The sequence below is a fragment of the Mercenaria mercenaria genome, chromosome 3 (assembly GCF_021730395.1).
Source record: "Mercenaria mercenaria strain notata chromosome 3, MADL_Memer_1, whole genome shotgun sequence".
Classification (NCBI taxonomy): Eukaryota; Metazoa; Mollusca; class Bivalvia; order Venerida; family Veneridae; genus Mercenaria; species Mercenaria mercenaria.
Genome location: NC_069363.1, coordinates 56979147 through 57267504, shown reverse-complemented (window position 1 = coordinate 57267504; position 288358 = coordinate 56979147). Strand labels below are relative to the sequence as shown.

The 288358-nt window shown below is 34.8% G+C and overlaps 4 protein-coding genes and 1 long non-coding RNA gene across 20 annotated transcripts; 2 read left to right on the top strand and 3 right to left on the bottom strand.

The window, feature by feature from the left end:
- Positions 1–43274: 43274 nt before the first annotated feature.
- On the bottom strand, positions 43275–56225 carry LOC123524654 (ankyrin repeat domain-containing protein 29-like). Its single transcript, XM_053538669.1, has 8 exons — positions 56073–56225; positions 51660–51770; positions 50890–50988; positions 48917–49015; positions 47848–48045; positions 45437–45535; positions 44811–44906; positions 43275–43418 (listed from the first exon to the last, which is right to left on the bottom strand). The coding sequence occupies exons 1-8, from the start codon at positions 56082–56084 to the stop codon at positions 43290–43292; spliced, it is 843 nt and encodes a 280-aa protein (XP_053394644.1). The 5' UTR covers positions 56085–56225; the 3' UTR covers positions 43275–43289.
- Positions 56226–73420: 17195 nt separating this feature from the next.
- LOC128555652 (tRNA 2-selenouridine synthase-like) lies at positions 73421–82728 on the bottom strand. Of its 3 annotated transcripts, none has more exons than XM_053538668.1 (3): positions 82670–82728; positions 76580–77169; positions 73421–75808 (listed from the first exon to the last, which is right to left on the bottom strand). In XM_053538668.1, exons 2-3 carry the CDS (start codon positions 77097–77099, stop codon positions 75201–75203), a joined length of 1128 nt encoding a protein of 375 aa, XP_053394643.1. In that variant the 5' UTR covers positions 77100–77169; positions 82670–82728; the 3' UTR covers positions 73421–75200. The 3 variants fall into 3 exon arrangements, with proteins under 3 accessions (XP_053394643.1, XP_053394642.1, XP_053394641.1); XM_053538667.1 differs by lacking the exon at positions 82670–82728 and adding an exon at positions 78130–78931; XM_053538666.1 differs by lacking the exon at positions 82670–82728 and adding an exon at positions 78158–78931.
- On the top strand, positions 82724–112116 carry LOC128555651 (uncharacterized). 3 transcript variants are annotated; one of them, XM_053538664.1, is made up of 11 exons: positions 82724–82769; positions 85597–85714; positions 88014–88144; positions 89349–89408; positions 91016–91472; positions 94575–94730; positions 100812–100881; positions 102395–102569; positions 107692–108064; positions 109291–109382; positions 111266–112116. In XM_053538664.1, the coding sequence occupies exons 2-11, from the start codon at positions 85636–85638 to the stop codon at positions 111308–111310; spliced, it is 1638 nt and encodes a 545-aa protein (XP_053394639.1). In that variant the 5' UTR covers positions 82724–82769; positions 85597–85635; the 3' UTR covers positions 111311–112116. The 3 variants fall into 3 exon arrangements, with proteins under 3 accessions (XP_053394639.1, XP_053394638.1, XP_053394640.1); XM_053538663.1 differs by lacking the exon at positions 82724–82769 and adding an exon at positions 82930–83465; XM_053538665.1 differs by lacking the exon at positions 82724–82769 and adding an exon at positions 84596–84617.
- Positions 112117–120715: 8599 nt separating this feature from the next.
- Positions 120716–266627, bottom strand: LOC128555649 (polypyrimidine tract-binding protein 1-like). 12 transcript variants are annotated; one of them, XM_053538661.1, is made up of 19 exons: positions 266520–266627; positions 257054–257098; positions 178566–178661; positions 167110–167259; positions 164515–164661; positions 161909–162049; positions 157507–157558; positions 156101–156159; positions 154431–154602; positions 151279–151383; positions 145366–145389; positions 143804–143869; positions 142233–142420; positions 135701–135731; positions 133836–133928; positions 128036–128252; positions 126438–126512; positions 125275–125338; positions 120716–123333 (listed from the first exon to the last, which is right to left on the bottom strand). In XM_053538661.1, the coding sequence occupies exons 2-19, from the start codon at positions 257090–257092 to the stop codon at positions 123265–123267; spliced, it is 1788 nt and encodes a 595-aa protein (XP_053394636.1). In that variant the 5' UTR covers positions 257093–257098; positions 266520–266627; the 3' UTR covers positions 120716–123264. The 12 variants fall into 12 exon arrangements, with proteins under 12 accessions (XP_053394636.1, XP_053394626.1, XP_053394627.1 ...); XM_053538651.1 differs by lacking the exons at positions 257054–257098; positions 266520–266627 and adding an exon at positions 225139–226124; XM_053538652.1 differs by lacking the exons at positions 151279–151383; positions 257054–257098; positions 266520–266627 and adding exons at positions 147042–147140; positions 225139–226121.
- Positions 225489–245396, top strand: LOC128555650 (uncharacterized). Its single transcript, XR_008370245.1, has 3 exons — positions 225489–225628; positions 232159–232334; positions 244522–245396. It is a non-coding gene; the product is annotated as an uncharacterized LOC128555650 (long non-coding RNA).
- Positions 266628–288358: the final 21731 nt, after the last annotated feature.

The following is a 288358-nucleotide window of genomic DNA, read 5'->3' as shown; positions in this document are numbered from 1 at the left end:
GCAACTGTCAGGTAGCTGAATAGAACCAGTCTTCTTCAATATGTAACATGACCTGCACAAACAAACGGAGTGTATGGGCCTAATGTAATTATGATGTTTACCAATTACCGCATAAAACTACTACCGTACCAAATACGTAGAAAAGCAAAATATGTAACAGTGGCATAATCTCTCATTAATCATTTTAAGATTATAAAAAAATCGGGTGTGTCCATTTGTAGATATTTTCTGAATATGGAATACGATATGAGGATTGTATTTCTAAACTTGCGCTTATTTTATTATAATGCATGAAATTCAATTGTTAACAGGAGTTATGTTGGTCGTGCCAATCATTCCAAAATTTGTTATGCTTGTATGAAAAGGTATCGTAGTCTACAAGTTCGACATTCAAACGAAAAATACTACTCATACGATAATGAGCCGATGTTCAAAAACGTATTGAATCAACATACAACAGAACGGGGTATTATATGCTCTATTCGAATTCTTTAGGTAGGTTCGATATTTAAGTATAAGTAAAGGATTTTGTTCAGGCTTGATATAAGCTATATCCTTTATGTAAGAATATGCTGGGATGGGGGACAAAAGAAAATAAGTGATCAATGTCGACGAACTAGAGATGAATTACCTTTTACGAGTGGGTAGTAGATTTAGTTCGTCAGATCGAAAAAGTAGAGTTTCTCTCTTAGAGCAGGGTCATATTTCAATAAAATGTGCATCACATGAATATATAGGTGGAGATCAATACCCAGCAAGTAATGCTCCAGTCACACTGAGCGATATTGCAGCTTACAATCGGTTTGGATCAGCTACGAACTTCTGCCCAATGTCCTGAGTAGTCTTAGATGTTTATTGATAGTGTTACAATTTTGTAAAAAAAAATTAAATGTTGTCTTATTTGCTTTCCCTTTGAGTATTTCAATGCACAGAATCTCTGTTACTTTCTGTAGGAATATTAGGTTATGAAGCTGTAGGCTACCTAGCTGGCAAGAGTTATGAGATAGCATTCCATATCTGAGGAATTGCTTCAGTATTATGTAGCTCTTACAAAAAGGGTTGTTTATGTTTTCTGGGCTTTTTCTAGGATTTTTGAGGCCAGGAAATTGCAAATATGTGGGAGAAAGAGAACTTATCGTTTTTTAAACAATTGCTGCATACAACATGACTAGCGTAGATTAAAATGTTGGAATTGGGCTGCACAAACGTATTAGTATCCCTCTCACCAGGAAAATTTACTTACTGTAGTCGAATTCGTTCATGAGTTTTTTAAACACTGCCTTTCTAGCTGGTGTTAGGTAAGTCGTGCGATTGTATAAATCACAAGTTTAATTCCAAGGGGATTGTAAAAATGGCCTTATTTAGATAAAAAAAATGCAATTCTACCACGTCCATCCGATAGAGTCAACAATATTGAGAGGCAATATAAAATAGAAATAATTATTCTCCTTAGATATTTTTAAAAGCAAAAGGGTACTTTTAAAAGGCCGCTTTGGCTTTTGTATTGATAAAATCATCCTTGGGGAACAGTCTATCTTCTTTGTTTATCATATGTACTAGTTAATGTCCTGTCTGGAACGACTTTGATGAGAGCTGCCTTCATTTTTAAAACAACACTAAACACCCATCAACATTAATATGAAACATACGATGCGTTTGCCAACGGCAATCGTTTTGATTCGCTAATTGGTTGCTTATTATATTGTAGGACTTTTACGAGAAAATTATATCCTCATCAAACATAATGCAGATGCACACTATTGATTACTTATAGAAATTGGATGAATCAACATTCGTTTATATATGATATTCACATGTTTTATTTGATTGTTCGCATAGAAAAACTCATTACAAAGCTATTTAAAATATTGCTCCAAAACTATAACATTACAATCTATTTTCAAAATGAAATATGCATGTTTTTTTCTTATATGAATTTGACGCGTTGCATTCAAGTTCTTTATCGTGGTTGCTTATGATTCCAATGACGTATAAAGTATAACAGACATAGGATGTACTGCTTGGAGAATTCGATTTGACACGGTACAACTGTCTCTTGTAAAAATAGCATTTTTGTTAAAGGTGTATTTCCAGTTTCATTACAAGTACTACAATATACAGTAACTGATGGCTTTTTTATGTTAGCTTACCAAATGTATTGATTTTGAAATGCCTTACCTTTTTACCATATCAATAAAGTGTTATAGCTGAAGAAAACGACAAGCCAAGCTATCAAATATTCTCTCAAACACATGATTTCTTTTTGCTTGTAAAATCAGACTGACTCCATCGGGATCAAAGTCATTTTGTTATAACCATATGTAACCATGTACAATATCTGGAATAACACATCAATGAGTATTTCATTGACATGTGTCAATTGTATATCAGTTCAAAACGTCGCAATAATGTCTTCCAAAATCCCTCATTTATTATACATAAAACAAACTTAATTTACGGATCCGTTAGTACAGATTAAAGTGTCCTTCTTTATCCAAAGTAGCTAGTGGTGACTGGATAAGGGCACACATTTGAAATTATGTAGTTTTACCTTCAGGTTACAGTAAACGATATATTCAAACGTCCAAGAATAAGAAATCATATAGATTATTGCGGGATACCGGTACCGTTGTTATGTAGATTTGTAACGTATATTTGACAATTTAATAATAAAAAATATTATTTCAACGTAGTTGAAACTGGCTATAACAGTCTGCAAATTATCGGTCCGTCCGTCTTCAAGTCTGTCAGTTTTTCGGTCTGTCGGTAGGTCGGCATTGAGTGTACGCACGTATTGAATGTATGCTATAAAACCTATGTTGAACCTAACCCTAACCATTTGTCAGTATATTGTACACTCAACGCTTGTGTACATCCAATAGGAGCGATTAAATTCTCTATATTTTGGCTTCTTGTTACCCGTTCAGTACTGTTATCCGCCAATTTGTAATAACTCATCATGACATGAAGTTGTAAACATAGGTATGGACTTGCAGATTACTTATGATGGTAAAGAACCTTCTTTTTCTAATTTTCCATATACCTGCATCAACTCATGTGCACAATTCTTCATTCGTGTATTTGAAATTCCAGATGTTTCCCATAAAAAGCGTTGTATTATAACGTAATATTCTTGCATGCCGGATAGGACTTTCTCGTGTTTTTGCCGATGCTGGAAAAGCCGGACATGTTGTATTTTATGAATGAATACGTAAAATCATATGCTACTAAAATAAAAAGTACTTAAAAGAAAAGCATTTGTTTCACTTTGTTTATTCTATTAATTGGAGAATACGGCTTGCAGGAAAAAGAATATATCACTAGTTAAAGGTGTGAATGAAAATATCTGGCTCTTGGGTAACTGTTTTGCAGTAATTCGACAGAGCCCCGTTACCACCTAAACAGTAACCCTTTACCAAAATATTTCATCCGCACTTTTAACAAGTGAAACATTCTGAACATACTGTTCTATATAAGTGTTTAAGTATTTCATTCATCTTTCGAGTTCGCGAGCTTCTCATCTGATATAAAAAAAATTATATAGCATTACATTGTCTTTATTTATGTTGATCTTTTTTGCGCTACTTCATGGTTATGGAGCGTAATATGATACGTAGTGCATTATTATGTTTCTTATCTAACTCCAGATATGTAATTGTATTTGAATGATAAAAATCATTAAATGGCGGATACATCAGGTTAAGTATTCATATTACTTCCGAATGTCAAAACAGCGTGTGCACAGGTGTTCGTGATATAGGCCAAAATTCAGATCAAATCTTGGCTGCATAATAGTTGCATTTGTTTAGTTATTCTATATCATTTCGAGGTCAGATTGGAATTAGTCCCACTTTGTGACTCGAACTACGGAGATCCTATATCCTATCTCTAAATGGGCCCTACTAGAGAGGTTTGCATAGGTAAGATATGAGAATACAAAAGGAACATTCACAATGAACAGTAGACTAAGGTTTGAAAAAAATATTTTGCATACTATTAGATGTTATTTTACCCGACTTTTCGTTCAAAACTATTGCCCCCGGATGCCCCCGATTTCTGAACGGATACACCGGGTGATTTACGAATGAGTTAGAAGTTCTACGGTGCATTACGGATGCTATCCGAAATTCAACCGCAAGCCCATCCGGGGCAGTGTGATTCTAGCTTTTAGAGAAATTTTGACAAAGTTATACAAACGTAGGAAAACCTGGATTATGTTTCGTTTATCGAAGATTGCCGTGAACGTAATAAGTCAATACACTTCAAACCCTTTCTTGTCAAGAAATGATTCCAGTTCACGTAATTCTTTACATATAATAGGTCTAACATTTTTCTATGCGGCTATGTTTGACCGATGTTAGTTATTCCAGAACACTGTCGAATGCCAAAAGGATAAACACAGCTGTATAAAACATCCAACTGGCTATGTCCCTTTGAAATTTCTGCTATAGAGGTCAAAACAGAGTTTCTTTGATCACATCATATTTTTTTTAATACCGAAATATCAAATGCTAGTTATTACGCCAATTTAATCAAACAAGCGTAGTTGCACGTATTTCAAAACCTACTTGATACATTTGCTTTGATGAAACAAATGGGTACTGTTTCGTTAGGTTTTCGTCATAGATGATGAACTAGGGTACTGAAAGTTCGGATTTACCCATATGTGTATGTTTTATATGATACAACCATGTGTATGGGCACTAGTGGTAAAGCTTAGCTCAATGATGAATTATTTTATTTACACTGCCTCGTCCAACAAGCTAAATTTTGGATAAGTGTTATGTTTGTTTAACAAAAAAAGGTTTCTCCACTAAACCCTCGTGTCCTTTAAGACAGTGTTCATCTCAAGGCGATGTTCCTTTTTTCATCTTAAACTTTTTCCGTTGCGTTTTATAAGACATGACTGTTGTCTCCAACCACTCGCCACCGGCGAACCTTTACTGTGCTGAAGCACCGATTATGTAGCCTACGTAATTATGTTACTGCGTTGTTTCTGATTTTGTGTTGATTATTGCACTGTTTCTGATTTGCGTTTTTGTGCTGTTTCTAAGTTAAATGGTCATCCCACGGCATAGTTCTGTGCCTTTCCGACTGTTGATGACATCTTCCTTTACAGTTAACTAAATTTGTTGTTAAATGGCTTGGTCCCGGTACTGTCCGTCCCTCTCGGCAAATCTCATGACCTATAGAAAGCTTCCTCCATCGGACGTCCATATAGCCTGCCATCTTCCCATCTATGTCCCAATTCCGAGTCACCGGAGTGCTGAGATCCTTTTCCATCGCCGATGAACCGGCTGAGGCAAAATTTACCGGAAAGTCCAGTAACCAGAGATGGTAATCTGGCATTAGGTCGGGAGATTCCAGCCCACCAAGCCCTAAGGGCATGGCGCGGTTCCTGCAGGGGACGCTAGATGAGAGTCATCGGCCAGTCTACCGCATCGGCTCCTGAAGAAAGGTCTAACACCAAAAACATGGTGACATTTTTTTCTTCTCATTTCTAGGGCCACTGCCACCGCCCTTTTCCCTGTATCACTAACTAGAGCGTGACCCAGATAGTGATATGTGCGCCTCTGACGTGACGTGCAGGCGGTGGTGGCTAGGTCAGAACGAAGAAACCACTTAGTATTTTGTTGCTTATAAGATTAAACCGCGAAACCTGTCAGTGACAAGTCTAAATATGTTATGTCTCCGCCACTGCGGCACCTTTCAGAGGCAAGTTTTAATATCTAATGTCTTCACAACCCGACACCTATTAGAGACAAGATTAAATGTGTAATATCTCTAAATTTCTGTAGCCTGATTTAATGGTTATACCATAAGCAACTTTGCTTAAACTTCATGCAAGGAACATAGACGACAAAATGTTACAAATTACTTCCCGAAACTTCGTTCCAACTGACACGAAACAGACTTTTAAGTTCAAATGTTCTGTAAAAGACTCACGATATCGTGCGTTCAAAATTAGTATATTGATACCTTTTCAGAATATCGTTTTTGAATGATTTAGTATTTCATTCACCTTTCGTGTTCACGAGTTTCTCATTTGACATAAATATTGCTGAATGGCATTTCACTTGCGCTGCATCATGGCTATGAAACGTATTTATGATCAGAAATATATTGATAATGCTTCCTAGGTAAAATTTAAGGTAAATATTATTTAATTCATTAGGAGGCGGTTTGCGTTCATTTAACCGTGCCACCGTTGCATGATGTCGGTGTCCGAAGAGATAGCATATGTAACAGGTGACTAGTTGACTCGGTCTCACTCAATGCAAAGAGGCTATAATGTTGCTTATGTTATGAAACATAATTCGTTTTGCCTGTTCTGTTCTGCCAGAGTAGGAAGGGTATCAGCGACAATTTCAGAGTACATGTCTACTTAAATAGAACTGTTAGTATTACACGCTGTCATAATTTCATCAGTTTTAATACATGTAAACATTTGTGCGACGAAACTTGCAATTCGTAAATGCAACTTGCACTTTTAACATTTATTCACTTATATATATAACATATAAACAGAGTTTGATTCTTATTTAAAAAAAAAACAAGACGTTTGTACATTATGGATAAACAGGTCTGGGTCATACTATATATTGCCTTCTGAAAGGTAACTGCGCTTTTCAGTCTGTACGTGGGTGTATATAGGTACTTCTAACAATATAAAACACAATATTCCTTTATTGAACTTTACTGGTCCCGCATGAGATGAGAAAAGCTTACATATGTACATAGTTGCAGAGAGTAAAAAGGATATTTGTTTTTCAATTTTGGGTGAATAATTCCAAAAAGACTGTGGTATGGAGAAATTAATACATCGGGGATTTTTCTTATCTATTCACAATTTACCAAAAAACATATGCGCTATTTTCACATGCTAGCTTACAGCAGTAGTTCGTGAGCTCAGCGCGAAACTAGTTTATATTGTTCTTCCTTTATATACAGTTACAACACTTTCGCGCCGAACACACTAGTTATCTCTTAGATACTTCTTGTGAAATATTTTCATTTTGTTTTTAATAGTTTTATCTATTTACACAAGCATTTAAACATTACATCGAATCTAATTTTAATGAAAAATAACTTCAGTTGGACTTATCGGTCAGTCATTTGTCGCCTGCTAGTTATTCTTCCGCGTTGTAAAAAAGCGTTATCTCAGTCAAGTTTGATATTAAACAAAATTAGTCCGGATGACAGTTTCACTACAAGGTATTTTAAAGAAGGTCTACACAGATTTATTTAGTTTATGATGTGTGTTCACCTTAAAGCAATTATTTTTTAAATATACAGATGAACTTATATAAATCATTTTGCTTGAATTTATTTTTCGTCAGATTAGCCGGGTGTGTAGAGGATAGCCAGTGCTAACCATAAGCATAGTAATAATACTATGTATAGACATCGATTAGTCCCAAAGGCACGTGATTGCACATTATTTTCGTAGTCTTACATGATGTAAGTAATAATATAAATAATTTCAAACTTTGAAGGTCCAAATGTACGTCAAAATTCACCATCACTCTTCTACAATTCTTTTTTTTCTTTGTCTTCAATACCGGATGTAACAACAAAAGCATAAGATATACATTAGACCGAAGAACAGACCAGAACACATTCTGTGCTAAACATCGCCCCGTAAAAATATATAATAATAATAATTGTCATTCACAATAAATGTTAAATTACGTTACAGATCAAAACATTTTATCCAAGAATCTTTAGATGATACATTTAAAAACCCTTGCTAGTGACATCTAAAGGAACAATCCCACAAATTATACGCGAAAAATAATTTGACTCAAATATCCTTAAAAATGAGTACTCTGAAAGTGATACAAAGTAACCAAATATGTTGTGTCAAAGGTATTAGACCGTTGCAACGCTTTTGAAATAATTTCTTCTTGCATTTTTACCATTATCTAACTTTTATTTTCACCCACTTTATCATTTTTCAATGTCATATATACATTCTATGTCAAACTTGGTGGAAATGAACATGTTGCAAATGTTCACCTAAACTGCGGGCGAGTAGCTTTTAATTCCTCCACTGCGGCACCTTTCAAAGACAGGTCTGAATATCTAATGTATTCACAACGCGACACCTATCAGAGACAAGCTTAAATGTGTAATAACTTCGTTTCGCGACACCTATCAGAGACAAGTCTAAATTTCTGTAGGGTGATTTAATGGTTATACCATAAGCAACTTTGCTGAAACTTCATACAAAGTGCAAAGACGACATAAATGTTACAAATTACTTTCCGAAACTGAACTTGTGTTTGTTCCAACTTACACGAAAACGTCTTTTAAGTTCAAACGTTCTGTAAAAGACTCACGATATCGTACGTTCAAAAATAGTATGTTGATACCTTTTTGCATGATTTAGTATTTCATTCACCTTTCATGTTCACGAGTTTCTCATTTGACATAAATATTGCTGAATAGCAGTACAACATCTTTCATTTTGCGCTACATCATGGTTATGAAACGTATTTATGATCCGAAATATATCAAATATGCTTTCTTTATCTAATTAAAGGTATATATTTGCATATATTACTGAAATATATTTGATACGTTAGGCGAATATTTTTGTCTGTTGTGCGTTTACTTAATTAATCCTTAGCATGCTGGACACGCTTGATTCTACCTTTGCGACCAGTGCAGATCATGATCAGCCGTGTAGTCTGATAATGATATTCAGTCAATATCTTTTTGGTATGCACCCTTTTTAACAGTTAATGATACTGTCCAAATTGAAAATTGGACAAATTCATTATAGAACTTTAGCAGGCTAAGGTTTAACCTCGCCACAACTGCATGTTGTCGGTATATAGTATGTCAGTACTGTCCGAAGAGATGGCATATGCAACAGATCACTCAACAAACATAATGAGAGGCATATAATGTTGCTTATGTTGTAAATATAACTCGTTTGACAGTGTTCCGTTCTGCCAAAATAGGAAGGGTGTCTATCAGCGGCAATTTCATACTTAGTATTGCACGCTGTCATAATTTTATCAGTTTTAATACTGTAAACATTTGTGCAAAAGAAAAGTGCAATTCGTATTTTAAATTACTGACACACCATTTTTAGTATTTATTTAATTATCAGACAGAGTTTTATTTTTTTATAACAGAAACATTTGTACATTATGGATAAACAGGTCTGTGTCATGCTATATCTTGCCTTCTTTTTCAGAGCGTACGTTGGTGTATAAAGGATACTTCTAACGATATAAAATTGTAGAAATGCGTCACAATATTGAACTTTACTGGTCCCGTATTGGAAACACTTACACATGTACATAGCAGCACGTGCTGACGAGTAGAACAGAAGTTCAGAGAGTAAAAAAGACATTTGTTCATAAATTGTGGATGAATGATTCCAAACGGATTGTGGTATGGAGAAAATAATTCATCGGGGATTTTTCTTATCTATTCACAATTTACCAAAACATACGCGCTGTTTTCACATGCTAGCTTACAGCAACAGTTCGTTAGCTCAGCGCAAAACTATTGTATCTTTTTCTTCATTAATATATAGTTACAGCAGTTTCGCTTCGAACTCTCGAGTTATCTCTGAAATACTTCTTGTGAAATGTTTTCTTTTTCTTCTATTTACACAAGCATGTAACTAATTATATGTACAAGATTTTAATGAAAAATAACTTCAGTTAGACTAACCGGTCAGCTCTTGTCGTATAATACCATCCCCATCTTTGCTTTTGATATATTTGAACTAACATATCATAGTAGGTTGTCCCCCTTCATCAAAATTGGTTTCCCGATTGATTAAACTATACATGTATATGGAAATTATTTTAAATAGTAAATTTCAACTATTTCTTTAAATTTGTTTTAAAAGAACCACTTACATTGTGCATATAGTAAAAATCACTGCAATTTACAATTTCTTTAACTTAAGTTTAATATAACAGAACAGAACAGAGCTTTTATTTCACCCAGCTTTTTAAGGAAAATACAACCATGGGATTTGACAACAATACGAATAAACATGAAATGAGCCGTGCCATGGGAAAACCAACATAGTGGGTATGCGACCAGCATGGATCCAGACCAGCCTGCGCATCCGCGCAGTCTGGTCAGGATCCATGCTGTTCGCTAATAGTTTCTCCAATTCCAATAGGCTTTAAAAGCGAACAGCATGGAGCCTGACCAGACTGCGCGGATGCGCAGGCTGGTCTGGATCCATGCTGGTCGCAAACCCACTATGTTGGTTTTCTCATGGCACGGCTCAAATAGTTCCGAGAAAAAGTTAAATATTTTGGAGTATTTAAAACTATTTATGATAGGAGAAACAAGAAAAAAGATACACGGCCACATAGCAAATGAAGATAATTGAGCCGTGCCATGGGAAAACCAACATAGTGGGTTTGCGACCAGCATGGATCCAGACCAGCCTGCGCATCCGCGCAGTCTGGTCAGGTTCCATGCTGTTCGCTTTTAAAGCCTATTGGAATTGGAGAAGCTGTTAGCGAACAGCATGGATCCTGACCAGACTGCGCGGATGCGCAGGCTGGTCTGGATCCATGCTGGTCGCAAACCCACTATGTTGGTTTTCCTATGGCACGGCTCATATATTAATGCTGGAGAAACAGAGATGATCGTAGAGTGATTTAAATCGTTTTAATGTATACTCAGATGTGATCTGTCAGAGTCGGTAGGTTTGTTTGATACACTTTTTCTTTATTAAGAGTAATTAAAAACAAATTAGTATGCCTATACTTGCTATATTGTTAGCTCTACTGTCTCATGTTCAAGATTGTAACTGTGAGATAGCTGAATAGAACCAGTCTACTGTAATATGTAACATGACCTGCAACATGAATCGAGTGTATGGGCATAGTGTAATTATGTTTACCAATTACCGCATAAAAACTACTACCGTACCAAATACATAGAAAAGCAAAACATATAACAGTGGCATAATCTTTCATTAATCATTCTAACATTATTCAATAATCGGGTGTGTCCTTTTGTAGGTATTTTCTGAATATGGAATATGAGGCTTGGGTGCTTATTTTATTACAATGCATGAAATTTAATTGTTAATAGGGGTTTTGTTGGTTGTGCCAATCATTTCAAAAAAAAATTATGTTTGTAAGTGACAACTAATTACCGTCAACCACAAAAATGGTATGAAAGTCCACAAGTTCGACATTCAAACGAAAATACACGTTTATCTTTCGATTCCACTATACTTTGACAATTTAACTGTTAACGTCTCTGAGAGCCTAGGTTCAAAAACTTATTAAATCAACATATTACAGAGCGGGGTATCATATGCTCAATATACAAACAAACAAAAAAATTCCAAATTCTCTACATGAAGACGTTTCATTTTTGGCAGGTTCGTTTTAAGTATGAAAAGAGCTAGAAAAGTCGGTTGTAAAGGGTTTCGTTCAGACTTGATATATAAACGAAAATATTGGCGGGAGACATAAGACAATAGTTGATCAATGTAGACAAACAAGTGATGAATTACCCTCAACGGGTGGGCGGTAGAGTTAGTTTCAAGTCAAGTCGAAACAGTAGAGTATCTCTCTTAGCCCTTACCCTACTTAATATCTAAAATGGACTGGTCGATTATTCAATCTGGGCAATACCATTTATTATTCAAAGGGGTGTTCACTGAAAATTTACTGACTGAATAGCGAACAGTCCCAGACCATGAGCAGGATGTGCAGACTGATCTTGGACTGCGCTGGTTGCAAAGGCAGAAACACTTACCGCTAGCAGGCTAAATGTTAGCGCTGGGCCATATTTCAACAGAATGTGCATCGCTTGAATATATAGATGGTGAGCAATACCCAGCAAGTAATGCCCCAGTCACACCGAGAGATATTGCAACTTACAATCGGTTTCAATCGGCTACGATTGTATATCACAATGGATAGCAGAAAACTTTTGCCCCAAGTCCTGAGTAGTCTTGGATATTCAAGTGTAGTGTTGTAATTTTTAATCCCCCGCCACGAGAGGTGCGGGTTATAGGAGTGGTCTCCGTCCTTCCGTCCGTTCGTAACATTTTGTTTCCGTTCTGTATCTCCTAAACCCCTTGAAGGATTTTCATGAATCTTGGGTCAAATGATCACCTTATCAAGACAATGAGCAGAACTCATGAGTCAGCCATGTCGGCTCAAGGTCAAGGTCACAACTCCAGGTCAAAAGTTTGAGCCTTACATTTTGTGTTCGCTCTGTATCTCCTAACCCCTTGAGGGATTTTAATATGACTTGGCTGTAATATTCCCCTTATCAAGACGATGTGAAGAACTCAAAATGTTTAATGCTTTCATCCAATACCATCAACCGTTTCACTATCCATAACAGCGGCGGGGATTTAGCTGTCGTTCAGACTGCCTTGTTTAATTTGTGTCTTCTTTTCTTTCCGTTACAGCAATGCAAAGAATCTATGTTACTTTCTGCAGGGTGCTGTGGTCAACTATGGTGATTGTGTATTTCACATGAAACTCTATGGTCTAGGCTACCTAGCTGGTAAGGCTAATGATATGTTACTAGTATGAGATAGCGTTCCATATTTGGAGAATTGCTTTCAGTATTATGTAGCTTGTATTAAAAAAATGCTGTTTATTATGTTTTCTGGGCTTTTTCTAGTTTTGAAACAATTGCTGTACATATTCATTGCGACACGACTTTAGTGTAGATTGAAATATAATTGAAGCTAAGCTTTGCAGTTTTTTAGTAGAACGACTTTAACCCTCACACAGGAACATTTACTTACAGTAGTCAAAGTCGGTGGTGAGAAAGTTTAAAAGGAACTAAGCCATACATTTTAGGCCAAAAATAATATCTCTCGAAAATCTATTCTGAAAGTGACTAGTGGTACAAACTTATTGACATAAGAATTTTGCAAGATATTCTAACCAAAAATAACCAAACATATTGTGCAGAAGCCCGATGTAAACCATTGTAACGCTTTTGAAATAATGCAGAAAATGTACATTCATCTTGCATTTTTATCAATATCTAAATTTTATTTTCACCCACTTTATCATTTTAAGTGTCATATATACATTCTATGCCAAACATGGTTGAATGGACATGTTGAAAAGTTTCACCAAAACTGCCGGCGAGTAGCTTTAAACTCTGCCTTCGGCTAAGCAAGTCGTAACTGGTCGAGCAGTTGCATAATTGGCAAGTTTAATTCCACGGGTCATGCCAAAGTGGTAACAAAAAATTCCACCCCACTCCGTCCGTTAGATACAATCAACAATGTTGAGAGGCAATATTTCAAATGTAAAATTGGTATTTTTTAAAGGGCCGTTTGGCTTTTATATTGATAAAATCATCCTTAGGGATAGCTTGTCTTGTTTGTTTCTCATATGTTCTGATAAATGCCCTGTCTGTAACCACTCGGATGAATGTCGCCATAATTTCTAAAGCAACACTAAATACCAATCAGTAGATATATTAAACACATACTATGCATTTGCCATTGTTTTTAATCACTAATTGCTTGCTTATTATATTTTAGGACTTATACGAGATAAAATTATATCCTCATCAAACAAAACGCATTTGAAATGATAAGGATGCACACTATTGATTAATAATAGAAATTGGATGAATCAACATTCGTTTATATATGATATTCACATGTCTTTATCCGATGGCTAGCATCGAAAAACTCATGACAAAGCTATTGAAAGCATTGTTTCTAAACTATAATATTACAATCTGTTCTGAAAATGAAATATGCCTGTATTTATCTTATATGGATTGGACGCGTTGCATTCGTTTTATTACGTGGTTGCTTAATTCATTGATTCCAATGACGTAAAAGTGTTTTACAGACATAGGATGGACTGCTCAGAGAATTCGATTTGACACTGACACAGAAACGGTACGACTGTCTCTCGTAAAAATAGCATTTTTGTTAAAGGCGTCTTTCAAAATTTCTTTCTAATATTACAATATACGGCAACAGGTGTTTTTTACGTTAGCATACCAAATGTAATGAATATGTGTTTTCAAATATCAGGGTCTTCCCTTACCTTATGACTATATCCAAAAAGTGTTAAACCGGAAGAACATGACAAGCCAAGTTATCAAAAAACCTTTCTTGTAAACTTCACTGACTGGCTCCATCGGGAACAAACTTGTTTTGTTGTAAACATATGCAATCATATACAATAACTGGAATGTTAAATCAGTGAGCATTCCATCGTCATGTGTCAATTGTATATCAGTTCAATTGCATATCAATTCAAAACGTCGCAGCTATGTCTTCCATAATCCCATTTATTATATATAAACACAAACTTAATTTACGGATCCGTTAATATAGATTACAGTGTCCTTCTATATGGGGACTTTATAAGTTTATTTATTTTGTTCGCACCGACACAATTATAAGTAATATGCGACTTTCCTGCTTTCATGGTGGAGAAAGATCCAAGGGGTCTCTCCGTGCATTATTTCATCACGGGCGGGTAGCTGTGTAGAACCAGCTGGACGACTTCCTCACATGAAGAATTCAACGCCCCGTGTGGGGCTCGAACCCACATCGATGAGGGGCAAGTGATTTGAAATCGAGACTGGATAAGAGCAGAAATTTGAAATTATATGGTTTAACCTTCAGATTACAGTAAACAATAATTATTATATTCAAACCTCCAAGAAAAAGAAATCATACAGTTGATTGCGGGATACCGGTACCATTGTAGATTTGTGACGTATATTTGAAAATTTGTAAAATATATTATCTGAATGTAGTTGAAACTAGCTATATCAGTCTGGAAATTGCCGGTCCGTCCGTCTTTGAGTCTGTCAGTTTTTGTCTGTCAGTATGTCTGTAGACTCTATATTGGGATTCTTGTTCCTCGTTCAGTACTATTATCCGCCAATTTGTGATAACTCATCATAACATGAAGTTGTAAACATAGGTATGGACTTCTTGCAGATTTCAGAATGATGGTAACAAACATCTTTTTCGAATATTCCATATACTTGCATCAACTTATTTGTTCAATTCTTCATTCATTTATATGAAATTCCAGATGCGTTGTAACAGAACGTAATATTCTTGCATGCCGGACAGGATTTTTCCATGTTGAATGCTGGAAAACTCGTCTTACACCCCGAAGTGTGAAATAACTGACGTACTGTATTTTATGAATGGATGCATACAATCATATACTACTCAAATAAAAAGTACAGAAAAATATTCGTTTTACTTTATTTATTCTATTAATTGAAGAATACAGATTGCAAGAAAAAACTCTATCATTAGTTGAAAGTGTGAATGGAAATATCTGGCTCTTAGGTAACTGTTTTGCAGTAACTCGGCAGAGCCGCGTTACCATCTAAACAGTTACCCTTTACCCAGATATTTCATCCGCACTTTCAACCAGTGAAACATTCTGAACATACTGTTCTATTTAAGTATTTACTTGATTAAGTATTTCATTCATCATTCGAGCTCGCGAGCTTCTCATGTGACATAAAAAATATCTAAATAGCAGTACAATATCTTTATTTATGTTGATCTCATTTGCGCTACTTCATGGTTATGAAGTGTAATTATGATACGTAGTACATTAATTATGTTTTCTTATCTAACTTCAGATATGTAATTGTATGTTTGAATGATATAATAATCATTTAAATGGGCGGATACTATCAGGTTATAGTATTTCAGTATTGTACTTCCGAATGTCAAAACAGCGTGTGCAACAGGTGTTATGTGATATAGGCCAAAATTCAGATCAAATCTTGGCTGCATAATAGTTGCATTTGTTTAGTTATTCTATATCATTTCGAGTTCAGATTGGAATTATTCCCACTATTTTTTTTTTTATCTTTTTATGGTACAACGTTAATGGAATGTAAACAACTGGCTGTATCATGTGTACAAATAAACAGAAGGAAAGTTGAAATAACAGGTTGACAACAAGTTCTAATGCATGTTCTTGATGGAGACAGACACATGGTTCTTTATTAATGTGAAACTCGAACGACTGGAATCTCTTCAAACATACGCTCGTTGTATTCACCAGTCGGAAGCTAGTAAAATGTAACTAAAATTGTTCGGTGTTAATTACATTTTACTCACATTGCCAGTTAGAAAATTCATACTCTAAAGGCATGTAAGAGAAATTTGGACAAAATTATACAAATGTTAGAAAAACTTGATTATGTTCCGTTTATCGGAAGATTGCCGTGTACGTAACTGAGTCAATACCTCGAAAACCCTTGTTCTTGTCAAGAAACGATTCCAGTCAGTGCGTTATAGGAATGGGTGTATTACTTGAACATTTTGTTCCTTCAGCTATATTTGACCAATGTTATTACTCTAGAACACTGGAATGCCAAAATGGAATAAACCAAACTATATAAAACTTCCAACTGGCTATGTTCCTGGAAATTTCTGCTACAGAGATAAAAAAAATGAGTTGCATTTTCTTTGATCACATTATATTTCTTTCATACTGAAATATGACGTTAGTTAGTACGCAAATTTAACCAAAAAAGTTTAGACAGAAATATAGGCACATTTGCACGTATTTCAAACCTATTTTACTTGATACATTGTTTTGATGAAACAGATAGGTACTGTTTCGTTAAGGTTTCGTCATAGATAATGATCTAAAGTACTGAAAGTTCGGATTTACCACTATGTGTATGTTTTATATGATACAACCATGTGCATGGACACTAGTGGTAAAGCTGAGCTCAATGAAGAATTAACACTGCATCGTCCAACAAGCTAATTTTTGGATCTGTCAGGTTTGTTATACAAACATACGTTTATCCATCCCTACCTCCATTCATCTACCCTGCCTTTTAAGACAGTATCCATTATAATATGTTCCCCGAATTTCGATACATTCTAATGAATGTTGGTGTATATAATTCGTCAGTCACTTGAGCCAATAAATCAAACTATTTAAGTGTTTGAATACAATCTAATGCAATGTTATATTATAGACGCAATGATCTTAAATATTGCATCGTTGCTATAAGAATGAATCGTACATATTATATTGTTCTATAATTTTAGTGATGATTATGCAATGAAAAAACCATGATCCGATGATGATGCAGATGTATTTATCCTCACCACCGGCGAACCATATGAGCGAGCCTGAACTGTGCTGAAGGACCGATGTACGTAAATATGTTGCTGCGTTATTTCTGGTTCGGTGTTGATTTATACGCTGTTCCTGTTCAACGTTGTTATGTTGTTTCTAAGTTCTGGTCATCTCACGGCATAGTTCCATGACTTTCCGACTATTGATGGCATCTCTATTTAGAGTTGACTAAGTTTGTTAAAAAACGGCTTTTCCGAAGTCAATCTCTCCAAGAGTCCCGACGTTGTCTTTCCCTCCCGGCAAATCTTATGGCCGACATGATGACATATAGAATGCTTCCCTTATCGGACGTTCATATAGCATGCCATCTTCTCATCTGTATCCCAATCCTTAGTCCCCGGAGTGCTGAGATATTTCTTCCATCGTCGATGAACCAGCTTAGGCAAGAACTACCAGAAAGTCCTCAGAGATGGTAATCTGGTATTAAGTTGGGAGATTCTAGCCCACCAAGCCCTCAGGGCATGACGCAGTTCCAGATGAGAGTCGCCGACCAGCCCACCACATCGGCTCCTGGAGAAAGGTCTAACACCCACAGCCATAGTGAGACGTGCCTTCAGATGTTTTTTTTTTTCTTCTCATTTCCAGGGCCACTGTCACCGCTCCTTGTCCTGAATCACTAACTAGGACAGCGTGACCCAGATAGTGATATATGTGCCTCTGACGCGACGTGTCCGCGGTGGTGTCTATGTCAGAATGAAGAAAACACTTAGTATTTTGTTGCTTATAAATATCTAATGTCTTCGCCACAGTGGCACCTTTCAGAGACAAGTCTAAATATCTAAAGTCTTCACAACGCGACACCTATCAGAGACAAGTCTAAATTTCTGTAGAGTGATTTAATGATTATGTCTTAAGCAACTATGCTGAAATTTCATGCAAGGTGCACAGACGACAAAACTGAGCATTATCCGTTCCAACTTACACGAAACAGGCTTTTAAGTTCAAATGTTTTGTAAAAGACTCACGATGTCGTGCGTTCAAAGACAGTATGTTGATACCTTTTTGCATGATTTAGTATTTCATTCACCTTTCGTGTTCACGAGTTTCCCATTTGACATAAATATTGTTGAATGGCAGTACAACATCTTTCATTTTGCGCTTCATCATGGTTATGAAACGTATTTATGATCCGAAATATATCAATTATGCTTTCTTTATCTAATCAAAGGTATATATTTGCATATATAACTAAAATATATTTAAAACATCAGGCGAATACTTTTGTGTGTTGTGCGTTTATTTAATTAACCCTTAGCATGCTGGACACGCTTGTCTCTGCCTTTGCGACCAGTGCAGACCATGCATTCGTGCAGTCTGTTCATGGTCTACACTGTTCATCATTCAGTCAGTATCTCTTTGGTATGCACCCCTTTTAACAATTAATGGTACTGTCCAAATTGAAAAATGGACAAGTTCATTACAGAACTTTAGCAGACTAAGGGTTAACCTCACCCCCGTTGCATGATGTCGGGTTGTAGTTTGTCAATACTGTCCGAAGAGAAAGCATATATGCCACAGGTGTCTAGTTGATTCAGTCTCACTCAACCAACATAATGAGAGGCATATAATGTTGCTTATGTTGTAAACATAATTCGTTTGGCAATGTTCTGTTCTGCAAGAATAGTAAGAATATCTATCAACTTATGCCTAGTTATATAGAAACTCTTGTATTACACGCTGTCATAATTTCATCAGTTTTGATACATGTAAACATTTGTGCGGAGAAAAGAGCAATTCGTGCTTTTGTATTGCTGACACGCCACTATTAGCATTTATTCAATTATCAGACAGAGTTTTATTCTTTTATATAACAGAAACCTTTGTACATTATGAGCAAACAGGTCCGTATCGTACTATATATTGCCTTCTGAAAGGTTACTTCGCTTTTCAGACTGTACGTGGGTGTATAAGGGATACTTCTAACGATATGATATGGGAGAAATGCATAACAATATTCCTTTATTGACCCTTATTGGTCCCGCCTGGGAAACACATACATGTACATAGTTGCACGTGCTGACGAGTGGAACAGAAGTTCAGAGAGTAAAAAGACATTTGTTTTATAAATTTTTGGTGAATGATTCCAAAAGGACTATGGTATGGAAAAAATAATTCATCGGGGATTTTTCTTATCTATTCACAATTTACCAACAAACATACGCGATATTTTCACATGCTAGCGTACAGCAACAGTTCGTGAGCTCAGAGCGAAACTATTATATAGTTACAACACTTCCGCCCCAAGCACTCTAGTTATCTCTTAAATACTTCTTGCGAAATATTCTCTCTTTTTTGTAGTTTTATCTATTTATACAAGCATTTAAACATTACACAGAATATAATTTAAATGAAAAAATAACTCAGTTTGACTAATCGGTCAGTCACTTGTCGACTTATATCCCTTTGTTGCTAGTTGTTCTTCCGCATTGTAAAAAGCATTGGAACTTAACCCTTAGCCCGTTGGCGGCAAGTGATTCTGCCTTTGCGAATAGTGCAGACCAAGAATATCAGCATGCACATCCGAGCAGTCTGATCATGGTCTGCACTGGTCGCTATTCAGTCAGTATTTTTTTTTTGTAAGCGCTCCTTTTAACAGTTAATGGTACTGTCCAAATTGAAAGATGGACCAGTTCATTATAGAAATTTAGCAGTCAAGTTTGATTATGAAAGTCCGGATGACAGATTCACTGTAGCTATACAAGTTATTTTGCTGCATCTCATTTTCAGTACTACTGTGATATATCTTAGAAAAATGCTGCTTGTACCTTGCATTACGTCTACATAGATTTATTTAGGTTATGTTATGTGTTGACCTTTAAGCAATTATTTTTGAAATATACAGATGAACTTATATAAAACATTTTGCTTGAATTTACGTTAGTACTAACCATTAGCATAATAATAGTATATGCATAGATACCTATTAGTCCCAAAGGCACGTGCTTGCACATTATTTTCATAGTCATAAGTTATTATATAAATAATTTCAAAAAGGAGGAGATTATATCTACAAAATATAAATCAAAATTGACCAGCACTTTTCTACGATTCAATTCTTTTTCTTTTTCAAAACGTTTTTATCCAAGAATCTTTTGATGGTGCATTTAAAAACCCTTGCTAGTGACATCTAAAGGAACAATCCCACAAATTTTAGGCAAAAAATAATTTAACTCAAATATCCTTAAAAATGAGTACTCTGAAAGTGAACAGTGATACAAAGTAACCAAATATGTTGTGTCAAAGGTAGTAGACCGTTGCAACGCTTTTGAAATACTAGTAATGCACAAAACTTACATTCTTCTTGCATGTTTACCAATATCTTACTTTTATTTTCACCCACTTTATCATTTTTCAATTCATATATACATTCTATGTCAAACTTGGTGGAAATGAACATGTTGAAAATTTTCACCCAAACTGCGGGCGAGTAGATTTTAATTCCTCCACTGCGCACATTTCAAAGACAAGTCTAAACATCAAATGTATTCACAACGCGACACCTATCAGAGACACAAGCTTAAATGTGTAATATCTTTGCCTCGCGACATCTATCAGAGACAAGTCTAAATTTCTGTAGCACAATTTAATGCTTATATCATAAGCAACTTTGCTAAAACTTCATGCAAGGTGCAAAGACGACAAACATGTTACAAATTACTTTCCGAAACTGGACTGGTGTTCGTTCCAACTTGCACGAAGCAGACTTTTAAGTTCAAATGTTCTCTAAAAGACTCACGATATCGTGCGTTCAAAAATAAATACTAAAAATACCTTTTTGCATGATTTAGTATTTCATTCACCTTTCGTGTTCACGAGTTTCTCATTTGACATAAATATTGCTGAATGGCAGTACAACATCTTTCATTTTGCGCTACATCATGGTTATGAAACTCACCCCCGTTGCATGATGTCGGGTTATAGTTTGTCAATACTGTCCGAAGCGATAGCATATATGCCACAGGTGTCTAGTTGATGCAGTCTCACTCAACCAACATAATGAGAGGCATATAATGTTGCTTATGTTGTAAAGATAATTCGTTTGACAATGTTCTGTTCTGCCAGAATAATAAGAATATCTATCAACTTATGCCTAGTTATATAGAAACTCTTGTATTACACGCTGTTATAATTTTGATCAGTTTTGATACATGTAAACATTTGTGCGGAGGAAAGAGCAATTCGTGCTTTTGTATTACTGACACGCCACTATTAGCATTTATTCAATTATCATACAGAGTTTTTTTTTTTATATAACAGAAACCTTTGTACATTATGAGCAAACAGGTCCGAGTCGTACTATATATTGCCTTCTGAAAGGTTACTTCGCTTTTCAGAGTGTACGTGGGTGTATAAAGGATACTTCTAACGATATGATATGGGAGAAATGCATAACAATATTCCTTAATTGGTCTTTATTGGTCCCGCATGGGAAACACTTATACATGTACATAGTTGCACGTGCTGACGAGTGGAACAGAAGTTCAGAGAGTAAAAAGACATTTGTTTTATAAAATTTTGGTGAATTATTCTAAAAGGACTGTGGTATGGAGAAATAATTCGTTGCGGATTTTTCATATCAATTTACCAAAAAACATACGAGTTATTTCCACATGCTAGCTTACAGCAGCAGTTCGTGAGCTCAGCGCGAAACTATTTTATCTTGTTCTTCACTAACGTACAGTTACAAACGTTTCGCACCGAGCCCTCAAGTTATCTCTGAAATACTTCTTGTGAACTGTTTTCTTTTTAATATTTTATCTATTTACACAAGCATCGAATCTAATTTTAATGAAAAATAACTTCAGTTGAACTAATCGGTCAGTCACTTGTCGTCTTATATCCCTTTGTTGCTAATTGTTCTTCCGCGTTGTTAAAAGCGTTATCTCAGTCAAGTTTGATAATAAAATTAGTCCGGATGACAGATTCACTACAGGATATTTTGCTGCATCTCTCTTTAATTACTACTATGATAATTATATTATATGGGAAAAAAGTCCGATTGGACTTTCAAAAATTCCAATCGGACGCCATATATCCGATTGGAAAAATCCAATTGGATATTTTTTTAATCATCTTTTTTGTACATTAGGAAATTAAAAAAAATGCATAACTATATCATTTATTGCTCCTTGGCCCCTAAACTACCATCTAAGCTAAAGCAGAAGTTTCTAAGTCACTTAGAAATGGTAGTGAAGTTTGCCAAAATCCTGGTTTTGCAAAGATATCCTGGTGGCTGTTATATATATTAGGAAAAAATGCTTGTACCTTGCATTACGTCTACATAGATTTATTTAGTTTATGATGTGTGTTTACCTTTTAACCATTATTTTTGACATATACAGGTGAACCTACGTTAAGTGCGCATGCGCGAAATTTCACTATCCTCACTAAGGAAGGAGCCGAGAATAAATTCATCTATGAAATATTTTTGCTTGAATTTATGCCAGATTAGCCGGGTGTGTACAGGTAGCCAGCGCCAACCGATATGATAGTAATACCGATTAGTCCTTGAGGCGCATGCTTGCAGTCATAAGTTATTATATAAATAATTTTAAAAAGGAGAAGATTGTATTTATAAATATACGTCAAAATTGACCAGCACTGTTTTACAATTCTTTTCTCTTCGTTGTCTTTAAAGGCCTAGATTCACTACTATATAAGTGCTCCCCCCCCCCCTCCCCTCAAATCCAATATACAACTCCCATCTTATCTCCTGCTTATCAGCGATTATGTAATAGCAACTGATTAGAGGGCAATTAGCACAGCAGGTACCCCAAGTAGACCATGAAGATGTGTGCAGTGGAGTTGAAAGAAATTAATTTTTCTTTAGTAAATGTTAATTTTTCTTCAGATAATATTATAATTATTATTATTTTGATATTATGTAGATGATAATAACTATTACTTTAATGTTATAATAATGATAATAATAATAATAATAATAATAATAATAATAATAATAATAATAGAAATAATCATAATCATTATTATTATTATTATCATTAGTACATTATTATCATTATTATATTACATATAGGATGATAAAAGATACAGTAATAATATTGAAAATAATAATGATAATAAAACACAAGTATAGTGAAAACTTCCTGAGTTCTTTGTGCTGACAAACAATATTTTTCGATTTGGAAACTGATTTTCTTGTATTCATATAATCAACTTTATTTGAATATAAAATTATTGTGTTCCATCTATATTCAATTTTCATTTTCAGAATGTTGCCAAAAGGGACTTTTTTCATGCTTTGCTTTGTAACTTTGAAATTCACATTCTGTTTCCAATTTAGACACATGTTATTTACTCACTCTATGTCGTGAGTAAATCAATTATTCACTAATTTCATGTTCTAACTACAAAAACAACAAACAAAAATATAGGATATAGGTCTTAGTATTTGACAACATTCCCATGTACAAAAAATACGAATATATTTGTCTTGCAAATGTCAGACGGTACGATGTTGTGCGATGTGTTGATGATCGACCAGTAGAAGTGGGGTAAATGTGCTTATCTTTATCTTTGTACACCACTCAGCCTGAAAACATACTATCAAAATTTAAGGCAAACATACAATCAGATGTACATGAAAATCTAAACTGTAAAAATGTGCTTTCTATTAGGTCCCGAATGAACCAAATGTAATAACTTGAACTCATCTTACCTAGAATAGTTAAACAGCATATAAGATGGCAATTCTGGTCTCTCTCAGCTTCGTTGAATAACCACAAAATAAGAAAAAACGTGCAGTGTGTAAAACATAACATTCTTTCAAGGTAAAATCAAAAATAAAATGAAAACTAGCTCAAAGAGGATAACGGCAATTTCCGTTTGATAACGAAAAAATAACATTGCATGGGAAAAAACAGCATAAAATATATTGGATATAGAATTAAATGCGTACTTGTGAATGTTACTTTTCTAAATGTAGAAGCCGAGTCTGGCATGAAGAATTCAAATGTTCTCATATAATGTTAAATGTATATCTGCCTTCAAAGTTCTAGTAATACATGAATACTCAACAGTAATAATTATCAAGGAACTGTTCATGTCTACAGACCCTTGAAATATAAGGTACGTAACTGTAACCACACGGCCACGGAGGCCCCAGAACTAAGTGATTACTCTTGTTTAAATCACAGTCAAAAAGTCAAATCTGCCTTTGATATTCGAATACAGCTACAAGCCATCAGCAATAACTATTAAGAAACTTGAATGTCTGTTAGGGTGGGTGGGAGGGAATAAACAAATAATCAAAATACTTGTTATGCTGTCAAATATTCAACCTCGAGTGAAGAATATCAATTAACAATCACTTATATAGTGCACTGAAAACATGAGAAAATCGTGAATTGCAAGCAGAAAACGCGGTAAAAATAACTACCGGGAACTGGAGACAAAATAGTTAGCAGACGATGAAAAACGTGAATAATTTTATTTACAGTATTCTGCAAGCTTTAGATGAGTGAAAGTCACATTTTTCAGAAATATCACAATTCTCCAGACAGAATTTGAAAGAAATAAAAACTTGCATGTTTCTTTGAGTAAGTTTCTCATTATTTCAATATTGTAAAAATAAGTTTCTGATTTTTTTATTATTATGTTTGATCAACAAATATTTTCTTTACATAGAAATGCCAAAAAAAAAACTAGTGAAACTTTAAAAGTTATCAATCATTCATTAATTTAAAATAAATTACATTGTTTCCCCTTCTCACTAATAGATACACTTGTAAGGTAGACTGACTCTCCAATAAACAATGACCCTTCTTTATTGCAACCATACTGTGATGGTCATTAGCCCCCAACTGTGCTGGTGAAGACAAAAATCCCTTGGCCCACTGCCAAAATCTAGGCCTTTAATACCGGATGCATAACGACAAAAGCATAAAATATATATTAGACCGAAGAACAGACTTCCAAAATTGAGCCAGAACACAGGATATGTTTCAGCTTCTCAGTTTTCCATAACGGCCTTTCGATGAAACCACTACGATTATTTATTTATTTGTTTCAAGACATCTCTTTGCAAGACAAGTAAACACTGGATAGTTTGTGTGTGTGTGTTTTTTAACCAAACGTATGTCTACCCATGTATTTATTCTTAATGACAGGTGTCTTTTAGGAAACACGACGTGGAAGTAATCCATTATTACAAAATTGAAAGAGCTATATCTCATTAAAACCTTATCTAGCTGTAAAACCCGAACTATATTATGCATTATGATGCTTGCCATTCATCATTCCTATGAATTTTTCATTCAAATTCGATACTAGTATAGTAGAATTAGTTCAGACAAATTTTGTTCAAAAAAAGATCTTCAAGAGGCCGTAACCCTTCAAGCAATAATCCAAACTGTACATGTCAAAAATATGTACAACATGGCTTCATGTCAATCTCTTCTTTGAAGTTTAACTGAAAGCAGGCGCGGAAAACAATCGCTTAAACTTAATGTGGACGGGCGGACATTGGGCAAAGACAAAAGCAATATGTCTCTGATGAGCTGGGAAGAGATAATGACAAAAATGAGAATAGTCTCTATAATTAAACTAGAGCTGTCACTAAATTCGATTAACTCCAACCACCCCCGCCCCTTCCCCACGCCCCGCCATGATGCAGGGAAAGTAAAATATTGTGACTATGACCTTTGACCTCAAATGTGACGTTGACGGAGAAAACAACCTCTAAAGTTTTACGAATGAAAATCTTCCTAGCGGTTAAGAAATATCTGGAGCGAACACAATGTTTAGTACCTCTTGACACCCATGGATGTAATTATCGTTAGAGTTCAATGTTTTCATACACTAGTATGTCATTTTGGAACATTATAAATGGACAGGTTTATGAAGCACCAGAAAAGTTAACTGCATGTTGCAGGCTTTACGTAGGTGTGTGTACGACGCTTTAATGATAAAAAATGGCAGAAAAGCTCTATAATATTAGTGCTAAAATGTTATATTCACATTTATTGGCCCCGTTTGTGAAACATCTGAACATGTTCATATAGCACGTGCTGAGACAAGGAGCGGATATTTAGATACTTTAACAGACATTTGTTAACAACTTTTTGTGCTAGATAAATATAAAGAAAGAGTTTAAAATTAAGTTGAATTGAACCAGAAGCAGAAACAATAGATAATATTTTACTTTAAATCCAATATACCATTGCCATTTGTACGCTATTTTGTCATATAGAAGGCAATAGCAGAAATTGTCTGTAAAATCATGTTTCTGTAATGCAAAACTTTTTATACACGTGAGTTAGATGATGCTTCCTACCAAAAGCACTTGGTTGCAGAGATCTACAGGCATTAGTTACATTTGTTTAATGTTGTAAGCAAACCGACTAGATCTACATCAAGAAGCACTTAGGTCAAAATGTACAGCAGCAATGAGAAATCAGTGTTACATTATGGCTCTGAGTGCTAGAGAACCATAAAGTCAAATTTCGACAAACTGTTTTCCTTTCACAACGCCTGCCTCAGAAAAATATTAGTAAAGATGTTCTGACATGGAAAATCAGTAACTCTAACCAACACAATTCGTCATATCTTAGAGAATAATTAAGATGGAAAGCCTAGAATAGAGATGAAAATGAATAGGCCATGTCTTCATGAACACAGATAATGTCTTCATGGACTAAAGGCAGCAAGCGAAATCATGGTCACCCACGAATAACTGCTACGTCAAGCCAAATAAGTTCTACATAAGGAAAACAGCCGGTGGTAAGCGGGAAAATAGTCACCAACGAGAAACTGCTGGGAGCAAGCAAAAAGCATAGTCTGCGAGAGAAACTGCTGGCGGCAAGCGTCAGCATGGTAGTCTACGAGAAACTGCTGGCAGCAAGCGAAAGCATGTTCATCCATGAGAAACTGCTGACGGCAAGCGAAATCATGGTCACCCACGAATAACTGCTACGTCAAGCAAAATATGGTCTCGCAAGAGAAACATCCGGTGGTAAGCGGAGCATGGTCACCAACGAGAAACTGCATTAGGAAGAATTGACCTCAGGACCGACAGACTCATAGTCTCCCGCGAGAAAGTGCTGACGCTGCGGGAAATCATAAGTTTTGATGAGAAACTGTTTTACAGCAAGTAAAAGCATGGTCACCCACGAGAAACTGATGATAGCAGGCGAAAACGTGGTTATCCACGAGAAACTTGGTACAAACTAATGGAGAGTGAGGTCAAGTACATTACGAAAACAAACCTGTTGAGAGGCTGAAAAACAAGAGCTGTCCGTAAGACAGCGCGCTCGATTTTCTCAGTGCTTGACTATGAATTAGAGCTTTGCCAGTAAAAACTTTATAAAACTTTAACAAAAACATTCTAAGTTAAAACGGGACAAAACTCTGTCAGAATTCAAATCAGAGTTATGGGTATTGTTTCTTTGAAAGTAAATAATTATTTTAAGTTTCAAGTCAAAAGATTTGAGATATTTGACTTTACCAAAATCTTTAACCCAAGAAATCGAAGTCAAAAAGGGGCATAACTCTGTCAAAATTCAAATCAGACATTTAATAGCAGATTTTTACATAAAGTTGAAGACCACTTCCAGTGCTTCTCCAAAAAGGGTCTATATTTTATACACTTAAATGTTAGATCACTACTTCCAAAGTTATCGGAACTCAAAATCATTGCCAACAAACCCAAAGCAGCAGTAATATCACTGACTGAGACTTGGTTAGATTCTTCTGTTAATAATGGTGAAATTCATATCCCAAATTATTCTGTCGTTCGGAGGGACCGCAACAGAAACGGAGGCGGAGTTTCCTTGAAACTTTGGAGTTGACTTTAGCACAGCTTCGTTCTGAATGTGAATCTATACTTTTGGGTGACTTTAACATATGTTTTTTTGCAGAAAAACAGTGTTTTATATAAAAACTATTTGAGTATTTTAAAAGTTTTCAATTTACAGCAAATTATTACTGAACCGACTAGAATTTGTAATTCTTCTGTAAGTCTTCTAGATCATATTGTTTGTAACAACAATGAAAAAAATTCACAACAAGGTGTTATTATTCTTGGGCTTAGTGACCATTTTCTTATTTTTTTGCACTAGAAAAACTGTTAAGGAAGATTTTATTAGTAAATTTACAAAATCAAACTGAACCTTGGATAACCTCCGAGATTTTAGACCATATGAAAACATGGAAGAATATCCAACAGGGAAAGCCGCGTTCTAAAAACGCAGCCTCCCCAAACGCGCACACGATCAACACACGCACACCACACACACAAAGCAAACACACAAGGACAAAACAAAGAAACAAAGGAACACAGTGGGGCACCGCCTTGGAACGGTCAGTGGCAAAACCATCACTGGGGAGCTTAAACCGGTTTATGGTGCACCTAACCGCACTCTTACCCCCACCATATTCCAAAGTCACAGGAAAGTGTAAATAAAAGTTATCCCCGCCAGGTGAAAGATAGAGATCATGCTTTGTTTCAATTTCGTAAATTTGGTAAACAAGAGGACAGAAAACTTTATTGTAAGCTTCGTAACAAAGTGCAGAGGGAGGTTAATATTGCTAAGTCGGGATATTTCACCAGTAAAGTGGAGGAAAACAATTGTGGCAAAACCTTAAGTCATTAGGTTATAAGAATGGGAAAAGAGATAGTTCTAACATTGTTTTATCTATCGACAGTGAAAATTGCCATGACTCTTCCACAGTTGCTAGTTATTTTAATGATTTTTTTTACAAATATTGCATCAAAACTTGTCGATAAACTGCCAGCCGGAAAATTATTATATGACTTGCAGTCACAAACTTGAAACAATTTTATAAGGATAGAAATTCTGAGAATAAAAATTTACATTTACATCATGTTACTGAAGAATTTGTCTTGAAAGAGTTATATAAACTTAATGCTAGTAAAAGCACGGGATTAGATGGTATCCCTGCTAGATTTTTAAAAGATGGGGCTGATTTTTTTTAAATTCCTATTACTTTTATTGTTAACTGGTCCATTTCTGACAGTACGATTCCGGAGGAGATGAAACTTGCTAGGGTTAAACCATTACATAAAAAGAGTAATACTTTAGAAGTTGGTAACTATAGACCAGTCAGCATTTAAGTGTAGTGTCAAAGATCCTAGAGAAAGCTGTCTATGTACAGCTGGAATCTTTTTTAGCTAAGAACAATTTGTTATATGAACATCAGTCGGGTTTCAGGAAATCACATTCCACAGATACATGTATAATGTTCCTTTTAGATTTTATTAAATCAAATACCTCTAAAGGTTTGTTTACATGTATAGTCATGCTTGATCTTCAGAAAGCATTCGACACAGTAGATAACGATATACTTTGTGGTAAACTTGGTCTTATGGGTGTAAAATCTGTCTCGTGGTTTAGGTCATATTTATCTCCAAGAAGCCAAATTGTCGACATAGGTAAAACTCATTCTAAACCTAATACTGTCACCTGTGGCGTGCCGCAAGAAAGTATTTTAGGGTCTCTGCTCTTTCTTTGCTATGTGAATGACAAGATCACCAGTATTGATAATGATTGTAAACTTATACTGACGACAATACAATTCTTTTTACTCATAAAGACCCCGACTTCATCTCACAATAACTTGGTACTGTCCTAGAAAAGTGTTCTGATTGGCCGGTTGATAATAAACTATCTTTGCATCTGGGGAAGATAGAATGTATGCTTTTTGGACCAAAGACAATGTTACGTAAACACGAAGAATTTTCAATTTCGTGTAATGGTCATATGATTAATGGGACAAAGTTGGTCAAGTATCTAGGTCTCCATATTGATAATTTCTTGTCTGGTGGTACAATGGTTAATATCATATCAAAAGTTAATGGTAAACTTGAATTTTTGTATAGTTACAGTAATTGCTTAGATTTTAATACTAAGAAATTGTTATGCTCTGCTCTTATTCAATGCCACTTTGATTATTCTTCTTCATCTTGATTTGAAGGTCTGAATAAGGACCTGAAAAAGAAGCTGCAAATAACACAAAACAAAGTAATAAGGTTCCTTAAAGGCTATAGCTCTAGAACTCCCATTACTTTTAAAGAGTTTCAGGATGTTAACTATCTGAACGTAGGAGATAGTTAGACAATTGAGATTGAATCATATGCATAAGATTTTTTACAGGAATAGTCCTGTTTATCTTGGAGAAAAATTCACTTTTTGTAAAGAGGCTAATATTCGCTCTAGTGGTTATAACTTTGTTCTTAGTCACATTGTAACTCTTTAATTAAACAAACTTTTTATTTTAATGGAATTAAAGAATGGAATTCACCTCCTGAAAGTATTAAATCTTTGAAGAACATTTATCACTTTAAAAAATCTGTTAAATCTTACTTACAAGAAATACACAAGAGAGAGTTTGAAGATCCTTTTCTGTATTACTGAATGTGATGTTATCTTTGTTGATCAGTATTAAAAATGTAACAGTATTTTATTGTCTAGTCATTTTAAGTATGCATATTGAGCCTACTTTTACTCCCGTTTTAAACCAAAATATTGACAAAGGACTTTAATTTTTTTATTTATGTATTATTCATTTTTCATACAAACTTTGGGCATGTCAATTTTACCCATGGACCACATTGGAAATAAGCTTTCAGCTTAATGGGTTATCCATAGGAACATAGTACAATTTTTGGTTGCGGGTTTATCCCACTACCAAAGTTAAGTGTATTTCTGACAATCATGTAGCATCTTTATTTGATCCCAAATCACATCCAAATGATGTTCATGTGCTACACAAAGTAGTCCCATTCATGAACAATGCGGATGAATTATCAATGATCAAGCAGTTCTTATTCATCCTCTGTCCATTCACACTGGCCGTTTAGAATATATAAGATCTGTCAATGATTAGGTATTCCAGCCCATGGTTACATCACTGACTTCCAGCTGTTCATGTAAGGTCAGGCAGAGTTTATCTTAGATATGAGGCACATTAGTATTTGTTTCTTATACATATATTTATAGATTGGCATTTAAAATGAAAATAACTCTAGCAAAACCCGCAACCACCAGACATCTCAAGGCTTTGATTCTTAACTTTTATTGGTAATCTCCTTTTTGTTCATGAGTAAAAGTACGCTATGAACTTAGGTTTTACATGAAAACTGTCGAACTTGTTTTATTTTTTATAATATCTTGTTTTAATGGTGATTCTTAATATTTGCAACTTTTTCTGTGATACCTTAATTAATTTATTGTTTGTCTTGCTGTATTAAGTACTATGTCTTGAAATAAATAATAATATGGGGATTGTTTCTCCTGGTGTAGACTTTGATAGTAAATAACTATTTTAAGTTTCAAGCCAAAAGCTTTGATAGTAACAGAGATATTTGACTTTATCAAAAAAAATCCAAGTTAAAAAGGTGCCTAACTCTGTCAAAATTCAAAACAGAGTTAAGGGGATTGTTTCTCCTGGTGAACACATTGATAGTTAAAAACTATTTTAAGTTTCAAGTCAAAAGCTTTGATGGTAACAGACATTCGACTTTGTCAAAGACTTTAACCAAAAATTCTGAGTTAAAAAGGGGCATAATTCTGTCAAAATTCAATCAGAGTTATGGGGATTGTTTCTCCTGGTGTAGACTTTGATAGTAAATAAGTGTTTTAAGTTTCAAGTCAATAGCTTTGATAGAACCAGAGATATTTGACTTTATCAAAAAACTTTAACCAATGGCGAAGCCGATGCCGACACGGACGCTGATGCTGGGGCGAGTGCAATAGCTCTACTTTTTCTATGAAAAGTCGAGCTAAAAATGCATGACAGATCACGCTGGGGTAAAATGGTATCAGCTATAAGTGCTAAGCAGGCAGACAAAGCAAAGTTACAGATGTGTTTAGTTTTATTCGAACAGACACAAATAAGGTCAAAGGGCGACTTTCACGCTTTATTGAAAGAAGACCCAATATGCCTCTACGGGCATTTAATTCAGGCCCTGGCTCTGTAAGCCACCAGCTAGGTGATTCCACACACAAATAATTCAACCCCTCAAACAAAGTTTTGGATTGACAGCGGCGAGAAGCAAGTGATTCGAAGTGATCGGCATTTACCACTTGGCCACGGAGGCCCATAGACCCAAGTAACAAAACGATAAAGTTTCAGTGCATTTGACCCAGAGGTATGAGAAAAAGACGTTTAAGACAGACGATGCAGAACTTCTGAACGGGCCAACAAAAAGTAAACGGCTGGAACATTCGGTAAGAGTATGAATGTTATCACTTTCATAACACTTTCTATCATTTAAATAAAATCTTGATGGTCTTATGACTGTGAGACACAGGTAGACCGATTGACATCTATTCGTGTCCGTTTTGACTCGAAACCAAGTACATCAAAGTTCTTGTTGGAACTGAGAGATTTCTAATAGGTAAAATATTTGTATTCATGTGTATACAGTGGAAATTACATCCAAACAAAGCCCCTGTGACTGGTCAAGATTAACAGAGTTCAGCCTCATAATTTCAAAACAAACAAAATGTAAATGTTATATCATTTATTTTCATGGTTTGATAAAAATTGATTACAAGCCTTTAAAGCTCTTATCACACACAATCCCCCTACTATAACATCTATATATCTGCTTAATAAACGAGCCGCACCATGAGTAAACTAACATAGTGCATTTGCGAACAGCATGGATCCAGACCAGCCTGCGCATCCACGCAGTTGCGATGCGCAGGCTGGTCAGGATCCATGCTGTTCGCTAACGGTTTCTCTAATTGCAATAGGCTTTGAAAGCGAACAGCATGGATCCTGACCAGACTGCGCGGATGCACATGCTCGTCTGGATCCATGCTGGTCTCAAATGCATGATGCTGGTTTTCTCATGGTGCGGCTCAAACTGTTTTCTACATACTATTTCTATGTGTAGGTAAATGTTTAATATATACTGGGTATATATGACTTGTATCATCAAAACATTTAATTTACTGGTAACAAAATGATCATGCAGTACATAACCAGTATTTCAGATGAAAACATTAAGGTAATGGACACGTAATGACACTCGACAAATTACATATTCTCCATATGGGATTTCGGCATTCTCCAGGTTTTACGGAAAACCATTATGTGCGATGAGCTACATTTTTGTCAAAATAGCAAACTGTCTCACGAGAATATATAATCATATGGAAATTGTCAAGTTTCATAGAAACTGCCATGTGTCAGAGAAATTGCCAAATGTCATAGCAATTGCCGATTGTCATTACAGGTACACTACCTTAAATTAATAACTTTTACAGTTACTGAAATCCTTTTGAAATCAACATCAATTTTTACAATTGTAGACTCTTCACAAAAACAATAAATTTCATAACAGTTGTATTTTTAACATGTGATTTTTTTTCAAGAATGGTTTTATTTGGAGTAAGATTTACAATTAGGACAATTCAAAAATCATTGAATATATGCAAATCATATTGTCCTTTTTGGTGTAATTCGGCATTTTACAAATATTAATCAAACTTGTGTTTTACTCTTAAAGCCGTTTGACTGTGTCCCTGTATATTATAACCTGTGGTATTTGTCAATGTGTTGTATTAACAGGTGCCTTCTGAGGTCTAACTGGTTCTCGAGACAAATTACATGGGTTTCTATAGGACACTGGTGCCCCCACTTACTGCACTTACTGTCACTGTACAGTCTGTACTGTAAACTTTCATGGGAGAGAGTGGGGATCAAATATTTTTTGATATATGTGCAACACAAACTTTTTTAGGCCCTTAAAGCAAATTTTTGACAAGGACCACAACTCTGGTATGGCCGAGTAAAATCAAAACAAAGCCCCAAGTGCACAAATTCACATACTGAAAAACTTATCTATGTTTCAGGATCTTACGTCAAACACTTTTTGAGACAAATAACACAAACAGTTAAGTCATTTATACATATTTATGACTAAGTCAAGGGCCGTACCTTTAGAGACATTGATGCTGTATAACAATTCTATGAAGTTTGACAACTCTATGTCAAATACATTTTGAGATATGCACGACACTTATTCAGATGGACAGACATACAGACAAAGGCAAATCTAAGTGTCCCAAAAACCTTTGAGATGCACAAAAATTTTACTACTTCCATACCCCACTTTCAGAAATCTGACATTTAATGCCAACTTTTAATTGGAGATACATAAGTGTGCAATACATTGTGCTCCTAGCCACAAGAGTAAGCATAAGTGGAGCTAACTCTAGAAGTTTGAAAAGTTTGGTGCATATGATTCCTCCATAAATTCACTGAAAACTAAATGAAATGTGTACAATTGAGAAGCATACATTATTGTGTACTGCAGGATGGTCAAAATGACACAGCAACCAGAGGAATATTCTCTGGCAATTTAAGTCTAAAAATTTAAAAGAAAACAAATATAAAACCTTGCTTCAGTCAGTTTCAAACCAACAACTGTATTATTGACCACAAGGCTTACATATTAACCCTTAGCCTGCTAAATTTCTAAAATGGACTGGTCCATCTTTCGATATGGGCAATACCATTTATTATTCGAAGGGGTTTTAACTGAAAATTTACTGACTGAACAGCGAACAGTGCAGACCAAGATCAGCCTGCACATCCGTGCAGTCTGATCATGGTCTGCACTGGTCGCAAAGGCAGAATCACTTGCTGCCAGCAGGCAAAGGGTTAAATTAGCTATTTCTCTCTAATGCCATGCCTACATATGCACAACACTTGAAGCTTAAATATACATTGAAATCTGTTACATTGGATGCTGACTTCTTGAAAAATTGTTTTGCAGTGGTTAAGTAGCAGTTCAAGTATATGACTTTATTAAATTTATTTATTTATTTACTTATTAAACTATGGCAAGAACATGTACTGCACTGTATTGCACACCACTATTACCGGGTCAATTAAAAGGCTCAAATCAGCCGTATATGATCATTTTTCACTTAAACTAGCAAATGCTTCTGGGATTTAATGTGATACAATAAATAAAGCAATAAATAATTTCCATATATATATAATATCATTGTGACATTCTGCATAAAGTCAAAACATTTTCCATGCAACAGCAGCTTCCTCAATTAGTGTGTGTTAGAAATCTGTTATATAAATATAAAATGGTACTATTATGAGGAATAAAGGGCACTGCCGCTAGATGACCATAAACATTTCAGAATTTTTTTTTAAATGTGTACAAAATAAATATGTTAAAATTATTACTTTTATGAGTATGATGTGAAATAAAGATGTAAAATACCATAAAATTTCATCTATTTTGTGTCACATAACAATTGCATGACTGGCTTTTTTTTACATAATATAAAGTCTATAAGACTTTTCTTACAAAATTACTTCATATAAAATAACAGAATCAGTGTATTTTCACTTCCTACTTACAAAAATTAAGAAATGAAAGCATTTTCTAAATTTAAAAAAAAAGAAGATATATCTGAAGGTGTGCCCCTTTAAAGTACGCCAATACAATGAAACTTTTATTTTATACATTTTAGATTTATCTAGTCATTCATTATGTTTTCCCACTAAGCAAATCACAAGTGATGTGGATAAGTTCCATTTTACCATTCCTGTTTATGTCCAAATATTAATGTCTTCACCTACTGCATTCCAGAAATCTTAACCTCCACATGTACATCATAATTTAATAGCTTTTAAAACAGAAGTCAATATCAACCTCTTCTGAAATAACCTATGATTTACACAATGAAGGCTAGAACGTTTCACATATTTTCTTTTTATGTGAGCAGAATGATTGAAATAACTTTCTAAAATAAAAAGAGGAAACAGATGGCACTGGGCCAAGAACAATGTTCTTGATACTCTGTATTTGCTTTTAAAATATATTCAAACTCATGAAAACAAAAATGCAAACATAAAACTTGCTAAATATCATTTTCACCTGAAATCGACTAAAAGACCTATGGCAGATTGGTGGGACAGTGTACATGATAGCCTGGGACAAAACCGGTTATGTAATCAAAGTAAATGATGAAATAAAAGCAACAATCAAACAAACCACTTCTCCATTTGCTACCAACATTAAATCAAACCCTATTTGCATAAAATCTGATTAATTTCTAACGCAAAAAGAAGGCAATGGTGGAGATGTAAATACTGTTGGATTGTAAGCTTTTTAACACAACATTACATCTAAGAAACTCTCAACAATTGGTTTATTTCAACATAAGCTTAAGATAAACAAGTATTTTCACAGCATCACATCTAGAGACTATGTGTCAAAACCTTGCATGAGACAATTTACATGAACATTAGTGCAAAAAAAAAAAAAGGAGTTCAAATTTTCAATAAATGCAGAAGACACATTCGAGTAAAGTCTGGAGCTATCAAAACCTCTGACCTCCAGTGTGATAGATCGACCCTGATTGGCCTTGCAACAACTAGTCAGATTCATGTGCTTGGCATGTGCTCTAATAAAAGTACACCTTTATCAACAACATAAAATAACTTTCAAAATACTCTATTTATTGAGAATACTACATGTCTTATTTTCAATTTCAACTAATTCAAGAGCCAAAATTCCAAAGCAACAAAGACTAAGGTATCCAGCTGGATATTGAATTTGCCAAAGATAGTATGATACTATCTTTGGCAAATTTAATATCCAGCTGGATACCTACTACGTCTGGTGAACACTGGATAAGAATTTCTTGTTATTTTGCAGAAAATATCAATTTTTTAAATAAGAAGTTTTTCGATAGTCATAACTTAAGAGTGACTGGGACTATCCGGCTATTTATCAAACTTGTCTGATATATGATGTCCATAAACATTATAACCAAATTTGGTGCACATTGGATAGAACTACATCAGTTAGAGAGCACAAACTGTAAATTTTAGCAATTTTTAGTAATTCAAGGGCTATAACTCCAGAGTCAATAGCACAGTCAAGGTGATTATCAAGCTTGCCCAACATATTATGCCCATTAACATTGTGACCCAGTTTAATGAATATCAGGTAAGAACTGCTCATGTTAACTTTTGCAATTTTGAGAAATTAAAAGGCAAATAACTTCAGAGACACAGAGAATCCAGCTGTTTATCAATCTTCAATGAAATACTATGCCCATAAACTTTTAAACAAATTTGGTGATCACTGGAATAGAACTGCTCAAGTTTGTGAGCGCACAAATTTTCATAACTCAATACTGACAGCTAAGAAAAGATAAAAACTCCAGTCTCAAAGCATTAATTTTGTGTGCATACAGTACACTGCCACTTTGAAAGGTTATCTACATGCAGGCTCGCAAAATAATAAATATATAATCTGAATAACTTCTACACACTTGAAAGTATGAAAACTAATTAAAGCATAATTCATTTTTTCAATTCCTAAAATTATGCAAAACACCTAATTGCCCTAATTTCTACTCACATTTCTGAATAAATTAGCAACATTGCACAATATGAGGCAGCCATTTAAAAAAGCTAGTCAATGTCCTACTTAAATACACATGATTCGTACAAATGCCTTAATTCATCATTTACACTAGCACAGAATATCAACATTACTCTTTTTCAGTGGAGATTTCATAAAATATCCTGCATACTATAAATACATGGATAAAGTTTCTACAAAATATGGCAACTACAATGAGATTACACAGTATACAACATTATAATGAGCGTTATAACAATATAGTAAGGTCAAATGAAAATATTATTTGTTTCACTTTCAAGTTATATCACTAAAAATGGAAAACCAAAAACTCAGCCTTAAGGATTGTGTATTACTTAAATAAAAATGACCAATGCTCTTAAACCAGATGAATTAATAATTTGAAACTTTTCTGAGCATTTTCCTCTTGGAACTGATTATACTGCAACCAAGTTTGATGAATCAAATTTTGAAAACATTCTAGCTTAAGATTGTAAATTAAATGTTATATTTCAAACGTAAAACTGACATACAAGGTTTTTGTCAGTTGATCATGTTAAGCAAAACTAAAGTATTTATTATACACTAAATCCACAGCAAAAGTATGGAAGTAACTATGTACAGTCAAGCAAATATTATTGTGTTTGGCCTAACACTTGATATTGTGAAGGGTTATCAGAGGCAGATTTGGGTAGATTTAGGTCACGAAAACGAAAGCTACATACAAATTTCTGCTTCTGAAGCTTCAAATATCATGGATATCACAGATATATACAAAATATCAACATGTTGTCCTATTAAACATATATATGCTGGTTAAATCATAACACAATCAATACTATCATGCACTATTTTCTGGATTTTATGCGCTAATATAAATAATTCTATTATACTACATGGCTACATGAATGTAATAATTAGATTCTCAGGTCTGGCAAACTTGAAACAAGATAGATATTCTTGAAACAGTATTGAACAAAAGTAGCAGTAACACCCAGATACAATCAAGTTATGTGGACCTAAAACGGATCACCCTCCCAAATTTCTGCCCACTATAAAATCTTACTTTGAATCCAGTGGCTGACAACTGAAACACATCCAAAGAAAGTGAATAATATTAAATTATTATACTCTTAAAAAGTCTTTGGCTATATGGGTAAAACTTAGATTGTAAATAGGGACTGTGTTGTTGTTTTTTTTTAAATCACACCAATACGGTTTTGGTCAAAAAGTGACCTTCTATATTAAGTTTAAGTTTATTATATAAGTGATTGTAGAAGACCCAATGTGGCTGTCCATGCATTACGCAATTACAGGTTCCTTTGAAGGCCCTTCATCCTTCTATTAGTCTGCTTGATAGCTTCCTCACACTTTTACACTTTTGAAGGGTTTAAACCCTCATACATTTAGTCAGCTCAAACCCTCACACATACAGTGGGCTAAAATCCTCATACACATACAGTGGGCTAAAATCCTCATACATTTAGTGGGCTCAAACCCTAACACATATGGTGGGCTCAAACCCTCGCAGTTATAGTGGGCTCAAACCCACAGCGATGTGGGGCTTGGGTGTAGTCAATGACCTTTGGGCACTCTGCCAAGTGACCCTTTCAAAGGACTTTCTAGTTTGTCTGAACTCACCAGAGCTCTGAGAATCTAATCATTACTATATCCTATATAACAATGATTATACATTTGTAATCAATTACACATTATTATGCCAAAAAAAATTCACAGAATATCAGATTTAAAATACATCTTATTAAAATGAAAAATTAACTTAAAACATAATATTTACTAAAAAATCATTAAAAAAGTGAAGGTTGTATATTCTAAAATTAAATATCAGTTTCTAATATTAAGTCAAAGCCTCTGGTCTAATGTTTAATTTCCGATTATATCCATCAAAATAAATCATGGTATTGTATCGGACATGAACAAGATTAAAATCACATAAAATCTAATTAAAATCCATACCAGCATCTAAATATCTAAAAAAAACAAAATGAAAAGAAGGGTTTAAAAGCTGGAATCAAACATAAATCAATGATCAACCAAACAATCAACAAAACAAAAAGGACTGGAAACAAATATCAAAAAAAGGCCGAAGACAATATTTACACAAAAAAAGCTTTCTTAATAAATATCACAACACTTTGATTTAAAAGAAACCCCATAAAATGGCAAGAAATAATAACAACAGAATTCATAAGCCACTTTCAAACAAAATACTTTTTGATTTTCTGGAAGAACAAATGTGTCACAAATATCAAGCTATGAATATCATCAAACAGCTTTAGCAAGTACATTTAATTACAGCACACTACCTATAAAAACTAATTAACCTGTTCTAACAACTAAAAATTATCTGCAGGAGTTTTCCCCATTAACAATGTCATCATTTTTTCCAATACTGTAAAAGCAGAAATTTTCACGAGGGTTTAATTTTCGCTATATTCGTGAGGTCCTACATCTCGAGAAAATTAATCCTTGCGTAAATATTCACCATTAGTATAATTCAAATTAAAGTATGACACCATTTTTCAAATTTTGTGAATATTAAACCTCATGAACATACTCTGCTTTTCAAATTCGAGAAATTTTGACCCAGCAAATATATGCATTTTTACAGTAAACATGTCAATACAGACCAACCTGTCCTAAGAGTCACCTTAGAATGTGATCAGTATTATTCTTTTTTTGATACACTGTATATTTACTCTAATAAGACGCACTTATATGACACTAAGAAAAAGGTAAGAAATAAGATCACTTTTATAATGTCTGAACATTTATTTCAAAGAATTTATGCAGAAAGATATCATTTTTTTAACAAGATCACCACCTACGGGTGCCATCGCTTGTCAGTATGTAAGAAAAGTGTTATAGTTCAGTACAAAAAGGGCCATAATTCTGACGAAATATCAGCTAGAGTTATGGTTCTTGGCCTACACAGCCATCTAATGATGATAAACAAGTGCGCAAAGTTTCAAAGCTGTAGCTCTTATAGTTTTTGAGAAAAGGTGGACCTAAACAAAAACTTAAACCAAGAAACTCAAATTTTCTAAGTACAAAATGGGCCATAATTTTGACAAAATGCATATTTGAGTTATGGTTCTTGGCCGCCTACATAGTCACCTAATGATGATAAACAAGTGTGCAAAGTTTCAAAGCTGTCACTCTTCAGTTTTTGAGAAAAGGTTGACCTAAACAAAAATTTTAACCAATGTCGACAATCAAGTGACGACAATACCTCGTAGATTTTTTTAAAAAGTCCAAAATGGCTTGATAAAATCTGCTCCTGCATTAAGTACCTGTCTACATTTTAGATGTTTCATTTACTTGACTGGTTGAATAACACAGGTTGGACTGTACACCATATACTCAACAATGAAATTTAGAACCAGTCTAATTGTATTGCAAAATCTGAAAATAATACTAAAGATTTGGTTGAAGACTTTTTTGTATAAAACAATCTGCAAATGGCTTAGAGCACCGGTAACACTGTTCAAAATCCTAATTTCCATAATTCAACACAAAAAAAATCCAGAAGCAAGCAAAAACGATATTTTATTAAAGTCAGTTTATTCAAACTCAAAAACTTTGCGTAGCTTTCTGAACTACAATACTGGCACATTTTACAAACAATTTTAAGCACTGACTAGCTAAGTGCAATGCAATTTTTCATATCCAAATCAGCAATCTACTCGAATTTGGTTTTACAACTGCATGAAAATGGCAATTGTCACACGCCTCAGCTTTCTACTACATTGGAAAATATGATACTTTCTGATTTTTTCATTCATTTTCTTAATTAAGCCTAAAAAAAAATTGTTTGTTTCCAATATCCCGACCTACCCTAAAAACTTGCTGCGACCCTAAATGTTTTTATGGCATAGGAATTTTTTTTTATATACAATGAATTCGCTATTTTTTGTACTTTTCAAGGAAAGTTTCTCTTTCTTCATTGTAAAAAAATCCCACAAAAAAGTATTTTCTTACCTAACTACCCTATTTTTTAGGGGGCATGTTACAGGAAACAAACAATACTTTTTAGGCCTTATGTTCAATATATTTTTGATGAGAACATCAGCATAGTTTATGATGAATGACTTATTGTGTTAAATATGATGTGGCCTTTGGAAGGCAGTTTAAAAATGCATACATCAATAACAATAGAAAATTTCAAAACAAAAATATCAACACTCCAGTGCAGATGACATTAATATGCACATTAACAATACAAAGGAGCAAATTTAAGAATTCAAAAAGTTATTTCATTGCAATTCTATTTATTGATATCAAGAATTGACATATGTCAATCAAATTAGTTGAAATTACCCAGTTCATTCAAATATTTATGATATTGTTTTTTAAAATTAGATATTAATTAGATTGCAGATTTATAAATAGAAAGAAAAGTCACAAAATATCGCAGTGACTTATGTGGATATTACACTGATAATTTTTCAGTGCAAAAGCATCCATACATTTCTAACAAAGCCTTAAATACATATGTAAAAAATGTTGCCTACATATGTAAAACTTGTTGTTAACTCATGTCAAACTTGTTGCCCGTTTAATTTTTCTTGGTTTAAATAAAAATGTTCTGCAGTTTCACTCTTCAGTAATATTTAACAACATGTCCCTTATTGATGTGACTTGATTAACTGCCTAATTTTCCTCAGGCATACGCGCTGGAAAGATCTGTGCTCTGTTTTTCATTTGAACACAAATTTTGCATTGTGCTGTATCCTAATTTAAAAAGTTCAGACCATAAATTTAACAACATTACACTTCAATCTGACTTGAACTGTAATTTTCCTCAAGTCGGCGAAGTTGTGCCATTTTATAGATTTGAACCCCAAATGTTTGCATTGTGCTGATCTAATGTTTCGTTGCATATAACAGGCATACTATGTTTAAAGTGTCTTAATCAGTTTTAAAGAATCATATGCTTTATTTTAGTTGGATAAAGCTTACCATGACATAAAGATTAACCTTATGTATTTTGCAACAAGCTATTTCAGTCCATAATGATCATGTCAAATCTTGAAATAAAAGATGGATTCAAATCTTTCTTGAATAATCAGTCTTGCTAAATGTACAATAATTCCAATTTATGGCAATAAGTTAACGAAGTCTAAATAAAATCAATATAATAATATGATAATGTTATGGCTACAAGCATTACTTCGATGTATACATAACTACATTGTCAGAGCATAAGGGTAATCAAAAGATGGATTCACAATACTTCTGCAATCAAACCTTCAACTAGACAAATAACAATAAAAAAATATGGAAAATAATACAAATATATTTTTCTATCAATATTGCAGCCATATAACAAGAATTATGCCTTTAAAGGATGTCCTCAGTTTCACAAACATTTCTTACACAACTAAATACAAACAAATAAGGTATTTTTACTTTCGTACACAAAATTTTCTACAAGAGACTTTCAGCCATTTAATGACAAAATCTTTCTTGAAATAAAAAAAAAACTTATCAGTTCACATTCAATGAATACTGTCAAATTATAACAATTTCAAATACATAAATTAAGTGGATTTGGCCAAAATGACCGCTGTATGAATTTCGATTTAAAAACATCCAACAAATGGGATTTTACCAGTTTGTTGGAATTTATGTACTTTAATCAATGCAACCACAAAACCAACTTGACCTTCTCTCCTATGAATATCTATGATGTTACAGTATTTATGAAATATCTTTTTTCCAAAAATGTGTATTTAAGAAATGAACAAACTTGAATTACTAACCTTATTTTTCATATGTTTATCTGCCCCATAGGACATGAGTAATCGACTAATCTTCATATGACCAAATAAAGCCGCTGCATGCAGAGGGGTTTCACCATTCTATAAAACAAAGTGTGACATTGATTAAAGATATTCAATGCTCATCTTTCAGTCAAATATTTCCTCTTCTATATATTTTACTCCAAAATAATCATCAAATGAATTAAACTTTACTACTTTAAATATGTAAATTGCGAATGTAGCGCAACATTCACCACAAATTAATCAATCATAATTATATCTAGTCAACATATGAGTAAGTCTTAAACTGAATTTTCTTCACTTACCAGCGTTATCACTAGGGTTAACATTTGCAATATAAGTATTTTAGCCAAACAGTCTGACTAAATTGTTCTAAATAGTAAGTCCTTGAAACAGTAATTTTTAATAAATTTTGCATCAATCTACGAGTACTGTGTAATCACTTCATGGTTTTGATCAAAACAGCTGTGGGGATATAAATTCATGGGTTTCAAGTTTTAAATATGAAATAAATGAAAGCTTTACTTGTGGGATTAAATTTCATTAACTGACAACAATGATACCCATGAAAATAAGTCCCCCACGAATACTGATGACTTCACAGTATTATGTAAGTTTAAACAAAAGCAATATTGTCTTTGACTGTGACTAAAAACAGATCTGGTATGCCTGTGATATATTACAGACTCCTGTATATACCGGATCCAAGTAATTTGAATTTTTTTATCTTTAATATATATATTTTGTAATCAAGGCAATCCTAACTCAACCTTTAGTCAGTATATTATACATATTATACATTAAATGCGTGCGAACATGTAAAAATTTGCATATTTTTGCCATGCGTTCCGATGATAATGATTTTGTGACGTGTGCAGACCGACTGCTCCAGTTCTGTAATAAGAAACATTGATTTTCATTAAGCTGGTGTTTGTACAGAGATACTAAGACAGTCAACTCTCAGTGTTGGTTGGTTTGTTTTCTTGGGTTTAAGTCAAACTGACACAATTTAGGTTGCATGGCAACTTCCCAGCACTGAAAGTGAAGAATGGCCTGTATATTCTCATTAGAGTTCATTTCAGGCACAGATAAGCACTTTACAGAACAAACAAACTTCCACAAGCCAGCTTATAATTGAGCCGTGCCATGAGAAAACCAACATAGTGGGTTTGCGACCAGCATGGATCCAGACCAGCCTGCGCATCCACGCAGTCTGGTCAGGATCCATGCTGGTCGCTTTTAAAGCCTATTGGAATTGGAGAAACTGTCAGCGAACAGCATGGATCCTGACCAGACTGCGCGGATGCGCAGGCTGGTCTGGATCCATGCTGGTCGCAAACCCACTATGTTGGTTTTCTCATGGAGCAGCTTATATGTAAGCTTTCTTAATAAATAAATTCTACCACTAAACAGAATTTGGTTCCACAGCAGTGAGAAAGTAATTCCAAGTCAGCAACTGACAAAACCTACCTTTAACAATGCCACAGAAGCTCCATGTTTGAGTAATTCTTCAGCCACTTCTAAATGCCCTTTATGACAAGCCTTGAACAGTGGGGTAGCACCATCCTGTAACATACATGTTATTTATAATTATTACACAACACTTTATAGAAATCATGGGTCAATAGTTTGTGCTAAATGACTGGTTTATATTCAACACAATGTTTATTTGGCTATTAAGACAAAAACAATGAAAATAAAACCATGACCATTAATTTCTGATTCATGTAATAAAATACTTTTTGAATGGCAAAAACTATTTGCCCTTTATCCATGGATTTGCCGGAAGTCACTCCTATACACGCACAATGATAAAACTCAATTCTTAAATAAATGCTACTTGCCAAGCACATAAATAGTAAAAGTAGTCAAAACTACAAAAACTTTTTAAAACAAGTCACTTTATTTTTAACCAACGTTTCGGCTAGATTAGCCTTCTTCAGGGTTCAAAATAAACATAACAAAGGAAGCGACGTCAACGTCAAACGACGTCAATGACGACAACGTCAAAATTTAACAAAGAATTTGTTGATAAAACATGCTTAAATTAATGCTGCCAGACAAGTACAGAACATGTTGACAAAACATGTATTTACCTCTCTCACAGTATCAACTTTAGCACCATTGTTCAGTAATTCTCTCACTATATTCAAATGTCCCATCTGTGAAGCTATCCATAGTGGTGTTGCATTATCCTGAAAAATTCAAAAGCTTTTTAACCGCAGAATATATATTACAGACTTAGTTAGAAAATGATCATTTGTTATGTATTTTCCTCAGGAGAAAATGATCATTTGTTATGTATTTTCCTCACAAGAAAATGATCATTTGTTATGTATTTTCCTCAGGAGAAAATGATCATTTGTTATGTATTTTCCTCACAAGAAAATGATCATTTGTTATGTATTTTCCTCACAAGAAAATGATCATTTGTTATGTATTTTCCTCAGGAGAAAATGATCATTTGTTATGTATTTTCCTCACAAGAAAATGATCATTTGTTATGTATTTTCCTCAGGAGAAAATGATCATTTGTTATGTATTTTCCTCAGGAGAAAATGTATATAATTACAGGAGATGCATCTAATAAGTGTAAAATGCCCCTGCCCTTAGGCATAGGAAATAGGTATCAATATAATTGCACCTTTACTAATCCTACCTGGTGTTGAGTATTACAAAAGTGGTTCTATTGTGACATTTTGATGCAAGCAAAACTGTATTATCTGCACTATTAGTTACTTACCGGTACTTCATTTTATTATTGGCTTGTTAAAAGTTAATTTTTTACCATAAGTAAATTGACAAAATCATAGGAACCATGTCTTGAGGGGTAAATCAAACACAAATGAATAAATCCTAAATGATTTTGTTGTGCAAAAAAGTATGATATTGTGTCTAAAACAGTTTTCATTTTCCACACAACTGTGTAATTGCAAGGGAAGTAAACTAATAGATCTCTACTTATAAGTACTAGCCCAAGGCAAGAGTTGTCATTCTTGGTGGATCACAACTTTATATTAAAAATTAAAACTTCTGTTACTGATATTAACAAAACTATCATAAACTTCACATTTGTGAAATCATTTTTGGTTATTTCAAGGACTTGGAAATCAATTTCTAGACTTTATTTAATGTAATATTATCACTGAAAATTTTAGGGTCTATCTCTACTGCCCTTACCTGTGTGGCAGGGTCAGGGTTAAAGGTCTTTTCCTGTGACCTTGCAGGTACCAACCAGACTCCTGCGATAAACCTAAAGTGTTTCGGATGGACAGAAAAACTAACTAAAAGGGCAGTTAATACATGCCTTCCTTCACAAGCATAGAATCCAGTATGGCATTTAAATGTGTTAGACTACTGTGGATTCACTTCATTTCTTGCGCATTAGATTTTTGTGTTTTGGCGAGGTGAGGAATATTTGTTATATTTCATGGATTTCAGGTTTTGAACATAAAATGAACATCTATATGGTATATCTTTGTTTGGATTTTATTTCCAGGATGCTCACAACCACGCAATCCATGAAAATTAGTCCCAAATATATATTTATGATTTTACAATACAGTGAAACACCGCTCGCTCGAGCATCGATGACTCGAGCACCTGGGCTCGCTCGAGCAATTGATATGGTCCCCGCCGATTTCCTTCTATTTTCTATGTGAGATTACTATGGCTGGGTCGAGCATCGATAACTCGATCGCTCGAGCATGACACCTGGTCCCTGTGTATTAATTTATACTTCGTTTCTTCTGGTAAACTCGAGCAGAGGTGTCGAAATTTTTACAGTCAGAATGTATTGGTTAATTAAACATTTTCACACACCGTGAGAATTGCGTGGTCTACTCCCCAACTATCTTAAATGTTTGTTTGTCGGTATATTTCATCTTATAATGAGATTAATTATTGATAAAAGGTTGAAGAAAAGTTTTATTGATCAAATTTCGATCAGTTACTGATTACTTAAAACATCTTTTCTGCAGGATCGAGAAGATAGTTATGAGATCTTAGTATTTTAATCAGCAGTTGTTTGCATGCAAATGAAGGAAATAATAAAGCCTTTTCATAAAATTGAGACGATAATTCTGATATGCACTTGTTGAAAAATAAAAATAAAATAAGTCTTAGTTGTTTCTTCACATGTGCCATTTACAAATTACATATTGAAACGTCTATCATAGATAACGTTTGTAATACGTTTTTTGAAAATGTAACAAGTATGTTATTATTAAGCATCACCGTTTACTCTGCAAATGATCTCGATGAAAATTTGTAAAGCAAACTTCAATTTTCTTCGCATGTATGTTTGGGTCGCTCGAAACCATGGGTAACTCAAGCATTTTGCTCATCCCCTTGCGACCTCGAGCGAGCGGTGTTTTACTGTAATTTTACTTTATGACATAAAAATCTCTAACAAAAAAACCTTTGTTTTTGTGTACCTCAATAGGCACAGACAGGCAATAAATGTATTCATGTATGAAGAAAGTGTAGTAACTGTGTTTATACAAACCTTTCTTTTCATATCAATTTCTGCCCCTTGTTTGACAAGGAAGGATAATAGATGATTATGCCCATTTTGTGCAGTAATAAACAGCGGTGTAGCCCCATCCACCATCTGTGCATGAATGTCTGCCCCACGGTCTAGCAGTTCTTTTACGACGTCTAAATGATTACACTGACAGGCAACAAACAGTGGCGTACCTCCATCCTGAAAATGCAAAATTTAATATTTTATATTTAGATTGGATCTAACTTGATCTAAATATGGATTATGCATTATCACAAGTGTTGAACTAGTTTTTGATTCCTAAATACTGGACCCACAGTATAATGGTTACGCTATAAATCTTCTTGCATAGAATATTTCTATATATGAGAACAAATCACTGTCTTAAAAAGTATAACATACCTTCTATGAAAAGCTGCTGACCAATATTGCCATTACAATCAAGAAAATATATGCACTTACTAGCTGTATTATAAATGTTGCTTTTTATTCAAAATGGCCATTCAAAACTTACTGCCTCCTGTACAGCAATAATCATATTTCAACATCTCATTCAAACAATAATATTTTTACTTCTACTGATTTATTCTAGCTTCACTGTGACTATATGAATCACTCTCAAGTCTGCTTGAAAGACCAGAACTGGTGTCATATGCGCCGCGCCATGAGAAAACCAACATAGTGGCTTTGCGACCAGCATGGATCCAGACCAGCCTGCGCATCCGTGCAGTCTGGTCAGGATCCATGCTGTTCGCTTTATAGCCTACTGTAATTAGAGAAACTGTTAGCAAACAGCATGGATCCTGACCAGACTGCTCGGATGCGCAGGCTGGTCTGGATCCATGCTGGTCGCAAAGCCACTATGTTGGTTTTCTCGTGGCGCGGCTCAATTATGAGAAAGCATGGTCGGGACACCAGTTGGGCAAGAACCCATCATCTCCGGGTTGAGATGACCTTAACCACAAGACTACCTCTCCCCTTTGTAAATTAAATTTTCTACCTCCATACTGAGATGATTTGTCATCAAGCCAGGTTTTCCTGAAACCCAATATGTAAAGTATTTCTTACTTACATAGCTAGGTATATCTACTGGTACACTACTGTCCAACAATAACCGCACAATATCCAGGAAACCTCCTTGTGAAGCAAAGAACAGCGCACATGTCCCAGTCTGAAATAATTATTTTGTATCAGTTAAAACAATGTACATTCCATTTACAGCTGTGTTTCACAGTATAAGGGATGATATGTAACATGTTTATGTTAAGTAAATCCTAATACATGTACATGATAATAAACTGCAAAGCATGTGCTAAATTTGTTCAATAAATGAAATTACTTGCTACAAGTAAATGTACAAGGTTTTGAGTGGCAAATTTAGATTTTATAGTGTTTTATAAAAATTATAATGGTCTTAATTTTGACACCATATAAAAGCTTACTGAAAAATATAAATTATAAATAAATCTTTCAACTGTAAAAATCAGTATGATTAAACTCCATCTGTACATATGCCTGGAAAAGGGCTGAAAGCATACCCATAAAAGGCATATATGTATGAAATCTCAAACTCTCATATTTCAAAATAAACAAGTAACCATCTTTAATGTACATTTCCATCAATTGTCTCCCAACAACACTTACCGGTACATAGTACACTGTATCTATCTTAACTACTATCTAATTACCTGCAAAGTATTTTCACATTTCTTTTTTCATCACAACTAATAAATAATAGAAAACACCTAAATATTTGATAAGACATAGTAGACATGATGTTTCTCTTTTGTTTTTCAAGAAATATCAAGGGGAAAGAAAACATCAATAATAAATAGAAGTTCCTGTCTTTGACTATGCTAAGCAACATCAATAACTCGCAAAGAATCAAGTTTTACAGTAAGTCGAAATAAGTACATACATTGTGATAACTGTACAATGGAGAGGGCAATCATATGATCCAGTTATAAAACAAGAGGACCATGATGGTCCTGGATCACTCACCTCTTCCCACATGACCCAGTTTTGAGTATGACGTCGTTTTTTCTATTATTTGACAAAGTGACCTAGTTTTTGAGCTCATGTGAACCAGTTTTGAACTTGACCTAGATATTATCAAGATAAAAATTCTGACCAATTTTCAAGAAGATCCATTGAAAAATATGGTCTCTAGAGAGGTCACAAGGTTTTTCTATTATTTGACCTATTGACCTAGTTTTCGAAGGTACGTGACCCTGTTTTGAATTTTACCTAGATATCATCAAGGTGAACATTCTCACTAATTTTCATGAAGATCTCATGAAAAATATGGCCTCTAGAGAGGTCACAAGGTTTTTCTATTTTTATACCTACTGGCCTAGTTTTTGACCGCACATGACCCAGTTTCGAAACTGACCTAGATATCATCAAGAGGAACATTCAGATCAATTTTCATGAAGATCCATTGAAAAATATGGCCTCTAAACAGGTCAAAAGATTTTAATAATTTTAGACCTACTGACCTAGTTTTTGACCGCAGTTGACCCAGTTTCGAACTTGACCTAGATATCATCAAGATGAACGTTCTGACCAACTTTCATGAAGATCTTGTGAAATATATGGCCTCTAGAGAGGTCACAAGGTTTTTCTATTTTTAGACCTACTGACCTAGTTTTTGATGGCAAGTGACCCAGTTTCAAACTTGACCTAGATATCATCAAGGTGAACATTCTGACCAATTTTCATGAAGATCTTGTGAAATATATGGCCTCTAGAGAGGTCACAAGGTTTTTCTACTTTTAGACCTACTGACCTAGTTTTTGAAGGCACATGACCCAGTTTCGAACTTGACCTAGATATCATCAAGATGAACATTCTGACCAACTTTCATAAAGATCCCATGAAAAATGTGACCTCTAGAGTGGTCACAAGCAAAAGTTTACGGACGCACACATGCACGGACGGACGCACTGACGGACGACGGACACCGCGCAATCACAAAAGCTCACCTTGTCACTTTGTGACAGGTGAGCTAAAAATTGAACAGTTTTTCAAGATTAAAGTGATTACCAATCGTCTTGCACCCCCGTCAGCACCATTTTTCAGTAATTCTTTCACACACTCTATATGGTTATTTGCAGCGGCAAGAATCAATGGGGTTGTTCCTTCCTGAAAATCAAACACATACCAAGTTTCACAATATGAATATTTCTCATAAAAAACATGATGACTGATTAAAGATGAACAATGTAAACTTATATTAAATTAACTTTAATAAGATATAATATGAAATTTTGTTTTCTGTGAAAATCATTGTCTACTTCACTTTCTTTAAATGTTTGAAATAATTAAAGATATTCTTTGATATATTATACCAGATTTATATAGCGTCCTTTTCATGATAAACATGTTCAAAGGCACTTTACATAGAGCAAAGGCAGCCACTCAGGGCACCAAGTTCATCCTCTACTAGTACAGACACAGCAATCTGACCAGAGGGACAGAGTAAGACAAAGCCCCCTGAACAGAGAAAGAGAAATCGTTTTTTCAGATACAGGCCTATCCAGCTAATTTAACCTAGCTCTTTGTGAATAGACAGTAGTTCTTTAACATGCTCGGTGTATAGCACCAATACAGGAGGCAGTCTTTCCTGGGAAGAACCAGTACTGGCCTCTCAGTTAGGTGGGAGACACTCAAATGCATCTCAGAGACCAGTATTCAAACCCCAAACCTTTGGATTGACAGTCTAGCAGGTATACGATATGACTGCACAAAATCATTCATTTTTATTAAAAATATGATTTAATTGGTGTAAATCAAATGACTGGAAAATGTTTTACCTTATCCTTACAATCAACATGAACTTTTCCAGAATCGAGGACTTTTTTCAGTTGCTCTAGGTTTCCCTGTAGTGCTGCAAGATGCAGCTGCTGGTCTGAAGGTGTCTCCTTCTGTAAAATATCAAGAATTTATATGATTTATCCTGCTGCTATTTCGATATCTTTGAGCATTATCTCTGTACTGTGTTTAAATCTATGCAAGTTATCTCTGTACTATTCTCATACCATTGCAAATATTCTAAGTGCATTGTACAACTTTATTATCTTTTAAGGCTGTGATATATCAGATATCATGTGTATGACATCTATAATGTAAAATATACGTAGTACATTTTTTTAATTAATTAACTACAATATATCTCAGGTCACAGATTTTTTTTCCTAAATAACTGTAGTATATCTTAGGTCGAAGAAATGGTTTTCTTAACTAATTGCAGTATATCTTAGGCCAAAGACATGTTATTCTTAGATAACTGCAGTAAATCCTATGCCACAGAAATCTTCTGGGATATCTTTGGCCACCGAGATATTTTTCTTAACTTACTGCAGCATATCATAGGCCGCAGGAATGTTACTCTTCACTAACTGCAGTATATTTAAGACCATACTGAAACCCTTGCTTCTACAGATCCAACACACTAAGCTTGCAAAAAAAGATGCTGACTGTCATATGACTTCCTTTAAAACATAAAAGTCAAACAAATTCCACAAGCCATCACCAAAATAACCGGCAGTAATGAAAGCTCAAAATCTCTAACAAAAAAATGAAATAGTATACAAAAAGTAAGGGGAAATAATCCCGATAAAATATTCTTTGTTAATTTCATTTTATCTATTAATATGAATACAGAGCACCAAAATCAAGACTGAAAATTGACCCCTGTACCGAGTACTTAATAAATATTTTAACTTTTTCAAAATCTTTGACCATTTTGTTGATCCTTGTTTGGCCTCAAAATTTATATCACTGCTTAGTGTACATTCTTTTGTTTTCGGCATTGGAAAAAACAATGATACATTTGTATATGAACAGAAATTCAAACTCAAATTGTTAATAACTACTTGTATTAAATTTTGTCTTTTAACCCGGTTGAAATAATGTCCCATCTAAATCTTGTAGTCTTATTCACTGGAGTACACAATACTCATTTTTATGGTTCTGTTGTGTAAGTTACATAAATAATAAATACTTGCATAAAATTAAATTTCTTTGAATTTTCTACAAAAAGCAAGAACTGAATCCATACAATTTATTCAAATTAAGGGGAAAATAAGCCTGCAGCTGGGAGATTACCTGGAAACATAAAAATAGACTTGCTATTTAACTGCTGAACCTTACACCCCAAGATTATTTGAGCCATGCCATGGGAAAACAAACATAGTGGGTTTGCAACCAGCATGGATCTAGACCAGCCTGCGCATCCGCGCAGACTGGTCAGGATCCATGCTGTTCGCTTTTAACGCCTACTGCAATTAGAGAAACCGTTAGCGAACAGCATGGATCCTGAACAGTCTGCGCGGATGCGCAGGCTGGTCTGGATCCGTGCTGGTCGCAAACCCACTATGTTGGTTTTCCCATGGCACGGCTCATTTGTATTACCTCTCCTGATAACGACTCTAGAATACCACTGAATAACTTTAAAAATAAATATACATTATAATTGTTTTGTCAAAATCATTATTTAAAATAAAATCTGTAAAAAGAATGTTTAAAGTTTAAAGATCAGAACTATAGAAACCCTATTCACTATTATTCTATACTACTTAGTCCTACAGATACGCATTTAGTGATATCCTTTTTCCCTACAACCCCATCTATACAATAAAGTTCTGATGATGACAAATCCTCTACCTTGTCGGTAAAAAGCAGTACAAAGCTTATTTTACTTTGTTGAAATCTCTCAGACAATAAATAAATTTTGATTTAATTTGAATTTATTTGATTTGACCAGCGTGTTGATGAATCTTCATATTTATACAAATGTATCACAACAATATTCAAAATGATCAACCTTCATTCACTGAACAAATTCAAACAAAAACTCTTGTTTAATCAACAAGAGCACCGTAATGCGGAGCAATATACGCCCGAAGATATGACCTTCGACCCCTAAGTGTGACCTTGACCATGTAGCTAGCCATCCTGAACATGCGCTCTACACATCCTCTCAGTCAATGTGGTGAACATTTGTGTCAACTTTCTTCGAAATCCTTCAAGGGGTTCAAGAGTTACAGAGCAATGACCTTTGACCCCCAAGTGTGACCTTGACCTTCAAGCAAGCCATCAAGAACATGCACACTGCAAGTCATCTCAATGTGGTGAACATTTGTGTCAAGTTTCTTTGAAATCCTTCAAGCGAGTCAAAAGTTACGGAGCGGACATGAAACACACTCATACGACCTTTGACCCCTAAGTGTGACATTGACCTTGAAGCCAGCCATCAGGAATATGCGCTCTGCACATCATCCCAGTGTGGTGAACATTTGTGTCAAGTTTCTTTGAAATCCTTTAAGGGGTTCAAGAGTTACAGAGCGGACACGAAATTGCTAACGGACGGACAGACAGACACCAGGTGTACAACATAATACGTCCCTTCGGGCGTATAATAAACATTTTTAAAAGAGCAAGAAAGTAAATGATCTAATGTTTCAAAAACCTATGTACAAATGACCTGTCCTATACAGGATTGTCTAGATGTACGCGACTCACATAAATGGATAGAATTTCAGGCTAGTCATATTGGACTGTGCAACTAGCCACAGCCTTCATTGCTGGAACATTCAATACTGCTATATCTGAACACAAGCACAAGTATCGGACTCATCTACCTCTCTTACAATAATGTTTAACTCTACTTTTAGGTATTATTAACAGATGCCCAGTCAGCGCAAGAGAAAGATTTTAAGTTTTAAACAAGTATTGAGAGTGAAACACAGAAGTGAGAAAGTGACACTGAAAACAGTTAAAAGACTGTTAGTTATACAGACAATAGCTGTAAAATCAGGTTAAAAAACACACTTTGCTGCAAGATTGTGTGATGAGTCAGTCATCTGGGTTTTTAAAAAAAAACTTGGCCATGAATTGCTACTAGTGGATAGACAATCATATGGAACATTACTAATTTTGCATCAGTTTGTCTGTTCTCCTACTACCTTTGGCCAAGAGAATCCTGCAAATACTAGACACTATCATTTTGTGGAAGTTGTTATGTATCCATCTGACTGCTCTTCTTTGCACCATTTCAGATTTTTCATGGACAGGTGGGGCTAGAAACTTGCAATACTTTTCATTTTGAAACTAAATATATATGCAAAATAATGGTAGATAATACATCTGTACATAGCCTTTTCCTCATAGCAATGTGTGAGGTGTATCCTGTTTTCTGAGGATCAACCCGTACATTATTTAAAAGGGGCTTATTGAGAGCTTGAAGTACTTAAAAATCTTGCTTTATGGTAATGTGAGTATACTTTCACACAGTCATAGTGATGGATTTTAAAACTTTCGCCATAAGCTAACAAGGTGCACCTGGTGTAGCAGCCTACCCAGAAATGTTTTCTCTGCACTAAAATTATTAAGGTAGTTCTACACATTTGATATTACTGTAGCTGTGACGAAAAAAAGCTATCAACACTTTGCCTGTATACAAGGCTGAAGTTGCATCGGCGAGGCTGGGGAACCTTCAACTGATTCAGTATAATAACAATGCCATGCCGAAACATTACCCGTGCAAAGCCAGCAGAATTCAGAAAATCAAGACTCTTGAAATCATCCGACTAGCTTTAAAAATCATACTCACGATCTCTCTGTGCTTTTGATTTTTGTTTTTGCCGGTGACCAAAGTTTTAACAACGAATTTGTCCAAAAGTTTGTGAGTAAAGTTGTTTACGTTTCCGGTTTCTATTCATAGTTACCGTATGCAAAATCCAAGACCGAGACCAAGAGCCAATCAGAAAGTGGAAGAGATGCTAAATTTGAAATCAAGTGTATGTTTTTTACAAAACGTCGGCAATTGGGTGGGCACTGGTGGGTAAAACATGGATTTTGTAGATAAGATTATTTCATCACCTCCATAAACTTCAAGCAATAGCATTACTAAATTTTTCTTGCTTTTTGCTCAATTTCTACCTGAAAATGTATGCTTGTCCACTGACAAACAGAATGAAAAAAATTTATGCACTTGTCCGCCGGCAAGAAGTCCCCAGAGTCAGACATAGGAATTCCACACCCCTGATAGTACTTTGAGGCTTTGCCTTATTTCATATCATTTATCTAAAGTATGTATATTGAATTTTGGTTCGATCTGGGTTATAAAGAGATTTTCTAATCAAATTATCTAATCATATGCTTAAGTTAAGAGATCCGATACTCGTGCCTGTGCTCAAAGCATAAAGTATGGTGTATCTAAATACCTTTAACGACATTTTGGTCAAAAAGACAATGCTACACTATTTTCTCGGCAATAATGCAAACAGCAGTTTATACTCTTATGGACTAAATACAAGATTTTGATTATTTTTTTTCCAAATTAGGGACACATATTTTTTCCGGAAGTAATTGGTTGTTTCCCCTCGCTGTCAAATTATCAAACCAAAGATTCGATACTAACCGAAAGATGCAATCTACCGAAATTCATTGGTAGTCTCCATACGTATACAAGATACAAATTTTATTTTAAGTCGGTGTTACATATAGATAGTGTAGAAGGTTTGCTTCAAAAATCCAACTACAAGAACATCTAAATAAAAGGCAAAATACAAAAAGGGATAGAATAAGGGATGGGTGTTTGAGGAAGTGGAAAATAGTGCTGCAACAGGTAAAGCAAAGAAGTACAAAATACATTATTATTTTTATAGCTCTTTGGGTAAAGCAACGCTCCAAAAAAACGCAGTTTCCCAACATCGCTATTAATAGCCTACAAGATCCCAACATTCTACAAGAAAATATGTTAAAACTGAAAAAAAGGGAAGAAAAGTGTGAAATGGAGTTTAATAACCCGAGTAAATGTTGTAACTGTTTTGAATATTTCCAGAAATATGAAAAAAAAGTTTCAGTATGTATTTCATAGATTAGAAACAGTCCAGGATACAAAATACTTAGCCCCGGATGTCTCTGAGGACCTCTCTTGTAACAAACACATCAACAGTATAGCATCAAACTCTAACAAACTCTTGGTTTTCTTCAAAGGAACATCATCATTTAAATTGAGAAGATCAAGCAACTTGCCTATTATAAGACTCTTGTGAGACCTCAGCTGGAATACTATACATCTGTCTGGTCCCTTTACATCCAGTATAATATTGATAAAATCATGTGAAAAAGTCCAACGTAGAGCCGTCCTCTGGGTAAGAAATAATTATTCATTTCAGGACAGTGTTATCTGTATGAGAAACAAACTTCGGTCGGCTGACTTTATAGGCCTACATAATTATACTTACGGTCAATTGAAGAAGTTTCTTACAAACTTATATATTAATCACTCTGACACTCATATCTAGATGAATCCCTCGCCAACGAGGGATGAGAGAAATGGCATCCCTTTTAAATGACTGAGCGCACAGCAAGGGACATACATGTTACATTTTTTCACTCTTTGGTAACGCGACGGATCGAGCCACGAGCTTCCGCACTCGAATAGCGGACGCCCACTCTACAAGGCTAATCGAGGTGTTATGACTTTAGAACCGCGAAATGAACAAGATTGTAAATTTTTACAAATTTGTATTACTGCTTAGTTGAAGTCGCATTGCCTTCTTACCTTGAGCGCCCCGTGAGAGTGACTCGTTATATGTGTAACGTTTTAGTGCCACACAAATCCCGTCAGTGAAAAGCTAGCTCATCACCAAAGGTGATTTAATGTGCATAATAACTGTCTCCTTACATCCAATGACAATTGACAGGTTTACAAATTTGCATATTAATGGAATTTACTTTCCCTTGTGCATTCATAATCGTTACATAATTTACCCCTCGAGAAATCTCTCCGAGATTTGCCTATGAAATACATGCAAGGCAACTCCAGATCCGGCCAGTTGACTTTATCCACCCGCAGCAACCATTTTTAACGTTTTTAGGCCGCCACACAACTCCCGTCATGAAAGGCAGCCATCACCAAGGTTGATTTATGTGCATATATACTGTCACTTTACTCCAATGACAATTGTACAGGTTTACAAATTTGCTTTAATGGAATTACTTCCCTTTATGCATTCAGTAATCGTTACATATGCATCTTCTATCATACAGACAGGTCCATACCTCTGACAGTTATTTCAAGCTTATACGGTGGTGATCATATGTCGTAATGCAACCTGATATTGATAGCTTCAAGAAAGTCATGCACTCCTATCACAATCCCTAAATAGCTGAAGCAGTGTTTTAATGTTTTAACTTGCCTGATGACGTGCTGTCATATTTTAACTTCTATCACTTTTTTAACATTATGTGTCAAATCTCCTTTTTTTTTCTCGTACTATTGCAATACCCGAAAGTGGAGTTAAGCAGGATCAACAGATAGATAGATTTTCTGATAGACTGACTCGGTGAACATCAATAAAGTGGTTCGAGAGAAGAGGAAAGAAGATGTTAGACGACGAATGATGGACGACGGACACTGGACCATCCAATTATACTAATAGTTCACCTTGAAACTTTATTTTATTGGATTTAGTATAACACCGACAAAATTTACGTCATATGGCATTTTTTGCAGATTTTAATGGTAGAGGAAGACCACAGGTTCATCTTCAGACATTGTTTCAAGCGTGAGTTGTACCTGGGAAGAACCACCGACCTTCTGTAAGTCCGCTGGCGCTTCAGGTGAACACAGAACTGTGTATCTATACGTTTATTCTAGTCATCACCGGTTTTCATTATGGACTCCTGGGAATTTTTGGAAGACACAGCTAGATTAATCAATTCCAGACGCTCCATTATTTCTGTAGTGTGCAGTGAGTAAGTTTCTATACAAAAAAAAAACCGATAATAGTACCGATTATTAGAAAAATTGAAAGTTCGATATGCGTACACGACTCTTACCCAAAAAAAATGTTTAGTGACTTTAGTTGGAGGGATGATGATCGAACACTTTTTTTTTCGTATAGTCTGGCTCTTGTCATTAGATCATTGAGTCAGCCTCCTTCAAAAAGTGCAACTGGATAGGTCCCTAGATAATGATTATATATTTCTGATATTTTTCTGCCTCCAAATGACATCCGTTTTATTGGAGTTTATAGTGGAGAAGTTATCATAGTTCAGCACCAATCTTTTTAAAAATGACACGTCTTCCTTACTTCGATCGGCTATATTTAAGAAATCATTTTACACAACGCTCTGTATCATTATTTTTCAATAGAAATAAAAATAACGTATTTCATATGTTTCGATTATCTTAGTATTCTCCCTACCCTGTGCGACAACAACAACACCAACAATAAGCCAATCTGCAATAGCTTGCTTTTGTCTAATGAACAGAACAAATATTTCATATCAAGGAACCACGTTTATTGGTCCTAAAAATAATAGCTGGCACTGACTTTGTCCCTTAAGCGAATGGTTGAAGTATTAATACGTGTAACTGGTCATCGATATTTTTTGTCTAAATCAATATGGATTGTTGAGGTATCAATAAGTATAACTGGTCTTCATTTTTTTGTCTACATGTATAAATCCATATGAATTGTTAAAGTATTAAATCGATATTTTTGTCTAAATCAATATGAAGTGTTGAAGAGTTAATACATCATGGTAACACGACATCGAATGTTTTGTCGAAATGTCTGAATCAATATAATTAGAACCGACAAAAACATGAAACTCGTGTTAAATGTCAGAAATCACATTTAGTCAATATTATTAAAGTTGATATTTGCCTTCTATTTAACATCACTGACTAACACTTTTATGTGTGTTTTCAACATATTTTACAGACTGCGCCACTGTTTTTATAAAATAAATACCGTCTAGTAATCGCTAAACTAGATTATTTTTACTCTTTCATTTACAATATTTCTAAACATTTGAGATGTTTACAGCAAGATGTGCCCCTTTCATATAATTTAAATTGAAAATGCATTAATATTACTTACGTATGGGTTGTTAATTAGTCTTATTTTATGTTGAAATAAATCTATCTATCTATCTATCTATCTATCTATCTATTATAACATCTTTACCGTTTTGTCTTCTTCTTTTTTTGTACGATACGATCTATTGAAGTATTTGCACGGATTGGCATTACCTATTTATTTATTTATTTATTTATTTATTTATCAAGCTTTTCCATAGCAAGATTGTAACAGATTTCTCTTTAGATAAAAACAATACAACATATATTATATTAGTTTTGAATTCATCGTCAATAAACGCTTTAAATGTTTTTCCCCCATTTAATTTCAGCCATTTTTGACACCAATTTAATAAAAGAATTTTTTTTTAGAAAATCAATTTATACGTTATTGTGGATGAATTGCTATAGAGTATCTTGGTTTAGCATTAAAGCGGCAACATTTCCGTCTACAGATTTTGTAAAAAAATAAATTTTTTTGAGATTGTAATTTTGCCTGATCTTGTAAAATGGGCAAAATAAGTTTTTGGACATAAAACCGACAATATTAAAGGTTTAAAAAAATCAAAAGTTTATTAGTATCACTCCCGGAGACCTATAAAATCCTGTACAGATAGTGCAAAAAGCAGCTATTCACCAAAGAAAAACGTTACGGATTAGGTGGATCGAACAGTAAGCCTAAACTTGTATGTTGACAAATATTATATATTTGTAATGACTAACATGTTTACATGTTTATTTCACTTTTCGCAAAACAGGACACTTGACCTTCGTCTTGTAAGAGCTTGACCACTCCTTTACAGCGTAATCTCCGAGAGAAAAACTTGTGCAGATCTATTACAAATGTACTATACATGGATTTCTACGGGCATACAAGTTCGATTCCGACAGTTCAGATTCTAACCAGGACTTAAGTCTGTTGTAAATTTTGGTAGGCCAGTTTGACTGAGGATGGAATATTTAACATTTTCTGGTCAATAATGGCTGTCTTAATCTCCACATTAGAGAAACTTTGGTTTTGGTTGTATCATACTTGTCTTGGCATCTGGTATTACTACGCTACATTGTATTATATGTCGTGTATGACATATACCCTTATGGGCTCTGAATTTATAAATAAACTTGAAACTTGACAATCAGTTCTAAAACTGTCTTAGAACATTTAAGTGAAATATAATAGTAAAACTGCATGTTCGCTCCGACGAACGAAATAGTGTCGCCGGGACATTTCACTAGACAACCGAAAAAATTTACCCTTATAATGCTGAACACTATTCATTCTGCCTTTGCGACAAGTGTAGATCATGATCAGCCTGCACATCCGTGTAGTCTAATCAAAATCTGCACTGTTCGCCATTCAGTCAGTATCTTTTCGGTAAGCTTCCCTTTTAACAGTTAATGGCATTGTCCGTGCTTTTTTGAGAGAGAGGGATAGGGGCGGGGCACGTACGTCTGTTCTTTCGGATGTCCGCTTGATCGCTGATCCGTCCGGACTTGTGTCGTACATATCACAAAAATATCAGTGACCTTGAGTCATCAAAAACCACAGCATTGTTACTCAGCAAGTAGAATTTTATTAATGATTCCACTCAGTAAGACTAGAGTTATGGCCCTTGACTTAGTCGAAGTACAAAAAAGGACCTAAAAATTCTGTCGCACGTATTAACAAGTGTTTGACTTAAGAGTCATGAAACATTATAAGTTAATCAGAATTTGAAGTAGCGCACGAGCTTTCACTTAGCCGACCCGTCCGCTTAGCTCAACAGCGAGAGCGCCGATCTACGGATCGCGGGGTTGTGAGTTCGATCCCCGGGCGGGGCATATGATCTCCGTGAAGATTTGATAAAAGATATTGTATCTGAAATAATTCGTACTCCACTCCTGATTCATGTGGGGAACTTGGCAGTTACTTGCAGAGAACAGGTTAGTACTGGTAAAGAATCCAGAAACACTGGTATTCCGCCGTGACATAACTGAAATACTGTTGAAAAACGGCGCTAAACCCGACACAATCAAACAAACAAAACTTAGCCAGACCAAATGGATGTGAAGTTGTGATCCGCCGGTACTACTTTGGATTTCGCTCGGCACCCTGACTTAGTAAAACATGCTTAAATTAAGGGCATGGAAGTGTGTGTTACACTAATCTGAAACAGTATTTGAAACTTAATGTAGTTCTGCACGTGAATAAACCGGAAGTAATGACGTTCCGGAAAAAGTAAAATAAAGCCTGGATTCGGCGTACGGAAATGAAAATAATTTCATGAATGAATGGCAAAACTGTGATTAAATTTATTACAATGACGTTGTTACTATCTTTCTAAAGTTAAAATATGGTATTACATCATCTTACACGTTAAATAATTCAAAACAATGAATGTCTTAGCATGAAATGCATCCACTTTTGCGCTAAACGTCAGTGTGGTCTTTTTTTTTTTTTTTTTTTTTTGAAATACCTTTGCACCGAATCATAACATTTTGACCTACTGATTTTGAAAGAAAAATGACACTATCATTTCATTTTCGCGGTGATTGAGTTTTAAAAGCGAAAACGATGCTCTTTCTGCAAACTCTAAAATAATGGTAAGTTGTATTGCACAGGTTGGTTTAAACATATTTATTTCCCAATATGTACATATCAAATGATTATTTACATACATAAATTCTGGATTGGACTGGAAGCCAGTAGGCTTATTGAAGTCCTCTCCATATACACAGGTTAATATTACTTTTCTCAGAAGAACAAATTGATAACTTGTCAGTTACTTGCGGGAAACGGGTATATCCTGCACGGCTACTAAACACTAGCGCCACCACCAAATTGTGGTGATAATGAAAAGAGCTATCGACATTTCCGTGGTGCAGCTATCGCCCGTTTCTACTTGTAAACACGTGAGTAAAATTTATATTTTATCTTACATTTTTATTGATAGAACTTTTTTCGAAAATCGGAGAATGTAGTTCCGTGTAACAACACTTTTACTACAGGCTGGCTGTAATTTCATTAAATTAATATGCAAATTGTGGTGTCAGGAGCTTTTCTCCCGAATCTGACAGTGGCACGTTTTCATATCGGCCAGTATTCGAACACCATTCCGATGAATAGGCACACTGTAAGAACATACCTGCGCATGCAAATTGTGTAAAAATGATAAATAATTATATACGCATACACCATGAATAATAGAATCTCGGGTTAGAAGAAATTTACCAGGATTTTTAAAAGTGATGGCGCTATAACTCTAGTGATGGCGCTATACAGTAGTGGTGGCGCTGTTAAGGCATTCAATAATACGAACTGCTGACGCATCCGGAACAAAACAAACACTAATATTCTCTAATTGATAATTTTTCTGCAAGGAATTATGTTATTTAAGAAAGAAAAACACGATTATAGTTTATTTACCTTTATGAAAAATTCCATAATGTTATACATGTAGATTTTTTTTCGATCATGTAGAGATTACTACATGTATTTTTTTTTTTGAGTAACGTATTTTGGGTATAGTGTGGGATAGGCTGATAACATCGATTATTATAGAAGTTTCCGTGGCTTGCAGACAGACATTTTCATATATTAAAATTGAATATATTAGCCACTAATCATATACAACAGCGCCACCGCACTGCCTCGGTAGCCTAGTGGTAGAGCGTCCGCTTCGAGTGCGGGAGGTCGTGGGTTCGACCCCGGCTGCGTTATACCAAAGATGTAAAAGAATGGTACTAGCAGCTTCCTCGCTTGGCGCTCAGCATTAAGGGGATAGTGCTAGGACTGGTCTTCTCGGTGTCTGTATAATGTGACTGGGTGTGGGGTATCCTGCCACGTGTCTACGGTGTGATATTCCATTGAGGCAGCACTATAATGTTGGGCATTGTGCTCACTGCTACAAGTAGACACCGTAGTTTATATGACTGAAAAAAATGTTGAAAAAGACGTTAAACTAGAATACACACACAACAGCGCCACCACTACTGTATAGCGCCATCACTTTAAAAAATAGTCGTGTTTTAACTTTTTACTGTGTTTTTCGTAATTCTTTGGTGTATGGGAATACGTGTAATTCATTTCTACACCATTTGCATGCGCAGGTATGTTCTTACAGTGTGTCCATTCATCGGAATGGTGTTCGAATATTGGCCGATATGAAAATATGCCACTGTCAGATTCGAGAGAAAAGCTCCTGGCACCACAATTTGCATAATATTTTAATGAAATTACCGCCAACCTATAGTTAAAGTTTCGTTACACGGAACTACATTCTCCGATTTTCGAAAAAACGTTCTATCAATAAAAATACAAGATAAAATATAAATTTTACTCATGTGTTTACAAGTAGAAACGGGCGATAGCTGCACCACGGAAATGTCGATAGCTCTTTTCCTTATCACCACAATTTGGTGGTGGCGCTAGCGTTTAGTAGCCGTGTCCTGGTAAACAAGAAATATAACTACAGTTTTACCTATAATCAAGGAAAACAAATCCATAGATAAAATAGTCATTTTTTGTTTATATATATTATGTACACATATTTACAAATATAAACAAATATACATGTACTATTGAACATGCGTCGTGGTCAAACGTAATTATGTATTATGTCATACAAACCGAAAGAATAGACTTAGAGAATGTCTTGCACGCGTACGAAAACATAAAAACATATGTTTAAATATTCAAAAATAAAATATTTCTGTCAATCACTCAGGAAATTATATAAAAATAAAATATATCACAACTCGTAAGTAACAATAACTGTTTCTATTAACACAAGACAGTTAATCCATGACGTAACTTTGTCAGTCGTTTTTAAACTCTTAACATTGTGCATTGTTGTATGAGAGAAATGTCTTTTAAAATCACTATCATTTGTATTTAATAAAACAAAAAAAAAAAAACAACAACAAAAAACAACAACAAAGACACAGCAGAGATCAGTTTCGATGAAACGTCGACTTTATGCTAACCATCTTGAATTTTCGAAAACATTTTGAAATCCTGCCTTTCTAGGATTTTCGAAAGTAACTCGTGTTTTTTGTTTTTTTCAGCGGCGGCCTTTGAGAGATTTTCTTCTAACTACGGCGCCGTCAGAGCAGACACGTGGGCGACAAAATGAAGATGATGAGGAAGAACGAGAAGTTAATGTTGAACAAATTGTCGTTGATTCAGCTTGCTTTCCCCAGCTTACCCGTCGTTTTTTCGTTGATTTTCCACTCATAAAATTGTCAATTTTTTGCGGCATTGTGGCAACAGATTTTCTTCTGTTGCTCTTTTCAGAAAATCGTGTTGGCTTCTCCGAAATTTTTGTGGTATCAAGCACATCCGTTATTTCTTCCAGAACTTGCTGAAAAGTTTCAGAACCTTGTGGCAATTCTTCGCGACAAATGAACGTTTCATTAAAAAAGTGAAAATGATATCCATTTAATTCCTCGTTGTATTTTACCCTTGGTGATATACAAGTTAATTTGTCGTCTGCTTCTTTGTCAATGTTTTCTGGGCTAGCACCCATTTTGTCAGCCGCTGAAGCAATGTGCACGATTTGTGACATCGTTATACGATCACGAGTGAAAACTTGTCCTATTTATATAGATATTAGGCGTGCTAGAAAATTTAATTTCCGGTTGGAAATACCGTCATTCAATGCTGCACTTAAAGATTTTTTTCAACTATTCCACAAACTTGCGAATAATGAACAGATGGCAAACTTTGTTTTATTTAAAACAAGTGTCTCCAACTGAGAACGCTCTTGGGTTTCTGCGCAAATTCCGAAGCAAAAATGCTTTTATGCAAGCTGATCACAGAGTCCTTGAAACTGTTTTCACCCACAAACGTCACTGTATGAAAAAAAAAATGGAAAGACGTCCAAACAGCTCTAGCGTATAAATAAATCAGCAGACGATCACAGAGTCCTTGAAACTGTTTTCACCCACACATCACTGTATGAAAAAAAAAATGAAAAGATGTCCAAACACTTATCTATCGGTGTTCGAGCGTATAAATAGATCAGCAGACGACAAGAATTAATCAGGATCAATGAGACGTTCAGCAAACATTATATAAGTTATATAAACTGATCAGTCCGAAAATCCAAACAGCAAACACAAATGTATACAACTGGAAACAAAAATAATCAATTATCTCCGATCAAAGAAATTATATTGAAACGTAAATTGCCGCCCATTTTTTTTTCTTTTTTCGAAAATATTCACATATATGAAAAAAATTATTTTTATCAATCCTGAAAAACACAATGATAGCTTTTATAACTCTTTGAACTTATGAGCATTGAGAAAAAAATATCATTTGATTTGATTGGACGGCTGTGGAAATGACCGCGTCTTGAACCCTGTAGATTTCGTGTCGCCAACTATTACTGCTCTTAATTGCAGACCAAATCGAACTCAGCATTGTATACATCACACCATTGTTCCTGAAGTCAATTTATTATTCGCTTTGAACCCTATAGATTTCGTGTCGCCGACTATTACAGCCCTTGCAGACCAAATCGAACTCAGCATTGTATACGTCACACCATTGTTCCTGAAATCAATTTATTATTCATTTTTATGCCTTTTATTATACCCTAATCGTCCAAAAGCAGCAGTATTCCAAGAATATGGATAACCCAGTACAGGAACGTTCATCCGACAGGATACTAATGGTTAAGACGTCATATGCTCAACTCCAGAGATCGTTGGTTCGTAGTCCAAATAATAGGACGTATCGGGACAGCGTGACAACTTTTGATAGGGATAATGACAACTAAAAGATATCAGATCATAAAATAAGTCATCACGATAAGCCAAATGAGTAAGGCTCGATGGTTCGAACCCCACTGGGGTCAAGACCATATCTTTTCATATGACACCTATACTGGGTTTTCCCAGAAGCTGATTAAAGAGTGATTAAAATAGCACGTTCATCGCAACCGAGCTAAAATAAATTGAGTATAAATTAATTGTTACTTTTCGGTGTCAATGATCTATCTGTATATAATGTCCCTATTTTATCTTATTGGACCATCTCCCTACGTATTCTCAAATTTCAAAATAGGCTGTGGCAAACTTTAAATATTTAGATACAATTTATACTTGTTGTCAGACCAAGAAACACTTGCTGTTACTTAGAAGTTTGATTGGAGTTTGGGGTCGTCCAGGTCCAACTGGAATAGACAGCTTCATTTGTGAAATACGTGTGCATATATGGAAATAGTTTTACATTTCAAAGAAAGAAAAAAATACGTCAAATTCATTGACAAAATTTAATGACCATGTTTAATTTGTCAAAAAGCTGGTCGAAAATAAAAGTTCCACTTTTGACTCGGATCTCTAGGTACCCTATACACGCATCAGAACCTTTCTGTCAAGGACAGCATTTGAATTTTACAAACGATCACTATTAAAGTATGTGGTAAAAGAGTGTCATCAACTGTAATGCAAATTCCTAATTGAAGGACGTTTGTTTTAACATGGTAAACATAAACCTTTTCGTCAAACAAGGTCGCTTACAAGTTGTTTGAATTGTTGAAAACTTTCCTTATCCAGAAATTGTTTCAAAGATGTTTTTCAGACACTGACCCCTACACATGCACTAGCTGGCTTGGTCTTTTCAATGACAAAACCAAGCTAATTGTCTAGTAACTAGATTTGTTACCAAAAACAGGGGTCAATTTACATGTATATTATTTACTGTTTTGAAAAATATGAAGGGCGTGTAGAGGTTATGACCTTATGGTGAACTTTGTTTCAAAAGTTCAGTATTCATAGCTCTAAAATTATCAATATACAATTTGACAAATTAGCCCCATTGTTCATATGTCAATGAAAGATTTAATGTCTTGCTTTGCATGAATCCAATGCAGGTGAATAAACTTTCCACTTATTACCATTAATATTTTGAATAAAAAACTCATTTTAAAAAGGTTTCTTTCATCCTGAGTAACTTGATATTTAAAATGAATCAGACTAGTTCACATTATATATTTTTTTGTAAGTACGAAGTCCTCTCAAAATTTCTTAACCTTTACCATGCTTAATTTCATAAATGGACTGGTCCATCATGTAATTTTGGTAATACCATTTATTATTCAAAGGGGTGTTCATTTAAAATTTACTGACTGAATAGAGAACAGTGCAGACCATGATCAGCCTGCATGAATGTGCAGGCTAATCTTGGTCTGCACTGGTCGATAAGGCAAAATCACTTGCCACCAGCAGAAAAGTGAACTTTAATATGAAGTTTCAGATATATATTTTTGCAAGGTAGTTATGTATAATACAAAAGATCAAAATGAGTAAAATGTCTGTGCAATTGTGAGCAAAATATATATTCTGCATAACATATGCATATTCTTTTATACCAAGTTTAAAGTGATCTTTTTTACAAAAAACTGAAATTTTCTTGTTGGGTCACTTGTCTATTCTTACAAAGTGAATCATCGGGTCTTTAAGGGGTATTTGGCCAATTTAATCTATAAAGGATAATTTATTAATATTATATATTGGCTTCTTCATTTTCTCAACTACAGACTAGCATTTTATAGAAACTCTGTGTAGACAGAGAAGTTAAAATCTTTCACCCAAAACATGAATGAGTAACATTAACAAATATAAAACACTTGAAAAGGTCCTTCTTTTTTGTTAATGGCTGTAACTATACAGTGTTTTATAGGGCATTATTTTTTCAGAAATGTGAGGGCCATAACAGCCCCAAGTTGCTCACCTGACCTTGACTGTTCAGTCTTGAATATGCCATAAACTGTATCATAAATGGTATTAGCAAATGTGTTTAGTATGAAACTATATGGACAAGTTTTATGATGATCCATTCAAACATGATTTCTAAATGTTAATGTTTTTTTATCATTTGACCTAATGACCTAGATTTTATGCCAAGACTGCCCAGTTTTATAAGTGCCACTGATTTCATCAAAACAAACATTCGATAAAGTCAATTTTATAAACTTTAAGACAAATATTCTTACCAAAGTTTCAAGAAAATTGAGTATAAATGTGGTCTTTAAGGGTGTTTATACGTTTTTCAAGATTTGACTTTGTGACCTTTTTTGTCCCTAGATAACCAAGTTTCAAACTTCACCTAAACATTAAGACAATTGTCATGCAGATCAGTAAATATTATTTAGAGTGTTAACAAGGTGTCTCTATGTTTTAGTCTGGAGACTGATTTCTGATCCTCAGATTTACACAGTTTTAATCTTGACAAAGATTTCATCAAGACAAACTTTCCGACAAGGCTTCATAGGGATCAGATAAAAAATATGGTTTCTAGAGTGTTAACAGGGTCTTACTATGATTTGACTTCATAACAGCTTTTTATCCCATACGGCCAAGTTTCTAACATGACCTAGATTCACAGAGGCAAACACCGACCAGGTTTTAAGATCAGGTATAAAGTATATGGCCTCAGTGTAAACTAAGAATTTCTATGATATGACCTACTGATCTATTTTTGCCCCTAGATCATCTGACTCAGCTTTGGACTTGCTATAGATCTGATGAAGGCAATCATTCTGTCCAGGTTTCATACAAATCAGGTAGAAAATATGGCAGATTTGACCTAGTGACCCAGTTTTTGACCCCAGATGACCCAATTTTCTGATGCATCCAATGTTAAATATGAGTGTTAACGAACCAAGTGTGGATGCCTGACGAGATCCATCAATACTAAAAGCTCCCTGTGAACCTCTGGTTCAGGTGAGCTAATTATTTATAACATATGAAATATTTATGTCAAAAGGACTTAGGAAATAGAAGGAAGGCATTGTGTCTTAAGAAACATGTTTTAATGTTAGTCTAACATTTCATGTATGAAAAATCTGAGCCCAAGGATAAATACCTGATGGGCTGTGTAAGGCGACTCTCTTGAAACTAGCCAATGGCAAAGCAGTATAACGAGACTGGTCTCTAAATTCCATATCATTTATTTATTTATTTATTTGGGTTTTACGGCGCACCAACACAGTAAAGGTTATATGGTGCCAAACAGGACTACAAATTTTGGTTTCACATCTCATTTACATTGAAATAAAAACATGAGGTATGGAATCAAAATTTGCATACCTGCTGGAATCACAGAGTTACAGCAAAACCAAGTGTTAAGACCCTGTTAGTCGCCTCTTACGATCATGCAAGGGTAAGGCAGTGGTTCCAATTCTTTTCATACACAGATCGTCCCAGAACCACATGGGGCTCCAAATCAAAAGAATTCTACATTGCAGTTCCATGTGTAATTCTAACTATTAGCAAGTAATGCTTCAAAAGTATTCATCATTGAGAAAGGTGTTAATTTTGACAAATATCTTGCGCTCAAAAAAATATAACTTAAAAATATGTCTAGAATACCGTACTTAGCTATAAAGGAGAGAATACTTGGACTGGAAAAAATGCTGTTATTTACATACTATTACACAACAATCTGAACATGTTATCTATAAATATAGGACACTGTGTAATTGTTCTTCAGAATCAGGGCAGGAGGTCAACAGACTTTTACGAAACACTGACCCAATTAATTTATTGAATTTCATGGCACTGTAATCCCTAAGTCAAGATTTTTACAGTTGCCTTATCATGTTGGCAGGATATTTGATATTTAATGAACTTCTAAATCACTTGTGTAAATATGGCAGTCTTAAAGTGCAGCAATTTGCAATAGTATCATTGCAGTGTTTAGATAATCACCATAGGGAAAATGCACAATATTTTGATAGTATCATTTATACTATAAGTACCTTATGTAAACAAATACATTGTACCAGTGCAGTTTGCACTCTGGTATTGTCTGTTACAGAATTTCTGTTACCAAATATTTTTTTTACAAATCGGAGAAAATATTAGTTAAAATGATGAATCATTCAGAATTTGACCTTTTCTTAGGCTGTAGCAACCTGCATACAAGCATAAATGAACAGGTTTACATTTTCAATGGGAAGATAATTTTGGAAGATAATACTGCAATAATGTGGTGTTTGTTTTGAAAGCGGCCATCTAAAAATCAAGGATTCCCTTTTTTTGAATGCTTATATTTATACCCACAACATTCTTGAAGAAATATTCATTAAAACCACCTAGTGATCAAATAATTATAAATTATTCTAATATGACTAACAATGTTTTAATCACCCCAATGATATTATGTTGACGTCATATTAAGCGCCATGTACGCATCGAGAAACAGCACTTCAAATTTGATCAAATGTTTTACTGAATTACCAGTGCAGAATAATTCGCCATCATTTTGCATGGTAATGGAACTATTCCGCAGGATGTATTACCATTTCAGGTCCTGGTATAAACAAATACCATTTGGTGCATACATGTCCCAATAAACAGTTGTATCATATTTTTCTAAATTTTACAATAAAAGATATATTAGAATCAAAACAATTTATTGTTAAAACACTCTATCTATAAATTATTTCTAAAATAATTGATGAAGCATACATTTTATCTTCTTTATTGATGAATATATTATTTAACTATGATAAAAGCCTCTTACAAGCCAATTTTTAGTATTTAGTTCAATATTGATGCACTTAGAGATATATGGATGCATTTTGTGTAGTATGGAAGTAATCTATGACATATGCCAAAGGCTATTAACTTTTCAAAAGATATAATTCAAAAGCTGAACTGCTTGTAAATGTGGAACTAGAATATCTGATACAACCTGTAGACATTTAATATTTCTTGTTGTCTTATCTCAGTGATGTAATTTTTTGCAGTTACTTTACACACCTAGTATTACAGTTTAAATATTGAATAATGAAGTGAATTAAAAGACCATATTAAGCTTACTGTGTAAACAATTCTGCACTTTCTATCTTTCTAAAGTATCAACATATAGTTTCCATACAAGAAATGAAAAAAATACTGCAGCAGAACCAGCCCTGAAGAGTCAGCTGTTCCGTACCCACTGAAAACCATATTCCTGGTGCAAGATCCTAACCTTTTGTTTACAACGGCCTTTAACCCTTACCCTGCTAAATTTCTATAATGAACTTGTCCATCATTCTATCAATTTCGAAAGTACAATTAACTGTAAAAAGGGGTGCTTACCAAAAAGATACTGACTGAATGGCATGGATGTGCAGGCTGATCATGATCTACTCTGATCGCAAATGCAGAATCAATCGTGTCCAGCATAAGGGTTAAACCATATTCAAGGAGCAAGAATTGGATTAATGGAGAACAATCAAAAGTGTGCTGTACAAATTTATGTACCAAAAACGTATATTAACAGTATGTTCTCATAAATTTCAGCACAAAACTTTAAAAAAGTATTTCATTTGATATGAACTATCTGGCAATTTAACAGACAGCTCCAGAAAAAAAACAAGTGTGTTTTACATGAGAGCAGGACAAGTTGGCAAAAAACTTTTTTCTAAATTGAAGTCATGAAGCATAATGAACAAAGATTTGCCTAGAAAAAAATGGAATAGTGGAAGTTTGTACAAACCAAAAAAGAGATTCTAAATATTTGTAAGAAAAATAAACTTCAGCTCAGTCTGCTAGTACTTTCATGCATGTAACACTAAAGAAATTACAATCTGAATAACAAAACAGTCTAACATAAACTAGAGCTATCACTAAAGGTGATGAATGTACCCCCCGCATGCACTGACACAGTACATTGCAATCTGACGCACCCAAGACTGCATAATTATGTGGACTGTATGTATATAGACTGTATGTATATAGTATAGTAACAAAAAACCAAGTCCCATAACTATGCAGAATATTTATCTAAAAGAATGTAACATGCACCATGCACAACTAGGGTTGGTACTGATCACTTGTGTTAAGTTTCATTAAATTGTGTGTAAGGGTTTGGTTGATTAGGAACGCACAAGATTGCATATGCAGACTGTATGTACTTAGTATGTTAACAAGAAACAAAGTCCCATAACTCTGCAATTTTTGTCGCTGAAAGAACCTAACATGCCCCATGCACAACTACTGTTGTTACTGATCACTTGTGTGAAGTTTCATTAAATTGTGTCAAGGGGATTAGGTGAGATGGTGCGCACAAGATTGTGTCTATGTATATAGTATAGTAACAAAAAAAACAAAGTCCCATAACTCTGCAATTTTTTTTTCTGAAAGAACCTAACATGCCCCATGCACAACTACTGTTGTTACTGATCACTTGTGTGAAGTTTCATTAAATTGTGTCAAGGGGATGAGGAGAGATGGTGCACACAAGATTGTGTCTATGTATATAGTATAGTAACAAAAAAACAGAGTCCCATAACTCTGCAAATTTTTTTTCTTAAAGAACCTAACATGCCCCATGCACAACTACTGTTGTTACTGATCACTTGTGTGAAGTTTCATTAAATTGTGTCAAGGGGATGAGGAGAGATGGTGCGCACAAGATTGTGTCTATGTATATAGTAAAGTAACAAAAAAACAAAGTCCCATAACTCTGCAAATTTTTTTTCTAAAAGAACCTAACATGCCCCATGCACAACTACTGTTGGTACTGATCACTTGTGTGAAGTTTAATTAAATTCTGTCAAGGGGATAAGGAGAGATGGTACGCACAAGATTGCGTCTACGGACAGACAGACAACCTGAAACCAGTATACACCCCCTTACAACTTTGTTGTCGGAGGGTACAATAAACTAGAGCTATCACTAAAGGTGATGAATGTACCCCCCCCCCCCCCCCCCCCCCCGCATGCACTGACACAGTACATTGCAATTTGACGCACACAAGATTGCATAATTATGTGGACTGTATGTATATAGACTGTATGTATACAGTATAGTAACAAAAAACAAAGTCCCATAACTATGCAGAATATTTATCTAAAAGAATGTAACATGCACCATGCACAACTAGGGTTGGTACTGATCACTTGTGTGAAGTTTCATTAAATTGTGTGTAAGGGTTTGGTAGATTAGGAACGCACAAGATTGCATATGCAGACTGTATGTACATAGTATGTTAACAAGAAACAAAGTCCCATAACTCTGCAATTTTTGTCGCTGAAAGAACCTAACATGCCCCATGCACAACTACTGTTGTTACTGATCACTTGTGTGAAGTTTCATTAAATTGTGTCAAAGGGATGAGGAGAGATGGTGCGCACAAGATTGTGTGTATGTATACAGTATAGTAACAAAAAAACAAAGTCCCATAACTCTGCAAATTTTTTTTCTGAAAGAACCTAACATGCCCCATGCACAACTACTGTTGTTACTGATCACTTGTGTGAAGTTTCATTAAATTGTGTCAAAGGGATGAGGAGAGATGGTGCGCACAAGATTGTGTGTATGTATACAGTATAGTAACAAAAAAACAAAGTCCCATAACTCTGCAAATTTTTTTTCTTAAAGAACCTAACATGCCCCATGCACAACTACTGTTGTTACTGATCACTTGTGTGAAGTTTCATTAAATTGTGTCAAGGGGATGAGGAGAGATGGTGCGCACAAGATTGTGTCTATGTATATAGTATAGTAACAAAAAAACAAAGTCCCATAACTCTGCAAATTTTTTTTCTAAAAGAACCTAACATGCCCCATGCACAACTACTGTTGGTACTGATCACTTGTGTGAAGTTTCATTAAATTCTGTCAAGGGGATAAGGAGAGATGGTGCGCACAAGATTGCGTCTACAGACAGACGGCCAGATGGCCAGACGGACGGACAGACAGACAACCTGAAACCAGTATACCCCCCCTTACAACTTTGTTGTCGGCAGGTACAATAAATTATACAAACAGTAAAATAATTTAAAAAAGAATACTGTAAGTTCAACACTGCATATGTAAAAATTTTGGAGTTTTATTTTGGCTGTACTGGCCGTTTGTTCAGAGTGCCAAATTAAATCTATCGCCAAAATAATGTACAAAAATCATGAATAAAACTTTAATACTCAAGAAAATTTTCAATTTAAAAAATTCAAATACTAAAACATGAAATAACCTCTGAAAAAAAGAGCATGTCTACCCTTAAGGGTTTTTTTAACACTTCTGCTGAATTGATAAATTACTTTGTATTTGGCCATAACACAGAGAGATCTGTTGGCCATGAACAAAGAGTCAAAAAGATATGGTTTTGACAAGAAAACCTGCCCATTTGATCTTCGACCTCAGCATTTGTCCTTGATTTTGAACTAACATGTCTGAAAGTCATGTTCTAACAGTTCTATCATAGAAAACCTGTGTGCCAAGTTACTTGAAAATCACTGAACATGTTAAAAAGAAACAGAGCACACATAAAATATTCCCTAAATGGCTTTTGATCTCACTGAATGACCTTGAACTGACATTACTGAATGGAGAGCCCCTAGCTGCTCACCAGATCTTGACTGTTGACCTTGAACTTATGTCATAAAACAAGGAAAACTTTTACGTGCATCGTAAATATTCATTTAACATTTTTTAAATCATTCCACTGAAGGTAACATTAATGCTTCACTACACACAAATCACTAAGAATCTTGGGCTAAGAATTTCCCAACATATCAACAAGATTTATGAGTGTTTCATCATCAAGATTTTCTATCTTTAAATATTCAGTTTCTAATGATGACCGATTATTTTTCTTTTGTGACAGCAAGTAGGTCGGATCATAATGTTCTAGGAGAATCTTTCTCACAAAGTCCTTCCACTGACCTTTATCAATCAAGGCCAACCAGTCATTGACACGCTCATGACCAGCCACCTTCACCAGTTTTTGAATGATTAATTTGAGGTCTTCTGTATGTTCAATCCAATTTGGATAGTCTTTGATAATATGGTTAACTCTTTCTTCTATTGGAAGATGAACACAGAATCTTGGTGCAGCCTGTAACCGTTTGAAGAATTTTTGAGGAATATGTATAGTTCCTATTCGAACACTCTCAGATTCCAGCCACACTGGTCTGGAAGTTGTGAATGTGTGTAATTTATCACATAAGAGAGAGTCAAAGTATTTCTGTGACGGCTGTGTCTCACCATGCCAGAGTCCCAAGACTGAACCTTTGTGCTTAGCTAGGGCCTCTAAGTCAAGGACTTGGTGACCCTGTGATGCCAAGGTTTGAAGAATCTTTGTTTTGCCACTTCCTGTGAGACCTAAAAAATCAATTAATTCTTTTAACTCTTATACATTAGCCACAACATATAAGTCCTTATCAAACCATTCGCTGCTTAATTTCCTCAATAGTTGTACCTCTCAGTTAACAAATGATCCAAAGTCTCATATCATCACACACAAATAGTTTAGTAAGAAATAAAGAAATGAGCCGCGCCATGGGAAAACCAACATAATGGGTTTGCGACCAGCATGGATCCAGACCAGCCTGCGCATCTGCGCAGTCTGGTCAGGATCCACGCTGTTCGCTTTTAAAGCCTACTGCAATTAGAGAAGCCGTTAGCGAACAGCATGGATCCTGACCAGACTGCCACTATGTTGATTTTCTCATGGCGCGGCTCAAATATTCTTTTTTACAGTTTAACAGAATTGTAATAACAAGCATGCATCTATGACAAAGTGATAAATCTGATAATTTTTGTACAACTTTGGAAAAGATCTTTATTTTTAGATTTCAGTTTAACATATACTGCAGACTGTGAGGCTATTAGGTCTGATGCTGTGTGCAAATGACTTTTACCATCTGGCATTTTAAAGGGGCTTGCCTCTATGTCATCTATGTTTAAAATTTAGACCATGCTTTCATTTGTAAGCTTTTGACCAAAACAAAGCGTAATTCAATATGTTTGGAGGAGGATTTCATTGATAAAAACATTTGTTTTAAAAAAAAATACAGCACTTGGCATAAATCTGTGGGGATGCCCCTTTAAAGTAAATGTAATCAATTTGATTTACACGGTAGTAACACTCACCTGATATAACCTTAAACTGAAATTTTTCTGGCAAGTTTTCCAACTCTTGACGAACAACTGCCCTGTATTGTTTGTACCCCTTGTCTAACACAAACGTCTGAAAGCCAATCTGGGCCAATACAAGGGCCATGCTGTATGACCTCTGACCCCCTCGCCAGCAGTATATCAGGGGTCTATACTCAGCTTTCTGAGACTGGAAATAATCATCAATATGTCTCGCAATATTTCTTGAAATAACAGCAGCTCCAGTTTTGCGGGCTTCAAACTGATTTAACGAGTACTGTTTCCCGACTGTCACTCTTTCGTCATTTGTAAGGACTGGTAAATTTATAGCCCCGGGGATATGGTCTTCTTCAAACTCTGCCGGTGTGCGAACATCGATTATCTCAGATACTCGACCATCCCTATGACTAGTAAGAACCTCTGGGACACTTGATTTTGTTGCCTTGACAGCAGTACAATATTTCTGCAGATAAGCTAGACGAAAGAGGGGATACTTCTGTAGGATTTTTGATGCCATTCTGTCTCAACTAAATGCTGACTCACAATACAGTTTTCTTCAGAAACATCATGAATTCCTGGTGTGTACTCTGAAATTGGACCAAAACATAACACATTAAACTTTTGAGAAATGTTTACCTAAATATTATCAATTACATGTTTATTACTAAGATCCTAAGTTACTGGTATTCCAAAATAGTTTTTGTTCTTTAGATTTCTGGGATGGTCTCAATTCTGGTAAAATGGGGAAAAATGTGTTGTAAATTAGATACGCCTGATTTTTTTTGTGGGCAAGTAGTAAGTTGATAAGCTGCTATTCAATTCAATCAGCATATCAATTTCAACAATATAAAAACAAGGAGCTGCATTTTCAAAATGCAAAATCTTTCCCCTGTGTTATTTAAGATTCGAAGTTTGAAGGTGAAGTTCAAGGTCATTTAAATATACTGTGTATTACAGGTCAGTTTGTAAGTCTTGCCACAAGAGTTGTTGAGTGCGAGTATGAATTAAATCGAGTTATTAATGTGTTTGGTTTTTTTGTTTTAGGTTTAACACCATTTTTCAACAGTATTTCAGTTATTTAACGGCAGGTAGTTAACCTAACCAGTGTTCCTGCATTCTGAACCAGAACAAACCTGTTCTCCGCAAGTAACTGCCAACTTCCCCACATGAATCAGAGGTGCAGGATGAATGATTTCAGACACAATGTCTTATCAAACTGTTATGTAGAACAAGCACCTCATCTGGGAATTGAACTCATAACCTCGCAATCTGTTGATCTGCCCTCTCCCTATTGAGCTAAGCGGGCGGCTTTAATATGGGACCGAGATGAAACGGCAAAATGCCATATGGATAAACAGATGCACATTTCAATAGCTATAGGCCTGGAGGCATGAAAAAGCATTTGGATTATATTATTAATACAATTAAAAACACTACATGTAAACTTTTTTTAAGTGAATTAACAGTTTCTCACGAATATTCTTGTTCTTTTTACTAGTGAAGAGTTCATATTAACAAAATCTGAAATCTAATTTCCTCAAGCTCACTTTAAGATTTTGCCAGATTTCGTAATACCTGCCACCCTGCTAAAGGAAATGTCCTATTGTATGTAACAATAGCTTCTTTTCTGTATAAACAACTGATCACACGCATTGCCATGCGTCCGTATGACATATATTCTCCAACTTCAACGATATACTCTCAAACGCCTGTGCGGATATCCACTGGAGAGGGACTGACTTAGCCTTACTCATTTGACTTATTTTATGATCTGATATTTTATAGTTGTCATCCCTCTAAGCCTTACCCTTATCTGCATTTTACTGTTAGGAAAACGAAAACATTAAAAAAGCCAAAATATTCTGGTCAGACTTACTTGATTTAATAAATTAAACATTAATATTCATACGAGTAGAAACTTTAAATGGGTTGAATTTAATTCATATGTTTAAATAAGAGACTTATACATCTTCGAAAAAAATGATGCGACAGGTGCGAGGAGCACTAGTTTCTATAAACAGCAGACTGCCGATGACACTAAACTGCAGAAACAAAACACAAAAATTACATTCATAAAATGTCAGCAAGGTAAGTTTATGCTTAAATATCAACATAAATTCATCATCAGAGATGTAATCATTAAATACTTTGTACATGTACCAGAAAATGTTCCCAGCGGATTTCATTAGGGATTTCCTAACAGAAATATGCAGAATAAATTTGGACGTGATGGAGACAGTGCTGTCCCGAAACGTCCTATTATTTGGACGGCAGTGGCTACGATTACGGTACCGTAATCCTAGCCTCCGGTTCTAGGATTACGGAAGTTCCGTATTCCTAGACAACCCTATGAGATAGATATGCTATGAGAATAGGCTAGGATTACAGAAGTGTTTAAGAGGCATCATTTATTTATTTTAGGACATGCATACCGTAGATACCCATGTATAATGCGCAGTTTTTTGACCCCCGGGACCACCCCCGAATCGTGGGTGCGCATAATACACAGGTATAGACAATTTTCCAACTTCAAAACAAGTTTGTTACCGATGTTTGCCATTTTGGTAAAGGGAAACTACCCCCCGCGCTTACTGTCTCCGCTAAAATCTAAGATTGCCGTTACGTTCCGTAAAAGATCGAATTGTTTATTTTTCTTTCAAACAAAATTAATTTCATATAAATTTAAAAGTATTTTGACGAAAGAAATGTTTATAATTCACAAAAATTATGTTACTAATTAAAGATCGAGAATTATCTTTAACCGAGATCAAACTGTGAACAACATAATTGACATGAGGTGACACGTTGATTGCCGGTAATTACTGGCTTTATGATCGTGACAAAAAGACTATCACACCTCTTGTTACCAGTTTAAATTGAGAAGCTCATGTCATTTTGAAAGATACCATTCCGAAATATTGAATCAGCTGCTATTTATTTATTCAAAATAGTGAATTAAAAAAGGTAAAACAACAAATATAACAATAATTTACTGGTTTTATTTTCGAGAAAACAAAAATCGATAGTACCGTGAGACCGATGCTGCTCTCCGCCGTGGAGATAAAATTTATTACCGGTGTCGATGTAAACTCTACTTTCGTTTTCCATCCACCTCAAAATTGACCAAAATTTTTTTTTTTTTTTTTTTTTTTTCCCAGGATTTTGGACTAAGATCGGGGGTGCGTATTATACACGGGTGCGCATTATACACGGGTATCTACGGTAAATGACATTGCAAACTTACTCATTTCACTTAAGATTAATTTCACTAATATTTCGTGCTATCGATCGGCCGTTTTGGGTTAGTATAATCTTAATGGCGGTGCGCGGAAATATTATAGAATGTAATTATAGAAATGTTTTGTATATACCTGCATTTTTTCATCAGGTCAACACAAATGGTATTTAATAACATACAATATGGTTATAAATCATAAAATTCAAAGTATAGAATATTTTTTTTAATCTAACTTTGACACTCATATTTCTAATATATTTCCGCGCGCCGCCATTACGATTATACTGACCCAAAACGGCGGATAGATAACACGAAATAATAAGGCAGGCATAAAAAATTGAATGCTAGACGGTTTGACCCCTTGACATCTTGACCCCTTAAATTTTTTTACCAAAGATGACACCTTGACCCCTTAGTGACACTTTGACCCCTATTTCCAGTGACACCTTGACCTCTACTTTTTTTTATTTGACACTTTGACCCCTTACATTTTTTTTTGTGGCTAGGGGTATATTTTTCTGCAGTTTAATTTCTTAATGTGCATGCAAGTCATTGATAAAAGCTGTATTGATGGACTTGTACAAGTTCTAGACTATGAGTAGGTGACAAAGTATGGTTTATGTGTGTTGTTTACTCATGTTGGTATTATTAAAAATGATGTTTCACAAACGTTTGCAATTATCTAAGAAATTATTTAGATGAAATTACTAATCAAGTTAGTAATTATAGATATAAATAACCTTATTGACTAATTGAAATAATAAAATAACTCTCTGTTCGAAACTTCACATTTATTGGTATAGTATACTACCTTATTCATAAATGTACATTTTTATAAATAAATACAATAACGCTAAAACTAAATACTTTTCTCTTCATTCATTATTTCTTTCACTCATTCTTTCTCTCTTTTCATTCTCATATTTCTTTCATACAGTTAAATAGTTCAGTAAGAAAATACATTACATAAAACATAATATACATTTAATGAGTACACTTTGTACACTATTTACATGAAACAGACAATATAAATATTAAACATTATACAAAACACAACAAAGACAGAAATAAGAAAAATGCATCACATAAAACATAATACACTTTGTGCACTTTTTACATGATGAGCACTGGTCAGTCTATTATAAAGTCCTGGCACTGTTCTTTAAATTTGGTTGAGTTTTGGATTTACATACGGCCGTAAATCTCACCAACACGGGCTAGAATGTCTTAACACATGATGTCATGGTCATCGTACTTGTCCCATTGCTCACCAATAAGATTGTCCATTGACACGTACACCTGAAGACGGTTCCTGCTCACTGCCTGCTGAGAGACAAGAGCAACAGTGATTGATACCAACTTTCTTCCTGGAGAAGAAGCGTAATTAGCACATAGAAGGGGAGTATGCTGCGTCCAGTTTTCTGGTTGAGGCCCCGGTGCCAACCCTCACAGTCGTTGTTTGTGCGTACAGGCTGCCTGTACACACTCCACTCGTCAATCGTCCACAAACTTGAGCCCAACAACTGATCCTAGACGTATTGGAAGAGATCCCGCACTGGATGCAAGCTGGTCATGGCACGGTCTCTCAGACGTTGGAACGCTCTCGATGTCCCGACCCGGTAGAAACGGAAGAGCAAGTAGCTTGCTTAATTATCAGCTGATGAACGGTTCTCCTGTCCTGGTAGGTTTTGGCGAGACCGTGCTCCTTCACGTGACGAATGATGGACTGCGCCCAGTTGAAAGCACAACCATGTAGATCTGTACCTGGGAAGACCTGCCGAAGAGCCTGCAACAAACCTGAAGTTGATCTAATAAATTAGGCATAACTTTGATACATATGTTTACGTTTAAACCATTTTCATTGTAAACCAACACTTTTAATATTCAACTTAGATAAAATCTAAAACTTAATTATTTTGATTTTGATAAACGTGAAATAAAATGCTATTATAATAAGTGTTATTCATTCATAGACTTTAATTGTTCAAATCTTGATAGTGAAATTTTCACTCCACAAAATATATATTCATTTACATTAATTAATCAACAAACACATCCTTGATATCTATCTTTTCTGATTGCAATAACTACAATACTATTATACTTAGTAAATTTTATAAAATCATTTTGCATATTTATCATTGACATTTTTTAATGCAACAAAACATGTTATAATGTACAATTATATAACATGTAAATTTTTCACTTAAACCAAGCAAAATAAAAAAAATAAATTAGGGGTCAAAGTGTCACTATGAAAAAATGGACAATAGGGGACAAAGTGTCTAGGGGTCAAGGTGTCATCTTATTTTATTAGGGGTCAAGGTGTCAAGGGGTCAAAACGTCTTGCTACCAAAAAATTAAGTGAAATAAGTAAGTTTACAACATCATTTATGCGTGTCCCAACATACATTTTATGCCTCCTAAAATACTTCCGTAATCCTAGCCGATCCTCATAGGGTTGTCTAGGAATACGGAACTTCCGTAATACTAGAACCGGAGGCTAGGATTACGGTACCGTAATCGTAGCCACTGCCTATTTGGACTAGGGCTGACCTTAAGAGGGTGGCCAAATTTGGACCTCTATGTTTAAAGATCTATATCATACCGACTGATAACATCAGTGGCAATTATGACTATATTCCAAAAAAGTGAACAACTGAGTCTAAATATATAAAATCATAAATATCAATTATTCCTTCTCGGCAACCTAGTTAAGGTACGAAGTGGATCGAGAGCGAATCGCTCTCTGGTAGAACAGTGTTTCCGCTCGTAAATAAATTACAGACCTTCGTTGGAAATTATACATAATAAAACTTGATTAATGTCTCCCTGACGTAACAACATACACTGATGGACTTATTTACGTAAGATGTAAAATGCATGTCTGTAGTTTGTTGAACGATCACTTTCGAAGCATTCCGAAATTCCGGTGTAAATGTAAACAAGGTTGGAAAAAGAATTAAAAATAATAAAATTTATGTTGTTTACTACTTTCATGTGTCTATACCATGATTTCCCGGCCCGATTTCCCATACTTATGTTTAATGTTCTATCTTATATTTTCTTTTTATAGATGAAGTAGAAGTAGTTCTATCTATATGAAAACATTACATTTCCAAATATCCCTCGTGTGAATGATCCTACCTGTAAAACAGAAAATCTGATGTAAAATATATTATTTTGCATTAAATGGCAGTTTTCTTTGAGTTGTTTGCTAGTTCAAATAATTTGATGTCAGAACTGATTCTGAGATATTTTCGTGATGGGGCAGAATCCCAATGAGAGATACTAACCTATGCAAAAATTATCACAACATCGCAACTCACCAACAATTAGTTGGACTAAGTTGTATGCCATTGTAACATGACGTTATTCAGATCTGACACAACATTACAACAATATACGTCTCTGCTTAATTTATCCCTGTACACTGATTAGGCTATGCCTAATTGTTGTGCTTGTTTCAGTCGTGCATCAATTCGTTACACATACATGTGCCATGGACATGCCAAACAGCCTGATCAAAACATCATGACACATTGCAGTGTACTAATCATTGAGACTGCATGCCTGGTGTTGTAGGAATCAAGCCTGCCAAATATTCCATCAATGTGACGCAGCAAAGAGGACATACATGACAAGGTTCATTGACATTGTGAAGCAACTTGTGACAGTGTGATACAACAACATGACATTGTGATACAACAACACATGACATTGTGATACATTCTGGTAGTGTGACAGAATATTGGGACATTTAGAAGCATAGAGTGCAAGAAATGTGCACCTTAGTGAGCCTTACTGTCCATGCACAGGCATAAGCACAACTGAAAGTACTGAAATGGACTTAATGGTCCAAAAAGAGTGGTCAAAAATATAACAGAACTGAGTCCAAGTACAAGGAGACTTCTTACAGCCTCCACACAGTTCTTAAAGACTGCTGTTATTGTAGTCATTAATATCTGTTAGAAAATCCTCTGGAAGCATAGAATGTAACCAAGCAGATTAGTTTGATTGATTGAGTCCAGATATTCATGATTAGTATTGAAATGTGCAACACCCCAGTAATGTTGTGTGGTTTTGTTGAAATGTCATACATTATGTTGCATTGTTGCAAGTCACATCACATTGTCGTTTCGTTATGTCCCATTGTCATGTTGTATAATGTCATTTTGTTGAATCATACTTATAGCTATTGTGTATCAGCTGAAATGAGACAACAGACAAGATCACAATGGCCCTATAGGAGTGATCGTGTTTGTAAACAAATCCATTGTATTTTCTATTTTTAGAACTGATAAGACAAAGACCGGGTGGGCCGACGCCGAGCGTCCATGTTTTTTGTAAACAGTGATGTTTTTCTAACGGCTTAAACTTTCTTAAAACACAAATAATATCAATAATTTTTTGATCAATGGAAAGTGTATAAAACAAGCAATTTATTGATTACTTTTGATTATAAATTCGAAATTAAATGGATTAATTATGAACGCTTAACTTACAGTGTTTTTTCAAAATGTTTGGAGGATCGCTACGCCGCTATTAAAATCTTATGTCATTTAAAACGGATATTCATTTTAAAAAGATATTTAAATGGGAAAATATGAAAATCCTAAGCATTCCAAAACTTTTTTAATTTTTAAAATCCATAAATGAGCGAAAAAGTTATTAAAAATTAAAAATTCAGATCCCATACACAAACGGTGTAAAAACATTTGTTTTACCCACCACCAGATAAACAGGTATTTATGCGTGACGTAATGGCGATCTCTCCTATAGAGTTGCTATGTAGCAGTAAGTATCATTGACAGTATGTTGCCACAAGAGATACTCTTCTTTCATGTTTCTGTAGTCTCTCCAGTGATGGCCTGTTTTTGCCACCTTTCCTGGTGTTGGTCAATTAGTTCACCAGTAACTGGTTTTCAGCTTACTGGAGAATGCTTTTGCCTACAGTTGTCAGAGTTTACAGGGTAATAGATTTAGTATTCTCTTTCCTCTGTGGGGGCCATTATGCAGAGCCGAAAAGTGTATTAACGATTTTGCTCGAACATCTTCATATCAGCTTGATTAAAATTACTAGAGTATAAACTGTTAAACAGTTCTTACACTGTCTTAGGGACACTATAGGTGTATCTTAAACCTAAATTTTAAATCAACCATATTACGGGTAACAGGTTTTAACTAGAATTGACTAGATATGACCGCTGGCCTTGTCAGTACTTAGGTATTTACCTTTTTTGGCTAACATACAGGTAACGCAGCATTTTGGTCAAGACTAAGACTGTATCTTGTATAAGAACATGCAAGAAATTCAGTAAATTTAAACATGACTTTGGAGAAAGAACGAGCTTTTTTTAATCGACTCTTCAGGCTGTTTGCTTGGAAAGGTTTTATTATATTCTGATATGCAGCTGTGAACACAAGCTTGGTTTGAACCTGTGGGGCTAACACCTTATACATAAAGAGATATTAGATATCAAAGGTTTCCTTAAATGAGCCGCACCATGAGAAAACCAACATAGTGCATTTGCGACCATCATGGATCCAGACCAGCCGGCGCATCCGCGCAGTCTGGTCAGGATCCATGCTGTTCGCTTTCAAAGCCTATTGCAATTAGAGAAACCGTTAGCGGACAGCATGGATCCTGACCAGACTGCACGGATTGGCAGGAAGGTCTGGATCCATGCTGGTCACAAATGCACTATGTTGGTGTGGCTCAAATAGGGTTCAAAGTCATGAAATAATTAATTTTTGGGTTTTTACTTTGTTTTAGGTATGCAGTAATGGAGTAATGTGATAAGAAGTTGCAACAATGTCTGTTATTGTACAAAATGATGATGGCTGTATTATAGATCATTTGAAGGCATCTAAAATAATAGTGAAAACTGATGGTAATGTTGAAATTTGTACTAATTTATTTTGCATCTGTTTACTAAAAACCATTGTAACAATATTACATTTTTTGTATATATAAAACTTCATATCGGATTTTGCCAGGCTGTATCACACTTATCGCAAGTGCCTTGTGAGATCCTGACAAGTCTGAGAGTCTGATAAACAGATACAGCATTGCAGATCATGGTAATATCAAAATAATCCAGTTTACTTATATTCATGTATATGGCACAGTGCCTGAAAGAGTACAGCAACATTAAATTGTCCACGACTCTATTTTGCAGTCAGTACCTCAGGATTTTCAATAAACTTTTAAATACTTTCTCTTCAAAAATGTTTTCTCTTAATCTGTTGAAATACTTGAAACTAAGGGAATGTCCAAATTTTTGATTGCCTGATGTCGCTTTGGACTCTTTTGGTTACATCTGCATTTACCGTTCCGTTACTAAATTTGAGTTGTGGATTTCAACTTTTGGAGATATAAAATTAATCAGAATTTGAGAATTTTATGACATTTTTCAGTTTTCATATTTTCTGTTAGAGATTTATTTAAGAAACAAAAAGTCCCATTACACAGAGTTAGATCCCGAATGGAAATGTATATTTTATTACTTTTAATGCGTTAATACATGTATAACAGTTTTAAAAAGTTGACTATTTCTTTTGATTTCAGTATAATTTCTAGTTTTACATTTGATAAATATTTGGATATTTCAACTTCCTAAAACAAAAAGGCAAGTTTTAAAACAGCTTGTAGCTTGGAAATTCGTCATTTTTCAATTTTTCTTGGTATGCAGCTGAAATAGACAAAGGGAGGTAATAATAATTTTATAAACCTGCATTTCTAATGAATTTTGGCAAAGTATGTACTTGTCAATACAAATGTTTGACAACTTTAATACGGTAGTGTGTGTATTCATATTCCGTAGTCAAATTGTGTTTATTAAATTTATACTTATGCTAAAATAACATTATCTTGGTTCGGCAAATCAAATTTTAGAAATACTTCCAGCGAAAATCTGAAGTATATTAAGAACCTGATGTACACAAATAAGTGTAAACTTTATGATCAGTTGGTTAAATCCATTAGTTGACCAAAATCTAATTACTGTAAGTGTATTAATATCAGCGGAATACTAATTTCCGCGCTATTAGTGGGATCGGACATGCGCTAATTCATGTCTAGCGCTAATATCTGACTGAAATGAAGGGCTTTCCTAATAAAAATGTAACATTTATCGCCTCAAAAGTACCGTCATTACAATGCAACAGAACAAAGAGAAATACATATTTATTGTGTAAATATGACAATAACTGCATTCCTAACTAATATTCTGCAGAAAAGTTTTAATAGAATAATTAAACCTGTTTGAACATTAGTGCAAATGTCATATATTTTTTTTAATTACGCTGCATTTTTGTATCTTCGCCATTGTCCGTAAACATCGTATGTAACACCTTTGGAGTAGATCGCCAGTTTGTCTGGTCGCGCTAATTACGAGTGTCACCATAACATTTTACTGCTTTGAAAACCAAGTGTTAATTTGAATTTGAAAACAAACAATTGTCACCATTCTGCACTGTATATATGTATAAATTTACAGTATATAGATTAACACTGATTTAAACGAATGTAGATTTTATGTGACATGTTTATTTGTGTGCCTGGTCGATTTCATAACGAATACCAGTCAGACGCCAGCCATTTAATATGGTAGAGTTTTCTAGCTCTGATGGGCAGTAATAAGCCAGTTTGCATAAATAGGTTTCATTCTTGAAAGTTTTAAGTCAACTGCGACGTCTTTCACATCAATCCCATTTTGAATTTGTCCCTCAACTTCATTTTTATACCAGCAATGAAAACTTTTTTTGACAGACCGTTTGAATTCGTCGTTACCCGCAACATCTAGTGGTTATTTATATATTGCATTTTATTAAAAAAATGACTTAATGCATATGCAAACGTTATTAAGTAATATATTTTTAAAGACAAAACGTGCATATATAGTCCAGAGCAGAACTGCTTGATACAACGGTCATGTTCGGGCTATTCCGTATTCCATCGGAAATTGGTGTTTCATATACTGCCAATTGGCTATTTTAGCGCTGCTGATATTGCGCTAATACAAGTACGCACTAATAAGTCGAAATTATTCAATTTAAGGCGTTTGTGCTAAAATTTAACCACGCTAATATAAGTACACTTACAGTAACCACCTTTAATGACTTCACTATATTCGAACATTTCAACTTTTTGTTTATCATTAAATCACTAATACCAGCTTTTCCCTTCAGATGGCAGTGTACAACAGTATAGACTGAAGTCAGACCTGTTTGAAATTCTAGAACCCTACAGGATGGATAGTCAATTTGAAAAGCTACAATCAACTGAGCTAAAAGATGATGGACAAAAAAGGAAGAGAAAAGTATGGTGTTCAGATTTCTTGAAATTTTTATTCTTTTTAGATTCCTGTGAAATCATTTATATTTCATGGGAGACTACTTTTTGTAGATTTATTGGTGTGGTTAGTCCCTGAAATTAAATCCCAATAAAAAGGTCAAATTTCTGTTGGTTAGTCCCTGAAATTTAATCCCAATAAAAACATAAAATTTCTGTTGGTTAGTCCCTGAAATTCAATCCCAATAAAAAGGTCAAATTTCTGTTGGTTAGTCCCTGAAATTTAGGCATAGGAAATAGAGATCAATATAATTGCACGTTTACTAATCCTACCAGGTGTTCTGTATTACAAAAGTGGATCTATTGTGACATTTTGATAGAAGCAAAACTGTATTATCTGCACTATTATTTACCTACTGGTACTTCGTTTTATTATTTGCTTGTTAAAAGTTAATTTTTTACCATATGTAACTTGACAGAATCATAGGAACCATGTCTTGAGGGGTAAATCAAACACAAATGAATAAATCCTTAATGAATTTGTTGTGCAAAAAAATATGATATTGTGTATAAAACAGTTTTCATTTTCCACTCAATTGTGTAATTGCAAGGGAAGTAAACTAATAGATCTCTACTTATAAGTACTAGCCCAAGGCAAGAGTTGTCCTTCTTTGTGGATCACAACTTAAAATTAAAAATTAAAACTTCTGTTATTGATATTAACAAAACTATCATAAACTTCACATTTGTGAAATCATTTTTGGTTATTTCAAGGACTTGGAAATTAATTTCTGGACTTTATTTAATGTAATACTATCATTGAAAATTTTAGGCCTAAGGGCCTATCTCTATGAAATTTAATCTCAATAAAAGTGTAAAAATTCTGTTGTCTTTTCTTAACAATTTAAAAATATAAATTTGATCTCCAATGAAACTAAATTTTTGAATGAATCCACATAATTTTTTGTCCACACAATTAAATGATTTCATAATATATGATTAAAAATGAAGAGATTGCAATGATTAAACAGTGTTAAATGCATGAATGGATTGTTGCAAGACACAACTCCACCCCTGTTGCCATTCAGTTCATTTATCAGCAATTTTTAATGGTAAAAAAAGTGTTGTTAATGATACACGTGTCACCAAGTTAATGAATAAATTGTTACAATTGTCTACCTATTCATAAGTTTTTGTTATATAAATCTTAGGATATATTTTTATTTTTACAGCGCAAAAGACAGGAACCCTTAAACATTGGTGAAAAGATGGCCGCCGACTTTCATAATGAGGTAAGAACTAGGTACTACTGTAACTATATAACTTTTTATGATTTTAAGGGCTCACCACAAAATCTGTGTATTATTTATATACACTTTGTCAAGTTTCACGTATGGATTTTTAGCTCACCTGAGCATGAAATACAGATGGTGAGCTATTGTGATCATGCTGTGTCCGCTGTGCATCCATCTGTCGTCAACAATTTCTTTAAACAACAATGGTCCTTGTGTGACCTTTTACCAAGAGTGTTTAAATAATTTTGATTCATTAAAAAACATGGCAGCCAGAGGGCGTGATCACTTTTCCCTATATGTATATAGTAGAAACTTAAAAAAACACTTTTTGTATGAAATTGCTAGCCTGATTTTAAAATAATTTCACACAAATTGTCCTTGTGTGACCTTTTACAAAGATTGTTCAAATTATTCTGATTCATAAAAAACATTGCTGCCAGAGGGCATTGTTACTTTTCCCTGTATATATGTAGTGGAAACTTAAAAAAATTCTAGTAGGAAACTGCTGGCCCAATTTTAAAATGATTTCACACAAGTGGTTCTTGTTTAACCTTCTACCAAATTTATTCAAATTATTTTGATTTATCATAAAACATGGCTGCCAGGGGGAGTTGTCACTTTTTTCCCAATACATATATATTGGAAACATTAAAAATGTCCTTGTTAGAAATAGCAGGCCCAATCTTAAAACAATGTTACACAAATGTTTCTTTAGTGACCTTTTACGAAGATTGTACAAATTATTCTGTGTCGTCAAAAAACAGACGCTGGGGTGTGTGGTCACTTTTCCATTTATGTATGTAGTGGAAAAATCTACTTGTTTGATTTGTAGTGGAAAAATCTTCTTGTTTGATATTGTCATATCACATCATTCTCCCAACTTCTTACCCACCTCACCCCAACCCACTAACCGACACACACATAACATTACCTGCCCATTTTTCTTTAGTAGAAACTTTTTAATATATTCTTGTCAGAAAATACTGGCACTATTTCAGTACAATTTCACAGACATTTTCCTTGCATGACCATCTACCAAAGCTGTTCATGCATGCAGCGTAACACAGGTGGGCAATCTAGGGCCATCATGGCCCTCTTGTTATTATATAGTTACAAACTTTATCTCTGAAATACAGCTTATACTTGGAAAGGCACTATTAAATGGGCCCAAGAAAAGTGATTTTATTGCAGTGTTTCATCTTTCTGACCTGGAAGACTTTGTTTACTCAATCCCACATATTCTCCTTGGAGAATTTACCAAAGACATTTTAGTGGAAATCATTTCTTTTCAGTCTTTCTTGAGAGGAAGATGTTTGTTACCTAATGGAGAGGATGGTTTTTATTATCTAAGGGGAATGTTTGAAGTTCAGTATTACAGTAAGAGTGTAATAACTTACAGTAAGAGAGTAATAATTACAGTAAGAGAGTAATATTAACTTACAGTAAGAGAGTAACATCTTACAGTAAGAGAGTAATAACTTACAGTAAGAGAGTAATGTTAACTTACAGTAAGAGAGTAATAACTTACAGCAAGAGAGTCTTACACTATTGATTTACAAGGATCTCACCATGTTTTTGGTAAATGTTTGTTTGTTGTTTGCCAGGTGAAAGATTCTATAGAGAAGGCCTATGAAAGACTGCTAGAACTTGGGAAGGAAATGGCCTACTTTATGAACCAAAACTGTTCTAACATCAAGAATAACAATTCCGCGGCTAGACAGGCAGCTCAGTGTGATGGTTCATTACATTCATTCATAGACATGTGTGAGGAGTCACAGGACTGGAACCAGGAATGTCAGGTTGGTAAACATGCTGGATCCTTGCAGTCTTGTACAGAGAATGGTGTAAAGATACAACAGGCCTGGAACCAAAGATGTCAGACTGGTCACCATGCTGGATCCCTGCAGTCCTATGATGAAAATGATGTAAAGACACAGAAAGACTGGAACCAGAGATGTCAAGAAGGTCAATGTGATGGCTTATTGCAGTGTTGCACAAAGCATGATGAACAGTCATGTAGAGACTGGAATCAGTGCTTGCCAGTTTACCAGGTAACAAAAGGTATACCTGTATACTTATTCAATACAAAAGGTAGTTGTCACATATACCCTGAAATCCCGAAAATAAGCCGGTTTTGAAAATAAGCCTGTCTCGAAAAAAAGCCACCATTTCACTACAGGCATAAAGGGCTCATAAATAAGCCGCACTAAAAAATAAACCGTCCAGTTTTTTGTATGAGTAATAGTATCAATGACTTTGTAAGGACACCAAATGAGAGAGCAAGAGTTACCATCGTGTTATTTCCACACGTACTAGCTAGTGTTTATCATCTATTGTGTAAGTTATTCATACCCGTTGGCCGATTAATTGTTTGTTAGGTCAGACAAAACTTTTTAATGGGTAATTATCTATTAGCATCGGATTATTTTCATTAAGAAATTGTAATAAAATGTAACAAAACTGGTATGTCAGATTTTTCTGAAGTATAAGTATTTATCGACGCCTATGTTGTTACTAAAAAGCAAACTATATGACATCCATATCTTCAGTACTTCGGTACTCGAAGATACGCAGGTTTTTAAACCGTTACTGAATATATGTACTCAAAAGTTCGCCGGATTCAAAAATAAGCCGTTCTCGATAATAAGCCACCAAATCCTTACGAAAATTTAAAATAAGCCGCGGCTTATTTTCGGGATTTCAGGGTACCTGCCAAACTGGGTACAGTCTGGGAGTTTAACCTGTAAAACAAAACAAGAAGTACAAGGATTTTGTAAAACCTATTTGTTTTATTATGCTTCCCTTCCAAATAGAGGAGATATATTGTTTCACTTGGGTCAGTTCTGAAAGAAAACTTTTGGTTTCCAGTCAGTGACTGGAGAATGCTTGGGCTTATGACCATAAGATTTAATTGCACCAAATGGTCAGTAGATGATTACAGGCCCCTTATGTTTTAGATGTCTTAAGTCAAAGGTCAATGACTCAGTGATGCTGAGACTGAAAACAGTTCAGTTCAATAACAAGAGAAACCTTGGGCTTAGGGAAGATTGCTTGTGGACAGTAGATTATAGATATTATATAATGATTTAGTCTTCAATAGTACAGAGGTCAAGGTCACAAAGTCCTATAGACTGAAAGCTATTTTTGGTCCACAGATGGACAAAGCGAGGGCCTTCAGCTGTCAAACTTCAGAGATGCTCGCCTGTGTTGATTTTAGGATCAGTAGGTTAAAGGTCGAGGTCATAGTCAGCTTGAGACTGATAACAGTTTTCGATCACTTACATGTGAAACCACTGTCAGTCACCATAGCATGATTTCCAGTGATTAGTACATGACCTTTATTAGTCCCCTACTGGTTGAAAACCAGTTTTGGGGACTATAGGAATGCGCTTTTCCGTCATTCCGTCATTCTGTCATTCCGTCATTCCGTCCGTCCACAATTTCGTGTCCGGTCCATTCTTTTATCCATAAAGGGATTTTATTATTACTTGGCACAAATGTTCCCCATGATGAGACGACGTGTCATGTGCAAAACCCGGACCCCTAGCTTAAAGGTCAAGGTCACAATTGGAGGTCAAAGGTCAACAGGTCTTTTTTCCTGTCCGGTGCATAACTCTCCCATCCCATCCATGAAGGGATTTTAATATCACTTTGCACAATTGTACCTCATAATAAGACGATGTGTCATGCACAACTTGCAGACCCCTACTCAAAGGTCAAGGTCACACTTAGTAGTCAAATGTTAACATGGCATGAACAGGGTCTGTTTCGTGTCCGGTCCATAACTCTTTCGTCCATGAAGGGATTTTAATATTACTTGACACAAATGTTCCCCATGATGTGACGACATGTCGTGCGCAAAACCTGCACCCCTAACTCAAAGGTCAAGGTCACAATTGGAGGTCAAAGGTCAACAGGGCTTTTTTCCTGTCCGGTCCATAACTCTCTCATCCATGAAGGGATTTTAATATCAATTGGCAAAATTGTATGTCATAATAAGACGATGTGTCATGCACAACTTTCAGACCCCTAACTCAAAGGTCAAGGTCACACTTAGTAGTCAAATGTTAACATGGCATGAACAGGGTCTGTTTCATGTCCGGTCCATAACTCTGTCATTCATGAAGGGATTTCAATATTACTTGGCACAGATGTTCTCCATGATGAGACAACGTGTCATGTGCAAATCCCGGAGCCCTTGCTCAAAGGTCAAGGTCGTACTTAGAGGTCAAAGGTCTAATTCAAGAAGGACTTTGTCCGGAGCATTTCTTCTTTATGCATGGAGGGATTTTAATATAACTTGGCACAAATGTTCACCACCACAAGACAAATTGTCTTGCGCCAGAACCAGGTCGCTAGGTCTAAGGTCAAATTCAAGAATGACTTTGTCCGGAGCATTTCTTCTTCATGCATGGAGAGATTTTGATGTAACTTTGCACAAATATTCACCACCATGAGGCACACTTTTTTAGAATTACGTCCCTTTGTTGTTACTATAAATAGGTTACATTGTAACTTTTTTATTACTGGCTGTAGGGAAAAATCGAGACCTCTTTTCTGTGGTACAACATTCATGATACATCCAATATTTAGGTGTATTTTGATCTATCTCTACCTGGTGAAGATTTTCTTGTGGACTTACATTTTATAGATTTTTTATTTTATTTTTTTTTTTTTAGGATTAATTTCACTTTGTTGTTACTATAAATAACTTTTATGATAACTTTTTGTATAATCGGCCAAAAAAATTCCAAATGAAAACAACTACGTTTTTATATATGCAAATTTTAATCCAAGTGCTTTGTTATATTATATTGTATATATAGTACAATATTGTTTATACATCATTGACAGATATCAGTTCATTATGTTATACTGCAGTAGAGAAAATTAGGTGCCTTCCAGTAGGGGACTTTGTATTCCATGGCAATACTTCATTCACTTGTTGTTACTGGGTTCAGTAGATCAAAGGTCGAGTTTACAGTGTACTTGAAAAAGAAAAATAACCTACCCAGTTTTATTTGAAAGGTACCAAGGGAAAAGTGTTACAGATATTTCTTTTTTATGAAGTAGACTTTATGGGAAAAAGTGTAATATTTAAAATTTGAAAATGATTTATTCTACCAAATGCTGTGTTAATGTCATAATATATTACCTTTACAGAGAAAGATCTGTCATTGAGAGGTATTGTGAATGTGATCTGGCAGAACACTGAACAGTTTGCCTTGACTACACAATGTAGGGGAGATAATTACATCATACCACCAAACAGTACATTCCTCATGTCAGATATAACACAGCTGAATAGAACAGGCAAAGGTTAGATTTTAATTTTTAACACATTTCAGATGATTGTTTGTTAGTTTTGGCTTTAAACTCATTTTTATGCCCCCGAAGGGAGGCATATAGTTTTTGAACCGTCTGTCCGCAATTTTTGTGTCCGGGCCATATCTTTGTCATCCATGGATGGATTTTCAAATAACTTGGCATGAATGTGTACCACAGTAAGACGACATGGCGCGCGCAAGACCCAGGTCCGTAGCTCAAAGGTCAAGGTCACACTTAGACGTTAAATGTCATTTTTCATGATAGTGCATTGATGGGCGTGTCCGGTCCATATCTTTGTCATCCATGGATGGAGTTTCAAGTAACTATGCATAAATGTGTGGCACAGTAAGACGACATGTTGCGCGCAAGACCCAGGTCTGTAGCTCAAAGGTCAAGGTCATATTTCATGATAGTGCATTGATGGGTGTGTCCAGTCCATATCTTTGTCATTCATGCATGGATTTTAAAATTATTGGGCATGAATGTGTATCACAGTAAGACGACATGTCGCGCGCAAGACCCAGGTCCGTAGGTCAAAAGTCAAGGTCAAACTTAGACGTTAAAGGTTATATTTCATGATAGTGCAATGATGGGCGTGTCCGGTCCATATCTTTGTCATTCATGCATGGATTTTAAAATAACTATGCATGAATGTGTGGCACAGTAAGGAGACGTGTTGCGCGCAAGACCCAGGTCCGTAGGTCAAAGGTCCTAAACTCTAACATCGTCCATAACTATTCATTCAAAGTGCCATCGGGGGCATGTGTCATCCTATGGAGACAGCTCTTGTTCAGCCATATTTTAGTTATGTAAAAGTGGTAAGTTGACCTAACAAATGTTCCTGGATTCTGTACCAGTACTTACCTACTCTCTGTACCAGTACTTATCAACTTCCCCACATCAATCAGAGATGGAGGGCAAATGATTTAAGACACAATGTCCTTTATTAATTGTCATCAAGAACATATGTCTCGCTTGAGTATTGAATTCACAACCCCCCAATCAGTAGATCGACATTTTCCCAATGAACTATGCAGGTGGACTCATTTCAGATGATGATCAGCTTTGTGATGATAGTATGATTAACCCTTACCCTGCTAAATTTCTAAAATGAACTGGTCCATCATTCAATCTGGGCAATACCATTTATTATTCGAAGGGGTGTTCACTGGAAATTTACTGACTGAATAGTGAACAGTGTAGACTATGATCAGACTGCACGGATGTGCAGGCTGATCTTGTTCTGCACTGGTCGCAAAGGCAGAATCACTTGTCGCCAGCAGGCTAAAGGTTAATTATACTGGTGGTATTTCTTGCTGATGCCATTAATTGATATTTAAACCTGCAGTTTAGGTAAAATTTTGTACATTTATTTTCAGTCCAGGTATAAGGGAGAAAACAATCTTTTATCTTACTGAAAGAGTGAATAGTTTTTACTTCCCTTGCATTTGATTATCATGGTAAATAAAAAAGACTGATTTTATCACCAGTTGATCATGGGCATAAATGTTGGTTAAGATTTTTGTTTAGGTCCATTTTTTCTTGGAAAGTGTAAGACCTATGGCTATGAACTTTTGTTCACTTATGCACCACCATTGGCTGAGTGTGTAGGCTAAGAACCTTAAATATCACATGCATTTTTAGCTCGACTATTCGAAGAATAGTCTAGCTATTCTACTCACCCTGGCGTCGGCGTCGGCGTCACACCTTGGTTAAGTTTTTGCATGCAAGTACATACAGCCATCAATTAAAGGCATATAGCTTTGAAACTTATTTTATCTTTTTCTAGGTCAATTACCAACCTCTCTGGGTCAAGTCCCATAACTCTGACATGTATTTTGAGCAAATTATGCCCCCTTTTGGACTTAGAAAATTTTGGTTAAAGTTTTACATGCAAGTTACTATCTTCAAAACTAATGCAGATATTGATTTGAAACTTCACATGTGTCTTCGGGGTTATAAAACTAGTTGATAGCAGCAAGTCCCATAACTCTGACCTTCATTTTGGCTAAATTATGCCCCCTTTTGGACTTAGAAAATTCTGGTTAAAGTTTTGCGTGCAAGTACATACAGCTATTTCTAAAAGGCATATAGATTTGAAACTTATTTTTTCTTTTTCTAGATCAATTACCAACCTCTCTAGGTCAAGTCCCATAACTCTGACATATATTTTGGGCAAATTATGCCCCCTTTTAGACTTAGAAAATTTTGGTTAAAGTTTAACATGCAAGTTACTATCTCCAAAACTAATGCAGATATTGATTTGAAACTTCACATGTGTCTTCGGGGTTATAAAACTAGTTGATTGCAGCAAGTCCCATAACTCTGACCTTCATTTTGGCCAAATTATGCCCCCTTTTGGACTTAGAAAATTCTGGTTAAAGTTTTGCGTGCAAGTACATACAGCTATTACTAAAAGGCATATAGATTTGAAACTTATTTTTTCTTTTTCTAGATCAATTACCAACCTCACTGGGTCAAGTTCAATAACTCGGGCATGCATTTTGAGCAAATTATTTCCCTTTTTGGACTTAGAAAATCCTGGTTAAAGTTTTGCATGCAAGTACATACAACAATTACTAAAAGGCATACAGATTTGAAACATTTTTTTTCCTTTTTTAGATCAATTACCAACCTCACTGGGTCAAGTCCCATAACTCTGGCATGTATTTTGGGCAAATTATGCCCCCTTTTGGACTTTGAAAATTCTGGTTAAAGTTTTACATGCGAGTTTCTATCTCCAAAACTAATGCAGATATTGAATTGAAACTTCACATGTGCCTTCGGGGTTATAAAACTAGTTGATAGCAGCAAGTCCCATAACTCTGACCTTCATTTCGGCCAAATTATGCCCCCTTTTGGACTTAGCAAATTCTGGTTAAAGTTTTGCGTGCAAGTACAATACAGCTATTACTAAAAGGCATATAGATTTGAAACTTATTTTTTCTATTTCTAGATCATTTACTAACTTCACTGGATCAAGTTCCATAACTCTGGCATGTATTTTGGGCAAATTATGCCCCCTTTTGGACTTTGAAAATTCTGGTTAAAGTTTTACATGCGAGTTTCTATCTCCAAAACTAATGCAGATATTGAATTGAAACTTCACATGTGCCTTAGGGGTTATAAAACTAGTTGATAGCAGCAAGTCCCATAACTGATATACATTTTGGTCAAATTATTCCCCCTTTTGAACTTAAAACTCTTTTGATATTTAACCTTTTTAGGTAATATTTTCCTGCCTCTGGGACAATATTTCGAATAGTCGAGCTTGGCTGTCTTACGGACAGCTCTTGTTTTGTTTAGGTCCACTTTTCTTGACTACCACAATAGCTGTAGCCTGAAACTTTGTACTTTGTTTATTATCATTAGATGGATATGTAGGTCAAGAACCATAATGCTCTCTCTTACGTATTCTCAGAATTATGGCCATTTTTAACTTAGAAGACTGATATTTCTTTGTTAAATTTTTATTTAGGTGCTATTTTCATTTGTGCTATAAGAGCTACAGCTTTGAAACTTTATACATTTCTTTAGAATCAGTAAGTAGATAAGAAGGCCAAGAACCAAAACTCTTTCTTGCATTTGCCTAATGAGCATTGACACCAACATGCAGTACTCCTTTTTATACCCCCACCAAACATGTTTGGGGGTGGGGGGCTATATAGGAGTCAGTTTGGCATGTCACGTCTTGAAATCTATATGCCTGGAAGGATTTTAATTTAACATCACTTTATTATTCCTCAAGACCAGATGATGTGTTGAACACATCACCTATGCCTGATGGTCAAAGGTCAAGGTCACAATTCAATGTCAAAGGTTAGATATTTGGTTTTTGCACATCATCACCCACATCATATGACACAAGGTGCATAACTCTTGCACCAATACTTCATGAATTATGCCCCCTTTTTGCTTAGAATTATACTTATATAGTGTTTTGATATACTTTATCTGTACCTCTCTTATTATTTGATATTTTTTAACACAGACTCAAGCTATTGTGCAATATTCATCCGCCATTGAAGTCATTAATTTCAAATGTAAACTTTTTCAAACAAGGCTTTTGGTGGGGGTATGAATCACATTTGGTGATAGCTCTAGTTCATGTAATAAACGTTTATTACGATTGTCAATAGTTATAAAAGTATTGGGGTTAAGCCAGAAACTCAGCTATGACAGGCTGAGGTTGCTAAATTATACAAATGTTGGTGTAATATTTTAACTGAACAGATTAAAAAATATCTGTGAGGGATTGTCCTCACTTGATTGTTGATGACTGCACCACATTTTAGATCCAATTTTCTTAATAACTATAAAGCTTAAGCTTTGAAACTTTGTACACTTGTTTATCATTATTAGTTGAATAGGCTCAGAATCAGAACTCTCTTAGAAAATTGATATTTATTATACACTTATTGACTTATGTTGAGGTCAATATGTGCTTTTACGGGCGTCCTTGGTCAATATCATTTTTACAGGTCAGTAAAAACACATATTTACCTCAGCATAAGTCTATAAATGTTATATTATATGCCCTTCTCAAATGCATTCATTTGACTGGCCCATATTTCATACATATAAGAAAAAGTGATATCATAAGAGTCATTATCACTTTTGCAGGTCAGTATCGCTTCTTGCGGACCTGCGCATGCACTCATTACGACCAATCAAATGAGCGCATTTGAAAAGGGTATATATTACTTTATATATTTGGTTTGGTCCAATATAAGAGCTACAGCCTTCAAAGTGTGTTCATTTACTTATCACCATCGTAGAAGTAACTAAGTCTAGAATCATAACTCTGTATTGCATTTTACTAACAAAAATGGCCTTTTTTTGTAACTTAAGAAAATTTGTATTTCTTGGTTAAATGTTTTTTGTCTGCTGTTTTGCAAACTATAAGACTGATAGCTCTGAGACTTGTCAACTTGTTTATCATCAGTAGATGAGTAAGACAGTCAAATGTGATTAAGTCCCTTGTGCATATTTTACACCAAGAACATTTTTAGCTCGACTATTCATAGAATAGTAGAGCTATTGGACTCGCCCATGTGTCCGCGTCGGCGTCTGTGTCGGCGTCGGCGTCTGCGTCCGCGTCCCTATTTGGTTAAGTTTTTGTATGTAAGCTGGTATCTCAGCAACCACTTGTGGGAATGGATTGAAACTTTACACACTTATTCACTGTGATAAACTGACCTACCATACACAGGTTCCATAACTCTATTATGCTTTTTTACAAAGTTATGCCCCTTTTTCGACTTAGAAATTTTTGGTTAAGGTTTTGTATGTAAGCTGGTATTTCAGTAACCACTTGTGGGAATGGATTGAAACTTCACACACTTATTTACTGTGATAAACTGACTTACATTGCACAGGTTCCATAACTCTATTTTGCTTTTTTACAAAATTATGCCCCTTTTTCGACTTAGAATGTTTTGGTTAAGGTTTTGTATGTAAGCTGGTATCTCAGTACTCACTAATTGGAATGGATTGAAACTTCACACACTTGTTCACTGTCATGATCTGACATACACAAGCAGGTCCCATAACTTTATTTTGCTTTTTTTCAAAATTATGCCCCTTTTTCAACATAGAAATTTTTGGTTAAGTTTTTGTATGTAAGCTGGTATCTCAGTATCCACTAATGGGAAAGGATTGAAATTTCACACACTTGTTCACTGTCATGATATGACATGCAATGCAAAGGGTCAATTACTCAACTTCGCATTTTACAAAATTATGCCCCTTTTTCAACTTAGGAGTTTTTGGTTAAATTCCTATATGTAAGCTGGTATCTCAGTACCCACTAATGGGAATGGATTGAAACTTCACACACTTGTCCACTGTCATGAGCTGATAAGCACTATACAGGTTCCATAACCCTATTTTGCTTTTTTACTAAATTATGTCCCTTTTTCGACTTTCATATTCATTCAATCGACAGGGCTGTTGAATAGTCAAGCGTTGCTGTCCTCCGACAGCTCTTGTTATGTAGAGTAGAAGGTAAAGATTTTGGTGTTTGTAAAATGGCATCTGGGTATTTTCTCAGACACTTTGCTCCTGTTTCAGCCCTAGGAAAGTTTGACCTGGTTGTAATGGATCCACCATGGACAAACAAATCTGTGAAACGCAAGAAAAAGTAAGTGTTTATTCCCAGAATAAGTTTATTGATTTAACTTCTTGTCTTTTATTTGGTGTCAAATTATTGATGCTTTTCCTTTTTAATTTCAAGAATTGTTTTGCTGAAAGTGGCACTGAAGCTAACACCTTATACCTTAAGCAAGTCATTATCACACCTATTAGCTGACCAATCTAGACGGTGTTTGAGTTGTACAATTAGGCAGCTGCAGAATTTCCTTCAACTTGAGTTTCTCTTCCAAAGAACAAGAGAACAAACATCTCAGTATTTGCCAACAAAACTGATCAATGCAATTTATTCATTGGTTTGATGATTTCACGTCACCTCAATGCAAAATGCTCATAGTCAGCTTTTAGGATCATTGAATGCCCGTCACCTTTCCGTCATCCTTCATCCATTATTTCTTTAAAGAATATCTCCAAAATAAACTGCAATGCCAGTCTCAAGTAGTATTCACAGGAATGTTCCTTTTATGGTCCCCTTTCAGATTGCTGCAAAATCAAGATATAAATTTGTGAATTTAAAGTTTTGAAGATTGAAACTGAATATGAGAATTTTAAATTTTGGTTTGGATTTAATTTCATAGATTGACTGAACCACAAAGCCCATGAAAATGTGTCCCCAACAAATGTTAATGATTTTACAATAGTGAATTGTGCTTTTTTTGGTTAAGACCCAATGCAAGTCATTTATTTGTGTGACAGTCACACATATTATCGATATGGTACCCAGTCTATAGCAAGAATTTTAAGAAGTCATTTATCTATTTATTGGATATCTTTCAGAGTTAAAGCTTGAAACAATAAACTTCTTTGCATGACTCTTCCTATATGAGGTATAGAAGCAAGTCACATATTTGCGTGACACCCTTTCTGCATCAAGATTTGAAACAAGTAATTATTTGTGTGATAATGTCAAGTATTTAAACTAATCAGTTATTAGATTAGCCTAGTGGTAGAGTGCAGTATGTTGTGGGGTCGATCCACAGCTGCGTGACACCAAAGGTGTGAAAAATGGTACCAATAACGCCCTTACTTGCCCAGCATTAAATGGAAACTGGCTTCTCATCTCTCAAACCTTTTGACCATGGATTCCATCAGGAATGAGGTGTTGGGAGTGATTAATATAAGTTGTAGAACTTACTTTATAACTGACCTTAAGTAAATTGGTATAAACTAAATTAATGGTATGATATCCTTTATATATCCAGTATTAAAGGTCCAATACTAATTGTTGAATGCCTTGATACCCTCTGTGCCAAGAATATATGAGCCGTGCCATGGGAAAACCAACATAGTGGCTTTGCGACCAGCATCCGCACAGTCTGGTCAGGATCCATGCTGTTCGCTTTCAAAGCCTATTGCAATTAGAGAAACTGTTAGCGAACAGCATGGATCCTGACCAGACTGCGCGGATGCGCAGGCTGGTCTGGATTCATGCTGGTCGCAAAGCCACTATGTTGGTTTTCCCATGGCATGGCTCATATGTGTTTTAATGAGACATAATTTTACAGGTATTACACAATGGACAATGATATGTTGTTAGACATACCTCTGGTAGACATGATGAACCCAGGTTGCCTGGTTGTTGTATGGGTCACAAACAAACAGAAACACATGCAGTTTGTCACTGATCAGCTGTTTCAGTCAAATAACATAAAGTTTGTAGCAAGATGGTATTGGCTGAAGGTAAGGATTTTGTGATTTACAATGTCCTGGCTACAACAATGTCTAAAAAAAGTGAGAATAAAAGTATTTACATTCACTTGTGGGTAAATATGTTGTATAGAAGAAGAAATTTGTTTTGTTTTGATATAAACAACATTTGGGCAGTAATATCAAAGGCCATTTGTCCAAGAGATTACACATGCGATCAGACATCATTCACAAAAAAAAAACATGAACAAAATGGCATCATTTGAAGAAGTCACCAAAATTTTACAAATAATAAAATATTATGAATGAACCTTACTTTTCTTATGGTAAAGGTCGGGGGTGAATTGACAGGACTATGTGATGCTTTTCTGGATTTAAGATCATCTGAATAAAAATGAAGAACTGTATTTTTTTTGGAAGGCTAATTATAATGTAAAGAGGGCGGGTCTTGTTTTGACTTCTATTTAGATGTTTAACCTTTAGCATGCTAGATAAATTGTCGTCTGCTGGAAATGTCGTCTGCTAAAATTGTAAAGTTCATTCAATTTGCTCCAAAATTGGAAGAAATATTGTCAGAGTAGCAAACAGCTTGGAACCTGATCAGACGCCGATTTAATCGGTGTCTGATCTGGTTCCAAGCTGTTTGCAAAGGCTGTTAAATTCGCCTGCAGCAGGCTAAGGGTTAAAAGATCAGTAGCCTGACATTTATTTTGATTTACTAATACTCTTGGAAAGAAAACAACTTATATTTGTAGCAGGGTACTTTTAAAATATAAATACAAGAATTAAGTGGGTTTTTTTGTGCATCAAGAAGGGCATAGGGTATGTTGGAACTTCTTGCAAGTCCATGCATGATACAAAAATTCAATACATCAGGCCAAATATTTGCAAAGTAAATATTAAGTGTCCCAACAAAAGGTCCAAAAACTTCTCATTTTCAGACTTTGTAAGAAAGTTTAATGTTCAAAAAAGCTACACAGTATCAAATGTACTTAATATGTAATTTGATATAATTATTACAGATGTAAAAAATCAAAGCCAAAATCATCCGAGGCACATTCTTTCATTAATACAAAGAGCTATAAAAATATTTTATACTTCTTTGATTAATATAAGAATGTTTTAGGTTCTTTTATACAAATATGCAAGAATTAAAAAACAACTCGATATTCCTAGTAAAGAAATTGTGGACTTAGAAAACTTAAAAAAATGACTATCATTAAATTTTCTCTCTTTTTGAAGTTTATCCTAAATCCAGAAAACGGAAAGAACAGAAAACAGGACTTATATTCATGATTGTTCAGAGTGCCAAAATATTTGATTGGCCATGACTTTGCATGTAATACTGTATCCGGTTTGACATGACTTTGCTTGTAATACTGTATTCAGTTTGACATGACTTTGCTTGTAATACTGTATTCAGTTTGACATGACTTTGCTTGTAATACTGTATCCGGTTTGACATGACTTTGCTTGTAATACTGTATTCAGTTTGACATGACTGCTTGTAATACTGTTGAATTCTGTAGTTTTAGAATGCAAATTAACTAAGTTTGTTGACAACATGGGCTAATATAACAATGAGAGGGCAAAAAAAAATCTGACAATTTTCTAGAAATGTCAAAGGATCAAACTTTAAATATTGATGCATACGGGCCAAGTACTGTTGCAGTTCCTGTAATCCCAGTGAGAATTATGATGTTATTTGCAATTCCTGTAATCCCAGTGAGAATTATGATGTTATTTGCAGTTCCTGTAATCCAAGTGAGAATTGTGTTATTTGACTGTCATCTGGGAAATAATGTTTCATTCTCAATTCTGTTGAAGTCTTAATTGAACATGAGTTCAGTGAAAAAAAAAATGTTACGGCAGTGTTGCATATTTGGATCAATTTTTTTTCTACAATGTGAATTTGATTAAACCCTGATTATTCAAAACTTTAGAATATGCTTAGAAAAACTGGCAAATAAAAAAGATATGGTCATTTGCTTGAATTTATTCTAGACTGATTTGAGAAATATGACCTCACACAAGTTTACATAATGGGAGTTTATGGGAAAATCACAAAATTCGATGGTATTATAACAAATAGAATTTTTTCTACTATGCAGATTTTAATGAAACTTCTCAAAGTCCTAAATAGTTATATCGTCTACAGTTGAGTAAAAGAAAATGTATATGTCAGAGTGCTTGTTTTTGTGATATTTGCCTATGATTAGAGAGAGTCACACTGTTCAAGCTAATTTTAAGACATTATTTGGAATTATTAAAGATGTCAAACGTTTTGATATCATATTTTGTCTTTAGAAAGGTACGGTTTTAATAAATTTACTCAGGGATTGACTTTAATTTATAAAATGATTTTCGTTTCCGTATGCCAAGTCTGGGCTTTATTCTAAGTTATCCAGATAAATGATATTACGCAATTACTTACAGTTTATCAAACTTGCAGAACTACCTTAAGAAGGGAAGCAACTCGAGACAAACAAGACTTGTATATGTCAGCTGAAAGCCAGAAAAGACCTAATTTAAAGACTAACTGAGAATTTCTCTTAAGGTCATGAGGCACTAAAATCTGTCTCACCTATTTTGGACCTCCGATAATTTATTTATACTGTATGTAAAATTGTCAAAAATGGCATCCTTGATACAAGAAGGTTAATATCTCTAGGCATGTTTTTCATTGTTTTGAAAAAAAAAGTATGAAAATAAAAATTAAGCTTTCATGATTTTTCCTATGTAGGACCAATTCTGTCTGAGTTGTTCTTTCACATTGACGTCATTTCCATTTCAATAATCCGTTTTGGGGCTGTAATACATTTACGCTATGCCACGGAACGAGCATATATAAAAAGGTGTTTTAACAGCATGTGAGCGCGAGAATCTCTCTGTAAACACATGTTTTCTCTTCTGTAAAAACACCCCCAAAAAGTGACAAGAACAGCAGTTTTATGCTAGAATAGACGTTGTAAAATGATGTGACGTCCAAGATGGCAGTGTCCATTCAAATGTTATTTAGGGGTTTCCTCACAGTTAGCCATGCTGATCTACTAATTGTTGAATAAGAAACATGGAAAATTAAGACAAACTTCATTCAAAACTTGTAGGATTTGCTTGCACGGTAGACCCTGAATTTACATTTCACTTCTAATTAAGCATTTATTTCCGTTTCACAAAAACATGCGTTATGTTCTTGGATCCCGTTCCATTTTTTCTATCAGCCCGATGCTGAGGTTCAGACTTAGGTGAGACAGACCTTAATTAACAGTAACTTTTTTCTTTTGATGAACAGCTAATCTAATGGGAAAGTTTTATGTGAGGTGTTTAACAGTAAATCATATATGCAACCACCAGAGGACTGAAATCTGAAGTACATAAAGGATGTTGAACTGGAAAGGCCTTAATTTACAAAGTAGTGAAGTTGAGATATTTCTGCCTTTGAATTTATTTATTTGATCTTCAGATCGATGCTTCATCAGAGGTTTCATATGCCTTATTTATTGCTGGAAAATTCACAATAGATTTAGATTTAAAACAAAAAAAATAATAAGAACAAACAAATAATAACAGACTGTATCCATTTTCATGAAACGTTACAAGACTTCAAAGATGCAGTAACTGTTGTTTTCATTGAACTCAGGTCATTATTTTCTAGGAATAAGCATGTGTCTGTTATACCAAACAATGAACAATATCTAAGAGACATTAACTTTATCTTTTTACTGATCTGATATCCTTATCTCACCTGGGAGAAGTGAAGTTCTTTGATGTATCAAGCAGGTTATTAGAACTTGATTGCTTGAGAAAATTGCCAGTGGTTACAGAGGATTAAATGTACTAATTAAGGTTAGTTTTGTATAAGCCAATTGAAAATTGCAAAGGAGGCTGCAGTATTGATGAGGACAAATATAGTAATGATTAGCTGAGTACAACTACGGTTCAAGTTAGATTATAAATTTTTCTTGGGGATTTTAAGAACAATGAACTTCATTGTGACAGGAATATGGACAACAAAATAAGTCAACTGCATTCTCCCTCTCTCCCTCCCAACCAACCCACTACCATACACAACCAGTCAAAATCCTTCATTTTAACTTAAGTGGACATAATCTCCCTGCTCTCTAGGAAATGTGTTTGAATACTTGTTGATACTAAGTTTTTGTCGAGCCCACTTGTGGAAGCGAAGACATATTTGTCAAAATGGCTGTTCAGTATATGTCTGGACCATAACTTTGACATGCATGGAGCAATCTTGTTTATATTTGGCATGAGTGTCAACCTCAGGGAGACGGAGTGTCGTGCTCAAACCCCAGGTTCCAGTCTCAAAGGTCAAGGTCACAGTTGGAGGTCAAAGGTTGTGTCAGATCTTGTCCGGCCCAAAACTTGGACATGCATTGAGGAATCTTGTTTATATTTGGCATGAATGTTAACCTCAGTGAGACAGAGTGTCATGCGCAAACCTCAGGTTCCTATCTCAAAGGACAAGGTCACAGTTAGAGGTCAAAGGTCATGTCAGATCTTGATTTTTTGGCATGAATGTTCAACTCAGTGAGACAGACTATCTCAAAGGTCAAGGTCACAGTTATGGGTCAAAGGGTGGGCTCAACATGTTGCCCGTTGGCATCTAGTTTTTGAAAAATGCCTTCTATATACCACTTTCAATATTTTGATTTATATCACGTATGAATATTTATTAAATCTGTTGTTAACAGTGCTTACTTTTATGTAACCTTAAACATGACTGTTTGGGGCTTTGTGGAAGAGTGCTTAAGGTTGCTTACTTTGAATCACTTTAATTGCCCCTCATGAATATTGGTTCGAAACTTCAACTGGAGTGTAGAATTCTTTATGTGAGGAAGCCTTCCAGCTGGCTTATGGAAGGTCCTTGGTTCTACCCAGGTGTCCACCTGTGATGAAATGATGCCCGGAGGAACACCTGGGGCCTTCCCCCACCATCAGAGCTGGAAAAGTTGCTGTTTGACCTCACTTGTGTGGATATGACTAAAAGACCCTAAAAAACAAAACAGAATTAAACATGACCGTACTTATTTCATGGTGACACGACCATACATACTTTATGGTGATTTTTTTTTCAGCTGTGAAAACTGAGTGATAAATGTCCTTAGGTTATATTTTTGTATATATTTTGTTCTAGGTGACCAAGACAGGTCAGTGTGTGTTTGACCTTGACTCTGCTCACAAGAAACCGTATGAGACTTTAATCATTGGGAAATTTCATCCTGCTGCTATGGAAACCATGTACAGCTGTGGAGGTTGTGACTGTAATTGTCACCAGAATAAAGCTCAAGGACATGAAGAGATTTCCACTGACAAACCAGTATATTCTTCTGAAACAGTTACCAGTGTTAATGCTTCAAATGAACCAAGTAATGCAAATCTCAGTATAAATGAAACTGACAGACAGTCAAGGTCAGATAGTAACCATGGTAACAGAGGTCATATCCCTAAGAACAAGGTCATTATCAGTGTGCCATGTAGTCTTCATTCAAAGAAACCACCTCTTACAGGTAAAATAATAATAATGATAATAATAATGACTTTATTTTACGAGGCAAACATGTTTGGCAACCAGTCTTACATATAGGCCTTACATACTCCATCATATCAAGTCTTGAAGGTCATCTGCCAATCCCTGTATCACTTGCCCCACATCGATGTGGGTTCAAGCCTTGCTCTGGGCGTTGAATTCTAAATCTGAGGAAGCCATCCAGCTTGCTTATGAAAGGTTGATGGTTCAACCCAGGAGCCTGCTTGAGCCGAAATAATGCATGGAGGGGCACCAGGGGTCTGCCTCCACCTTCAAATGATGGAAAGTTGCCATATGACCAGTAATTGTGTCGGTGTGACGTTAAACAAAACAGAACAAACAAACAATCTCTTTATCTTTAAACTCAGCTACAATGTACATGGATTATTTGCATGAAATTTCATTCAGTGTTTCTGAAGACAAGTAGGTGACAGTCTGACATTGTCAGGTAAATAGCTGTTTTGCTTTAGAATAATTGTATACTGTAAAATCATTAATATTTATTGGGAACTAATTTTTTTAGTGGATTTTGTTGTCGTGTCAGTCCACAAAACTAAATCCCAACAAACAAGTAAAGTTCCCATTCAGATTGTGTTAAAAGTTATAAATCCACAAGTTATATCCCCACAAAACAGCCATTTTGACCAAAATCACAAAATTTCATCCCCACAAAAATAAATGATTTTACGGTAATATCAAAGTCCCATAGTTTACTGCAGTTATCATCTTTTGATGTCTTGAAACATTTGTTTTTTAGTTGCAAAGTAAAAGTAAAATGTATTCAGGGGTTTGTTATTTCAAAATTAGATCACAAAATGGCAAGAGAAACAATAAACAAGAATCCAAAATGCAAGTTAAAAGAATATAGCAGTAAAGTGTATTAACTTTTTCGAAAAAAAAATCTGTATTAAGTTGCAGTTGCTAATTTACTTACTTTGATAGTGGAAAAATATGTTGTCCTTGCATTACTGTATACTGTGAAATCATTTTTATTCGCGTAGGACGAATTTTCGCATATTTTGCGCTAGGACCGATGCGCGAATTTAAGACCGCGCTATTATTATTTTTTTATTTAATTTCTTCATTTCTAAAATTGAAAATGGGCAAATTAAAGCCCGCGCGAAACAGCCCTTTTTCATGTTTGCGCGAAATTTCATGCCAGTGAATTTAAATGACTTCACAGTATATGTGTGATATGTTTTTCAGAAGTTTTGAAGTCCTACTTGCCTGATAAGCCCAGATGTTTGGAACTGTTTGCCAGAAACTTACTACCTGATTGGACATCGTGGGGAAATGAGGTCAGTTTTTCAGTTTCTCATGGTTATATCTTTGAAGGAAATATGGCATAGAATAAAGTGGTGCCTATTCAGTATGGGGTCACTATATTTCAAAACCCATTGAAGTCAAAATCCATGGTCAAATCTATGTCTATATATTCCCTATTCTAAGTCTAAATTTTAACATGCAAAAATTATTTGAGCCGCGCCATGAGAAAACCAACATAGTGGGTTTGCGACCAGCATGGATCCAGACCAGCCTGCGCATCTGCGCAGTCTGGTCAGGATCCATGCTGTTCACTTTCAAAGCCTATAGCAATTAGAGAAACCATTAGCGAACAGCATGGATCCTGACCAGACTGTGCGGATGTTGGTTTTCTGACACGGCTCATTTTTCTACTGATTTTGAGGAAACTTTTATCTTGCTTTCTTCTCAATAGAGCTGTCCCCTGTGCAGATTTTCAGACATTTTTTCAACATATTTAAATGATTAAACATCAGGTTCTGTCAATAAAACTAAACTTACCAGTTTGAATCCAACTTTGTGGACTTTGTCTTTTGACTAATTTCCAGTCATGTTGACTGTCTAGAGAGTTTGTTCCTGTGTATGTGTATACAGAAAAAAGTTGGGGAGTTCGTGAAATATGATGTTTACACCTTATTTCAATTTTGTATAACCACTGTCAGAATAATAAACCTTTAGGTGGGAGAATTTTGACCTTTTCTCTTAATCTTGCACGTATGATTTGCATTGTCTGTTATAGGATTGTTAAATATTGAATGCATATAAATGCTGCAAATGGCTAATTTAAGATGAACAAAGATTGACATTTGAAAGTCATTTCTGTTTATTGTATGTAAGAGATAAAAATCGAATTACAATTTGTTTTGTATGTCGACTATTGCACCTACGTGGACTACTTCACACACAATGCCCCTGTCACTGGGGCTAAAAGAGATTAATCTAAATTAATGAAGAAAATAAACTAATATTAAGTACTTAACATTTCATATCATATTCTGAACATATAAACTTACCTTAGAAAACTCATTGTAAGTATTTTAATGTGATAAGTATAGACACATAAATCTCTTTGTGTATAGTTATTAACGCCAGATATAGCCGTTTGTATACATCAAAAGTTCGTCAGTTATTCATTAATATAATAATTTCACACAGGTGTTACTAAGTTCAAATATTTGGTTTTTTGTTCACATCATAGTAACATATGTTTCTTCCCGGAATTAAACTGGTTCAGGTGTCTGGTGTTTTCTGAGAGAGAAAAAACAGAGCCTGAAAGACTGAAAATGTAGATAATATACAAGAAGAGTAAAATTAACCCTTACCCTGCTAAATGTCTATAATGAACTTGTCCATCTTTCAATTTGGACAGTACCATTAACTGTTAAAAGGGGTGCCTACCAAAAAGATACTGACTGAATGGCAAACAGTGCAGGTCATGATAAGACTGCATGTACGTGCAGGCTGACCAAAATCTACACTGGTCGCAAAGACAGAATCAATCGTGTCCAGCATGATAAGAATTAAATATAGAGGTTTCATATTTATGCGATGGCTGTCATTTTGTTCAGTTACATTTATTTTTTATTTATTATGTACCAAAGATGTTAGATGTTTGAATGTTGTATACTCATAATTTAACATGAATTGTATATCATATAGAAGTGAAACCCAGTTTTAAAGAAGCCTCTGTGAAAGAGTTATGTCATATCTCTTAGTATGTAAGCTGCATTCAGTATTCCCCTTAAAACTGGTAAGGAATGGAAATGTTTTTATTTTCTTTTTTTTTTCATTCACAATAAATGAAATGAAGGACTTGAGATTTATATCAATGAAGGACTTAGATTGTATTTCAATACTAATGAATGGTTTCTGATTACAGGTCTTGCTACATCAACATCAAAACTTTTATGAAGAAGTCACATGATACCAAGCTTATACTTGTTGCCATGGAAATCTTGATACTAGGTTGTTAAGCAAAGAGCTGAAGCTTCGGTTATGCCCAGAGGACTGCGAAGTCAAGACCAAAGTTTTGAGATTGTAACATTACATTATGATCCTTGAGGAAAAGTTGTTAACCCTTACCCTGCTAAATTTTTATAATGAACTTATCCATCTTGCAATTTGGACAATACGATTAACTGTTAAATGGGGTGCTTACCAAAAAGATACTGGAAGAATAGCGAACAGTGCAGATCATGATCACACTGCACGGACTTACAAACTTCCAGAGATATATCTACTGTACCATAATGCTATGGAAACATATATAGCTTTTCTTGGGAGGATAACCTTGTCAGCAAATTGAGAACAGGGACAACATCGACCCGGTCTCTGTGGACAGTCTCCTTATATTAACAACATTTGCTGTCTCTTTAATGCGAAATTTATGTATAATTGTGGACTAGCATAGAACCACCGCTGCAGGAAAATACTATTCATTTATTTCAGAGTGAGTAGCAGTTTGGTGAAATGTGCATAATTCACAAAAAATAAGAAGTAAGGTTCCACTTCAGCTTATAAACACACAAACATTTACTTATATAAAGGTTAATGTTTGAACCAGGATGTAATTTATCCCCTGAAGATGTGCATCATGAACTGAGAGCTTAGGCTGGGAGGGCTGCTAACAGTCATAATACGTACATTTCCAGGTAACGTCTTAAAAGTCAATATAGGATATGTGGATTTGTTTATTCATGGGCATATATCTCAGTTACAATAAAAGTCTTGATATATCTTGATCGTTCTTTTTGCGTCTTCTTCTAAGGCACCAATTTTTACTGGAGAAAAAAATTGATAACAATTCTGGCCTATATTACATAATTGTGAAATACTTTCAGGTTATGGAACTTGAAAAACTGGTACATTTTGTCAAACAAGTAATTTGTGAAGATAGACAGATTACCCTGTTGAAGTCCATCTAGCAGTCTCATGACAGTCTTTAAACCCAAGTGTAGGTCAGTGATGAACTTCCAACAGCTGGGTCTCTCACATTTGGGAAATATGTTTACAAAAATCTTGATACTTCTGCAGTATTATCAGGTTGGAAGGTGGTATGATGACGGGCCTCTGTGGTTGAGTGGTTTAAGTTCCCCGACTTTGAATCACTTGCCCTTCACTGCTGTGGGTTTGTGGGTTTGAAACCTCGCTTAAGTTGAGAATTCTTTCACAAGAGGAAGCCATCCACCTGACTAAAGGAAGGTAAAGGTTTCCACCAAAGTGCTCACCTGTGACTAAAAAAATACTCTAAAGGCAGCTCTAGTCTTCTAGCCATCATCAAAAGCTAGAAAATTGCCATATGAGCTAAGATTGTGTCAGTGTGACATAAAACCCTGATGAAAACAAGAAACAAAAACAACACAGGTGGTACGAGGGTTTTCTTTGTATTTGTTTTTTTTACATCCGAAATGAAAACACCAAGACTGGCCTAGACATTTTGAGCTACTGGTCACCGAAATACTAGGGGTCATCAACTTACCACATACCTACTAGTACTACCTTCCTTTGAGGTTTGAGGTCTGTTTGCCAAAGCCATCTTTAATTACTGAGCAGAAACGGTTTTCAGTCCAGAGAGCACTGTGACCTAAACCTACTTACCACAAAACAATGGAGGTCATCTACTGATTACAGGCAATCATCCTTTGATTTAATTTCGACTTAAGACCAAAACGTTATTGGAAACCAAATTGTCTTAACGACCAATGCACCATGTCCCCTCTTCAGATTTCTTCAAAGGTGGACATAAAAGAAAGCAAATCTGTAGGATAAAAATCAGGGTTCAGTAATCTGTTTGGGTGTGAAATACACGATTCTGTTTAAAACATGCCCATATATTTCATACCCATATGTAAACAGTTTACCGAGCCACGATTTGTTTCTTAAATATATTTCATTATTAAGCTTGCCCACATAGAGTTCTTTGGAAAGTCATGGTCATTACATGGATATATGTATTCATTTTTAATATTATCCGACTACATTACCGACTCCTTTTTTGCTCTCTCGTCTCTGTATGCCTGTGCCGTGTATGGAAGACTGTCAACATCTCCAGGTTTTATTTTAAAGTAAGAATTTACTCAGCAATGCATTGGAACATATGCATGTTTACAGCTTCTCTGTGTGGTCAATATGCCTCTGGATATTTAAAGCACAGATGGGCAGATTCCACGTATGATACATTGACCCTTACGCTTTGAGCTCATACAGCAGTGTAGATGTGGTTCAGTGTGGCCCTCAACCACCTTAACATAACAAACCATTAACTTTTTTTAAAAGTTTAGCTGTACATTCCTGGAAAATTTCAAGCTCCTTGACACTAACACTTGTGCCCTTAATGGAGTTCCCTTGGTGCTCTTGCTACTAGTCACAGAGTACACACACTGCGCTCTGTTGGTTATGATTTATATATCTTAACCGGAGCATGTTTTACGATCCAGTCCTGTACTTACTGTTTTCATTTACACTGTCATGTAACATGGGAATATGCTGGGTGTTGGAGTGAGGTTTGGCACCAGTGGTGTATTTGCCAAATGACTATTCTAAGGCCACTCTCTGCCGTGTTCCTTCAGTAACTATTTATTATTGTATTAGTTTGTGTTAATGTGTACCTGTGCTGAGGCACTTTGTACAAACACAAACTAATACAATAATCAACAGATATAAATTTTACATGTACACCTATTTCCATCTGGTGTATGGGCATCTGCGTTCTTTGAATGTAGCTTTTGAATGTATTCCTTGTTTTCTTTACATAATTTTTCTTTATAATGCAAAACTATCTTAACATGAAGCATGATATAACAGCTCTATGCACTTCCTATTTTTCATCCAAAGAGAGGATTTACAAGGGAAGATTCCTACATCTCGTAAACATTCTCAAGCTTTCAAGTGAAAATTTCACACGATGGGAATTTCTCATCTGTAAGCAAATCTTGCCTTAAGCAATTTATGAAGAGATTCAAGATCGCCCGGTCTAAAACAGAGCTGTCCAAACAAGTTAGTCAATTTGAAGTTAGGATTGCAAGTAGATGTATGCGTTTTTGCCTTTTAACACGGAGATGTTTGTTTAATTGTAATTTGTTTTAGTAAGTCTCACCAACAAAATGCAGATCAAATGGTGACTTTCCAGTGCTTAAATGGTGGCAGAAAACTCCAGAGGCCACTTCCAGCACTATTCCCAGCACCATTTGATTCAAGATTTTTTAGTTGGTAAAAAAACAGCTTTCAGGCAAACTTCACAAGAAAATATCAGTAAAATCAATGGATGCTTCCTGAAATATGATTATTGCATATTTAAACAACGAAAGTGGAATTCACTGACTGGGTACATACATTTTACTAATGTTAAATAATCAAAGGGCAATATCTCATCGAAAAATCATCCCATGAGAACATGTAGATAATATGTGCACCTCCACTTCATAATTTTCACTGAATTCAAGCCAGCGGTTGCTGAGAAATACTCCAGACTAGGATGGCACTATAAATTACTATTGCATTAGCAAAGGGCAATAACTCAGTGAAAATCATTTGACTGGAACATGAAGATAATATGCACATCTCCTCTTGGGAGTGAAGCTTTCTATAAAGTTTTGATGAACTCCAGCCAGTAGTTGCAGAGGAATACTCCGAAGAAGAAATGGTACTATAGTATATTAATGTTGAATAATTATAGGGCAATAAGCAAATGTAAATCATCTGATCAGAACACTAAGACAATCTCCTCTAATGAAGCTTCCTATGAAGTTTCACTCAATTCCAACCAGTGGTTGCCGAGAAATACTCCAGACAAGAACCAGCGGTTGCCGAGAAATACTCCAGACAAGAGGACGGATGAAGTGGCGACTATGGAAGCGTATTTAAAAGACCCGACTGATTGCCTCCGTGTCATTACGTAAGGTACCATTTGGTATCTATAATGGAAGAAGTCAGGGAAGGGCGGTTGTTCCAAATCTTTTTGGGATATTTATGTACCTTTAACAAGAAGAAATGTTACATTTCTCAAAGACAAGAACAATAGTAGTATATGATGAAAATGAGCTGTTTGCAGGAAGAGAAGATAAAAAGATAGAAAAATGTTTCCCACATCCAGAAGTTTAATATGCTCAGTAGATGTACATTAATGAGTTTACTACATAGAATAGAAACATGTATACAGCCTTTGAAGCTACAGACTGTGATAGACTTCCTTAGCCAGTTGTACAATTTAACTTTCCATATATTTCTCTCCCCCAAAAATCTGCACAAATACGGACTGAAGTTTTGGTGGAAATTTCCTATCCGGGTTTAAAGTAATGTTTTACCCAGTCTGAGGTTATAAAAACGATGTTTGGAAACCAGTCTCAAAATCCAGCTTTGTCATTGATCAATTTCAAAAATGATTCCAAAATCATCTAACCAAATGACTGGGATTTGAAACTGGTCTTCAAATTCAGTTTAATAACCTTGGACCCAGATAAACTTGAAAATAATGTGTTTAACATTCAAAACCAGGAGTATTTGCTAACTGGTAAAGGCCAATAACTGGCAAATGTTTCAATTTTTGTTGGCTAAGGATGTCTATAAACAACAAGAACAAGAAAATTGTAACTGAATCAGTAAGAGAAATAAACTGTCATCACCATGTTCACTTGATATAGACAAGACTATTATCTAATAGACATAACAAACAAAAGAAACTCAGTTAAAGCTATATTTACAGTATAAGAGAAATAGTACGGAGCTACGAGTTGTTAGTTTATAGAATATTACAGTCAGAAAAATATACAAAACATTTAAAGAACATTATACAACAATAAGTCGGGATCTTTTTTTATAATTTTTCTTCCCCCATTAAGTTGGTCCAGATTTACACTGAAATGGTTAAATGTTGCCTCACTCATAAGTTTTCTGTGACTGCAAAATTTTTATTTATAATGCTGCAGAGTTTGCTTGCTATGAGAGATTCTGCAAGAGAATATTTCTCCCACATTTTGTCATTTTTGTTGCTTGTTTCTGACAGATACAATACAGCAGCTGAAAGTCTATTCTACTTTCTCTGCAGACCTTTGAAATTGGTGCCAGAATTTAAAGAATATTAACAAGAGCTGTCACTGGAGACAGCGCGCTCGACTATTTCGATGCTGGATAGTGAAACTGGGCACATCTGAGGAAACTAGAGCTGTCACTGGAGTGTTTAATGACTCCAATTGTGGATGAAGCTATTGCACAATAGCCTGTGTCTATGTCAAAAATATCAACTTAAAGTAATAAGAGAGGTAAAGATAAAATGTATCAAAACACTATATAAATATATCCTAAGCAAAAAGGGGCATAATTCATTAAATACTGGTGCCAGAGTTATGCAGCTTGTGTCATATAGTGTGGGTGATGATGTTGAACAACTATTTTAAGTTTGAATCAAATCCATTCGGTAATAACAGACAGAGTGAAAGTGCATCAAAACTTTAACCTAAAATTCTAAGTAAAAAGGGGGAATAATTAATGAAAAATTGGTGCCAGAGTTATGCACCTTGCGTCATATGGTGTGGGTGATGATGTTGAAAAACTACTTTAAGTTTGAATCAAATCCATTCAGTAATAACAGAGACAGAGTGAAGGTGCATCAAAACCTTAACCTAAAATTCTAAGTAAAAAGGGGATATAATTCATCAAAAATTGGTCCCAGAGTTATGCACCTTGTGTCATATGATAAGGGTAATGATGTTGAACAATTGTTTAAGTTTGAATCAGATCCATTCAGTAATAACAGAGATAGAGTGAAAGTGCATAAAACTTTAACTTGAAATTCTAAGTAAAAAGGGGAATAATTCATGAAAAATTGTGCCAGAGTTATGCATCTTGTGTCATATGATGTGGATGATGATGCTGAACAACTATTTTAAGTTTGAATCAAATCCATTCAGTAATAGCAGAGATAGAGTGAAAGTGCACCAAAACTTTAACCTGAAATTCTAAGTAAAAAGGGGGAATAATTCATGAAATATTGGTGCAAGAGTTGTGACCCTTGTGCCATATGATGTGGGTGATGATGAGGAACAACTACTTTAAGTTTGAAGTAAATCCATCAAGTAATAACAGAGATAGAGTGAAAATGCATCAAAACTTTAACCTGAAAATCTAAGTGAAAAGGGGGGATAATTCATGAAATATTGGTGTCAGAGTTATGGCCCTTATGACAGATGATGTGGATGATGATGATGAATAAGTATTTCAAGTTTGAATCAAATCCATCAAGTAATTACAGAGATAAGTTGAAAAAATAGAAAGTGCACCAAAACTTTAACCAAGGTGGGGACGCGGAAAGACGCCGACGCCGACGCCGGGGCGAGTAGGATAGCTCTCCTTATACTTCGTATAGTCGAGCTAAAAAGCCTGAAGTCAGACCAGCTCTGAGACAGCAGTATAGCCTAAAGTTGTTCAATCCAGTTTGTATTTTACCACTACAAAAAGATTTAATTCCGATTTATCAATAAAGACCAGTCTGACAGCAGACATGGTTTTTATAGAATTAATTTAGACTTGAAATTTCAACAAAGCTACACAAGTTATAATCTTCATGCACATGATACATTACAAAACTTAACTTTTAAAAATTTGGAGAACGGTATCCTGGCTGGTTAATTTTTCATATAACTCAACTGACAGGTTGGGTAAGGCATGTAAACCAACATTTTACCATTTCAGAGGGCTGTACCATATGTTCCCAGAAAGACCCTGTTTGGTAGAACAGACTATATACAGAAAACGTGAGACAATAATGTTAATGAAAAATGACTGTTAAAATGAAAGTTAGTCATGAATAGCTTCCTCGAAAATATTTCTGTAAAAAACAACAAGATGAGAAACGATGTTTGAAGAACTTTCGTCAGAAAAGAGCGTGGAAACAAGACATAGTTGAAAGGAAAAAAAAATCGAGAAAACTGGACTGATTTGCTAAACATAACACACGTTTCATACAAAATGGATTTTTTAATATTTCAACTTTTGCAAATACAAGATCTTTTTAAGTCAGATTAGTACACCATCAAAATCCATAAACAATCAATCAACTGTCATGTAAACCCTTTAAAAAGGGAATTCAACAATTAATAAATAAACAAATGAGAAAAAAAAATACAAATTTGGTAAAAAGCTACAAAAAAAATCACTTTACATAGTGTTGTTCCCCTAGGCACATTGATTACTGACAAAATATTTGTCAGCCTTAATTTACATATGATGAATATGTATATAAATTAACCATGCATGGTACACAGAGGCACATCGCGTGATTCTTAACCTTACAGCCGACCAAATTTTAGTTCTAATTTGTACAAAAATACATTAAATACCTATATCATGCAAAAAAATCCTAGTATATTATATAAAAATAATTGCAACATAAAATCAAATTAAAATCCCAACTCGTGCAGTTAACATATTCTGGCACAAGCCTTAAATTTACATAAAATGTTTATTTTCTATGATTGTCAAAATGACTTCAATCTACCATGTTAATAAAACTGAGTTAATTCTTTAAATTAAATTAAATTATGCATATACATTGTTTAATCATTGTATTCACCCACGACAGTCATAACAAATGCTCACTAAATATTTGTAGACATATTACAGAATTTACAAGTTCCAATTCCTAGTCATGAATTATTCATGGATGAATAGCATAGTTAAACAACTCTTTAGTTAAAATCTGAACACAAAACATAAAAAGTGAAATTTGAACTCTTCTGTCAAAATATTGCAACAAAAAAAACCTTAGTAACAATTCTTATCTACCTTCTTTTTTAGCGTTTTACATAACTTAACATGAAATCTGTGTAACTAAATTGAAATAATTCAAACACCAGTCCTGTACTTTGTTTCCACAATAGCTCATTAATATGCACTGTTTTGGGCGGAGTTACCTGGAGTATTTGCATAATCAATTTTGATTGGTTAAAAAATTTCAATAAGCAATGATTGCACATGTTAGGCAGTTTGTAACTGCTTAATTTATATGCACCCATCCTTAGTGCATGGATTTCAATGAACATAAAATAAACGATAAAGCTAATGTCATGTGCTCAATAGAACAGATCACTGGCAATCTGACAGTCAAGATCAGTATCTTCCAAAATATTAGCAAACTTCCCTCTACCCCTCCCTCAAAAACAGTAAACACTGCTGATGACACTTCTGAAGTGAATATATCTCAAATACTACAACAAAAACATTCTTTATACTTAGAAATGGAAAGTAAGTATGTGCAAGAATTTTGAACACACTTTTCTGCAATCTCCTTTATAAAATACAATCATAATCTTGTAATAAGCATTGAATAATTACTTGTTATCATAATCCAATTATATATACTGTTGATGTAGAGTGATCATTTCACTTTCATACTTGATAAATTTAGAGTATGGAAACTTACTCCAGATTCAAAAAAAAATAGTGCCCAGAAGCTTTAAAATTTCCACAAGTAATCCACAAAAAACCCTACGATATTCTATGCTACTAAACTTTCGTAGGCATGGGTAAGTATCAACATGGAAGTTGAAGAGCTAACATATCATGACTGCCAAATTGCTCGTTATCTGTAATTTTCTACCGACAAATGAAACAAATTTGATATCAAATCAATAATACACAATATCTTAGAAAACCAGTTCTAGATATGCACAAAAAAATCAATAATCATGGAACAAATTAGTACAATATGTGCTTGCCAAAACATAATAACCCTACATATACATATACTTTATCTAATCACCCATGGCAGATCCAAAAAAATACTGTATACAACACATATACACCAAAAACTCTACTAGTATGAAAAAATGTACAATGAATTTTTACCGAGAACATGTAATGTTTGGGGTTTGAATAGATGCCTCGATTTTCCCCCCAGAAATACATCAAACAAAACAAGACTTCTTGGATGTGACATTTTTTTTATATAATAATATATGAGATGAAATAAACAGTGAAGAAATGTTTAAACTAGTAAAGAATATATATAAATTGTTGAAAGTACTAATTTCGGAATTAAATTCCATCATCCTTTTATCACATCCATCTTGATGAAATTATTCTTCATCGATCTTTTTTCAGACGCCGTTGTGATTAGTTCTCTGTAGACTGCACAGCATATTGTGATTTTCTCTCATAATCCCTCTGGCATTAAAAAAAACACTTTAATATTATTTCCAAAATGGAGAACTAATCCAATTTTAAATACAGAAAAAAAAATCCTGATTTTCCCACATTCTTCTTCCCAAATCTAATAAATTTTTCATTAGGATTTCCACATGCCCTCGTTTTTTTTTTTGGGGGGGGGGGGGGGGGCTTGGAAACTGGCAGATTAAGAACAGTCTTTTCAATATGTTAATTATAACAGCATGCATCCACTGCAAGACAGACTGGCAAGTACTTTCAATAATTTAATTTGTTCCTCTAAAGCTTTCTAACAAATCCTGATTAATTACTGTTTTTAAGATTGGAGAAGTGAAACAGGGGGTTTCTCCCCTTTCTTCTGTCCTACAGATTTTTAAATTCTTTTTCTATTCCAATATATAGAAATTACCAACATGATTTTCAACAAGTTTCACTCCTAAGCTTAAAGGCCCATAATGCATTTGTTTATTATGTAGTTGCAATATTATTTTTGTAAGTCTATTCCTACTCAATCCTAATTTTGATAATTTGTTGTCTTGTTTATTTTCAAATGCTTTCAATATTGAATAACACAGTACAAAATATTATTGAATTCATTGTTTAAGATTACCTCCCTTTATGGCCCTAACTTTGTAAGTTCGTGAGCAATATTGAAAGTAGTAACTTTCTAACCATGTAAGTACGCATAACATCCATTAAGATAGCAGCTCTATCTGTTTTTAACATAAAATTAAAAATCTTATGGAGCTTTAAGAGTAAGTCACTTTTTTCCTTATTTCATTTTTTTTTTTTTTTTTGCTAGTATCTAAAATCTCATTTCTCCCATAATCCTTCCTGCAAACTTCCAAAATCAGCTGCATATGTGTATGTTTGCCTCAGTGGAAAACTTACAATCTAATGAAATTATCACAATAAAATTTAAAATTTTTAAACGACAGTAACACACATGAAACAGTACATAGGCTATAGTATCTAGACAACACATATATAAGAAAAATATAGATCTGAATTTATAGTCTTTTTCAAACTTGTATGTTACAAAATTAGTTAGAATGATATATATATATAGGAATAATTCAATGATTAGGTTAGCTTACATAAAACTTACATAAATAAATGGCACTTTTATTTCTGCACTCTGAGATTTCGTAACAGCGATGAAATTTACATGCATTCTTCTGATTTTTTTTTTTTAAATGAATCCGTAAAAAAACTTTTTTTTATAGTCTATTCTGGGTTGTTCTACTGAAGCATGATACAGTAAGTATTTGAGCCGCGCCATGAGAAAACCAACATAGTGCATTTGCGACCAGCATGGATCAAGACCAGCCTGGGCATCCGTGCAGTCTGGTCAGGATCCATGCTGTTCGCTAACGGTTTCTCTAATTGTAATAGGATTTGAAAGCAAACAGCTTGGATCTTGACCAGACTGCGCGGATGCAAATGCACTATGTTGGTTTTCTCATGGTGCGGCTCATTTGATCTATGAGATGATTTCACATTAAAAACATGTTTCCACCCGCAATGTTCATCAATACTTGTTCTGGATTTCTGTTCTTAAAAAAGCAATAAATTATGGGACATATGCCATGAGAAATGACTGCAAAAAATGACTTGCATTTCTTTTACTCAATTCTGGTTACAAAAATGGTGCTTCCTTAGTGTACTACTGGCTTCGACTCTTAGTTGATAGTACGAAGACTTCTACTAAAGTTCTGTAACCCAGGTTAAACTAAACACATTGAAAATATCAACAGCTATTGAGTGTACCAAAGTCTGTACAATAGATGACTACATGTTGTTGCGAAGTTTAGACTTAAGTTAGGCAATTAGGACGAACTTCAGTTAGGCAACTACAGACTGTTGCTAAAAGTTTTAGAGACAAGCTGGTACAAATTACATCTACAAGTCTATATATAATATTGCATTTGATTTTCATTTTGAATTGCATTCAACCCGTAGCTCCTAATCCCTTGTTTTATATGGACAAAAAATAACACAAAACTTAATCATGATACTTTAACAACAACGTGGATAGAACTCTGAAACTTGTCAAAAACAAAATGACAACATATATGTAACTTTGAACTTGGAAGGCACTTATTAGCCAAATAAACTTCTATAATGGTACACAGGTAGTTTCCCTACATGCTTATACACCTTTATCACAAAGTCACCGAATATATGAGCTTTACATCCACTGGACAAAAACTGTCATAACATTTGAGCTATGTTCCGGATGCCAAGTACAGTCTGTCCACGTCATGATACATTTTACAAGACTATGTTTATGTCTGATTGACATATATTCAAATATTTTTCACGTCAAAGGGGAAGCAATACTATTTTCTATGTATCTTAAACTGAATTAAAAATTACCAATAATTTATTCCACACATTAAAAATTCATTCTGAAAGGAGTCTTCATTTTAAACAATAACAGTCCACTTTATACATGCATTGATTAATACGTATGCTAATAACCTAAAGGTCCCATTTCATTGTATGTTATTTGTGTTTTACTCATATTTAAAATGTTTGTATAATGAAATCATTGCAGCTATTTCACAGTCTTTCAGACTTCAAGAATTAACAAGTGAGAATTCAACAAGTTATTTCATGTTAAAGATGTATTTGCAGGTCATCTACGGGCGGCACTATCCGTGGTATACCAATGACTCATGACTTGGTCTTTGCTAACAATGATGTATGTATGTTCAGCTAAATGGTGGACTTGGAGAATGAAACTCTCAAATGATTGGAGTCGCTCAGTGGGTAGTTGTGCATAGCCTGAAAATACATAAATAAAGTTATTTCAAGTTGGGTCTTGTATTTAATATTCATGGGGAAAATATTTACCCCACCCATGAATTAAACTTGTGACCTCAGGGTTGCTACTTTCTAGCAAGCCTATCAAGTCACTTACTGACCAAGAAAATCAAAACTCCCCAACATACATGCATAAAGTCTATACAATTCTAATCAAGAAGACTACCATTACAGAGTTCCTAATTAATTTTAAGCCAAGAATATTGAATCCAAATATGGAAAAGGCAGAAATTAGTGTCAAGAACTGCACAATTTTCCCACACTCTGCTCATTGCATTTTCCTAATAACCCAGCATACAAATTATATATTAGCCTGGCATCTAATTTGCCTACATTTATGTGCAATTTACACTTGGGAATAAATAGCTAATTTGTTTCTTCTTTCATTTTTTCCCTGGGTTCCAACAATTTTATACAACAGTATTTCCATGTATGCAATGACAAGAAATTGTCATGTAAGTGTTTCCTAGTGTTCTAACCAATAACTCACTGTTCTTTGCAAGTTTCGGAAAACTTCCTCGTATGAATCAGGGCATAGGAAGTAAACCGAGGTATGAATCTTTTCTAAATTCTTTTGAGAATATATGCCCCCCACCCCGCGAACAAACCGACAAACCCTTAAGTCCAAACAAGAAGCTTTATAAACTTATCACAACTGGGCACACAGGAATGAATGTAGATAACAATATCAAATTAAGACCTTGGGCACAAACAAGCACTGAAAATTTACCAAAACTTGGATTGTAGATAACTTTTATTTCTTATTAAAGGTTCCAAGGTGCTTTTTGCACATGTAAAAGCTGCATTTATGCAAGTTTTCGTAACAACCTTTGCTAACTTTATCAAAACTGGGAATACTTAATTTTTGAAGTCTCATGTTTAAGGCCAAATGTCAAGACTCAAAACAGTGTCGGACTTGGACCACTGATTAATGCAGAAGCTCAACTTAGCAAAATTGCAGAATGTGACATTTAACTTTTTTCCAATTAGCTGCCTTTTAAATATAGAAGAAAAATATTACAGGGCCTATCCATTTAGCAGAACCCCATTATTAATTCATTGTTTTCTATTGATTTATTCCTCATAATGGAGTAAAAAGCCACAAATGTCTGGTATTCATTTCCTTGATTTGTTGAATAAACAATTTCCTAGGCAAGACGAGACAAATCACATATCATATTCTTTTCTGTAAAAGTTTATGAAAATAACAACCAAGATCTGTGACAGAAGCTATTGTGAGACCACTGTTTACTTTACATGTGTCTGTTTTACACTGATTGCTGGAAAACTTCTTTTTAAAATTTATGTTGTCAACTATACTTGACTGAATCCAAGATTTTTTTACCAGGATCAAAGTTATACAACTGAAATTGGAAACCAATCTCGGAATGCTGCTTTTTTATTGGTCAATTTAAAAAGTGTGCTCAGAATCAGCCAATCAGATATCAGAGTTTTGAGACTGGTCACCAACCTAAAGTTTATAACCTCGGACCCAGTACTTGCAACACAAAGACAGAGGACTGCAGCAAAACATCCTATACCTCATAGAGTGGGATGCTCTATCATTACACCCTGGAGACATCATTGTTAGTATTTACAAAGCAAGACCTTCAAGAATAGAGTTGGATGCTCTATTGTTGCAACCTGGGGTCAACATTTTAAGTATTACCCAATCAAAGACCTTCAAGAATTGAGAGGGATGCTCTATTGCTACACACAAGGGTCAACATTTTAAGTATTACCCAATCAAAGACCTCCAAGAATTGTGACAGATGTTCCACAATTACATTCTGGGGCCACCACTGTAAATATTAACTGAGACATCAAAGAATAGAGTGAAATACTCTGTTACACCCTGGGGCCACCATTGTAAGTATCGATATACTAGAAATGAAAACTTACAATAAGTGCTACTATAGCTTCTTCTACGGACATCATTTCTATTAAAGCCATGCGTCTGTCTTTTCTGTAATAAAAAAACCGTAATACAATTAAATATTTTGAAAACAAGTAAAAAAAAAAGTCCCTGTAAAATGTGTATTGCTCAATGGCTCTAACAACTAATAACTCAAACAAATTTTGCCAGTCCCATCGTGTCAGAGCGAACAAAGTTTGACTGTATGTAAGGACTTTTTTTCCATTGTACTCTATTCAACGTAACTGCAAAATAGAACTAACCGTAATTGGAATACATACAGTCTATTTGTCCTAATGCTTTGCAATGTGAAAATTGATGAACTTAAGTGTCAAAAGCTAGTTTCTCCAGATAATGACTGTTAACATTTACCAGTACACTTAATAAATCAATTACTGGTTCTTACATTACCATATAGTATCTGATTTATTATATACACTATAGCAACCTTTTAACCCACTACAACAAGACATTTTTTATTATCTCGGAGACAAAGTGACATGTGAAAGCAATGAATACTTTATGCAGTCTATTATTTGAAAGTTGTATCCCCGAGGACTTAAGTTACAAAATGTCACACAGTAGTCACGTTGCTATAACACAGCCTGGTGCAGTAGATGGTATATCATTGTCACTTTAACATAACACTGCTGTATTGTGCAGTAAATGGTATATCAGTGTCACTTTAACATAACTCTGCTGTATCTCTTTACATACAGCAATCTTACTACAAACGCCATAAAATTATGTCCTCCTATACTTAGATATGGAGATAATCATTGTTAATTGTAGTATACAACGAAGATTTAAGCCAGTATTTAACCCTTACCCTGCTAAATTTCCATAATGAACTTGTCCATCTTTCAACTCGGACAGTACCATTAACTGTTAAAAGGGGTGCATACCAAAAAGATACTGACTGAATGGCGAACAGTGCAGGTCATGATCAGACTGCAGGGATGTGCAGGCTGGTCATAATCTGCACTGGTTGCAATAGCAGAATCAGTCGTGTCCAGCATGATAAGGGTTAACAACTGAAGGATAGTGTTGTAACTCACAATGCGTCAGAATAGAAATATATGAATATTTGCTTCATATGAAGTAATTATACTCCAAGTGCACTAAAGGGAACAATATCATCAATACTTACTGGAAAAATTTGAATGCTTTAACTTCACCGTGTTGAGAGAAACTTTCTGTAAGTTCTTCTTCTGTTACTGATGGCCTATAATATCAATAAATGTACTTTATTTTTTTAACAAAACTTGATATGCATTACAATGCTTACAAAAATTATTCGAGTTTAATACAGTGTGTGTGTGCGTGTAAGTGTTGCATTCACCTTAGTTCATGTTTATTTATGTAAGCTTGATTGTGATGAAAGCTGCAAGCTTAACTGAACCACTCCCGTGTCCATTTCCTGGAAAAACCTGTACTGGTGTCATATTAGAAGGCGAGGTCGTGACCAAAGCGGGGCTTAAACCTTAGATCCATGCTGGTCGCAAATGCACTATGTTGGTTTTCTCATGGTGCGGCTCAAATTATCAATTTATTATGTCTCTTCTGGCTATGAAATACTGAACTATGGAATTCTTGCTTTAATAATTAAAAAATTTTGATTTGGCATTTGCATAAATCCAGAAAAAGCAATTTCATCAAATCTTACCCTTATAATTTTTTTATTATTAAGGTATTGGACCCGTAATAGAGAATCTCCTTTTTGAAGAGTATTCAATTCCTACCATAAACCTACTTTGACTGCAATTATCAGGGGGGCGTAGGTTCAAACCCCATTGGGACCAAATTTTTTTTTCCATGTTTTCCTTTTTTTCTAGTAAGTTTTTACTTCTTTCAAGACTAATTATGGATGCATTGTACAAAAGTAGAAAATTTTCATTTTATAAGCGATTTTTTGCTGTTCAATGTGAATTTACCTCTGAATCAGGAGGGGTAGAGTTAGACATCTTTAAAAATACTGAGTTACGTGCGGTAAAAGTTCTCTATTTTGCCTTCATTCTTTAGATTACATATTGTGGAAGAAATGCAGGTAGGTTTTACTATTGCCCCAAGATTATTTTTGAATGAAGTGGGCAAAATTCAAAACAGACCCACAGGATTCGACATTAATTTTTCAATGCTGGAGTTAGAATTCTGTCTCATTAAATCTGTTTACTTGCGGCACCCTAGAAAAAAAATGATTTTTACAGTTTTATTTTGTGTTTTATAATTGTTTAACAATAGTTTGATGTTTCTTTTATCAAAATTAATGCTGTAATGAATTCTCCGCAAACGTTTTAGATAGTGGCCATCACACTGAATTTTGTCTCTTCTAGAGCGTGTGGAAACACCATAAATTATACAAAATTTTCAAAAAACGGCACGGTAAAAGTTGTTTAAAATTTGCAACGCAGTGTGAAACATGGTCAACTTTAAGAATATACCAAGCAAATGCCATTTTTTAAACATTACTATTAGGGGTCCAATACCTTAAAGACCACCTAGCATCCTTCATGTTTTGCCAGGGATAAATTTCATAAACAGATAGGTTACCATAGAAAATACATAAGCAAGAAAAGGTTTCCATAGTAAATGTTGATTTACAGCAATAATGTCTGAGATGAAGATGACTATTTTTAGAATGACTGACAGGAGAAATGAAGACAGACAATGTTTTAAAAATGCGAAAACTTACGGAATGTTTGAGAAATGCGACAACTTACGGAATGTTTGATAAATGTGACAACTTACGGAATGTTTGAGAGGTGAAGTACTGCTGATGGAGGGAATATATTCTGACAGTTTTTGGACCCTGGTCTCTTAAACCTATGTAATGGTGACTGTGTAAAATCTTTGGTCAATCCGGCGTCTGGTTGCCCATCCTTCGGCATTTGCACTAAAGAATGTTTGGACTGAGTGACTCGGATCTGTTTTCCCCATACTTTCTGTTTATCTAGATGTGCAATCGCTGAAATGTCAATTAATTCACACATTAGTAAGAGTATTGGACTAATAAATTGAGCATTAATTATTCACTAAGTGGATGCCTCTCTAAACTATTGCAGACATTACTGCGCCAAACTTGATAACATCAATTGTTGTGTATTAACACAAAAATAGTGCATGATTTTTGCCATTAAAATTTCCTGTATTTTAAAAGTCTAGTTAATGGTCTTTTGGTATTAATACAAATCAAGCACCTGGGTTTTGCAGTTCAACAAATCTAGTACATGGTTCTTGCTGTTCACTAATCTAGTGCATAGCTCTTGCCTCTTAACACAAATCTAGAGCTTGTTTTTTTTTCCGTGTACAATCATAACAAAAGTTCTAAGTGAACACTGTAGTAATCTGCCTTTTTACAGAAAAATTTTGATACACTGTATATATAGCCCAAGTTTTAAAATAAATTGAATATTCTCAAGAAACTTCTAACAATATAATCATCAATTTGCTATCCATAAGAGGATAGATGCGCTTCATTAATGTATTATTGTACAGAAACAATGCTCTAAATTAAGTTTGTACTTTCAAAAATCCCTCGAGCAGACGTTTGTTTTAAGTTTATTGGGTTACCATGCAACTGCCATTAACCAACTCCTTTGATTTGGTTTAAATGTGTCAAATCTACTCTCTTGCAGACAAAACTTTTTGCCAAATTAACTTTTCTAAGACTTTTTCAAATGGTAACGGAGAGAAAACGTTTCAAGATGGATTTTTCCTAAGCTTTCTAACTAGTACCGTGAAAGTTACACCTGGCAGGCTACCTCTTACGACAAATTTAATTTACCGCGGCAAGTGAGTGAGCAAAAATAACACCGTAAACAGCTAATCTGTGATAACGGCACCATATCCCAGACATTGAAAGCCTGGATGACAGTAAAGTGTCACAGACAGATGACTTGGAATAAAAAGCACTCACTCGTAAAGTTACATTGAATCGAAACAGTTACAAAAGTAGGACATAGCAAACTGCAACAAACTCATTCAGATTTTACTGGCCCTTAACTGCAGACATTCTAATTTTAACCTTTACCCTGCTAAATTTCCAAAATGGATTGGTCCCTCACTCAATTTGGGCAGTACCATTTTATATTTAGGGGTATTCACTGAAAATTTACTGACTGAATAGCGAACAGTGCAAACCATGATCAGACTACACGGATGTGCAGGCTGTTCTTGGTCTGCACTGGTCGCAAAGGCAGAAATATTCGCCACCAGCAGGCTAAAGGTTGATCCTTTTTTACATCTTTCATCATTATAATAAGGTTTAGTTCTACACTGAACAGAACTGTTTTCATTTATGTTAAAACTTTATTGGAGTAATTAAGCATTTCACTGAATTCAACTTGCTAGCAGTTGAAATTAGAAGTAAATGCTCGGTCTTTCATAAATTACAAACTCGACAGTACGTAATAGACTATTTTTTAAATTTAAATTTTTAATGTAAGACTCTTGATCACTTAACTGTGATTTTATCGGGATATTTCTTTTTCTTCAGTATTTGAAATCTCACTAGAAGTTACTTGGTAATTGCTGTGAAATTATTTAATGCCATGAGCATGAAAGTTTGTTTTCCAGCAAAAACGGCTGTGAATTCTAAAGAGTAAAATGGAAATTATGTTTGTTAAATGGAATCTAATTTCATGGACTGAAACTACCATAATTGAGCCGTGCCATGGGAAAATCAACATAGTGGCTTTGCGACCAGCATGGATCCAGACCAGCCTGCGCATCCGCGCAGTCTGGTCAGGATCCATGCTGTTCGCTAACAGTTTCTCCAATTCCAATAGGCTTTAAAAGCGAACAGCATGGAGCCTGACGAGACTGCGCGGATGCGCAGGCTGGTCTGGATCAATGCTGGTCGCAAAGCCACTATGTTGGTTTTCCCATGGCACGGCTCATATATTTATCAATTAATCCGAGGCATATTTCAACATGGACTAGCACATTATTTGCCAAACACTTGGAATCTTATCTTACTGACACACGACTGTTATATTTATCAGTTACCGAATGTGAAATGAAGTCAGACTTGTCCGTATGTGTAAAGTTTAAAGTTATTTTTGGCTTTAAAATTATGTGCTGCATTTACATGTCTCCTAGTCGTATTTCAAAGGAAAAGTCTGGCAAGTCAATTGATTTTCAACTAAGTTATATCCCTAAAGTACATCAAAGTAAATTTCAAAGCCTGGAAATGCTCTTATCTGACAAGGTTGATATCTGCACCAGATACTGTTACTGCTTTTTTATTGTCACCAATAGTTACCAATATAGGCATATCCTCCTGAAGACTGTTAGTCAATTAATGATCAAAACATTCTCTAGTTTAGGTAATTACCCTGTTTTTTCCATGATTGGTGCATCTCATTGGTATGCTTACTTCAATAAGCTTGGTGGGGGTGTACAAGACTTGTATCTTTACCTATTCGAGCTTAATTGGGAATACATCATTCATATGATTACAGAGGTTACATGCTTATTAATATGCAGCTTAATGGGAGATGCTTATCATACTGAGCTTAATGGGGTATGCTTACCATACTGAACTTAATGGGTATGCTTACCATACTGAGCTTAATGGGGTATGCTTACCATACTGAGCTTAATGAAAGATGCTTACCATTCTGAGCTTAATGGGGTATGCTTACCATACTGAGCTTAATGAAAGATGCTTATCATACTGAGCTTAATAGGGTATGCTTACCATACTGAGCTTAATGGGGTATGCTTATCATACTGAGCTTAATGGGGTATGCTTACCATACTGAGCTTAATGGGGTATGCTTAACATACTGAGCTTAATGGGGTATGCTAACTTTACTGAGCTTAAATAGGTATGCTTACCATACTGAGCTTAATGGGGTATGCTAACATACTGAGCTTAATGTGTATTGCTTACCATACTGAGCTTAATGGGGTATGCTACTATACTGAGCTTAATGGTTGTATGCTTACCATACTGAGCTTAATGGCGTATGCTAACATACTGAGCTTAATGGTATGTAATCTACCATACTGAGTCTATATATGGGTATGCTTACCATACTGAGCTTAATGGGGTATGCTAACTATACTGAGCTTAATGTGTATGCTTACCATACTGAGCTTAATGGGGTATGCTAACCATACTGAGCTAATAAGGCATGCTTACCATACTGAGCTTAATGGGTATGCTAAACTATTACTTAGTATATAATGGGTTGTATGCTTACCATACTGAGCTTAATGGGGTATGCTTAACATACTGAGCTTAATGGGGTATGCTAACTTTACTGAGCTTAAGGTTGTATGCTTACCATACTGAGCTTAATGGGGTATGCTTACCATACTGAGCTTAATGGGGTATGCTTACCATACTGAGCTTAATGGGGTATGCTTATCATACTGAGCTTAATGGGGTATGCTTACCATACTGAGCTTAATGGGGTATGCTTAACATACTGAGCTTAATGGGGTATGCTTATCATACTGAGCTTAATGGGGTATGCTTACATACTGAGCTTAATGGGGTATGCTTACCATACTTTAGCTTAATGGGTATGCTTACCATACTGAGCTTAACGAAGGTTATTAGTATGCTTACCATACCGAGCTTAATGGGGTATGCTACCATACTGAGCTAAATGGGTATGCTAACTATACTGAGCTTAATGGGTATGCTAACTATACTGAGATTAATGTTGTATTCTTACCATACTGAGCTTAATAGGGTATGCTTACCATACTGAGCTTAATGGGGTATGCTAACTATACTGAGCTTAATGTTGTATGCTAACCTACTGAGCTTAATGGGTATGCTAACGATACTGAGCTTAGGGTATGCTTACCATACTGAGCTTAATAGGGTATGCTTACCATACTGAGCTTAATGGGGTATGCTAACTATACTGAGATTAATGTTGTATTCTTACCATACTGAGCTTAATGGGGTATGCTAACTATACTGAGCTTAATGTTGTATGCTTACCATACTGAGCTTAATGGCGTATGCTAACGATACTGAGCTTAAGGTTGTATGCTTACCATACTGAGCTTAATAGGGTATGCTTACCATACTGAGCTTAATGGGGTATGCTAACTATACTGAGCTTAATGTTGTATGCTTACCATACTGAGCTTAATGGGGTATGCTAACCATACTGAGCTAAATAGGGCATGCTTACCATACTGAGCTTAATGGGGTATGCTAACTATACTTAGATTAATGTTGTATGCTTACCATACTGAGCTTAATGGGGTATGCTTACCATACTGAGCTTAATGGCGTATGCTAACTATACTGAGCTTAATGTTGTATGCTTACCATACTGAGCTTAATAGGTTATGCTTACCATACTGAGCTTAATGGGGTATGCTCACCATACTTAGCTTAATGGCGCATGCTCACCATACTGAGCTTAACAGGTTATGCTTACCATACCGAGCTTAATGGGGTATGCTAACCATACTGAGCTAAATAGGGTATGCTAACCATACTGAGCTTAATGGGGTATGCTAACCATACTGAGCTTAATGGGGTATGCTAACCATACTGAGCTTAATAGGTTATGCTTACCATACTGAGCTTAATAGGGTATGCTCACCATACTTAGCTTAATGGCGTATGCTCACCATACTGAACTTAACAGGTTATGCTTACCATACTGAGCTTAATGGGGTATGCTAACCATACTGAGCTAAATAGGGTATGCTAACCATACTGAGCTTAATGGGGTATGCTAACCATACTGAGCTGAATGGGGTATGCTAACCATACTGAGCTAAATAGGGTATGCTCACCATATTGAGCTGAATGGCGTATGCTCACCATACTGAGCTTAATGGGGTATGCTAACCATACTGAGCTAACTAGGGTATGCTCACCATACTGAGCTTAATGGCGTATGCTCACCATACTGAGCTTAATAGGTTATGCTTACCATACTGAGCTTAATGGGGTATGCTAACCATACTGAGCTAAATAGGGTATGCTCGCCATACTGAGCTTAATAGGGTATGCTTACCATACTGAGCTAAATGGGGTATGCTCACCATACTGAGCTTAATAGGTTATGCTTACCATACTGAGCTTAATGGGGTATGCTCACCATACTGAGCTTAATAGGGTATGCTTACCATACTGAGCTTAATAGGGTATGCTACCATACTGAGCTTAATGGGTATGCTCACCATACTGAGTTAATAGGTTATGCTTACCAATGAGCTTAATGGGGTATGCTTACTCAATTTACTGAGCTTAATAGTGCGATATGCTACCATACTGAGCTTAATAGGTTATGCTTACCAAACTGAGCTTTATGGGGTATGCTTACTATACTGAGCTTAATAGGGTATGCTTACCATACTGAGCTTAATGGGGAATGCTCATCATACTGAGCTTAATAGGGTATGCTTACCATACTGAGCTTAAATAGGGTATGCTTACCATACTGAGCTTAAATAGGGCATGCTTACTATACTGAGCTTAATCAGATATGCTTACCATACTGAGCTTAATGGGGTATGCTTAACATACTGAGCTAATTGGGGTTTACTACATTTGTATGCTTACCTAATTGAGCTTGGTGGGGATCAGCCATCTGTATTAAGGCATTGTCTTTCTTGTTGAACAAAATCTTCACCCGGTGTACATCCCCGTAAACACCTAGTAACAGCAATACATACATTAAACTTCTTGTAAATAATTTCAACAAAAAAATAAATCCATTTTTTTTGTGTTATATTTAAAAACGTAAGTAAAAATTTTTGTAATGTACACTCGTTTATATTAATACTGCTTTTGTTTTTCCTCATTTTCCAAAATAGGGCGTCTTCTGAATTCAAAATAGCCATGAATATTAAGCAACCTTATCTCCAAGCAGGATGACCCACTAAAAAGCATAAATCAGTGGCACAATGAATGCCTCGGTCTACTGTATATACAAATGGTAGTGAAACACGAAACATGTAAATACGGTTGCATAATCTGTATTATGCAGAATCATGCATAAATTCAAATCATTTTTCAATTTTTCTCACGGATACTCTAATTTATATATAAAATGCATTTATTTTTCAGAACCAAACTTTCACCAGTAAAAACTTGCTAGTTACAATATGGCATCCAGATTGCATTACTGTCAATGCCAAGAAACAATATCAAGACTTGGTGAAAATATTTCCCCTTGTACAACAGCTTATCATTTTCCAGTTCTGTAACACCACTCCTTTCACGAACAATCAAACATTGGTATCTCTGGTTTCATGTCCTAATAACTGCTCCCAATTCCCTCATTAACTTGCAGAATATCTTAGAATTTACAAGCCCTTATGTGTCTTAAAACCAAATGGTATCGTTTTTTAACACACATATGAAACTTTATATAAAGAGGGCTGAACTGAAAACAGTCATATCTCCTTTATTTAATATGAGCTACGCCAGTTTTCTGTTTTTCTGCTTCTGTTTAACACTCAAGATTTCGTCCAAATCTAAAAACTCATTATCAAGCAATTGCCTTTTACGTTATACATAGATGTTTTTCAATAAAGTATTTTAATTTAATGACTCTAGGAAAAGACAGTTTTTCATGGGACAAAACAATCTAACCTTAACATACAACTTCACATGCGGCGATAACAAAACAATGCGGCACTGATCACTTGTGTTCAAATGACAAATTTCGAGAAGTAAAGCCATTGCCAGGATGATCATTTCGCTGATATACATTACTTAAGCAGTTTTAGAGAAATACTAAACAGGAGAAATGGTCGCTGTTACTGTATTGTTTTCTATAAACTCACGACAGCCTAACTGAAATGATTTTTTTTTTAAACAATCGTATTAGAAAGCTTATCCTTTACAACTTGAAGCGACAAGGTTATGTCTAGGAAGTTTGCTCAGATTAGCTTTCGTGAAATCTAATGATTACCAAAGGCATTTTACCAAACGTGAAGTCAAACAGTTAACAAGTTAGGCTGTAGTGAGTTTTTTAAAGTAGAAAGTTACCAAAAAGATGGCTCTATCTAAATTCAGTGTGCATCCGATTATAGGTAAACTCTATGATAGATACAGAGAGGGAAATAGACAAAATGTTAGTAAGAAACTTTTACTGAAGTGAGGTAATACAATTAAACTTTAACAATGTCCGAGTAAGTGGGAAAAACTTTACTACTCTTGTCAATTTATGACGAGACGGAATGTTTGGAATCTTTTTTTTTTCCTTATAGAGCTCATGGATAAATCTACTTCAATGGCTTTTCAGTTAAGACTGTTTTTTTTGTTCTATTTTCTAGAACGTTACTTAAGTTTTTTACGGAAAACATTTTGTCTATCTCCCTCTAAGTATTTAAGCAATGTTTCGTCATTTTTTTACACAAAAAAAAAACAAATAGACATCAAAAAAGTAAATAAAAGAATAAAAGTGCTTACACACGTACCAAAGAGGGTAAAAAGAGCCTCGGGCGTGACCTGCAGAGTGTAGAGCCACAGTCAGATATCAGAGAGCACAGCAGTGGTAGAAGTGACAGGGGGTTTCAAGTACAAGTCCCAGTGACGCCACGGTCATAGTAGTTACACCAGCAGAGTAGGGGAAAACAACGGGAATAGAAAATAACATGGAAAAATACATTAGGGGTGCTGTCCACATGAATAAAAAGTTTATAATAGCAAATTTTCCTTTTCAATACAACAAATTCTTAAGCTTTGCAGTTTAATGGACTCTACTGGTTAAGAAAAATGACACATGGCAATATATTTTGAAATCATATTAAAAATCTAACATGCAATTGCTTTGTATAGCTTGAATACGTCCGATTACTCCAATTAGCAATTCCATCCTTGAATTAAATTTCGACGGCTTTGTGGGGGAAAAAATGTAACTTTGCAGCTACAAATGTGAGAACTAATGTTCTGATATAAAATTTCTTCTATACAAAGCAAGAGGCAAGTTAGGTAGAGTTTTGAGCTGGTGGAAACTACTTTTTTCTGCCTACGTTTCATCTTATGTATCTAGGTGACGCTGAAAGTAAAGTCTGAAACAATATAAAGACAGGTTAACCCAGAATGCTATAAATATAAAATGAAGGAGTAGTTTATATCTAAGCAGTACTCTGTGTCATATGGAATAAAAGATGAAATTTTCTCAACTGTTCTAAAGCTTCTTCCAAGTGTCTCTGTTTTGAGAGAGAGAAGACGTTTACAAAATGCAAGATACTAACAGTCTTTGTAGAAGCTTTACACTGTATGGTGCCATAGTAACGCCTGTATTTCATGTGTTTATGATCGCAGTTCATAATAATTTTATGTACATATGAAGTAATAGCCTTACTTAACATCCATACCAATTATGCAGACAAAAAAAACTGAAACGTTTTATCAATATTTCTGTAATTTTCGAAACAGAAAAAGAATAAAATGAGATCAAATGAAGGCTACCAGATATCTTAACAATAAAATAAAATCAAATGAAGGCTAACAGACACCTTTACAGCGTACAAACTGCATGCAAATTTAGCTAGAACATCGTTGAAATAACAAATTGCAATGTCATTCTGTCGAGCTGTTGTACACAGAAACCAGATTCTCTTAGATCCACTTTTAGTCTCGTATTTTCTGCTTTATCATGGAAGTAACTCTCGATACTGGATATCACGGTTAAAATGATTTAATATGATATTCCAGTTCACCAGAACATATTCTCTAACTTCGAACAATTTTGAATGATATCAAATTTCAATAAATAAATCATTTAAATGCAAATATTCAACAATTACAACTAGAGACATACAGAATTCAAGCAAAAAATATTTTGAAAACGGGAGATCCGCTCTAAAAGTGCAGATGTCAGTACATTTCGAGAAGTATAAATATCAATTCAAGTTTATGACAAGAAATGTTTCTGTCGAGATTTGTCCCTGGAAATCAGGTAAAGCTTGCCAAGAATCTATTACCATTACCCAACATGCAAATATATGAGAACTTTAATACTACACATGCAATGTTTTCATAACCTAACTGTTCCATCAATAACCAGAACTTTATAATAGGGCGTGCTTTTTTGGTTTCTATTCAAAGAAATTATCAATCAAACTAGTTACAGCAGTCATTTCTTGGAGGGACCTCATACTGTCTGAACTTCAGTTTTTGCCACTTCGATTTAACATACTAAGTTTGATCTAAATCAAGGGTAAGTCTTCAAATAGCAATTTAAAAGCTATACAGAGAAGTAAGGTGGATGTTTGGGCAACACATTTTGCCCTAATGTTTCAATAGCCGTTCCCTAAAAAACATAGTATGGTATTTCAGTTTTTATTAACTGCTGTGACCAGTTAAATTATATTCTTCTTATACAGAATACAAGACCATAGTCTTCAAGTCCTGCTAACAGTACCAGGAAGAATAAACTGCACCAAGACCCATGCAAAATATAAAATACATAATACAGAGAGACTGTGGAAGATTTAATAAGAACAGAACCAGTCATGCTGTTCACCAAAGACTTAAAGAACTCTTTTTCAATTCTGAGCCATGAGAAAATGTTTTTTCATACATTAACCTTTAGCCCACTGGATTCAAGTGATTCTGCCTTTGCGACCAGTGCAGACCAGACCAAGATCAGCTTTGCACAGAAGTGCAGGCTGATCATGGTCTGCACTGTTCGCTATTCAGTCAGTAAATTTTCAGTGAACACCCCTTCGAATAGCAAGTGGTACTGCTCAAACTGAATGACTGACCAGTCCATTTTAGAAATTAAGCAGGGTAAAGGTTAAACATTTTCACATAGGTTCTTGCTCTATTTAAGGCTTCAAGACAATCAAAGAACCTTACACTGTAGAATCTAGCACCCTATATAACCCTGTACAACCCTTTTTTTTCTCTCTCTCTATACACATATACCCCTTACATGACTGTGTATTGCTTCTGTACATTTATATTCTGCAGCAGAAACAACTTAATTCATTTTTTATTTTCTTGAGTGTTTTTTTTCACCTTTTCGTAGTAATGAAGGTATCTCTCTTAACATTGCAGCGCACAAAGTTTAATTTTCGCTGCCAATTTCTAATATATCTTTTTCCTTCTATTGGAAATTCCCCTGACAAAACCTCTCCAAATCAAAATACTCATATCAATGTTCTTTCTCTAAAATTCTTTACTCTAAACTTCTTTCTTTTAATTTTCTGTTCAGTGAATGCCATTATTCACATAGTACAAACGTAATACATTTTTCTAGTGCACAGAGCTGTAAATGATTATATAGACAACTTTTCTACAGTGAAGAAGACAAAAAAGATGTTACAAAGTGGGCAATGTAAGATTTGAAGATAAAATTGGCAATGGCTGTAGGTTTTCAAAATGCATTCAAAAGTAATCTCCAAATGCATTTATATCATGCAGAAAATCAAGGATATTCAAAAATGCAAAATATACTTCTTTCAAAAAAACAAAAATGTGAGAAAAAAAAAAAAAAAAAATGGAACCGAAAATCCAATTTCCTGAAAACAATTGTAACAAGAGATCACAGAGTGATCTTGGCGCCCACCAATGTGCCATTTTTGAGTGTTTCAAATTTCAAGACATACTGACTAGCTCAAGGTCAAATTTCATTTCCGTACACAACACTTTGCATGTGGTCCAAATTCGAAAGCTGTAGCTAGAGAAATGTGAAAGTAGGTCACTAGGTCAAAATCAAGGTCAAATTACACTTCAGAACACAAATTTATGCATGTCGTCCAAATTTAGAGCCTGTACCTTCAAAAATGTGAAAGTAGGTCACTAGGTCAATGTCAAGGTCAAAGTTTGTTTCGGTACACAATCCTATGCATGTGGTCTAAATTTGAAGCCTGTAGCTACAGAAATGTGAAAGTAGGTCACTAGGTCAATCTTAAGGTCAAAGTTCATTTCGGTACACAAAACTATGCAAGTGGTCCAAATTTGAAGGCTGTAGCTCGAGAAATGTGAAAGTAGGTCACTAGGTCAAAATCAAGGTCAAATTTTATTTCGGAACACAGAACTATGCATGTGTTCCAAATTTGAAGCCTGTACCATCAAAAATGTGAAAGTAGGTCACTAGGTCAATGTAAAGGTCAAAGTTTGTTTCCGTACACAAAACTATGCATGTGGTCCAAATTTGAAGGCTGTAGCTTGAGAAATGTGAAAGTAGGTCAGTAGGTCAAAATCAAGGTCAAATTCCAATTCGGAACACAAAACTATGCATGTGGTCCAAATTTGAAGCCTGTACCTTCAAAATGTGAAAGTACGTCACTAGGTCAAAGTCAAGGTCAAAGTTTTTTTCAGTGCACAAAACTATGCACGTGGTCCAAATTTGAAGGCTGTAGCTACAGAAATGTGAAAGTAGGTCACTAGGTCAAAATAAAGGTCAACTCATGTCAAGGTTCATCTTGCCACTCAAAACCATACATGTGGTCCAAATTTGAATGTTGTAGGTTATTGACAAGAAGATTTTAAAATCTTTTCCCTATATAAGTCTATATGAACCATGTGACCCCCCAGGGCGGGGCCATATTTGACCCTAGGAGGATAATTTGAACAAACTTGGTAGAGAACCACTAGATGATGCTACATTACAAATGCCAAAGCCCTAGGCTTTGTGGTTTGGACAAGAAGATTTTCAACGTTTTTCCCTATGTAAGTCTATGTAAACCATGTGACCCCCGGGGCGGGGCCATATTTGACCCTAGGGGGATAATTTGAACAATCTTGGTAGAAGACCTCTAGATGATGTCATATACAAAATATCAAAGCCCTAGGCCCTGTGGTTTTGAACAAGAGGTTTTTCAAAGTTTTTCCCTATATAAGTGTATATAAACCATGTGACCCCCGGGGCGGGGCCATATTAGACCCCAAGGAAATATTTTGAATCATCTTGGTAGAGGACCACTAGATGATGCTTCATACCAAATATCAAAGCCCTAGGCTCTGTGGTTTTGGACAAGAAGATTTTCAAAGTTTTTCCCTATATAAATCTATGTAAATTATAGAAATAAACAAAGGGCCATAACTTAATAAACTAGGGAGGTTACAAGGATTTTCTATTTTTAGACCTACTGACCTAGTTTTGGACCGCAGTTGACCCAGTTTCGAATCTGACCTAGATATCATCAAGATGAACATTCTGACCAATTTTCATGCAGATCCCATGAAAAATATGGCCTCTACAGAGGTCACAAGGTTTTTCTATAATTTGACCTACTGACCTAGTTTTTGATCGCACGTGACCCAGTTTCGAACTTGACCTAGATATCATCAAGTTGAACATTCTGACTGAATTTCATGCAGATCCCATGACAAACATGACCTCTAGAGAGGTCACAAGGTTTTTCTATTATTTGACCTAATGACCTAGTTTTTAACCCCACGTGACCCAGTTTCGAACTTGACCTAGATATCTTCAAGGTAAACATTCTGACCAATTTTCATGAAGATCCATTGAAAAATATCGCCTCTAGAGAGGTCACAAGGTTTTCCTATTTTTAGACCTACTGACCTAGTTTTGGACCGCAGTTGACCCAGTTTCGAACCTGACCTAGATATCATCAAGGTGAACATTCTGACCAATTTTCATGAAGACCTATTGAGAAATATGGCCACTAGAGAGGTCACAAGGTTTTTCTATTTTTAGATCTACTGACCTAGTTTTTGACCCCACATGACCCAGTTTCAAACTTGACCTAGATATCATCAAGGTGAACATTCTGACCAATATTCATGAAGATCTCATGAGAAATATGGCCTCTAGAGAGGTCACAAGGTTTTTCTATTTTTAGATCTACTGACCTAGTTTTTAACCCCACGTGACCCAGTTTCGAACTTGACCTAGATATCATCAAGATGAACATTCTGACCAATTTTCATGAAGATGCATTGAGAAATATGGCCTCTAGAGAGGTCACAAGGTTTTTCTATTTTTAGACCTACTGACCTAGTTTTTGACCCTACGTGACCCAGTTTCGAACTTGACCTAGATATCATCAAGATAAACATTCTGACCAATATTCATGAAGATCTCATGAAAAATATGGCCTCTAGAGAGGTCACAAGGTTTTTCTATTTTTAGACCTACTGACCTAGTTTTTGACCCCACGTGACCCAGTTTCGAACTTGACCTAGATATCATCAAGGTGAACATTCTGACCAATTTTCATGAAGATCTTGTGAAATATATGGCCTCTAGAGAGGTCACAAGGTTTTTCTATTTTTAGACCTGCTGACCTAGTTTTTGATGGCACGTGACCCAGTTTCGAACTTGACCTAGATATCATCAAGATGAACATTCTGACCAATATTCATAAAGATCCCATGAAAAATGTGACCTCTAGAGTGGTCACAAGCAAAAGTTTACGGACGCACGGACGCACGGACGCACGGACGGACGACGGACGACGGACACCGCGCGATCACAAAAGCTCACCTTGTCACTTTGTGACAGGTGAGCTAAAAATTGTTGAACCAGTCTGATTTTCAGGGGGACACAACTAGGGTACCAATACATCATTCTGACAAAGTTTGGTCAAAATCCCCCAGGTAGTTTATGAGGAGATGCGATAACGAGAAATTGTTAACGGACGGAAGGACGGACGGACTGACGGACGGACGGAAGGACGACGGACCACGGACGCAGAGTGATTTGAATAGCCCACCATCTGATGATGGTGGGCTAACAAAATGCATATCTGATATGAAAAATGATTGGTATAAAAATCAAGGCAACATAGAATAGGATATGTATTTTATAGAATAGTTTCCACCATATCAACTCTTTATGAAAAAGCATTTTTATCATAAGCAATAAATTAAATATAATAATAAGTTCTTCAAATTCAGCATTTGAACACTACGTTCCTTTATACAGCCTTAGAAATTGTATGACTCTTCCAGAACTAATGAAAATGCAGGATTTTGTTAATAAAATGAAAAAAAAAGAATTTTGGTTACTATGGTAACATACTATACCTGTTCATCAAGATTTGAGACGAGGATCACACTGCTACCCATCTGTTGTTGCTGCATGCCGGGGATCCCAAGTCGCCCTGCCATTGTGTTCTGGAGCCCGAACCCCAGTCCCTGCATACCCATCATGCCACCTGACATACCCATGTTTCCCATACCACCCATGTTGCCCATACCCTGGGGTCCTGGACCTGCAATGTTCAAATGTCATTTCCTTGTAAATAGTAAACCTTTAAAATTTCTTCACACATATTTTCATCTTTTCAAATAAAAATACAAATCCGCTTTATTTTACGAAAGTTAGTTTAAACTAAACTATTTATAAATTTTAAATAAGCATGCCTCTTCTATTATGTCAGTACTACATTATTATTGTCCTAAATCATATTTATTAAGGTGCTACCACACATTTCAAGCCTACTAAACATTTAGCATAAAACATTTATCTACCTGCCTAACAGAATTATAGAATCTACGTAAAAAGAAAAAAAAATCATGCACCACTAACACATATACCAAAACCTTAAAAACATCACGCCAAATTTCAGTCATTTCTGTCAAACAAAAACTAATTTCTTACAAAGGTATAATGGACAAAATTTTCAATAAATAATGACCATAAACGGTCTTCCCTTTCTAGTGTAGTGAACACTGTGGACCACCAAACATTAACACCAGAATTACATAACCTGCTTTCTAAGACAACAGTACAATTTTCTTTTTATGAGAGAGACAGTTTTACTCAAAACCTTTCTCCCGTCAAAAGTTTCTTAGCATTAAATTTATTCCATTTTTATCACTTCTGGTCAATTTTGTTACTTCTTTTGTCCATTTTCCCTCTGTTGGAAAATAAGACCTAATAGTGTTTTCATGCCTAAATTTCAGTACTTTTCATGATAAGGTGTTAGATTTGTAATGTAACTGTAAAGTTTCTCCGAAATGAGATTTTCTCCTGTCTGGAAGTGTTATGTTATATTTACATAGGGAATAAGAGTGTATCTCCAAAATAGCTTTTTAGAACAAATTACAACAGAGACTAAATTTATGCAATGTCTGGTGGAAAAAATTAATAAAAATAAAACTGGAGAAAAAAATAGTCCCTTGACTGACAGCAAGGGGCAGGCAGACGAAAACTATTTATTCAAATTTATACAATCTATCTTTTTTTGTGTTTTGCATATTTTATCTGACAAATAAGTTTTTTTGTCACATAACTGATATATAATCTATGACACATACATCCTTTACAACAAAATTCAGTAGCATATAAACAATTTCTTCTGTTTCCTTTCATTAGCAGAGAAATATTGTGAATCTTTTTATAAAGAAATACTTAAATCTATCTTCCAACCATTACAACTGAGGGTATTCGTACAATATTCGATTACACTTCCAAAGAAATTTGTCAGATTCTGTCTACTGATAATTATGAACTCATACATACTATCTGCTGTAATTTGTTCTGAAAGCCATCTCGAGATATTATCTGGCTTTGGTTTGATTTTCTACATAAAGAGGCATAACTCCTCCATATACTTTGTTTATTAAGGGGAGATAATGAAAAATAACTATACTTGGTGTGAGTAGCGTGTCCATGACTGGCACTATCTGGCCTGTAGGGGACATCATCATTGCGTCTGCTAAATTTCACCAAAAAATATGCACCACTTTTGTTATCAAATTAACTTTAAAACTTCTTAAAAGATAATTATATAAATTATCTGATTTTTTTTTACGATTATCTTTATAAAATTTACCATTTTTAGAAATGCCACTTCTCTTTCTGAAGGAATTTTACAAGATATAATTACTTCTGTATATTACTATAAACAAATCGCTTTAAGGAGAAAGTCTAGACTTAGAAAAAATTTAACCGTAGAATTTTGTTAATTCAATTAAAATTTGATTAAAATCTATCTACTGCTCTATAATTAGGTTAGCAGTAAGTCTGCAGTAAGATCGAAAGAGACGGACAAGATCATAATTCCGAGACAGAAGAATTAGCCGGTAAACAGCATATCGAGAGAGAAAGTTTTCATTGATCAACATGTAAGAAATTCATACCAATTTAGGGGCAGCATAAATATGGCAGGGAATAAAAGTTATCAATGCAAAGTAATGAGAGCTACTGCATTCAGATTGCTAAAATCCAGACAGTAATGGTGTAATTCATTCAAGATGTAAGATTTTTGGTAAGATATTGATGGAAATAATAATATTGACGCACCAGTAAATTACAGGCCACAATAAGGCCGAGTAAATCATACCATATTTTGATAAAATGCATAACAGCTGCATTCCTGATATTTTCTGCTGAAAGTGGTACAGTTCAGTTGCAGGCTTCTACGGCATAAAAGTTTGAAAATAAAGAGTTGGATGCTTTTTTCTGTCCTTTGAAATTGTTGGACAGCGAGAAGCAAAACATGAAGAAAAGTTGTGCATATTTTTTTTATTGAGAAGAATGGGGACTGTTCATGCAGGCTGTATAGTTCCCAGTCATGAGCAACATGTGCACAAGATGGCGATTATTTACATGCATGAGTGTTTTTTTACCAAAACCAGAAATGGGAGATACATACAATATTCAGTACAAGGCATACAGTACAGAACCATTCCGATACAACACAAGGTTATAATTTGAACTTTAGATATAAAACATTACTGAGAAAGAGGAGGATATATATGGAAAATAATGGGGAAAAAAAACAGAAAACAATTAATAAGTTAATTGCTTAGGAAAAATGGAGTATATATTTCATGTACTTTTACAGAAAAGACAGCATTGTAGTCAATACTTTGATTTTTTTTTTAAACACAACGCAAATGCCAAGACATTCGTGAATATATCTAAGGAAATGTATGATAGATCTTTTTATCAAATGGAATCTCTGATAGGTGTTTTTTTTTTTTTTTGCTTTTATTGTTAAATATTCTGATTTTACTTATTTCCAACAACTAAAATAAACATTTTCTTAACTAAATATATGGTAGAAAATTGGTTAAAGGTAATCAGACTTCAAAAATTCCCTTAATTCACTTATTTACACATTTTGGGAACATATTTTTTTTTCACTTTTGTTCAATTCTGTCAAGGTATTGACTTACAAACGAAGAAGGTCAGAGGTTGAAGTCTTACCTGCAAGACCTGGCATGCCAGAGGCTAAAAGGCAAGGAAATATGAGAGAGATGAGATAACACACACATTTATGAAAAAAAATACAACTGTGAACCAGTCTGCTTTACCTTGACTTCCAAAAAACACATAACAGAAAAAACTGCCTTTTGTAGTAAGAAATCTCATCATATGCCATTAAACAATTCCAGTCTGTCATAAAAAAGCCTATTATGACTGTCTTTCATATTAAAGCAGACAGCTATTATCCATTTGTCTCTGATATTTGTTTTTTTTTTTTAAGACTGGTACTCTTCTCTTTTCTTATTACAACATAATTGAGGGAAGCAGTCCAGGTAATTACAGACTGGTTTACAAGCTGTAGAGAAATGTCAAGAAATTCCTGAAAATCTAAATCATCACTCAATATAAGTGTTTATCTGAATAATACAGCAGACAGAAATACAGTTCTACATGATTAATGTCCATCATTGCTTCTTATTTCTTCTTTCCTCTTTTCATGTTATAACACAGGGATCAGCCATTTATCACAGGGATCAGCCAGTTATTGGTGAAACAAGTTTATTTGATTCAGAAACAGAATCATTATAGACATCATCTGGCAGCAAATTATTGAAATTGTATTAACATGATACTATATCAGTTAAAACTAAATAATCTCTAAACCACTTCCAAAAGTAAATAATCTCTAAATCATTTCTAAGAATTATTTTTGACTGGAAGAATGAAGCAATGCTGGACAAATCATAGACAGAAAATAATGCAAAAGCCTTCAAGTATGAGAGAGAAATTTTCCAACAACTGTAATACTGTTTCTACATGTCATGCTAGAAGAATGAAAAGATGTATGTTTCCCAGTGACAAAGGTGAACATTGAAGTGCTACAGTTAATCAATTAATCAGGATTTCTTTGTAAAAAAGTGCCCTGTTCATTAATCCATTATTGTGGACATCTTTGGAAAATGTTACCTTTACTTGGGATATCTTTTGAATATTAAGTGCAAGTGTTGTTCCACAAAATTTGTGACGATTATTAATTTTCAAAATTCACCGAGTCAATGGAAAAGAAAGAAGAAAACGTTCATTTACATCCACACCCATTGTCTCCGTCCATTTTAGGGCGGTATGTAAATGAACAAGGAAAGATGACAGAAATATCAGTAATGCCCATGTTTAGAAACATGAGAATGAGTTTTTACATGCATCAAAAACAGCAGAAGTTGACTAAATCAATATGATTGTTATTTCTCATTACTTATTCAATATTGTCATGCGAGTAAAACAAATATTACACACAGCAATGACAATTTAAACGATTTGTTTAATCGTTACACATCCACTTTCTGTGTCAGTTTAGTTTAATACCATAGGAACATTTCTTAATGTCTTCCCTTCTTTTTTCAAATTGTAAATGATCTGACACCATACAGACTAACTTATGTTTTTGATGCATGTATAAGCTCAGAGTTATCAGATGTGATTATGCTAGATTACACCAATCAGTAGAAATAGAGGGCAAGGTCACAACAGAAGTAGCTGCCCACGAGACGGTACCAAAGTAAAAAGCTAAAAGTGAATATAAATTATTTAAATCTCAAGAGAAAAAAGGGAGGTAATAAGAGAGGCTCCAACAAAACGTGGAGGTTAGTCTGACTGAAGAGAGATATTTTCTTGTGTACCACAAAGCTGTGCTTGGTTCCCGAGGCCTGCGGCTCCAAGGGTTAGTTGTGGGGCCGGACTATAACCCGGCATCGTTGCAACCATTATTCCCGGATGACCTTTAGTGCAGGACAATAAATATGTCATTATCATAAATAAACAACTCATGCTATTAATAAACAGTTGACAAGTATGGGCTATCTATGCTTCATGTAGCAGTAACTCGAAATCAAATAATACACAATGTTTCGTTTTTTTCCCTTACTTAATCTTCATGAAAACATTCGCATACCATGGGGACAAAACAAAATGTGATTGAGAAATACTCATATCATATTTTTCAAAGTTTATGACAGCAGATATCAAAATAAATGTTAACTGTCAAAACACGTCTTCAAGATATTGTCCGCTATTGTGTTAAACAGAAAATGTTTCAAATGTAACAGCTTATGATAATAAAATAAACCTAAACAATTCATCATCTTTCCTAATACATCCCATTTTGTTTGTTTTCAGTCTGCAGGAATTTGTCTATAAAACAACAAAGTTAACAATCAAAGAAAGAGCTGGCTGTTCAAAATGTCTGATATAGTGGGAGAAGAAAGTGATTACTTCATGAAATCGGTCTTTGTAGTATATATCATTATCATCTCAGTAGATCCAATGATGCTGCAATGTTAACACGGTACAAAACTTTAGTTAACAGTCAACTGTCTGGCCCTCAAACTTCTAATGGTTTTATTATGTAAGACATCCAGCAATTTCAAATTATTTTAACTTGCCATTAGCTGACACTTCTCTTTTGAGACAATATCACAATTGATTCTGCCTTTGTGACCAGTGCTGATCATAATCAGCCTGCATATCTGTGCAGTCTGATCAAGATCTGCACTGTTTGCCATTCAGTCAGTATCTTTTTTGGTAAGCACCCCTTTTAACAGTTAATGGTACTGTCCAATTTGGAAGATGGACAAGTTCATTATGGAAATTTAGCAGGGTAAGGGATAAACACAACACATACTGGCTTTTCACAAGCATGGTCTTTCTAGACAGATTTTACAGTATATACATGCTGTATGAAATCAACACAGTTTCAACTAAAGACCTCTGCCTACCATACTGTAGATAGCCCATACTTGGTATAAATAAGACATTGGAAAAGAAACAGAAATATGACAGCTACACTCAGCCACAGAGGACAGCTAGAAAACTGTATAAGAAAGAATGGACAGATTTAAATATATTGTATAGTTATATAAGAAACATATTTAATGTACATGTAAATAAGTAAATAATTCATTTTTTTAGCAATCTGTAAGAAAATGTATTTAACTTTTAAGGTATTGGATCTGTAACAACAGTCGGCAATTTACTTCCTATTACACATCCTTTAACATTTTCAAGTTATATGGAAAACTGGAATGTGACTTTTGTCATTTTTAAGTTATTATGGAAAACTGGAATGTGACTTGGTCATTTTGACGTTTTTTTTATGGAAAACTGCCAAAAACACAATCACGAAGAAATACCGACTATCATTTCAAGTCCATTACCTCAATATTTTTACATAAAAAAATATATATGGTAAAATCAAAATAATAATCCATGTTCATGAAAAAATAAAACAATGAATAAACCTGAAATAAAAAATTCCGATTTACACAAGTTGGAACAATGATTTAAAGCATTTGACGCAGTTCTAGGACTGCTTTCAATCTAGAACTGACAAATTATTTTACACACTCAAAAGTTATTTCTGATTAATGTGGAGCATTTTGAGAGACTTGTCATTTCTATGACAGAATTTCAAGGAAGAATTCTGGAGTTTGTCACACTATTACTTGGCTCAACTCTTCGAAAAACACCCTTTGGTGTCACAACTGATACAAAACACCTGTTATATGAAGAAATCTTACTACAAAATGAAAAAGAGCCTGAAATGAGTGACTTAATTCCTTCAAGAAAAATCATACATGTACAATTCAAAATATTTTGCAATATTCATTTTTTCACTAGGAACCAGGTGTCATGTATAAGTACCAAAACATAACACTTATTGTCTATGAAATGTACTCACTCTTAATAATAACATCACAGCTTTTTTTCCCTCAAATGACAGTTACAGAAATTCTCACAAAGTTTACAGGAATATCTTGCATAGCAGACCTGTCATCTTCATAACTAAGATCACAGGATAGAACACAAGTCAAACGAAAATTATGACTTCAGTAAAAATATTACGCTCTCAACAGTCATAATCTATCACTTAAGACAAGAGCCGAAATACACTCAAAACACAAAACAAGAACATTATAAAATAGGATGCCAAGCAGACGGCAGAAAATCGCTTGAAAAGCCACATTTTTATGAAGCTGGAATTTCAAAGAGTCTTTAACTGTATCATTCTTCAAATAACCTACACGTAATAAATAATCATAAAATACTTGATAAAAGTACGTTTTTACTGCCCTTGTAATTTTTGTTGAACAAATTGTATAATAATTTGTAGACACAGGTTATTTCATCATAAACTTAAAAAGCATGGTTCAATGCATAAAAAGAGAGTAAATTAATGAGCAGACGAACACCCTAAAGCTTTCAAGATCTGTTAAATACCAAATTCTTTTCTAACAATACATGCCAAGGAATGCTTTACCGTGTGAACAGAACAAAAAAAAAAAAACTGTTCTATTAACTACAAAGAAACCAAAAGAAGTATTGCATCATCAGCAGTGATGAAATGTAGCCAAATGAAAACCACCATGAAAAACAGCATCCAATATCATTACGACCTCGTTTCAGAGCTTTTTTCGTGTGTATTTCTCTTCTTTCAATAAAACATCACAAAGTTTATATTTCCTTTGAGTTTACTTACCATAAAAACAGGTCAATTGATCTTTATCATTCTAACCAAGAAATAAATAAGAAATGGACTCTCATTGTACAATGATGTGTTTTATTCATTCAGCTGCTTTTTTTTTTACGACATCTGCTGTTAACTGTTGTTTTATGAAATAGGTTGCCTCGTAAAACATGAAAAAAATCCTACTACACGTAATAACCCTTATATCAATGTACTTTCTTTTTATGTGCCTATAAAACATAATTTCCCACAGATTGGGACACCCTGCCAAATTTCCTGGTTTATTCCACACAACATTCAGCAACCACCTGAAGTAACAGGTGTCCGTTTCAAACAAGAATTTTCCTAAAATCAAACTCAAATACACAGAACATTTTTGCCAACAACAACAAACTGCAGGTATCGCTTCTCATAATTAACTATATTTTTTTGAATACCTAAAATCATTGTTCAAACTTTCTAACAATGCAAATAAAGAGCTCAAACGTCACATTCAATACGTCTTTGCCTCGGTATTTAAATATTGTTACTATATATACTACAGAGGTTTTTTGCCAAGGTGACAAGACGTCTATACTACCTAAAATAACTTCGTTTTCATTTTAAATGATGTTGAAATCACTTGATGATCATCGGGTATAATTAAAAGTATAAATAGATAAAAGATAACGCCCATAGTGAGCAGAGCTTTTGCAACAGTTTGATTCGGACATTTTGCAAAAATTCTTGCGCAACACTCTGTGCCATCTTCAATCTGCTGCAATATTATACTGCACACCATTATCAATATATACCTCTATACATCATGCCAAAGCCATGTACTTAGATAATAAATTTTAATCAAACACCCGTCTAGTCAAGATACATATTTGCTTCTCCTAAATTCATCTCAAGTGTAATTCATGAAAGTGAAGAAAGAAGACCAAAGGGTTGAAATTCTTGAAAACTAAAAATGCACTTAAAAATACAGGGTATGTTTCAATTGTTCAATCATAAAAATTTTGACGATTTAAATGTTTAAGCTGTCACTTCAAAAAACTGTAACATGAAAATAAACAATATAATATTATGGTTTCAAATAATTCTTTGCTTATTATAGAACTTTTCCTCTCTTTAATAGTCAAAAGATCTATATATATAAACAATTTATCTCAACTAAACTGGAAAAATGAACGGGAACCAGTAATATTCAAACTAAACTGAACGGGAACCAGTAATAAAGCATAACATGAGTGCTGAACTATTATAACTGTAAATAAATAGAGTAGCAGATACAACAATTTTGCAATGAAGCAATGGAACATAGGAAATGGGGTTGATTAGAAAGCAAAAAGGAAATAACTATCGAAATGTAAACATTTTAAAACTGAAAACGTAGAACTTCAACAAATTACCAGAATCCTTATCATAACCTCTATCGCCATCTTTTCTATTGTAATTACATGTTGATGCGTCACCTTTTTTACCAACATCATAATCAAGAGCTTTATCTTGTCGAGCTAATACAAAACATATATATACACTTAAACATCTGCAGGACTACTGTACAAAACCTGAATACACAGTGAGTCACTGAAGAAATCTGTTACGGAAGGTATATAAAACTAAACATTAACTTCCCATATTTTCAACTGAACCTATCCCCCACCCCTTCTGCATCACACAAACTTAAAATATCTCTCTTATTTGTCTACGGCATTTTTAAAGCATGAAAGCTTAGTTCTACGGCCTTCTCTCATTCACCACAAAGTGCAATTCTTGAAAATCTTGCAATGGCAAAAAAATTTGAAATTTTCATTGACGGTCAATTTTGTAATGATTTTAAGCAGGAACTTCCATGTCAGAAACAATCTTTTCAATACAACTAAAAATTAAAGCATAAATTTTTAGACAGATGTCAATTATCTATTCAACTACAATTTTCATTCAACGCAAGAATTATTTTTCGGCAGTAACGGCAATTGTCAACTACAAATTAAAGACTGCATCTCCCAAACAGTCGACAGCAATTTTGGTGAAATTACAATCAAATGACCTTGAGTGACATCTGGGACAAAATGACTTCTCCGATTATTGGCCAGTATTGATCGGCGATTCACACAATCCTATAAGAAAGAATTCTTGTAAATCTCACGAGATAAAGATTGTCGCAGAAGTAGAATCTAGACAAGAAAATTCATGACTACCTCAGCTTGTGTAATTGTGCGTAATAGTCGATCTAGTTTTCAATACGAGACAGAAACCCTTGATATCCTGTGAGAAGCAACTTGTTATTAGCCGCCGATAAACGAGACAGAAATGGTCAGTTTCTCAACTTCGCAAATATAGCGGGATGCTGATTGCAACAAGATGAAATAGACACTACATTATTTGCTTTTGTTTATGGACAGGAAAGGTTGTATATCTCTTAGAAAAAATCTGCTGGACAATTTACTCAGTCATGATTGATGATGTAGATACTGTGTTGCCCTATTTTAGAAAATATCACTTGGTAAAAATGTTGTGAGAAGAAACACTGACGAGTATGATCTTGGACATACCGGCTGACGGCTATTCCTTTTTCAGCTAATATTGAAGAAATTTTATTTAACTTCATTGAAGCTATTGACAAACCAAGAAAACTAATATTCAAGCTTTCCGTAACTCATGAAAAGAAATATTTTTGAAATGTCCTTCAGAAATATTTAACAAAACATGTTGGCTTACTTCTTTATTCAATATTTAATTTCCTGAATTTTAATCAAAGAATCTTACATATAACTGAGCAGACGGTATAGACTTGAATTAGATATTTACGATTACAGCACAGACAATATAGCTAAAGATACGGCAATACATTACCACGTACAGAATCAAATTTCTTTATACGGAAATAGCATCGAAAACTAATAAATGCGATGATATACAAACACCTGGGCTTTTCTCTGTAATATAGCAACTTACAACTAAATATGGCAACCATAAATTCGGTAGTGAAAAAATCTAAAAAAATTTAAAGTATCACACCAATCTATTACATAGGGTATATTTTATACCTATATAAAAATTGGAAGGTGGGGAAAAGATCAATTATATGAATAAATTTATGGCATATTTTTAAGGAAACAAATATTTTGTGATCTTAAAATGTATATACCGGTATCTAAATTCTTAGAATTAAAATATCAAATTATAACTGAAATTGAAATGCTGAAATGCACTTGAAAAATCTTGCCAGTATTTACAGATTATCTAACCTTTAAACAATCTGCTATTAATACATGAAAGAAGTCAATTAATCCTGTGAAAAGCGCACCAGATCTCAATGTAATGGATTAAAGGATTAAGATTAAAGACTTAGCTGAAAGTCATGATCTCATTAACCTTTTCTCTTTAAATCCTTATTGCCAAGGTGAACTTAAGTTTAGATCAATCTGACTTTCAAACCAAGTTAACCAGATTTATTCTCACAGCTAACTCATTCACATTATTCCTAATTTTACCCAGATTAATTCCTAGTCTGGACACCGTATTAAGTCAAGTAATGGTCTTTTTATAGATTGTGTCAAACTTAATTTGCGAGAAAAAAGCATTCCTGACAATGTTGTTAATGTTGCAACTTTATGAGTACTGCCAATCAAATCACAATTAACAGTATAATAGAGTTCCAGAATTAATAATGAAACTTCCAATTCTGAATTATAATTGAGCCGTGCCATGTGAAAACCAACATAGTGGGTGTGCGACCAGCATGGATCCAGACCAGCCTGCGCATCCGCGCAGTCTGGTCAGGATCCATGCTGTTCGCTAACAGTTTCTCCAATTCCAATAGGCTTTAAAAGCGAACAGCATGGATCCTGACCAGATTGCGCGGATGCGCAGGCTGGTCTGGATCCATGCTGGTCGCACACCCACTATGTTGGTTTTCTCATGGCACGGCTCATATAACAACCATTTTCAGCATTGTGCACACTGACAGTACGGATTTTGTTGTTGTTGTCTTCAACCTTTCACAAAGCAATGGACAACATTTTCTCAAAGTCAAAGAAATTGACACTAAAAATGAAAATGCTTATTTCTTGTTTTCCCAACAGTGATCCTCTTTATGAAAATAAAACAACCTTCACCCCCTCCCTGACCCCATCAGTAATACCTTCTTCTTCATAAAAATACACTTTCCCCTCTTCCAACAATTCTTTACTTTTTATGAAAAAAAAAACAAACAAACTTTCCCTTTATCTCAAGACTGACTATTCTAGAGTTTAACTCTTACCATGCTGGACACGACTGGTTTTGCCTTTGCGACCAGTGTAGATCATGATCAGCCTGCACATCTGTGCACTCTGATCATGATCTGAACTGTTCGCTATTCAGCCAGTATCTTTTTGGTAAGCACCCCTTTCAACAGTTAATGGTACTGTCCAAATTGGAAGATGGACAAGTTCATTACAGAAATTTAGCATGGTAAGGGTTAAAATCTTTGGGTAACAGATACATCTTCAGTAACATGTGATTTCACCAATCTATATCAAACTTTCCTATACAAAACAATATACTGCACTCTTACCTCCTGGGCCGTAAGCCATAGCCTGCTCAAGACCTGGGTCTCCGCTAGGTAAATTGTGATTGGTGAAGTCTCTACTTTTGTCATTATTATACCGGACATTTAACTGTCCCAGTTTACTGTAGTCTATACGCAGGGTACAGCAGCCATTATATATGTTCTGGCCATCTAACGACTGAAAACACAAAACAAAGAATACATAAACCCTACTGAATCCTTTATCAGCGTCGTACAGCATAATCTAAGTAAGACATTTTTTTGGAATTTCAATGTCTTACGTTTCAAATCAATATCAGATATGCGTCATGCGATCTTTATAACCCAAGAGTTGCAAGGTCAAATCCCATTTGATGCAGAATTTAATCAGGATCTCTACAGAAATAAAAGGAAATCTTCCATTGTTAGTTTTTGTGCTACTGGTTTAATATGTTTCTTTCTTTTTTTTCTTCAAAAACTGCACATTACTTTCACAACTGGAAGATGGATTAAATTTTCAGCTACTGCAACATTAATTCTATAAAATGATCCTTAAAAGCTCAAGGGATTTTTTTTTAGACAACCCGTATCACATTAGTATTTAGATTCCTGAATTTGCTGTCAGAAAATTAAATTTTCAGTGATATATCAATAGTAACTGACACAGATATCCTGCTCTGTGTGCTTTATTTCTGGTTAACCATGAACATTTACAGTTTCTACAAATCCAACATGAAGACGTAGCTATGCAAGGAAAAGGTAACTGTGGTTTAACACAAACGGTAACTGTCGGTCAATATGAAAAGGTAAATGTCGGTCAATATGAAAAGGTAAATGTCGGTCAATATGAAAAGAGCAAAGTGGTTCACTATGAAAAAGGCAACTGTAGCTCAATATGGAAAGGCAAATGTGGCTCAATATGGAAAGGTAAATGTCATTCAATATGAAAAGGTAAATGTTGGTCAATATGAAAAGGTAAATGCCGGTCAACATGAAAAGAGCGAATTGGTTCACTATGAAAAGGGCAACTGTAGCTCAATATGGAAAGGCAAATGTGGGTAAATATGAAAAGGGCAAAGTGGTTCACTATGAAAAGGGCAACTGTGGTTTCCACCTGAAAGGGGTAACTGTAGGTCAACAGAAAAAAGCAACTGTGGGTCAGTATGAAAACAAAATTATGTGTATATGAATGGGCAACTGTAGCTCAATATGAAAAGTGCAAGTCAAGATGAAAATGGCAACTGTGGTTCATGCCTTTATTTCAGTCTAAAAACCAAGCAGTTTCCGATACTCTGTTAAAATATCATTCTACGCTATAATGAAATAGTCTTGTACAAACGAATGTGTTGTGTAAACATGTTTGTAGCTTTGAAATATGATTATTATTATAATAATATAACTGACATATGGTAAAGGTTCAGATGAACCAGCTCAGCTGGCTTGAAGCACTTAACCCTTAGCCTGCTGCAGGTGAATTTAACAGCCTTTGCAAACAGCTTGGAACCAGATCAGACGCCGATTAAATCGGCGTCTGATCAGGTTCCAAGCTGTTTGCTACTCTGACAATATTTCTTCCAATTTCGGAGCAAACTGAATGAACTTTACAATTTTAGCAGATGACATTTCCAGCAGACGACAATTTATCCAGCATGCTAAAGGTTAATTGATGAAGAAAGTAACAAAATGACTATATTTACCAGTTTAGCTGCATTGGCCGAGACAGAATTATCAAACTGGATCAGTGCCTGGAATGTGTCTGAAATGATTCAAAACAATAGCATAGTTTCATTTTCTGCATGAAATATCACAGTGTCACTGTGGTCTCGAGGGTGCTGAAAACAATTCACACACCCAGTAATTTTCCTTTTGCCTTTATGTTTTGCCTTTATGTTTATTATCTGAAATAAAAAATCTACTTAAGCAACATCAATGTGAATTCTGCTTTCATTTGTTTATTGAACTGTTGGGTATAATAAAAGCAAATTAAAGAGATCTGTCTGCACCTACATTTGATATGTTTTTGCATATCCTAAGGGGACTAAAAAGTTCTAAGCATAAAAGACTAAAAAAAAAACAGTTTAATGCGAAAACAACAGGCACTTTGTTATACTAAACAAGGTACGCAACTGTACAACCGTTAAGACCACAATTGTGCGTAAACAACATTCTTTTAGTGCATTACTGCTCTGCAAGCCTGTTAACTTTTTGTTTTTAGTAGCATCAACATAGCTCAGGAAACAAGGCCACTTTCCAGCTTTAATGATGGGAGGTAGACCCAAAATTGCCCCTTCAGACAGCATTTTAAGCAAGGCCAGGCACCAAGGTAGAACCGTTGACTTTCTACAAGCCCGCTGGATGGCTACCATACATGATGATCCAATCGGTATTCAAGCCCGCAGAGGTGAGGGGTAGTGAACCAAAATCAATATCCTTATTAGTTTATACTAATTTATTTTAGCTTGATTATGATGAAAGCTTCAAGCTTATTTGAACAACTCTCGAAGCCACTCCCTGGAAAATTCAATACTGGTATAATATGAGAAGGCATAGTCATGATCCCAGTGAGCTCGAACCAATGACCCCTCGGGTTGAGTGGCCGAAACCTTACCCACTAAACCACTGCTCCCCTTATTACAACACTGAGTGAATAGATATTTTGTTCTGAATTTTGCTGTATTTTCTTTATCCTATAATTTCTATCCAATGTTACATAATAACTGACAATGAGTCTACGTACATCATCCAATTTCACATATCATGAAGTGTGAAGGAAGCCACAAGAAGGAAGCTGTGAGAAGAAAGCTGCTGACATTTCTAGTAAATGAAGCTGTCAATTCATGTATCGGATATAACACACTGTGACAGATTTCCATTCCTTAAACAACACCAACACTGACATAACTTTACTCTATATGCAAAACCTGACGGCATTTTACAAAACCAATATGCATTTCAATTATATTTCATCTCCATGTAAAATTTATGATCGCCGCCTATGATCGTAATCTCTCTAAAATTGAAAATGACTGCTATATTTCTTAGACAGAATTTAATTTGCAGTATTACGACATAAGAGATTAAAAGATATTAAAATGGTACTTACTGTTTTTTGTGAAGATGATCATTTTTAACACTTTACCAAACTTGCTAAAGATCTGAAAAAAGAAAAGAAAAACAATAATCAACCGGCTTCACCTTTATTTAATGTAATGTTCCTGCTATAAATTAACTTTTAGCCTGCTAAATTTCTAAAATGGACTGGTCCATCATTCAATTTGGGCAGTACCATTTATCATTCGAAGGGAAGTTTACTGAAAATTTACTGACTGAATAGCAAACAGTGCAGACCATGACCAGCCTACACGGATGTGCAGGCTGATCTTGGTCTGCACTGGTCGCAAAGGCAGAATCACTTGCCGCCAGTAGGCTAAAGGTTAAGCCATATACGTGTTTCCCTGCACTACTATTGCACCGTTCTTACTACTAACTAGTGGATATTCCATACTGAAACCTAAATCACAAAGGAACTAGGTTTAGAAGCAGTATCTGCCACGATACATGGTACCTAGACAAGAACCGAAGTTTGTTTAGACCAAACTAAGCATCTCTAAATTGTGTAATCAAGTAAGTGGACATAGTGACGCGGGCTTAGCGTAAAACTGTTGTAACTCCTTCTTTACTTCAAATAAGTTACAACCGTTTTGCGCAAAGCCCGCTCTATCAAGTAACGAATGTGGACATACCCTTTGTTTGTAAATGTCAGGTACCAAACATGGATATACCTTATGTGAAGTACCAAACAATTAAGCTAGATTTTGGTTTCCTTAGGTTTAACGTCACGTTATACAATTATGGATCGTTTGATGACCTTACAGCTTTTGATGGTGAAGGAAGATCCCAGGGGCGGGGACCTCCAAGCATTATTTCATACATGAGCAGGCAGCTTGGTAGAACCACCAACCTTCTACAAACCTGCTGGGTGACTTCCTCACATGAAAGATTACTACACCCTAAGCAAGGTTTCGAATCCGCAACTGTAAGGGGCAAGTGCCTCACAGCCAACAACCTCAACCACTATGCCACAAAGACCCCAAAAAAAAGTAACTTTTTTACTGCTGATCCTTTTTTTTAAAAAAAAAACATCTTTGATTGGATTACTTAAGTTAATCAACCAAATTTTTGGAAAACAAGAAGATGCCTTGAAGAATGGTTTTGAACAGTGCTAAACTAATACTTAAAAGATTATTACGAAATTCTTACATAAATCTAACACACACCTTCCAGTAATATTACTTTTACATCAATCAGTTTTATACCTACAAAAGCAATACAATATTTCATATCGACACTGACTTATTCAGAAACAAATTCTTAACTTCTAAATCAATCCGTTATTTCTCGTAATGGCTCCGTTAAATGAGAATTTATTCGGCGTTTCAGGTTGTTTCATGATTTAACAACCAGATGAAATTGCAGCATGAATACTGCAAAACATGTTTTATTGTTGATATCATATCAGCCTCCGCATGCAAATTGAGCGGGGAAACGTATCGGAAAACAATGGATACAACCATAATGGATATTTATGAGTAAATTTCTTGTTTTCTTTTTTGTTTTGTTTTCTGACGTTTTTTTTCTGTCACTGAGTCACAACAATTCTGATGGAGTGCAGACTTTCGTGTAGCATTTTCTGTAGCTCCTACTTGCACATTCTTTCTCCAAATTGTTAAATCATCAGCAACAATACAAGGCTATTAAATTTTCATGAATTCTTCCTCATTTTATCTATGAGACTAAGCTTGTATAATTTGAAATGATTAGTATGTCTTGGGTAAAATACTTCATACACAATGTAGTCTACTTTAATGTAATGTTATTCATTTTAATGAAACATAGTCCATTTTAACCTTTACCCTGCTGTATTTCTAAAATGGACTGGTTCATCATTCAATTTGGGCAGTACCACTTATTATTCAAAGGGGTATTCACTGAAAATTTACTGCGAACAGTGCAGACCATGATCAGCCTGCAGGGACGTGCAAGCTGATCTTCGTCTGCACTGGTTGCAAAGGCAAAATCACTTGCCACCAGCAGGCTAATGGTTAAGGTAATATCTGCTTTAACATAATGTTGTCTATTTTAACATATCAAAGTCCATTTTAACAAAACAGAGTTCATTTTATTGTAATATAGGCCATCTTAACCTAACACATAATGTAGTCCATTTTAACATAGTGTTGTCTCTTTTAATGCAATGCAGACCATTTCAATGTAATGTAGTCAATTTCAATGTAATGTAGTCAATTTCAATGTAATGTAGACCATTTCAATGTAATGTAGTCAATTTCAATGCAATGTAGACCATTTCAATGTAATGTAGTCAATTTCAATGTAATGTAGACCATTACATTGAAATGTAGACCATTTCAATGTAATGTAGTCAATTTCAATGTAATGTAGTCAATTTCAATGTGTCAATTTCAATGTAATGTAGTCAATTTCAATGTAATGTAGTTAATTGTAAAGTACTAAACATCTAGTTAAGCTTCACTACCTATCAGCTGCTGATTCCTCAGAGTATAATTTTCACTGGCCATCTTGTTCATGTTAATGAAGTTGTAACATCCAATCATTAAGAAAACCTTAATACTATATATCTCTTAACTATTATCATGCTGGATACGATTGATTCTGCCTTTGTGACCAGTGCAGATCATGATCAGCCTGCACATCCGTGTAGTCTGATCATGATCTGCACTGTTTGCTATTCAGTCAATATCTTTTTGGTATGCACCCCTTTTAACAGTTAATGGTACTGAATGATGGCTAAGTTCATTAAAGAAATTTAGCAGGGTAAGGGTTAAGTGCAAATACAGACAGATCAGTTTGAGGAACTTCAAATGTAATTTAAATCTTCTATCTGCAATGGAACTCTAGTAACCATCTAGAAAAGAACTACAGTAGTTTTTTCTTTACACCCCAAGCAAGGTTTCGAACCCACAGAGGTGAGGCAAAAGTGATTCAGTGAGTCAGTGAACTTAAACCTCTTGGCCACCGCTACACTAATATAAACCAGTAGTTTTATCACCAATAACTCAATCACAAAAGATACTTGAAATTAAGTATCATGAAATCAATTGAAATTTCAGAGAGTTTTATCAGCGATCTACAGCGGGATGCCGCGAATTTAATTTTAATTCTAACATGCCCATTAATACAGTTAGCAAGCATTCGAATCGATTTTTGCATTTTAAATTTCCTGTGATTTCACTACAATTAATTCTTTTATACAAATGTCTATCTTCTGTCCCTGCAAAAATAGAAATATGAAAATATGACGTCTTGATTTCAGATCAACTCCCATTTGATCTGCCGCAATTGCAGATTTGAGCCGTGCCATGGGAAAACCAACATAGTGGCTTTGCGACCAGCATGGATCCAGACCAGCCTGCGCATCCGTGCAGTCTGGTCAGGATCCATGCTGTTCGCTAACAGTTTCTTTAATTGTAATAGGCTTTGAAAGCGAACAGCATGGATCCTGACCAGACTGCGCAGATGCGCAGGCTGGTCTGGATCCATGCTGGTCACAAAGCCACTATGTTGGTTTTCTCATGGCACAGCTCATTTATTAAATGCTGCTTTCGCCACCAAGAAATCCTTTCATGCTACTGCATTAAACACTGCAATTAACCAAGTGCTTTGATGTTACACTGCTTTGAAAGGAAATATTGAACATAATTCAACGCTTTTGAAATTGTAATCTTTGTTTTATGCGACAACAGTAGAGTTCACTTTTTGTAGATTTACTTGATAGTCCCAGTAGTACTTTGCCTGTTTATTTTTCATCATTTAATGTGTGTGTATTCTTGGAGCTTCTCGATATAACAGTTCATCAGGTCCAATTTTATACACGCTAATGATTCTGGCTATTATTTCCAAATATCTTTAGCACAGACCTATCAATCAAGAGTGAAGTACGTGAAACCTGGTAAATTTAAGTTTCTCAAGTTACAAGGGTGGTTTTTACTGGTTTTCGAAAGGCAAGTGTCCACTTCTTATTCTATGCTGTAACTCTATGCAAGTTCCTGCTATAAATCATTTAACCTTTAGCCTGCTGCCAGCAAGTGATTCTGCCTTTGCAACCAGTGCAGACTAAGATCAGCCTACGTGCAGGCTGATCATGGTCTGCAGTCAGCAAATTTTCAGTGAACACCCCTTTGAATAGTTAATAGTACTGCCCAAATTGAATGATGGACCAGTCCATTTTAGAGATTTTGCACTCTAAAAGTTATTTTCATTGGTACGAAATTTCAAAATTTCGTTTTGGCCAAATGGCTATTTCGTGCAGATATAAATTCACTGAGTTTGACCATTGAACAAAAATTGAGTGGAAATTTTACTACTTCACTAGAACTAAATTTTGAGGATTAGCTCAACCATGAAATCCACGAAAATAAGTCCCCCATGAAAACTCATGATTTTACCATATTCTCATTCGTAATTACCTGATGAAGAACTTCTATGGTAACAGGATAGACTAGATTCTCAACTATGACACGCAGGACTGTTTTCTTCACGCCCTCGCTGTCCCCGTTGCCCATCACCGCCTGCTGTGCCGCCTGTAGAGCTGCCTGGGAAGCCTGATTCTGAAAACATTCACCAACACAAGTTCAGCCAAATAAACAAGAAAACCTACTTTATTTGAATATTTTAACATAAGAACTCTTTCTTTCTCCAAACTGAAGTTGATCATATTTGAGCTTTGGTGTCGCACTATATATACATTGGCTCAGGATAAATACAGTTGCTTGCTTATTTAACTTATCACCAAAGCATGAAACTTACCCTCAAGGTCAACTTGAGGAATGAAAACAATGTATAAGACTTTTGAAGATGCAAGAGTTGTAAAAATTTTGCTTCAAATCCATGGGACGGGACTTTAAAGCTGCTGGTAGGATTCTCCCCTGAAATTTGCTTCATGACACAAGCTACCAGTAAAACCACTGCCCAAATTCTTTTTAAATAGATTTCCCTTGATAATTGAACATCTTGTTTTTATTATTCACAAAATTAGCATTTTACGCGATTAGTGCAAACTCCGTCAAGAATGTATCAAATGGAATTTAATTAACCCTTAACCTGCTATAATTCTATAATGGACTAGTCCATCTTTCAATTTGGACAGTACCACTTATTACTCAAAGGGGTTTTCACTGAAAATTTACTGACTGAATAGCGAACAGTGCAGACCATGATCAGACTACACGGATGTGCAGGCTGATCTTGGTCTGCACTGGTCGCAAAGGCAGAATCATCTGCCGCCAGCAGGTTAAGGATTAAATTACCACTAATTACTGCAGAAAATTCTCATAAAATCTGTAGCACTAAATAATGTTAAAAAAAAATTTGTAGAAGCTAATTCCATTCAAACAAATACAGCTACAGGCAGACATTTATACAGTTGAAACACAAAATCTCAAAATCCCAGGAATTGAGGATTTTACTGCACGACAACCCGAAATGAGCTGTGGCACCCTCACAGACAAGTACATGTAAACATGGCATAAACATTTGATATATATTTTATAGGAGTACTTAGCAATTTTAAATGCTTTTTTCTTCATAGTACCTATTTATTTTGCATCTGCATTACATGGTCTCGCCTGTATTTAGCCACCATTTTTTTTTTACTATGACACGTCCAGATATAAATCATAAGAATTTGACTGAAGGGACTTTAAATTCTGTTTAACACGACCGAAATCGCAGAATGTCGAAAATGGGGGAAAACTGAGCACTAAGAAGATACTTTGTATGAACTTGTAAATTTCTTCCAGTTAAGCGACTTCAAGAATCTGAGTTTCAACTGTTAAGTGTCTTCATTGTTGTCAATATATTCATCAAGTTGAATTACAAACAAGCCTATGTCAGTTTTACAGAAAACGTTGGTTTTTTTGTTTTGTTTTTCTGTACATTAGGACAAATTTGACGATCAAATTTTATATTTTATCAATTTACCTCGAGTAAACAACTTTATGTTAGAGGTACAGTAGTTATAATATTTGTCTTAAACCAGATTTTTCTTCATTAGGCATACTTAAGATAACCCATTACCTTAATTGTAAACTGAACATAGGATAACCTGGTGCATTTTCAACAAGAATATACATTATAATTTAAAGAAACTACCTTAAGATTTGAAATTGAATACTGTGAAAGTGGTATCTGAAGAGAAAAAGTTTTTATTACTTTAATTTTATGTTTTCTTCAAAGTTTTTGATTAAATTTCTTGTTATTTTATTCTGGTATTTTATGCATTTTTCATGAAGTTTTCAAGAAGTTTTTCCACCATGGTTTGATTTAACCTAGAACTATTACTTTCCGATGGTATGTATATATATATATATATAACCCTTACTACATATAAGTAAAAGCATGCAAAATTATTAAAACTATTTCCTCCTGTTCAACATTTGAAATAAATTGTAAATTTAATTAAATTGTAGCACAACCCTACTTTAACATATTCTCAGAAATGTTTTCTCAGAAATGTTTTGATAAATGGTTTAATAATTTGTTCAGAAGAAAGAATGCCATAAATCTTAAACGAAATTAATTGTTTTATATTTTGCGATATATAATGTTTGCTATTACCACTGATATGTCTGTGATATATTTCATGTTATTATTCCAAACTTTTTTTTTTACTTTTGCTGGTGCCTATAGCCTAGCCCATTTACAGCTGTTTGAATTCGACAAAAAAACAAAACTTTTTTCTCTGAAAGTTTTGGTAAACCAAAGCTGCTGTGTTTAATACAGGTATTTGCTTTGTTTTCATATTTAGCAACTGTAATCCAATTAATTAATGGCAGTTATTTTATGTACCGGGTGAACCTGGGGTCTGTATACAAGCTGTACAATATAGCAAAACCTCCTTGTTAACAACACCACCACTGAGGATGGCTTGTTCTTTGTTTAAGTAGAGATCAACATGACACTGGTACAATGATAGGTTTCTAAATTTTCATGGTAGAGGCAGACCCCAGCATGGGCGAGTCCAATAGCTCTACTATTCTATGAATAGTCGAGCTAAAAATGCAATATTTCTCACCTGAAATGAATGTGCTTGATCTGTTTTGAGTTCTTTGTGTTGTGAGAACTGTACATATACTTGTTTGCCTCGTATCTGACACGGCATTTTTGTGTAGTAGTTGACAAACGTTGTTGCCACAGACTCGTCTTCAAACTCTAAGAAAGCCTGCAACAAATATATATATATCATATATATATATATATCTTAACTTTCATGGCATACAATCATGTTGTCCATTTAAGTGCGTTTTTTGTTTTTTCTTTGTCAAAAGGCTGTTTTCCAACAGCATTTCTTTTACAAAGCTGGGTTTTCTGCAGAAACAGACATATTATTCTCATGACAACATTAAATTACATAGAATATTGTCTTAAAACGTATTTTAAACATTATTAATGAAAATTCTATCTCTTTTCTGGAGGATTTATTTCTATCAGAATGCTTTACATCATAACATTTCACAAAATTAATTTCAAAAATGCAATTTTGCAAATGAAGATTCCAACAAGCTTAACTTTTATCAACTGTCTGCCTATGGCAAATTTACTGCTATTACAATACCGACTGGCAAATAAATCTGAAAATATTTGCGATAAAACATGTCCCGGGGACATCTTCAGCATTTGTATGTTTCTATCTAAAGCCTGAGCCCCCAAGACATGGCAAGAAAACAGCATTTCATAACAAGGTATTAACTTCCCGCTAAGAATATCACTTTTGGAGAATGGCAGAAAACAAAATTGCTTTTGCATTAAACAAATTGCACGTCTCGGCATTCTAAGAAAAATGTTATTTAAATGTTTATTTTAAGATGCATTGTTCTCTTTTCTGTCTTCAACCTTTGCCTTTCTCTCTATCACATTGTCTCTCATTCTCTACAACTACTTCATTAACTTCAGCAAGCTGCCTAGAAATTCCTTTTTTATATGCCAATTTCTGTGGAAAATTGAATGAAATATTTTATATAATTTATTGTTTACTAAATCATTTATTTTAACCCTTACCCTGCTAAATTTCTAAAATGGACTGGTCCATCATTCAATTTGGGCAATATCATTTATTATTCCAAGGGGTGTTTACTGAAAATTTACTGACTGAATAGCGAACAGTGCGGACCATGATCAGACTGCACGGATGTGCAGGCTGATCTTGGTCTGCACTGGTCGCAAAGGCAAAATCATTTGCCGGCAGCAGGCTAAAGGTTAAACTAATTTATTTCTGCCAGACTGTGACAAAAGCTTCAAAATTATTTGAATTACTTGCAAGTCCGCATCCTGAAAAAACCAGTACGGGTGTCATATGAGAAGATGTGGTGCTGACCCCAGCGGAGTCCGAACTCACAACCTCCAGGTTACACAGCAGACGCCCTTACCATTCACCATTCCCCTTATTAAGTCATTTAAGGTAGGCTGTGAATCAAAGTTTGGCTTCCAGGAAAGGACTTGTTCATTCTGTTAGTGGTTGATACGTTGTGTTTATTACCCTTAATGCCATTTCTCTAACATACACCCTCACCCCTTCCCCCTCCTCCCCACCAAAAGAAGAAAATTACATTAATCGCTGGTGAATGTCAAAGACTCATTATGAAAATATCACCACATTCTATGGCATTTTCCTGGTAACTTCATTTTCAGCCACTAGTGACAATGTTGCAATATGATCACCTAGTAATTGAAAAGTTCACGTAAACTGATCATGCTACCATGCTACGGTTACTAGGCAATATTTATTTAATTTCCCAAAGGTATCCATGGGATAATGATTCACATGACAATTAAGAGCGGTTATTAATTGCCATCAGTCACATTTATTATCAATTAGTTCCGACACATTTCAAAATTGACTTTCTACCAGAAACATTTCATAACGCAAAAAAAAAAAAAAACGCTTAACATTACATATTCAAAACTGTACTTTTTATGATCAAAAACATGTGTAAATTATTGCTTTTCAACCAATATTACATTTTTTCCTCCAAAAAAAAAACAACCCCCAAATGAAGCTATTTGAGACGAGGGGACTTGTGGTTTCCCAGAATATAACAGTTAGTCAAAACATCTTGCACTCAAATAAGCGTTAGAATGTAGGGTTGGTTTTTTACTCTCAGAAGGGAAAGGCAAGATATCAAGAAGTTTTTGTGTGAGAAAAAAGGAAGACTTTTTCTTTTCATCTTGGAATGCAATCATCATTTTGATACCAATGAGTGTTTTTTTCCCTATATATACAAAATAAACTGAACATAAAAATTCTTAATTAAAATTAGAAAAAAGAAAGTGCTGTCATTCTTAGATCTTAAAAGAATTTCAGTGTTTTTTTTTTTATAACACTATTCTATGATTAGACGCTTTCATACTAATCTGCACACCGACATGTCCAAATATATGTGCAATTGATAGCCACACCATGTCTTGTATAACCGAAACATGTAATTTATCTACATGTTAGTAAGCAACTGGATTTAATTTATAAGAGCAATCTACTACACATTATGCTTATTCATACACATGCAAGATTTCTAATAGCAACTTCTCAATTATCTGTTTTATTAATCATCAGTATGTGCTGTATGTGCCAACCTTATTATACTTTTAACAAATAACATAAAACTATACAAACCTGATTTTTCTGTTTCAGTAACAAAACGTTTGACATTTTCCCGAAGGGTATACCAAGCTGTACCACTTCGGAGTCTGTGACATCGTTCGGTAAGCTCCGCAAATGTATAACTTTGGACGGTGTTGTGTTTGTTGTGTTTTCCAGCTTCACCTGTAAATACAAATAAACATTCATTTATATCGGTGATGTAGCGGAATTAAAAAATCTAAACGTTTCTGTTTCAATTCGTCATAGGAAAGTTATGTAAACCAAGATCCGCCGAAGATGTTTTAGCTAAACATAATAATAACAACGATCCTGCTGTAGATTGCAGTAAAATGCAACTGTTTACAGCAGTTAATAAATAATTTTTATCTTTAAAATTTTTGACAATCTGTCATTTGTGCTTTAATTCGCAGTTTTATCCCAATCTGATGCAAGTTTAACTTTAAGCTCAAAGTTTCTTTTTATCACAATCCACTTTCTTTATATCAAAAGTATAGATAAAGCGCTTTTGAAATAATTACATATCGCAATATGTCGACAGCTCTTGTATCACATGTCCGCATGACAATAACAAATGACCAAAGAATATGTAGAACTTAATTACGGTGTAATTAAATGACATTTTTATCACATTACATTCATTAGGCCAGTGTTCTCCAAGGCTTCGTAACAATTCCATTTCCTGAACGGAAAAACAATTATTGATCCCCGAGACACGTTGAGTCTGTCCCACAAGCTGCCTGCGTGGAATTGTCATCTCTTATTACAGGATGTCCAAAACTTTCCGATCAATTATTCTCCAGTCAAATCAACTAAACAGTGTCCAGGCCCATTCATTAACAACTCAGACATTTCCCAGTAGAATAAATTACAATTTAATATTGCCCAATTACAATGCTACTGGCAAAAATCAAGACACTGGTAATATGTCTTCGACAAAAGAAAAACAGCCCCCAAAAAACTATTTCGAAAGATTTCTTAGAGATTACCTCATACATATTTCATATATTACTAGAGGGAGTTTCAGATGTGAAAAACAGTGGTGACTCAAGAAACTGTACAAAAGAAAGTCGCAACAGCTTTGAACACAATGTAATGTAATCAATTGGTGGTAAACCGTTAACAAAACAAAATACTTTAATCTCAACGAGCTTTATACAACTTTCCATAACATTAAGCTTCCATAAAAGGTCTGAGATGTTCAAAGATATGTTTTAAGTCTTACATTAAGCGCAAAGATTGTAAATAAGTACGACCATCTCTTTTAACTTTATTCATTCTTAACAACAATATACCACAATCATACTCTTATCTGTTCCAAACTCCTGTCACCATTGTTTATAACTTATTTATTACTTTTTACTGTATAGTAATTTGAAAGTTCAGATATATATATATATACCATTATGGGTAAACATATGTTATTAAAGTATCAGCTGGTAAAAGTTTTCCATTTTTTTTTATGTAATTAAGCCGATGGAAAGTTCAAATCGGCCTGGTAGTTTCCTCTACACATAAATACAGGCAGCCAAACTCAGCAAATTTGTAAGGTGAGCAATATAGCCAGTCTAATCAGCAATAATTCAAACTCCTAGTGACAACATATAAGTGTCTTCTTACCCTTTTTATACTTTACAGTTCATAATGTAAGACTGTATTATAACACTAAACCTTTAGCCTGCTGGCGGCAAGTCATTCTGCCTTTTCGACCAGTGCAGACCAAGATCAGCCTGCACATCCGTGCAGCCTGATCATGGTCAGCACTGTTCACTATTCAGTCTGCAAATTTTCAGTAAACACCCCTTCAAATGATAAATGGTACTGCCAAAATTGAATGATGGACCAGTCCATTATAGAAATTTAGCAGGGTAAGGGTTAAAGCAGTCTGAGAGTTTGTTAGTCTCTTAAAGGCCCATGATGACTTTGGTTATAATGTGGCTTAGACCACATCATTTACTATGAAGATAAATTACAGCCTGCCAGTATATGAGCTGTGCCATGGGAAAACCAACATAGTGGGTGTGCGACCAGCATGGATCCAGACCAGCCTGCGCATCTGCGCAGTCTGGTCAGGATCCATGCTGTTCGCTAACAGTTTCTCCAACTCCAATAGGCTTTAAAAGCAAACAGCATGGAGCCTGACCAGACTGCGCAGATGCGCAGGCTGGTCTGGATCCATGCTGGTCGCAAACCCACTATGTTGGTTTTCTCATGGCACGGCTCATTTTTTGTTAAATCCTACTTGTGGTAATTGTTTCCTCCAAAGTCTAAATATTCAACTAGTAGTATTACTGAATACATTGTTTCTGATTACCTCCCTTTAAGACACTGATTGTAGAAGATCATTTCCAATGTGACTGCTTTCTCTAACAGTGTCTATCATTATGAATACTGTCAATTTGTACACAGGGGTTTCATTAATTGCTGAAGCAGAAGGTGGAAGTTGCAAAGTAAAGTGGTGTCTTTAATGTAGCCACAGCTTCAGACAGCTATAGCAGGGGGAAGTTCCTGCACCTAAGACCTTAACCATGAAACCCCTGGGGCAGATGCTTTATCTGTTTTTAACATACAAGTGAAAGCCTTAAGGGACTTGAAAGCTATTGTAATGGATCGGACTTCAAGGTGGAAGCTGCTCAACCCAAAGAACCCACTTCTTCCCATACACCAACAACATAATATTACACACAAGGAAAAGGACTCAACAGTATTCGGTATATATTGAGCAACTATTTAGTCTTTTAACTAGGGATTGTACATAATAATCATTACTTTGCAGCTGGCCTATCACCATAAAAAATGAAGACAAATGGAGTGAATCGTTATATATTTGCAATATAAAATTATAGTCCTTTTGATCATTCAAAATCATAAAAATGATGATTTTCTCATATTTTCACCTTTTATGACCCAATTTATTAAACTGTGTTGCACCTTCATCTAGTAACAGTGTGCCAGCATAATTCGCATATCAGATGTATTTTCAGTAATATTTCTTTGCTTATTTGTTTAAAAAGATGCCAAGTGGTGTCTAGCAGTATCTAAAATTTCTTAATTCGATAAATAATTTTCGGATAAATAAAATTTTTCCACTTTCTATGTCAATTTTTTTCCTCTTTACTATTTCTTGCTATAGTCTGATGTACTATATATATATATCTAATACTGCACATGAAATTTTAACATTCGTGCCATAAAAGGGAGGTAATAAAAATCAACAGATTCAACAAAACTTTCTACTATGTCCACCAATATTCAAACCTTGGACAAATATTAGAGAAAACAGTTATCAGAAATAGCATTTAACCAGAAATTAATATATTTTATGTTCATAACAGAATAATTGTGGCTGCCACAATACATTTACATTATGAGCTTTTAATGCATTAGAACAACTAACAGTTAAAATTAAGAAGATTTAAAACTTCAAGCTCTTTCAATGAAACAATGAGTGGGTTTTCGAAATCATACTAAATTTTGATTGCCTCTTAAAACTTTCAGCCATTTTTGCAGTGACTTGCAAATTTGTTTCTCAATATAAAAAATTTAATCACCATAAATTAATTTCTTTAGAATAAATCAATCTCAATTGTAACTGAAATCTTTTATGACAAATAAATTGCAATTTTTCATTATACATGCTGAGTAAAACGTGTTATGTCAATATTAACATTACCGATTTGCCACAAATACTTTTTCTCAAATTAAAACTCGCCAAACAATGTAGTATTCGACAAAGCACTTAAGTAAAAAGCTCTTGAACGGGCATTTATGACATGTATAAGTCAAAATTTATATCATAACTTTTACACTCAATATAATGGCTAGTTTTTGCTACAGCAACAAGCAAAACAGAGTATATTTTCTGGTACAATGTGAATCAGTCGGGAATTAATAAAGATCACATTATGAAAGTTTTATTTCCTCAAAAGTGTCTGACAAATGACTTTTCTTCCTTTTTATGAAATGACAATTTTTTTGTGGTTGTTCTTTTGTTATAAATGTTTTGTGTACAGTCACATAGAAAACCTGAAAGTCAACCTGAGAAATATAATCATAACCAAGGTGCACCCCTTGGCGCTACTTCCTGTAACCCTCGGTACTTTTTCCTGCAAAGACAGTCATCTTCAACGAACTGCCAACTCCAACCCTGGCAAGGTTAAATGAACACTCAGTTGTTAGGAAAAAGTTGGTCGGTTTAAGTGATCCTAACTATTACCAATCAAGAAGGCCCTGCTTTGAAATGTCAACTCTTACTCTTCATTTTATTTTCTTATATATTCAAAAGTATGTGACACAATATTCCCTGTCAATACATGGACAGAACTAGTCATGTAGTCCTGGATTGAAATAGATAATGAATGAATACTGTGAAATCATTAATATTCATGGGGGACTAATTTTTGTGGATTTCGTGGTTGACTCAATCCACGAAATTTAATCCCAACGAACAAGTAAAATTCCCTTTCATTTTATATTCAAAAGTTGAAATCCACGAATTCATATCCCCACGAAATTGACATTTTGACTAAAACCACGAAATTTCGTGCCCACAAAATTAAATGATTTCACAGTATTCCACAAAAAATGAGAACAAAATGAGAAGGCAATCTGCTTAAAGTATTTTGTATGTCTCCATTACATTCAGTTGTAGCCATACATGTGAGTATCTGCGATGTAATGGCTGCAGGAATCCCTATGGAGACAAGCAAATAGTCTATGATAAATGGAACTGTCTTTGACAGCAATGGCTTAGGTGAAGAACACTCTCATATTCAGACAGGGAATGATATATCAGTCACTTTGCTGAAATACATTTATCACTCCAGACTGTACATCAGACATACAGACTGTGTATAGAGCGGAGAATCTGAGTTAGGTATCCAGCCATTTTTTGGTTGCGGGTTTATCCCGCTACCAAAGTTAAAGTGTATTTCTGACAATCATAGAATCTTTATTTTATTCTGAATCACACCCAAAGGATGTTCATGTGCTGCACAAAATAGTCCCATTCATGAACAATGCGGATGAATTATCAATGAACAAGCAGTTCTTATTCAACCTGTATTCACTCACACTGACCATTTAGATTATATAAGATCTATCAATGATAAGGTATTCCAGCCCATGGTTACATCACAAGCTGGGTCAGGCTGAGTTCATCTTAGGTATGAGGCACATTAAATTTGTATTTGTTTCTCGTTCATGTATATTCATAGACTGGCATATAAACAGAAAATAAATCTACCAAAAGCCCGCAACCATCAGACATTTCAAGGCTTTGATTATATTAACCATGGCCACAGCTGAGTTTGGTAACCAGTCTTAAATTTTTTGAAATGAACAAATAACAAGACTGCAGCTGAGTTTGGCAACCAGTCTCATGGCATGGCTGCAGCTGAGTTTGGCAACCAGTCTCATGGCATGGCTGCAGCCAAACTCAGCCAGTCTCATGGCATGGCTGCAGCTGAGTTTGGCAACCAGTCTCATGGCATGGCCGCAGCCGAGTTTGGTAACCCGTCTTCAATTTTTTTTTAATTAACAAATAACAAGACTACAGCTGAGTTTGGCAACCAGTCTCTGAGTTTGGTAAGCCAGGCTTAAATTTTTTTAAATTAACCAATGATGAGGCTCTAGAGCTGAGTTTGGCAACCAGTCATAATTTTTTATATTAACCATGCTGCAGCTGAGTTTGGTAGCCAGTCTTAATATTTTTGAAATTAATGAATGGCAAGACTGAATTCTGTGACTTAAAAGCAAATTAACTTTGCAACCATTCTAATATTAAGCAGCAAACAGTTTCCTGCAAAATATTCAAAGAAAGACTGTCGTGTTCTCAATATGAAAGGCTGAAGTTCAGGAAATGGAAAAAGTTATCCAGAAAAGTTTTAATGAGCTTTGGAACAAAATAGGAAACTTTGTGACACACCATTCAGCCCAAGTAATTTAATAATTATTTGCTAAATACATAATAAATGTCAGCCAGCACGAATACTTCATGTAGAAATTCTGCAATGATTTGCTCACAGAAAAGATGAAAATAAGATTGCAATGTAGATGTAATGGCTGTCTCAGAAGATATATCTTTCTTATTTAACCCTTACCATGCTAAATTTTTATAATGGACTGGTCCATCTTCCAGTATGGGCAGTACCATTTATCATTTGAAGGGGTGTTTACTAAAAATTTACTGACTGAATAGCTACCAGTGCAGACCATGATCAGACTGCACGGATGTGCAGGCTGATCTTGGTCTGCACTGGTCGCAAAGGCAAAACCAATCGCCGCCAGCAGGCTAAGGGTTAACTATCAATAACTCAATCTCTCAGTATACATAAATTTTGTCAATAGCAAAACTAGTGCAATTTGTTTGGGTATTCATAAATGCTTTAGTTGCAAACATGTTCAATATTAACCTTTCTAATCCGAACTGACTTGAAGTAAATTTCTTTTACCCCACCCAATTTTTCACACAAATACATATTTTTTTTTTTAAACGTAAAATGTTATTAATGTTATCACAACAAAAGATCTCGCCCACTCGATTTAACAACGATTTTCATCTCATTTTTCTTAAAATACATCAGCAAAGTCATGAATTTATCTTAATAGCGAAATAAAACACCTTTAGCAAAAGTAATCGGAAGACGTTAATTAGGTATAAATATTTTCCCTGTTACTATGTAGGCCTATTTTTATATAGTACTTTCGTCTAATCTCACAGCACTGAATTTGACCTTACTCAAACAGAGAATATCATTTTGATTAATTTTTCTTTTTGAAATTGTTTAAGAGATTATGGATAGCTCGAAACATTTGAGACAGGATAGTGGACATTATTAATATTTTTATGACAGCGAAACGGCTATTCAATCTTTGTTATTCAATCTTTCTTATCAAATTTTAGCTAATGATTTTATACTGTGAATCAATCATTTTTGTGGGGGACTAATTTTTTGTGGATTTTGTGGTTGGAATATTATCCACAAAATTATATCCCAATGAACAAACAAAATTCCTGTTCCTTCTGATATCTTAAACAGTTGAAATCCACAAATTCGAATCCCTAAGTAATAGCTGTTTGGTCAAAACCACAACATTTCATACCCACGAAAATAAAATCATTTCACAGTAACTTATTAACCCACTTTCACTAACCCCAGCCATCTCCAGGCAACCATGTTTTTTCACGAAATGTGGCTTGAAGAATTTGGTAGAGCGTTAGTCAAGGGACATTCCAGTCAATTATTTTGAAATCGGACTGGTGCTAGGAGAATCCATGTAGCTATAACAGAGACAGAAAGACCAGAGTATCCAAAAAATACAATCTAGATCACTATTTGTTTGTTTGTTTGTTTTGGATTTAGTGCTGTTTTTCAACATCAGTTCAGTAAGGTAACTGTGGCCAGTTAACCTAACCAGTGTTCCTGGATTCTGTAACAGTACAAACCTGTTCTCTGCAAGATACTGCCAACTTCCCCCAACATGAATCAGCCCTGGAGGACGAGTGATTTCAGACACGATGTCTTTTATCAAATCGTCACAGAGAACATGGGTGTCGCCTGGGGGACTGAACTCACGACCCCGCAATCCATAGATCTGCTCTCTCCCTATTGAGATAAGCAGCCGGCTATCTAGATCCCTAACTATTCAAATCACTGGCAGAAAATGTATGGTTTCATCATAATTAGTAACAAAATTTGAATGCACTTCCTTGTAACATTAGAAGGTTTGCTTATGGTAAATCTATTTAGTGGAGGTATCTCATAGCAAGGGGAGACTACTAACCCACCTTAGAATGCCAATCATTCAACATGTAATGACAATAACATAGTCTAAATCTTTCTAAACATAATGAGAAAATATCTCACAAAATTAATGAAATGAAACAATTATCATGGGCATGTAATCCACATCAGGAATCCATCTTTCTATGGGAATTAAGATCTGTTCATCTTTGCTAGTTTTTCCATTGAATTCTCCCATCAAAATCCATAGGTTTACAACTGTTCAAAATCGAGAAGCAACCTTCAGACCATAAGCAGGAATGAGTGACTGGAAGTGCAGCAAGGCAACTGCCTTAAACAGCTGCATTCACACCCAACCACTCAAAATGCTTCACTAATTTTCATTGAAAACTTCCCATCCTTAGTCTGTATACAAGTGCCCTGTTGTGAAAATTGGCCAGAGATTGGCTCCTTGACTTCCACAGAACAGACAAATAATTTGCTATAACCTTAAAAACACATAAGTATGGCAGACCTGTACAAAGCTGCCAGCAAAGGGAGCTACACAAGCGGACTGCTTAAGGCAAGTGGCTGCTTATGACAGGTGGCCACAAACTCCGGGTTCAACTGTATTCTGTCCTAACTACTGTACAAGTTAATCCAACACCATGAAGAATGTACAAAGGGGTGCATGATTACATGCAATTATGAGGGGATGATAATTTGCCAAGTATCAAGGTGCTATAAAATGCAATAAAATTCTAAAACCTTCGCTATTAATCAATCAGCTAATTCTGTGTGCATGTTTTATCACTATTATCGGCAGAAGGGGGTGATCAATGCATCTGACTTCAACTGCGTGATACAATTAGGAGGCATTCAGTATCTACTGAAATAGTAACGACAACATGGGGTTTGTCCCTTTTTATCTTGTCAATGATTCCTGACAGCTGACTTGCACATGCAGGAAATAAAAGAACTTGAGATCTTCAAAACAAAATCAAAATTACAGAGGAATTTGCCCAATTTGCTTCATCATTATTTTAGCATGAGGGAAGCGCTTTTTTAAAAATTTAATCATGTGAAAAAGTTGTGACACGAAACCTGATGCAAGTCAAAACAAAGTGCGTACGTAAACCCAATTTGGGTCAAATTGTTGCATGTTTGTATTCCGTAATATCGGACATCTTTGCGTAACCAAAATTTGGAAACTTAAAAAAACAATCTTAATGCAGTAAGTTTTCCTTTTCTTTGAAAGTAATTCAATTACAATTTTTTTCCATGAGAAGTTTCGATCCTCAAAATAATCAAAAATGCTGAATTAGCAAAATTTAATATTTCACAAATATTTCTGTTTACACTATTAATAGTAATGTCCAAATTGACTTGAAGACAACTAACCACTCAAGGATACCAACTGTAAATAACCACTAATGCAAAATGGATGTACTTGATTCAAATAGAATGCCCAAGCCTATAAAAGCCCCATCGATTTCATACAAAGGCTGATAAATATAGTTATTGATTAATGTTTTGAAAATTTATGCTTTTATCAAAAATCCATTGTTTTTTGGGGTTTTCTTGGTTTTTTTTTTTTTGTTTTTTTTTTTTTTTTAAAAGCTACACACATGGGATCTGAAAATGAGGTTCATATCACAAGATGTTATAACTCTCAAACAACTGTGGTAATTATTTCTGAAGTCTTACTTTTATCAACAGTTTACTCATGCTAATTACCTCCCTTTAATTTTGAAGTGGTTCCAAAAAAAAAAAAATTGTATGATTACAGACAAGTTTTTTTATCTAGCAAACAGCGAACAGGATCTTTTAGAATTACCACTTCCGCCCACAAATCACGCATTTGTTGCATTTTGAAAGAATTGCCTTATTTTACTGACAGTTCAATTACTAAGACGGCCACTGCATTTTTATCATCATTAATTATACAAATGTTATAAATCTCTCAGACTTAATATAATTGTGTTAACCCAATCCAATGCTAATCAGTTTCTAAAGACAAAATCATTAACTGTAATGAAGTTGCTAGCAAAAAAATTTCACATGATGGGCAAAAACTATCCGCGAACAGAAGCTATAATGGGCATTACATGTTATTTCTGTGGTCAAATGATAACATAATCTATCAAAACTGTCATAATGACGGGCAAGAAGGTTGTGGGGGCGGCAATGTTCACGTGTAATGAAAGTACGTTAAAAGACACTGTTAAGGTTCATGCACTAACAAGTTACGCTGACAAGTAACAGCGAACTTTTAATGCACATAAATGTTACAACTAAGAAATGTTGTAATTTTTGGTAAACGCCTTGTACAATAATAATCCCCGTCTGCAATGTGATTATTAACATTGATGGTGACTATTTCGACAATTTTTAGCTGACATGACATGTTATTTATATTTTACGGCTTTTCCCAGATTTTGTCTGACATGTTGTTTGTTTTTAGAATATTTCTACCTGTAGTTTTATGGATTCTTTTTGCACTAATTGTTGCCTTGACACATAGGTCTGTGCAGCAATTCAAGCCATTATTTCTGCGCTATCCTGGCACCACAGCATGGTAAACAATCTTATTATTACATCAGCATATATCTAATTCATGACGACTGTCTCCCAAGATCCACTGGATAATGCATCTTTATTCTGACCAATCAGCACAGTAGAAATTCTTCTTTCTGTTTAGCTGGTGCAAGCCCTCACTCTCAGGTACATTACTGTAACTGGCTTCAATAACTCCTACAACTGACTAGTCACCTTATTTCCACAAAGCCATAACTAGCTTTTTGACAGATTTGGGAAACGAAGTGTCAATGACATTGCACTACTTTATACAGCCTTGTTGAACTAAAATTTAGCCCATTTATGTTAGCTCTACAAAGGCCACAAATTCACCATCATACAGAGGTCATAGAAACATAACTAACGACACTAAAATCTTAATTTTGATCATGATCTGAACTGTTCGCTATCCAGTCAGTGTATTTTTGGTAATCACCCCTTTTAACAGTTAATGGTGTTGTCCAAATTGAAAGATGGACAAATTCATTACAGAAATTTAGCATGGTAAGGGCTAAGGTAGAATGGTGGCAAAATGCATGGCTCATGAATCACCAATGAGGCTGTCAATGAGACTACAGTCGACATCGCACTTGCGACCACCTCTATTAAGCAATTTTTGTATTAAACGACCGGTCAAAATCCCTCCCGAACGTTTTCGGTAAATAAATTCATTCCATTAAACGACTTTTTTATTAAACGACTAGCGACCACATTAATGAAGTCCCGACAGGTAAAATATTCGCCAAAAGTATCTATTAAGCGACCGGGTACCAAATTCTACCGGGCATTTCTTCATCTGTGTAATTAGCGAGTACGTTTTGCACGTGACTGAATGCAATTAACCTTTGTATCAGTCGAACTGACAAACAATCTAGCCATAATTTATACTGTTTGTGGACTTGGAAAAGTGTTCACGATGTTAAAATAAATTTTTAAACCATACATGTACGTTCATAATAAATACAGTTACATTAACAGTTAAAAATATCTTTTCTTTTCATCTAACTGAAATCCATTAAGAGACCATTCCATTAAGAGACCACTTCTTAGCAGTCCCTTGCCTGGTCTCTTAATACAATGCCGACTGTATATCAATATGACAGACTCAAACATAAACCATCTGAACTATAGTTATGTGTGCTTAATATTACAGTTTAAAAGGAAATTTACCTTTTTAGCATCATTGACTTCATTCTGTGAGGGGCTGAGCCCTGTGCCATTTGTGGTAACCATTGGACTGTGAGACATGAGTTCGTCTGAGCCTCGCTGAAAATACACAGAAATAAGACATTTAAAATTCTTGTTATCAAAATTAATTTGTATTATAGCAAAACTGATTGACACTAAAACCAACATTTTGCAACAATTTTACTCCTGATATCATAATTTATTTCTGTTTTCTTAAAACGGTAAAAACTGCATTGGTATTCAAACTTCCAATGTCCAATACCGCATTACAAGGGCCTCCATCCACAATGACAAAACACCTACTTATATCGTGGAAAAAAAATACTTTAAATGGATGTCCACTGTTAAACAACAAGCTGACCATGCCTTTCAAGACAACGTTTAATCTGGTACAGATCAATTCACTTTTCAGTCATCCATGGCTTTACCCCACAGCCAAACACATACCAATAAACACAGCTGTATTCAAAATGAGAAAATATGCGAAATAAATACCAAGCATAGTCTTAAACCCTGTAATGTGTCATTTCTTTTTTCTTTTTTTTTACTTATAACCTTGCTACCAGTCTCTTTTTCTCCCACAAAATTGATGTATAATTTGATCCAACCTGGTTGAAACATCCACCGATATGACTCCAATTAACTAAAATATGACACGCTATTTTACCTCACCTTGGGACAACTTGAAATATTGCAATTCTTACTACAAAATAACAAAATGAAATACTAGAACATGAAAATAAAATCAAGGAAATGAACGTTAAAAAATTCTAAAACGTGCCCTTGAGAAACTGTATGCAAACAAAAGCATATAAAAAACAATAAACTCTATTTATTTCATTTCTAATTTACTCAAATATCAAATCAATAAAACAATCTCACATTAATTTTTGCCTCTCCCTATGAAATATTGAACAAATAATTAAGTGATTATTTATGTTCGCAGCATGTTCCCCGTGGTGCACCTGAACAACCTAAACAACCCGGGCTTTTGTCCCAAGCCTGATTAAACAAACCACAAACCTACCATTTATTCAAAATAAAAATTTTCACCAAAAAAACACCATACTGGTTGGGAACCATTTTCCGGACACATTTTCATATTTCGGCTCCATTATTCCCTAAAAAATATATTTGACATAAATAAAGCTCACACTGCACAAACTTCAGCTCCTTCCACATCCGATGTAGTAATCAGCATCGGGTTGTGACGTAAAATATGGGTTCCATGGGGCCTCAAATGGGGTCACTAAAATAAGTTATTTTTCCCGTCAGGTAAACCAGTATCCGGACAAATATTTTGGCGGTGTTTTGTTGATAATTTGATATCAAAATAAGTAATTAAACTATTTCTACACATTTCTTTATCATTCATCTCTTCAAAATTGCACATGAAACATAACCCGACGTTCAATAGCAGCTACGAAAGCAAACCGAGGTTGACTATAAAAACTCGAATTTCGTCTTATACGAATTCTTGATAATTCCAATAGATATAGAATAAAATTAGTGCAAAAATCGACAGCCCTGCATCTTACGTAACTTTTAGCGTGAAATTAAAAGTAGAACATGTTATCAGCAGACAATCATTATGCAGTTTGATTATTTCTTCCCCACTCGATACCTCGGCATTTGTGAACTACTGCGCATGCGCAATGATATCTTCATGCCCCGTTAAGACAGAAAGTTGTTCTGTAAACGTAGGTGAGTTATCATAAAAAAAACAAACATTATACAGCCTTATAAAATAGTGGTTTGTTGTAGACATGAAGAACAAACATCCAAATGATCTAGATGAAACAATTTCATGAATAACAAAGAAATAGAGCGGATATTACATGTGTCCGGAAACTGGTCCTGTCCGGAAAATAGTTCCCAACCAGTACATCATTTTCATTAATTGATTCAACTAAGGCAAAAGCATTTAGTGTAAAAGTGCAGATATTTTCAGTTCTCGAAAACACGCTCTTATTTTGGCATGACTGAAGGTTTGTGAGTGCACATTGAGTAGAATCTGAGATCTATTCACATCTGTTGAAGTGCAAATTGTGTATATAAGGTGTCTTGTGGTAGTAATGTTGTCTGCAGGCATAAAATACTACTTCACATTCTGCGGAATGATGCATACAAACGATTTCCCTGTGACTTTTTCTCTATGACGAATACTTCAACCCTTACCCTGCTAAATTTCTATAATGAACTTGTCCATCTTTCAATCTGGACAGCACCATTAACTGTTAAATGGGGTGATTACCAAAAAGATACTGACTGAATAGCAAACAGTGTAGATCATGATCAGACTGTACGGATGTGCGGGCTGATCATGATCTACACTGGTCACAAAGGCAGTGTCAATCGTGTCCAGCATGACAAGGGTTTTAATATAAAAGATGATACATACAACCCCATACTTTCGAAGTCAAGAAGTGATCCAGTTTTGAGACTGTTGTAATCAACTTTGTATCCTTCAACAGAATGCATTTGCATTTCTGCCATCAATCAGGGAGATTTGCTTAAAGCACTGGAATAATCAATGTGTTCTAAGAGAATAAGGCAAATATGTCCTTGCAAAGAGAAGTTACACTCACTTAAGAGCTGCAAACATAAATATATCTGCCAGTAAAAAAAAAAAGAGCCAAAATAAAGTTATTATTTTCTGAAAATAAAACCAGACTATGTATTTATAAGGTAAACAGGGTATTTAGCATGAGAACTACATTTAATTGCATCTTTTAAATGCAGTATTCAACAATAAAATCGTAAACTTCGTAAACATAAACTACCCTGATAAATGTTATGTGTCAGAATCTTTAAAGATCATTCTCAGATAAACAATGAAGAATTACTAGATTTAAATTTTTGAAATTACAAAACTTGACAACACCAAGATATGTCACTAATAAGTATGAATACCCTGGAAATGGAACAAGTCAGTCAGGTTTTAAGGCGAGCTGACACAAAAGCTCATATATCACCGTGCCTGTGCCCCATCCCCTCCCTCGGAAATGGAATACCCTGACTCTTACGGCTGACAAAACTTCTTACCATGCTATCATTTGTGTAAAGTTTCATCAGAATCCCTAAAATTGTTGAAGTGCGACCAAAAACATTTATGACAGACAGACAGGCAAACTAACAGACAGTGTGATTACCATATGCCTTTAACCCATCAGTACTGTAAGCATTTTGACAAGTCATGAGAAGATACAAACTGTCAAGTTCATACCCCTATGATAAGACCCCCATTATGATCTACTATGTAATGATTGATCACACCTCCTCTGTAATGCGGAAGGTTACAAAAACACAGGCTCTGTAATCTTTCATAGCTTCCATTAACAACGTAACAAAGACAAATGGAATTCTTACAATATTTCCACCATTGTTTGCATAATCGCAAAAAAACAAACTGCAACAACTCAAGCTAGACAATTTCTTGTTTTTGTATTTCTACATTTTTTTTTCCCGAAAGTATGAATTTCTAAGTTGTACAACATTAACAAGCCCTTGTTTCTCATAAAACAAATCAGTGTAAAGTCGAACGTTTTCATCATTTTAATTATTTTTTTATCTTGTTTAAAATCAAACGATATACCTTCGAGTTTGTGATAAATCCTTTTTCACCAACGTTCAATATATCTTTCTCACGATATAGACACTTTTCCAACACAATCAATTCTTTCATTAATGCTCCGGCAACAAAAAAACCCACCCTAATGCCACGCTGAACTTTTATGTAAAAACCTTGCAAAGTCTGTGAAGGAAATCTACATCAAATGCTACTATAGCACAGTAATTATTAACATTCCACGCCAACAATTATTTCCATACTCTGACTTCAATCAAACAATTTCAGCATCTGAATAAAGTATCCACACAGCAAACAATCATGGCGGGTGTTCACTGCTAAAACATGCTCTATAGTGTACCTAGTTCAAATTTTCACCATTTCTCATTATGTTTCACTGAAAGAAAAATAATCTGCTGGCTGGGCACGTACATAAAAAAAAACGCTATTGATTAAACAGTACTAGATCTACTATTGCCATTTTCTGCGTCTTTTTTTTTTTCAACTAGAAAAAGTGTCAGGATTATTAAAATTGTCCTGTCGAATTTACGAAGGCCGAAACAAACACCAGCAGGGTTGATACTAAAGTTTATCAAATTATGCAAATGTCTTTATACAGTAATATAAACACACTAAATCTTAAATATGAGTGCAAGTTTCCAGCGATTTCTCCTAATTTTCCACTCGGCTGATTCAGATGAAACACTATCAAGGTCTAATGATACAACAGAAATGACAATGCAAAATAAATCAGAAGCTAAATACACAAAACAACTGAATTTAATTTTCAGGACTTGGGCACTATATATTAAACTAAAATTTACCCCCGACTGGGATTGCCAAAACTATTAATACACGATATTTCAGAAAAATCAGCTGTGGTTTCCTGCTAGTAACTCCGCTAAATCAAATATAGTGTAACCTCTATACAGCGAACCCACTGTGAAGTCTTTAATGCTCGGTGTATAGGGGTGACGTTTCTATGGAGCTGTTAAGTTTTTAAGGGGAATTTCATCAATTAAAAAAAAAACAACCTTTCCTTCTTTATGTTAGGTTTAAAGTCACATTGACACAATTATATGTCATATGGCGACTCAGAAATAAACGTCAGTCGTTGTAGAGAGGTGCTTGCTATTCACAGGTGTCTTTAATAAAAGGTTATACTGTATTCCAAAAATTTTCATGTGCAAACATTGTTCTGTTATTATTACAGTAAAATGCCCATCACTCAATGTCACAAGGAGATTCCTAAATACTAGAATCATCTAGGGTTTATCAGAATCCAAGCATGGAAAATTTAACCCTTAGCCTGCTGCAGGCGAATTTAACAGCCTTTGCAAACAGCTTGGAACCAGATCAGACGCCGATTAAATCGGCGTCTGATCAGGTTCCAAGCTGTTTGCTACTCTGACAATATTTCTTCCAATTTTGGAGCAAATTGAATGAACTTTACAATTTTAGCAGACGACATTTCCAGCAGACGACAATTTATCTAGCATGCTAAGGCATAAGGAAAATGGTCAGGGACTACATATAACAGGCCTGGGATTCCATCTAAAAGCAAAACCCAGAAAATCTACATTCTACAGCCTACAATGTCCTTCTTCAATAGAGTTTTATAGGGAAATTCTGGCAGCCAAAAGCATCCCAGGCCAGCCTAAACACTGCGTGATACAGCCTACGTGCTCGTGCCATCAATACCAAAGAGAGCCGTGTTACACTGTACTACTATTAACTGCCGTGATAGATCATCCTTCAATAATTATCTTAACCTCACATTCAACCTCTATCTAAAAGTAATGTAATTTAGAACAGTATCTTTTTTTCTTTTCAACATATCTACTCAGACACCTTCTGTGAAAGCCATTTATAAGCCATCAACTCATTCCAGAAAGTAGTGTTTACACATCCAGTGAGATTGGCCAAGCAGGCACATGTATTACAGTTCTGTTGAAAGTAAAACCAGACCAAACATAAACAATGTCAGCCTTCGTAAACAAAGGTACACCAGTAACATAAACAATTCAAGTAAACAACAGCACACTTCAATCAAGGCAGAATAGGTAAAGAGTCAAAGAGAAGTAGCTCTGTTTGAAAGACAGCCTGAAAGAATTCTAAAATATTTGCTCGAAATGTGTGCTTGCATCAAAAGAAGAATGTACCCCCTTCATCTTCAAGATAGACAAATAATTACATCAGTTGTGTCTCTGGTGCCAAGGAATCTGTCCCTGGTGCCGTGGAATGAATCTGTCTCTGGTGCCAAGGAATCTGTCCCTGGTGCAAAGGAATCTGTCTCTGGTGCCAAGGAATCTGTCCCTGGTGCCGTGGAATGAATCTGTCTCTGGTGCCAAGGAATCTGTCCCTGGTGCAAAGGAATCTATCTCTTGTGCCCAGGAGTCTGTCCTTGGTGCCGTGGAATGAATCTGTCTATGGTGCCAAGGAATCTGTCTCTGGTGCAAAGGAATCTGTCCCTGGTGCCATGGAATTAATCTGTCTTTGGTGCCAATGAATCTGTCCCTGGTGCAAAGGAATCTGTTCCTGGTGCCCTGGAATGAATCTCTCTCTGGTGCCTTGGAATCTATCCCTGGTGCCCTAATGCCCTGGAATCTATTACTCCATAAAAGTCCTTGTCAGTCATATATTATGACAGACAGGGACTTTTATGGATTCCACTAGAATACTATGTGAAATCAGTTGTTACTGGAAGCAGGTAACATGCTGCAGTTTTACGTCAAAAATTCTTTAATTTCGAGGCCTTGAATCTCTATCATGTTTAGTAATCACCTCACAGAGTAGAAATAAATATGAATGGACATGAATAGCAAAACAGCCTTCCAGATATATCAGTGAGTTATTGTCAAAAGCAGCTTACAAATGAAGACATATTGTTTCAGAATTACTCCTCAGAGCAGACTTAGGTCCCAAATACACTGATATAGGCTCCAGATTTGTTCTGCCAACATCTAAAAGATGCATTATTAATAGGTCCAACTTGCTGGTAATCAAAGCCAAGCATCTCAGTGAGTTCATGGGGAATTTATATTGGCTAGTTAAAAGGGCTATCACTGGTGATTAGAATAGAGAGGGCTGTTATCTAGGACAATTACTCCAGGGCCACATTATCATCAAGTCAAATATCAACTAACAATCAAACTTACTTCTGTTAGAATATGATACCATCACATGCAATCCTTTAATGAAGACTTAATCAGCTTTTTCTACCATTTTCTTAGGGTGGCTTAACTCTTACCCTGCTTAATTTCAATAATGAACTTGTCCATCTCTAAATTTAGACAGTACTATTAACTGTTAAAAGGGGTGTTTATCAAAAAGCTACTGACTAAATGGCAAACAGTACAGATCATGATCAGACTGCACGGATGTGCAGGCTGATCTTAATCTACACTGGTTGCAAAGGCAGAATCAATTGTGTCTGGCATGGCAAGGCCTCAATTAACTTTTTTTCCTAATTGTATAGAAACTTCAGTGAAGGCACATTGCATTTTGGTTACAGCAGAACATGATCCTTTTTAGCAGCTTTATGTAGTTACATTATTTGCCACATTTCAATTTTGTACGAATTTAAACCACCTTATCTTTTTTTTTTTAATTTTAAAGGTCCATTACTAAGGGAAAGTGAGTTGGCAATTTTTTTCATAGCCAGTGCATAGACTTCTGCAAGACACTAAATAATGAAGATTGGCAGGTCAAAATTTACAGAAGGTCTTTGGAACTCAAAGAAATGTATGTGTATTATGTTGAAATTTCAATGAATAGACAGAAAGACCCCCAGGTCTTTTTAACTTTCTTCATACTTCATAGAAAAATAATTGTACATATACTGCGATTTATTTCGAATTTCTACAAACCAACTTTCATTTTCCAATAAAATGAAATAGTTTCTGTGCTTTTTAAAAGAAATTAAAATGTTCACTTTCCTTAGTACTGGACCTTTAAGATATATTAACCTTAACCCTGCTAGTGGCAAGTGATGTGCAGATCAAGATCAGCCTGCACATCAGTTTGTTTCTTTATATTCTTCAATGTCAATGAGAAATAATCTTTCACAGGTTTCAAACTCATGATCTGGACTTGCCAACAGAAGCTGACTCCAAAATTGACGCTGATGTTGATTACCACAGTAACAGTAACTTCCGCACTTACAAAACTGAAATTTCTCAACTTCCTCAACCTAAGCACATTATATCAAATGTTTTTTGTGAATTTTTGTTTTCCATGTTTCAACATGTTTGACTCTCAAATCAATAGAGCAATCTGAGGCTAGCCAGGCATGCAGGCCTCGCAAATGTTTTTACATTCTGTAAAATCATAAAACCATAACTTGTTTCAATTATTCATAATTGCATTAACTTGATGCTTTGAACTGATCAATAATCTCTGTTTCGGTCACAGTAGCTAAACACTGAACATTTAAAATATTTACAATTTCCTCTAGTTACATAACTAGTAAAACAGTATACAATGTGATGTTAACCCAGATTCTCCTGGCAGCAAATGTTGCCAGACAGTTTTATTTAATTTTGTCTACCACCCCCAAAAACAGACAATTGAAAGTTTTAAATACAAGCCAAAAAATTTCCTACCGGAACAATTCAGTAACTGAGAAATCAATGTTTGGTACTAAAAAAAACACAGTTGAAAGAAGACTCAGCCAAAAAAAATTCAACAAAGTAATTAGATAAAAAAAAAAATTCAACAATGTAATTAAATGAAAATTTATAGCAAATAAAATCTAGTTCCATTCAACAAACGGAATACGAAACTATGAAATTATTTATTTGCTTAAAAAATGTTCCCAAAATTACCATATGAAACGACTAAAAACCATGTCACAGAATTTCGCTCTTAAGTTCCAATGGATAACATCAGGGAGTAGAACTGGAGAGTACTTTGAGACAAGAATCACTCCTGATGTATCACTGTTGACATTCCTCTTACGCTAAAAAGCAATCCTTGATTCTATATGACAGAAATGGTAATCTGTTCGCATTTCAAAATGCTTTTTAATCCTTATATGTTTTACTCTTGGGAGGTTTTTCCCATCTAGTAGTGCTAGAAGCCGCAATATCAGAAATGGACTTCGCGTCCCTTGCCAATATTATACATGATACTTACTGACAACTAATTCCAAGGTCTGGCATAATATCTACTTTCTGTCAATTTATTAGTCACAATGCTGGCATTAAATGAAATAAGTTTTCTTATTATCTAATTTTCCTAGCTTATAAACTATTGCAAAAACATATAAATATAATATAGGAAATGACATCTAAATATTATGTACATTAAATATTTGATTGCAGACTATTATATCACTTCCAAACAAGGTTCTAGTAAACCCCTTTGGTTTCCATCATTTCTAAACAAGGTTCCAGTGAAGTCCTTTGCCATATTTCCAAACAAGGTTCCTGTGAAGTCCTTTCTCATATTTCCAAACAAGGTTCCAGTGAAGTCCTTTGCCTATTTCCAAACTACTAGGTTCCAGTGAAGCCCTATGCCTATTTCCAAACTAGGTTCCTGTGAAGTCCTTTGCCTATTTCCAAACAAGGTTCCTGTGAAGTCATTTGCCTATTTCCAAACAAGGTTCCAGTGAAGTCCTTTGCCTATTTCCAAACTACTAGGTTCCAGTGAGTCCTTTGCCTATTTCCAAACAAGGTTCCAGTGAAGTCCTCTGCCTATTTCCAAACTACTAGGTTCCAGTGAAGTCCTTTGCCTATTTCCAAACAAGGTTCCAGTGAAGTCCTTTGCCATATTTCCAAACAAGGTTCCAGTGAAGTCCTTTGCCTATTTCCAAACTACTAGGTTCCAGTGAAGTCCTTTGCCTATTTCCAAACAAGGTTCCTGTGAAGTCCTTTGCCATATTTCCAAAACAATGTTCCAGTGAAGTCCTTTGCCTATTTCCAAACAAGGTTGTAACAGTAATACCATATTTGTTTTCTATCCTTTCCAAACAAACTTACAGGCTCTGTATTTTCAAACACGGTTGCAATGAGACCCTTTGTTTTTTCTAAGAAACTGACTGCCAAACAAGGTTAGAGCACATCCCTTTGTTTTCCATCATTTCCAAACAAAACTGCAGTGAAGCCCTTTGTGAAAATTATTGCCAAACAAGTCTACAAAGGCCGGAGCAAATTCAGCCCTAATGGCTTTCGGTCATTTCCAAACAAAGTCTATGCACTGAGCTGCATTAATTTCCAAACAATTCCTTCCTTTCTGTCATATAGTAGAGACCTTTGTGTGTTTTGTAACTCCCCTGGTGTATCTCATCTGCATCATAATTTACCTATTCTATGCAACTGAGCACTTTCTACATCAGTAACGAGACTCCCTAATAATTTGCTTGTTTTCTATGAACATTATGGGACTTGTTTGAACATTCTGGGACTAAACTGATGTATTTCTAGACCATTTTAGAAGCAATCAAATAATGAGTCAATTTCTTAAAAATGAGAACAACTTTGCTGCTAATATCCATTAAGTTCAGTAATTGTCTGGAAGTAATAAGATGATCATAATAACAAAACGTTTCCATCTGAGAATTTCTAAAACAGGGTTAAAATTTGAAAAGATCATTACATAGTAAAGGTAAGGTATGGTATGGCATATACCAAAATATCACATCTCATATTATAATTGGAAATCTATTGTAAAACAAATTTAATCACTGCAGATCTCAGGTAAGTTAAAAGTTCCACAAAGCTTTTAACAGATGAAGTATGTTATGCTTAATTACATGGTTAGAAAGTCATTATTTACAATATTACACATAATCTTTAAACAGTTTAAGCCATAAAGGGAGGTAATAAAAATCAATGGATTTAATTACATTTTATTAATATTCAAACCTTTGGTAAATATATAAGAAAACAAGAGCTGTCTCCGTAGGATGACACATGCCCCCGATGGCACTTTGAATGAATAGTTATGGCCGATGTTAGAGTTTAGGACCTTTGACCTACGGAGCTGGGTCTTGCGCGAGACACATCATCTTACTGTGTCACACATTCATGCATAGTTATTTTAAAATCCATGCATGAATGACAAAGATATGGACCGGACATGCCCATCAAAGCACTATCATGAAAAATGATCTTTAACGTCTAAATGTGACCTTGACCTTTGAGCTACGAACCTGGGTCTTGCGTGTGACACGTCGTCTTATTGTGGTACACATTCATGCCAAGTTATTTGAAAATCCATCCATCGATGACAAAGATATGGACCGGACACGCCCATCAATGCACTATCCTTTAACATCTAAGTGTGACCTTGACCTTTGAGCTACGAACCTGGGTCTTGCGCATGACACGTCGTCTTACTGTGGTACACATTTATGCCAAGTTATTTGAAAATCCATCCATCGATGACAAAGATATGGACCGGACATGCCAATCAATGCACTATCCTTTCACGTCTAAGTGTGACCTTGACCTTTGAGCTACGGACCTGGGTCTTGCGCACTGCACGTCGTCTTACAGTGGTACACATTCATGCCAAGTTATTTGAAAATCCATCCATCGATGACAAAGATATGGACCGGACACGCCCATCAATGCACTATCCTTTAACGTCTAAGTGTGACCTTGACCTTTGAGCTACGGACCTGGGTCTTGCGCACTGCACGTCGTCTTACTGTGGTACACATTCATGCCAAGTTATTTGAAAATCCATCCATCGATGACAAAGATATGGTCCGGACACGAAAATTGCGGACAGACCGACAGACAGACAGACGGTTCAAAAACTATATGCCTCCCTTCGGGAGCATAAAAATCTTGAAAACAATATCTAACAAGTAGTACACATATTTATGTTCATAACAAATGTGCCAGCAACATTATATACAAAGGCATTATGAGTCTGCAAGGAGAGAACATGCTACAAGTGAGGAACTACACATTTTCCTTTGTAATAAACCAGAATAATTTTATTTCCTGTAGAGTATATACTGTACTTAAGTAATCTTAAATAAGTTACTAATAAATCAAAGCTTAAAGACCAAAGGAATACCACAGATTTTTCTGGCTATTACTGAATAACATAAGCAATGTGGAAAAAATACTGTATACATAGCATACAGTAATTCATAACGGAAGGAACCTGACATACTGGTATATTAAAGCATTTATCAAAAAATGAGGCATCAATTAACACCTGCCCTATTCCAGAGCTTTTCTGATTATTCTACAGCACTGCCCACTCAAAACCTGTCTTACCTTTCCTGTTAGGCATTTTTCATCTTTTTCATGTTTTGGGGGAAAACATTTTTTTTTTTATCATACCTGTGATACCAAAATAAATTTGCTTACTTTTGCTTCAGAAAGCCAGAAAATTTTCAAGCATTACACAAAATGTAAAATCATTTGCTGTAAGCACTTAAAGGCTATGACCGATTGACCATATGAACTGACCAATCTGGAATGGATGAGTCAGGTCAGGTGGCACCACAGCTGGCCTACAACAACTGGTGGCAGCCTTATTGCTAATATTTCTTATCTTGTAAAAACTTCAAAAATTAACAATTACACATCCATCAGTGGAAATGGGGAGAGCTCAAAATGTGAGCTCAAACGAAGCTTATCATCATTATTCCAGACAGTATCTGAACCGCCAGCTTCAAGGCTATTTCTAACTGAGGTAATTTGCGGATATAATCTTAATGCATTTACAAAAAAAAACAGGATGAAAAAGACTTTTATTAGTTCGGAAAAATTGCTATTAAATGAGTAAGTTTCAAATCAATTCAAAACATGCCGAAATATAACATGGCAAAGATAAGCGACTAACATGAATTTTTCTTTTTGGACTGTAAACATTGAACATAATTATTATAGTTCGAAATAACTCACAAAGACACCTCTGTCATGACAACAAACAATTTCCTCTAATGGGCAAAACTGTAAATGTTTTGGTGAATAATTAATGACATTCCCTAAACAAAAGGACTACAGTGAAACTTTGCTCTTTAATACATTCTTCTTTTTGTGTTTCTGAAACAACATTATACGCCAGGCATTTTTTGTACTTTTTTCCAATGTTGTATACTGTTAAACAAGAGCACCGCCTTGCGGGTGCTGACGCTCATCTGATTTTTTTTGTGTAATAGAAATATTGTCCTACCCATGATTTTCTAAGTCTAAAAAGGGCCATCATTCTCGCAAAAAGCAGGATAGAGTTATGTTTCTTGATGTACAGTGTCCACTTATGATGGTGAAAAACTGTTGCAAGTTTTAAAGCAATAGCTTTGATAGTTTATGAGAAAAGTTGACTTAAACATAATACTCAACCAAGAAAATGATTTTCTAAGTCCAAAAGGGGCAATAATTATTGCAAAAAGCAGGATGGAGTTATGTTGCTTGCTGTACAGGGTCAGCTTATGATGGTGAACAAGTGTTGCAAGTTTCAAAGCAATAGCTTTGATAGTTTAAGAGAAAAAGTTGACCTAAACATAAAACTTAACCAAGAAATCTGATATTTTCTAAGTCCAAAAGGGGCCATAAATCTTGCAAAAAGCAGGACGGAGTTATGTTTCTTGCTATACAGGGTCAACTTATGATGGTGAACAAGTGTTGCAAGTTTTAAAGCAATAGCTTTAATAGTTTAGGATAAAAGCTGACCTAAACATAAAACTTAACCAAGAAAACTGATTTTCTAAGTCCAAAAGGGGCAATAAATCTTGCAAAAAGCAAGATGGAGTTATGTTTCTTGATGTACCGGGTCTGCTTATGGTGGTGAACAAGTATTCCAAGTTTCAAAGCAATAGCTTTGATAGTTTAGGAGAAAAGTTGACCTAAACATAAAACTTAACCAAGAAATCTGATATTTTCTAAGTACAAAAGGGGCCATAAATCTTGCAAAAAGCAAGATGGAGTTATGTTTCTTGCTATACAGGGTCAGCTTATGATGGTGAACAAGTATTCCAAGTTTCAAAGCAATAGCTTTGATAGTTTAGGAGAAAAGCTGACCTAAACATAAAACTTAACCAGGCAACGCCGACACAGACGCCGACGCCGACGCCGACAACCGCTCAAGTGATGACAATAACTCATCATTTTTTTTCAAAAAATCAGATGAGCTAATAAAATGAAGATTGGCACAATTCTTGTGAGGGTCTTTAATATGTAATAAAGTTGATGAATTGAATTCTGTGTTGGTTTAATGCAAGTTTCACTACCCTATTTTAATATTAACAAATGATACCATCTTTGCAACATCAAATACTAAGGGAGAAACACATTATTTATAAGTCTTATAATGATCTGCACCAGTCGCCATTCAGTCAGTATCTTTTTGGTATGCACCCCTTTAACAATTAATGGTTCTGTCCAAATTGAAAGATGGACAAGTTCATTTTAGAAATTTAGCAGGCTAAAATTTAAGTCATCAATGACAGTTGAAATAGTTAACACTGTATCATTAACACATCCTGCTGTCATAATCTATCACTATAAAAACAAATAAACTTTGGGACAATTATTTGCATTAATCTGACCAATTTTCCAGTGATAACACATAACAAAACTGTGCACGACTTTGAAATGATAGAATGCGGATTTGTGAAATGACAGCAATCTTTGTGGTTGAGATAGCATGAATCATTTCTTTCTGTCATATGACCCGGCCTTAAAAAAATCTACATCCTAGTACAACATTAATTCACTGTAGCATCGAAGCGGCTTGGATATTAAGGCTGCCTTGAGAATTTCGTCTGGTCCCCCTTAATGGTAAATATATTCATTAAACATTTTTATGCAGCTGTTAGTGTCCTTGACCTTTGACAGTATCTCCCTTGACCTGAATAACATGTTCCGAGCAGAAACAGTATTCAGATAGCAGAAGAAAACATTTAGAAAAAAGTATAAAACAACATTCTATTCATTTTTACTTACTGTTGTAATGATTATAGCATCTGATTAATAGGACAAAAATAAACCTTCTCGATCAATTACTTATCCATAAATCAATCCAGTCTAAAAATAGAATCCTTTAGTCCATGCATAAATATTACAGTAACCTAATTCAGGCATTTCAATTCCTTTTGATCACAGATTTATGTCCATCCATACATCACACATTCTAAAATGCCTTTTGTGAGCATTAAATTTTTTTCTATAAATGGATACTGGGTACCAGGCCAGCAAAAATACTGGGTACCAGGCCAGATTCCTAATTACAACAATATCATTTTCTCAAACAGCTAACTCTGGCTATTGTAACACACCAAAAGAAGTTCTTTATGCTTACTTTACTACTTTGACCTAATTAAAGGTACTCGCTCACAATTTGGGTGAAATTGTTCTGCCAAGTTTGGCACAGAACCTATGTAATTATGACATTGAACAATGGTAGGTGTGTGAAAGTAAGTGTTAAAGTGGGAGGAATGTTGGTTTTCTCCATTATTTATAAAGCAGTGCAACGGTGTACTCCTTTCTGCACAATATTTTTGGTCATTAACTAGGGTATCTTGCAAAAAATCATATATAAGATGTGTCAATAATTTTGTACCACTAGTCATTTTCTTAGTACCCACATTTTATCTATTTTTGAGAGAGAAAAAAACATTCCCCTAAAATGTGTGAACAAGTTGCTTTATGTCAAGAAAACTGAACTGTTACTAGATTGTTTTCAATATGAATATTTCATTTTCTGATACCACTCAGAAGTTCCAACAGTTTCACAGAAATCGCTTATCAAAGAGCTCTTTGAATAAAATTTCAATTTCATATAGCTGTAGACTCACCATTTTTTGTTCTCATTTCATCCCCCCATCCCCATCACCTCCCCAATCTTTTTCATAAAATGCTTTTAAATTAAAAAGATCACACAATATAATTCTCTTGTTTCATTCAAAGTGATTGTTTTTGGGGTTTTTTTTGTTGCTATGTTTTCTTTCAGCAGTATGTTTTGCACAGAAATAAATTAATCTCTCTCACAGAATAGCTAACTACAGGTTTATTGCATAAAACTGTCTTTGTCATTCTTCAGGCGATAAAGTTTCTTTCTAAAATGGATAAATCCGATTTCGCAACCTTCTTCTCCAATTCTCATTTACTTCAATCAATAATTTAATCACATTCAAACCTCTTTTTATGAACTTTTAGTAAATATCTTTTATCTGGGTAAATAGTAAATTAATTTATTTCTTGCTTTAATGTAATTCACATTACTTTTTTTTCATGTAAAATAACATGTCGGTGATGAGAAAATCATTGGTGAGATGGTTTAAGTTGAGATACAATTCGACAATTTGCATAGGTGCATAGGGACAATGTGAAACTTTATTACGGGTAAGTAAAGCACATGCCTGAAATTTTTATAACAAGATTTGTAGCCTCAGTTTTTAAAAGTTTCTATTAAAATCATTGTCACCATCAACATCTTCATGATCATCATTAACAACAGCAACAACAACACTATAATCATGACATTGAAATGCCCGTCACAGAAAACTAGCTCTTTATCAGACACAGTTGCTGCCTAGTTAATCATATGCATTCAATAAAAAGAGTATTTTATAATGTTTCTGTCCATTAATTCCCTAGGAAGAACATCATTTATTAATTCTAAAGCTTGATCAAACACTTCACAGCTATCTTGCCCACTTAAGTACGCCTCCACTCACCTTCAACAGCCTTCCACCTGAATGACCAGCTCTTCCACGTACTTAAGATATTTTAGATGTAAAGCCGTTGCACTGCTCCTTCAAAACCTAATTTTCGTTAACACTGAACACCCTTATATAGATTGATAAACTTCATTTCTTGTAACGCTCAATAACCTAAATTCATTTTCAGTAACGCTACATAATAATAAACTCTTAGACTGCTTCCTACTTGTGTTCCAAGGTTATGATATAAAAATTTAGACCAGTCTAAAAACTCAAGCAGCTGATTGGTTGTTTCTGAGAACAATGTTCAAATTGGCCAATGAAAAGCCTGCATTCTGAGACTGGTCCCCAAATTCAGAATTACAACCTTTGAACCTGTACTTCTGATAGCTGCTCAGTTTTGTCTGTACCCCAGTTACGGTGACCTTAGTTACCGTCTATATTATAATAATTGTTGTCCAATCTTGCCAATGACAAGATTCAAACTCAAAAGGCGTAACTTATATAAAATGCAATAATATTCTCCTAACCCTCTTAAACCAAATGCTTTATTCATTATGTCACTCTAGAATTTATAACAAAATTCTTGAATCTGTGCAATCGATGTCTTTCCCAAGTAGAAATTGTGTACATTCCTGTCTCTTGCATAATGATTTACACAGAGCTGTGCTCAAAAAGTCAGCTCCTTGTATTTTCCATGCATCAAGAAATAACAACAAAATGTCAGGCTGCATGTTTTAATGTAATGCACCAGAACATACAAGCCAGACTGGGCTTATCAGCTGTAAACAGTTGTACGAAATTATATCTGATTTCATATTATCGGATAACACACATGCTTTCTTACACACAAGCACAGCAAGAAAGAAAATTGGTTTCAAACATATTATACAAATATAATAATTTGCATTCCTGCACATAGAATAGAAATATTTTAGTTATTTGTAATGAAAATCTCAATTTTTAATATAAAACAATGACTAAACAAGATGTTTTCAGGTGAAAACTTCATACATATTATTTCTGTCATCGATTTTGACCTGTACTTCACCCTCCCTTGTGTAACTGGGCGAGCAGGAACAAAAAAACTTCAACAATTAAAATAAATTCCCACCTTTATTTTATGCAAACTTTATTGATAATTGTGTGATAAATAAATCAACTGTAAACAAATTTTATCCAAGTTTATCATGATTTCTACATGCATTTCAAAATATCCCCTTTAAACATGGAAGTGTGGGTGTAAGAACACAGATAACAATTGTAATACAATAAATTGAATGGGAGGGGCACAAAATTTTTAAAATACTACATAGCAGTGATTTATCGGTGATTTAAAATATCATAAAATTTATGAAAAAATATACTTACATGATCCAGAATTGAAATAAAGTCCAGTAAAACTGCAGGTCAGAACTGACAGTCACAGAAAAAACACAGAAAAAGGGGAAGGAAAAAAAGAGAAAGAGATATTAGCTATACTGTAATGCCCTTAGTAACCAACGTGTACACTAGTATTGAGAGAAGTCGATATGTATTACAGTTCGACAGTGCGATTTACTTTCCCATTGGAAGATTATAGCCTTACAACACATACACTGAATCACTCAGCTATATCCTACACTATTTAATATTTACCTGTATAACTGAACTATATAAAAATAAATCAAATATCAACGCCAGTGTAATTACAAGTAAGCCACGGCTAGAAAAAAAAAGAAAGATGAAATATGCAACCGATCGCTAATGTATTTTGTAATGCTTAAAATCCTGTTTTAGGAAAAGATTGATTACTGGTTTTCTTTTCGAGTAGATTCACTATTGGTTAGCATGCGATGATGAAATCAATACCAGCTACTGTTGCTTGCATCGTCAACCCTAAAATTATGTACTTTTTATTATAGCAATTCATTTGGTCACCAATTTGCAGTTCATCAAATTAAACTGTTGGAAAAAAACTTAATGGAAAACGACGGAAAAAGACGTATTTGTCTCCTGTCTGCCTCCAAGGGGTCTCGCTAGCAAATTGAGCTGAAGTCAGAATTGAGTCAGCTAAAATTTGTATCAGGCCTTAGAAACAGATGAAATTTACAAAAATTCTTACTACAAAATCATTAATATTGACGGTGGACTTATTTTGCATGGAATTCGTTGCAACGTTAATCTATGAAATTAAATTCAAATGAATAATCAAATTTACAAATCTTGATTAGGGGAAATAAACAAATATATATTCCTGTGAAATAACTGTTTCAGGTAATTTTTTAAAACTATGAAATTTCATGCCCAAGAAATATAATGATTTCACATTATACTAGGCACACCAAAAGGTCCTAATTATTAGCCATACAATACTTATAATGCTAATTATATGTCATATTATACCATAAATTTCCATGTACAATTCACATTTTTCTGATGCTTACAAAATGGTTGAGACAATTATTTACAACTGAAGAAAAAGAAGTTGACAATTATTGTCTATTAGGGGATTTGGGGGTTGGGTATTAATAACATCAATGCACATTATACTAGGGCTTTTACAGTAACTTTTTGTGACAATTTTTTTTCTTGTGGGGACAATTCCCTCTGATCTGACTGAGGTGGAAAAAGGTTCCTAGGGCTTTTACAAACTTTATTTATGTAAAAGATTATATGTGCACAAAATGTGTGCAGTGGAAATCTCTTGAATTTCACAATGAACCAAAGTTCTTGTATGACATCAGTAGGAAGCAGATTTGAGAATGACTCAAATAAGCCAACTGGAGAGTGATACAAATAATCTTGCAGCTATTTTTAGCAAATGAGTCCAAAATGAACTGAGCTAAATATATACAAGTCGAAAGATTTCCTGCGGCCAAAATTTATACCAGGCTAAAAAGTAACTTATGAGTGAATATCGTACTTGTTTTTTTTATCATACCATTACGCTTTACATAGGAAAAATAACTCCATTCTACATGTTGTACAAGTAGACCTATGAAATATATATTTCTTAATTCTGAAAGTTATTGTTCTGAGCAAAAATAACTATATTTCCCTTTCATGTATGGCATAACTTTTAGCTCAACAGGCCACATTCCTTGACTATTGAAATACTTTACTAGAACTATTACAAATGTGATTCATGCCTTCACTTGGACTTAATTGACATATAGAGCAAAAAAAAAACAACAACAAAAAAAACAACAACTCAAGACCATAATCCATGAAATCAAACAAAGACAAAGAGGAATCTTAAAAATCCCTTATGCCCAACTAGGTATCAATATTGATCACCGCTGAAAGTTTGAATAAGTAATATGAAATAATAAATAAGGAATTCAGGTCACAAGACTTTCTCTGTATATATCATACAGAGTGCCAGCTTTATTGCAATAACGGCGTTCCATAAAGGCGATAAGCCAATCGCAAATCGGTAAAATATCACGTGAAATCGCCCAGTCTCCATGTGCTTTACTACTTGTTGCATTCCAATATACCTGCGGCCTCCAGGCCGCAGGTAATGAATGTATAGTCAAACCTATGATAAAGCTGCCACCTTTCATTAACGACCAGCAATTACGTCAGTATTGTATCTGCTTGTTTATTCATACTAGTTACAATATTTTCGTACTGATGCAAAGATTTGTGACTCAATAACAATAAAACGGATGGATCGTACTGTTACCACTTTTTATATTCAGGAACATTATTCACCTCTGTATGCCAGCAGTCTTCAGTCCCCAAAAACCCTTAATTATGAAAGAATTATTATTGGTATCACAGTTTAATTATCAATCTCTCTGCATGTTGACAGAAGGTTCACAGGGAGCTGAAACAGTTACAATGACATACTTCAGTCTTGAAAACAACAAACACCTATTACCTCCATAAACATATGTTACTTGTAGTATACATTCAGTAGCACACCCATTAATCCAGCAACGCCAATGACAATTTAATAAACACATGACAGATTAATTACTTGGAAAATATGATAGCGACTATATTTTATCTAGGGTTATCATTGCTCCAGTCACTGAAAGTAATCACACAAAATAAATTGCTCATAACGGCAGGATCAGCTACCGTTAATGTATTATGGAAATGAAGGAGAATGAAAGCGACCAAAAAGAAGGTGAATTTTATGGTAATATACCAGGTTTTTTTTCTCTCCGTTATGACTACCTCCTTACAATTTTTTATGTCATTCACAAGTGCTAACATATTTTCTTTGTTCTAATTTAATTTTTTCGATGTCAGCTATAATTATGAATAATCAAAACACAATCTGTGATCACTGGCCACACCACACCATCTATGTTGCAGAAAGCAAGATTTGAAATATTTCTGAAAGACAACTCTAATTACCCAGTATGGAAATCCCACTGAGCGGCACATTTAGGTGCACACATGATATGGCGGTGTTCCTGGTGTTTTCAGAAAACCGAGGGCTTGCCATACCCTAGGTTTTTTCTAGCAAGGTTCACTTCCTTAAAAGTATGGAATACATTTTTACCTACCCACAAATTTTGTGGGCCGTAATATAACCTGGATTACTTCACTGCTACATTGTAAAGCACGCATGATCATTCTAATAATAAAGTTTTATAATCTTTTGAACAAGCATGATTTACTCTGAAATGAACACACAGAATGTTGACAAAAGCGATTTATGTGAATTTATGGGGGTATTTTTACATGTTCAATTCAAATAAACTGAGATTTTTCAATGCTTTTTCATGTTAATAGTGATATGTTCAATTATGTGTAATAATTATTGACGAAGGTGTATGGTCGTTATAGTAATATTCTGTATCCCTGAAGCTGTTGCCATGGCAATGAAAGAAACTTTTATTGAGTAAAAGATAATGAAACTATATTTCTACTATAAAAGGTTGTATTGACAGGTTCTAGAGTTTCCATGTATCAATATATAAAATTGCCAGATATAATATGGTCACAGGTGCTGGAACAAACATGTGAACCCCAAATAGAAGAAAAGAACACGATAAGTTTCTGTGGGAAGACGAACCGTTAAGACAAGAACAAGATAGTCTATGTGGGAAGATGGGCCATGTTGACAAGATGATATTTTCCACTGAGAAGACAAACTGTGTTGACGAGAACACACGTCTCTGTGGAAAGATAGTGTGTAGACAAGAACACGATAATCTCCCCTTGGCAGATAGACCGTGTTAACAAGAACAGGAATGTCTCTGGGAAGAACCATGAGGACGACAACACAACATTCTCACCTGGAAGAAGCACTCAGCTGACAAGGACACAATGGTTCTCACTCAACACTGTGGTTCCACAAATGGAAGATGAACTGTGTAGACGGGAACATTATAGTCTTCTCTGGGAAGTCGAGCAAAGCAGACAAAAACACTATGGCCTCCATCATGAAGATGAATTATGAAGAAGGAGAACGCAATGGTCTCCAATGGGAATATGAAGATGAAAACAATAAAATCTCCAGCAGTTAGATGAACCTTGTAGTAAGAGACAATGTAAGTATAAACAAATAAGACACAAAATAAGATATTTTAATATGAATATCTTACTTTGAACTTGAATTTAAACAAGCACAAATAAAACATACAAATAAAGTGGATGGCCTCTGGTAATAAAGAAGAACAGCTACTTGGGCTCCTACTGGAAGAGAACTTTTGACAATGCTAAGTTTAGTCTGCTGTTCTTCATGGCAGGATTTCTGAAGGTCCATTATCACTCAGAAATAAAAGGCTACATGCTCCCAAGTTTTAGTATATCATTAAATTTAGGATTACATCTCCCCTCTGGGCAATTATACACCTGACTGGGCTATTTAAGTTGACTGGGTGATGGAGGAGACCTCAGGTAACAGGGGACTCGGCTAGGTACTTTTTCACTGTAAAGGTATCTTACTGACATTTTTGAATAGCAAATTAAATTTGCATTTTATGCTTTTGATACAAATTACTCATAATTTGTGAATCAACATGTAAAACATAAACGAGGGAAGCATTGCCCGAGCAAATAAATTTCAAAGCCACTGTGTGCATGACAAAGTAACACAGACTTACTCCTTTATTCTACAGTAAATTCCATACAGCAATGCCTGTCAGCAATGCCAGGCCATTTGGGCTGCAGGCTCCGGACCATACTGCTGAATTTAAACAGTGGAACAGGCTAATTTTACTTCACTAAGTTGTATAAATATTTCTATACTTGTATGCAATGTAACCCTATTATTTCACTACAACATGCCATTAAAGGAAGGTTTCTTCAGGCCTTTCACAAATTAATGCTGTTCCTGATGAAACAACAAATGAATACAAGCGTAGAATTGAGCCCGGAATTACATGCATACCGCTATAATCTCATTTCTTTCAGAGAATTCTCCCTATGCACTTTCACGTCAGGATAAAAGCATACCTTGCTTTGAAATTACGCTATTGATACAGTATTGATTGGTAGGACAAGAGACATGATTTTCCTGTGACATTCAGTAATGCGATCAAGTTTTCAATACGGAAAATAATTATCTATAGACAGCCTAGACACGAATATATACTATAGCAAATTACTTTGACGTAAGCAATTGTAGTTGCAATAGAAAATCTGTATTTCAATTAGGTGATGAGACCCACAATGATGGTCTATGTAATGGGCGCTAAAAGATATATCATAAATATATAACCAATCATAACTTGACACGATGTACCAAGTTACACTGTTAACAGCATAATTGAATGGATATGAAAATGATTTTATAGATTAAAACTCGGAATGTCATAGCAATGCCGATTGAAAAATATTGGTGTCACATTTATGGAAATAACAATGGTGACAGCACCAACTCAAACAATGCCAAAATCCGGGATGGCGATAATGATGATGATTTACTGGCCAATACTTTCACTTCAAATCAAAATACACATTACTAAATAATGTAACACAGCTTTTCGGCATTTTCAGTAAACACTATTAATATGTAAAACAGTAATGTCCAGAAACAAGATCGCTGCATATTTTCAAGTCATGTTTCCGATAAATCAACCCACATTCCCTGATGGCTGCCTGCTATCAAAATGTGATAGCATCATTTTACTTCAATTTGTATGGTATAAGAGCCCCCAGTATGCAGTCAATTTGAATAGATTTCCATCTAGTTTTACGTCCCTTGTGACGAACTGGAAATATAAGTCCACGCAGAGTGGCAATATGAGAACACGAGCGCTGAAGCTTTATTAAATCTAAGTTTTTTCATCGGTTATGTTCTGAAAATGTGAACATCTATTAAACCAAAGTGCCAATACCAAACGGTAGGGAAAGCTGCCAGAGTTTTACAGTTGTGCCTCGAGCAAGGCACTCTACTGACTGCCACACGCACGATTCCAATATAGTTTTGCATTTAAGGTATAAATGAATTTCTTCACTGAGTAAAAAGCAGACAGAAGTCATTTTTTTATGAATTAATTTCTTTACTTTTAATGAATTCCTTCACAAAAATCTAAAATATGATGATTTAACACATTTTGGTCTGGATTCAAGAATGAATATTTAACACACTAAACACATGGGAATTTCTATATAACTGTGATATATCATAGAAGAGTCTCATAACAATGTAGGCTGTTTTCATCAAATTTCGTTAACAGAAAAACATCAGCAACTTGGGATCAAAGAAGTTTTGGTAAAATAATTGAAAGATATTCACATTTCATTCTGTCCTTCATCAGTATGTTAATTTATGAAATGAAAACAATATCTTATAGAGCTGCTTTTGGAAAAAGCGCATGTCTCCCACAACTGCCTTATTGTCTGAATAGTAAGTCTGTCTTTACATACTGTTTACTCACAGAAAATATACCTTTGATAGTTTTGGAGTATGTTTTGGAGTAAATGGCCTTTCATTATGTATCTGAGTCAACCATGAACCAAGACCTGTATCACTAGCATCACTAATTTTCGGTAATTCAAGGGCCATAATTCCAAAGTGCCTGGGCCGATTTAACTAGTTATCAAACTTGGCCGAGGGCTTACTGTCAAACACATTTTGTTCAAGTTTGGTGAAGTTCGGATGAGAAATGTTCGACTTAGTGCGGACAAGATTTGTGACAGAGTGACAGACAGACACTAACACACACAGACAGGAGTAAATCAATATGTCTCCCACACCACTATGATTCCAATAGCTTTTGTACACAAGTTGTCCCTGAATCACATCAGATGCAATCAAAACCAAATTAGTTGTTAAGAAGTTAATGAAACATTTAAACACTGTGAGAAAACTGTACTGGGCAATACTTGAGCTTAGAGCCCTTATACGACCTAACGCATTACCACTGGATTCGGACTCTTAAACATTACTCTGCCATGCCATCGCAGCAAAAACTACAGCTTAAATTGTAAGAGCTTAGAATATCCTGGACATCCTAGCCAAAACATCAATCAAGTACCTGTGTATATTGTTTTTACTTACACTAGTGAAATAATACTTTTTCCAGCTAAGTAACATGTAAAGGCTGTGCCAAACTCTAAAACAAGGATTTTTTCATTAATTGTCAGTCAATTCTATGTTTCTAAGAACCTGTCTACAGTCACTGAAGCCTGGTAGACACCATCTATTTTCTGGCTGATTTCCGTGGTAACCGTATCCTTCCGCACCTCTGGCAGACACAATAACCTACATATCTGATTGATAGAGCAGCTGTCAAATTTATGCCCAATATGAGAAATAAGTCTTCATCATCTTCGTATAACACAATCCTTGCATCTATCAATTCAGTTCTTAAACCATCTGCAAATTACTCTCAGATGACAATAAAAGATAATCAAATTTGGCCAAAAAAATTAATTGTATTTTTTCTTCCAAAGGTACACAACTCTTACTTGCATGTATGGGTTAGATGGATCTGAAATAAGCTTTCAAGATTTACTTCCCTTGTTAATGCATTTATAATAATGCAACTGTTTTAACTTGCTTGTAATTTCAAATAACGTGAAATAAAATGGTGGTTTATTAGGAAGATATGAAAACTTCAATGCCAATTTCAATAATCAACTGAAATTAAATCATAAAATCAAGCGCAAAATCACTATTGTCGCGGACAATTAATTTGCAACGTCATTAAACAAGGGGAAACCCTGAGGCATCCCTATTATCTACTGGAAGTGTGCTGATTGCTTCCCACCTCTCAGAGGATGCACGAAATTCCCTTGACACACTTCTATAATCATTGCATCAAAAGCTGGCCCAGTCATTAGATTAATTGCAAATATATAAGCCAAGTAGATCTGCCAATATCTGGACATTAACAATGTGAGATATCCATCATAACACAAGTGTTTATCTACCCTGCCTCATCTATTATTTATAGAAAAATGTAGCAGCAGTGTCCAATCGCTATTCAATTGAGGAATGCTGGGAATAATATGACTGGACATTAATGCGTTGTTGTGAATGGTATATGCTCAGGAAACAATATGTAACTCACATTCCAGACAATGTTATGTATCAACCAAACACTAAAGACAAATCACTATTCTGTACAGCTATTTGAGAGATGAATTTGTTTTGCCTGTTTTTATGACCAATCACATCTGACGCCTGAACATAATTTATTTATAGACGCTAATGAATCAGAAAATGATTTAAAATATCGCAACGCCATTTTTTAGCAGTATGTTTGTTTGCATGCGAGCTTATTTATAGTTGCCTCCAAGAAACTCCCATAAGCGTCTCTTCCATAAGACTGTTTGACATTTTAGTTGGAGGATAGTGCAAGAAATAGAGGAGGCTCCCCCACACACGTAGGCAAACCATTTTTCTGGTACTGGTCATCAAACTCACGGCCTCCTTATTCACAGCATACTGAGATTTAACTGCTTACTAGACAAATTTGGAAACGAAAAAATAGATACATATTGATATAATATAATTACAATTCAAAACTTAATTTATTTATATATTCGATACATATCAGCACTTATTCAATCTTTGCCTTAAGTCATTTTATTTGCAAATACTGCTTGACTGCAAAACATACAGGTCTTTCAATAAACAAATGAATGTAAAATTCATTAAGATATAAAAAGGAATAATTTACAGTTATGCAATTATACTTTCATTTATTCTTTGACCTAACTGCCACCAGAAACTTTAATCATAAACACGTTACATAAAATATTAATTTCTGATATGAGATTACAATTCACATCAATTAAACGCTATTAACTAATTAGAGGTGAGTTTCCCTTGAGCTTTTCATGGCCTTGTTTTTTTTTTTTAGCTGAGTTAAAGGTCAATTAAATGCCAACTTTCCATATTTAATTCCGGAAGAAGATATAAGGCGCCTGTTAAAACATTATTTTAGGCACCTGGGTGCAATCAAAGACTCTCCACAAGGACGCTTGATAGTCTCCCCATATGGAAGAATTTTATACCATTAAAGCCTGGATCCAAACCCACAGCCACAAAAGGCAAGTGAACTTAACCACTTGGCCTTTACTGATAAGTATGTATGTGATGTGTAAGCCTGGATCCAAACCCAGAGCCGCAAAAGGCAAGTGAACTTAACCATTTGGCCTTTACTATAAGTATGTATGTGATGTGTAAGCCTGGATCCAAACCCAGAGCCGCAAAAGGCAAGTGAACTTAACCATTTGGCCTTTACTGATAAGTATGTATGTGATGTGTAAGCCTGGATCCAAACCCAGAGCCGCAAAAGGCAAGTGAACTTAACCATTTGGCCTTTACTGATAAGTATGTATGTGATGTGTAAGCCTGGATCCAAACCCAGAGCCGCAAAAGGCAAGTGAACTTAACCATTTGGCCTTTACTATAAGTATATATGTGATGTGTAAGCCTGGATCCAAACCCAGAGCCGCAAAAGGCATTAGTGAATCGAAGTCAGCAATCTTAACCATTTGGCCTTTACTGATATGTTTAAGTACATTTACATATAGTTAGTAAAATGTACGTTTATTTCCCTCATTTTTCAAGACAGAAGGACACCTTCCAGAGTTTCTTATCTAATTTTCAAGAAATGTCTGCAAAGGTTTAAAAATTAGCTGTTACAAAGATAATCCTAACTATAGTCTCTATATAATTATGCAGACATGGAGCATCAGAATCTTTATAGTTATGTCCAAACCGTAGCGAAAGATATTCATTTATTCTATAAGTAAGTCCAAACCATAGGAACTACTTAATTATAATTATGCAGAAATGGAGAACCAGCATCTCTATAAAAAAATTGCAATATAATTAAGATTTCTAAGTTGTTTTACAAGGAAGTGACAAAATAAATTTAGGATAATAAATTTAAAGCTATTTTGAATCAGCCTCAAAACTTGTAAAAAAAATTTTTTAAAAAGCTATTTTGTATGATTTCTCAGGACAATATAACATTACTTATGATTTCAAAGGTTCTTAAACAGATTAAAATTTAAACGGTTTCTTAAATATCAAAATGAAAAAGGTTAAAAACTAGCTCTTTTCTGTAAGTCAATACAGCTTCACAAAAAGAGCACTATCTGACCGCTGTGTTTTTACATGTTCTTTTAATACGGAGTGTATGATGAAAATATGATTTATGAAATCAGATAACAGCTTGTCATGCTGTTAATCACAAATGCAACAAGACCTTCAGTGTACTACGCCTTTGTTCTGAATCTTCACTACCCTATTATTAACAATCTGATGCCCATACATTAATTTACGCGTGGATTTACCGCCTTGTGGCCGCTGTGTGTTGATTGCTGGAGGAAAAAAACCCAGAAAATTGAATAAAATCAAATTAATTTAAACATTCAATTCAAGACCTGCCTTAATAAATTCTAGTTTAGGGCTTTTTTTTAGTGGTTTGGTTAAGTTCAAAATGTTAATGTATTTAGGAAACAGTTTGGTCACCATACACAACTACCAAGGAAGATGGACAGATTATAACAGAAGTTCTGTATGTTCTGCGAGTTTCAAAGCAGCTCCTAAGGCAAGGTGAAGTTCTCATTTTTCTCTAAAGATAATTGTGCATGAAGTGGCTACTACTAAAATGTTAGTACTGGTGCCAAAGGAAGTAACACTTTTAGAGAAACAAGCTTGCCTGGCTGCCTAATTGTAACTCGGGTAATTTGGGCAGATGACCCATACCATTTGCTTTGGAAACTGTATTGGTATTTTTGGCAAAACTGGGAAAATACATAGTCAGCCACCTACTACAAATAACAACAGCATATTTCTATTTCTATTATAACAGAAGTTCTGTATGTTCTGCGAGGAACATTGGTAAAAGGGTCAGAACTATGGTAAAAATAGTAACAGAAAAAATTCCTTCCTTTATGGTCATCTGCACAACAGGAGATATTATTGTGCTCCCTATACAAAAACAATGGTTATCTTCCAAACTAATTCTGCTGTTTGTACTTAAAGATATGATTTATCAAATTTTTGTGTTAGGTACAATTGGGAATTTCTCAAATTTTGAGTGAAAAAAAAACTTTTTTCTGTTGGGAATACGAATAACAGTTATTAAATCAGCCGAAAAAAGCACACAAAAAACTCTAAGAAGGTGAGCGAGAATTGGGGCTATAGAGAAAGGTTTTTACAATCTTAACAATGAGCTATGTCAGTTTTTTTCCTTTCGCTGACAGCGGACGATATTGAAGAAATCGAGACCACAATAAGAGCATCACCTTAAATGGAAAACTGAGATAACAAAAGCAAGGTAAACAGACTTATGGATTTTGTGAAATTAAATTATTTGCAAACAATGCACTCCAGAATGCCGTATATCAGACGTCTATCTTACTGACAGTATTGATCGTCGGTACGTTTAAACCTACTGATTTGATCAGTATATTCCCTTCGGAAAAATGAACAATAAAAAAATTTCAATGTATATTTTTTCTGATCGAACAGCCATGACAAAACTTTATAGTCATGTTTATTCAGAAATAAGTGTTATAATTTTTAGTAATACACTTTACTTTATTGAGTAAGTACTAAGAAATTTACAGAATAACACAAACTGTCCATAGTACCTGACCAACTATCAAGTACATAGTTACCCAACATCATCAATCAAAGAGATTTTAGCACAATGTGAATTCGCTGCTACTGTGGGAGGAGTTGGACATACAAGATTTTTCTCTATATTCTATAAATTATAGCAAAACTATCAATGGGCCAGAACTATGGTAAAAATAGTCACAGAAAAAGTTCCTGACCCTTAAGGGTCATCTGCACATCAAGCTAGTTTGAAGCAAATCAGGTTAATAGTGTGGGAGGAGTTGGACAGACCAACGGATGATCATACCGGCAGCAGCAATGCTATATACCCCCCACATGAATGTGGGAACATAAAAATTATCACTACCAAAATGCTGTGGACATCTGCAACTTAAGAAAGTGCAAACAAATTGAAATATTTGTCGGAAACCAACAGAAATACATAATCTTGACAAACAGTATGTTGTAACATTTCATCGCTAACTAAATACCAGTAACATGATGCCTAACAAAGGAGGCCACCTGTCAAATATTGTAAAACATTTCCAAATCAATTTGGGAACAGCCAGCATACAGTTTATCCAAGGATAATACAATATATTATTAATGAATATAAATAATGTATCATCAGTCCTAAAATAGAACATATTCTGATACCATAGCAACACTGTATTTCCTAGAAATTATTAGAGTCAGAACAAAATACTATATCGAATGACATAAAAGTAAAATTATATCGTGGAAATTGACTATTTAATTTCAATACTGGCATTTAAAGTATTGTGCACTGAGAAACATGCATGAACATAATTTAAAATGTCTTACAGACTGCAAAAGGCAAAGAATCTACTGGCAACTATTGTTTGGATAATGAACCAGAAACTATCAAAGCTTCAGGAGACATATCTGTACCTCCACATAGTTCACAGACTAGATGTGAAACAGCTTAAAACTATAGCAACGTTTGCTCATTCCTACCAAAAAGATACTTAGTCAAGACGTTATGTCATAAAATAAACACCAAATCCAGATGGCCCTTCAGTTAAAAAGGCTTGTACTGGGTGAGATATCTTGCAATGAGAACAGCTTTCTTAAACTAGATCCTTTAGTGACTCTCTTCAAAAGAGATTAGCAACCTTTCAGCATTAAGCAGAAGTGGAGGACAAATGAATATAGCTGACAAAAAAAATTATATTGTTACCATGGTTAAGCTGAAATTCATTTTCCTTGTGGTAGATCTGCTCTGGAGGGTCAAATGTTGTCTTTCTGAGCTATAGCCAGTCTAGCAGAATGTCAACAAGAGCGCCGGCAAGCGGGGCAATATACGCCCGAAGGGTTACATCAGAAGATGGGAGCAAAATTTAAAGAACTTGACTGTTGAAGCCCAAAGGACAGGAACAACAAAAAAAGAAGAAATTTAAAAAAAAAAATTCAAGGGGTTCAAGAGTTACATTGCTAACGGGCGGACACCGGGACCATAACATAATACGTCCCTTCGGGCGTATAATAAACAATGTTGAATCTGGAATCCATGGGCCAAAAGTATTCATAACTCATCTTAGTAAGATTTGTAAGATCAAAATTTCTTATTATAACTATTGTTCTGTATGACAATTATTTAGCTTATATTTTTGTTGAATAGGAAGGTGGAAAACACATGCACTGGTCATACATTTACTTTTTAAGACAGCATGGAACATGATTGTATTAAACCACTGAAAATGATGCGCAAAATTGGTAAAGACTCAACTTAGAAGCTTCATATGGGGTCTAGTCACTATAAAATAAAGTATGGTTGTTCATTCCTATAATTTGCCAGATTTCATTTCTGAATATTATAACAGTCTCTATGATGTAAAAACGGATGCAAATAAGGGACAACAAAGTCCATGCATTACAATTACATACAATGGAAAAATGAGCAAACATCCATTTCCAACTTTACCAACAATCAGTACAAAATCTAAATAAGGTCGATGCATTTAGAGAACAGAGAGATGACAAGACACTATTGTTTATAAATGTCTCACACTTCAATTCCTGATATGAACCTTGCTATCTTTATTACTGTGTAAATAATAGGGGGGCCACTTGACCACCTCTTCATACATCCCAGTCATCAGGATATCCTGCTTTACAAACCTCACAGCTTTCTCTTTCTTCTTCTCTCTCACTTCATATATATAATATTTCAAGCATTTTGTCTTAGGCCAAGGCTTTTAAAACTTATTTTGCTCTGTTTGACACCTTTTTTTCAGCAAAATATACATGTACTGTGAAATCATTAATATTCATGACATACTAATTCTCGTGTTTGTGTCAATCAATCCGGAAGAAAAAACTACATTTTCCATTCTTCTAATCTGTACAAGTTAAAATCTCAATGAAAAATACGTAATGTTTTGGCCAAAGCCATGGAATTTCATGCCAACGAAACAAGTTCATGGAATCGGCTCTCATTTTATACTGAATTACTTTTTTAATATCATATATTCCTTGTAAGAATTGATACGTTCTCAAAATACTGAAAGAGAGGAGAGTATATGACATTTTTTGTGTCTTTAGGTAAGCGAAAATCAACCCCCTGTATGGCTCGAACATATGACCAAAAGATGGTATTTTTCTACCATTCTTACAATGGACTGGACTTCGACGTTCTGCTTTTGTGTAATATATTCACTTAGCATTCTTTACTCAGCCGGCCATATCCCAGGGTGGGAATTAAATGAGTAAAAGTAATATAGTTATGAATTGCTTATACAACACAAAGAGTAAAATTAAGGATTTTGTGACATTATGTGTGTTGAAACTTCATAGAAAATCGACAATGCGTACAACGCCGTAACATATCAGTGTCACCTAATCGACAGAAATCTGAAAAATGACACCACAAATTTAACATGTACTGGCAATGACTATTTAATTTTCAAGTTTGGCATTTAAATTACACACACGACTGTTAATACTTAAAAACTTGGTAAATATTAGCGTAGTATATAAACTAGAAAAGAAATGGTCGTCATGCCATCCTTCCCCCCCCCCCCCCCCCCCAAAATATTAATTTTCAGCGTGTGTGAACTGATACTATGCCGAATAGCATTTTTTACAAAAATTTACCTTGCAACACAAAGACTGGCCTATTTAAAACTTTATACTTTTACTTGTAATTGATATTTTATACTAATTTTACTCTAATTTTGAAAACCAAATATACATCTTCTTTTAACTACTTTTATATCTAAGACGCAGAAAGACGAGACCATTTCCTTTACGCTCTACCCACAAACATTTACAGAATTTTCTAAAGTAATCACCAATATCATTTCTTTTTACATGAAAGCTTTCTCTTTTTCAATGTTTATCTATGCCCTTGATCAAATAAAACTTGACAGTAGAATCTCCCATCGAGAGGTATGAAAATATTGTGACAAAAAGAAAGTCTTAATCCAATTCAAACTTTACATCTGATCTTTCTATTCATTTTTCAATTTTGTCCATAAAATTTCATGTTAATTGCTTCCATTCATTAGAAAACAGGTATGAAAGAAAAGGTAATTTCATGACGACATGTCATAACTTATAGTGTACTCTTAAAAGTATAGTCAATGCAGGATAATTTCAGATAGGTATCAACATGTTTTTCAGGCTGTCTAGCATACCCCGACAAAAAATTAGGGCTAATTTTAGGGCAATTTGTACAAAAAAATAGGGCTAAAATTAGGAATATGGTACAATTTTAAGGAAATTTTAGGGCTAAATTTAGGAATTTTCAAATCAAAATATGGACTTTAAAGACCATGTAATGTGCTTAGCTTTATGTGATTGACATAAAAGTAACTCAGAAATAGTGCTTTATTTACAGAAAAGACGTCTCCTAGCTTTCCACTGTTTTGAACTGTGCTAAATTGTTTTTTTCTGAATTAGAAGAACTTCTAAACAACATTTAAAACATTTTCTCTTTTTGATCATTGCAAAAAAGTTAAAAAATTAGGAATCTTTGTGAAAAAATAGGGCCTTTTTAGGAATTTCCTTTGATTTTTTAAAAAAAATAGGAATTTTAGCCAAATTGAAAAAAAATAGGAAAAAGTAGGAATTTTAGGGACGCTAGACAGCCTGGTTTTTTTTTTTAAAGGGACTACTTGCATGCATGAAACTTGCATTGGAATAAAGCGACAATCAGAAGATCAAACTGTTTCAATGAATAATGTAGAATGAATACTAAGGAAATGGAAGAATAGTTGGTCATTTGCTCATTTGATTACGACAAAGCGACAAAGTTGTCCGTCATTTGCTCATGTTCTTGTTCTAGAGTGTTTAAGTAACCGCTGATAAAGACAAAGTTGTCCGTCATTTGCTCATGTTCTTGTTCTAGAGTGTTTCAGTAACCGCTGATAAAGACAAAGTTGTCCATCATTTGCTCATGTTCTTGTTCTAGAGTGTTTCAGTAATCGCTGATAAAGACAAAGTTGTCCGTCATTTGCTCATGTTCTTGTTCTAGAGTGTTTAAGTAACCGCTGATAAAGACAAAGTTGTCCGTCATTTGCTCATATTCTTGTTCTAGAGTGTTTAAGTAACGGCTGATAAAGACAAAGTTGTCCGTCATTTGCTCATGTTCTTGTTCTAGAGTAACCTCTGATAATGACAAACTTGTGTGTTATTTGCTCATGTTCTTGTTCTAGAGTAACCACTGTTTACAACAAACTTGCCAATGAAAAACAACACAACTGACAGGTCTTTTTATCAAATCGATCACAAGAACCAATTATCTATTTCTACTGCCTTAAATTAACGTGTACTATTTCTCAACAACTGCACAACTTCATTACATCCACTTCAACTGATGAGTCTGTCAAGTTATCTTGCACTGACTATAGCCAATAGTTTCAGAGAAGCCTGCACTGACTGGCACAATACATCATGTCTCTTCACGATACCCATTGCTTCAACTACTGTATTAATTAAATTGTCACCTTTTTCAGACAGTCGTAATTATAATCTCTTGTATCGAATAATAAATCATCAATTTGTAGGAGTTTATGTAAAATTTTAACAATAATTAAAAGTTTTCCATAGACATACATACAATTAGCTCTTTGAAATCTGAATATACCTAAATCGGGCATGAAAACACACAAAACACTTCTAAAGGAGATATGTTGCAGTAAAAAAAATTATTTTCTTATTTCCCTAACTTACATCCCTGTTTACCTGCTTATTAAATATACTTTAATGATAGGCCACCACCCTTCTAACATACCGATATACCTGAATTTCTGAAGTACCCTTACTGCCGCAAGACACTACTAGTGGATTGAAATGTAATTATACAGACGGATGCAGTTCTGTCGCACAGGATTGAAATAGAAGCAAACAGTCACATTCGTCTGCTACTGTAAATAATTAAATCGTACAATTTCATCAACTTGACATTAAATGTATCCTCTGTGCAATTTTTGCCGCTTAATCGGTAACTACCAGATTCTAACATGCTAAAAAAACCTTTCAATCTTTCGTTGAAAACAAAATTTTTCTACCTTCTGACGTTTCACTTGATACAAACATCATGACGAAGGAAGACCCAAATATGCCCTTTCTGGTACTGTTTCCAGAACTGGGGGACTTGATCCGGCATAGAACCACTGACCTTCGAAAAGCCAGCTGAATGTACATTTCAAGGGGTTAGTGCCAGAAGGTAGCAAGTGCCTTTTTTTATCTATATGTACTTTGAACTTTCTGGCTCTAACACCTTCAAAATTTTATTGAAGAGTTCTATACAGAGCCACGAGTACAACTGTCGAGATATTACAGCCAAGAAGTAGTAACTGTATATAAATTACTAGTAATACAAGCACTTATTACCCTCAGCACTAACGCTAAAAGTTAGCTATCACCAAGTGAGCTGTCAAAATTAATAAGAATTCAAACTGACTGATACTCAGTTCAAAACAGTTTAGTTTTCTGATTGTCATTCACAATCTAGAGTTACCAGGTGAACGAGATACCTGCTGTTGCTATAGTAACCGTTTTGTATAATGATGAGACACATTCTCAATATCAGCAAATAATTGAAAATATTAGGCAGATGCAAGCTACCAGAGAAATAAATTACAACCATTACAAACTTCTGCTTGTTTTAATTGTCATTTTTATCGATACTGTATAATAATCTACAAATATCTTGTTACTGAAATTGTAAAGATTACAAAATTAATGATTAAGTGTCTTTTTGAAATTCTGAAACTTAACATCATCAATTCATAGAAAGAAAGAACTGTTTTATTTTAAAATAAAGCAGCACAAAAAACATGTATATTATTCTTAAAAAGGATTGTCAGTTAAAAGGGCCGCACTTCTGGACAGTTCAGTTCCTTTAAAAGCTTGGGATTTTCGAAGAACAGTCACATTATGCTCATTTTGATGCATTTGTAAAAAAAATGTCCCAGTGCTGAAATTTCACAGAACAATGTTTCACATCCTTTTCAGCAATTCTGAAAACAGCTTATTTTTATTTCTATATAAATGGCGTTATTCATTAAAGGGGGACAACTTCTGAGAACTTTTAAAGTATAGGTTACAGTATAGGACAGTACAGTATAGCATGTACTGAATGTTGTTGGTAAAGATACTGTTCGTTTATTTGTAAGAAGTTCAGTCAATGATTTATATTCTCCTTTTAATAGACAAATCATGTCTATTTCATAAAAGTCATCCTGTTCATTTGTTTAAAATATGTTTCCCTTAGATTTAATTGCAAATGGCAGACAAACAGGAAATAAAATCAAACTAATTTTAAAAACCCCATATTTTTCCATTTTAAAGCTAGGACATTATTGTAAATTTATACATTAAAATATGTAATTGTGCAGTTGTAAGACTACAGTATCATATATACAACTGAACTACCCCGAAGTGTGAAACCTTCATGAAGTCCCTTTCCAGGTTTTATAGCATACTAGTACAACTGACATTCTTATTCAAAAAGATCCTATTACCACCCTCAGATACCTTTAAAATGATGTTATTTTATACTCTGATCTATGATCCACCAAAAATCATGTTACAGATTATAGGTGGATGAAACAGGACGCTCATTTTCTGTCCATTTTCTGAAAAACTTAAAATACAAAATAGGGCAAGGATCAATATAGTATGACCTTTTTAAAGTGCCCTAAATCAAAATGACATCTAAGCAAACATGGCAGAAAAAAAAGCAGGAAATTATAAGGCCTTTATTTCTACAGCTGAGAGATGAGTTATCAACTTAATCCTATAATTATAAATCTGGGGGAAATTAACTCATTGTTTACATTTACATAGTGCCACAAAGGCCAAAGACGCTCACCTGCACATGACATCTTGACTTTGTTTCAGATCAAGCTTTTACTAAGTGAGAAGAAATTGTTCGAAGTATTTTTTTTCAATTTTTAGCTCTGGTGGCCCTATATAGTGCAGTCTAGCAAACTATTTAAACAAACTTTAGAATGGTCCATGCATTCCTTGCTACACACCACCCATCTAGCAGTTCATGAGAAAAATTTGTTTTAAGGTTTTTCAACTTTAGACTGTGTCACACAACAATAGACCCTCTGGTTCAGGTGAGTTAAAAATAGGTGTAGTTCTATAAAGAATACAAACAATTAAATTTCACAACTGCCAGGTAAAATAAAGGAATGAATAACCAATCAATTACAATAATGTCCTTCAATATTTAAATTCATTAAAAATATGCCAGATAACCATCAGGTTAATGTTGCCTGTAAGCCATTTGAAAAACTGTACCAGGAGAAAAGAGTTCAAGTCTGTGCAAGAAATTGCTTTTACAAACATTTATGCCTTTTGTTATTGCACAGATTTTCCTCTCCGTTCCTATAATAAGCATGATCACAGACAGACCTAGGCTAAAAGCTAATCGCTTTTAAAAACATTTTAGCAGTCATTGTTTACTTTAAATTATTGACCTACAGTAAAAGCTTTCGACAATGGTACTAATTACTGAATTGTCCAAATATACCTGGCGTATGACATTTATCTACAGATCAACTGTTTGTTTAACTGCCAATAAAGCCTGCAAGACAACAGTGCCCTAAAAGCCTCCATAGTCAGAGCCTTTGTCAATATTTGGCCTCGGACTGTCAACACACCTGTGTTTTCAACAATCTTGTTTCCATGACGATAAAATACTTCTCAAACGTACTATTAAAACCTTCTTTCACAACCATATGTACTTCAAATGTTTCTTTGGATATCTCAACTATGTCTAGTGTCAATAAAACACTTAGCGATACTGAGATTTTTTCATAAATTTGACAAATTTCTTGCAAGCCGAATTCACAATATTTTACAATCACATTCACATCTACATACGTAGTATGCATATCAAATTAGAATGGCCTGAAGTCTGAATATCACAGCTCAAACTTTCTGGATGACCTTGAGGGCAACAATATAAAAGCTTATACCGAAAACTTCTATCTTTCTATCTTCAACCGCAATCAGTTGTTTCTCCCACTGGGTATGTTCATGACACAATGCAGAGACAATACAAATCTATACTGAGACTGAACTCAACCAGCTATGAATAAAAACCTAAAAGTTAATGAAGAAGTCAAGGAACCATGATACAGAAATGCCTATAAACAATGACAATGGACATGATGGTGTCAACTGTCGGTCCCAAGAGACAGTCAAAGCAAAAACCAAAATACAAGGAATACACCTAAAATATCAAAAACAATATTTCAATAAATCTCTTTTTTATTGAACTTAATCTTTGCAATAAAATAATCAAACTGCATTATATTCTGAAAGTTTAAAAGATAACTGATTTATCTTGTTTGAAAATATACAGAGAGCTGTTTGTCATTTGTATCTTGATTTATGGTATTAAATTCCAACATGCATAAGATTTAAACCAATTTAGCTTCTTTTTTTTCTCACATTCGTTCTAGACGATGGTAAACAACATGTACACTGTTGGTATTTTTCGCTACCAACAGGTTTGACAGCCAAGCTAACGCACTCACTTCTCTGCCACGTGCCCTCAATGTCATCCCAAGTGGAAAGTTTTTACTGGATGGATCATTTCTCTTTTTATACCCAACTTACTCTCCTCCGGCGCACATCATCAGCTTAATTGCAATTAACGATTTCCATTCAACAATAACAATAATGCCCGTAATTACTTTAAGCTCACGGCATCGGCATAACAATTAAGATTTTTCGATCACGACAATTTATTAACGTAGGAAAAGCGACTATTGCAAAAAGATCTATTGTCAGAAAATGTTTCTCTAAACGTCATGTTAAACATTTTGCAAATTCATTTTAAAGGTACGTCAATACTAAGCTTTTAGCGGAAAAAAAGTTGTTTTCAATATTGATTAACATTAATGAATATTAGGACAATGTTTACTAAAAATCTAAAGCAAACATTATCGGCATTATTTCACCCTATCAATAGTTTGGTTACTAACAAAGGTACGTGACAATCAATGATCATAATTGTAAATTTATCAGCGAGCTTCACAGCACTACCATGATAAAAATATGACTGACGGGAAGGAATGTGCAAGATATTATGTTCCTGTACCAAAGTCTTCTTTAAAAACATAGAAAAACACAAAAATACCACTCTTAATATTATGAAAGAGTAGTGTGTGTCACTTAACATCTCCGTATGAAGTCACATAACTCGTTTGTGATTGAAAAGAAAACCAAATTAATGGCATAATGCAAAACTAAACCAAAAGAACTTCTACAAACACTGCTGTAGCAAGTAATAAACTTCAGTTATATCTGCATGTTATTTACTGACTATCAAACTTCCCCAGTATAACATTACTTCAGGTACCACAACTAAGAGCCCTTACCCTGCTAAATTTCTATAATGAACTTGTCCATCTTTCAATTTGGACAGTACCATTAACTGTTAAAACGGGTGCTTACCAAAAAGATACTGACTGAATGGTGAACAGTGTAGATCTTGATCAGACTGCACAGATGTGCAGGCTGATCATGATCTAAACTGATCGTAAAGGAAGAATCGATCGTGTCCAGCATGAAATGGGGTAAGTCTGATCTGAATGGGAAGCCAAAAATTATTTAGTATGTATGCAGCAAACACAGCCAGTGTACAAGAAAACAGCATTCTGAGTCCAGATCCATACCATGACAATTAAAAGTCCATGACACATCATTATTAATGTATATATGACACTGAAAAATTAATAAAGTAGCTGAAAATAAGTTAAATATTGGTACAAATGCAAGGTGAAATGTAAATTTTCTGCATTATTTCAAAAGCGTTGCCACAGTTTACTACCTTCTGCACAATAGTTTTGGTTATTTATAAGAATATCTTGCAAAAGTCTTACTTCAGAAAGTTTGTATCGCTAGTCACTTTTAAAGCACTCGGTTTTTACAGATTTGTGAGAGAAATCATTTTTCGCCTAAAATGTGAGGATCACTTTAAAATGAATCTGCAAAATAATCTGATCCCGTTACTTCCCCTATAACACTTTACAGCACCGTCAGTGCTTTATATGTAAAAACAAATGTCAATAATGAAAAAGAATTGGCTGGTCCTTAAAAGGAAATTTTAATAATTAATAAGGAAACTGAAGTCTTCCTGTCTTTAATCGCTAGTTCTTACTGGTTTTATCATACAGTGACAAAACGAAACCCTTGTAATATGCCAGTTCATTCGTGAAACACACCTGAGATTTCTGTAATTCGATACAATTTCACCGATACTAACTCTCGCATTATATGCTAATCACGGCTTGTAGGGCAATTCTTTTTAGTAACATTTTAAGTCTTAAATCATCAAGAAGGAACTGTCTTTAATTTCGATGACCTATTTTTAGAGCTTTCTGCTGTTTCAAAACAAGAGCTGTCTGAGGACAGCAATGCTCGACTATTCAACAGCCTTGTCAATTTTGTAAGAATGCAAAACAGAGTTATGGAACCCAGTTCATCACAGTAGACAAGTGTGTGAAGTTTCAATTCATTCCCTTTAACTATCAGCTTACATACAAATCTAAACCAAAACTTGCTAGGTCCAAAACGGGGTATAATTTTGAAAAAGTGCAAAGTACAGTTTATGTTCAACCCTGTGCAATGCATGTCACATTATCACAGTGAATAACTGTGTGAAGTTCCAATCCATACCCATTGAGGGTACTGAGATTCCAGCTTACATACAAAAACTTAACCGCATCAGGACGCTAATGCACAGGTGAGTCCAATAGCTCTACTCTTATTCCTAATTAAATAGTCGAGCTAAAATTTGGTTTAAAAAAAAAGTTTATATTTTATCTATTTTCAAACCATGCAACTCCATTAATTTATTAATTACAGCCTTATCTTTGATATCATAAGGATATATACCAGTACATTAAGGAAAGATCAATAGCAGTAGAAGTCCCTTGTGAAGGATCTGCAAGATAAGCCATATGTCAATGTTTGCTGGGTGATCATACCCCCATCAAAACATCCACTATCAAGATCGGACTTGAAACCTCTCAAAGTAGGAAATTATTTACCTTGCAAGTTTTGCTAAAATCAAGATCTAAAATAAAGTCATGATCAGTAAATCAGATTAATTACATGGCCAAAATCAGTTCCATGCAGGGCCAAAATCAGTTCCATGCAGGGCCAAAATCTGGGAAAACATAACCAGTTCCTTACTGGGCCAAAATCAGTTCCATGTAGGGCCAAAATCTGGGAAAACATAACCAGTTCCTTACTGGGCCAAAATCAGTTCCATGCAGGGCCAAAATCTGGGAAAACATAACCAGTTCCTTACTGGGCCAAAATCAGTTCCATGCAGGGCCAAAATCAGCTCCATGCCGGGCCAAAATCAGTTTAATGCAAAATAAGTTCTTTAGTTCTTAGCGCAAAAATCTATTCAGTGCAAAATTTAATTCCTTACAGGGTGGAGAAGTTCCCGGGAATTTTGACTTTGAAATTGGAAAAAAAAAACGTTCTATCCGCCATTGGGACTGGAGCCGAATTTCAGACCAAAATTTGTCTGAAAAAAAAAAAAAAAAAAAAAAAACACTGACAGTTCCCTATGATTTGCTAAATGGTTTCATGTAGCCTGGTTATAGGTTATAGGTTCCAATCAGCTTCAGACCTGTGCTTATGTTATTGTTCTATACATATTTTCTGTTTATTGTTGCTTGTGCTGAATATGTTGATAGTGTTGTTCTCTGCCTATGACTAGATTATATAGTTGTTCTTTAATTTTTTGCTGATTGAGCAGTTCTCTGTCTTAACTGCTAATTAAATGGCTCTATATGTCTATGCTATTCTATTTATATGAATTGTGCCGACTCAGTAGCTCTAAGACTATGAATTGTGCCGACTCAGTAGCTCTAAGACTATGAAATGTGCCGACTCAGTAGCTCTAAGACTATGAATTGTACCGACTCCGTAGCTCTAAGACTATGAATTGTGCCGACTCCGTAGCTCTAAGACTATGAATTGTGCCTACTCAGTAGCTCTAAGACTATGAATTGTGCCTACCCAGTAGCTCTAAGACTACGAACTGTGCCGACTCCGTATCTCTAAGACTATGAACTGTGCCGACTCAGTAGCTCTAAGACTATGAGTTATGCCGACTCCGTAGCTCTAAGACTATGAATTGTGCCGACTCCGTAGCTCTAAGACTATGAATTTTGCCGACTCCGTAGCTCTTAGACTATGTATTGTGCCAACTCCGTAGCTCTTAGACTATGAATTGTGCCAACTCCGTAGCTCTAAGACTATGAATTGTGCTGACTCCATAGCTCTAAGACTATGAATTGTGCCGACTCCGTAGCTCTAAGACTATGAATTGTGCCGACTCCGTAGCTCTAAGACTATGAATTGTGCCGACTCCGTAGCTCTAAGACTATGAATTGTGCCTACTCAGTAGCTCTAAGACTATGAATTGTGCCGACTCAGTGGCTCTAAGACTATGAATTGTGCCGACTCAGTAGCTCTAAGACTATGAATTGTGCCGACTTAGCAGCTCTAAGACTATGAATTGTGCCAACTCAGTAGCTCTAAGACTATGAATTGTGCCGACTCAGTAGCTATTGCGAATACCAGACTGACTTGTGCTGCGTGGGTAGCTCTTGTCTCTTGTGTGGATAGAATGTTTCTACATAATATGACATGATTGATTGAGTGGTTGTTTGTCTAGTACTTGTTTAGTTCTACATCTATACACATATTCAATTTACCATAAGGTTGCTCTACTGCTGAAATTTACTAAGTTAACTGTAGCTGCAGATTGAACACTCCTGCAGTCGTTTAACCCTTACCCTGCTATATTTCTATAATGGACTGGTTCATCTTTCAATTTGGACACTACCACTTATTACTCAAAGGGGTTTTCACTGAAAATTTACTGACTGAATAGCGAACAGTGCAGACCATGATCAGACTGCACGGTTGTGCAGGCTGATCTTGGTCTGCACTGGTCACAAATGCAGAATCATCTGCCGCCAGCAGTCTAAGGGTTAACAATAACAGAGCAAAAAGAAAATTTACTATTTTGATGTCTAAGCCTTCTGCATGAACATGCATTAGCCACAACGATTTAAATTCCTATAAGGACACATACTCAAACATATTTTTTCTGTGTACTTTAGAAACGAAGCAGTGACAACAAGTTTTCCTACATGTAGCTTTCATTGTACTTTCTTTTACCAACGTTCTGCAAACTTGAAACCATCCGTTATAACAGTGAAATTTAACACCTATTATGAACCTTAATTTTATCATGAAAACAGCATGACAATATATAGCGATTAGATAAAGACGTTTTTCAATTTTATGTTTGAGCATGCCAATAAAAGAATAATTTGAAAGGCTTTTCATCACACTTTTATGGCCAGTTTACAAGGAATGACAATACTTCTTCTTTCCTATACAATTCTACTGATGAATTAACACGTCGCTAAATTTTAATTTAAATCTTAATTCTTTATACAAACTTTGATTAAGAAGAATTTCACACGGCTTATACCACAACGCATTACAGCATACAAACATATTTACAAATTAATTATCAGAAACAAAATCTTTCAAAAGAACCTGCAAATATTTTCTTCCTTTGTGACAAAATATGTAAGCAAATATGATGTAAGCTGATAGTAATCTTTTAACCAAACTGTACAGTAAAAACATGCCGAAAGCCCTTAAGGCAAGAAAAAAGGGGCCTGTTTAAAAATATTTCCTTTCAAAACAATTCCTTTGTATAATAACATACAGTATTAAAGCAATGAATTGACTTACACTTAGGCTACAATTAAGTTATCAGCGTGGATTTTATGAAGGTGACTTCTTGTATAGAAGGCAGCAATTATCACCCAATTAGGACATCATTGTCAAGACAGGATATAATTAAAGCAAAACACAAGTCAGACAAAAGGCATTTCAACTCTTACATAAACTTACATGCCATTTTATCAACTTTGCTACCATTTGGTGTTACGAAAATTTGTTTAAATTTCAATGAAGTTTTCAAAATTCAAAATATGACAATCCCTCTGTTTTTTGGCTTGTTGCTATTTTTTTTTCTTGTGGTGGGGGTTAGGGTAATTCCTTCAATGTGTTTTTATCCGGGGTGGGGGGGGGGGGGGAGCTTCGAATCCCTTTGTTGTTTTTGGTGTTTGTTTGTTTGTTTGTTTGTTTGTTTTGCTTTAAAGTTATGGAAAAAAATAAAATTAAGATATTCAATGCTAGATTATTTACTTATGGTTTCACTTATGAGTAATTTTTCATTCAATAAAATCAGCATTCTAAAAATCATGAAGTTCATGTTCATTTCATATTTAAGTATGTATAATATATCTTTACATTTAAATCATTAATTCATTAATAATAAAATAACAATATAACAATAATTAGAATGTGAATATAATTTGATACAGTAAATAAATCTGAAACATATGTGTACTCATATTCCCTTGAACATAATTAATCTCACATACTGTAAAATCATTAATATTTGCTCGGAACTAATTTTCACGGAATTTCTTCCTGGGCTAGCTTAAGAAATTAAATCCTAACGTAAAATTCCCATTTATAATGTTTTCAAGCGCTGAAATGGGCAAATTATACTGCCTTTTTTGGCCAAAATCATAAAATTTATTGATTTAAAAGTACTGTCTTAACAAAAGGGTCTTCTTAAATTTTAACCGAAGGTTACTCTTGTTAAAGCCGTACTTTCCATGGAATAGCTTCCCTTGCAAATGCCACTTGTTGCAAAAAAAAAAATCTCAGCACATTTGTGGTATTCTTGTATTCACACCACAGAAAACAAGAGCTGTCGGAGGACAGCAACTTTCGACTATTCAACAGCCTTGTCAACTGAATGAATACAAAAGTTGAAAAAGGGGCATAATTTTGTAAAATGCAAAGTAGAGGTATTGAACCTCTGTACTGCATGTCAAATCATGACAGTGAACAAGTGTGTGAAGTTTCAATCCTTTCCAATTTGTGGATACTGAGATACCAGCTTACATATAAAAACTTAACAAAAAACTGCTAAGTCAAAGGGGCATAATTTTGTAAAAATGCCAAGTAGAGTTATGGGACCTTCACAGTGCATGTTAGATCATGACAGTGAACAAGTGTGTGAAGTTTCAATCCATTCCAATTAGTAGATACTGAGATATCAGATTACATACAAAAATTTAACCAAAAACTGCTAAGTTGAAAAAGGGGCATAATTTTGAAAAAAAAGAGAGTAGAGTTATGGGACTTGCTTAGTGCATGTCAGATCATGATAGTGAACAAGTATGTGAAGTTTCAATCCATTCCCATTAGTAAGTACTGAGATACCAGCTTACATACAAAACCTTAACCAAAAATTTCTAAGTCGAAAAAGGGGCATAATTTTGTAAAAAAGCAAAATAGAGTTATGGAACCTGTGCAATGTAGATCAGTTCATCACAGTGAATAAGTGTGTGAAGTTTCAATCCATTCCCACAAGTGGTTACTGAGTTACCAGCTTACATACAAAACCTTAACCAAAAATTTCTAAGTCGAAAAAGGGGCATAATTTTGTTAAAAAGCAAAATAGAGTTATGGAACCTGTGCAATGTAAGTCAGTTTGTCACAGTGAATAAGTGTGTGAAGTTTCAATCCATTCCCACAAGTGGTTACTGAGATACCAGCTTACATACAAAACCTTAACCAAAATCGGGACGCGGACGCGGACGCCGACGCATGGGCGAGTGCAATAGCTCACTATTCTATGAATAGTCGAGCTAAAAACTTACATTGTTGCATTTCTGAGAATGCAAAATATTTCAATTGGTCTTGAACATAATAAACAGTTAAGTCTCTGTTTTCGGTATCAATCATTAAGGTCCCGCACTTCAGTTCGTACACAAACTGCGGAAGTTATTACAAGCAAGCACTTGAAGCCTGTCAAGTTGTTATAACTTCCACAATGTCTTTTACACAGAGTAAAAAAGTCAATGAACATTTATACAATATTAATGGCGTATGCCATACAAGAGAAACCAAAATGGCCATGATCTTAGATTTACTGAGCAGCTATAAGCTAGAAAATACTTTCGTACCGGTTCAGCGTCACAATTACATTAGGGATTAAACACATTTCATCACGATCTCATGGGACAAGATGGATGCTACAAGCATATGACAAAAGAAGAGAATATTAGCAAAACAGCCATAATTCCACTGATTTATATCCACATATGTATACATTAAAATGCAGGTTCATGTTAGAAAATAACAAAAAATCTTTTAGATGAAATGTCAGTTCTCCTGAAAGTTCTTGCCAAGATTTCAACCCTGTACATAACAAAAGTTTAAGCTCAGAGTCCTATAAACTGTCTTTATGGGCAAAGGTATCAACAATTCTGAACAAACTGTATGGGCAAAACCTTGTAGGATTACCCATTTATCAATTCTCACTTGGAATGCAAAGTTAGCTAACAGGAAAAGAATTTTTTAACCTCAAATAATGCAAAAAAATCAAGCAATTGCATGATCAGTCTACATGAACCATCAGTTCATTTATCTAATATTACACATCAACAGCCAAACCAACTTTTTCCAAATAGCTTTTCAAAAGGACTACAATAATAGAAATGGACTGAAATTTAAAACTTCCTTGTACATATAAAAGCGGATGAACAAATATATCTGTTTTTAACATCAGCATCTGAACCGACATCAATACCTGAAACAGGTAAATACACACAAGCTGTGACGAACATAATGATATACCAACCACTTGTTTATATCATTTAATATCTCAGTCACAATGTGGGATTTTAAGCCAAAGTTAATAACATTTCATCACCTGTTATTGTACCAAAATATTTAGGCCAAGTCGCAAAAGAAACCTTACCTTTCGGCAGACTGCTAGTGTAAGTGGTTGATAAGCGGCGGTGGTTGCTTGCAGCGGTTGTGGAGCAGCTGTGACTGGTACCAGGTAAGGGTCAGCAATGGACGGCGATGTGACAGCAGTCAAAAACTGATGTGGCGGTATTTCTGTGGCGATCGGTGTGTGCGCTCCTAATGCTGGGATAGCTGGCTGTCCGAGAGGGTAACTGTAAGCTACGTACATTATACACCTGCACGGCGATCACTGAGCATATTATATTGTGAGCAATAAGTATTGGTATTCACACTTCCTCTCCTAGAGTTACTAAAAATAGCACTGATGCGATGACTGATTCCGATTCAGTGTTAACGATGGATCACTCCAAGTTAGACTGGTTATCACTCAACTGTCAGAAGGATATTAAATTATGATTAAATAGTTAACTCCCGATTATCTATCCGCAGAAAAACAGTGACATAAAGACAATACGGAAACAAGTATGATGTGACACGAGGTATGTACACTCTGTAAATGATATCAGCTCAGTTGATCAACCACACTGGGAAGTGTGTCCTCGTTTTATAAAACTCTCTGATCAATACATCGAAAATATTATCAGATAATCAGTTCCTGTCAGCTCTCCACTAATGCATAATGCACTTTCGATTTGTACTAACTAAACAATTATTTAGCTATCACTTATTGTCCAGATTTCCTGAACAATTAACTTGTGACTCGCATAAACCACTTAAAAACTCTCCAAATAAGGTAGAAAATTTCTTGAAACTGTATAATATTGTCCTGTTGTACATCAATAAGTCAAGTTTAACCCTTAAAACATGTCCTGTTTCACAGATACTAGGAAAAACAATAACTGTTGAAGTGTACACTAGAGAAATAAAGTTTTGCCCCGAGCTAAGATATATGGAATATTTTCACTTTATAATCAAATACCCTTCAGTTCACACTACCATCACTTATAATATGATAGAACAAAATTTTGCAATGTCTATATTAAAGCTTTTACCGATTGAATAAATATTGACTCTTACTGGCCAGCATTGACAGAGAAAATTTACGACAAAGACTCGAGGAGATCATGTGACCATTATATAAAATCGGAGCTAAATTACACCCCATTCAAGTGACAATGGGGAAAGGTTTTATTTTACATTTAATACGTCCCATACAAGGCTGAAACTATAATTATTGACATGAAATTTATTTTTCAACCTTGTATGTACAGACGTTAGCGATTTCCTAATATTCGCAGCAAATTAAGGGAGCTATTACAACATTAGGCCGCATAAAAAATATTTACTGAAACTCATGCCTTTTCTTTTTTATTACAATATTGATTGAAATTTTCTCAAGGAAAGTCAATAGACATTATTTTATTATTTTATTAGCTTTTAGTCATAATCGAACTGATTGGAGTTAATGTTCCGTTTCAACAGTCAAAACACAAGGATATTTAAATATATGAAAACAATAGGCATGCAGACCTTTAACTTTGGATTGTTCTTCATATTGTTAAATTTCCGCTTTAAATCTAAAATTTTCTCCAGCATATTTAATTGGCGGAAAGAAAAGTTGCCGTTAAAAACAAAAACGGGGGAAATTAAAGTAAATAATGATGCCTCATTATAAACAGGAAATTTACTAAACAAAAACTAGCGTGATCACCAATAAAAATTATACTAATTTTATATAAAAAAAAATCTTAACAGGAAATTTTCTAAAGGACATCTAAACAAATTTTAATTTAATTTTTAAAAATCGTAATTAAATTTGATTAGGCCTAAAGAAAACTTTGTGATTGTTTTTATTTCCTTTTATGTATCTGTAAATGCCATAAAGTAAAAAGTAGGCCCTTGTAAAAAAAAATATTTTCAGAAAGTTCTTTTGTAGCAAAAAAAAAAAATCTCAATTAAATAATCATAATTTTCTGTGTTTTTAGAACAGTTTGTAAAATTTCTTGGTTGTTTTATAAAATTATTGCTTCATAAAAGGCGTACAATTTTTTATTTTTTATTTCTGACTTGTACATTAAATATGATCATATTGTCTAGTTACAATATGTTCACAATCACACGAGTACGTACAGGAAAATAAGAGGTTATATAATACAAAATAAGACCATCTATTCACAGTTCTATAGGTATCCATCTTTGATGAATAAATAATTTTTCAAAATCTATAATAAAAAATTTGTGCATCTTAAAGTATTTCTATTTTGGATTAAAGCTGCTCACCAACAGTTTGGGTGAAATTTTTCAACATGTTCATTTCCACCAAGTTTGGCATAGAATGTATATATGGCACTGAAAAATGATAAAGTGGGTGAAAATTAAAGTTAAGATATTGGTAAAAATGCAAGAAGAATGTAAATTTTCTGCATTAATTCAAAGTTTACTTCCTTCTCCACAATATTTTTGTTTATTTATAAGAATATCTTGCAAAATTTTTATCACTTTCAGAGTACTCACTTTTTATGGATTTTTGAGAAAAATTATTTTTCACCTAAAATGTGTGGGTCAGTCCCTTTAAAAATAAGGGAAAAAAAAACAGAATAAGCAAGAAACAAATACCAACATTGTTTTTTTTGAATGCTTATTTATTTCTTATATATTGATGTTTACAATTAATACTAGAGCTATTAATGAAAGTGATTAATACCCCCACAATACCACTTTGTCAGTGGAAAAAAATCCCTTCAGGGCCATTTAGCTATTTATCATTGTGTTGTTAAGTTTTGTTTAAACAATGGTTCTGGCTGTTGCCTTGATAAGTGAAACATTCAACACCTGTTTCACAAATATCCTTGGAAAGGTTTTGCATACAGCAATCCAATGCTCAAATGTTTGACCTTCAGCTGTGACCTTAACCTTGGGATGGTACAATTTGGTTCTGCAATTGGTCTTAATGAGCCAAGTTTGTTAATATCATTCAAGAGGTACAGAAGAAATGGATGGGATCGACACGCACCATGCATGAAATTAAAGGCAAATGATTTGACCTTCAGTTGTTACCTTGACCCCTAAGCTAATATAATCAGGACAAGGGTTCTGCAGATGAACGTTATATAAGATAAGGCCCACATATGAAACTGGACTGACAACAAGAAAACTATTCCCTCCATCATTGAACAGGGGAATTAAATTCCCTTCAGTTCAGACCAGTTACTGACAACTTTTTTGCAATCAATGGACAGACAGATGAAGGTACAGATTGATGGGACAAAGTGATTCCAATATACTAGCCCCCCCCCCCCCCCCCCCCCCCCCCCCCCAAACACATACACACCTCTCCATACAAATTGTTTGGTGAGGAATAACAAGTTCTTTTTTTTTTTCAATTATAAAATATATTCATAATTAGGACATTTCTGTACAAGTTTGAACAAATACACTGATATGTTTGCTTACAACTCTATTTTTGGTGACTAATTAATTGATCAGGTGAAGAGGCCCTATATGTAGGGGTGGCACTTGAAGTACTAGATCCAACAAAGATATCATAAAAAAAAAATTACACTATAATTCGACACTGCAATTCACCTACATCATTCAAATAATCAGAACATTAAAATTTTAAATGTTTTCTAAATCTCTTAAATCTTTATTTATTTTTTTTTTATTTTTCTAAAGGTAATGTGATGGCCCAAACTGCGTAACATGCTTTTTGTTTTTGATGGTTAAATATTTTTTCTTTATTGCAAAGTTACTTAAACAAAGGCAAAACCATACGAAACCATATCTAAGGTTTTCCTTCTGCAGATTTCTGGGATATGGAGGGGAGGGGGAGGAGGGAGGAGGGAGGAATGCAGGAAACACCCTGGATCTGTAACAGAAATTGACGCAGCTGGGTGGGGCAGCAGTTGAGATACTCAAGTGTTTTGGAGATGAGAGCTGTAGATCAGGTGTTGACAGTGTGGATATTTTGTTTTGAAAGACACAGTAAATAAATAGGAAAGATATTTTGAAAAATCACGGTATCAAGACTGACCAAAGTTGGACATAATTAAACTCATCTCGGGTTTTTGTTGGCCAATCGCGTGTAAGTGTCTATTCGATTCAATTTAACATGTCACACTCAACATACATTATTTCAATAAAAGCCAAAAGATGCATTCATAAATTGGTAGCCAAGAACCATTCCATCTAGTTCTCAGAAAGTTTACAAAATGTATATTAAACAACTAAATTAAGTAATCAGCATTGTTGCAAGGTAAGACAGTATTGGTAGTGCTTGTATGTTCAGGTGTTGTATGGTGATAGAAATATTTGGCAGCACTGGAATGAGTGTAAGTACTTTCTTAAACATGTTTACATTATGATTTTCGGTACATCCATTACAGTACTTTCATTTGTTTTTTGATCAACTGAATTTGTGAAGTTTTACCTTCCACTTAGGGACTTACTCTGATCACTGGTGTCTCTTTATGACTGCACAGAAGACAGATGCAGTAAGCACTGAAAACAAGAGGACCATGATGGTCCTGAATCGCTCACCTGTCCCAGTTTTGAACTGAGTGTGACGTCGTTTTTTCTATTATTTGACACAGTGACCTAGTTTTTGAGCTCATGTAACCCAATTTTGAATTTGACCTAGATATCATCAAAATAAAATTCTGACCAATTTTCATGAAGATCCATTGAAAAATATGGCCTCTAGAGAGGTCACAAGTTTTTTCTTTTATTTGACCTAATGACCTAGTTTTTGAAAACACATGATCCAGTTTTGAACTTGACCTAGATATCATCAAGGTTAACATTCTCACCAATTTTCATGAAGATCTCATGAAAAATATGGCCTCTAGAGAGGTCACAAGGTTTTTCTATTATTTAACCTAATGACCTAGTTTTTGACCACACGTGACCCAGTTTCGAACTTGATCTAGATATCATCAAGGTGAACATTCAGACCAATTTTCATGAAGATCCATTAAAAAATGTGGCCTCTAGAGAGGTCAAAAGGTTTTTCTATTTTTAGATCTACTGACCTAGTTTTTGACCGCAGTTAACCCAGTTTTGAATCTTACCTAGATATCATCAAGATGAACAATTAGACCAATTTTCATACAGATCCCATGAAAAATATGGCCTCTAGAGAGGTCACAAAGTTTTTATTATTATATGACCTACTGACCTAGTTTTTGAATGCACGTGACCCAGTTTCGAACTTGACCTAGATATCATCAAGTTGAACATTCTGACCAATTTTCATGAAGATCCATTCAAAAGTATGGCCTCTAGAGAGGTCACAAGGTTTTTCTATTTTTAGACCTACTGACCTAGTTTTTGACCGTATTTGACCCAGTTTCGAACCTGACCTAGATATCATCAAGATGGACATTCAGACCAACTTTCATACAGATCCGATGAAAAATATGGCCTCAAAAGAGGTCACAAGGTTTTTTTATTATTTGACCTACTGACCTAGTCTTTGACGGCACGTGACCCAGTTTCGACCTTAACCTGGATATCATCAAGGTGAACATTCTAACTTTCATACAGATCCCATGAAAAATATGGCCTCTAGAGATGTCACAAGGTTTTTTTATTATTTGACCTACTGACTTAGGTTTTGATGGCACTTGACCCAGTTTCGAACTTGACCTAGATATCATCAAGTTGAACATTCTGACTAACTTTCATGAAGATCCATTGAAAAGTATGGCCTCTAGAGAGGTCACTATTTTTACAACCTAGTTTTGGACCCCACGTGACCCAGTTTCGAACTTGACCGAGACATCATCAAGGTAATCATTCTGACCAATTTTCATAAACATCCCATGAAAAATGTGACCTCTAGAGTGGTCACAAGCAAAAGTTTACGCACGGACGCACAACGGACGCTGCGTGATCACAAAAGCTCACCTTGTCACTTTGTGACAGGTGAGCTAAAAACTATTATGACATTGACAGTTAATCTTTAAGCAGATCTCGAACTATTTCCTAATACCAACAGTTATTCTTTAAGTAAATCTTATGGGTACATCTTATGATGTCCTGTTTTGCAGAAAATAGCACTTAAAGGAAAGTAATGTTTTTCTAAAGATAATTCATAAGACATCTTTAATCATTTAAAGAAATGAACAATTTTCAGAATCGGCTTAAAATTGAGAAGGTTATGGACATTTCAATATTCTACCAGAATGGCAGCCATTTTGTTTCCATGGCAACATCAACCAAATGACAGATTAATTCAACATCTTATTTATTTGAACTGTATTCCTTATTTCTCTACCTTTTCCAACAAGAATGAAAGAAATTATCATGTTTTACATCAACTCAAGAAATATTAATCTATTTAAAAGGTTATTAAATGCTAAATAAATAACTCAGCTATGTGTAAGTTGTGTCCTAAGCAAACTAAAATGACTGCCTTCATGGTCAGCCATTTTCTTAAATTTCAAACTACTATATCTTTTTCAATAATGGTATGATTTTAAAACTTCTTTCAGCATTATGGAAGGCTTGACAATGGCTTTCATACAAAATAAACACACTGTCAGGCATTCCTTGCCCTTTAAGCATACACTCAACTAAAGATGACACATGACAGATCTGTCTTTCTGAACTAGCCTGTAAATCTTAAAGTGTTTCTTTTTATAATAAAAAGTCTTCTCAATTATATTTCACGAAATAATGTGACCATTTAATCTCAGAAAAGAAGTGTCCTTCAAAGTATTATCTACCGCATACTCTTACATGGCTTCAAAAAATTCTTCTCAAAAACCGAAGTTCAAATAAATCAAAATTAATCATTTTTAAGATGAAACATACTTAAATAAATTTGAATGCCTGAACTTTTGAATGACAATTTAATTTTTGTGCCGTTAAGATTTTTTTGATAATTTTCAAGGATATCAACAAAACATAACCCTCAAGTCACTATACATTGAGTCAAGCATATATAATTTCTTTTTATTATACTTGAAGTTAGCAAAAATAGAAGTATATCTTTATTGCCTAAAATAATGACGTTGAATAATACTGTTACTTAATGATTTTTTTTCTTCTTCCTTTTTCTTTTCAGTATGCCCACTTATCTGGGTAAAGAGAGCGCAGATCTACTGATCGCATAATCGCAGGATCAGGTGAGGCTTATGTTCTCTGTGAGGATTTGATAAAAGACATTGTGTCTGAAATCATTCGTCCACCAGTGCACCTCTGATTCATGTGGGGAAGTTGGCAGTTACTTGCAGAGGGCAGGTTTGTACAAAGAAAACATACCAAATGGCAATTTTTGATGACCATCAGTGGTAATTACTACCTTAATAAACAGTGCTAACTCATCCCCCTGATAAAGTACAAGGCCCTTTCTGGAGCACTTGCTATCTATATCGCCTGTTACTTGTGGTTTGACATGACCTCAATCTTTTAACCTCTCAGAGGTAGCTTTTTACACTGACCAACTGTTTCAGAATGAAATTGAATAGCTGTGTCAGTTTATGTCCGTCCAGTGGCATGTTTTGAGGCAACTGTTGTCTGGCTGATGGCACAGCTCCACAGAGATAAGTGACTAGCGGGATGTCCATCAGTATGTGCAACTGACCTTGTGGATCGTGACGGGACTACTTTGTCTCATCAATATCGTAGATATGGCTTGTGTGGTACCTTCTTCACGTCTGCTTTCATTCTCTCCCTCTGAATTCTATCATTGCCAGTCAATGATGACAGCAACTCTACAATTCTTTCTTACATTCAGGATAAAGCCGATTTAAACGTTACTTACACATGAACATGAGTCTGCAAACTTACAGAACTGAAATGATTCGGTAAACAACTACATTCAACACAAAATGTGTAGGAAGCTTTATATTTTTCTTTTTTTTTATAGATCAAACCAATCTACTGTACATATATTGAGATAATAGATAATTATTGTTAAGCCTTGATGCCATATAAATGTTCAATAATTGCTATCAGGAGATTTCTGCGATTCCATTTACGACTGACAACATTTCCGAATAAAAAATACACTTCGAATGATGCGAATGTCTGTAAAGAGCGCTTTTAAGATAAATCTGTTATATAATTTATGACATAACACTAAACAGGGTGAACATTTTGTAATAAAATATTTCGCATTTTGATAAGATACCAGACGAAAAACAATGTACACAACCGTTTTGTTATCAGTGAATTTCATATTTCCCCAATACTTAGTAATAAACATATAACTTCCATGTTGATAGGAGCTCAATATGTTATCTAAAATTCCGGTATTGTGACGAACTTGATGGTGATATAATCTGACAGACTACGAATATATTGATTGATTTTAATGAAACATTCGTTTCATCCTGACCTTACGAATAATGGTCTAACCGCCTAAAAAAATGGATTAATATGTAAATACTGTAACCTAACATCTCTGAATGACAATGTTTGTATTAGATAATACAACATATGGCGAAATATTGATATTAATTCAGCTTGAACAAGACCTATTGAAGAAACAGTATATGTACAAACTGTTACCAGGACAGTGTTTAGTTCCATCTGCAATTTCAATCTTACCCAGAATGCAACTGGAGAGAAAATTGAACAACAATTTTTCATAAAAAAACACCGACATTCAACAGTAATGCATCACAACAAGCTCTGTTAAACATTAGGCCTCAGATGCTGTTAAAAATCTGAAAGCTTTTCTAATGCCTAAATGCCCTTATTCAATAGAGTTATACAAAATCCTCGAACTGTAAACATACTAAATTTTTCATAGAGGGCACCATTCAACATCAGTGTTTCACAATGTGCACTGTTAAACATATTCACAAAGCCACAGTTTTTTATTACCATTCAACATCAATGCTTCACACCATTCAACATCAGCGCTTCACAAAGGGCACTGTTAAACACGTCTTGTTTTTTCATGAAGGACACCATTCAATATCAATGCTTCACATCATTCAACATCAGCGCTTCACAAATAGTGGAGCAGGATATTGCAAAAATACTTCAGTTGATGATACAAGCATCAAATTTACAGGACAGTAACTACCTGGCATGCGCTTTAACATAAGATCAAGGGCCACTTGAAATAATGTCGTTTTCAAGATGGCCGCCGAAAAAACAAAATGGCCGCCATTTTGTTTTTACTTTTCAGTACTTTATTTGAGGCAAGCATGTAATACATTAAAACGATAGCATTTTTATTCCCCCAACATCTACTGATGCGGGAAGCATATAGTGATTGTCCTGTCCGTCCGTTCGTTCGTCCGTCCGTCCGTCCATACGAGGTTAACCAGATGGGACCGTTTCGTCTTGCATCAATTACCCTTACTAGAATGACTTGATACTAATGAAGATGTAACCTGTGACCACTCCTAATCTTCAGACATCACCTGACCTCAGTTTGACCTTGACCTTGACCTCATTTTGGACTTAGGTTGCTGTATATGGGCCATCTCTTGGTTAACCAAATGAGACCGTTTCGTCTAGCATCAATACCCCATACAAGAATGAATTGATACTAATACAGATGTAAACTGTAACCATTCCTCATCTTCAAACATCACCTGACCTCAGTTTGACCTTGACCTCGTTTTGGACTTAGGTGCAAAATCTATCGACAAGGATGCCACTGGGGGCATCAAGCGTTTATTAAATGCAGCTCCTTGGTTTTATTTATACACTTTCGTTTCAGTTTAGAACAGAATACCAATCTGTAGTATTCATATTCTTTTAATTTGTAATCAATTTTGTATGACTAAGCTCATGGATTTAGACATCTCAAAACTTAAGTTTTTATAACTTGCAGTTTTGTTTTCGAACAATGGTAAAATCTGAAGCCCACCAACCAATATAAATTTTATATACATTATACTCAGATTACATTTAATGCAATAAATTAACATCGTTAAAAATGCGTCTTATAAACCACGAGGGGATAAGGAAATAGGACAGCGTGAGCAATCGACAGTCAAGAGCAACATTTTCTTATAATGCAAACCATGAAACTATACACATCGTGTTCTAACCGAAACAAAAAAGAAAAATATGCATATACTGCATTTAGTCATTTTCGTAACAGTTGCAACATCAAATTGCTGTGCATAACAGAACTAAGCGATGGCACTTGCAATTTCCAGTACAGGAAGTCCTTTTGCAGCCACACTTTTGAAGGACCTGGAAGCATTCAGCTATAACCGACAATTCCATCCAATAAGGGATCCACACATTGTTCAGCTTCAGCCATCCCCAGTTTGACGGAGGCGGCAGTTGCTTCATGGTAACAGCTGCTTTACCCCAGACATGACCTGCCTGAAAAATTGCTCGTTTGATGAATTGTTTAAGAGCACCTTTTGTTGGCGGAATCGCATTATACGCTCTTTGTTTCCGGGCAAACAAATCAAGTCGAGCTTCATCCATCTTGCATGTCGTGCTTGATCGAGCATACAATATAACTAAAACTTTTTTCTAATGTATCCATTTCCTACTCAGTTATTGTGTATTTGGCAACACTGAGACTATGAAATACTTTGAACTGTAGCTGTTTCACAAACATTCCATTCCTGCCATGCAGATTTCTTGCCCTTGCCGACAAATGCAGAAACAGTGTCGCAACCGGTAAAAGCAAGAAACAATGGCAATGCCTCTGAGTGAGGACCAAGTAAGCAAGCCACAAAACATCAGTACACTGCCATAGCAAGATATAACTAATAATTGTAATTGTTCGGTTTCCTGTCAATGAGGCATGCTTTGCATGAACAAATATACGATTATCGGCTTTTTCATGATTACATGGAGCAAGCGCATTTCTGTTTATATCTTAATTGCAAACAATATCGGCACCTTTTGTTGCTATGATCATTTTATTGGTTTGCACAGTTGTCATTATACCCCGAGATATCTAGGGGCTATTCTGGATTCCGGTCCGTCCGTCTGTATATGGAATGTCTGCCCTATTTCTCAGCAATTATTTGCCAGTTTTCAATCAAACCTTGTAATTATTATCAGTACAAAGCCAAGTTGCGCATGTGTGAAGCGGGTTCCATTTAGATGATTTTTCAATTAGTTATGGCCTTTTATTTTTCTTTCTTTATATGTATATGGAAAACTTTTGTCCGCGCTATTTCTCGGTCATCATATGCGAGACTTTTATCAAACCTTGCAATTATCATTGGTACCAAGTCAAGTTGTACATGTGCAAAGCATGTTCCATTTGAATTATTTTTCACATAGTTATAGCCTTTTATTATTTTTTTCTATATGTATATTGAAAAAAATGTCCGCGCTACTTTATCAGTCATTGTATGCTAGACTTTTATCACACCTTGTTATTACTATTATCATTGGTACCAAGTGTAGTTACGCATGTGCGAAACACGTTCCATTTGAATGATTTTTGACTAAGTTGTGGCCCTTTATTTGTTTCAAATACGAACAGAGTTACATTGGATTTTTTTTAACATACTTTATATGTTAAGTATAACTAGCTGATGACCCTTGATGATATAATAAAATAAAAAAGTGGAAACCCACAGGTCTCCAAACACGACGTAAACGAAAATGTTGCAGGCTTGATTTGATTTGTGGTTATGGAGCCTGCATATCACAGAAACTGCCAAAAAGACAAGATTAAAAAGCAGATTACATGGTCCCTTGACCATGACCTTGACCTGCTAACTTAATTTCTTCTTTTTTAAGATATTGCCCTAAAATTCGAACCACTTGTACAGTTTTGAACAAACATTTCAAAACTGACTTTCAGTGACCTTGATCTTGACCTACTTTCTTCTTTTTAAGGTACAGCAGTGAAGTTTGGAGATCTTATACAGTTTTGCACAACATTTTTTGTGCGTCTTTGTACAGTTTCTCCCTGTACAATATACAAAGCAATGTATCATATTTTCAATAACCCTGTCTGGGGGTATTCATCACCATTAGTGATACGTCTTGTTTTATCCGCACGAAAACTAAATAGTTTAGTTTTATTTTCAACGCATCTAAGAAAGCTATTCCATAGTTTAGGAGGTTTTCTATTAAATTCTTTTCGACATTATCAAGAGTTTGAAATAGAACATAACCAAAAGCACAGATACTTAAACTTACAATGATAAATTTAAATTTGGTATCTGTTAATACAAAGTATGTACTATTATAATTTGAAGGCCAAGGGACTATCCTTTTACCGCCTTCAATATATATTTTAACATTTTGCTGTACGGGATACGACTTGTTTTGATTTTTTTATGTTATTCCTACGCCTAGAACGATTGTTCATCCAGTGACATGTTACTTCTGTGCGATCTGTATACCATCCGGAGGATTGAAGCACCGTACTCCTTGGCTCGGCTTTCACGAGATGGCACATTCCGTCTATTCGGAAACCACTCTTCAGCCATCATGAGTGCGGATCAAAGAGTATTTGGTAGACTTCATACACGTATTGAAGTTGTCATTGAACCCCATGCTGAGTTACATAACATTATGAACTTTATCAGTGCTTGTAGTTCATTCTATAAAATCATTACACATATCATTTAATCAAAGATTTTGTTTCAGCTGATAAGCAATGGTTCAGTATTGCCATGATTTTGAGACTGTTTCTCAGTGAAACAAAGCAAGAAATGAAGGATAGAACAGAGAAGAGACTGAAAAGAAGAGACGTCCATATAAACCATATTAGCTTATTTCAGGCCAATATCATAATAATATGCTTTCAGGTTTATCTGGGACCAGGATCTAATCAATAGTCGATGGTTATAGCACTGAAAGTAGAAAACTTAAACTTGGCCGTGATAAGAACGTTATCTAAATGTCTGGCGGTCATTTTAAAGATGGCGACCTTCTTAAATGGGTCGATATTTGGAAAAGGCAACATTAAAAATAAAACTATCAGCTTATGGGAACAAATTGATAGGGAAAAACATGTTATATCCCAACAAATATGATATTTTAGAAACTTACAGATCCTGATTATATGAAAAATGCCTCAATTCTGGCAGCCATTTTGAAATTTGGAGGCCATCTTGAAAATGGATGATTTTTAGGTGGCCCTCGATCATTTTTGAATCTGGGCCATATGATGAACATTTAGTGTAAATTTCATACTTGTATCATCAAGTGAAGTATTTCCTTAGATTTTCTCACTAAGCTGCTCCACTAAAAGAGCACTGTTAAACATCTTGTTTTTCATGAAGGACACCATTCAACATCAATGCTTCACAAAGAGCACTGTTAAACATCTTGTTTTTCATGGACACAATTCAACATCACTGTTTCACAAAGAGCATTGTTAAACATCTTGTTTTTCATGAAGGAAACCATTCAACATCAATGTTTCACAAAGAGCACTGTTAAACATCTTGTTTTTCATGAAGGAAACCATTCAACATCAATGCTTCACAAAGAGCACTGTTTAACATCTTGTTTTTCATGAAGGACACCATTCAACATCAGTGTTTCACAAAGAGCACCGTTAAACATCTTGTTTTTCATGAAGGACACCATTCAACATCAATGCTTCACAAAGAGCACTGTTAAACGTCTTGTTTTTCATGAAGGACACCATTCAACATCAATGCTTCACAAAGAGCACTGTTAAACATCTTGTTTTTCATGGACACAATTCAACATCAATGTTTCACAAAGAGCACTGTTAAACATCTTGTTTTTCATGAAGGAAACCATTCAACATCAATGTTTCACAAAGAGCACTGTTAAACATCTTGCTTTTCATGAAGAACACCAATTTCAACATCAATGCTTCACAAAGAACACTGTTAAACATCTTGCTTTTCATGAAGGACACCATTCAACATCAGTGTTTCACAAATGTCACTGTTAAACATATCTAGTTTTTCAAAATGATAGCTAAAGCACACCAGTCAACGCAAATTCTTCACAAAGAGCACTGTTAAACATATTTAATTTTTACTTAAAAACACCATTCAGTATCAGTTCACAGAATGTTAAACAAGGCCTGTAAAATAAAGGACTGTCAAACAGGGGGCTGTTAAATTGTGGGCTGTCAAATAGAGGACTGTCAAACATAATTCCTTCATTAAGGGGCCTGAAAAAACTTCACGTCTTAAAATATGGGCACTGTCACACACTGTTTTTAAAACAGACTGTGAAACAAAAGCAGCAGTAAAAACAGGCGCCACGGAGTATCAATTGTTTCTTTTAAGTGTTGCATAAAACACCAATTTCTAAACGGCAAAACCACTTGTAATCTGAAAAGGCTGTCTAATGCATGTTTCGAACCTACTCTGAAATAATTTGCAATATTTTCCTCTTCTGAAATAATGTATTAGTATTTGATAGCAAATCTGTTTGCTATTTAGTATTAAATTTCCTTTGCAGAGGTATATTTTCCTGCTCTTAACATAGACAATGACATTGTTTCTCTGTTACTGAGTTTTTGAAGTGTATCTTTTTGGGAAAATATTTATATAAACCTCAAGGAAGTTATATACAAGAACAGTATTTGCTCAAGCTGTCTCATTCAACAAGGAATAAAATGTATGTAATTTAAACTTAACAGTAACTCTTATGAATACTTGAAACGCAAAAGACAAATGCAGCAATTCTTTCGCACACCTGCATCCCCGCCCACCCCACAACCCATCTAACCTTTCGCCTTCCGCCCACCATTAAAACATTCGCCAATCTAACAATGAGGTTTTTTGTAAAATCTTGTTAAAAATCCTACACATGTCGTGTACAAAACTGAACACATAATTATGTATATCTTATGTACGTATATGCATTCCAGTACATACGATATACAAAATCTCTACCTCATCAAAGAGCTGCTAAGAGTATATCTCTTACATATAAAACACTATGCTTAAAAACAGTCATGCTCGGGCATATTATTTCAGTGTTAAAATATCAGTTTTTTCTGATAAAAGAGGTAATCACACATTCATCATAAATGTAACAACATTATTGAAAGGCAGTGGCTACTGTCTTGTCTCGCCCTAACTCTTCAATAGAAATTCAATCTCCATTAGAGCCAAAGACTGGTGCTACAATCTGTTTTCCAATACATCTGTGATGAAACCTCCCAGGGGACACATCAGAACATTTTCTGCCATACATAAACTACAAATATACTTCAACACTGTTGTTTGCTTGAAGAAATTATTTATAAGTCTCAAATCAAAGTGCTTAGAAATCTGTGAGTCCCATTTCATTCATGTTATAAATCAGAAAAAAAATTAGGAAAATATTGTTATAGTAACAGAACTTCATAATTTTCTGTGTACACACCAAAAGCTTATTGTTAACTGATTTTCCTTAAATAAACAACACATAAACTACAGTCTATCAACTATATATGAGCTGCACCATGAGAAAACCAACATAGTGCGTTTGCAACCAGCATGGATCCAGACCAGCCTGCGCATCCATGCAGTCTGGTCAGGATCCATGCTGTTCACTAACGGTTTCTCTAATTGCAATAGGCTTTGAAAGCGAACAGCATGGATCCTGACCAGACTGCGCGGATAAACAGGCTGGTCTGGATCTATGCTGGTCGCAAAGGCACTGTGTTGGTTTTCTCATGGTGCGGCTCATATAATATTTTAAAGTAATTTATGATGCAAGAAGAATACAAGACTTTGTGGCACATTCTCATCTCTTCTAGACTAAGTTATGAACAGGACAATAAGAACCTACTTCAAATAAAATATTTTAGCTAAAAAATATGGTTAAAAAGTTTTGTTTGAAGGACAGAAACCTTTCACATTCTCTTAAAACTAAAAAAAAATACAATTTATAGTTTGCTATATACATTGTACCTACTTACCCAATAAAGACTTGCAGTACACCATCATAAAAGATTTACAGCACACCATCATGTTCATTTGATAATATAAGGGTTTTTGTTCACTTAACCCTTCTGTAATAGACTGGTCCATCATTTAACCCTTAACCTGCTATATTTCCGTAATGGACTGGTCCATCTTTCAATCTGGACAGTACCACTTATTAATCAAAGGGGTTTTCACTGACAATTTACTGACTGAATAGCGAACAGTGCAGACCATGATCAGACTGCATGGATGTGCAGGCTGATCTTGGTCTGCACTGGTCGCAAAGGCAGAATCATCTGCCGCCAGCAGGCTAAGGGTTAATTCTGGCAGTACCATTTATTTTTCGAAAGTGTGTTCAATGAAAATTTACTTACAGAATAGCAAACTGTGCAGACCATGATCTTGGTCTGCATTGGTCGCAAAGGAAGACTCACTTGCAGCCAGCAGGCTAAAGATTAAACTTGTTTGAGGGAGTATTATGTAATAAGGTTGATAACTTGATTTAGAGACCACTCCAGTTCTTTAGTATACTGATAGAACAATTATGCTCTATTAAGAAGCCGCTTGTGTTGACTTTCCTGCTGCCGGCAGTGATTCTGCTTTTGGGACCAGTGCAGACCAAGATCTGCCTGCACATCCCTGCAGTCTGATCATGGTCTGCTATGTTTGCCATTCTGTCAGTATCTTTTTTGGTAAGCACCACTTTTAACAGTTAATGGTACTGTCCAAATTAAAAGATGGACAAGTTCATTATAGAAATTTAGCAGGGCAAGGTTGTATAGTATCTCTATGTAATGAATGTATAGTGTTACAGCTACAGTTGGTTGTACTTTCCATATAACCCTCTGTTATCATTTATTTTTTCGCATATGAAAAAAAAATCAGCAATATAAGGGAGACTACTCCTGGTAACTGTATGACATTTGTATAATATAGGTGTTAGTACTTTACAGTACATGTATCAGCTTTAAACTTTTAAGGTATTCCATATTTATTTTCCTCTTTCCTAATAAAATGAAATAATATAACAGTTCAAATCTACTCCTGGATGTGACTTGAAAGACCCGATGAAAACCTAGTCAAGCCAATATCATTTTTGTTGTTGATTTAATTATGTAAATCATCTCATAGGAATAATGGCTCCATAAAAACTACTGAAAGCAATTACTGAAAAACCTTTTTATATGTTACAACAGTAAATTGGACAAACCTGTCAAAATAACAATATCGAAAGTGTTTCAATCAGTACGCTAACGGACACATATCTACCACCATGATGGACATATCGCTAACCCTGTAGAACACAATATTGGTAGAATCAGATCACATCATAGCACCAATCATGCATCAATCGTGACCTGCCAAAACCATTCATTTCCATTAGTGATAAAATATTCATGCGGCCTTTTTCAAAACCATTTTCAATTTCGCAAATGCATCAGTGTAGAGAATGGGCAATGAATTATTGAGAGTTACCCATTAGAGATATTCTATAGTGTTTGCTGCGATTCTCTATGGTCTACAGTGCCGTTACAACAATTGAACACGATAAGTTCATACAATTTTTCCCCGGCATTAATGACATCTACCATCTACTTACGCCACTGAGGGACACTAGGTGTAATTTTTTTTCGATCACACATTTTTCTTTGCACCACAATGCACTATGTCATTATTAACTTATCTATAAAGAATAAAAGCATAAAACATGGCAAATGATAAAATTATTAATATAATTTATAAAAGAATTAAAGCATAAAACATGGAAAGTAACTTTTTTACTGATTTAAAGCATTTAGAAGGTGAATATATTCTGAAACTCAATCATAATATTTTTACTGAAAAGCTGTTATTCAATGTTGATTTTTTATAACTGCGTAAAAGAAGGACATTCAGATGACCATACTCTCAACAGAACATGGTCGTTTAACATTAAGCAAGAGCACACTTTACTTACTTTCCTTCAGCCTTCTGGAGGCAAGTGACTCTGCTTTTGGGACCAGTGCAGACCAAGATCAGCCTGCATGTCTGCGCAGGCTGATCATGGTCTGCACTGTTCGCTTTTAAGTCAGTAAATTTTCAGTGAACTACCCTTCAAATAATGGTACTGCTCAAACTGAAAGACAGACCAGTCTGTTTTAGAAATTAAGCAGGGTTAAGGTAATTGTGTGATTACGTATTCCTGTATTGTGTTTCGGCATTTGAACGATAATGTAGCTACGAGCACCAAGCTTTCCTTTCGTACAGGAGAATGCCAAAACAGCATACATCTAGAATAACGTAATCAAACTGAAATTGCTGCTTGTCACTACCAGTCCACTACCTTAAATAGTACTAAGAATTTTTTAATGTGGACATGTTAGAGCAAAATTAATGTGAGCTTGAAATCACAAAAAAACTCTTCAACTCTAGTCTACTTACATAAAAAAATAAAGTGGTGAAACGGACTGGGGTCATGTGAAGGATTTTTCTAATTCTTAGTTTTCACTTCGTCTTATTCTGCAAGCCTTCAGTATAAGCAAGAAACTCAGCTGGATACCCAGTGGAGATATTTTAAAAATTTCATTTTTTCTAACAGTTTCCCAACCAAGATAACAAGTTGTTTTAGCCTAAGAGTATATTGAACAAGAATTAACCTACATGATGTTATAAATTACAAGAAAGCAAGAGAGCACTGAAGGCCCTGAATCGCTCACACGACTTGGCTCTTACACCAGACAATCTACTTATTTCATTTAACCCTTACCATGCTAAATTTCTATAATGGACTGGTCCATCTTCCAATTTGGCCAGTACCATTTATCATTTGAAGGGGTGTTTAATGAAAATTTACTGTCTGAATAGCGAACAGTGCAGACCATGATCAGACTGCACGGATGTGCAGGCTGATCATGGTCTACACTGGTCGCAAAGGCAGAATCAATCATGTCCAGCATGGTAAGGGTTAAACAAATATTTTAACTAAGTTTTATGTAAATCAGGCAAATTAACCAAGCTTTCAATAATCTGTCTTGGATTTTTAGCCAAGCGGCCCACAAGTTTTTTTTACTAAGTCCCATGAAGATCAGATAGTAAATGTGGCCTCTATCTTATTAGCAAAGTCTTTCTATGATTTCTACCAGTGGCCTAGCTTCTGACCCCTGATGATCCAGTTTCAAATTTATTAGAGGTTCTATTGAGACAAACATTCTGACTAGGATTCATAAAGATTGGGTCAAAACTGTTGCGACTGCTCAGATTGCTCTGTATCTGTGCTGGTCTTTTTTTTTTTTTTTTTTTTTTTGATGGATCTAATGTCGCACCGACACATGATAGGTCATATGGCGACTTTCCAGCTTTAATGGTAGAGGAAGACCCCAGGTGCCCCTCCGTGAATTATTTCATCACGATTGTGCTGGTCTAGGATGCATTTCGCACACTGAGTGGCTATGTTAGCATGTGAACTACCTGTGAACGTGTTCAACATGAAAAGGGCACTTTATAAATTTTGTATAATATGTATTATCTAGCTATCCAATGGAAGTGTGAAATGGGAAATTGTAATGAAACCAAATGAAATATATCCTTTTGCTCATATTAAGGTAGTAGACTGTCACAACAATTAGTAAATACTTTTTTAATTACAGATTCTGTGTATGTGAATCAGTCATTCTCCAGCTTCCCTAGAAAACAGTGTGTTCATATGATCTATGTTAACAGCCGAGATCTACGTTAATAGCCGAAAAATGACGAAATAACATACGGCAACACAGAACTGCATGGAAACTGCCGATTTCATTTCGGGTCCAATACCTTCAAGGAGGAACAAACAGCCTTTTGTAAATCTCTACAGGGCAAAGTTATAAACATATCCTCAATGCAGCTAACAACCTTTAAAATCATACAACTTGTGACATGTTTCTTCATAATGTTACGCATGACAATATTTGCATGGCAGAAAAAAAAGCTTTTAGCACACAGCCAGGATTCCATTAAGTGACTTAGCACCAAGAAAAGACCAGTTGTTTGCTTGCAATGTCCATTATTGTAAAACAAACACAAGTATTGATGATGTATGGATTAAAAGATACAATGTCAGTCTATATCGTGACGACCCAGGACAAAGCTTTCGGCGAGATGTTTACACTTGTTGCTATAGTTTTCTTGTAGTTTTGAAAAAATAAACAAACAGTCTGAGTAAGCAAGAGTTGTCTGGTTTTCTGTGATATTTTCATCTCCAAGCTTACCTAACTTCACTTCTAATTCAATTAAACTCGAAAAAATTGGGGTACTCCCATTAATTACATAAATTCATACTGCTTAACCCTTAGCCTGCTAAATTTCTAAAATGGACTGGTCTTTCATTCAATTTGGGCAATACCATTTATTATTCAAAGGGGTGTTCACTGAAAATTTACTGACTGAATAGCGAACAGTGCAGACCATGATCAGACTGCACGGATGTGCAGGCTGATCTTGGTCTGCACTGGTCGCAAAGGCAGAATCACTTGCCGCCAGCAGGCTAAGGCTTAATATGCTGTTTACCAAAAATATCTGAAAATAGGTCTTTAATAAGGAAACCAAAACTAAATTCAGTTAATGCTCTCACTAAAATTAATCCGACACTTCATGTCACTTCCTGAGTCACTCAGACACTCCCTTATTAATACTGGACTAAGATGAGAGCTACCCATCCGCTTTGATATCAACTAAAGACAGTGTTGCTTATATAGGGGAAGTAACTCTTACAATTACTTTAATGCCTACAAGAGTCAGCTCCCTTACTACAAACTTCAGAGGACTTATCATGGTTTATCTCAATCAACGTGATGTCAGACCTGTACTAATTACAAACTACATGAAAGCTGTTTACTGTAACATGGGATCAATACAATTTTACCTGGCCTATCAATGGTATTGTCATTAGAGACAAACGATAGTGCATCATGCAACATCTGTTTACTGATACCTCCATAAATTGATGAAGTCAGTTTCAAAACTAATGCAAACATGCCATTTTATCTCTCTACTTTGTAATTTAATCCCACGTATCATGCAACATATTTGCTTAATGCTGGTTTTAGTCTATATCTGTTCTTAATAATTATATTAATCCATTCCATGGAACTTTTTTAACAGAAAGGAAAGAAGCCCAGGGCTTTTTCTTGGGTTTTAGGGGAAAAGGCCTCTGGTCAAATTGGGAATATTTTTGGTTATTTATAAGTTACTGTATATCTTGCAAAAATCTTACGTCAATAAGTATGTACCTTCAGAATACTCACTTTTTTGTGGATTTTTTAGATAAATTATTTTTTGCCTTCTTTAAGATACGTGTACATTTGTTTATGCAAACCAAACTTTCATGCTGCATTGCACTTCATGACTGTGTATTTACAACAAAGTCAAGGACCATAACTCTGGGCAGGCTGGGTGAAATCCCAAACAGAACACCAGGTGCACAAGTTCACATCCTGTAACGTCTCAGGACTTTAAGTCAAATACTTTTTGAGATGCAGGAGATACAAACTTCTATGTGCCCTTTAATGCATATTTTTGACTTAGTCAAGGACCATCTGGTCTGGCTTAATGAAATCTCAAACTCAACTTCACATTCCTATGTTCATAGTCCTAGGTCAAATACTTTTCGAGACACATGCGACACAAACTTTTAGACCCTTTTTATGCATATTTCTTACTAACTCAAGGACCTAACTCACGGCTACTAAACGCTAGCGCCACCACCAAATTGTGGTGATAACGAAAAGAGCTATCGACATTTCCGTGGTGCAGCTATCGCCCGTTTCTACTTGTAAACACGTGAGTAAAATTTATATTTTATCTTCTATTTTTATTGATAGAACTTTTTTCGAAAATCAGAGAATGTAGTTCCGTGTAACAACACTTTTACTACAGGTTGGCTGTGATTTCATTAAAATAATATGCAAATTGTGGTGTCAGGAGCTTTTCTCCCGAATCTGACAGTGGCACATTTTCATATCGGCCAGTATTCGAACACCATTCTGATGTATAGACACACTGTAAGAACATACCTGCGCATGAAAATGGTGTAGAAATGATAAATAACTATATAAGCACACACCATGAATAACAGAATCTCAGGTTAGAAGAAATATACCAGGATTTTTAGAAGTGGTGGCGCTATAACTCTAGTGATGGCGCTATACAGTAGTGGTGGCGCTGTTACGGCATACAATAATACGAACTGCTAACGCATCCGGAACAAAACAAACACCAACATTCTCTAACTGTTAATTTTCCTGCAAGGAATTATGTTATTAAAGAAAGAAAAACACGATCATAGTTTATTTACCTTGATAAAACATTCTCTATCTAAGAAAAAAAAGGAACAAAATACTCACAGACCCTTGGGACTCTTGTAGTCAAAGTAAATATTTTCCATTGTTTAAAACGTTACTAAATGTAGAATTATTTCTAACCTTTAAATATTCTACTTAAATACAAACCTAAGTGTACTTTAAATTCAGGTCAAGAAAAATAGCAGCAATACTTTTATTTCAAACAAAGATTTGTGTCCAGGAAATAATCTGAAGATAGTGTAGAATTTATTTGTTATATTAAGATTCTGAATGTTACTTCCCTTTGTTTTTATACGTCGTTTGCATGTCATTGTAAACAAAAGACCTTACTGTCACAATTCTTTCTGAAAAGTGAGTACAGTGCATTTTCAGTTCCAATCGATTGAATATGATTAATCAATAGAGCTTAGATGTACAATCTGTCAAATCCATATACATTATTTATTATTTTGCGATCATGTAGAGGTTACTACATGTATTTTGTTGAGTAACGTAATTTGGGTGTAGTGTGGGATAGGTTGATAACATCCATTATTGTAGAAATTTCCGTGGCTTGCAGACAGACATTTTCATGTATTAAAATTGAATATATCAACCACTAATCATATATAACAGCGCCACCACTACTGTATAGCGCCACCACTTGAATGATAGCGCCACCACTTTCAAAAATAGTCGTGTTTTAATTTTTTACTGTATGTTTCGTAATTCTTTTGTGTATGGGAATAAGTGTAATTCATTTCTACACCATTTGCATGCGCAGGTATGTTCTTACAGTGTGTCTAATCATCGGAATGGTGTTCGAATACTGGCCGATATGAAAATATGCCACTGTCAAATTCGGGAGAAAAGCTCCTGGCACCACAATTTGCATAATATTTTAATGAAATTACATCCAACCTGTTGTAAAAGTGTTGTTACACGGAACTACATTCTCCGATTTTCGAAAAACGTTCTATCAATGAAAATATAAGATAAAATATAAATTTTACTCACTTGTTTACAAGTAGAAACGGGCGATAGCTGCACCACGGAAATGTCGATAGCTCTTTTCGTTATCACCACAATTTGGTGGTGGCGCTAGCGTTTAGTAGCCGTGTAACTCTGGTGTGGCTTTGTAAAATCACAACTAAAACACCAGGGGCACAACTTCACACACTGAATGACAATCCTGTGAGGTTTGAGGACTATGGGTAAAATACTTTTTGAGATATGCACAACATAACTTAGGACATACGGATGGACGGACCAGGGCAACTCTTAGTGCCCTACTCCCAAAAGTTTTGGTGGCATAGAAGTCATGGAATAATCTATCATTTTCATTATGTTACATGTATCACACAATCTGGTAAAGGTTACTGTATTCTTGACCTCTGACCTACTAACAAAATATCTTAATAAACATCAAATTTTACTGACATGCTAAATTAAAATTGACAAGTCAGTCTGAAAGACAGCTATATCCCCAACCACTGTTGTGGATAGTGAAAGGATTGATGGTATTTGGTGGAACCATTAAACAATCTAGTTGTGTCCTTGACCTTAAGCTGGCAGAGGTGAATTTTGAATTCTGCACATCGTCTTGATAAGGGGAATATTACAGCCAAGTCATATTAAAATCCTTCAAGGGGTTTATGAGATACAGAGCAGACATAAAATGGAAGGCTCAAACCTTTTACCTAGAGTAGTGACCTTGATCTTGAGCCAACATGGCTGACTCATGAGTTCTGCATATACCGTCTTGATGAGGTGATCATTTGACCCAAGTTTCATGAAAATCCTTCAAGGGGTTTAGGAGATACAGAGCGGACACGAAATGTTACGGATGGCGGGAAGGACAGGAGACCATTCCTATAATCCCCCACCACTCGTGGCGAGGGATTAAAAATTGGTGGCCACTGACCAAGTGTTTGACAGATTATCTGTTAGTCAACAGTCATTCAAGTAACTTTGAACTCTGACCTTCTTTATTAAATTATTCCAAAAAATAATTAATATGCTGCCAGGGCACTAGACAACTTTTGGGGACAGGTACCCAAACCCTCAGGAAGGGGAATTTTTTGTTGTTTTAAGACAAAAAGGGGAAGATTTTAGCCATTATATATGTTACAACTTTTCACACTTATTAATACTGTTTTCAATCATTTCGAACTAAATGTAACTATGATTGCAGCAGTAACCTCCCTTAGAGGCACTATAATATAACTTGAAAGAGAGTTCATAATCTAGTTGTGTCAAACTATCATCAGGGGAATTTTCTTCTGAGAAAGGGGAAAAAAACATACTAATTCAAGAGGAGAATGGGGCCCATATTCGGCCCCAAAAATGGCCAAACGAGTGCCCTGCAGGCTGCAAACTGTTTCCAGCAGGTCTCTAGGCATGTTAACTCTTACATGCTAAACACGATTGATTCTGCCTTTGTGTCCAGTGCAGATCATGATCAGCCTGCACATCCGTGCAGTCTGATCATGATCTGACCTGTTCGCCATTCAGTCATTATTTTTTTTGTAAGCACCCCTTTAACAGTTAATGGTACTGTCCAAATTGAAAGATGGATGAGTTCATTATAGAAATTAAGCAAGGTACGGGTTACAGGGCGGAAAATTATAAACCAGATAGTAAGTAAACAGACACGCATGAGCAAAGCTTTATTCCTGCTCCTCCCCACAGATCGAGGGCTCAGCGCAAGACTATTCTAACTTGATTTTCAGAAATTAGTCAGGAAGTGAAAAAAATTGCGTTGCAGTTTTGGATATGGCCTTATAAATTGTTTCTCATCATCAGTACATCTTAAAAGGCTAAACTGATACTAAACACTTTCAGTTTTTCAATAAAATCATTTATTTTGATTTTATACACATCTTTAAACTTAGCATAGTTTTGCACCAGAAACACACACTACTTAAAACTATTTTTTTATGCAAGACTATTCTATCTCAAGTTGGAATAGTTTTGCATAAAAAAGAAGTTGAATCCAAATTATTTTTTAGCGCAGAATAATTCTAACTCCAGTTTGAATACTTCTGCAATATATCTTAAGTCATGCAGACTCATGTTGTATGAAGAAAAATGGTATATATGAGTAGTCCCATAGGAAAAATGGAACCTGAAGCCCCTACCCCAATATTTTTCAATAAATAAAAAATCTTTATAATATAATGACTTTAGTAACAAATTTGCTTATTTCTTACTTCTAATCAAGTTTTTTCTCTTAGAGCATTCTAGCAATAAATACAACAGAATGTTATTCACAAGTGTTAAGATTTCATAAATAACTGAAATCATTAAAATGAAATTCTTGCAAATATATCCCCATGTACAATAGAAATTGAAGTACCAAGCTATTACAGTAAAAGTTGTACTATAATTACTAGCAAAATGTCGATTTTCTTACATTTTTTAGCATAATTTAGACTTACATTGCATTTCATTCAACAACTGGTAAAATCAAGCATGATAAAGAGATTCCACAAAAATATCTAAGACACAGAAAACTGGGTGTCCTTTAATACACATACATCATGTATTGACCTTTTCAAATGAAACTTTAAAACTGTAACAATAACTGTTAAGCGTGTTAAGAGGAAAAAGACCCTCTGAAATGTTAAGTGCACTGAAAAGTAGCATTCATTGCAGAGATCTATCAAAAACACTTTCTAGAAACAGTTTGAACAGTTTTGTCATGCGGAAGTTGCAGATAAAACAAATGATGGACTTTTGATATAATACTGCTCCAGCAAAGGAGTAGTGGATCTTGAAATTTCTGCTAAGAAATATTTGGCTGATCTGCATTCAACCTGTCTGAAGCTATGTTTATGTTGTTTTTAGCAGGGATTAAGCTAGGCTAAGATTTTAGGGAGAAGTCACTTCTCCCTCGGCTAGGATTAGGGAGAGTGAGATTTTAGGGAAATGTGGAAACATTTTAGCGCCGTGACCAGACTTCAGGAAAGTTGGAAAAAATGGCCGGACATTTGGTCCAGCAATGCCAAAAAATCTGCCGGACCAAAAAAAATATGCCGGACCGAAGAAAATGTCAGTGTACCACGTATATGTTGCTTTTCTTTATTATAATTCATATTCAAGCCTGGTGTGATCATTTTTAGTTGTTAAATGTTGGTCAACCCTTTTATTTTCATACATTTGTTTCCTTTCACTTATGTTGGGCGTTAATTTATGTTTCTTTCCCGATCCTGCCCCGGCATAATATGTAAGTGATGCCATTTTGATATGTTGTCCGAGATATTGCAGTTCTCGGGGTACGATAATTGCCAGTCAGTCAGACCGAATCCGGATTGAGAAACCACAGACCTGTTCAAAATTGTCCGGTCATGTCCGTCGGACCGACGAATTTCCAGAAGTCTGCATGACATGCAAGTTGAAAAAGGAATAAATATACTTATATCTGTTTTTATAATGATTTCCTGTCTTTGTAAAGTAAATAACAACTTCACTGAAAATATCAGTGATTCTGTTTTCTTATCCATGTAAATCCAACCTCTTATCTTTGTGAATCTAATATAATTAAATTGCAAATTAAGGTATTTTTGTTTCACTCTTGTCTAATAATTGCCCAAACCAAGAAAACCCTTTAAATATGAAAACAATTTAAAAAAGTCAATTCCATATTGATCAGCAAAACAGAAATCAAGCTCCCAGTGCTAATTGCACCCAAAGTCAAAACATGAAAACCCATAAAAGCATTTCACATGCTCTGGTCTTAAGAGTTACCCTTGTCCCTCCATCTGTCCGTCCCAATGTGTATCATTCATAAATTATCTAAAAAAGTATTTCAGCCAAAATCATCAAACCTCACAAGATTGTTATTCAGCAAGGGAAGCAGAGCACCAGGGGTTTTAATTTGGATCTCACACAGACAAGATTTATGGCCCTTGACTTCTAGTCTAAAATAGGCATAAAAAGGGCCCAAGTCGCATGTATCTCAGAAAGTATCTGACCCAGTATTATGAAATATAACGGGAATATTATTTAGCATATAAAGTTGCTCATTTGGGGTTTTGTTAGTGACATCACTCAGTCAGACTAAAGTTATGGCCCTTGACTTAGTAAAAAGATAATTTATCATGCAAAGTTGTGTTGCATATATCTAAAAAAGTATATATATCATAGGGTCATGAAACATCATCGGAATATTGTTTGGCATGTGAAGTTATGCACATGGGATTTTGTTCTGGATTTTTGTCAGTCAGACTAGTGTTATGGCCCTTGATTGTCAAAAATATGCATAAGTGGGATACAAGTTAGTGTCACTTGAATCTCAAAAAGTATTGACTTAAGTGTAGTAAAACATTTGGGGATTGTTAAATAGCATCTGAAGTTGCACACCTGGAGTTCTGTTTGGGATTTTACTCAGCCAGACTGGATTTATGGTCCTTGACTTAGTGATACAAATAAAGTGCTAAATGTGTTGCATATATTTTTATCTTTAAAAATTCTCCTAGATTCATGAAATCATTCAGGAATATTATCTGGTATGTGAATTTGTGCACCTAAATTATTATTTATTTTTTTTCCGCTTTGTTTGGCCAGAGTTATGGTCCTTGACTAAGTAAAAAAATAAAAGATTTTTCTACATGTTTGTCAAAATGTACTTTACCTAGAGTCATAAAACATTAGAGGATGTTTTATAGCCTATGAAACTTTGCATCAGGTGTTCATTTTGGGATTTTACTCGGCTAGGCCAGAGTTTTGGCCCTTCACTAAGTGAAAAATTCACATAAAGGTCTTAAATTTGTGTTGCAAACATCTTAAAAAATATTACACATATATATTATATAATGTATTGACTACTTTGATAGAGTATACAACTTTCTATCAATACATTTGATGAGTCAGATGTTAGTAGATATTTGTCTAGACTATTTTACTGTATATATCGCCAGCTTCAAGAATGTGGTCTATGTCATCTGATTTCCATAACATAGGAGACTGTGCATTTGCAAGAAGCATAATTGCTGTTACACTATTGGCTATGCCCTTGCATCCAGCCCCATGGTACCTTGTATGCCCTTGATGATATGAACCTTGTACAGACAACATAATAACCTGAAAATGTTATTTATTTAAGCTCTTTGAAGTAAAGTAAGTGAAACAGTGTCATACCATTTTTCAGTTCTAACAGTAGTGACACAGTTTTATGTTTATTAACTTTTAAAGTGACGAAACAAGATAAAAGTAAAGGTAAAGTTTCTTGTTTAACGTGGGTAGTCGACGAAAGTCCCCACCTGGAATGGATGGAACACCTTGTTTCCAGCTGAGCCCACGGCAGGTGCCATATTTACCTCCCCAGCATCCGGTCTAGGCCGATACTGCTGGAAACAGTACCAATTTAAGTAAATCACCCAGCCCTGAACACTAGTTTGGATATCAGCCGTGACCAGGAATCGAACCCGGTCCGCTGGTGTTGTAGTCCAACCTGCTAATATATTAAAGATACACTGTATATATATGTAATTAGCTTTGTATCTGGACATATGCACAAGTTCTGCAATGGAAATACTGCGCGACGATAGAAGCGTAATATTCTCTGCTGAAGAACAAGTGCATATTTTCCCAATGCAAAGATAATGACCCTTGTATTACATACCTATCTACACGTATAAAGGTAATATGTTAATATTATGAACTTGTTCAGTAGCCTGAATAAGATTGAAAATACTGATATAAATAAAAGTATTAATGCAATGACACATTAAATTATGTTATGCACCCAGTATGAATTAGAGGCGTCAGTTTATTGAAAAAAATATGGACGTTTCGAGTACCATTGTAACTTAATGGTAACCACTTATATAGTATCAAGTCTAAGTGCAAACCCAGATCAGACATCACTATAAATGCTGTACCATGGTTTGCTGTTCAAACCATTAGGTTTGATTAAAATGTCCATGTAGCAAACACTACAGACTCTGATCAGCTGCACAGTTGATGAATGATTTTGAGCTACAATCAGGTCGTCAAGTCCAATAAAGTTATTTAGCACTCATCTGGATTTCAAATATATGCACAATTAAGTGACAAGGGGAATGCAAAATCAAACACTGAAGCCTATCTTGGAACTTATTATAAATCTGTACCAAGAGCAAAGTCCTATGGGCCTGTAACAATTGTACTCACTCCGACTTTCATGATTGGTCCCACTGCATAATGTTTGTTTGCACACGATTTCATTTACGATATAATGAATTTGTCACATTGTCAAGGTACTTCATCAAACATCAAACTAAGCATAAAACACAATTGTCATTGAAACAAGTCAAAAAAAAAAGAATGTGATGAGTGAGTTCAGATTCAAATTATGGTCAGTTCCTACGAGAACTGTGCGAAAATGTTGAGACGACACAATACAAAGTAAGCTATAAAAAGCTGTCCATCACTAGTGTCGCTCTAGGAGTGACATTGTTTCTAAAATAATTACGCCTCTTATAAAGTGCCAATGAATAATATAAAATTTCATGATTCATATACACTAGGACCTTTTTAAAAAGAAAACTGTGATACTTACAAAACTTAAAGTCTTAGAAAATAGTCTTCCATTCTGCTTTTTATAAAAGATTGGTAACCCAAAAAAATCATAACCTGGCAGACATTTTCAGACAATACAATGGAATCACAAGTGCCAAAAGAGCTATGACATCATAAACTCATTTAATGACATCATCAAGTTTAGTTAGAATAGTCTTACATGAAACATATCACAGTTAAGTTACATTATCTTTGTTTGCAAAACTAGTCTAACTCGAGTTAGAATAGTTTTGCATTAATGTGTAGTCAGTAATAATATAAAACTGTATTGCAAAACTAATCTAACTTGAGTTAGAATAGTTTTGCACAAAGTAATTTATAACTGGAGATGGAATATATTTTTGAAATTTGAAAAAAAATGAAAAAATCTTGGAATATTACTGCAATAATTTACAGAATTATGTAATTCCAGATTTTACATGAGAAAATGTGAAATAACCATTTTCTGTAAAATATCAAGTTAGAATAGTCTTGCGCCGAGCCCTCGAGATGAGAGGGCATGATTATTGTAGGCCTAGCCTGAAGTTGTTCTTCAAGATCCTCAGAAGAACAGAAGTTCACATACTGCTTCTTTTCCTGTAGACTTCTCACACCAGAATGTTCTTCTTTGCCTTGTCCTCTTCTCTGAAACTTACCTTACAAAATGTTTGACTACCAGGTACCTGTAATCCCTGTTTGCTGTTAGCAATGAATACATCAAAAAAATAATTGTTTATATTCCTTTGAATCTTTTACCAAGATATCTGAACTATGTCTTGCCTTGAAAAACATTTTCAGTAAGAATACATTACTGACCAGTTTCTCCTTTTAACCAATGTAAATACAGCTCACACAGGAGGTTCATATATATATTAATTTATACTGAAGACAACTTTTTGGCCTTAGTTTCTAATAACTTTTTCAAGGTACTTTCTTATAAGATATAATCCAACACAAACTGTTAAACCAAACATCTGTTACATTAAAGATTTTTCAAATCTACATTCTGCCTATTTCATTTTCTACCATGAACCAGTTAAGAAAACTCTCCAACTTAGGTAAATTTTTATAAATACATGAAAATAAATGGAATCAAAGTCCTTTCCATACGGAAATATTTAACTTTCCTTTTTTTGTGCAACCTTCAAACTTTTTTTTAAATGGTCTTTATTTTCAGCCTTTAGAATATCAGTGAGTTACTGCTGCTTTTAATATCTAAAATTAAGCAATTGTCACTGTAATTAATCAGCCTGGTGCTTGCTTACTTCTCAGCTTAAATATTCAGACAAGTGCTTGTTGGACTGTCTGCTAATATAACCACACTGGTGCTTGCCAAAGTGTTATCTTAACCCTTAGCCTGCTAAATTTCTGAAATGGACTGGTCCATCATTCAATTTGGGCAATACCATTCAATATTACTAGGAGTGTTCACTGGAAATTTACTGAATGAATAGTGAACAGTGCAGACCATGTTTAGACTGCACGGATGTGCAGGCTTTCTTGGTCTGCACCTGTCGCAAAGGCAGAATAACTTGCTGCTAGCAGGCTAAAGGTTAAATAAGCAGAGTGGTACCTGGTATACCCTATAAACTGATATTGTTGTTCAATACATGTAGCATTACCGGTAAATCAAAGAGGACCAACATAAGGAATTAAAACATGGTGTTTGAAGGGACCTCCAACCATGTAAAAGGGCCTCTTACCAGCTCCCACACATTCTATTCCATCAGGAGGTTCAACAAAGTCCCAAGATAAACCTTTAATTTAATATTACCTTTACTTATCTGGAGAGCATGTGCAACAGTAATTAATACCACCAGAAGTGTTTCAGATGGTAAGACAAGCTGTATTGAAAGTTCAAGGATGAGCTGAGAAAAAAATACTATGTCTTGATAAGAATGAAGTACAACTTTAAAATGATAAGAGTATTGTGTCAAGCATCAATATACATGTAAGTTAAATCCAGTGATTCAAAGTTTGGAAATCTACCTGGAAATGTACACAATTTGGAAGAATCATCTTCTTTTTTTTTTAATAAAACATAATACCCTTTTCATGGCTGATTTTTACTGGCACAAGTGTTTCACAAAGTTTTGTCGCAGAAGGTTTCTGACTAGCTGTAACCTTTAACCAGAAAATGTAGACAGATCAAATGTGCCACAGGTTCTACCAGAAATCTGGTACTTGAGAATTGTTTTGACACATTAGTGACAGTTTCTCAGAAATTTAGACAGTATATAACCTAGAAAATCATGAATAAAGGTGAAAGATTACAACATTAACTGAGATATGTTATTACAACTGTGTTGCTTGTACTTACCTTCATCCCTGGGTTGTAATATCTTTCACTCTGATGCATCAGGTTCTGCAAAACAAAATAAAATACTCCTTTTAAAAATCTTCATTACTGACATGGAATAAATGGCAGTTTTCATTTGCTGTAAAACCATTGTCTATGTAAGACATGTGTTAACATTACAAACCAGATGCTGTCTTTCACTTCAGAAAAATATGTCTCCAGATGTGTCAATTTTTTTGAATGTGTTAACTCATACAGGCAAAAGTAACAGTCCATTAGTAACTTTCAATTAAACTAATAGTGTCCAATACTAAATACAGTCAATATTGTGGATACGACCACGTGTCCTCAACGACCATTTGTCTTTAACGACCACTTTGAATTCCCCCCGAACAATTTTACTATTAAAATATTTGTGTTAAACGACTTTTGTCTAACGCGACCAGCTACCGCTAATTTTCGGCAAAACTGACTGACCTTTTTCGGTTAAGCGACCGCTAAAATTTAACTACAGTCGACATTGTATTAAGAGACCATCCAAGGGACTGCTAAGAAGTGGTCTCTTAATGGAATGGTCTCTTAATGAATTTCAGTCAGATGAAAAAAGAAAGTTATTTTTAACTGTTAATGTTACTCTATTTATTATGAACATACATGTATGGTTTAAAAATCTGTTTTAACATTGTGAACAATTTTCCAAGTCCACAAACCGTGAAAATTATGGATAGATTGTTTGTCAGTTTGACTGATTCAAAGGTTAATTGCATTCAGTCACGTGCAAAACGTACTCGCTCGTTACACAGACGAAGAAATGCCCGGTAGAATTTTGGTACCCGGTCACTTAATAGATACTTTTGTCGAATATTTTACCTGTCCGGACTACATTAATGTGGTCGCTAGTCATTTAATAAAGAAGTCGTTTAATGGAATGAATTTATATACTGAAAACGTTTGGGAGGGATTTTGACTGGTCGTTTAATACAAAAATCGCTTAATAGAGGTGGTCGCAAGTACGATGTTGACTGTATGTCCATATTAAATCATCTTTACATCAAACACTGCCGCCGATTAATTATGAGAACGTGTTGACACTTAATTCTCGATTGCAAAAGGTGAGAAATGCAAGTAACATCTGATGGGATCCCGCAATCACTGCATAATTATTAGCAAGAGACCGATATGACCAATCATATTTGTCGTTGTTTTTAAGATCCGCCCATTTTTTCCAATAATAACTTGACCTTGATAAATAAGGAAAATCGCATTTCGTGTTATACATGTATTGTAAGCTGTCCTATGTGTAATTGATTGATCTTCAATATGTCTAAACGGGAAGTGTTAACGTTGGATGATAGAGCTTGTGTGTTGGAATTAAGTAAGAACAAAAGTGCTCGTAAATTGGCTGAAGAAATGGGCGTAGGAAAAACCCAGATCCAAAACATTCTGAAAGGGAAAGCAGAAGTGTTGGAGGATATTGAAAACAATGTTTCTGGTGATCGAAAACGTGCGAGGAGAGTAACTGTTCACAAGGATGTAAACAATTTGGTATATGAGTGGTTTAAGGACGTGACTGCTAGGAGAATGCCCGTGTCTGGGCCTATCTTGTGCACTTAAGCTCTAAAGTTTGTGATTGATATTGGGGACATTAACTTTAAGGCATCGACGGGATGGCTTGCTTCGTTCTTGAAACGCAATAAAATTATGTAAAATTCAGCTGATTTTATCGAAGTAAAACACACAACTTATTACACTTTAAAGTTTTATTGATGTATGTAAATATTTCATGCATATGTTAATCTTTATTCTGAAACACTTGCATAAAATGAAGAGAATTTTAAACTATTAAACTGAAATGAATAACATGCATTTTATCTGCATCCTTACCCAATGTGTCTCTTACATACACCACATGAAAACCACGTGAAAACTTAAGTCCAATATATTATAATGCCCAGTTTCCGTACTTTGTCCTAAGAGACCGTTGTGTTAAGAGACCACTTTTTGCCTGTCCCTTGGGTGGTCTCTTAACACAAGATTGACTGTATATATAACAAAGCTACTTGTAAAGCATGTGCCGCCTGTGATAGCCTGCAGAAGATAGCTGGTTGTGAAATTTTCAGTTTCATAAATGCTATGACTTTGACCTTTGACCTAATGATGCAAAAAAACTAATATTGTCATTAAGGTAGTTCTGTATGTTCGGATCGAAATTTTTTCTACCATGTAGAATTTGATTAAACCCTGATATTTCAAACCTTCAGAATATACTTTAAAAATCCAGCAAATAAAAAAGATAGGGTTGTGTGCTTGATTTTTTGCAAGACTTATTTGGAAAATTTGGACCTCACGTAAGTTTTCATTATTGAAGTCTATGGGAAAATCACAACTTTCATAACATTTTCGCAAATAGAAATTTTTCTATAATGTAGATTATAATGAAACTGCCCACAGTCATAAATAAACATACGGCCTATAATGTGGTGAAATAAAATGTATTGGTTTGTGTGCTTATTTCTGAGATATTTGACCATGATTAAGGTGAATTGCACATTTCAAGCTAATTTTAAGACATTATTTTGAATTATTTAAAATGTCAGATGTTTTAATATCAATCAGAACTTCAGAAAGATAATAATGGTGCCATTGTTATAAATTTACTCACGGGTTGCCATTAATTAATAAAATGATTTTCATTTCTGACGCCAAATCTAGGCTTTATTTTTTACGCTTTCCGGACAAATGACGTTACGTCATCACTTCAGATTTATCAAACATGCAGAACTGTTTGACTGCTGTAGGTCCAACAGTCCAAGCATTCTCCACATATTGTTTACTTTAGTCTTCAATCAATAATAAAAAAGTTTAAACATTGAAATAAGAGGAAGGGGAGGAGGTACTTGCATGTGTTATAAGAAAATAAAAATGAAAACATTATGTGTGTCTATAGGACCATACATGTGATAAGTTCAGAATCCCAAAACTGGAGGTTTGCCATTTTTCAGCTGGAGTTTGGGTCTCAAAACTGGAGGTTTTTTATCTACATAAATTAAGCGTGCGGACACAAAACTTAAGAGACAAAATCCAACATTTTAGGTCTCACAATAACGCATAAGTCTACAGCAGAAGAAACAATCCTTATAACTCTTGATTTGAATTTTGACAGTTATGCCACTTTTTAACTTACATTTTTTGGTTAAAGTTTTATAGAATGTCCAATATAATATCTCTGTTACATTCAAAGCTATTGACTATTATTCCCCTTTTACTGGCAAAGCTTTAATTGCCCCTTTTACTGGCAAAGCTTTAATGCAGAGTCAATCACTGAGAAAAGTCGAGCATGCTGTCTTACAGAAGCTCCCTCTTGTTCTAACTTTAAACTTTCTTAACAGATTAAATTTGTAGAAACAAGGTCTCAATTTAGGTTTAAAATGGTGGTGAACATGCATTAACATTATTCTACTCGAGGACTGAAAAAAAAACGAAGCTCTAAATTGGTCTGACAACGAATCATAAATTATGTAAATTCCTTACCCCACCCACTTTCGTATAAAAATACTGATCATAAACGAATTTGACATGAAAAACAGAAATGCATCAACATGTACTTACCCTTACCAAAATTATGAAGATTGATGTTATCAAATAAATGAGTGTGTGTTTTCATCTAATTTTCAATGAAATAAGTCCAATTTGAGTAGCAAATTAATTTGGTAAACATTGGAAGAAAATGGCGTAACTGCATATTAAGGGGAAATAACATTCTTTTTCTAAAAATAGTAAAGGGTTGGTTTTTCCAACAATTATTTATGTGATTTTATTACCGAACAAAACTTCTTTTTGAATAATAAAAAATTCGTTTCCGCTGGGAATTATTTCTTATGACAGGGAGTTTTTTGCTTCAAATTTGTAAAAATTGGAGCCTAATTGGCATTGAGAATTGGCTGATATTCGGCCCCGTGAGACAGGTGGAAAAGGCCCTGCTTGTCTAATCCCTTATCAAAACAAACAATCATGTTATCAAAATTCACCTGTGAAAAACAACTCTTTCCTCCAGCTACATGATTGTGTGTCAAACATGTATAATACACAACAGTCGGTGACACTTTGATTTACTGTGTAAACATGTTTGGCACTCCTCGGTAATTATCAACCCAGTCATAATACTGGTTTTTTTTTTGGTTTTTTTTGAAAAGCGGGAGAATTATGGTTTTGGTCGGGAGACGGGAGGCAAGGTGAAAAAATCGGGATTTTGACCCTCCCGCGTGGGAGATCACATGTATGATAGGACATTGAAGCCCCCCTAACCCCCGCCCCTTACTGTCACTGTATGATCATATTCTACTTACTGACAATGCAAGACTTAAAACTTCAAACTACCTTGTGGGACCTCTGGAGGGGAGGGAGAGAGATATGTATAACACAAACTTTTCGTCCTTATATTTTCGACTAAGCTTCAAGGGACATGATTAACCCTGATCTGGCAGAGTGAACTGGTTTATTACTTCCTGGAAGTTTTAAAGTTTCTTTGGAAGAAATACATTCGAAGTTGGTTTATTACTATCTTCTAGCTTAAGTGATTATTATAAATTTTTCAATTAAACCAAGGTTTTGATCCATCTGGGTTGGAAGAAACACTTATTTTTTACCATTTTCACACCATTAGTTGTTGGCACCATTGAAAAAAAAATTTGGACTGGTTCTATTTTACAGCTACCCTGACCATTAGAACAGTAACCACCAAAGTGTTCTGAATGTAAATTTGTATCAAGAGACATCTAATGATCTTGAATATTGGCTGTTAATGCAAAGTATTTACATTTAAAAAAGGTATGTAAATGAAACTATTCTGTGAGATAGCTAGCTCAAATACTATGTAATATTAATACTAAAGTGGATTTGCATGACATTTTATTTTCATTAAAAACATTAAGTTTCTAATCATATTGTTCGTATTGATTGTATTTTGACTTTCAAACCTTTGCCCATTTTCTAATCTACAATCTTTTATTTTCTTTGATTCTGCATGGACATATACACTCTTTGCCATATAATAAACTAGATTTATCACTGAAGGTGATGAATGTACCCACCTCATGCACTGACAGAGTACATTGCAATCTGACGCACACAAGACTGCATAATTATGTGGACTGTATGTATATAGAATGTACAAAGAACAATGTCACATAACTCTGCAGAATTTTTTTCTGAAAGGACCTAACATGCACCATGCACAAGTAAGTTGGTACCTATCACTTGTGTGAAGTTTCATTAAATTGTGTGCAATGGTTTGGGAGATTAGGCGCACACAAGATTGCATATGCAGACTGTATGTACATAGTATATTAACAAACAAGAGCTGTCCATAAGACAGCCAAGCTCGACTATTCGAAATATTGTCACAGAAGCTGGAAATTATTACCCAAAATGTTAAATATCAAAAGAGTTTTAAGTTCAAAAGGGGACATATCAGAGTTATGGGACTTGATGCTATCAACTAGTTTTATAACCCCGAAGAAACATGTTAAGTTTCAATTCAATATCTGCATTAGTTTTGGGGATAGTAACTTGCATGTAAAACTTTAACCAGAATTTTCTAAGTCCAAAAGGGGGCATAATTTGCTCAAAATACATGTTAAGAGTTATGGAACTTGACCCAGTGAGGTAGGTAATTGATCTAGAAAAAGAATAAATAAGTTCCAAATCTATATGCCTTTTAGTAATAGCTGTATGTACTTGCACGCAAAACTTTAACCAGAATTTTCTAAGTCCAAAAGGGGGCATAATTTGGCCAAAATACATGCCAGAGTTATGGGACTTGACCCAGTGAGGTAGGTAATTGATCTAGAAAAAGAAAAAATAAGTTTCAAATCTATATGCCTTTTAGTAATAGCTGTATGTACTTGCACGCAAAACTTTAACCAGAATTTTCTAAGTCCAAAAGGGGGCATAATTTGGCCAAAATACATGCCAGAGTTATGGGACTTGACCCAGTGAGGTAGGTAATTGATCTAGAAAAAGAAAAAATAAGTTTCAAATCTATATGCCTTTTAGTAATAGCTGTATGTACTTGCACGCAAAACTTTAACCAGAATTTTCTAAGTCCAAAAGGGGGCATAATTTGGCCAAAATGAAGGTCAGAGTTATGGGACTTGGTGCTATCAACTAGTTTTATAACCCCGAAGACACATGTGAAGTTTCAATTCAATATCTGCATTAGTTTTGGAGATAGTAACTTGCATGTAAAACTTTAACCAGAATTTTTTAAGTCCAAAAGGGGGCATAATTTGCTCAAAATACATGTTAGAGTTATGGAACTTGACCCAGTGAGGTTGGTAATTGACCTAGAAAAAGAATAAATAAGTTTCAAAGCTATATGCCTTTAAATGATAGCTGTATGTACTTGCATGCAAAAACTTAACCAAGGTGTGACGCCGACGCCGACGCCGACGCCAGGGTGAGTAGAATAGCTAGACTATTCTTCGAATAGTCGAGCTAAAAACAAAGTCCCATAACTGTGAAGAATTTTTTTCTGAGAGAATCTAACACGCACCATCAGCGATTTTTTTCCTTATAGAAGTGGTACCGAATATTGGACACGTTCATAATTGCAAACGGTCTTTCACAATTTTCAAATTGGGTCTGCTGGACCCATTCAAATTGATGTGAAAACCTCTAAAAATAGTAGAAAAACATAGCAAGGCATTATTTCATGGAGGCTGCCATGCCTGCAATGCCTACTAGTAGTAATCATACCGCGCATGTGCATTGGGAAACACCGTTACTAAGATTAGAGCATGATGCAATGGGGTACCCAAGAGGAGGAAATTTTCCGACGCTCGCGAGATAGGGCTAAAATCTGGAAGGCGGATCGATCCGTCTATAGCACGGTAAGAGTTGAAGGAGTTTGTTATCAACTTTTGTGAGGAAATCAAGATTTGTTATATTTGTCACCCTTTATTATCAACCCTTGAGCGTTAATTCATAGTGCGTTTGGGTACAAAACAGTAATTCATAGTGCGTTTAGGTACGAATCGGGTACAAATCATTTAATCATTTGTTTTGGAATAAATATTTAAATGTAAGTTTTAGATACCTATCTTTTTACACCCTTATATTCATATTCAATCATTAAACATTTTGATTCACAAAGTATTGAAAGAATTCACAAAGGGAAAAAATTCATATTTTGTGAAAAACTACGCTAATTTTCACAATTTTTCTGGTACCAGACCCATTCACAATTTTGAGAAAAAAATCACTGAGTCCATGCACAACTAGGGTTATGTGCAAGGGTTTCGGAGATTAGGTGTGCACAAGATTGCATATGCAGACTCTAAAAAGTATGTATATTTGGACTTACTTTAGCTCATGGGCTATGGAGTGTCCCCAGAAGACAAAAGGTATAATACAGTTACAACAAGAGCTATCACTGAAGATGATGAATGTACCCCCCGCACGGACAGACACAGCGCAATTTGACGCACACAAGATTGCATAATTATGTGGACTGTATGTATATAGACTCTATACATAGTATAGTAAGAAAAAACAAAGTCCCATAACTGCGCGATCCTAGAAAGTATTGAGTTATTTTTCTTATGGGCAATATCTCCACTCGCGTCAAACCTCAAAGACCAAAATAGCTAGTGGAGGAAATTTCCGATGAAATTGTCATCACTGCTGATTTTGGGTTAAAATGCTGATTTTGTTGCGAATTATAGCAGCAAAATTGTATGAGATAAATTCAAATAAAACTTACATATACATGTATCAAAAGGGGATTAAATTAAATCCTCATTGATTTCTGTAAAAAGTATCAAGTAATTTCCAACATTACAAATTTTCCCATGATTCAAACCTATGTATGTAGGCCTACTGTACATGATTAATGTTTACTGCATCTACACGACAATATGCGCAAGCGATAAAACCAATAACTTTACATGTCTGTGATTTATCCTCCATTATTTTGGTTCTTCGAAGTTGCCCATCACAAATATAAAAAACAATCTGACCAATAAATTATTTTGACTAGGGAACACTGAAGAGTTTTTGCACAGTTGTTGTAGTTCAATGGAAGTGTCTAGTGGTACGGATCCGTACCTCTAGAATCTGATTCTAGAGGTACGGATCCGTACCTCTAGACAAGCCTGTTGGGTTTTTCTAGGGATACGGACCTACATTTTTCTAGAGATTCAGGGTCATTTACATTTCAGATTTTGTTGAAAATGAAATAACAAATGACATTTCATCAGAATTTACCTTAAACTTGTATCTAAATGGTTTACAGATAACAACGTTTGCCCGATTTGTCACATTTTCTTTCGGAACGTAAATAACCGAGGAACACCAAATAAATCACGAGGATTCGAAATGGCAGAAAAAAAGATATAAAGATTAAACAAAATTATGTTAAATATGTTGGGGAAAAAACTTTTTTTAATTGTTAATTAACCCTTCGTGTATTTGTGTTTTTCACACATTTGGTAGTCGTTACGATCGAGATACATGGGACGTTTTCACAAACAGTTTCTTTTACTTAATGTCGCTTAATTGATTATTAAACAATCAGTTCCGTGCCGATTATCATTATACCTTGTTAAATAACAAAATAAATTGGTGCATATTATTATGCCTAAGTAATTTATTTATTTATATTTTTTGCTGAATTTCAAATAGAATTCATTTAAGGAATAGATTCATTCATTAATCTAGCTGTTATGGATCAACAGTTTATTTGACAACAAACTAATTGACACGGAACAGTGTATTCATTTGGAGTTCCTCGGTTATTTAGGTTTTGAAAGAGAAGATGAACAATCGGGTGAACGCTGGTATCTGTAAACCAATTAGATCCAAGTTTTAAGTGAAGACTGGTTAAGACTTATTTGTTATTTCATTTTCAACAAAATTTAAGATGTAAATAACCCTAAATCTCTAGAAAAAGGAGGTCCGTACCCCTAGAAAACTCCTAACAGGCGTGTCTGATCCGTACCTCTAGAATCAGATTCTAGAGGTACGGATCCATACCCCTAGACACTTCCTAGTTCAATAATGATAGGTAAATAAACAGGGTTAAGCCATAACTTAATGAACACAACCATCAAAAAAGAAAAGCTTTGTCATTTAAGTTATGGTAACCTAATTTAATGGCCCCCACCATAAAAAATAACAAATGCGTCAGTTATGGTAGACAGAGGTTCAACAACTATTAAGTCAAAACTGATATAAAATATGTATATTTAAAGACAAATGGGTCTGTCAAATTGTTCTCCTTTTAACAAACTTCGTTTCCACGAAGTCAGTATGTTCCCCTGTTTATTGTTTTAAAAAGTGTTCTTTATTCGGATATCCGAAATTTCCTACCAGGAAGAAAATCGTAGTTTCTGAAAATGACATGCCTCTAATCTCTACCTTATTACACAGAATTGACTTGTATTTATCATAACAACCCTTCGTTCAGATCGATTCTGATTTAACTTACGATATAATCTTTGTTTATCACGATAAAATATTATTCTTCCCGTTTCTTTCGTTTTCATTCATTCAAAATGGCGGCAAAATACACGAGTATTTTCAGGCTGTGTCTCAAAATTTTACCATCAAAGAGCGAAACCTAGTTCACCAAATGCGTTAACAGTCTGAGGCTAGGGCGTAGGCAGAAAGGTATCGGCCCGTTTTAGGCAGTACTACCTTTTAGGCGAAGATATATGTAAAGGTAAAGATAAGCTTTATTTAACCTCGCATTTATTCAACTGATAACATGAGAGCTACGGAACTCTTCTGCGACAAACTAGATAACTAGATAACAGACCCGGATCCAGGACCGGTCCTAGCCCCCTCCCCCCCATTCCGCATTTGGTTGACTCATCAATGCACCAGAGGCCACCATTTCCTGCCTACCGGTATATTTCAAAACTTTCCGGGAGGGGGAGACCTCCCCCCTTCCGCCCCACCATTATGGCCACTATTCTGAAAGTACTCCCTCTCGTACATCAAAATGTTGTCCAAAAATGCACCAGAGGCCACCATTTCATCCATATATTTTAAAAATTTCCAGAGGAAGACCCCTGATGCCCCTAATTTGATGGGAGTACACCTCCCGTACCTCAAAATTTAGAGAGAAAAATATGCACCAGAAGCCACCATTTCATACCTATATTTCAAAAAAAAAAGAACTGACCCCTAAAATGATGCGAATATTTTCAGGAGGAGGCCCAATGACCTCCCTAAAATGATGCGAGTACCCGCTCACCTACCGCAAAATTTAGACAACAAATTTAAGAGGCCATTTCATACCTATATTTAAAAAATTTCGAAGGGGAGACCCCCTGACCCACCTAACGTGAGAAGAGGACCCCCTTCCCGTACCTCCCCTGCTTGGCGCTATGCGCCTCGCCGGTGACCGAACTGGTGTCCTCCCCCCTCCCCCAATGAAATATGTCTGGACCCGGGCCTGTCAGATATCTAGTAACAGTTACTGTACTTATCTGGGCCTATTTTACCTCCTAGTGCAACCCCTTAAATACTGAGTGCCAAGCAAGATTGCTACTAGTCTTTGGTATGATATAGTTAAGGATCGAACCCCGACCTCCCTCACTAAAAGTGGACACTCTACCATTGAGCTTTAGAGGCACTCAATCTTTCTACATAAAACACGCATTGGAGAAGGGGAGAGGGCTTTTTAGTTCACATCTGAGATTGACTGTAGGGGCAGCAGCAGCATGCAGTCTTAACCCTCCTCTTTATTTTTTGCAAGGTAGGCTATTAAATCATCATTCTTAAATTAAAACCTGAGTAAATTAAAACTATATGCCATCCTTAAGAATTCAGATTTTTGTGCATCAAAATTTTCCGGGGAGGTCTATCCGTCTGTCTGCCTTAACTGTCCAACCCTTTTCAAGGACCTAGATTGGCAGCAGAATTAAAAGGTAGATTTTGGGACAAATAATATGGAAAAAAGTAGTGATTAAAGATAAATAGACAGGGATGAATGGCCAGATTACGATACCCCACTTGACTATATAAAGATCGGTGGAAGAATGAGTATTTGTTTTACTCAGTGCTTGCAGAGATTAACATGCAAGATTTCTTAGTCTGCGGGAAGATCTAGATAACAAAGCATTCTGTAGCCGTCGTTTTTGGTATCAACATCTTTTATATTTACCGAGCAAAGTGACAATAGTTAAAATTTGACAAAATAAATGAAAGGTAAATGCTTATAATTTCCCAGCTGGCATTAGACTTTCTCAGTTCAATGTTTTGTTGATAGTACATCCAATTTTAAGACATACGTGTTTGAGTATATGATCGTTATCACTAGAGATGGTCATGCAGACGATATAATCATTTTCAAAGAGTCTGTCGTTGTGTTGAGGAATGTCGTTGATGAAAAAACGAACAACGCAATGCCAAAGATAGAACCCTGAGGGACGCCAGTCTACGTTGACAGTTTTAAATGACTCCCCTTCGGGGACCACGGTTTGCGTATGGTTATACAAGAAGTTATACTCTAGCAAATGGTTGGTTTTGCCTTGTATTTCGTATATAGTGTCTGAGTTTGTGGATGAGGAGTTGATTTTGGGACACTGTCGAATGCTTCAGCAAAGTCCGTGACTAGAACATCTATCCGCTTCCCACTTTCCAGGTTTGATGTGATTCAAGTGACCTGTGGACAATTTTTCCGTTTATTAGAAAGTTAAGAACATTAAAAGGGAGCAACACGTTATACGTTAATTTGGTTAGAAATTTTAATAAGCCGCGGCGGCAGTTTCAGCAATAATTTACTGCTATAAAAGGATAACAAGATAAATGTCTTATATTTTTACATAAATTTTGCAGAAGTATTTTTCTCATAATATACTCATAAAAGAAGTCCATGTAGAAAGGTAAAAATCTAATGTTTAAAAATCTTGTTGTAAAATCACACCATTTTTTTTTCACAAATCATTATGAATAATAGAAGTGGCACATGCAGATGAAATAAGTAGTATAATATTTATCCCTTTAATAAAATATTTTTTACATAAAACAGTTACTAATCAATGCCATGATGTGAAAAATTATTCGTACAGATCGAAACGCTTTACACGAGAATAGCACAAACTGAAAAGTTCAAGTGATGCCATTTAATGTGACGCGCTGCAACTTGCATGAACTTAGCCAGAGCAGCCAGAGTAGCCAGGGTTAGGGTTAGGGTTAGGGTTGGTTTCTGGCTACTCTGGCTGTTCTGGTTGCTCTGGCTAAATTCCCACACATCCCGCTGCATGAGGGTTTTCTTAAAAAGATGACAAAATCCTCAGTTGAGAATAGTGTTTACACAAAATATATCTTTTCTTATATATGAAGCAATTTGATTTCACAATATAATAATAGAAATACATTGTTTCAACAAAACTAAAATATTAGAATGGCGGAAAAAAGGCAGATCTGGCATTAATTACTACTATAGTATCATTCTATTTGTAGTTCATCGATGACTAACATAATCATGCATTACTCAAAGATGCAAAACAGAGGTGATCTAGAATGTGGTGCAAACAGTGGTACTTATCTTTACCAAATTTTATTGAGTCATCTACATACATCCAAACTTACGTTACGTACTTTATGTCGTTCTGAACGCACCAACAGCTTCAAAATACTTGACGTTTATACAGCTGTTTACTTTTATTTACTCGAGTCAATAACATGAATATGAATTGCGTGATAGAAAAATTATTTCGAAATTGAACGCCAAAATTTCAAAAAGCTTTTTCAATTATAGCTTAAACTAATTTTTCTGTCGGCAAAGATCAAAATTGAATAGACACGACTGTATGATTTTTCACTGGATTTAATGATATTTTAGATGAAAGCCAGGAATTGTAGTTTTATAGGAAAAGAATTACAACTGAACGTGGGCAGGCATTTTTGGCTGTTCTATTTAAAAAGTGGAAAGATAGATATCCTGATATTTAATTTTATTACTTACTTTTTTATAGCAAGCTCCCGTGCTAATGTACACATAAGAATTGAATGCAATGTTCTGTGTGTTTATACACGAATAAACCACATTGGGACTTCTTGCAAGAAGTCCCAATGTGGTTTATATGCGAATAAACGCACAAAAATAGCATTTAATTTTTAAAATGAGCCGTTTCATGACAAAACCTATATTTGTGTAACGGTCCATATATATATATAATAAAACAGGTTATAGATACATTTGCTTTTGTCGGGAAACAGTTCATTAGTTGATATTTGTTTCTTACGCAATATCGTACACAAGTTAATTCAAACCATGATGCTGTTATTTTGTCATTCTTCCATTATACAAAAGATACGGAGGTTCATATGGCTATCACAGTAGATACTGTGCCTGTGTCTTAAATCTTGAAAAGGAAGGATCTGGTCCAAGGTCTAACCTTTACCCTGCTAAATTTCTAAAATGGACTGTTCCATCATTCAAGTTTGGCAGTGCCACTTATTATTCAAAGGGATGTTCACTGAAAATTTACTGAGCGGCTGCATGGAGGAGCAGGCTGATCTTGGTCTGCACTGGTCGCAAAGGTAGAATCACTTGCCGCCAGCAGGCTAAAGGTTAAACGCATCAGTTTGATGTGAGCAGATCAGGAAATAAGCATCGCCACAGTCCTAATAATGATACATTATAAATGAATACCAATAAGGGAAGATTATATGTAAGACAGCTCAGTCGGGCGAGCACTCGCCATATCCACCCTGTGACATTTGACGCACAACATTGGAGCATGGAATACTGGCTAGGTCAGTGTTACAAAGCATGTATTATTGCGTACCTCAAGAATTTGAGGACGAATTATAATTATGAGAATTATAATTATGAGAATGTTTCTACTGGTATCAACTTAGCAACATTAAGGCAGAATATGTGTAAGGCAGACGGGCGATCTCAGTTAATACAACATTCATAATAAAAAAAAAATCTTAATAGATTATTTGTGATTATATGTAAAAATATAAGTGCACCTGAATATTCAACCTAAGATTCTGTCAGTAAAAGCAACGTTATAGGCATTTACTTTGTTGAAATGTCTTGTTAGAACTCTGTTTTGTTTATATTCGAGACAGTAAACATTATAAAAACATGCTCTTGCATTTGACAAAATGACATTTTTGGTTTGCAATCTTTATAGTTATAGTTTCTAAAGGTAAATCATCTGAAATCGTCACCGACGTTGATGTGAAAGATACAAATGTATATAATGCACCTGTCAATATTTTGCCCGCCCGGAGCGGGGGAGGAGGGGGGGGGGGGGGGGGTGGACATAAACGGGACTTTAGACAGAAGACCATTTCCGACAGGCGGGATAATGACAAACAATATTGTCTACGGGTCCCAGGAATTAGACTTTGGCCGCCGTTTACATCCCGGGACTCGGGAATATCGACACCGAGGGGAGTAACCTCGTCTGAAGACCGGAAGACGACGGCGAAATGGCAGTGGCTAGAGAACCGGAATCGGTTCCCTAGACAGCGAACTTATTCGTCCGGAACCGGTTCTCTAACCAAAATAGCGTGCATAGGCTAGGGAACCGGAATTTTATTTCTATGCATAATGCTGCCAAAATCCACTTTGTTTCTTGGTAAATGTCATGCATATTGTTATCTTAATTAATTTCACCGTGCTCTTGCATTTATCTGCGTTTACTGTCCGCCATATTGGAATGATAAAAACTAGTACGAATAAATGCGTGAAAACTCACTTTCCCGTTTTTAAATGTTATTTGCTTTCAACATGTACTATGTTAAAATCATTTCAATACAAAATAATATTGATTTGTATTTATGTCATTACATGTTTATAGATGTACAAACTAATTTAATTGCCATTAAAACTTCATGCGGATTCTTTGATCAGTTTGTAACACCACGGCATTTCACGTTCAAAGATATGTTAACACTATTCTAATTAACAGAAATTACTTAATTTGTTTTAAATGTTTCTTTTATTATTTTAATTTTACATTTCAAGTTTATTTCGGCTTGCTCAAATGCTTACGATTTCCGCATTCATTCGTACTAGTTTATTTTATGACGTGGCTAGTGTGTTGTTATACGCTTTAATGCATCGCGTAGCGATTGTGATCGCTATGGTTCAGTTCCGTATGCTTAATGTTATGCATAAAGAAATAAGCAGCTTAATTGTTTGTATCTATGATGGATTATTTGTCTGTAGAATTATACCTACATATCACAAGTTATATCTATATGCTTAAGGTAGTATTGCAAGTTTAAATTATCATATGTGCAGTTTAATTACCCTATTGACACTGCAATACTGTACACTAGTAGTATATACTTTGTATTTCAATGCAGACTTACTACATCCTTTTGCCCGTATCTGCAGGCTACGATTATTTATCATCTTAAAGGAGTTTAAATACTGTAATGTAACTCTTAATTGCATTTCATTGAACTCAGTTCGTGCCGTTTCAAATCATATGAGATTATATGTTTAATGACAATGTATGCTTCATTAACAGCACAGCAATGCCAGTTTAGAGCCAGTGCAAATGTTACATTACAATGCAGTTCGTTAGTTCATCCTCTTTATTTAAGATATTAACGAACATGCTTTGTTTCTCTATGCAATAATCAATAACATTTATATGTATTTTTATGTTTTTGTGTGCGAGTGTAACTATGTGTATCCTTGTGTGTATATATATATATATGTGTGTGTGTGCGCGCGCGCGTGCGTGCTTACGTGTGCGTGTTATTTGAAAGTGTCACGTTGTATTTGTTAATACATCTGTTTGTAATAAGATACTTCATGTATACGTTACAAGAAATAAACTTTGAATCTTGAATCTTTATCATTCCAATATGGCGGACAGTATGCGGCGAGTACACTTGTGGAGACATGGTAAACACAGATAAATGAAAGGGCATTGCTTGCTGAGAATTGAAATGTTAAATTCATTAAGATAATAACATGCATAATACTTACCAAAAGAAACTAAGTAAATTTCGGCAGCTTTATGCATAGAAGTAAAATTCCGGTTCCCTAGTCTAAGCACGGTTAGAGAACCGGTTCCTGACGAATAAGTTCGCTGTCTAGGGAACCGATTCCGGTTCTCTAGCCACTGGCAACTACTCGTGTTGTATTTTTAAAATGCAGACGAAGGGGGATTTTTCGAAACTTTCTTTGGAAAAAAAACGTGAGATGGGACGAAGCCATGCCCCAGAATTAGGAAAAATATTCAAAGGTATACAGTGATTGTATTCTCCATTTTTTCCACATATATCCAGACTGTACTAATAATGCATAGTCTAGCGGATTTCAGGTTTGTCATCAGTTTTAGCAATTAAGACCCCTGTTTTTAGTTTTGGTAGTCGTCGCACAACCAAATCCTTCCGTAAGAAAACCTTGTATGGCCCAGTCGTCATTTAAAACACAGATTCAACTTTGAAATGACGTTTTGAGCTTCTAAAAGCAAATTCATTCGGAACCAAGTTGAGTATCATATAGGTGGAGCCTAAGGTTCAAAATGGCTCAAATACTCAAACAGATGAAGGTAACAGGTAACATATATAATTTGTTGGGGAGACCATGTTGATTCATTTTTTCTTCTACGTCTATCGGATACTCGAAGACTGCATGCATAATAATAATAATAATAATAATAGTAATGGTACTGATGATAAAGTCGGTCAGAAAATTATTTTTTTTTACCTATAACCTTTTAATTACTGCAAATATTTAACATTGGGTGGTAGAGTTCAAAATAAAGCTTAACCTTTGCTGAAAAATTGAGATAGGTTGAACTTATTTTTAATAATCAAACTCACTCCATGTGGGTCTCTGAAAGGGGTATGTAAAATGGGGACTGCACAAACGTTGACTGATGATAACACAAGCACCTTTTCCATATGAGAGTATATAGGAAAAAAACTCTTTTTTGAGGGGGGGGGGGGGGGGGCACCCATATGAGCACCAAGACTGGACGGGCACCTGTGATTGAAGGTGACTAAAAGGTGATTAGAAATAGATAATAGAATATTATTATTACTACTGGTAATGATGATAAATCCGGACTTATGATAAAGTCAGTCACCTTCAATTTATTCTATAACAATTGAATATAAACAATCATTAAAATTAGGATTTCTAATCACGAGCCGACCTGGCTCAGAATGTATGTCTGAAATCTCAGCCAAGTTCAAAACTAGGTCATGTGGGGTCAGACACTTGATGACTTGGACAAATCTTAGAAAAAGAATGTGAACATACTAGAGGTCACGTTTTCTGTCTATTCTTCATTAAACTTTGTTCGAATGTTCATCTCTGTGAAATCTAGGTCATGTTCGAAATTGGTTTGTGTCAAAAACTAAGTCACAAGGTCAAATCTTAGAAAAAGCTTGTGGACTTTATTGCAAGTATTGATGTGGAAGTGTCCAGATTTGGGCGCATGAGGAAGAAGAGTGTTCTTTTCAGTGACTTTTTATGTTAAAATAAAATAAGAAGTAGTAAGTGTTGTAACTTTTTAGCTCACCTGAGCACGAAGCTGTTGTGATTGGTCAATGTCTGTCCAGTCAATGTCTGTTGTTGCGAGTATGCGAGTAGTGTGTCATTAATTTTTAGTGTTTACACATATATGGTTCAATCTTAATTAAACTTGGTCAGAATGTTTTTCTGAATGGTCTTACCATCCCTGTAGAAACTTGGTCATGTGGGGGCAGAAACTAGGTTACTATGTGTACATTGTATTTTGTAGCTCGATTTTTCTAGGAAAGTTATAGCTTATACAATCAAAGATATTCAGTTGAAACTAGGTATGTATATTCAGTTGGACTAACGCTACCATACATTATATGCATTATTTTCAGAATTATGCCCTTATGTACTTGAAAATACCCATTTCATAAGGTTAAAGCTTTTTCTAAGATTAATCATTTGAATATTATCCTTTTTATTACACTGAAATTCTAAATATATATTCATTGGGGCTATATCTACCTTACTTAAAATGCCCATTACTCTGGAATCACTATTTTCCAAATTGTGTACCTCTTTACTGACTTTTTCTTTGTTTTCTCATAACACCTTAGTGAATTGAATAAGTTCTTAGATATTTAAATCTACCTTTTAACGTGGTTGGTGGTCATTTAGTTCAAGGCCTCAACCCCTGGTGCATTTGATGTACCAACCAGGCTCTAGGGTGGGGATTTAGACAAAAAATGTTGTCTCTAGGGTGGGGATTTAGACAACAAAATTTTTGAAATGTCAAATTCCCCTGGGTCAGCCCGCCACCCCCCGGGCGGGCAAAATATTGACAGGTGCATAAGTACTTGGAATATTCTTCGTTACATCCTAACTCATGTAAGCGCGGGATACCATTCAACCAGGCTAAAAGATATAGACGCATCATTTCTTATAATACACACTTAGTATGAACAGCCATCACTTTGATATAAGAAACTTCTCAGATCAAAATTATAATTACTCTTCTCACGTTGCAGCCATTTCAATGGTCCATCACATTCATTTTAGGACTTTTCGTTCGTACCCGTTGACATTGTTAATGACAACTTTGGTCGTTTGTGTGAAGTAACTTTTTGGATACACAAATTACAGACATTGTATCCAAAGGGACTCAATACAAAAAAAATAATATAACATGTAGTTCTCTAACATTTCATTATGCTCCGACACATTTATGTTTTGGGGGGGGGGGGGGGTGGGGCATATAAATAGCGTTGCTGCTGTCCGTATGTCTGAGACTATTTTACTGCAGTTATGGCCGTTTGATAGTTTTTGCTATATGGAATAAAGAGAAAAATCTTGTGTGTCCAACTCCTCCCACAATTTTAGCCTGATTTGCTTCAAACTTTCATAGAGCTTGATGTGCAGATGACCATAAAGGAAGTTTTTGTTTTCTATGAATATTTTTACTGGAGTTACGACCCTTTGATAAGTTTTGGATGACACAGTATATGGGGGCATCCATGTCTTATGGACACAATTCTAAATTTTTATTTGTAGCGTTTGTTCCTATTCTCTTTTCCTGTTTTCAAGCATACTAGTATATGTACATTATTGTTTGCTGTAACCTTGCAATGACATTTATTTCTTTATTTACTAATTTCTTTATTTATTAAATAATATATAAAGTCTCTGTAAGAAAATCTTTTGGAAGCATAGAATGTAACCAAGCAATATAATAGCAGATTCTTGAGTCTTCTTAAGTATGTTCATGAGAAGAAATGAAAAGTGCAACACCCCTCATCCGTCTAGCACCTGTCTGAAAGTAGTTCTACCGTAAAGATATTGAAATTAATGAACCAAAATTTTAATGTCACTGAGTCAAGGTACGTGGCGGTATTTTTACGGCCACCACGTGACATTGCTGTTGTAATCCAATGTACTTATAGAAATCTAAAAGTTCTTCTGGAAAGACACCAAGTTAGGCAAACGTGTACGCGTGCGTGCGTGCGTGCGTGTGTGTGTATGTGTGTGTGTGTGCTGTTTCTGATTTAATGTTAGCATATTTTCAAAGGTGAATTTCGGTCAAATATATCTTTAAACAAACCACTAAACGCCTTAAAAAGCCTTAATATATATTTTAAATGAACGGTAAGATGGTCTGAATGGATTTGTTGAAGTTTGCGTAATATGAGTTGTCTGCTCCAGGCAAGAGAAGTGTTCCATATCCAGATTTCTATTTGACATAACCCTCAATTATCGTATGTATATGGTTTGTCTTTATCAAAAAGCTAATTCTAATAGATAGTAGAATTCTTTACGCACTTATTTAAATACCATTTATCACACTGTAGCTGGTTGTTCCTGGTACAACTCGGCTACACTGGATGAAATACATGCAGTGATTGTTTGATGGAGAACATTTTAGAATATTACTTTGTACTAACTGGCTGGCAATATGATTCGTGGAAAATGTGCCAAGGCGGGGAAAGTCAGAAACACTTTCAGTTTCTTGTGTTACTGTATATCGCATCGAATCATGTGAAATGTTTTTTCACTTGCCTTTTTTTCAGGTTTTACACCGCGTAAATCATTGTTTTTATAATATTAATATATCCGGAAACATAAAGATTGATGGTATATGAAGTTTAAAAAAACACTTGACTCAGCCTACAAGCGAAGTAACTCTGTCAGTTCTAGATCTTTTTAACTTGCAGTTGTCATTACAAAATTGGCTTGATTAACAGATTTTATGAATAAATAAAATGGTATGTTAGTGTGTTTTGTTGAAATGGAAACTCGCCTGGCAAATAGTAGAAGGTATGGTGTCCAATTTCTGTGACGATTTGGCAAAATACTCTACTTATGTCTGTTGCAATTTATAATAATAATAATAATAATAATAATAATAATAATAATAACTTTGTTTAAAGAGGATAACATACTTGGCTATAGCCAGTGTAAAAAAAAAAAACCATCCTAAAATATATGTAACAGTGAATTGAAAGACATGAATAAAAATAATGTATTATGAACAAATTAATTCTTAGTAGCATGAACAGTATGTAGTACAATGAACAGATATTAAGATAAGATAAAATTATGTACAAGTGGTGAAAAAATAAATGTTATTTCACGGTAATCCGCGCACTAAAACCCTGAAAAAAATTTTGTGAGAAAAGTATAGGAAAGCGTTGGATTACATTTAAGGAAATAATATTGTTAATATGTCACATATGTAATAACAGATATAGACTAAAGTAAACATAATAACACTTGATATAAAAATGCGAACATTGCAAGGCTGTTACACTTATTGACAAGATATGAAGGGAAATAAAAATGAATAAGAAAGGAAACAACGAAAACAAATAAGAAAGAAGAAAAATATTTTTTTTGACAAAATTGTCATATGAATTATACATAACTAATTCAAGTATTTTTTGTTCAGCTCTGTTTCCCCCGTAAATCGTAAAGTAAAACCTTACAGTGAATTTACTTGTACTTTTTTGAACATTATTATCGATTCGTATCACAATATTTGTGTTTTTAGCCCACCAATTATATGTTGTATTCTTGTGCTTTTATTTTGATCATGTTGTTATACCATGTAATAATTGTAATGCCATGTGTATAACCTGATATGGATAATAAAGTCTGTCTGTCTGTCTGTCTGTCATAACTAATTAGATAAGAAGAGAATAAAAATGAAAGCAGTGCCACTAAGTAAAGTACTTTAAAAACACATCAAGAGAAGATTTGTTATAAGAATGTTTTTCAGATTAACAGATTTTATGAACATTTATCCTTTCTCTTATGATTTTTGATGGGAATTTATCAGTGTTTTGTTGAGCAAAGGTTAGAACCGCGAGATGTGAGGTCACTGGTTTGGTTAACTTTCTTTCACACATAGAATAAATATTTCTGTTACGAGTATTCCATATTAAGTAGATAAATGTCTTGGAGATTTTTAACATGTTAGCAAAAGCAACGTTCACCTATCATTAAATATGTATATCTGGATTTTGCAAATGAAATTTCTTTAAAGACATTATTGTATCTGTAGGCCTAATATCGTTTGTTCTAAACCATCAGTACATAAGATATACTAGTAAATAAAATCTGAAAAGTAGATCCCTTGGAAGCACCGAGAACATGGCAAACAGTGAAAATTGCAGACTCGGTTTGATTGAATCTGTTCTTGAGCAGTAATGGAAAATGCAACACTGCCCGCGCCCCCTAGCACCACACAAGTTCTATTAACTACCAATATATCATACTTATAGATATCGCTTGTTGTTGTGTAACGGTTCTCTACGCAATAAAATTGTCACATATTGTTGGCTCAATTTTTTCCCATTTTCGAGGGATTTTCGTGCACCTAGGATGATGATCCATGACTCGAGGACGGGGTTGAAGAGTATTAATGTCTGCACAATAAGACACTACTTGATAAAGTTCACCCATTCTTACCCAGATATACATTCATTAATGTAAATGGTAACAGGTGTTGCACTTGTTGGCTAAGGTCGATATTTTCAACATTTTATTTTGTCACTCAACAAAGATTTTCCCAAAGGTTCTATAGGACGGGACAATAATTAATTTTGACAAATTGCGGACAAGTAATAATCACTAAAATTCCTTGTTTACGACAAGCATGATAAATCATTTTTGACGTATAAACACAAGTACGTTTAGAGATATCGGTTGATTGATTTAAAGTACTTGCTCTAGAATAAAGATGATACTATTTCCGTGTTTCACGTTAAACCAAAATTGTTCACTCTGTAGCAATACTACAGACCATAAATAATCTCATATTACTTCCATATATAAAATTATGGTATATTGTTACCCAATGATAACATATTCATTTTGTTTTTAAACATTATGTTTTTTTGGAGGCGGGTTTAGCCGCTGCCAGAGGTATGACAATATTTCTGAAATCAGATAGTGCTTATTTTATTGCTAACAACATCGAAGTACCTGCGCTACATGAAATAGTTCAGTTCATTAACAACGCGTATGAATTATCGATGACTGAATATTAGTCTAGCCCACGGTTACATCACTGACTGCATTCAGGTCAAGCTGACCATTTATATTATGAAAGACTTCCCAAAGATAAACCAACAAATGCTTACATCACTGACTGTAGTTAAAATTGTGTAAGTCAGCTCCTGATTCACGTTAGGTATCACAGAGTTCCGTATTTATCATTTCGGTTGAGCAGGTCATACAAACAGATTTATTGGATATAAGTGAACCAAGCGTGTTAGTTCTACTTGTTTACGACAAGCATGATAAATCATTTTTGACGTATAAACACAAGTATGTTTAGAGATATCAGTTGAATGATTTAAAGTACTTGCTCTGGAATAAAGATGATACTATTTCCGTGTTTCACGTTAAACCAAAATTGTTCACTAAGGTATTTAGGTATCACAGAGTATCACAGAATTCCAGTTTGATCTGAGGTATTGATCATTTCGGTTGAGCAGGTCATACAAACAGATTTATTGGATATAAGTGAACCAAGCATGTTAGTTCTACTTAATATATGTATATATTATAATTTATAGCGGATTGGTTTACCATAATTAATTAACGCGTTTATATTGAGCTGTTTAACGACAGTTTTTCTAAATGATTAGAAAGTATTCAGGCTTGCTGATGTTTCGATGTATTTGAATATCTTGGCGTTCAGTTTGGTACTTATTGTAATTTGACAGCAAAATAATTATTTACAAATGCGCTATTAATAATACAAATGCATACATTTGCAAAGGTGTGAGTAATTAGTAATTTCCTTGAGATAATCATGTTACCTGAAAGGGTAATAAGATAGCACAACTGACAAGGTACAAACTGATAATGTATTTGGATGGTGACTGTGGGAGGGGCTATGATTTCTAGGAGGCAAGAAATGTTTTGCTTTGAAAGTTATTCTTTTTGTTTTCAGACCTTGAAGGCATTTTTTTCTCAGAGTAAACTCGAGACATTTTCTTTCTTAAAAATATTTTGGTCATCTTTTAGTCATTAAGTTACTTATAAGCATGGTTAAGATAATTGAGCCGTGCCATGGGAAAACCAACATATTGGTCCGCGCAGTCTGGTCAGGATCCATGCTGTTCGCTAACAGTTTCTTTAATTCCAATAGGCTTTGAAAGCGAACAGCATGGATCCTGACCAGACTGCGCGGATGCGCAGGCTGGTCTGGATCCATGCTGGTCGCAAACCCACTATGTTGGTTTTCTCATGGCACGGCTCATATACATTTGTATTGAATAGTCTGATTAAGTAGTCTGCTTGAACCAGCTACATTCAAGCTTTTTGTCTGAAACTTCTTTGATTAAAGTTTCCATTTAGAAACTGTTTTACTCAAATAATAGCTTCTAATTTTGACCACTGTTATATACATTAAGCAAAGTAGTTAAAATATCTCAATATGAAATTTAAAGACACTGAGTCAGATAAAATTGTAAATCTGCTCTAAGAGAACTGAACCTTGAAAATTAAATAAATAAAATCAAATGATGAAATTGTATAACTGTTTGTATCAGAGAAATTTACCATTATAGAATATTGCAGCGCAACTGAGTTTGCCAGGAACTGACTTGTTTTATCATTGTTTCTTTGGATGCTAGTCCTCCAGTGTGCTGTAATGCTAGAATTATACCTGACAATGGTGCAAATGTAGTTACATTGTGTAGAAATGTCGTTAAATCTAGCACACTCGTCTCTCTTTGTGCCATTATTAAAGCATTCAAGTATACCTTGGCACATAGAGATATATCATTTGCATATTATACAATTATTGCCTTTCGGTGAGGTCGATATGTGGATTTATCAGGTCGATAAATCCACATATCGACCGAACCTAAAAGGTCAACATTTGTTTTATTATTAAATCCAGCCTACTTATAAGTATAAAATTAAATACAAATATCTGCAGCCTTCGGTCATTTTTCGTAGTAAATTGTGTACGACGTCGCATTGTTTTGACGTCAAACCGACGTCACAGCTGTAGGTCAATACGTATTTTTGGTTCCGCCTTTGAGTCAATACGACTTTTTATCATTGATCATATGACTACATCTAGACCAATGGAAATGACTATAAATATAGGTTTATTAATAAAAACTTATATTAACTTCAAACATTCAGATGTTATGTTCCCTTTCCGTGACATTTTGCGTGTATTTCGTTATATCATGATAATTCAGTATTATGAAATGCTGATAGGTTATGGACTATTAGTTGCAGTATCATTTGATTATTCATTTCACTGAACGCATTGTCTAAAATCCCTTTGTACCTTGGTGAAAATATGAGGCTAATGGTCCGAGCTGAAGGAATGCAGCAAAAAAAAAAACTGATGGTATTTATTCTGTCAAATTTGCATAACAGTCCATCTCCACCGACTGAAGAAAATTTGTTTAACATTACCCCCGAACGATTTTTACTTTTAAAAGGTTGTAAGTCTCTAATTTTTATTTGTACCTAGTATTTGTATTTCAAAGAACAAAAGAAAAATATTTCAATGAACGCTTCGCTTTTTATATGTACAAACCGCAATTACTACTCAGTTAATGCAACATGGCAGTAATATAAATTACGTCAACGTTCTAAAACTAACAGATGCTTTTGGATGACGTTAAGAACGTCTTTGAAAATTTTGAAAGGGTTAAACCTAGAGTAAATGACAACTATTTTTATATCTTTAAAATCCTGGAATTTAGCTAATCAAAATTTCAATAAACAACGTTATAACACGGTTATCTGGGCCATTTTCATGGCAGATGTAACAAAAAAAAACATAGACGAAAATAAAGATGTAAATAATCATAATATTACTTCCTACTGAAATCTCTCTATTATGTAGAATTTTGCAGAAATGAATTTAAGTTTTCGGAGTTAATGCGAAATAAACAACAGAATATGACTGACAAATCCGTAAAATGCATTTTGGGTACATTGTTATTTTTACCGATTATTTATCGTTTATTTGGAATAAATAACACACACACACACACACACAAAAAAAAATATTTTCTTAAATTCATATTATTATATTTTCTTTTCATTTGTTAACAGTGAATTTTATTTTATGAACTGTAGTATTGTCGTACATATTTTCTCGTATTTAACGTTTAATGTGTTCTTTTTCTTTTACACTTTCATTTAGTCATATTTTTGACAAATGATGCAACGTACACATACGTTTATGTGTTTGTAGTTCGTCACGACAAGAAATGCACACAATATACAACTGCGTTAACTTAATATTAATATTGATATTCTTCTGAAATATTTCGAAATAAATTACATACCGGTGTTATTTGTTTAAGACAAATTACTTTACAACGAGAGAATTAATGCTAAAATTTGGATATTTTTGCTAAGGTGGTACAATATTAAAATATTTATCACTTTTTTGTGTAAAAATATATGAATTTTGACATGGTATTGAGTCCAGACAAAAATGTTTGGCTTTGATTACCTTTTTTAAATCAAGTATTCAACTTTACGCCTTTAATTTGCAGGATGAGCATGTCAATATTCTATAATGTCTACACTATTGAACTACCAAATATGTGTAAATGTATTAGAAATGGCAGTTTTTACAGTGATTTTATTTGAAATTTAGTGTTTTATGCATTTGCATATATCTAAATAAAGATTTGATTTGCTAAACTTTAGCTCATTGGACACCGTTCTACATTATGAGGTTTTTGGATGTGCTCTGGGATTTGGAATCCATCTACCGGCCCCGTGCGAGATTGGATCATAATGCACCTGCCTTTCAGAAATTGTCTGATGATGGATTGTCCATGCTGCTTATTTGTTTTGGGCGACAAAACGTTTCATGATGTTACACTGTATCTTTGAAGCCCATATTAGGCAAACGTGATCATTCTATACAAAAAAGAATGCACCCGACATCACAAAACCGTTTCCAGGTGAAAAATTAGTTTGGAACGCATGTTGCAAAAGCAGTCATCGTTATGCTGATTTTCCTAATTGGTAGACGAGTCTATAAATTGAACTCGTTTCCAGATGAAAAATTAGTTTGGAACACAGGTTTGGAAAGCCGTTATCATTATGCTGCTTTCCCTAATTGGTAGACGAGTCTATAAATTGAACTCTCTAAAGTCAAAGTCAAACTATAACTTTAGGCATATCTTTACAAAGCGATTATAAACGCCTTTGTGTCATAGATTTGTTTTAGAAATAAGTCTGTAAAATAGTTTACGTTGTCTCATCATGATGTTAATGGTCTTAGAAACTGGTAGTGAATTGCAACTTATTTTGAAATATTTATTACAGGGGCGTATTAATTAATAGGTGAACGCATCTGTATATCAGCTATAATCAGTTTATGTTCTCCTCAAACTTTGGTCGCAAAAATATATGTCGCTATTAATGATTGTAAAATATTTACATTCTTCCTATCTGTGCCATTGAAAATCATGACTATTATGCAAATGGAAATGCGCCAAAATTATGACAACGAGGCTTCGTAATAATGTGCTGCTGTTTTGATGACGCCCGCATGTAGTCTGGGAGAGTGTGCCAGTTGTTCTCTCTTGTGAAATAACGTTTGCTGATCCAAAAGCCACCCGTCAGTTAGCATTTTTGTCTTTTCACAGATCTATTACTTTAAATGAACTCTAGATGGAATAAAATCAATGTGAAAAGAAAAAACTGTAAACACATAAATTAAGTCTTTCAGTTCATACTCGCAGAAAATTCCGCACATAATATTTATCATTGTGTAACGTTCACTTTTTTGGTCGTCACCACACGCGTCCCCGGGGACGCTCATTCTTTGTACTTTGCGTCCTCGACGATATTTTTGCGTATAGGACGTAGGGCACAGATATCCAACAATCAGCAAGATGGAAACTATATAACCACAATGTGTTCCCTATTATATACTTTCATCAAAACGTTCACACTAAAACGACATTTGTGACGAAATATAAACCGTTGGCATTTGAAGACAATTCTATTTTCGTAATCATTTTCACATTAAAAGTTTCAAAATATTCATAATTTCTCAGAAAAGGTTTTCAGATATTAATGTTTTGAATAAATTAAGATCATTTTATGTTACCTTGACAATTTTAGCATTCCATATACTCGAAAAAAAAAGAGTGACAACATTTCTACGATGCGGTAGTGAGCAAAATGCCAAACGTTTAATGAATATCATTTGGCTAGATATGCATTTGCAATACAAGGTACTATCTCGCATATAAAAATCCCCGTCATTATAAACACGTATACGTGCGTTGTAAAAATGTGAAACCCTAGGCACTTTAAACAGACCACTGACTGGTATTTCAAAAGTTGCTGAATTATATAATCTATGTTATTTTTTTTATTGTATGTCTGTTAGTGTTTGTTTTTCAATGTCGTGTCATTCATATTCTAAATTTTGCTATTGTTATTGTATATGTCGTTATTCCTATTGTATGTTCGATATTCTTATGGTAAAAGTCATTATTGTTATTCTATACTTCGTTATTGTTATTGTATCTTTGATAATGTTATTCAATGTCGTGTCATTCATATTCTAAGTCTTACCATTGTTATTCTATATGTCGTTATTCTTATTGTATGTTCGATATTCTTATGGTAAAAGTCATTATTGTTATTCTATATTTCGTTATTGTTATTGTATCTTTGATAATGTTATTCAATGTCGTGTCATTCATATTCTAAGTCTTACCATTGTTATTCTATATGTCGGTTTTCTTATTGTATGTTCGGCATTCTGATGGTAAAAGTCATTATTATTGTTCTATATTTCGCTGTTGTAATTGTATCTTTAATATTGTTATTCAATGTCGTGTCATTCATATTCTAACTCTTACCATTGTTATTGTATATGTCGTTATTCTTATTGTATGTTCAATATTCTTATGGTAAAAGTCATTATTGTTGTTCAAAATCTGATGATTCTATTTACAAAATGTGTCATTCATATTCTATGTTATGTGATTGTATTTGTATATCATCGCTGTGCTATTTATATCCCTCAAAATGATGTAATTATTTCCCATATTTTGTAACAAGGCTTTTCATTGGCTCGTCATAAACGAAAGTAGACCACGTTTCCGTCGAGAAATGGAGAGAACATATTCTCTTACTTTTACGGTTTGGTCAGTACCAGATTGTTAAGAATGTTTATCATTGCTGATTTTGTTTTCTTGCCGGTTTGATGCATGTCGGTTCCTAAGAGAAGCCATTTTTTCTATTAATTTTATTTTTAGTAACAATGACCTAGGTGACATTGACCTGACCCCAACCAAAAGAATTCCCCCAAGGGGTTTGATAAGAACCCAAGGTATGAACCCAATACCCCTTACGGTTCAAAAGTTAATTAAAAAGATAAGAATTGTAGATTACTTCTATTTTAGAAACAACGACCTTGACCTTTGAGGTAGGGATCCGGGTTTTGCGCATGACACGTCGTCTGATTATGGGGAACATCTGTGCCACGTAATATTAAAATCTCTTGATGATTGATAGAGTTATGCACCGTGTACAAAATGACATTAAAAAAAGGCCAGTTTACATATGACCTGCCAGTGTGACCTTGACCTTTGAGCTAGGGATCCGGGTTTTGCGCATGACACGTCGTCTGATTATTGGAAACATCAGTGCCCAGTAATATTAAAATCCCTTGACGAATGACAGAGTTATGGACCGGACACGAAATTGCGAAAAAAGCCCAGTTCACCTTTTACCAGTGTGACATTGACTTATGAGATTGGGGTCCGGGTTTGCACATGACACGTCGGCTGATTATTGGGAACACTTGTCCTAAGTTTTATGGACCGGGCACGAAATTGCGGACGGGCGGAATGACGGACGGAATGACGGATACAATAACAACAACGAAATATAGGATATCAATAATGACTTTTACCATAAGAATGTCGAACATACAATAAGAATAACGATATATAGAATAACAATGGTAAGACTTAGAATATGAATGACACGACATTGAATAACAATATCAGAGATACAATAACAATAACGAAATATAGTATAACAATAATGACTTTTACCATAAAAATATCAAACATACAATAAGAATAACGACATATATACATGGTCAAACATGCAGTACTTTTGAGGTATAAAGGCGTATAAGTTTTACAGACATATTTAACAGTCTTTACAGAAGAAAAATGATGAAAAAAGTGCTTTCATGAGAATTTGTTTTCTATTATTTTATCATATGTATTATACTGATTAACCGACACGAATGTATTAATTAATGTGGCATAGAATAATATACTTTATTTGTAAACAAAAATGCTTTCAATCAGATATCAGAAATTCAGAATAAGTGTATATTTTGTGAGTTAGTCATTTTAGTCAGATTAGAAGTTTCTCAGAATAATGAGCAATTAATTATAACAAACTAAATACATTTTCTTCACCAGTTTCATAGACGCTTTTTCATATACAAGTATTGTGTTATTCATCAGTTACCTGTATGATTATTTAACTCTTCTTCGTCATTTAATCAAAAGTGTGGTATATATATGGCAAAGACTTTCGCAGTACCTTGAAGCATGCAAATATTGTGACGCACCTATTTGATGATTTTAAACGAAACCATCATTGGTTCAAGTCTTGATTCTTAATTAATTAATTAATTAATCCATGGAATTAGATTCAGTTTTAAAATCTGATGTCAGAATATAACCTCGAGTAATTTTTATGTTGAATAGCATGTCACTATGAAAAAGTAATAAAGTCCAAACATTAAATTGAATTATTCAGTAGGTGCATCATATAACTGAGTCAGATCGAATTATAAATCGTTCTAAAAGAACTAGTTAAAATTAAACAAATTCTTCACTTATTTTTTTTTTAAACGAAAGCAATGCAAATAGTGATGACAAAGTCAAATAAGATTAAAAGTTTTGAATGATATCCGTCATGCTAAAGCAACGCACCAATTTAAATGCAAGTGTCTAGGATACGTCCGTAGAAATAATTTAAAAAAATAACGAGGACAAAAATCCAAAAGAAATCCAGCCACTTTCCAAGAATGTATCTTACTTCCTTAAAAGCGTGTCACAGAAGTGAAACATGTTTTATGAATTTTTGTTTTAATATTTATACACGATTTATGTTTCACATGACAAACTTGCATAATTTATATAATGTACATACCAAAAAATATTTTTATTCTTTTATTAGGAAATGACATTTTGCTGTAGAATTGCAGGAATGATAAAATATTTGAAAGCAAATGTCAGATTAGCAAGGAATGTAATAAACAGAAATGTCATCGTTGTAAAACATTTATTTTTTTAACTTTGCAAGACTTTTATGATGTACAGAAGTAATAATGCATCAATATGCAAATTAGTGAATAAGAACATATGGTCTATGCAAGCGCAAGACGCGAATCACCAAAGGGTCTATTACACCGCTGCGTCAGTTTCAAAAGAATATGCATAGGACGTGTATGAATATCAGTGCACAATATGTTAACGCTCATGCAATTGTTGAAAAGGTAAAAGGTATAGGTAGATTTCCCGGAAGCACAGAGCACCCAAAACACAACCATAAAGCTATGCATCGCAAAGTAGGCCCACAGCAAGAAGATGCTGTAACGGAAAAATATTGTAGACGGGTTGCTTCAAAAATTCAAAATTCAACAAGTGCTTTTTAATTATATGCAAAATACAGAAACCATGCAAACTTCATTTTGATAGTCCCTTCATCATCTATCCTCACCTTTAAATTCTAGTGCCTTTAAATGGTCTAGAAAAATGAAGACGAGTATCGTTCCTTTTTCGAATAACTAAAAGCTACAGTCACGACATATCAAA

Excerpts from the sequence above, each read along its gene's own strand:
- LOC128555649 (XM_053538651.1), bottom strand. The coding sequence starts at position 225,357 with ATGTACGTAGCTTACAGTTACCCTCTCGGACAGCCAGCTATCCCAGCA. Across the intron at positions 135,732-142,232 it reads TCTCAAATCTTGATGAACAG|GTCACGCCCGAGGCTCTTTT; the intron begins GTATAGTATGTT and ends TACACTCTGCAG. Across the intron at positions 126,513-128,035 it reads CTTCACCTCTCAAACATTCC|GCCATCAGTAACAGAAGAAG; the intron begins GTAAGTTGTCAC and ends TTGATATTATAG.
- LOC123524654 (XM_053538669.1), bottom strand. Across the intron at positions 49,016-50,889 it reads ACGGGGGTGCAAGACGATTG|ACTGGGACATGTGCGCTGTT; the intron begins GTAATCACTTTA and ends TAATTATTTCAG. Across the intron at positions 48,046-48,916 it reads CAGTAGATATACCTAGCTAT|GATGGAGGTACGCCACTGTT; the intron begins GTAAGTAAGAAA and ends TTGCATTTTCAG.
- LOC128555652 (XM_053538668.1), bottom strand. The coding sequence starts at position 77,099 with ATGGCATCAAAAATCCTACAGAAGTATCCCCTCTTTCGTCTAGCTTAT. Across the intron at positions 75,809-76,579 it reads TCAGTTTAAGGTTATATCAG|GTCTCACAGGAAGTGGCAAA; the intron begins GTGAGTGTTACT and ends TTGATTTTTTAG.
- LOC128555651 (XM_053538664.1), top strand. The coding sequence starts at position 85,636 with ATGTCTGTTATTGTACAAAATGATGATGGCTGTATTATAGATCATTTG. Across the intron at positions 85,715-88,013 it reads AATAATAGTGAAAACTGATG|ATGGCAGTGTACAACAGTAT; the intron begins GTAATGTTGAAA and ends TTTTCCCTTCAG. Across the intron at positions 100,882-102,394 it reads TCTGTGAAACGCAAGAAAAA|GTATTACACAATGGACAATG; the intron begins GTAAGTGTTTAT and ends ATAATTTTACAG.